This window comes from Panthera pardus, unplaced genomic scaffold (genome assembly GCF_024362965.1).
Source record: "Panthera pardus isolate Hobbes unplaced genomic scaffold, ASM2436296v1 HiC_scaffold_1, whole genome shotgun sequence".
NCBI classification, from domain to species: domain Eukaryota; kingdom Metazoa; phylum Chordata; class Mammalia; order Carnivora; family Felidae; genus Panthera; species Panthera pardus.
The window spans coordinates 9,252,913-9,496,705 of NW_026526654.1; the positions used below are offsets into that span (position 1 = coordinate 9,252,913).

The 243,793-nt window shown below is 53.2% G+C and overlaps 9 protein-coding genes and 3 long non-coding RNA genes across 32 annotated transcripts in view; 6 read left to right on the forward strand and 6 right to left on the reverse strand.

The window, feature by feature from the left end:
• LOC109264026 (uncharacterized) overlaps positions 1–666 on the forward strand; it is a 7,242-nt gene extending 6,576 nt beyond the window's left edge. The window contains exon 4 of the long non-coding RNA XR_008424093.1: positions 68–666. This is a non-coding gene — a long non-coding RNA (uncharacterized LOC109264026). The remainder of the gene's footprint in view (positions 1–67) is intronic.
• The window catches only part of GRK1 (G protein-coupled receptor kinase 1), a 15,955-nt gene extending 13,105 nt beyond the window's left edge, over positions 1–2,850 (reverse strand). For all 4 annotated transcript variants that reach the window (XR_008424035.1, XR_008423980.1, XR_008423990.1 and 1 more), the window contains exons 1-2: positions 2,006–2,850; positions 568–695 (exon numbers count right to left, since the gene is read on the reverse strand). Coding sequence is in view for 1 of the 4 variants with exons in the window: in XM_019443819.2 (XP_019299364.2) it covers positions 568–695; positions 2,006–2,704 (827 nt within the window). In the remaining 3 variants the exon portion in view is untranslated. The remainder of the gene's footprint in view (positions 1–567; positions 696–2,005) is intronic.
• Positions 2,851–10,149: 7,299 nt separating this feature from the next.
• ATP4B (ATPase H+/K+ transporting subunit beta) lies at positions 10,150–16,742 on the forward strand. The gene is made up of 7 exons (XM_019443821.2): positions 10,150–10,305; positions 10,998–11,126; positions 12,931–13,044; positions 13,156–13,355; positions 14,230–14,286; positions 15,520–15,618; positions 16,172–16,742. The coding sequence occupies exons 1-7, from the start codon at positions 10,194–10,196 to the stop codon at positions 16,331–16,333; spliced, it is 873 nt and encodes a 290-aa protein (XP_019299366.1). The 5' UTR covers positions 10,150–10,193; the 3' UTR covers positions 16,334–16,742.
• A 729-nt stretch (positions 16,743–17,471) lies between these two features.
• TFDP1 (transcription factor Dp-1) lies at positions 17,472–57,721 on the reverse strand. Of its 4 annotated transcripts, none has more exons than XM_019443823.2 (12): positions 57,670–57,721; positions 56,816–56,887; positions 38,371–38,437; positions 29,983–30,089; positions 27,125–27,246; positions 25,785–25,950; positions 25,304–25,447; positions 24,678–24,746; positions 22,890–23,041; positions 22,034–22,239; positions 21,284–21,359; positions 17,472–18,586 (listed from the first exon to the last, which is right to left on the reverse strand). In XM_019443823.2, exons 2-12 carry the CDS (start codon positions 56,825–56,827, stop codon positions 18,439–18,441), a joined length of 1,269 nt encoding a protein of 422 aa, XP_019299368.1. In that variant the 5' UTR covers positions 56,828–56,887; positions 57,670–57,721; the 3' UTR covers positions 17,472–18,438. The 4 variants fall into 4 exon arrangements, with proteins under 4 accessions (XP_019299368.1, XP_019299369.1, XP_019299367.1 ...); XM_019443824.2 differs by having other exon boundaries at positions 22,034–22,200; positions 57,575–57,686; XM_019443822.2 differs by having other exon boundaries at positions 57,575–57,686.
• Positions 57,722–68,082: 10,361 nt separating this feature from the next.
• On the reverse strand, positions 68,083–72,802 carry LOC109264029 (uncharacterized). The gene is made up of 3 exons (XR_002078539.2): positions 72,688–72,802; positions 70,468–70,635; positions 68,083–68,781 (listed from the first exon to the last, which is right to left on the reverse strand). It is a non-coding gene; the product is annotated as an uncharacterized LOC109264029 (long non-coding RNA).
• An 8,217-nt stretch (positions 72,803–81,019) lies between these two features.
• TMCO3 (transmembrane and coiled-coil domains 3) lies at positions 81,020–130,970 on the reverse strand. 8 transcript variants are annotated; one of them, XM_053907958.1, is made up of 15 exons: positions 130,729–130,969; positions 126,740–126,846; positions 123,359–123,558; positions 121,395–121,922; positions 119,683–119,862; positions 118,000–118,191; positions 116,993–117,121; positions 114,336–114,428; positions 109,636–109,822; positions 102,988–103,108; positions 92,537–92,732; positions 88,783–88,933; positions 84,801–84,880; positions 83,746–83,997; positions 81,020–81,804 (listed from the first exon to the last, which is right to left on the reverse strand). In XM_053907958.1, exons 4-15 carry the CDS (start codon positions 121,836–121,838, stop codon positions 81,691–81,693), a joined length of 2,139 nt encoding a protein of 712 aa, XP_053763933.1. In that variant the 5' UTR covers positions 121,839–121,922; positions 123,359–123,558; positions 126,740–126,846; positions 130,729–130,969; the 3' UTR covers positions 81,020–81,690. The 8 variants fall into 8 exon arrangements, with proteins under 8 accessions (XP_053763933.1, XP_019299371.1, XP_019299370.1 ...); XM_019443826.2 differs by lacking the exon at positions 123,359–123,558 and having other exon boundaries at positions 121,395–121,941; XM_019443825.2 differs by lacking the exon at positions 123,359–123,558 and having other exon boundaries at positions 130,729–130,968.
• A 294-nt stretch (positions 130,971–131,264) lies between these two features.
• Positions 131,265–162,588, forward strand: DCUN1D2 (defective in cullin neddylation 1 domain containing 2). 3 transcript variants are annotated; one of them, XM_053908122.1, is made up of 7 exons: positions 131,266–131,474; positions 137,466–137,882; positions 141,326–141,494; positions 148,934–149,064; positions 157,869–157,951; positions 159,498–159,594; positions 160,707–162,588. In XM_053908122.1, the coding sequence occupies exons 2-7, from the start codon at positions 137,828–137,830 to the stop codon at positions 160,784–160,786; spliced, it is 615 nt and encodes a 204-aa protein (XP_053764097.1). In that variant the 5' UTR covers positions 131,266–131,474; positions 137,466–137,827; the 3' UTR covers positions 160,787–162,588. The 3 variants fall into 3 exon arrangements, with proteins under 3 accessions (XP_053764143.1, XP_053764097.1, XP_053764117.1); XM_053908142.1 differs by lacking the exon at positions 131,266–131,474 and adding an exon at positions 136,301–136,433; XM_053908168.1 differs by lacking the exon at positions 159,498–159,594 and having other exon boundaries at positions 131,265–131,474.
• Positions 162,589–163,988: 1,400 nt separating this feature from the next.
• On the forward strand, positions 163,989–186,255 carry ADPRHL1 (ADP-ribosylhydrolase like 1). 3 transcript variants are annotated; one of them, XM_019443841.2, is made up of 8 exons: positions 164,013–164,608; positions 170,962–171,126; positions 175,409–175,534; positions 176,699–176,839; positions 179,487–179,614; positions 180,772–180,904; positions 181,604–181,757; positions 185,337–185,355. In XM_019443841.2, exons 1-8 carry the CDS (start codon positions 164,395–164,397, stop codon positions 185,338–185,340), a joined length of 1,065 nt encoding a protein of 354 aa, XP_019299386.1. In that variant the 5' UTR covers positions 164,013–164,394; the 3' UTR covers positions 185,341–185,355. The 3 variants fall into 3 exon arrangements, with proteins under 3 accessions (XP_019299384.1, XP_019299386.1, XP_019299385.1); XM_019443839.2 differs by lacking the exon at positions 181,604–181,757 and having other exon boundaries at positions 163,989–164,608; positions 185,337–186,255; XM_019443840.2 differs by lacking the exon at positions 185,337–185,355 and having other exon boundaries at positions 164,016–164,608; positions 181,604–182,306.
• A 1,813-nt stretch (positions 186,256–188,068) lies between these two features.
• LOC109263958 (uncharacterized) lies at positions 188,069–191,941 on the forward strand. The gene is made up of 2 exons (XM_019443785.2): positions 188,069–188,400; positions 190,374–191,941. Exons 1-2 carry the CDS (start codon positions 188,069–188,071, stop codon positions 191,671–191,673), a joined length of 1,632 nt encoding a protein of 543 aa, XP_019299330.2. The 3' UTR covers positions 191,674–191,941.
• Positions 191,942–200,462: 8,521 nt separating this feature from the next.
• On the reverse strand, positions 200,463–205,989 carry LOC128778800 (uncharacterized). Of its 2 annotated transcripts, none has more exons than XR_008424515.1 (3): positions 205,886–205,989; positions 203,223–203,448; positions 200,463–200,724 (listed from the first exon to the last, which is right to left on the reverse strand). It is a non-coding gene; the product is annotated as an uncharacterized LOC128778800 (long non-coding RNA). The 2 variants fall into 2 exon arrangements; XR_008424511.1 differs by having other exon boundaries at positions 200,463–201,369.
• GRTP1 (growth hormone regulated TBC protein 1) lies at positions 205,392–223,891 on the forward strand. 3 transcript variants are annotated; one of them, XM_053908664.1, is made up of 8 exons: positions 205,394–205,560; positions 205,813–205,964; positions 211,715–211,873; positions 214,079–214,203; positions 216,320–216,416; positions 221,118–221,290; positions 221,371–221,556; positions 223,550–223,761. In XM_053908664.1, exons 1-8 carry the CDS (start codon positions 205,523–205,525, stop codon positions 223,637–223,639), a joined length of 1,020 nt encoding a protein of 339 aa, XP_053764639.1. In that variant the 5' UTR covers positions 205,394–205,522; the 3' UTR covers positions 223,640–223,761. The 3 variants fall into 3 exon arrangements, with proteins under 3 accessions (XP_053764745.1, XP_053764639.1, XP_053764696.1); XM_053908721.1 differs by lacking the exons at positions 205,394–205,560; positions 205,813–205,964 and adding an exon at positions 206,270–206,381; XM_053908770.1 differs by lacking the exons at positions 221,118–221,290; positions 221,371–221,556 and having other exon boundaries at positions 205,392–205,560; positions 223,550–223,891.
• Positions 223,892–225,073: 1,182 nt separating this feature from the next.
• LAMP1 (lysosomal associated membrane protein 1) lies at positions 225,074–242,365 on the reverse strand. The gene is made up of 9 exons (XM_019443843.2): positions 242,122–242,365; positions 237,029–237,150; positions 234,984–235,203; positions 234,698–234,856; positions 228,163–228,350; positions 227,498–227,623; positions 226,677–226,743; positions 226,437–226,607; positions 225,074–226,029 (listed from the first exon to the last, which is right to left on the reverse strand). Exons 1-9 carry the CDS (start codon positions 242,171–242,173, stop codon positions 225,890–225,892), a joined length of 1,245 nt encoding a protein of 414 aa, XP_019299388.2. The 5' UTR covers positions 242,174–242,365; the 3' UTR covers positions 225,074–225,889.
• Between the last annotated feature and the right edge of the window lie 1,428 nt (positions 242,366–243,793).

Below are 243,793 nucleotides of genomic sequence, written 5' to 3' on the forward strand. Positions count from 1 at the left end.
ACAGTATTAACTTACTCCCCACAAGGCCCTGAGAACACTAGTGTTATTCTTCATCCCCATTTTACAGACCAGCATGCTGAGGCAAGAGCGGGCAGGTTGCCCGACTTGCATCTGGGTCTTTCCCCGCCGAGGGCCAGTGGTCTGACTTCCCACGGGAGCCCGGAGCCAGGCTGTCAGGCCTCTGGCAAGTCCAGGCACAAGACACGCTGACAGCAAAGCCACAGCTCCTGAAGTCGGCCACGTCGTGTTTCCGGCTCTGCCGCCATCCCCAAGAGCAGGGCCCTCGCTCACCCTCCGTTCATCTGTCCCCCCCAACTAGTGCTTGACCCACGGCACCTGTGCCCCACGCCCGCCGCCACACAAACCCCACGTCCACCGGCAACTAGAGAGCCGTGAGCCACCTCCCCACATCCCCGCGTTTCACCGCTTGGAGAGTCGGCAACCAGGGGCCAGAGAGGAGCATGTTGATGGGGGGCAGGACTTCTCCTCGGGTGTTAGCATATTCTGTGCAGGTGGGACAGCCCCCAGGGCCCCAGGGCCCCTTCTCCAAGCCTGCCCCCTGCTTACCTCAGGTCGCCTCCATTCATGATAGTTATCACCAGACAGAGGTCGGTTTTGGTTTCAAATGCATATGCCAGCGAGACTATAAACCTGCTGTGTACCTTTGCTAGAATCTTCTTCTCTACCATAGCACCCTGAAAAACAAGATCTCGAATAAGTACCCAGGTTTAAGCGGGAATGTGATGTCACCATAGAAGCCCAAGCCCCACAAGCCAGAAAACAGAAACAGAGTTACAAACGCATTTGAAGCAGCTTGCGCAACACAAAGCAACCACAAGTAACCTACACACGTGTCTCATTCGCCCCATCCCCAGAGACAAAGTCCAGAGGACTCGGGCTTCCTGGAGCCTCCGGGAGGAGGCGGGAGTCAGACAGCCAGCCTTAAAAACGCCAGGTGAGGATCCGGCATGTCTGTGGCTGCCTGTTCGAGGCTTTCCTTCCAGTCCTTCCTTATGTCCAACCGGCTCGCCCCCTGCCACCCTGCCCTCCTCGCTGGGCCCCGGGGCAGCAGACGGCTGGGCACCCACCCTCGTCTGTTCATTTTCTATCTTCATTTTCAAACCTCACGATGTGCACTTAGAATGTCTTTTAAAGTTGCATTTGGGCAAGGAAAGCAGAGTTCCTTTTCCAAGGAGGCACCCTCGATGGTTCAGGAGGCCCCTCTGCACCCACGCTGCGTGGGCAGGTTCTGGGTTTGTCCTGCCGAGTGTTAAGTTCAGTGAGGACCCTGAACTTGGGACAGAAGACACCATCGGGTGAGACCACGCCTGCTTGCTCCCGCAGCCCCAAGTGGGGAGCGCTGGCAAGAAACGCAGGCACCCTTGGTGGCTGCCGTTTACCCCAAAAAGCTGTGTCTGCTCTATGCAGCGGGAGAGGACAGGAACCAAGCGCAACAGGAGATGAGCTCAGCTTTCCCTGTCCTCCCTACAGGGAGTCTGACCCGAGCTGGGAACAGCAGACCCCAAGCGGCACGTTGGCTCACCTGAGCCAGGAAAACATTCTAGTAACTGCCAGCTCTGGCTGGACCCCCCATGTGCTCTGTCTGTCAGGGCCAAAGTCAGGGCCCAAGTCAGGGCCCGAAGAGCCCCAGAAAGCCAGATTAATGGGTCAACAGCCTCCCTCCAACACCAGCTCCTATATTTCATGGTGTTGGTGAAAACAAGAAGGCCAGCGGGATGCACGGTGCCGTCCACACCAACAACACAAAGCCCCCCTCTGAGGAGGGACCACGGCGACTCGCATGTGTGTGCAGAGAGCCGGGGCCGGTGGCTCAGAGCGGCCACGCCGAGGCCCGGGCCAGAGGGGGCCTGTGCTCCGCTTGGGGCGAGAAGGCTGCTCACAGGGAGGGCCCAGCGTCCCATGTGGGGCTGGACGCGGTCCCAGGTGGCCCCCTGCAGGTCTCGGGGCGCTCCCTCCTGCCCGATGTGAGCGGCCGGCTGCCCACCTGGTACCCCTTCCTTTTCTTGAGTCTCTTTTTGTTGAGCTTCTTACACGCATACAACTTGCCGGTGGCCTTCATCTGGCAGGCAGACACCTCCCCGAAGCCGCCTTTCCCCAGGACCCTGAAGTCCAGAAACCAGTCCTCCCCGGTGGGCTGGGCCTCCAGCCACTTCCACTGCAGGAAGCGCTGGAAGTGCAGGCTGTCCAGGTACTCCTGGAAGGGTGCCTGGCTCAGGTACACCAGGGTCTCCTGCAGCAGGGGCCGGAAGAGCCCATCCCCGCCCGCCACGGGCCCCTCCCGGGCCTGCGCCACGGTCCCCTCGTCCAGGAAGCTGCAGAAGAGCTCGGCCTGGGGGTCCAGGTACGCAGCCAGGATGGCGCGAGCCTTCTGTGGCCGGAGGTCATCGTCAGCGGTGTCGTAGTCCTCGATGTCCTTCCAGAGCTCCAGAGCCGGCGCATGCCTCTGGTCGGCCCCCAGGAACTGCTGGAACAGCCGCTTGCCGATGGGCTGCTCTGAGCACACACTCAGGAACGCCAGGTCCAGGCTCTCCCGGAGGCCCTGGCACTTGGACAGCGGGGGCAGCTTCAGCTTGGCCAGGTACTTCCTGTCCCGAGAGGATGGGCCGCTGCTCCCATCAAAGCTGCCCCGGGCAGCGATGAAGGCTGAGTTGGCCACCACCGTCTCCAGGGACCCGAAATCCATCCTGGCGCTGGCCTCCCACCGCGTCGGGCACGAGGGGCCTGACCTGCCGCCCTGGGTCCGTGCCCCCTGCCCTCCCCAGATGGCAGGAGTCCCAGCAGGTGTAAGGGTGACTGGAGGCCGTGCCAGGAGCCCAGGGGACCCAGCTGACGCAGCTCTGGCCAAATCCCAGCCCGGGGTCACAGAGCAGGTGCCAGAAAAAGACAATCCCCTAAGCGGCTTCCAGTCGGATTAGACGGTCCGTCCTCGGGGCTCCCTCCTCCTGAGGGCCCGACAGAAAGGACAAACCCGGGCCCCGTTGCATCTGGCTGAAGCTGCCCTCAGCCTAGGCAGGCGGGGACACGTTTGTTTTCTCTAGACAACAGGAGACCAAACAGAAGGCAGAGGGGCCCAGGAGAAACCCTGATTTAGTAAAGATGGCTGGTGGTTTTCCCACTATATTTCATTTTTGTCTCAAAAAAAAAAAGCAAGTGGGAAGAAAAACAGGTGATCATAGAAATTCACATAGAAAAGGCAGTGAGAGCTCACAGGAGAACAGCCTCCTGGGGTGTCCATGGTTCCCCGCTGGCAGGGCAACTGTGGCTGTGTGGGGACCGGGCCTGACACGGACAGAAGCCTGCCCCCAGGTCACCTGCCAGCTCTGAGACCTAAGGTAACCCCGGCACCTGCCCAGGGATCAGCTCCACGTCTGCTCCCTCCCCTCTCCTGGGCTGTGCCAGCAAAGCAGAATGCCTGTAGAAGCTTCAGGTGAGGTGAGGACCGAAGCAGGAGACCCCAGCTACACCCAGGGCTGAGGCCCCACACAGAAACAGGAGTGAGAGAGGGGTGCAGAGGCCAGCAGCACACCTGGGGGACCCTGGGGCACATACCTGGGGGACATCTGGGACACACCTAGAGACATACCTGGGGGGACACACCTGGGCCACATACCTAGGGGACGTCTGGAACACACCTGGAGGACACACCTGGGGGACACATCTGGGGGGCATCAGGACACACCTGGAGATGTCCCACACACCTGGGACACACACCAGGGGGACACACCTAGGGGACCCTGGGGCACATATGTGGGGGACATCTGAGACATACCTTGAGGACACACCTGGGACACACTTGGGGCACACATCTGGGCACACACCTGGGGGACATGTGGGACACACCTAGGGGACACACCTGGGAGACACAACTGGGGGACAACTGGGGGGCATCTAGGGGACATCTGGTACACACCTGGAGGTGTCCCACACACCTGGGCATACCCGGGGCACACATCTGGAGGACACACCTGGGGAACACAGCTGGTACACACCTAGGGGACACACCTGGGGCACACACCTGGGGGACATCTGGGACACAACTGGAGGACACACCTAGGGGACACAGGGACATCTAGGAGACACCTGGGGCACATCTGGGGATGCCAGGCCCAACAGAAGTGTCAGATTTGCAAAGGCATGGCCTTGTCTATCTAGTACACAGCAGGTACTCAGTAAACGTGTGGGGAAGAAAAGGAACCAATGGGGGTTGGTTATAGTTTAAAGAGGGGAGGAAGTGAGGGGTTGCAGAAACAGGAATGCCTGAGCCCAGGGGCCAGGTTGCCCAGCCCACCCCCTGTTCCTCTGGGGAGAAGAGGATGTTTGGGAGAGGGGTGTGGGTGAAAGGCAGGGGAGGCAGAAGTGAGGACTTGTGTATGAGCAGAGTCCCCTGCCTTTAACTCCTCCCTGCCTACCCAGCAGGGTTCAAAGGACAGGGGTCGCACTGCCTACCACACTTCCCAATCATGCCAGGCACACCAATCGCCTGGAGACCTTGCCAAAACAGACTCCGCTTCAGCAGCCTGGGGGTGGGGCTGCGACTGTGCGCCTCTTCTAAGCTGCTCGGGGGTGCAGTGGGCACGTCAGCGCGGTCCGCTCTGCTCCGGCACCCTCCTCTCCGTCACTGTACGTGAGACACAGAACAGATGATAGGCTTGGAACTGAGTAAATGGAGCCTCGACTTTATTCTTTTTCAAAAATATTTTTCAAAAAACAATTTTTAAAACTAAGTATTCAAAACATGGAAGAAAATATTCCACTTCCTTTGCCTTTCTATAGAAGTCTTACAGTAGTCTTCTCTGTATCTACACAAAAAAATCTAGCTCGGACCTTGATAGGAATTAAACCTATATGTCAATCTGGGGAGAACTGACATCTTTACTACGCTGAATCTTCCAACCTATGAATGTAATCTGTAACCTGTCTTCCCTCACCATCGTGAATATTTGAGCACACAAGTTCTGTACGTGTTGTATTGGATTAACACCTAAATATTCCTGTTTGTTTTGAGCAAATGTCAATCATAGTGTCGTTTGGGACCCATGTGCTTGTTGCTAGTAAATGAAACACAGTTGATTTGGGGGCGTTAACCTCGTAGACTTTGCCTTGCTGAACTCATGTACTCTAGATTTTTTGCAGAGTCTTTGGAATTTTCTACACATAACAATCCTGTTGTCTGAAAATAAGGACCTCCATTTCTTCCTTTCTAGTCTGTTGCCTTTTCTTTTCTTGTTTATTCCACTAGCTGGAACGCCCGCCCAGCACAAGGCTGACACAGAGAAGTGAGCGCAGAAGTCCATGCCTCATTACTGATCTTGGGGTAGACACCAGTCCTTCACCGCTAGAGAGGATGTTGGCTGTAAAGATTCTGTCAATGCTTTTAATGAAATTTCTGTCTATTCCTAGTCAACAGTCATAAATGAATGTTGAATTTTGTCAAGTGTTTTTTCTGCATCAGCTGGTATGATCACAGGATTTTTCTTCTTTGGCTTGTTAATGTGGGGCTTTACACGGATTGATTTTTTAATATTGAACCAGCTCCGCATCTCTAGAATATATCCCCCTTGGTCATGGTGTTTAATGCTTTTTATACATTGTTGGGTTCAATTTATCAATACTTGGTTAAGGAATTTTGTGTCTATATTTGTGAGGGATTTGGTCTGTAGTTGTTTGTGTTTCTTGCGCTGGCTTTGGTTTCGGTGAAGGGCATGCTGGTCTCATAAATCAGGTGGGGAAGTCCCCTTCTATTTTCCAAATGATACAGTACACAATTTGTGCTACTTCATTACCTGTTTGGTAGAATTCTCCAGTGAAACCATCAGGGCCTGAAGGGTTTTTTTGTTGTTGGGAGACCTTACATTATAAATTCAGTTTCCTTAATAGTTATAGGGCGATTCAAATTCTCTATTTCAAATGGGACAAGGTGTGTTTTTTGAGGAAGTGGCCAATTTCATCTAAGTTGTTGAGTTTACGTGCACAAAGTTGTGTGTGGCATTTCCTCTTTATGTCTGAAGGGTCTGTAGTAATATCTCATTTTATCCTTAATTTGGTTATTTATGTCTATTCTCTTGCTATAGATTTGTCAATTTTATTGACTTTTCAAAGAACCAGCTCTTTCACTGATTTTCCCTTTTGCTTTTGTTTTTAATTTCATCGATTTCTGATCTTAGCTTTTATTTCTTCCTTCTGCTTGCTTTCCCTGCCTCTTTTTCTAAATTTTCCAAGTGGAAACTGAGATTATTAAGACTCTCTCTCTTTTCTGATACATGCATTTGGAACTATAAATTCTTTTTTTTTAAGTTTATTTATTTTTGAGAGAGACAGAGACAGCTTGAGTGGGGGAGGGGCAGAGAGAAAGGAAGAGACTCTCCAGAAGGCTCTGTGCTGTCAGCATGGAGCTCAACATGGTGCTCGAACCCATGAAACCACGAGATCATGACCTGAGCTGAAAGCAAGAGTCAGATGCTTAACCGACTGAGACACCCAGGAGCCCCTAAATTTTTCTTTTAACACTGCATTAGTTGCATCCCATGAATTTTGATGTTCTATTTTTGTCTTCATCAGTCCTATGTTTTTTAAATTTCCCTCAAGACTTCCTTTTGACTTAGGAATTCTTTGAAATGTGATTTAGTTTTCACATGTTTGAGGATTCTCCTGTTATCTTTGTGTTATTTGTTTCTAGTTTGATTGTATCATGATTGGAGGACACACTGCATGGTTTCAATTCTCTTAACTTTGTGGAGCTTTGTTTAATGGCTCAGGATATGCTCTATTCTGGTATATGTTCCAAGATCACTTAAAAAGAAAGTGTATTCTGTTGTGCTTGGGTGGGCTAGCCTACAAATGTCAATGGCGTCCTGTTAATTGACAATATTGTTGAATTCTTCTATATCCGTGCTGATTTTCTATTTAGCTATTCTATCAATTATCGAGAGAGAACTGTTGAAGCCAGTTTTATTAGTTTGCTTTGCACATTTTGCATCTCTCTTATTTGGCGCATACACATTTAGGATTGCTATATCTTCTTGATGATTGACCCTTTATCATTACGTAATGTCTCCTGGAATTTTCTCTGCTCTGAAGTTATATGATATTAATATAACCACACCTGCTTCATTTGATTAGTATTTATTTGCATGATGTATCTTTTTTCATCCTTTTGTGTTCAACCTGCCTATATCATTCTATTTGAGATAAGCTTCTAGTAGACAGCCTATATTTGGGTCTGTTTTTAAATCTACTCTGTCAGTCTCTGTTTTGTTTTGTTTTGTTTTTGACTGATGTATTTATAGCATTTACATTTAATGTAATTGTTGATGAGGTCTGGCATTTTTCCTGTGGGTTACTTTGAAAAATTTTTAGGATTCAATTTTGATTTATCTATAGTATTTTTATGTGTATCTCTTTATGCATATTTTTATTGGTTGCTGTTGGTATCATATGTACATAATTTATCACATTCTATTGCTGTCACTTTAGCAGTTCAAGTGAAGTGCAGAAATATCACATCCCTTTATCCTTTCCTGTTTATAATTACCTTAATTATTTCATCTACATACATTTAGAACAATATCAGGCAATGTTATGGTTTTTGTTTCAACCATCAAACATAATTTAGAAAATTCAAGAAGAGGGACTCAGATGGTTAAGTGTCTGACACTTGGTTTTAGCTCAGGTCATGATTTCACGGTTTGTGAGTTCAAGCCCCGCTTTGGGTTCTGTGCCGACAGTGCGGGGCTTGCTTGGGACTCTCTCTCTCCTTCTCTCTCTGCCCCTCTCCCACTCAAGCATGCATATGCTCTCTCTCAAAATGAATAAATTATTAAAAAAGAGAAAAGGAAATTCAAGAAGAAAAGGAGAGCTTATAGTATTTGCCCATGTTTCGCTTACCATGTTATTTCATCCTTCCTAATGCTCCCATATTCTTTCAACACCGTCTTTCTGTTTCGAGAACTTCCTTTAGCCATACTTTTAGGATAAGTCTACTGCTGGAAAATTATCTTCCTTTCCTTTTCCTTCATTTGAGAATGTTGGGGTCCCTTCATCCCTGCTATTTGTGCTGGGTTCAGGATCTGGGTAACAGATCTCTTCTTTCAGCATCTAAATATATTTTGCAGCTTCCTTCTGACTCTGCTTTCTGAAGAGTAATCTGTAATTCAAATGTTTTTTTCTCTGGCTGCTTTCTTGATTTTTGTGTGTGTATGTTTTCAATTTTCAGAAGTTTAATCATGATGCACTGTGGATCTGGGGAGTTACCCTATTCGGATTTCACTTGGCTTTGTGAACACACAGGTTTATATCTTTTGCTGTGTTTGGGAGTTTTCAGCCCTGTCCTCTTTCTTCTCTCCTTCCAGAACTCTGATTGCACAGATGTTACATCTCCATTAGTCCCCAGGTCCCTGAGGCACTGAACATCTTTTTCCTACTGTTCAGATCACGTAATTTCTATTATTTTTTCTTCCATGTCACTGATTTCTTTCCTCTGTCCCCTCCTTTATGCAGCTGAATCCATTCATTGAGCTTTTTATGTTCATTATTGTATTTTTTATAATATTTCCGTTGGTTCTTCTTTGTATCTTCTGTTTCTTTCCTTAAACTTTTTGTTGAGACTATTTTTTTCTTTGTTTCACAAGTTTATGATTCCTCCCTCAAGCATTTTTATCACAACTGCCTTAAAATCTCTGATTCCAACAGCCTTATCACTTTGATATTGGCACCTTTTGATTGCCTTGTTTTAATTCATTTTGAAATCTTCCTGGTTCTTGACTAAAATGCATGATTACCAGTTGAAACCTGGATATTTTCCTATCATTTAATCCTTCAGTTTTAGCTGGCTTTTTTTTTTTTTTATTCCACCCCAGCAGCATAAGGGGGTGGGCCCCACCTCTTTTCTGCCAGGTGGGGGAGAAGTCTGGGCTCCCCACATCGTCTGGAGCCCGCTCTTTGTGGGGCATCTGTCGCACGTTCTCAGAGCATGCTGTGTGGGAGCCTCCCTCCCCTGCCTCTCCTCCCTGCAGGCACACATCCGGAGGGCACTGTGATCATGTGTGTGCAGTTCAGCCCACACTTTCTCACATCTGGGACTCCAGAGACTAAATGTGGATGGTTTCTTTCAACGACTTCTGGAAACGATTCACTTCTTGCTCATTTCAAGGACATGTCTATACTTCCCAGGTGAGGGTGGCATTTATTCTGTGGGGATGGTCGCTTCTCTGTCTTCAGGCCCCGGCGGCTGGGGTCCCAGGCCCATGGGCCGTGGGCAATTAGCAACCTAACGTCACTGTGTCTTACTGACCTGAAATCCCCAAGTTGTGAATGAGAACAGCGTACGAAAGACACACAGATTTGGTCCATTAAAAAATTACGAGTCCAAGCTAAAATGGTGCTACTCCATCTGAATCTCTGGGGGCTCATTTTGCTAACAAATGAAATCATGTTAAAGAAAATAAGTCAGAACAACTGAAAAGAGCACTTTTCATTATTCTTCTTCCAAATGAAACCGTCAAATTTGGCTACAAATGTCCCCTCAGAGGGAAAACCTAGAGGGGACAGCAAATGAAATCCTAGGTCCTTGGGTACAATACCTGTTATTTTAATCAGGCTTTGACTTGGATATTTGTGAAAAGACTTCTGTGGTACATTTGTCTCATGGCAGCGGTAGGTACCCCGGTAAGCAGATGTCACGGCCCCAGCTACATAAACCGCCAAGGTCTCCTGCTTCTGGTCCTGTGTCAGGGTGGTCAGGGGGCCTGCAGCCCTCTGGGCGGTCAGGCCACCTTGGCAGGTCAGCTCATTCAGAAACTCGGCCCTGGGACAGGCGGCAGGCATACCTATGGCCCGGTGATTCCGACATGCTGTCAGCCCACACGTGCCCCGGGCATCACCGGGGTCCTAAAGCCACAGGCACAGTCCACCAGGAGCCCCCGCTGGGTCAGAATCTGCATTTCAACAAGGTGCCAGGGGCCAGAGCAGACAAGGACTTGGCCAAGGGCATCCGGAGAGGAGGGGTGGCGAGGCGAGGAGGCATCTGATAGCCACTGTGTTTGGATAGCAAGGCGTGATCACCGCCCTGGTTCTTTCCCCGGAGACTTGACCTTCAGGGGAGGAGACTATAAAACCCACAGGCCACCTTTCTCCCCTCAGGCCAGGTGTGGGGAGCTCCCTGATCCGCAGGGGCGATGGCGGCGCTGCAGGAGAAGAAGTCATGCAGCCAGCGGATGGAGGAGTTTCAGCGCTACTGCTGGAACCCGGACACCGGGCAGATGCTGGGCCGGACGCTGTCGCGGTGGGGTGTGTGCCCGCGGGGACGGGGACGTGGTGGGGTGGGGGGTGTGCCTGCGGGGATGGGGACGTGGTGGGGTGGGGGGTGTGCCCGCGGGGACGGGGACGCTGTGCTGTCCAGGCACCCAGGACCCAGGAGGCTGCCTGTCTCCAACCAGATAACCCAAGGCCCATTTTGGCTCCAACGCCCCCCTGACAAAGTGGGATCATCTGAGAGCTGGCCGCAAAGGTTCAGCCACAGACTTGAGAACAGCATTTTTAAAGCTATGCTCCTAAAACTTACGATTTTTATTTTTTTATTTAAAAAATTTTTTTCATGTTTATTTATTTATTCTGAGAGTGAGACATAGCACAAGCAGGGGAGGGGCAGAGAGAGGGAGACACAGAATCCAAACAGGCTCTGGGCTCTGAGCTGCCAGCACAGAGCCTGACGCACAGTTCGAACCCACGAACCGTGAGATCATGACCTGAGATGAAACTAAGCCAGATGCTTAACTGACTGAGCCACCCAAGCGCCCCAAACTTATGATTTTTAGACTGTTAAGGGGTACGGAGCACCTCTTGGGTGAGGAGAACGTTCTAGAACCTGACAGACGTGATGGTTGCACAGCACTGTGTGTGAATGCACTGTGAACACCACTGCCTTGCGCACTGAGGTGGTTAAACCTGCAGCTTTACACTGCACACCCCCCTCCCTGCAGTATGGATCAGCCTCTACTATGTGGCCTTCTACGTGGTGATGACTGCAATCTTTGCTCTGTGCATTTACACACTCATGTGCACACTCGACCCGTACACACCTGACTACCAAGACCAGCTAAAGTCACCAGGTAAGGGGGGCTCATGCCTGGACCCCAGGACCCAGTGCGTCAGGCCACATGCAGTCTGGGAGCCCCGGGCTCAGAACACAGACCCTCAGGAACAAAGCCCAGAGAGGCAATCAGGAGGGGCCACTCATGCCACGGCCCAGGGCTCTGAGGGGGACACCCTCCCATCCCCGCTGGGGCCTCAGGGCTCGGAAGGGGGACACCCTCCCACCAGGGCCCCAGGACTCTAAAGGGGACACCCTCCTGCCCCACCCTGGGCCCCAGGACTCTAAAGGGGCCCCCCCAGGCATGGACAGCCCCTCAGCTTCTTTTGAGGACAGTGGCCCCAGGTTATGGTCAGACTTTGGCTGTTGTTTTAATTGTTAAAACAGATTTGTTACAGGGACCATGTTCACATCGCTCACTTTAGATGCCGACAAAGGTGCACAGGGCCCGTCTGGGAGAAGGCACCGAGCAGGGAGGCTGGAGCCAGAGGAGAGGGCTTGGTGGGAGGAAAGGGCTTTTGTCTTGCACTGGACGCACGTCTGCACTGAGGCCTCTCCTGTTACCACGTCCACAAACACGAGCTCGGTTTAGAACACACTGTTCTCTAAGAGCAGCTGGTCTGCCGTCCCGTGTGGGGAAGGACGCTTGGAACAAAGGCCGAGCCCCGTGTCCGGAGTCACCTCTGGACCTAGCCCAGCTGCCTGCACAGACCAAACGAGAAAGGGCAGGGGGAGAAGGGGGAAGAAGTGAAGGAGGAAAACGCACTTTCCAGCACAACTATGGAGACTCTCACCACTCGTGGGTGGCGTCCCTACACTTCCCACGGAAGCAATAGCCCGAGAAACGCCCAGCGGCCACACCGCTTCCTGTGGGAGGAAAGGAAAACCCAGCAGTGAGAGCCGGGGGGCGTGTGTTCCCCCAGGCAGGCCCCTCCACCCCAGGGGTCTTCGGGAAATCCCTTCACCCGGCATTACAACACCACAGTGCTCTACTGGGCGTCGTTTTTAGAGCCAGGCAACAGGTAAGCTCACGGTGGCCGCAGAACAGAGCGTGATGCGTGACACACGTGCTTCGCCCGGAGCCCGGGGGGTGGGGGGGAGCAGCCACCACTGACACGCACGAACAGGCTGAGAGCGCCAGCAGAGAGGACCCTGTGCAGCGTGCCCACGCTCCCCTGGGTCAGATCCTCGCCAGGGTTTGACCTGAATCTGCACACAGACGTTGCGCCCACAGCGTCCACAAAAGGACAGAACACCAGCTGACGTATCTAAAAAGTCCCCACGTCAAAGGGGCCAGCTTCATTCACACAGGGAAACAGCACGTGGTGTCTGTGGACAGTTCGATGACGACACACTTACGACAGCATCAGGACACGGAAGGAGGAGAGTGGAATCTGGGTGGTGGGACCCCATTTATCCAATTTATGGCACACACGGGGTCGTGCGTCTGACGCTCACAGAAGCGAGGACGCCCCCCGCACACAGGCAACCACTGCCGCTCCCTACACGTGTGCATCCTGACTTTTTGTACGATTAACATGTTGTCAATTGCTTTTAATCAAAACCAGTGAAGATTTTTCAAATGTGTATTCAAATACAACTCCGCCTAGCATGGTTCCGACAAGTCGGGCAGGGCCCCTGTGGAGCCACTGTTGCGGAGGACACACAGACACTGTCCCCTCGCACGGGGGCCCCTGAGGACCGCAGCAACCCATGCTTGGCCGCCGGGCCAGACAGCGGTGTGTGGGAGTCTGCAGCACGTGGCTGGGTGTGACCAACACCTTGGGGGGAACTGAGTCACACGCATCCTGCTCTCTTCCCAGGGGTGACCTTGAGGCCAGATGTCTACGGGGACAAGGGCCTGGACATTTCCTACAATGTCTCCGACAACAGGACCTGGGTGGACCTCGTGCACACCCTCCACACCTTCCTGGCAGGTGAAGTTTAACAAGCTTCCAGCCTCTGCTTTTCCCGCTTCCAAGACAATTTCGTGGAGGGGCCTGGGCTGTGCCCCCCTCCAGCCAGCCCCAGTGCACGTGTCCCCGCAGGCTACTCGCCAGAGTCCCAGCAGGACAGCATCAACTGCACCTCCGAGAAGTACTTCTTCCAGGAAAAGTTCATGGCCCCCAACCACACCAAGTTCTCCTGCAAGTTCACAGCAGACATGCTGCAAAATTGCTCAGGGCTGGTGGACCCCAACTTCGGCTTCGCAGAAGGAAGGCCGTGCTTTGTGATTAAAATGAACAGGGTGAGTCCTGAGGGTGCCTGTGGAGACGGCCGTGGCATGGAGGCCGGGGGTCTGGCCCTCACGTGACCCACATGCCCCTGTCCACGGTGGCGGGGCTGGGACACGCACCGCTCTTCCCTCCCGCTCTGTTCCTATGCTCAGCGTGCCCTGAGCTTCCCCCCCGATACGACCTGAAAACAGCTCACACAGCAGCAGCACCTCGACACTGGGCAGCAGAGTCCAGCTCGTGTGCACAACAGCTCAACAGCAGCCGGGCCACATACAGGTGCTGGGAGGGCACCCGGACACAATCCAGAGCAGAGGTTTTCAATATGGGCCAGGGACCCTCTGCCAGGCATGAGGGAGGCTGGACAGGCCAGTGCGAGAGCCGCAGGAGAGCACAGCCCATGCAGCCTCGGTGTAGGGGATGGGGACATCCCACCAGAGGCTGACGACGGCAGAAGGGCCAGGGGTGTCTGCTCCATACTGGGCGACAGGTGCGGTCTGGGGACTCCCCACACCTGCCCAGCGCTATTTATCTCCCTTCCCAAGAGACGGGGAGGCCACGAGTGTGTGCCCTACACACGCTCCTGGGTCCCTGCTGGGTCTCGTCACCGCCTGGCAGGGGAAGGGCGTGCGGGGAGGGCAGTACTGCCCTGGGCACCAGGCACAAGGAGGTACATCCGAAGGCCGAGACCCCAGGAGGCTGAAAGAGCGTGACGTGGGAGCAGCACAGGTGAGCTGCGGGCGGCGGGGGCAGCTGCCGCGCCCGCTCCAGGGCCCCGAGGAGCACCAGGGAGTGGCTCTGCGGGCGGTGACAACGGAGCCCCAGGCTAGACAGGCCCCTCACACACACAGCCGGCGGGAGAGCTACAAGGACGCCCTTCCCTTCCAGATCGTCAAGTTCCTCCCCAGCAACAGCACGGCGCCCAGGGTGGACTGCGCCTTCCTGGTGAGTGCGCGGCCATGGCGGTGGAGCCACTTCTCCCCAAGCTCCTCTCAGCCGCCAGCCCAACCGTCCGGATCCACAGTCGCACCAACCGTCACAAACCATCACTTAGAGCAGCTTCATTAAGGGCACAAAAACCGAGTAAGAAAAACAGTGTATCATTGTTACTGTTCTGCTTCCAGAAGCGTCTGGAACAGTACGTTACTAACACGCTTCAAAGTATTTGGTGGCAGTTTAGAAAAAACCGAGGTACCTTTTTACATTTTTTTTCTCTTATTTACTTACACGTATGCCAGGTGACCAACAGCCATGGATGTTTAACAGCATACGTGTTCGGGCTCCTAAGAGTTGGCATGAATTCACTCCAGTTTTTCTAAAAACCAGCTTTTAAAAAATTTTTTCATTTACCTATTTTGAGAGAAAGAAAGAGAGAGAGAGAGAGCACGCACACAGGGGAGGGGCAGAGAGAGAGGGAGAATCCCAAGCAGGCTCCACACTGTCAGCACAGAGCCCGAAGCAGGGTTCCATGTCACAAACTATGAGACCACGACCTGAGCCAAAATCAAGAGTCAGACGCTTAACTGGCTGAGCCCCCCCCACCCCCGCCCCGCTGCAAAACCAGTTTTCAAGCACAAAAAAACAGACTGCTTCCGTTCATCATTTTCTAAAGCTTGTTTCCCTGGCGGCTGCGACAGGAGGCTCCCTTAGGGCAGCGCCTACCTCCAGGGCCTGTCTCTTGTGGGCAAGTCCCTGGCTCGCTCTGGGCCCTCCTGTAGTCACTCGACCACACATGTAGGCCAACCTGAGCTTTAACAGACACCAAAGTGTTCTCCATCTGTGTTCTGACGAAATCCAGCCACCCGCCAGGCAGTTCGCAGACTCTGACAATGACGAGAAACGAGAAAGCAGTGCTTACCCCAGAATGTCACACAAACTTTTGGCCAGTTTTGGCAAAACCAGCCCACCCAGCCTCACGGCTTTCACTGCCGTATACGGACAGACCAGCACATTCTTCACTCTGATAGGTCACCAAAGTGACCTTAGTTTGGCAAAATAATAGGTTATGTGCCCGATGGGATCTCAGTACTGATCCTAAAGACCAGATCTGGTCTCTGGTAACTGCACATGAACTGTTTGCGTGCACACACACACAGACAACCAGGCAGGACACACACAAGCTGCACGCACATGTACCCAGCTCCTGCCTCACCCAGGTGGTGGCCTCTCTGCCCCCAGGACCAGCAAAAGGACGCCCAGCCCCTGCAGGTGGAGTACTTCCCACCCAACGGCACCTTCAGCCTCCACTACTTCCCTTACTACGGGAGCAAAGCACAGGTAGGCCTGCCACCAGCCGCAGAACCGTCTCAAAGTTAGCAACGTGCTTGGTGTGAGGACAGCCATCAACATTCACCTGCACCACAAACCAGGCTGCCTCAGCCCATCCTGACCACACAGCTCCCTGGGCACTTCCCAAACCCACCGCCCGTAACTACCGGAAAGCACAAGGCTCTCACACAAAACATAAATATCAAGCCTAATTCTTCTAACCTTCCGAGCACTTCCCAAATCCTGTTGTGACACCACATATCCATTTTGAAGCACTTCCTCCAAGTCTCTTAATTTTTCCTGTTTTATTTTTAAACTAATTTTCATCAAGCACAATTTGAGGCCAACTTTGTCACTGGTGCTGTCTCACCCCCCAGACCAACTCTCCTCGTTCCTACATGGAGAGAGACCCCTCTGTCCCTGTGAGTTCTGGCACACAGCAGAGGGTGTGAGGGCAGCCATGCTCAGATAGGGCAGGCGGGCACCGCCTCCGAGCAGCCCGCCCGGATGTCTGCCACAGTTTCTAACTCTCGCTTCCTCCCGTCTTCCCACATTGTTCCAGCCCCACTACAGCAACCCTCTGGTCGCTGTAAAACTTCTCAACGTCCCCAGAAACACGGAGGTCCTCATCGTGTGCAAGATCCTGGCCGATCATGTAACATTTGACAACCCCCACGATCCCTACGAGGGGAAGGTGGAGTTCAAGCTCAAAATCCAGCAGTAGAGAGCAGGGCGCCCGGCCGCCAAGCACTGGAAGCCAGCCCAGAGCCACAGGCTGTGACCTGTAAGCACTTAGCACTGGAGTCGACGGCTTCTCGCTAAGTCTTCTCTGCTCCTTGACACAGAATTCGTAGTGAGGTTCAAAACGCTGGGCCAACACGGTGACCCCGAGGCAGTGGTTACCCACTAACGATGCCCAGATACTCGCCCCAAGCGAACTTCTCTCTCCTTACTGTGCCTCAGCTTCCCTGACCTCTGCAATTTCTGGGACCCACGTCAGCAAGAAACACGCCTCACGAGGACGGACGATCGGAAGGCTTGCTTTTAAAGACACAATTCCTACCCTGTACAAATAAAGCACATTAAAGTCACACTTTGCTCTACATACAATAGTCACGTCTTTCCTGATAAGGGGAAAAATAACAAAAAAGTCACTTTTTCTTTAAGAACTCTCTTATTAAAGTTTCAATCCCAAGTGAGGGAAATCAGACTACGCTGAGGAGCCAGAGCTCTGGCTGGTAAGGAGGGGTGGCGAGCGGGTGGCGATCAGGTGGTGGGTGGGGCACAGCAAACCCCAGAGGAAGTCAGGGCGCTGCGGTTGCCAAGGTGCACACCTCCGCCTCCGCCAGCTGCTCTAGAAAAACCTGGAGCATTGTGGCCAAACAAGCCCCCTGTCCCAGAGCAACCCCGCATCCCACCCTAGTATCGCATGCGGCCTGGTGTCTTACTCCCATGCAAGCACCCCACACGTTGTCTGGGGGTCCCGCCCGCACACAGCAGGCAAAGGGCGCCAGAACTCAGTGGCCCCCTGGCCCTCAGGGCAGTTGAGGGAAGTCATGACCGGCCAGAGCAGGCAGGTGGCCACATCCACCCACGGGACTGTGGGCTCCCTTGCAAGGCCTGTGGCTTCAAAACACTGGTGGGTTTTCTCAGCTGGTTCAAGTTAAGATGGTGAACTGTCCTTTCTTCTCTGACGATCTTATTCTTTCTGAGACTCAACAGCCCAGAACCTGTCCCAGCTCTGAGGACGTAGCAGGAGGGTGAGGGGCGCTCTGTGTGCAGCCCGGTGACTGTCCTCGCTCAGCGAGAAGACACACGCTGCAGCTTCCGCACAATAATCGTGAATTAGAGGAACACGGAGCTGGTTTAAAATGCCCATGCGCGTTTTATTAATAAAAACTAACAGTGCCGAGTTAAACAAGTCAAACAATTAAAGTCTCTTTATATTCCATAAAATATTACAGAAAAGTTTATTTGTGTTTCAATAAAAAGACTATTGTTGTAGAACAGGCAGCTAACAGCAACTGTGCGGTTAATGGTTCTTTGTGAATAAATTTTAAAAGGGACTACTGCCTGTCCTGAAATTCCGTTTCTTTTTATAAAAAAAGAACTATTAAAAATGATTGACAAATTTTGAGTTAAAAAACTGTTAGAACATTCTCTATATTTAATGTCAACTTTATCGTAGATTATAGGAAGATGCTCACGAAACAAATACGACGTTTGTTTCCGTTTGCGTCTTTAGACGACAGACGTGTAGGTGTGTAAACAACTATATAGTAAAGTCTGCAGACGCTGCCTGTGAGAAATCAGGCAGGCCTCACCGCAAGCCACACGCCGCTCCAAGCCCTCCAGTTTTCGTAGCTGCACCAGCACGGCAGTGAACTTTTACCAAACAAAACAAAAACAAATAAAGAACTTCGCAATTTGCTGCAACATAGAGGAAAAAAAAAAATGAACAAACTTGATGGAGTCACACAGTCAATATAATTTAAGGGAAAATAAAGTCCTAATACAATTCGTGGCCCAAGGCTGAAGAGCAGGGCTCGGCCGGCACCGTCCGCGGCTGCCGGCAGGCTGTGGGAGGAGGCACACTCAGCAAGAACCAAGGGGCAAAGTGAACTCTGAGCTACAGACAGACAACGCAAACAAGATCCTGGACAGCGGAGAGAGGCCCTGCATCGTGGCCGGCGCCCCAGCGCGCCCCAAGCCCCCGTGGAACGCAGCCCTCGCCCGCTCTGGCGTCTCCTCGGGAGGGGCCAAGGAGGAACCCAGCCCACACCAAAAGCAGTCTCTCCCGACGCGGACTGTGAGGGCCGGCCGCGGGTGTCAGTCCTCCTCCTCATTCTCATTGAAGTCGTCGTCCTCCTCCTCGTCCTCCCCGACGTACGACACGGGGGTCTCCACCCGGGAGCCGCTGTACTGGGACCCGCTGGAGCTCGTGGCCAGCACGCCATCCGCACCATTGGTCAGGTCGCTGCGGGAACGAGGAGACAAGGCGGTCAGCAGCACGCAGCCCGAGTGGGGAGCCCCCACGTCCGCTCCCGCCGAGCTGGCGCTTCACCCCAAGCCCCTCCTCAAGACAAAGATCACCGCACACGAGGCAACGCCGGCAGGGCCACAATATCTGTCATGACATCACAAACCAAGCCCCGACGGGCTCAAACTGGAAACCACAGGTCCTTCTTCCAGGCCTCGTACTTGTGACCTCCTGGATCTCCAGGAGGGAGGGGACAACAGGTGAGGAAAAAGGGGCCCCCAAAAGGACATGGAGCCCTCCAAAGCAAGGCATTCCAGATGGCAGCGCACGGGGGTGCCCAGCGAGTTGTGTGTGCACGTGTTATGTGCATGGCTATGTATGTGTGTGCACATGTATGCACGTGTGTGACTGTATGTGGTTGTATATGCAGGTGCATAGTTGTGTGTGCACATGTATGCACGTATGTGGTTGTGTGTGGTTGTATATGCACATGTGTGTATGCATGCATGCATGTGGTTGTGTGCACGTGTATACACATATGTGGTTGTATATGCACGTGTGTAGTCATGTGCACGTGTGGTTGCATGCGTGCATGTGTACTACCTTGCGATGGTATATATATGCACTTGTGTGTGCGTGCGTGTGTAAAGGACACCCCAGGCCCACACTCCACCACCACCACCACCACCCCCTGCCCTGTACCGTGCGGAGCCCTGGGAGCAGAGCTGTAACACATGAGTCTCACACACTCTGCAACCTGAACTTCCAGGAACAGCCCCCAGGACCCCACACATTCTACCATTTCATGAAATGGCACTTTCTGAAGGCCAGTGGGGTCGGCAGGGCAGGGAGCAGGGGCCCAGAGAGGTGGAGTCGCAGGGCTGGGTGCTGGAGGGAAGCAGGGCTGCTCAGACGTGCGTCTGGAACCCATCTATGTTGGCACTGGGCCCTGAGAGTCTCAGCAGGGGACACGTAATCATCTCTGGCTGTCACATGGGGTGTGAGGGGGGTGACTACTGGCACCTGGGCCCAAGGGTGCCACCAAACACATCAACAAGGCACCGGGCAGCATGCAGGACAGTCATCTAGCCCCAAATGGCACCAGTGCCTCAAGGCAAGACCCTGGCCTAGAACAGAGAGATTTTAAAAACTGGAGTCCTGAAGAAACACCTCTGGGTTCAGGCGGCCCCTGGCACAGAGTGGGTCAGACACAAGGCAGCAGACACAGTCCTGGGGCCCCGAAAGGTGACTGCCCACACCCACTAAGAGGTGCACACACCCGTGTGACCTGTTCAGACACTTGTTGTCAAAAGTCACTGTGATTCCTTGGTATTTGGGTCTAGCAACAAGAAAAGTACCCTAAGAGACATCAGACACTAAAGGGATTCCAGCCTGCAACGCAGAGCTGCACAGAGATCCCCCAGATTCTGGCCGGTCACCTCCTGCAAGCGTGCAGGACTCGGGTACCCCTCCGCCACCAGCCTAGAAGGCCTACAGCTGCTTTGAGAGCACAGAACGTGGGGGCAGAGCTGTGCAGGACACGCGTTTTAGGCGCAGAACGACTGCCGAGGACGGCTCTGGCGGGCCAGCATGGACGGGGCCCTGAGGGCACTGCCCCCACCTCTGCCCCAGGCCAGAGCTGGGGCACGGCGATGCTTTTCTCTAACGCGCAAGCAGACATGCCCCTCGCTAGTTAGGATTTGTTCGCACGGTGCGATGAGGACCATTCATCATTATGCTCTTTGACAAAGGAACCCCACAACTGGGAAACCCAGCCTCGCAAACATCAGAAAAGGCCAAAAATTTAGCCCTAAGGCTGCTTCAAACTGCAGCCTCTTTTCTAAGTGGGAACCACCCAACTGCCCAGCAAATTACTGCGCTTTTGTAAACGTCAGGCTGGTGTTTAAGTTGGTTTTTCTTCTGAAATGGTAATGGCTTTGCTTCCCTCATGTAAAAGCTGATGTGCGTCTCTGAAACTTTAATCAGTAAAAACAATTTCATGAACATGAAAAGCTAAAAAATACCCAAATTCTGCCTCTTGCAATAACTGGTTATCAGCATCACACAGACTACTGCACACACGCACACACATGCACGCACGCACGCACAGGCACACAGGCAGAGGGAGGGAGCTGACCTCCACCTAACCCTGACCGGGGCCAGACACCCCACCAAAGACTTCAGTGCAGGTGCCACAGAACCCAGGAGTCGCGTGATGGCCACAGAAAGCTACACTGTCCTTTATCAGATCAGATCCATCCCACTTTGTTGAACCTACAGACTGCTTGTCTACCTTATATTTTAAAAAATTTAACATTTATCATTATGTAGGACTGACAGAAGGTAATATGGGTAACGTGTAACCTAATATACCGTGAAAGTTAATAAAACCCTGTTTTGTCAATAGAGAAAAAATTATATTAATCTTTAAAAACCTAAGATAAATACCCAGGAACAACATAATTCTGTTCCGTGGGACGGCTGGACCAAAGACTAACACCCAATGGTTTAAATAATAAAGCTCCTTTAGTGATACACAAAAACTACTACAGTAAATGGCAAATTGAAGAGAGCAGGGAACAAAATTCTGTGCACGTTGTGGCCCCAAGTGTGTTAAGAGGCAACAACAGGGTTGTGTTGTGAGCTGTGCCTGGCCTGCGTGTGGGGTCCCGCCCCGTCCAGAGCCGCGGTCACCTGGCAGAAAGCCTCGTGCCATTGGAGGTGGACACCGATGTGACGAACACCCCTCCGATCGATCCCTGAGCCATCTCTGAGAAGAGAAGAAAACGCAGCAAAGGTCACAGGTGGAGGCTCGCGCTGCAACCAGGCGGCCACGGGCCGGACGGCCGGACCCCCGAGCACCTTCCTCCCCAAGACGGACCAACCGTGACTGCCGGCTTGAGTGGGTGTGCCAGAGTGTAGCCAGTGCCAGGGACTTGTCCAGGGCCCTGGGGGGTGGCAGGCGCCCGGGGGTCCAATCCAGCCCAGCACCTCTGGGGGACAGCCCCCGCCACAGCTCTCTCACCACAAAGCCCCTTCCCTCTGTGGCCACGGCCTTGGTGCTCAGCAGAGAAGTCCCCAGAAGGGAAGGCAGTGAGAGGACCAGCTCTCAGCTCACCAGGCACACAGCTCCTCGCCCCTGAGTCAGGAGGAGGCCACGCTGGGTCACCTGGCAGGGGGCACCGACGGCCCTCTGGGGGTCGGGGGGGCCGTCCTGCCTGCGAGACCTCCAGCCCCACCCCACTTGCACCCAGAAGGTGAAACCCTCACTTAGCACCTTCATCGCGTCAACTACACCGGCAAAGCCACAGCACACCGCTGTGGCCTCCCCATGCCACACTCCCCCTACCCCCACAGCCCCAGCCCTCCCGCCCAGGCCGTCCCTGCTCTCGCCAGACGTCCCAGGCTAGGGTGGGGCCCCCGTGGCTCGCGGACATGACTGACCTGTCACGTAGGGCTCCAGTGCCTTGGGCACCAGGCTCCTCGCTGTCTTCAGGTCCTGGGCAGAGCAGGTGCCAGATTCCAGGCCGCAGGCCATTCCCATGCGCTTCAGCACCTCAACATCGTCGTGGATCTCAAACGTGTTGTCGAAGTTGAACAGGTACTCGAACCTGGGGACAGTCACCCCCAGAAAGGGAGTCACCTGCCATCTTCAAGACAGGGAGGGGCAGGAGTGGCTCCAGTCCCCTCAGCGGGAACGCCCCTCACCCCAACCTCACTTGGGCCCCTTTTTATCTGCTGTCCTGCCAAACCCACGGGCTCCACTCTGCGCTGCCCGCAGCACCCCCCCCAGTGAACAAGCTCTCTGGATGTTTAAACAGGTGTGCTAGTAACAACACCTCAGACTTTATCTGTTTCCCTTTTATGTATTTTTTAAACGTTTATCCATTTATTTTGAGAGAGGGAGAGTGAGTGTGAATGGGGAGGGGCAGAAAGAGAGGGAGAGAGAGTTCCAAGCAGGCTCCCTGCTGTCAGCAGAGCCTGATGCAGGGGCTCAAACTCGTGAACCCCAAGATCATGACCTGAGCCGAGACCTAGAGTCAGATGCTCACCCTACTAAGCCCCCCAGGGGCCCCTGTTTTCCTTTTAAAAGACAAATGTTTATAACCAGGGACGTGAGAAATGAGTCTGTAACTTAATTATGCTAAAAGACTGTACTTAATAATCAGAGTCAGTACTTGTACAAACGAGCAAGCAGACGCACTCTGTCTTTCCTAACTGTGAGAGTGGCATCCTCCACTCCGACCTGAGCCTCAGCTGGGACCTGGGGGGGTGGGAGGGCCCTCCGGGGACTACCTACTTGTCATTGGAAATGCTGCAGTCGATGACAGTCTTCTTGCTGGTGTTGACGATGATGAAAGGCAGGTGGATGACCGAGTTTGGGGGGGGCGGCCGGCTGGCCTGCTGCTCTGCCTGGCGGTTCCTCTGCACCAGGTTCTTGAAGGCAATTTGCTACAAAAGAGGAGCCACCGCCAGCCGCTCACACCAGCTGCCTCGATCTAAGGCCTTGTCCACAGGAGTCCCCGACGACCCCACCCCCGGCCGCACAGCACAGAAACAGGGGTCAGCCCCTTGAGAGGTCAGAGAGGACAGTGGGCAGGGAGGGGGGGGGCGGAGAGGGCATCAGGGCCCAGCAGAGAAAGCATACCCTGAAGAAAAGCACACACCCCGAGGAGAACGGTTGCAGGTGCTCACACCTCTAAGACAGAAACATCCCCAAGACCGGCCTGTCCCCTGTATGCACCCCACCCCAGAAGGCAGACATGCAGCCACACACCCAGAACCTCCCAGAGGAGCAAATGCCAGCACACCGCCGGGGCAGGGCTCTCTGGGGACACAGGTGCTCAGCCCCAAAATGACAGCACCTTCAGGATGACCCTCCCGCTGCTGTGGCAGAAAGCGCCCCTCCCTCCCCAGCTGGCCTGGTGCCTCGGTGCTCACCGAGCAGAAGGATGGGGGCGGGGGGTGCTGCTTTCCCGCCTTCCTGCCCAGCAAAGCATTCCCACCACAGGAGACCTCCTCTGGGGCGAAGGAGACACTGAGGCTCAGGTAGGGTGCCCCCACACCCAGACCACCCAGCGGGACAAGACGTTCAGCCTCCGCCGTGGTCTGCAGGTGCGGGGCCAGCAGGCATCCCAACCTCCCTGCTGGCCCCTCCTGGACTTTTCCCTGTTCAGAGATCTCCCAACCTCAGCTGCTGGGCCTGTCTGTCCTGAGACCTCCCTACACTTCCCCCCAGGGTCCCAGGGCTCCCCCACACCCTCCAACCTGACCACAGGGCCTGTGGTCTCACTGCCTTTGGGGTACAGGGCACCTCAATAAATCACTAAGTTATCTTCCCTTTCCTGACCACCCAGCACTTCTGTGGCAGCTGACCTCCCTGCACTGGACTTCCCCACCCCCCCGCTCCCAGGGCCCAGCCAGACGGTCCCAACACCACAGCCTCAATCCAGGGACTGGCCACCCCTCCAGCAAGCTCCGTTTCTCCTTCCAACCCAGAACAGACATCTCCAGGACCATACAGGGACGAGGGCCCTACCTGTGGACATCTCTGCAGGAGCAGGGGACGGTGCCACCCACCGACCACGGGTGCTGACCTCCGACCCACACTCGCCATCACACCCCAGAACGTGCTTCGTACCTGTCCTAGGGAAGGCTCACGTGCTACCCTCCAAAGTGCATCCCTCCTGCCACTTAGACTCTGTAACAACCAGCACACACACTACACATTTGCTCACACGCACTCTCTCTGGGAACAAGGCCCACGTCTAGAGTTCACGTCTGCGACACCTGTGCAGGAGCCCAGCGGGTGCATTCAAACTCTCAAAGCAGAGATTTCATGAACGATCGGATCCCTTTTTACCCACTGAGGACCCGCTCCGAGGCTGCGGGCAGTACGACCCTGCTTGCACTACGTCTCCTATTCGTGCGCCTGTGACAGAGTCCGTTAAGCAAGGTGCATGACACACAGCACTCAGGACAACACTGGTGAGCCGTGTGAACGCGCCCTCCCGCCCTCCGTCCTGCACGTGAGCTGGCCAGGACACTATGTGGGCGCAGGGGCGCTTGCTGCGAGCAGGGCCGTTACCTGCAGGATGAGCTCCTGAAGCTGAGACTGCTTCTGCTTTATCCTTTCCAGCCTCCTCTGCCGCTCCACCTTCAAGACAAAGACCACACCGTCACAACGCATCTGACAGTGTCCCGCAGGACAGGCCTGCCACGAATCTCCTGGCGGGGAAACAGTCTAGAAGGGACGTGGCCCGTGGGATGGGACACGGGGGCGTTTCTTCAGTCTCAGAACAACACACCCTTCTCTGTCTTCTCTCGTTTTCTGGACACGGTTGATATAAAACTCAAATCCCACAAGCCAGGACTCAGAATTTACCTCCGCTGGGTGCACCGCCCTCGACTGGGCTGGGGCCCACAGAGCACAGACGAGCTGGATGGGCCACACACCAACATCTGGCGGGCAAGCAGGGGGCACGGGGAAGAGGCGGACCCCTGGTCCAGGCAAGGCACACACAGCACCACACCCCGAGCGGGCACCCCCGGGGCACCCACAACACCAGACCCCGAGCAGGCACCCACGGGGCACCCACAGCACCAGACCCCAAGCGGGCACCCACGGGGCGCCCACACAAACGTCCGCACCAAACACGCTGCTCTGGGGTACACCTACAGGGCACCATGGAAAATAACGGGTCAGCCACATACCTCTAGATTCTGACATTCCTGAGCCGAGTTGGTGGGCAGACCAATCCATTTGATCTCCTTTTTCTCCTTAGAGATGATGTTCATGGCCATCAACACATTTAAGGCGTCATAGACTCGTCGTCTTATGTTCTTCTGGTCATAAGCCTGGGGAGGGCAGAGCAGGAGTTTTCCAGACCATCCAGAACAGTTCCCAGGGAAACACCTCAACAGCAGACCCGGACACACTCAAGATGGTACCCAGCAACCCACCAGCGGTGGTGAGTCACTCACTCCTCGCGTCCCCACGGAATGTGAAGGGAGAGTCAGAGCCCGCGCACGACTGGATCTGGGGCGAGAGGGTGCCGCACCCCAGGTAGGTCAGGAACACTCTTCAGTGTGGTTCTCTGACTCGTGTGTGTGTGTGTGTGTGTCTCAAATTGCTTCAGAAAACACCAGCGGGCGCCGAGACATCGGGCCTCCCCGCCACGCAGCGCACACTCACAGATTCATTCGGTAGGATGTGGTTGTCGGCGGCACTGAACTCGGCAACCAGCTCATCGGCCACCTCGTTGTAGGACGTGGTCCCCTTCCTCTGCACCTTCTCACAGACTTTCATGGAGAAGTGTCGCAGGCCCTTCCCGTTCTTCTCCCCTTTCCGGTGCCGCTTCCTTCAAAACACAGAGGAATGGCAGCGCCCTCAGCACCCTCAGCATCCGTGTCGCAGCAACACGCTCACCCACAGGCCCGGCAAGCGGGGCGAGGCCGAGCCCCCACGCACACACCCAGGGACCTGGCTCATCTGCAGACTGCTGCGCACGGTGATGGGGCCGAGGCTCCCTCCTCTAAGGGCCAGGCCTCACACATGCGTCGGCCCCCGGGACGGGCGGACGCCGGATGTGCACAGACGCACTGACACCGCTGCTTAAGAGCACATCAACTGACACAGGGATGGTGGGCGTTTCACTGCAAATTTAAGAATTCTGGGGGAGGATGTGAGCTTTCAGCCACCGACACTGAAGGCTGGAGGGCACTTCAGACTGGGGGGAACCCAGCATCTCAACTTAAGTCACCACAGCAAGGAAAGGGTGGCTCTGAGTTTCTCAATGGATGATTCAGGGAATGATGGTTTTTGCTTTAGGACCAATACAGACATAATTCCAAAAGTCTTTGTTTTTAAGGAAAGTCACAGAGCTGACCTTCGAGTACAATCGTTTTCTCACTGGCTGCCTTTACTGGAGGAAAGGGTCAAAGTGACAGTGTGGTGGGACCATCCAATGGGGTGTCACCCGTGGAACAGCCGAGTTACAGCGTCGCAGCGGGTGAGGCTGCTTTGAGATCCGTGCTCCCTAGACGCTACTTTGCGGTGCAGACAACGGAAAAAGCGTCAAAGTTACTGCAGCGTGGAGAAGCCAGCTTCCTCCTCTTCTTCTGCCAAGAGCTCCCCACCCTTTACAGTGCAGCACCCCCCGAACCATGGGGGCAGGGGCGACTCCCCACCCTTTACAGTGTGGACCCCCGAACCATGGGGGCAGGGGCGACTCCCCACCCTTTACAGTGTGGCCCCCCCCAAACCATGGAGCAGGGGCAACTCCCACCCTTTATAGTGTGGACCCCCGAACCATGGGGGCAGGGGCGACTCCCCACCCTTTACAGTGTGGACCCCCGAACCATGGGGCAGGGGCGACTCCCCACCCTTTACAGTGTGGCCCCCCCGAACCGTGGGGGCGCTCCCCTGCAGCCAGACTTCTCCTTTTTGAGGAAAAGCGTGCCCTGACTTTGGCTGTGGCGGCCGGCCCGCGTGGCCCAGAGAGCTGGGGGTACAAGTCTAGGCAATGTGCTCACCCGGCAGACCAAGGTGAGGGGTCTGAAGGCTGGTTCTGTGAGACAAAGTGAGTGTTAGGGGTGTGTGGGCTTCCTACCACGATAGTGTTGGGCGCTGCAGGTCTCTGAGGCGTACCAATTACCTACAGTCAAAAGAGACAATTCAGAGCACAATCAGAAATCTCCCACACGTGACCCTGCCATTCTTACTCCCCATCATCTCCAGCCACTGCTGAGTCTCTCGAGCCACGAAGATTGGGGAGAACACGGTGTGTGAGCAACACCCAACGGCTGATGCTGTAGCCACGGGCGCCATTATCTCAGGTGTCAGTTCTCAGGTTCTGAACCATCGCTTCCCTCAGCCACCTCAGGCGTCCTCCCCATCCAACAAGAGCAGCAGAAAACGCCCCACCCGAGGAGGCCATGCTTAATGGTGGTTGACGTGGTTAACAGTGGGGCGTGCCACGCAAGCCTCAGGGAACGCCCCCCATTCCGCTTGCCCTAGTTTACTTTCCCCATCCTTTTCATGACATGGACAAGGGTGAAATTCTGTCTTCCAGGCGTGAAGTCAGGCCAAAACGCAAATAGAAAAACTCTCAGAACAGAGGGGTCACAGGGCAGGGCTCGCAGTGCCCCACCAGCCCATCCACATGTGGGAGCCTCATCCCGGCGGCAGCTTGTGGGGGCCCGGCACCCCAAATAGTGCAGGGCAGGGAGGAGGGAGGCAATTAGCACTGGGAGCAAGTGTGACCCACCCTGCACGCAGGGCGGCTGAGTCTGAGCGCCCCACGCCATCTCCGCACCAAAGGAAGGAGAAGCCTGGTTTGTCTTTGACAAGGACTTAGAATTTGGCCCCATCCATTAATACGCAAATATTCACATGGGGGACACAGTCATTGCTGCGTAGAGCCCAGTAAATATGTCCATTTTCCAGGATCTTGTACGAGACTCCACCCACACCAAGAACGGTCAGAACAGTACCTCCCAGTTTCTGCACAGCCAAGAGCTTAGCGACACGAGGACACTGTCGAACAAGTCAAGGTCAGGCACCAGGTGCTGGGGCACCAGGTGCCAGGGCAGCCCTTTGTGGGGACGGGTGCAGCCTTAGGGACTCACCAGGCCCACCGTTCAGGCCAGGGGGATGCTTCCTGCACCCCTTCTTAGCGGGATGAATGTGCTGTGGCCATGGGACAGGTCTCCTGTCAGAGCTAAAGACTTATCAACCATAGAAAGAAAAATGCTCAACTCAATTTCTTTCTATTTTAATTCTCATTTCCAATAATCAAAGTTTCATCACAGTGCTTTCCAAACTGGAGACCACCCTTGTTCAAAAGCCATGAAATCAAATAGCAAGCTTTCTGAAAAAAAAGAGGACAAGACAGAACAAATCCCCAGACAGGAGATGTGCCTTGTGAACCTTCTGTTTCTGTTAAATGAATGTGTATGTTCACGGGGCCCTAGGTCACTGTGGAGAACGTGCTTTAGCCATGGCTCAGGGTCAACAGTTTGGGAAACACGGACACCCGTCACTCATGGCTATTACTGGACACGTTTTACAAGGACTTGGTTGGTTACACTCTCAGGAGAGCAGATTTAGGACACCAGCGCCCACGTGGACAGGCAGGAGAGTCACAAGAGGGCTCCTGACATCTGGCCTGGGCCCCGCAGCTGGCACCCTCGCCCTTTCCCCTCCCTCAGCTGGACCTCTCGGTGCATCTATTCTACAATGAGAACACAGCAGGCGCGCTGAGCTGCTCACTGTGAGCATGGCCTCACTGGGGGAAAAGGAAACTGTCCTCGCTCTGCCCCGCTCGTCTTATCCACTCTCCCGGAAGCCGTGCCCATGGGCACTGCCTCAGGCGGGGCCAGGGCAGAGCTCCTCGAGAGCCTGAGCACATTCACATCACATGAAGACAAAGCCTGGGCTCTCGGGTCACAATGTGCCAACCCTTTCACCATCAACCCGCTGGCAGATGAAGGCTGAGGGACGCCTTACAGCGTGTGAGCTGTAGCTCTTAGCGCTGGATCTGCCAAGGAGGAGTTACCATCATTAGCTCCACCTGGAAACAGCCTGACCCAGACTGGGACTTAACTCCCAGACTGACCAAGGGTGAGGCACCGTTAGAAAAATCCTCGTTAACTCTCCTCCAAACTATGCACCCTGGCCGTGAAAGCAGAACTGATCCTATAATTAAGAAGGTTTCACAAGCTGAAGCTGCTAGAATACGTTAACACCTAAAAATAAAATGAGTTACAGAATAAAACATAGAGTAGAATATTTAACTTATATCAGAAAGACATTTATTAAAAGGGTGTGATGAGCCAAAAATGGTCTAGGACTTCGACATACTATTGCTTTGAAAAACCCACAGCAACTCTGCTAGAAAAGCTGTCACGCTTCACTGACAGGGTAAGTGACAGGGCACGTCCTCAGCTGCAGGGGACGCTCACCCAGAAGCGGGCACTCAGGAGGGCAGCAAACATCCTGCTCTCCATGCTGCTCACGCCCAGAGTTGGGGCTGCTTCAGTGTGACCAGAGCCCCGTGAGCAAGGGCCAAGTCCCACAGGGGATCAATCCGTGGGAGGCACCCAGCATGGTCCCCAGAGCAGGGACACACCTGTCCTGGCACCTGACGGCCCACAGAGCCCTGAAACCACTGCAGGCTCCACAAGGACACCACCCTCATTTCCTAAGCAAGGGAGTGATGTACCCTCTGAGCTTGTGGGGCAGACGCAGGGCCCGAGCCAGGAAAGCAACACACTCCACAGGTACATGCTCCTGAAGCGTGAGGCAGGTGGCCATCCCAGCGCTGTGGGCACTTGAGAGGGAGCGCATCTCCATCCAGAACCCTCCAGCCCGCCAGCCCAGGGCCCCTTACCACTTGCTGTGCAATGTTGACATTGGACTGTCCGAACGTTTTTGGCAGGAGCTGCTTCCCCAGCGTGCTCACCGTAGAGGGGTGGACGGCGACCAAGGACACCACGCCTACAAGACAAGGAGGTAACAGGTGAGGGCCCTTCTGGATTAAGGCTGCAGGGGACAGCTTCAGGATGATGACGCTTCCAATCAGATTCTTACCTTCCCTACTTTTATCATTTCCCATCTGTGGGTCAGTTGCAGATCCTGCTACTAAGTTGAACCCTTGTCCGTGTGGACGTGACCACCAGGCCCTCCTGGGTGCTCTCATGTCCCTGGGATGGGGCTCAGCCCCAGGCACATCCCCAACCTGCCCTGAGCCCTAGGGGGCTGCCTGCTCACCTACAGAATGTTCCAGGGGGACTAGAGAGCCTGGGAGAGCAGCTCTGAAAGCCTACAATTCTGCGACAATTATAGTCTTCAAATTAGAAGCCACTATATTCCAGCATTTCACTATATGTTTGCAAAACTAGTTTAGAAATCTAACATTCTTTTTCCTGGAGCAGTAGAGTCAAGTGTCTGTTTCTAGGAAGAAAAATGCCCCATGAGGATGCTGCTGCCTCTCTGAAGACACAGTCAGTCTCCTCACAAAGGAGGGGGAGGGTACATGAGGAGACAAATCCCCTCCTTCAACAGGTGTTTGCAAAGAGTTCTGTGTGCCTGCTCTGTCCTCGGTGCTGAAGACACAACAGAGAATAAAAATGGTAAAACATTTCGTTTTACATATTAAATAAAAAAATCAAATAAAGCAGAAATATAAAAACTCAAAATGTAAAAAATAAAGCCCTGTGGTGCTGGCATCGAAGGCAGAGAGAACAGGAACAGGAAGCAGTGGCCCTAAAGGAGCCCCGGGGCCGGGGGCGGGGGGGGGGGGGGGGTGGTGGTTGAGGGCAGGGTGAGCGCAGTCCTTACAGACAAGGGCCTGAGCCTGCCGGGGGAAGAGCCGCCCAGACCCCAGTCCCTGCCACACGGGGAGAGGAGAGCTCTGCGCTGGTCATGCCCCGCATCCCTGGCCCCTGAAGCAGAACTGCCTCCTGTGGCCACCGAGGGCAGGTCTCGCACAAGGCAGACTCGGATGGCGTTCCTTCATTTCACAGGCTCTGCCTCATGACCGCTTCCAAATAACAGTAAGACACAGTCTTCAATCCAGCCTGGTCTAAGTTTCATTTTTGAACCTTTTAACAGTCCACACGCTTTAAAGAATAGACTCCAGGAGCGCCCGGGGGGCTCAGTCGGTTCAGCGTCTGACCTTAGCCCAGGTGATAACCTCACGGCCCGTGGGTTCGAGCCCCGTGTCGGGCTCTGTACTGACAGCTTGGGGCCTGGAGCTGCTTTGGATTTTGTCTCCCTCTCTCTCTGCCCCTACCCAGCTCATGCTTGCTCACTCGCTCGCTCTCAAAAATAAACATTAAAAAAAAAAGAAGAACAGACTTCAGATTTCAATACACAATGAATCTTACTGCCACATACAAATACTGAATAATTTCTCTTGATAACCTAAGTCATCAAGACATTCGTCCATCAAACCGACTGAATGTTAGCGTTTTCACCGACACCAGCAGATATTTGTTTTCTGTAAATGTTTGTTTGCTTCAAGTTTTATTTTTCTCTAAACACAGAGACCTGTATCTTAACAAAAGCAAACATTATTTTAAATGTTTATTTTTGAGAGACAGAGCATGAGCAGCGAAGGAGCAGAGAGAGAGGTAGGGGGGACAGAGGATCCAAAGCAGGCTCTGAACTGTCAGCACAGAGCCCAACACGGGGCTCGAATTCACAAGCCGTGAGATCATGAACTGAGCCGAAGTCAGACGCTCAACCGAATGAGCCACCCAGGCACCCCCAAAAGCAAATTTTTAATGATTGTTTTAGATATATAAAAGACAGTTTAAAAGACAAAAATAAAGTTATTCTGTTTTGCACAGAGAGATTTAAAACACAAACGTGTTAGTCATTTCGAAGTCACACATGAGATTATCCGGTTATTAATAGGTTTTTAGGAATACTGAATTGATTCATAAAACGATAAAACTTAGGTTTTTTTTTCCTTTATTTTACAAATGACCCCGTCAACATCAGCAGCCCCAGCAGCTGTTAAGATATTAAAATAAAGTAAAATAAACGAGGTCAGAACACGGCCACATCTGGGCCAGAGCTGCGGGTGCGGCCACAGAGGACAACACTGAGCGCTCAGAACCACAGGAACGTCCACCTACAAAACCACGTGCTCACCCACCAGGGCAACGGCAGAGCTGAGAGGCAGAGTGGATCGGGGCCAGGCCCCCTCTGGTTCTCACCAGGGTCTCCCTGTTCTCTGAGACACTTTTCAACACTAAGAACTACCACACAATCTTTCTCCAGTATGACCTAGAATTAACTACTTTCCTTTTATCCTATTTGCTCAAGAGGCTGAAACAGCAAAGCTCACCGTCCGGTCCAGAGACCTGCCCCAGCTGCGCCCCCACCTGGCCCTGCCTGCAAACATCAGGGCTTAATGGGTGTGCTCTGTCCATTTTTCGTACTTTTCCATGCACATCCATAAATCCAAGAAAGCAGAAGTATTGCTCATGTGGGCCTTTGAAACCCAGAAAATTATCTACATCTCACATAACTTTGCTCACACTGTCGCTGAGACTTGTCCACAGAAAGGTCTAGTTGATTCCTTGAACCTGTGCTGTTCCGTTACAGTACGTTGATTATACAAATACACAAATGTTCCTACTGAAACACCGCAGGTAACATCGGGCCGTCTGGCCTCCTCCTGCTGCTGGCGTGCCCTCACGCAGGTGCGCCAAGAGGACCATCTGTGCTATGGGCTTCCACATGGCACCTCCACAGGGCCGTTCTGCACACACCACACACGCGCCCCGCACACACATACACAACATACACGTGTGCACATACCACACATGTGCACCACACACACTGCACACACGTGTACACACATGCATGCACACACTACACATGTGCACAGCACATACACACACGCATGACACACATGTGCACACAAACCACAGTGCACCACACACATGCACGACACACGTGTGCGCACACCACACATGTGCACCACACATGCATGCACACACCGTACGCGTGCACCACATGCACGACACATGTGTGAGCACACATGTACACACCACACATATGCACAGCACACACATACCACACATGCATGACACACACGTGCACATCACACCACGTGTGTGCAAGGCACACACATGTACGCACACCACACATGCACGCCACGCGCACACACCACATGTGCACATCACACACCATGCACCACACACGTGTGCACCCAGGCAGCCTGTGTCCCCCTCTCTAGGTTTCCTACCAACTGCTGACTCAGGGAAGACACGTCACTTTTTAACAATCTCAAGGATGTGATTCATTTTTAGTTTAATCTGACCAAAGACATCAGAATGCTTAACACACTTTTCTGACAAAGACCACCACACTTCGACCTACTTACACTCCTGTTTACAAGACGGGCTAACCTGTAACACAGCCTAGAGTTTACTCACTAGAAGCACAACTACTTTAGCTGTACGCTCTCTTTAGTGCCTTTTGTTAAAGGAACTAGGTGACAAAATATTTTATTATTTTTTTAATGTTTATTTATTTTTGAGAGACAGAGACAGAGCACGAGCAGGGGAGGGGCAGAGAGAGAGGGAGACACAGAATCCAAACAGGCTCCAGGCTCTGAGCTGTCAGCAGAGAGCCCGACGTGGGGCCTGAACCCATGAACTGCGAGATCGTGACCTGAGCCAAAGTTGGACGCTTTACCCACTGAGCCCCTCCCCCGGCTCCCCTGAAATATTTTCAACTATAACATCACGAAACAGAGAATTCCTCTCTTGGCGAGAAAAGGAGTTAGAACATATGTGGTCTGAGCTATTATAACCCTGAACAGGAAAAGGATTCTAGAAGTATTCCGTAAGCATATTCTTACAATTAGCAATCACAATTCATTAATACCTATGGGCTTTAAGACAGATTATGAAACCATAAGGTTTAATGTCTTCTTGAAAATAATTTCAACCATTTCTAAGTTCTAAGAACCTAGTATTTTAAGAGTTGCTCTCTTGCCCGCCACGCTAGAAATACCCCAAGTGCTAAGACGGCGGCCCCCGCACGGCCCTGCCCCTGCACAGCAGGCGCCAGAATGGCCCTGCGGCCCAAGGAGGGAGGCAGGCTCCACAGGGGCACCTCCCAGTGGGAGGGAGCCGAGGTGCCCAGTGTCTCAGGGCCTCGACCACACCCAGACCGCTCCTCTGCGAGCGCATCTCCTCTGCAGACCGGTCTTCCTGGCCAGCCCGGCAGAAGGGTTTGGCGTGTGAAACATGTTATCACTTTGTGCTCCAGATGTCGTCTGGGTTCAAACGATGGCGCCTCTGCTCTGCGCTCCCCGAGAGGGGCCAGGCCGCTTCCCCCGCAACAGCCGTGTGTGCAGGTGCACGCACATCTGCGAGGGTGCCGTTCCCGCGTCTCTGGGATGATCCCACAATGCCAGGCTGTCGGCCACCTGTCACTGGTGTTCATCTCTCCTGCCTGGGAGCCCGTCCTCAGGGGAAGGGCAACTCTGAAGCAGAAGGAAAATGGCAGACGTCACAGGACACGTCCTGTCACCAGTCAGACCCAGCCACATCCCGCGACATTCTGCGGGAGCCGCCTCCTGCACCAGGCGCTTGGGGTGCACAGCCCTTCAGGGAAAACAGTCAGCAGGCATCAGAGCACTCCATCAAGGTGCCAGGTGACAAAAGGCAGCACCGGAAACTGCCAGAAATGGCCCGGCTGCAGATGAGCAAAGTCACAAAGCCACAGGGAGGATAAGTGCGTGCAGATACCACACACACACGCACACGACGTGTCAGGACACATGCTTAAGCACACGTTTACATCGTGAGCCATTTCTGCAGCGAGTGCACACAACATGTACGCAGAGGCCAGAGGAGAGGAAGAGGCCGCACACGGGCCATGGCCCCGGACTGGTTCTGTGCGGAGGGCAGGCAAGCAGCGGGCACATCGGGAGGGCATGGGCACATACGTGCCAGGGCCCACGGCCTGAACCCTAGGGCAGCAGCCGCACGGCTGGAAGAGGAGGCTCCAGCAGGAACAGCGGCAACAAAATGTTGCCAGCAAAGCACCTGGCCAAACCCCTACCAGCAGGGCAGGCCCAGGAGCAAGGGGGCCCACACCCACCGGGCCACCAGAACCTGAAATATAGGCAAAGGAGGCGCCACTGTAGCTGTGCGGCGCCAGGCGCCCACGTGTTTGGTACAGCCACGCACACGCACCTCGTGCCCTGGCTCCCGCTCCAGAGCGCCTGCCCCAAACATAGGAACAAATGTGCACGCGAAGGCTCACACAGCATCAAAGCCGTCGGCGAAGCCCTGGGAGCAACCCAACGGCTGTCACAGCAAACAACGTAGCCTTCGTTGTCTTGGACCGCGTTGGGGCCTCTGGCCTTCAGGGCCCGTGGGCACAGGAGGCTGTGACTTCAGCACACCTTCTGGGGAAAACAGCTCTTTGAATCTTACAGGCGTGACGACCGACTTGATGTGAGCACCAAGGCGCTTGTCCCCAGCTATCCGATCACAGACCAGCCACAAGCCGCCATTAGGTAGGGGAGACCACCCTCCAGAGCCCCCTAACCAGGCAAAGACTTTCAGAGCAAATCCTCAGGTCTCCTCCACGAGGAAGGAGTAGACGCCTCCAACCCCACTTCTTGCCTGTGTCCGGCCTGCCGGCCCCCTTGTCACATGGACCAATCCCACAACAACGAACCTCCCTCCCACTCACCACACGTCTCCCGTAGGCTCTGCCTCTGGAGAAGTCTGCAGACACTGGCACCTGGAAATGGGCCACAGGCAGCAGCCAGAGGAGCAGAAGAGACAGGTGAAGAAGCACGGACAGCTCTGGAGGCTAAGACAGGAGCAGAGTCAAGGCCAGGACCCAGGGAACGGGAGTGCGCAAGACCCCAGTGTGAGCGGGCATCACAGCCAGAGCTTAGGCAGGAGCAGGCACGGGGAGCCTCACCTCAGGAGGGGTTCACTGGCCCCAGCCGAGGGCAGCAGGGTCACTGGGGCTCCCAAACTCTCAGCAGGTGGAGCTAGGAGCAGCTGGGAGGCAGCCCTGTAGGCGTGGCGCATGCGGACAGGAAGCAGGACAGGCCCCTGCCCCCTCATGGCCCAGCCTCCACCAGGCCTGGCCATGGCCCTCCTTTTGACTCCCCACCCCTACCCCCAGCGAGAGCCAACTCCTGCCCTTCACGGTCCCTCCAGAGAGACAGGCTCTTGGGAACACACTGAGGCCACATTCCCGGGCTCTTGGACAAGCCCGTGCCAGGGGTCTGGGCCTCACTCAGCATAACCCTGGCTGAGTCTCCGCCAAGCGCTCCTCAGGAAGCGCCCACAATGACAGCGGGGTCAGACAACACAGTCTGACACCCATGGGCTCCCCAACTTCACGAACACCACTGAATAGCCCAGAGTGCGCAGGTCCAGTCAGTACCACACCGCCCAAAATTAGCATCGGAGCTCCTGAGCCGGAAGCAAAGGTGGCCGTGCGTGGAACCGTCCCCACGGGTGAGCACAGCAGTTGGGCAGCCTGGTCCTACTCCCTTTGTGGCCGAAACAGCACCGGACTGCCTGTCCAACAGACAAACGGCTCCGTTTACGAAAAAGCACTTCTCTGGAAGGAGCAGGAGCCTGCCAGCGCTCAGCCTGCGTTCATAGGGTCAGAGCAGGGAGCACATTGCAGAGATGTGGCCGTGGGCCTCCCCATACCCAGAACATGCCAGAGGCGCAAGGGCAGGAGCCTGAGTGCCTGGGAGGCTGTGCTGGTCCCAGCAGAGGCGGGAGCAGAGGCAGGAGCCAGGAGCCTCGAACTACAGCAGTCCTAGCTGTGAGCGGAGCCAGGGACACGGCGGGCCAGACCACACCCAAGAACACGCAAAATCCTTGAACAGTGCAGGGAACTGGCACCAGGATATTCTAGAGACTCAAGAAGCTGTTGTCTTCTCATCTCTCCAATGCAACCCCCATAAGGGCTCAAGCACAGATCAGGCAGCCCCTAATCACGGGAGGGGCCTGTGGGACCGTCCAAACAATAAAGGGACTCAAAACAAACACCAGAACGAAAGGCTTCCACTGTTTCCAGAGGAGCAGAGATCACAGTGTTTTCACTACTATTTCTGCTTAGTCACTTTTACTAAAGACGTCACGCCTGTAAATCCTAAAATTCTAAGTGTCCAATTAGTTACACTGAAGCACCTCGCTCAAGCAACCTGTGAACGGTAAAAGCTATTGAACTAAAACCATCTGCAAACACTGAGTCCCTCAGCAGGGCCCTGTCCTTGGACAGGAAGGGAAAGAGGATGGGATCTACAGAAAAGGAGGACGCTGCCTACGACCTTCCAAACACAGAAACCCGGAGAGCACACATGGGCCCACAGCCCATCCAGGGGACAGTGGCCAGCGTGACGAGGGAGACCCACTGAGCCAGGAGAGGAGAGCCTCCATGAGCATCAGAAGGCACCATCCTGATGCAAAAGAGGGAGCAGGGCCTGAGCCCACCACCCTAACCACATGGGCTGGGCCCACTGGGCCCCACGGGGAAGGACACAGCTGGACTCCTGTCCTGCTCGCCAGCAACAGATGGATGGGAAGGGGCTGGGACATTCCCCCAAAGCTACCGCAGGAGCCAAGAAGTCACCGGTCAGGGCCTCAGCCTGGTGGAGGCGGCAGTGGTAATCTAGCCACTCTGAGCTCGGGATGCCACAGGTGGCCAGGTGTCACGCATCAACTTGGAAGGGGCATGCCCTCTGGTCCAGCACTTCCACACCTAGTCTATCCCGGGAAATAGCCAGCACGCTCATACACGTGGGCAGATGTTCATCACGGTAACACCAGGAGGGAGACCGTGGGACCCCAGAGCAGGGGGCAGTGGCCTGGACCTGTCCACCTCCATGTCCGGCCCTGAATCCCAACGAGCCACCGAACATACACACGTGGCTTCCTGATGGGCAAGACACGAACCCGGACGCACGCGAGGGAGGCACCACCAGCCTTGGGCTGCCGCCCGGGTCCAGAGCAGACACCTGGAGGCTCATGGCGCCCGTGAGGCAGAGGAAAGCACATGACCTGCGTTCTCCACGTCCCCGAATTTCTGCAAACAGCGTGAGCCCACCACTGACAGGTGCCTGCAGGCTGTCGGCGGCCCCAGGCAGGAGCCCTCCCAAAGCAAGGGCCCCACACTTGACAGGGGCTTTCGTCCCACAGAAATTCACGAGTACACCAACCCTAACACTCTCATCCACAGAATTGTATTTGGAAAAGAGGCGCCTTACCTTTTCCAGGACTAAGGTTCTGGTCTATGAAGACCTTGAGTTCCCCGTTGGCTTCAATTAGACCGGCCTGCAGAGAGCAACAAGGACAGTAAATAGGGGGTCTAAGAGCGACAAATCTACAGTTCGTAACAAGCCGGGCTGTGTGAGGGAGGTGTAAAATACGGCATGAAAGAGACAGAATGGTCAGGAGCCCATGCAGGGAACTTCGAAGCTTAACCCTTGTGACGTTAATGAGATACAGCTTTTGTGCATTAAGTCAACACACGCATTTAAGGGGCAGTGCCTGCGGCTAGTGGAGGCGCACCTCGGGTGGGTGTAAAATTCATCTGACCACCTGTCGTGAGAGCAGACGGGCGATCCGACCTGAGAACAGGGCTTCTTCAGAGCCCCGGACGCGGCCGCTCCACCAGAAATCGGGGGATGCACCTCTGTGTACAGGAGTGTGGGCCAGGGCCAGGCAGCATACGAGGTCCACCCGGCACCCCCATGTCCTGAGCAGGGTGACCACGCGCAGGGCCCACTGACCACGCAGCTCACTGGGGCACCAGGCAAGTGATATCACTCCCCAAGGTGTGCAAACGCACCTGAGCCGCTACAGGGAGCCATGTCTGGGACTGACCCCTGACACGCGTCCTGCGTCCGCTTTCCTGGGTTTTCATGGGAAGAATCAGGGCTCGCATGAGCTCATCACGGGCACCGCACACCATCGGCGTCTGGACGCCCGCACCCGAGTCTGTCCTCACCAAACATCGAAGATGTGCCTGCTGCACACCAAACCAGGGCAGACGGTCTTGATACACCGAGCCTCACCAGACACCAGCCCTGCCACACGCACACTCACACCAGTGCACACCATCCGCACGTGGTCACTCACACATACACATGCACGCACACACGTCCTACACCCATACGTGTGCACACATGTGCATAAACACACACACACACACACGTGTACACAAGCCACATCGCAGGTCAACCAATCCCGGCAGACAAGCCTCCTCTGCCTCCTGCCCAGGCCTCTGACCACCAGTGACCCGGGCAGTGGGATTCCTGGCCCAGTGGGAGCACCGGCTAAGGACGCCCTGGTGTTCGGGGACCCACGCCTGTGTGTACACAGCGATCTCACACACATCCACATGAGCCATGCACTCACAGACGTCACACGTCTGTGCGGTGTGCCTGGACTTTCCTCACAGGTGTGTAAGCGCAGGCCAGGCCGCCCGTGAAGGGATACAAGTGCACTTTCCAGCATCGTCCTGTCTGTCCAGGAACCCAGGGCATCTGCGGCCCGTTCCCACCCCAGGAGGAGCCTCAGGTTGGCAGCACATACGGGCAGCAACAAGCTGGACTGCAGACAGGCAAGGCTCGTCTGGGCCTGGCACGGGAGAAGCCGCATGTCAGGCCCTGCGGTGTTGCAGGGATGGGTTCCCTCTCTCCACGTGGTGCACAGAAAACACACCAAATGCACCCAAAATGCACAAATCCACACACGGAACCCGAGACGGAAGTCAGGCCCGTGCCAACACCACATGGGCCACGTTTCCTGGACTCTCCAAAACTCCACCTTCCCACAGAAGTGGAGGGAGCCAAGCACATGCCCACAAGGATGGCAGCAGATTGAGGCCGGGCTGGGCTAGAGGACTGCTGGCCAGGAGCCGCCAGACTCAACGGCACGACTCTCTCTGGGCCAGGAAGCCTGCACCAGGCTGGTCCCAGCAAACAGGCTCAGGGTGCCCCAGAGACACGGGACATCAGCTGCCACAGAATTGAGGACACAGCCGTGGCAGGAGAGGGCCTCAGGGCCCCCATACACCTGTCAGACGGCCCCAGGCTCCCAGCACATTATTGGCGCTGCCGGCTCCTTGATCCCAGACAGCGGCCCTGGGCTCCATGTCCACTGTCCTGTACCAGAGTGGACACGTGGCTGGACGCCTGAGCTGGCAGCCACGGAGCCCCAAGATCACACAGGGCCTGTCACTGTCCTCATGGGTCTGCCTGGGTGGGACCCAGCATTGCCCAACCTGGGGCCACTGCCCGTGCTGCTCCAGCTCGGCGGTCACAGGCCACTCATGGGAAACCCCCTCTCACAGAGGGAACACTCACAGTCCACACATCAGCGGCACAGCCCCAGCAACCCCTCACAATGTGGAAGGAAGGGAACCAGGCCAGGAAGCCCCCAGTCACTCTGGAGGAGGTCTAGTCCAACTCAAGTGATCAGACTAGCCCATCCTCTCCAGAGCCAAAGGGCTTCGTCCTCCCTGGCCACACGCAACCCACCATGGCCACCGGATGAGTGGCCTGGGCGGCGAGCAGGCCAGCCCAGCCCTTTCCGGAAAAGTCTGGAAACAGACGAAGAGGCCAGTCCCTTCTTGCCAGTCTCAGGGTCAGAATCCAAAGCTGGGGAGTCACTGGAGAACAAAGAGAGCAGGAGACAGAGGCAGACAGCCGGCTGACATGGAGGAGAGGCTGGAGTGAGCCATAGGTGCACCCAGCGGCATCATGTCTGCTCCCGGACACCCTCCCAGCCACGGGGAGGACACTGATGGAAGTTCCGCATACTCGTGCTCTGTAAGGCCTCCTTTCTGTCGCTCAAAAGAACCTCATGTAGAAAGGGGGCTGGAGTCTTCAACAGGCTCCTCCCACCCACCACCCATGCAGCCCCAGTCTAGCCCCGTGGGAGTCCCACAAGGCGTGGAGGCTCAGCACCGAGGGGCTGCAACGTCCAGAGCAGGCTGCCTGGCAGTGCTTGCCACCCCCCTCCCCACGACACCACCTGGGAGCCCATGGGCACCACGTCTGACAGGACCGTCTTCCCATACCCACCCTGTTCCCAAGCCTGGTTTCCAGTTCGGAGCGTAAACCTGAGGGCAGTAACTGTGACATAGGAAGAAGCCAGCTGGCGGCTAGCAGCTCGTTGACGCCCACACTGTCCGTATGTGGGACCGTGACTAGGTACCCCATAGCAAGTCTCACGGGCACAGGAATTCTATCTCGCAACACAACGTGTGTCGGAATCACAAGTGGCGCAAGCTCGGTTTTCACAAAGGAAATTAGAAAGCTGGGGCTGGGAAGTCAGGCTTTGGAGAGGGTGGGGGCCTGCCTTCCTGCCACCCTCTCCTCCCCGGGGGCTGCCGCCGGACACACTGCCACCTGGCCACGCCCAAATTCCAAAACACGGAAACCATTCGGGAGGATAAAGGGTTACTGTCGTTTTAACCCCTGAACTCTGAGGTCATTGTTCTGCAGTGAGACAGTGGTGACCGATTTTTCTCTAGAACATAAAAAGTCCTTCTTTTCATCTGGGAAGCCACTGAATGTATTTTTGAAGCATACTTTAACAGCTGCATGCAGATTTGGCCCAAATTTCCTGGAGCCACATGACTGACTGCCAATGACCAAAGACAATCGGTCAGGACCAAAATGACGCATCTAGGGTTCCTGACCTCGAAGGCCGACAGCAGCGCTCCAAAGGTCCGCCTGGAAGGAGCTAGAGCTCTAGGGGCACGCAGGCAAGGCAGCTGCGGAAAAGCGGACAGCCGGCCAGCAGAGGCCTGGCAGCCAGCGATACCAGAGCAGGACAGACTCTCGAGGTCAACCAGCTTCCACATACGACTGACCTAAACCGGTTCCAGAGCTGGTTTATCCTGCCCTACTGTGCAGACACAGTGCACGACACAGCCCCCAAATCAAGCCTGAGTCCAGGCCACACCCAGCTCGTCCCCCCAACCGTGCTCTCTGTAAAGGTGACGGAACTCGCTTCAGAGCCTAATGACCAACTCAGAGAGACACACTCGTCTGGTCCAGCTGCGTGTGTCCACCTCGTCTGAGGCGCAGGGGCCAGCATGGCACTGGGCGGCACTGGGCAGAAGCACGCGGACAGCGTGGAGTTCAAGAGAGAAGCAGGTCTGTCTGAACCACACAAACTTACTCAGGGGCGTATAGGAAGGTCACTGGCGCTGTCACCCATAACCCAATCCACCCCCGGGGTCCCAGCCTCGGCCTTCCCACAATAGAGCTTTTCTAGAACACCACCCTTCGTGGGTGTGAACCCCAAAGGACACTGAACACCCTGAGGAGACGTCTCTGGATGACAGTGACAAGCAGCACAGCAGGGGATTACTGCCACAGGTGCTGCCCTGCCTTGTGGCCAGCGCTACAATACCTGGCCCGCCAGCATCCACCCGCGGCCATGCCCACTCGGAGCTCTGCTCCCTCCCCTCCCAGATGCCAGCCCTAGGCCCTTGTGGGACCCCAGGCAAGTCCCCGCAACCAGCAGGAGGACAGGAGTGCCAGCCCACCTCACTCGCAGCCTCACAACGGGCAAACCTTTAAACACCTGCAGCCGGTGACCCTCATCTCCGTCTGCCTGGGACCACGGGGTTCTGGGAAGCCCCTGGGGCACAGGACTGCCAGGGCTCAAGGCAGGAAGCCCTAGGCTAGCTGCAAGGTGGCCCTCGTGAGTCAGCAACACCTCCACGGAGCCGCCCGCTGGTTCTGGTGTATGAGCCTGACAGGTGCAGACCAGGCACACGGTCCACTCTGTGCATGAAGTGAGACCCCCATCTGAGTACGAACTTAAAGCGAGCTCAGATCACACGGGACAGAGTCCGTCAACACTGACGTTTGTGTTAAATTTGCAGTGGGCCCTGGAAATGGTCCCCTGTGATGGAGTTTGCTCTTTCCCACTTTGTAATCTCACACTTGCTTCTTGTCTGCGTGGGCTCAAGAGCCCGTGGCCCCAAGAGCCTGTGACCCCGTGAAGAGGGAGAGGCCCCGAGGCCGGGCACACGCAGCAGGCCTGAGCACATGGACCACACTGAGGTGCTCACCTCCTTCCCTTGGAGCCCAGGGACCCCCGGGGCGCCCTGCTCCTGGCTCCTGCAGTTCTTTAGGGAGGACAGTCCGAGGCCACACAGCACACAACCGTCGGGAGCACAGGGAAATACTAACGTGTTCGTTACAGCCTCCTTGTGATTTTCTAACACCATCCCGTCCTCAGGGGCTTCACAGTCAACACCACAGGACCTTAGTTTACAACTACAAACTGGGACCCAGGAAAACATTACCACACCTCCCACGCCCCTTCCCTCTTGTGCCTGGGGCAAAGCCCGCAGGGACGCCGGGACCAGCACCGGAACCAGGCTGCTGGGATGCTATAAACGGTATTCCTGTACTGCACGTAGTTTTAAGTTAAGTGCACAGAACTCCTTCCCCTGCATGCTCTTTATACTTAAGATGCAAACCTCCCTCCAGGAAGAAACACCAAGACGCTGAACGAATGAACATGTAAACCAACAGCGAAGGCACTCATTTGTCACAACTAACCTGAGTTTTTCTTACAACACTCGTTACTCAGCTTTTTGGGTTTGTACTTAAGGTAAGTAAACCCAGTTACTGTGTATTTTCTGACGTTGGATACAATGATCCACTCAAAGCAGTAAAACTCAGCTGCTACACAGGAAGCTGAGCCAATTAGAAGTGGACGCTGAAACACCAACTAGGTTCTTTACTTACCAAACCAAAGTAGTAATGACCACGTTCCAGCTTCACACATGCCACCCATCTCTGTGCCCTGCGTCCCTCACAAGCCGCAGAGGGCGTGGCCGGGACCCCCCACTCCTGCTGCACACCCTGACACCCTGATCCCCCTCCTTCTCTCTCTAGAACACCCTCCCCAAGACCCCTCTGGTCACCGCAGGATAGGGTGCGGACCCCTCGGCAGGACAGACACCCAGGGCTGAGTGCCCGCCCACAACCTTTGAGGGGCCCATCAGAGGCGCTGCCCCGGCCACTCAGGGCAGGGGGGAGGGAGGGCCAGCCACTGGGAGACCACCACCACTCTGGTGGCTGCCTACTTTCTATACAAGTCCTACCTTGCCGCCCCCATGGGCCCACTAGAACAGAAACGCCAGTGAGGGCAGGACACGTGCCTGGAAAGAAAACCAGAGCCACGTCCAGACCGAAGCAGCTCCCGGCCCGGGGACAGCTGAAGAGTGCCCAGTGGCACCAAAGCAGCCACAGTCAGTACCAAACAAAGGGCAAGCCTGTGCTCCAATGAAACTGTACCTACAGGGAGAGGCAGTGGGCCAGCAATTCCGCTGATTCAAAGACAGACACAAAAATCAGCAAGACAGGGTCAGGAAGGGGCAAAGAGCAGAGGCCTCAGGCAGCAGAGGAAGGACCTGGAGACCCAGGAAAGCAACCACAGGCCCGGCTCCCTAACGACAGTTACACAAAACAGCAGCATGTGTGATCGGCCAGGCACCTGGGGGGAAGTCCAAGGGAACCTTTGTTCGCACCTCGGCAACCCTCCTGACCTTTCCCATCACAGCGGCCCCTTCTGAGTCCCCACACGCACCGGGAGCCAGCGTCCTGACCGCAGCAGCACATCTGGGCCTGCGGGGGCACCAAGTGCATTGTGGCTGCTGGCTGGCACCTGCCTCGAGCAGGCGAGACGAAGGGATGGGAAGAACGGTGAGGCCCAGCTCTCCCGTGCCCGAAGGGACCCGGTATAACCACTAGAGGCAGAGCCCTTGCACGGCAGCCATACAAACAGCACCTACCTGAGGGGCGATCCCGGACCACCCACCACGGAAGCACACAGGGCCTCGCCAAGGGGCACAGTGCACCGGCACCCACCAGAAGACATCAGCGCTGCAAGCATACCGTGTAACAGAGCGCTCATCAATACTGTGAGCTGCAAGGGTGATCAAAGGAAGGAGCGGAGTCCAGATATACTTTGAAGGCCTGGCCCCTCACCCCACCCTGTGGCTCCCGCAGAGACCCTCCCTCGACTCCACAGCAAACGGACCCCAGGCCCCGAGCACCGCCACAAGGACACAGCCTGTGGGCACGCCCAGCACAGTAGGTGAGGGGGCACTTCACGGCCCCACCCAATCCCCTCCCCGAGCATGGCCTGGCCTGGTGACCGGATCTGCACAGGCCATGTCCGGTCTCAGGAGCCGGAGGCTGGGGTCCGGCTGGCTCGTCTCTCTCCCTGTGTGTGCATGGACCTCGCTCCAGCCCCTCCCTCCCGCGCTCTGGCAATGGAAGCTACCTGGCAGAGGGCCCACGAGGCCAGAGCTGGGGGCAATCTCCGGCCAACAGCCCAGAAGTGAACAAAGCCCACCAAGGACCAGGTGAGTTAGTGGACATGGTCCTGCCACAGGGACCTGGGCGTACGTGTTGGTGTGTGACACTCTCAGGTCCTGGGCTGCGAGCCAGCACAGCTGCAGCCAAACTCGCAAGCCACGGAAGCCGTGGGTAACAAAACCACGGTCCCAGGCCACTGTTTTGGGCAGCCCGTGATGACACCAAGTGGGGCACTTTCCCGCCTTACCCACCCGCCACAGAGAGGGCACCACGGTGACACCACAAAGCCATCGGAGGTAGCATGTTACACAAACGTGTCTCAGGTAGAGCTACGGTTCGTCACATAAAAACCAGTTCCAAGTAGCCACGCAGACAAGAGAACCAGGTAGAAACAACCTAAGAAGGAACGCTGGGTCTGGCAGTGGAAGAACAGGGCTTCGGATGGTGCCTCTGCCTCCACCTGACCTACGGGCCGACACCAGGGCACCAGCGCTCCCAGCAGGGAGGGTGCTGCCGAGCCACAACATCACCCACACCGTGGCACTGCTGTGAGGGCCCACCAGCCAGCGTAGTAGTCACAGTTCTGCTGTGAAGGCAGGTTCCGGAAACAACCTAAAAGCCCATCAGCAGGCCTACATAAACAAGGGCACATCCAACCCACCAGCTCTACACTGACACAAACCTTCCGAATTCCAGCTACTAGCTCTCTGACGATACTAACAAACGATTATTCGCTATTTGGGGCACTTTTAGAGAGTTCTCATCTTTCAGAGATAATACTAGAATAGTGAATGACAGGACAACATGTCTGTAACCAGCTTCACAACCACCCAGCGGGCAGACAAGTGTGCACAGCCAGCCAGCCAGCCAGCCGTCACTCAGGACAGTGACAGGGTGCAAGGCGTCACCACCACATCCTCTCTGCCTACACTTGCATTCGTCTCAAATGTCCCACCAAAGTGTCTTCAGAGGAACACCTGGACGCTCAGTCCATTAAGCATCCAACTCTTGATTTCGACTCAGGTCGTGATCCCAGGGTCGTGGGATTGGGCCTCCACGCCGAGCATGGAGTCTGCTTAAGATTCTCTCTCCCCTCTGCTCCTCCCCAACTCGTGAGGCAAGTGTATCCTCCCTCTCCCTCCCTCCCTCTCCCTCCCTCTCCCTCCTTCCTCTCTCAAAAAAAAAAAGTGTCTTTGTAATGATCTATGTTTACAGTTACCAGTTTGTTTAGGGCCAAGTTGTGGAGTAAAAGAGCGGAGAACAGTGTGGGAGTCCTTTTACGTAAAGCTGTGTGACAGATGTGCATGTTCAAACACAGGTACCTAGAGAGTCAACTCCAAAATCACCAGAAGATTCGTAGTAGAATCACCTGGACTATGATTTTCAACAACTGTCAGCTTTCTAACATTTGAATTTTTTTTTTTAGTTTATTTATTTTTTGAGAGAGAGCAAGGGAAGAGCAGAGAGAGAGACAGACAGACAGACAGAATCCCAAGCAGGCTCCACACTGTCAGTGCAGAGCCCGATGTGAGGCTCAAACTCATGATCTGTGAGATCGTGACCTGAGCCAAAATCAGGAGTCAGACAATCAAGTGACTGAGCCAGCCACACACCCCTGACATTTGAATTCTTAACAAAAGACTGTGTTCTATAAGTGGATATGCATAAGGCTGCTGTTATTTTCTAAACAAAGGACACAGAACCGCAGGACAATGAGATCTAGACATGACAAGGGATAGGTAAGGAACAGGCTAGGCCGCACGACTGAGGTCAGGACCCTGAGGGGCAACCACAGAAGAGAAACCAAGACGGCAGCAGGAGCGAATGGAGAAGAGGTCCACATCCACAGACTGGACAGAACAGGACACAAGGTCACAGAGGGTCACTGAGCGCTGGCCCTGAGCCACAGGCAGGGCAGTGGCAGCTGGAGAGCAGAGAGCACACCTGCGGAAGAAACGCACACTCACACCAAGAGTGCACACTCCAGGGAGCGGCCACGGGAGACGCACATCCTCAAGAGAGAGTCCACCAGTGAGGGGTGATGCAGGACTCCGCAGGAGTCAAATTTGCAACTTCCAACAGGTAGGGGGGAGGGGAGCAAGTGGGTGTGGCAGATGGAGCAGTACTGCCACCAGGATCTGAAATTTAGGTGAGAACTTGGCTTCCTCTGTCAGGGGCCACGACCCCGCAAGTGACACACAAGTTACAGCTGTCCTTGCTGCCCTGCCCCCTCCCAGGTGGGCCTCTCCCGCGCTCTCGTTACCTGCACTCCAGGATGTCTCTCCCAGTGCAGAAATGCCCGCGCTCTCTGGCTCCCGTGAGCGCCACCAGAGACGCCGGCAGAAATCAGCGTCCCCGTCCACCTCTGCCTGACCCCACCACCGCTCCAAACCGGAATGTCAACTGAGTGCAGAATCGTGGCACTACCACCCCCAGCCCACTGCTGGGTTTCTCCCTGAATCATCTCCCTCGCTCCCCGCGGTCACAGCCCTTCCTAGACAGACGCAGCGGGAACCACGACATCGGCTTTCTTCCGTATCTGCACTCTGCACTTCACCCTCTGCCTTTTTGCCAGAGAAACGTCAAATTTACTCTTGGGCACACACAAACAAATGCGAGATTGCCTGGAAGACAATGTAACATGACTCCAACACAATTTTTAAATATTTGCCTCCACCTGCTTTCTGGTGTTTCTACAGCAGGTCTATGCTGAGGTAGCTCTGGGTGGTGCGTACTGCATTTTCACACCTGCTGAGTGGTGGCGGGAGACCATTCTGGGCCTGACGGGGACACTAATAGCAGGCTGGGATGTGTTTTATCAGTAAGTTATTGCCCAGGAGAACAGGATTCTGCCTTCTGTATAATAGCAAAGTCTGACCCAACCAGATGGCCACACCAAGAGCTTTTCTCCTTAACCAAAGTCCCTGCTATTTAACTCCCGCACACCCACCCTCCGGACGGCCGTGCCCCAGCCTCAGCCCTGTGAAGGGGGAGCCCCCAGAGTCGGGGACTCATCCACCCAGGACCAATTCCTGCTGCCCACCTTCCACTCCACTTGTCCAAACCGTGGTCGGGGCAAGCTGGAGGAGGCAGGGAGCCGTCAGCAGAGAGACGGGGACCAAGGTCAGGAGCTAAAACACACCAAGGGAACCTGGGCGCTCAACGGTAAAGGAGCACCCCCAGACACCCCGTCTCTGGGAGCCTGCCGACCCCCTGCACCCCAACTCATTCCCAAGCTCAGGCCCTAAGGAGGAGCTGGTCCCCTCAGCCACACTAGGAGTGGGGTTCTCCCCGGAGCTCTGGTTAGAACAGAAGTGTGTGTGCGAACGGAGGAGAGACCCAGGCCGCGGTGAGCTCCCAAGTCCTTCAGAGCCACTGGCCTGTTCTCAGGACCCACCCGGTGCTGCCAGGCTGGACCACACGTAGGATGTGGCTGGCACTTCCACCTTCACTGCCCTGAGAGGAAGGTACGCTTGTCACCTTCGTTCCGCAGATGAGTCCCCAACCCCCAGAGAAGACTCTGCCTGAGGCTGCCCCACAGGCATGAGGGAGAGCTGGGCTCAGAGCACACAGCGCGGATCCACTCGGAATCGCTGTGTCTGTCCCGACACAGAAACCGGTTCCAGGAAATACCCATGGTCCCGCGGCTTCATGTGCACTCGGACACACCCGCCATCCCATGGAAAGCAGAGGACTAACACAGCCAGAGGTGGAGACGTTTTCTGTTCGTAGAGTAGCCTTATTTTATTGGCTAATTTAAAAATTAACAACACACTGATCTGACTTCCCTTCTGGAAAAATTATTTCTCCCTTTCAGAAAGAACCCAACTTTCCTTTTAACAAAAACCAAGTCACAGAGGCCAGGAGCTCGAACAAGTACCACTGTCCTTCACAACCTCCAAGGGCCCAAGTGGGCCGCAGCCGCAGGGATGGACAGACAGGACAGCCTCATCCCCTACCACCAGCCTTTTCCTTCCCAGGGGAAGGAGAGCTCAAAAACAGAGTGAGCACCATTTCTCGGACCACCGTCCACACGCGAGCCATACACAGTGACCCAGGATGCATGAGAGGTCAGAGTGTCCAGGATCCAAGAAACTGACCTGCACACTCACCAAATGCTCAGCCCTCCTGCCCCCAGAGTGAGACGTGGTCATGCAGCTCCATGAGGGCCACTGTCCAATGTGTCAAGGGAAGAGGGGGCACATCCACAGGAGGGAGGCACCCCCGGGAGCCTCCACTTCCGGCTGGGAGGTGCTCTGCTGGCACCTAGGTCTACAGACCAGGCTTTCAAAGCTCTCTGCGGTTGCAAAACCCCATGACATTGTTTAATTTTGTGACTTCCCTTCTGCTGGAGCTGTGCTTGTGCTGGGGGAGGGCACACCAAGGGCACCCTGAAATAAGGATGAGACACCTCATAACCCATAGCTATCCTAACTCATGAACTACTTTCTCAGATAACATTAAGGCAAATATCTGTCTTTTATAAGCTGCACATCATTCCTAACACGGCACCTGAATTTTAAAAAAAGAACATGTTTTAGAACTGATACTGATGAAGGAACAATAAACACCTTCTAGACGAGCTGGCTTAATTTCGAAGTGCACCAGATCAAAGCCATGGCCGTGTATGACTTCATGACTGATGCCCACACTCAGCCTTGGGGCAAATTTGCAGACCAGGATTGAGGTCCTGTCAATACAGGTAGAATAAGATATCTTTCACTCAAATCCTCACTTTTCTGAAAAGCAAGTAAAACAAGAGAAACATAAGACCCCTTCAAAGTAATCCCAGTTATTAACACTTCCCAGCAGAGGAAGGAAGACATTGTGTAAGGCTGAAAAGATCTAGTGGGCTATACTTACGCTGCACAGTCATGTGCCCAGGAAGTTACAAGAGTACTGACCACTAACCTCAACTTGGGCCTCAGAAAGTCCTGGTGATCTCACTGAATGAGGATGAACATATACACACTCACCAATCAAATGCAGGAAACTCGCTTAAACTACCTAAGAACTGTCTGTACCTAACGTTAAAATTCAAACTGCAAATTCAAGGTGTATTTCCTGCACGTTTATGTCGAAATCATTTTATATTCACAACCCTTACTAAAACGACAAAAGCAAACCTAATGTTAACATTCTGCCATGAAATCACCAACGAAGGCTGAACATCGTTAATTTATACAGCGCGGATACAAGTCAACAGGAAATAAACACCAGGACAGAAAGCGAACACAGGAGATGCTTTTCAACTCACAAAGTAACATGTTCTAAAAGGAAAAGATTCAACTTCTATATCCAGAAATGCAAGCTAAAAACACAATTTAAAATTTTACCTGCAAATCGACCAAGTTTTGTGGGCTTTTAAATTGTGATCCAACTGAATTTCAAAAAGGGGTCGTTACAATGAGTTCCCCCCACAATGCGATAAAAGTATAAACTGGCACAATCATTCTGACAAGTTACCTGACATCTTAAAGACACAGCACATGTATCTGCCCGCCCGCGTCCATTCGTGCCCGCCTATGCCCACCCGCTTGTGTCCACACAAGCCCGCCCACACCCATGCACACACTCGCCTGCACACACTCATGCGTGTGCCCGTGCAGTTGCACGTCCAAGAACTCCTCCCTGGACATTATGATGGGTCCACACAATGTGGAGATGTGGCCAGAAAGCCCCGAAAGCCCTGGCGCTGGAGGACGGAGACCTAGGGTGCGTCCACGCAGTGGGATGGGCTCTCCACGCTCCAGAAATCTGGGCAGAGTGCAGTAGGACTCTGCTGTGTGGTCCCTAAGCACCATTTATGCCCTGCCATGCATCATTAAAACCCTGGAAAACCTGCAAACTCTCTGAAAGGCCACATTCAGTATCTCTTGATGTCTTTGTGTCCTTTGTCCCCTCCCCGGACATGGCATCATGGACAAGCGACTCAAGCAAGCGGGCCATTCATGGAGAAAAGGCTCGCACCTACAGCAAAGGATTGGGGAGTAAATGTTCGTTTGAATTTACAATGACATGTTTAGGTCTGTAGCCGTTTTCATCTCCCAATTCACCTGTTTCAATAGCTGACCACCTACCACAGCCCAACATGCTGCATACATGCACAGCTGCTACTCCAGGCACGGCCCCAAGGAGCACAGTGTCCCGGCAAGACCTGCCTGGGGCATGACACCAAGTCACGGGACACTGAGGCACAGGGCACCTGGGGGGTGGCTGGGTGGGGCCTGGAGGTGGCTGGGGGCTCCTAAGGGGGTCTGGGGGTTGGCCTGGGGGCACTGGGGGGGGATGCCTGGGGGTACTAGGGGGTGGTTGGGGGCCACCGGTGGGTGCCTGAAGGGGCATCACCCCTGATGCGGCCACACCCCACTTGTGTGCCCTCACCAAGCACCTCCCTGGCTGACCCAAGCCCTGTCCCTCCTAACAGACCCTGCAAAGCCCAACACACAGGAAGCTGGCACTGACTCCACACGAGAACGTTCTCAAGAGCACAGCTTTCCAGAAAGGCAGTTCTGTGAGGGAAGCATCACCCACAAGCCACACTACAAGCCAGGGCCGTTTCCTAGCGGCTTCGTGACAAGCCCAAGGCACAGAACTGCCTCTAGGAGAAGGATGTCCCTTTCGTGTCCCTTGTGAATTTGACAGCACGCCTTCATTCATACACCTGTTCCACAGCAACACACCCAGGGCGTCTCCTCATCAAGCTGCAGCTTTCTGCTCCCCACCCCACTCTGGCCCACGCAGAGCCCGTGTAAGAGTGAGCACACCACCACAGGGACCCGTGTGGGCTACACCCCCCTCCCCATGCCCACCGGGGAGTCACTGCCAGGACAGGACAGGCTGGCGCTCTGGGAGTTAGCGCCTGGTCCCACAATGCACTCCAACCAACACCGAGGGAGACGGCTCGGTGCCGTCTTTATGTCTCGGTGCCACATTTATGTCTCCAGCCCTCATTTTACCCTCGAGGTCTGGGGCTGAAAACCATACCCAGTACATGTATTTGTAGATAAGCTCTTGGTCTCCTAGCGGTATTGAACCAGGCCTCGGTATCATCCCCCCAAAGCCTACATGGGACGCCTTCTGTGGCTCTCCAGAACACCTGTAGAGAATCTTCTATCACAGAACACAAAGCGGACTCACACCAGCTTGCACACAGGCGGACCAGCTCCCCCACCAGGAGCTGGCAATGCACCGCCCCAGCCCAGGACTGGTCCCCCACCGCTCCCACACCTGCAGCCACCTCCTAACAGTGGCCCACAAAGCGCCTCCGCGACCTTACAGACCGACCAGCTGGCTCCCCATTCCTCACGGACCTGCAGGGTCTGGGGCCCACGGGGAGCTCATGCTCTGCCTGTGAAACACCCACGGGGCCATGCTGCGCACATGCAGCTCGCACACGGGCATGTGTTCATGGCAGAGGTCCTCCCCTGACTTCACACAATGGCAGTTTCTCCTACAATGTGCATGTATTAAACAATTACAGTTTCTGGATCTTCTCTGAAGTTGCCATTTCCTTCAGGAGGCTTTCTTGGTGCTGAAAATGACTGTCTTCTCAGCCTGGCCAACTTTCCCAACCGTGACCTGTGTTCACGGGAGCTGTGGCTGGCACAAAATTGAATTCAGATAGCTAGTTTCATAAATGAGTACAGCAATTACATTTCCCTCCTCCCCGAATGAGGAGACCCTATGATAGAGGGACAGGCCCACGGCTGTGAGCAGAGACCCACACGGTCCCAGGGTGTAACTGAAATGCAAGCCACTGTGGGCCCTGCCCAGCTGGGACTCTGAGCAGAAACATCGCCCATGATGCACATCTAAGGAGGGTCCCAAAGCTTCAGGGCTGACAGCAGGAGGCAGCCTGCGTGCGGTGAGGGGGTCTCGCGTGAATGCTGGTAAGAGGCCCCGAGGCCGGTCTCTGTCGGCACTGACAGCCAGGTGTCGGCCTTGAAGGCTGTCGGGACCACAGGAGGAACTGCCGTCACTGTGCAGCCAGCCTCTATGGCCAGGGAGCTTCCGCCCCAGATCCCAGGACCGGCCAGTACTCTACGAAATTCTGGAAGCAGCCCCCAAAACCGTTGCTTGTGACCACTTCTGGGAGTGACCAGACCCCAGCTCACTGCATGCTTCTGCACCAGCTGAGTTTTCTCACCTCTGCACCAGGTACAAATACTGACTTTGGATTTTTACTATCTGAATTCTTCATCGCCAGCACATACCGACATAATCAGAATAAATGAACGTCAAAGACCTCGGGCCCACTTGGTCGTTGCTTCCCAGCTGGCTCCTTGGAGACAAGTGGCAGGTCTCCACCCTCACACGCTGCCCCGGCCAGAGAGTAAAGCTGGGGACGCGGGAGGGAGAAGGGGCCTTGCCACAAGCACACCCAACTGCAGCCCACTCACTGCAGCCATGCACCCCTCCAGGTGAAGAGACACGCTTGCAAGATAAAAGGCCAGCTACTAATTACCAGGGAATCAGGCTGATTTTCACATGTTGCTAGAAAACGCAAGGCTTTTTTAAGCAGAGGAATTACAGTGTTGTGTCTTGATTTCCTTTTTAAACACATGCAAATCTTTATTTGTTCTAGAGACAGAAGACACAAAGTGCAGTCGGTGCCAGAACACCTAGGCTCCAGGTCCAGGCTCTTGGAGCCCCACACACCCACCTCCAAGCTCTTCCTGACCTCCCATCTCCATGAAACAGCACTGTTTCCTCATAGGCCCCGGCCCCCAGTCACCCCTGCCCTGCCTTCCCATGCCCCAGCCCAGTGACCCGCCCCCAGGTCCCCCCCATGCCCTCCTGTCCCAGAGCGCCCCCCCCATGCCCTACTCCTGGCCCCTCCGTGCCCCAGCCTCCCATGCCTCCCCACTGCCCCTAGACCCCTGCCCCTAGACCTCCTGTCCCCAGGGCCCCCGCATAATCCCCCTGGGTCCCCTCCATGTCCTTAGTCCCCCTCCGGACCCCTTGCCCTCAGGCCTCCCCATGCCCCCAACTCCGCCCTTCACCCATGCCCCAAGCACCCCAACTCGTCTGCCATCTCCCACCACCAGGAGCTTCAGGAGAGCAGAACAGCACACCGTGCTCCCCGCTGGGCACAGGCACTCCACAAATAGCAAAGGACGGATAGGATGGACACGTGAACAAAACAAGCAGGCCACCCTCGACTCGGGCATTTCCACCTTGTGCCCACAGGCCAAGAAGTGAGGCAGGCACATGGCACACAGAAACCAGGGGGCCTGGCTCCTGTCAACTCCAAATTGAGACACACCTACTATACGAGTGAAAAGATACAAGTCTTTCCGGCATCAAGCCCCTCCGCCAGAGACGCAGGTTGCAGGGTTAGCCTGCAACAGTAGTCTGCGTGCCTAGATGCCCATCCAGGCCACAGCGTGGCCCACGGCTCACCTGTCAGGACGGCCATCACTGTCGCTGGCCCCACGCCCACCACCCCAAGTCAACAGGCTCAAGCCGTCTGCCTATTTCCTGGGCAGCACCCCCAAAACCTGCAGGGGCTCCTGGGCCTCCACTGGAGGGAGGAAGCTGCCATGCCACCTTCCCTCATCCTCCGCACCAAGTCTGCTTGGCTGAGCCCTCGCCCGTCTCCTGAACTTGTTCTCCTTCACGGTGACCCCTAGGACCTAACTCCAGCCCCCTCCAGCCTTCCAGAGACCCCAGAACTCTGTAAAGCCGGGGTCCCAACCCATGCTCTCCAACCCGAGGGGCTGGGCTCCCGCCTGTGCTTAGGCTTTGACCCTACATTGAGCTCCAACTGCTGACACTGCCCACTACTCCCCACCACTGGCTGCCAGAGTCACCTGCCCAAACTTAGACGTCACACCCCACGTAAGGCAGCTGAGAAAAGGCTAAATGCCTTTCCCTGGACCACGACCCCATTCCAGTCCAGTCCACCAGCCCTGCTGAGACCTGGTTCCAGCCACACCTGACGTCCCCAGCTGTCGGGACTGGTAAAGCACTTCATTTCTGCTTCTCCTCACACCACCTGTCAGCCCAAACGGCTCCACTATGCTCATGGCCCCCAAGCCTCCACCGCGCCACCCCTCGTGCTGCAACAAAGGACGGTGCAGAGGCTACTTCTGTGACCGTCAGAGGAGATGGCAGTGGCCTTGACTGTCTTTGCATCCCCAGAGGCCACCACGAACTCCAAAGAGTCACTCAGTTAATAAAGAAACATGGTTCCCATAACGCACAATCCGCACTCTGGCACAGGCTCCCTCCGACACACCGACATCACCTGCCCCTGAGCACATACCACTGCCGGGCACCTTTGGGGGATAATTCCCAGAGAAAAGGGCATGGCCACCAACAAATGTAACCAGAGGCGATAACCTCAGCCTTGAGTCGTGTATGGATCATGACTTGAACCTCAGCCACAGCGCACAGGATGCAGTATGTATTCACACACTCTCTGCCGGACTAACCCCAGCGCTGGAGAGTGGGAGCCTAACATGAGTGCGTGCCTGACCGTCACTGAGAGCAAGCCACATGTTCACTTAGGCTTTCTGGAGAACATTAAAACCTCTGAACTAAAGGTAAGGCTTACACCTATGATTTGGTTCCACAGACGTGAGACACATTTTCTCTACATCTCATGTTCCGGGCAGACGCAACTCATCTGGACCATACCTGCAACCTGTGCAACAGGTAAGAGACACGCAGCCCCCTTCTCCTGATGCTGACAAGACAGCACATCCCCAGAGGCACGGAAGGTAGGCCTGGGCGAAAGAAAGCGCAGCAAAGAACTACGGGATCAATAAAACACACTATTTTTGAACCTAAAAGCCAGTTTTTTGGAAAAAGTTTCAAAAAATTATTCAGTGTATTCTACAGTTTTGTGACAAATCCAGAAAAAGCTAAAGTAGAATTTTTCACTTTTCATGACTCACCAAATTTCATTTTTCTGAGAAAAAAAAAAGGGGGGGGGCGGCCAAAGCAAGTGCTTACCGCTTTACGGATGAAAGGTGAATTAACTGCCTACACCCCACACAGAACAGGTGCTCAGGGTCACTGCACACATGGCCAGCCCCAGTCTGGGCACCTGACCTCACCTAACTAAGGGTGTCATTCTACATAGCAATGGAACTAGAATTCACGCTGCCTGCAAAGACTAAGAAAGTCCGTGGTGTCACTCAGGCGCCGCAGAAGCGAGACACGCACATCCACAGAGCCCACCGGGTTCCGTACATCCTTCCACCTTGAACCCGTTTCACCTGCTCCAAGGTCTGAACAGAAACTGCACCGCAGCTTGTGCGTCATGGCGCCGAACCAGGTGGGGAAAGTACGAAGGACGTGGTGCCAGGGAAACGTGTCTGTAGCACGAAGCAGATATACTTACATCTTTTGCCATGTTACCAGATCCGTGAAGTCGATGCTATAAACGTTCACCCTCCAGAGAAGACTAATTTTCCTGGTAAGAAAGAACAAAAACCAAGAAATGAGTAAGAACCGAAAACCAAGTGAATAAATCATTCACGCCTGGCCCCGCGGAACCGCCACCCCCAAGGGACCCTCCGGGTGGCAGGAGCCCTGCTTTCCAGACCCGCAGCCCATCCTGGGGGCAGCTGCCCGCCGGCGCCGCCCGAGAGCAAATACAGCCCCCCCCTACACCCCGCCCGGCCCACACAAAGACCCTGCCACCCCCGGTCCCCCCCCGCACCCCCCGCCACCGTGACAGGTGGTCTTCCGGCCCAGCGGGCCTGTCACCCGGCCGCCGCCGCAGCCGCCGCCGCCGCGCGCGCGCGCGCCTCCCGCGCCGGAACCGGCAGTCGGGTCAGCACCGCCCCCACCCCGCGCCGCGCCCGCGGGGGCCCCGACCCCGCGCTCGGGCCGACCCTGGCCCCCGACCCCGCCGGGCGCTCGCGCCGCTGCTCCGCGGGACGCCCGCCCGCAGGCCCCGCCCGGGACCCCGACCCCCGACCCGACCGCGACCCCGCCGGGCCACCCCGGAGTCCCCGACGGCGGCGCGGGAGCGGGGCGCCCGGGGCCCAAGGCGCGGGAGCCGCGGAGCCGGCGCGCACACGCGGCGGGACGGCGGCAGGACCGGGGCGGGCGCCCCGCGCGCCTGCGCCCCCCGCGGGACCCCGGCCCGCCGCACCTGGCTCGCTCCGGCGCGCGGGCACGGGCGGGGTCCCGGCGGCGCGCTCGGCCCCGGGGTCCCTGCCCTGCGAGGCGCCGGCGCGCGGGGCTCACCCTGCGAGCGGGCGTCGGGCGGCGTGACGTGCGCGGCGCGGCGACGTGACGTGGGCGGCGGGCCGGCTCCCGCAGCGCGCCTGCGCGCCTTTTCGCGCCTTCGCCGCCCTCCTCCTCCTCCTCCTCCCGCCGGTGCGGCCCGCGCGCGCTCCGAGGGGGATGGGCTCAGCGCGGGCGGGTGCGGGTGAGTGTGCGCGTGCGCGCCGGGCGGGGACGGAGACGCAGAGCCTGGCGCGGAGACGCCGCGGTGCGCGCGCTCTTGGAGAGGGGATGGAGGTGTGCGCACACCTGGATCGGAGCCGGAGGTGTGCACGTGCCGATGTGCGCGCACACTGGGAGAAGAGTCGGCGGAGTGTACGTGCCGGTGTACGTGCCGGTGTGCGTGCACGCTCAGAGAGGGGTCGGAGGTGGGCGCACACCTAGGGAAGGGCCGGGAGTGTGCACATGCCAGTGTGCGCACAGACTTGGAGAGGGGCCAGGTGTGTGCAGGGGTGGAGGAGAGAGAGGGTCCACGGGTATACGCCAGGGAGAGAGGAGGCCAGGTGTGTGCACGTGCACGAGTGTATTTGTGGGTGTGTGTTCATGCAGGCGGAAGGAGGGTAGATTTTGTGCGCACAGGCGTTTACGTGGAGAGGGGGGTTGGAGTGTGCACGTGCAGGCGTGCATGCCCTTGGAGGAGAGAGGCGGAGGTGTGTGGACGTTTTGATAGAGGCCAGCTGTGTGCATGTGTGATTGCACACAGAGGAAGAAAGGCCGGGTGTGTGCTCACGTGGAGAAGAGGTGGGCAGTGTATGTGTACACGTGTGTACGCGTGCTTGTGGAAGAGAAAGGCCAGCTGGGTTTGTGCCGTGACTGTATTTGCGCATGTGCGTGTGTAGGTGCACAGAGAAGATTGGGGGTGCGTGCCCACAGTCCAGAGGGCCCTGACCACCTGGTGTCCACCTGTCCCTGCCGGGCCAGCGATCATGCCCACACCCAGCCTGAGCCCGAGTCCCCACATCCTGGTGGGGTGCTCAGGAGGAAAATCAGGCAGCCAGTTTTCTCATCGCTGGGTGGGCCTGGTGCACCCCAGGCTCTGGAGACTTCTCCCTGGAGCCCACCACCGGCAGGGCCAGGGCCCCCAGGGTCTAGAGACCCAGCAGAGGGCCGGCTGGAGTCCAAAGTTCAGGGCTGCAGCATAGTGTGCGGTGAGGAGCACAGCGCAAAGGCCTCTCTGCCCTGTGGGGGCAGCCGTGGTTCCGTTTCACGTCTAGTCCTGCTTCCCTGCCTGCTGCCTGACCAGCCACCTCACCTGTTAACACCACACTCAGCATTGGTTTCTTCTGGAAGACAGCAGAATGCTGCACCTTCTTTGTTCTGATTAGCACACAATGGGCACCAAAGAAACGTGGATGGTGGAGGTGATGGGGAGAGGCAGTCCTGTAAGTTCCTGCCTGGAGGACGTCGTACTTCTCTGCTGGTGCAGCTTATACAGTTCTTGGCCCCTTAGCAGGTCCCTGGGGTATCCGAACCCGCAACCTCCGTGTTGTCCCTCCAGTGGTCACATGTCCTAGCTCCATTCTCCTTGCACAGTATGTCTTTATTTTTTGCTGTATTTGAGTATTTGCCCACAGGCTAGAGGCCCCACTTCAGCCCTTAGACCCTGTACATGGGGCATCAAGCCTCTCGGTGAGAGCTGGGGGCTCAGAAAGAGACAGGATCAGAATCTTAATCCCCCCACGAATTCAAGATTCTGGTCATTCCACAGTTTTCACACAAGACAGCCACCCCCAGTACTCTAAGTGATGTCTGTAGAGAAATCACGGTAGTGAGTGAGACAATGCCGAACTCGCAAGAGCTACCATGGCAGTGAGACAGCTCGAGAGGCCCTGGTTTCCTCGGGGAAAGAGCAAAAAATTGGAGTTGTTTTTTGCCTCTCGCTGAACACCTATTTCTGTGTTCCAAGGTAGCATAATTCCTAAAATTTTTGGTTGAAGATCCAAATGTTTGTGGCCACTGCCCTGCCTTGAAGTCTCTAGACTAGATTGCAGAAATGCCTCCTTCCTGATGAGCAGTGAGCCTGTGACTGCCTGCGTCCACCTGACCCCCCAGTGTCCACTCTCTATCTGGGGCAGGGGTTGTTCGGGAAGCATGACTTTTAGCGATGCTTTCATTCAGGCGTTGACTTACCCCCACCTCAAGTAGCTGGCATTCAGCCGTGATTGTCATGCAGGCTACCGCGTGAAAGTGGTTCTGTTCCGGGTTCATGAGAACAAAATGATTAGATCCTTCCCAGAAGTCCTCCTCTCCCAGAAAGCTCCCTTTTTCTCTGTGTACCTGCCCTGTTGAGTCTCAGGGCATGGTACAAACCCTTACCCCTGCACCCCTACCCCCATTAAACTGTCCTTTACGGACAGAACAGTTTCTAATCCCTGGAAAATTGTAATGCTGTGTTTGTTAAATACCTGATTTGCCTTTGGTTCCCTCCTTGATGACACTGGTCCTGTCTTCAGCAGTTTCCTGTTTTCCACCTTCTTGGGTCACTGTGGCCATGGTGACATCAAGAGGTGGGAAGACAGAGGCTCATGGGAGGTATGTAGGAGAATGTTCCCAATATGGACAAGTGACATTTTCTCATTCTTTGGTAAAACATACGGACATCTTTAGAAAACTTTGCTCATTGTGTGTTTCATAAAACAGAAGTAAATCAGTGTGCTTACTTCACCTGGAGGGACATCCCTGGCCCTCTCCAGAGAGGTCACTGCTTCCAAGCCCCAGTGACAGATTCTGTAGCCGCCACCCCTCCACCCCCACACATGGAGGCACCCAACTCGTCCTATGTCATGATTCATTTTGAAAATGTCTGGTCAAATTCAAAGTCCCCCTCTTGGGAGGAGGGCCAGTCCTGGACCCTCTTGGGTACGATGCTCCCAGCACTTACTCACATCTTAAAAGACTTGCACTTGTTTGCAGGCTGAAGCCCCAGCCCTTTGGCAAGAAGTCCTCAGATCTGACAGATTCTAGACCAAGGCATCTAACTCACTCCGATTATCTCCCCAGCCTGTTTACTGCTTGGACACATGTCCTTTACTCCTCCCCTGCAATGTTCTCTGGCTTCTGCGGTGAGAGAAATCCCCATCCGTCTTCGCCTTTTAACTACACAGTCCTTCTAGAGAGTTCGTTCTGTGAGACTTCACACTACCCTGGCTCCGAAGTCGACAAGATTCGGGGTGCCTGGGGGGCCTAGTCGGTTAAGTGTCCGACTCTTGATTTTGGCTCAGGTCAGGATCTCACGGTTTGTGCAGATCTCTGCACTGATAGCATAGAGGCTGCTTGGGATTCCCTCTCTCCCTCTCTCTCTGCCCCTCCCCCACTTGCTCTCTGTCTCTCTGTCTCTCTCTCTCTCTCTCAAAATAAATTTTAAAAACTTAAAAAAAAAAAGATGTCAACAAGATTCTTTTCTATGGACTCCTACAATGTGAGGTGGAAATACCCATGTCCCCCTATGTCATTTCCTTCCTCCATAGAATCCAGATACTGTCACGGGGCATGAAAGCACCAGAGAATATGGTGGTTTGGGGAAACTTGATCTTATGTACCACTGAGTGCCTCCAGGCACTTCCCTGCTACCTATCCGCTTACCTCCCAGGTCAGAGAGGGGCCCCCAGCCCACCTGCCACAACGAAGCTGACAGGAAGAGTCAGACAGCCTCGGATAATCTTCAGCCCCTCTGATGCTCAGATGCCTCTAGCTGAGAAATAAGTAGATAGAAATATAGGTCTTCGGTAAGAAGACAGACCACAGTTTCAAAAGTTTTCTTTCCTGCATCGCTCACTCCCCACACTCTGAGTGCCGATATTGTACAGATGAACAAGATAGAGGATTGCTAAATGAGAGGCAGAGTCACACAGTCTGGGCTCAGAAGCACCACGCAGGGGCCAAGGAAGCGGGGCTGCCCCCCTCGGCCTGGCTGGGGCCACAGCACCAATGTGCAGACCATGCCTCGGAGACCAGAGCGCTTGAAACCAGGCCCACGTGGAATTGCTGGGACCACAGCACCGACGTGCAGACTGTGCTTCGGAGACCGGAGCACTCGAAACCAGGCCCGTGTGGAATTGCTGTTCTGGAGCCAAAGTCGTGTGTAGGGGCCTCAGAACGGGAGGGCTTCCTCCAGTTCTCAGCTTCTTCCCAGCGGCGGTGATTCTCGGGCTTCCCTGGGGGTGGAAGAGGGTAGCACCTGTCTCCTGCCGATATTAATGAGACCATATTTCCTAGATGTAAGGCATTCAGATACCAGTTTCCAGAGTGCAAGTGTGTGCTGCACAGAGCTTTCCAGGGGATGTTGAGGGTCCTTAGGGATACGGAGGAGCAAAGTCTGACCCAAGAGCCCAAATGCAGAGCGCTGGGCCAGGACAAGGGGGTGTGGGCAGCTGGGGCAGGAGGGCCACACAGGGCAGTTTTGGTCCCCCAAGAGCCCTCCAGGTCGGGCAGCAGAAAACAGCATGTCACTAGGCCCTTGAGAGTGCTTTCTCTCCTCCCTACACTCCCGCAAGGGTCCGGCACAGCTCACACCTGAACTTCCTCCGTCTAGGATGGCTGCCCTCTACAACACAGCTTCCCTTGGGGAAAGCCGTTTAAAGCCTTGGCTTCGTGGACACCCTGGTGGGCCACCAAAGGGAGGCCGGAGGCACACAGCTTCACGGTGAGGCAAATGTCACTTGAGACAAACGATCACCAACTCCTGACTTCAGCAAACCGTTCCTCCTCTGAGCATCTGCCAGTGCAGGAAATGGACGATGTCCACCCGCTCGTACGCACTCGAAACCTAGGTAGAAGTCAAATGCCTCACTTGCCCTCAGTAACTAAAACAGGTCACCAATTCAAAATATCTTGACTTCTTCCACTTTTTTCCGTCTCCTCTGCCACCCCGCTGCCACCCTACCATCCTCTTCCCTGACGGCTGGAAAGTAACTCACCTCTTTTTCCTTCCTCCAGTCTCGTCCCACTCAAATCTCCCATCTGTCCAAGAACCAGAGTGTGGGACAGCAGTGGAGCGAAGAGTCTTACGTGAGCCTGGGCCCTGCTGTCCCCACCCCCACCCCTGGTGTAGACAGTCTGCGGGGACCTCACCCTGGAGAGGGACCCAGGCTCAACTGACACTCTCCGGGCACTGCCGTCCCCCACGGTGTAGACAGTCTGCGGGGACCTCACCCTGGAGAGGGACCCAGGTGCACCTGACAGTCTCCGTGCACTGCCGTCCCCCACGGTGTAGACAGTCTGCGGGGACCTCACCCTGGAGAGGGACCCAGGCTCACCTGACACTCTCCAGGCACTGCTGTCCCCCGTGGCGTAGACAGTCTACAGGGAACTCACCCCAGAGAGGGATCCAGATGCACCTGAGATCAATGTGTGCTCTGCTGTTTTGGGGTTGAGTTTTCTGCATGTCAGCTAGGTCCAGTTGGTCTATAGGTTGGTGTAGGACCTCTGTGTTCTTGTTGGTTCTGCCCATTTTTGGAGGCAGGGTATGGATGCCCCTATGTTATTGTAGAACTGCCTATCTCTCCCTTCAAGTCTGTCAATGCTTGCTTTGTTTATTTAGAAGCACAAATGTTTAGTGTGCGTATACAGTATATGTATTTTTAAAGTTTTATTTATTTAAGGAATCTCTATACCCACGTGGGGCTCCAACTACAGACCCCAAGATCCAGAGTTGAATGCTTTTCTGACTGAGCCAGGTGCCCCTAGTGTGTATATCTATGTGCTTATAATTGTTATGTCCTCTTGTGAACTCACCCTTTTATCACTGTTACAGGAGACAAGGGCGGCATATTATTATTATCATCATTATATAATGTGCTTTGTCTCTTGTAACAACTTTTACTTAAAATCTGTCTTGTCTGAAATTAGTGTAGTGACCCCATTCTCTTTTGGTTACTAATTACAAGTAAGACCCTTTTGTATTCTTTCATTTCCAACATGTGTGTGTCCTGAGACTGAGACAGTATGTAGGTGGACCCTGCTTGTGGTCCACTCTGCCAATCTGTGTCTTTTGATGGGTGAGTTTAATCCATTATATAAGAATACATGATTTGCTCAATAGGTAGGTTTATAATTATTTTTGTGCATTTGTCTTTTAAATCACGTAGGAAATAATAGGTGAAGTTACAAACCAAGAACACAATAATTCGCCCATGTGTTCCCCCTCACCCCAGATCTTTGGGGCCTCTGGCTGTGTCTAGGCTCTTTCTATCCCACCTCAGGGGCTCTCTATAGCATCTCTTGGAGGACAGCCCTAGTGCAAATAAACTTTCTGCTTTGTCTCTCTGGAAATATGTCACTTTCTCCCTTATATTTTAAGCACAGTTTTTCTGGATACAGAATTATTTTTTTTTTTTATTGTTTTTAACATTTTATTTATTTTTGGGAGACAGAGGCAGAGCATGAGCGGGGGGGGGGGGGTGGGAGAGAGAGAGAGATACAGATCTGAAGCAAGCTCCAAGCTCTGAGCTGTTTGTTAGCACAGAGCCTGACGCGGGGCTTGAACTCATGAACTGCGAGACCATGACCTGAGCTGAAGTCGGACGCTCAACCGACTGAGCCACCCAGGCGCCCCTGGATACAGAATTCTTGATTGGCAGGTTGTTTGTTGTTGTTGTTTCTCTCAGCACTTCAAGTATGTCCCCGACTGCCTTCTGGCCTCCATGACTTCTGATGGCAAATTGGCTCTTAGTTTCACTAAGAATCCCTTGTAAGTGATGAGTCACATCTCATAGCTTTGAGATTCTCTGTCTTTGTCTTTGAGTTTAATTGTAATGTGTTTGAGTGTGGGTCTCTTTGAGCTTATCCTGCTTTGAGTTAATTAAGCTTCTTGGATTTATACTCATATCTTTCATCAAATTATACACCATGACCAAGTGGGATTTATTCCAGGGATGCAAAAAAATTTTCAACATAAGAGAATCAATGTAACACATCACATTAATAGAACAACACACACACACACACACACACACACACACACACACACACACACGGATATCTGTTAGATGTCAGTGTTCATTGCAGTATTATTCACCTAGGTTGGAAACAACCTAGGTGTCCATCTGAATGCATAAATAAAATGTGGTGTATATATATATACAAAATGGAATATTATTCAGCCATATAAAGGAATGAAATTCTGACACATGCTACTACGCCGATGAACCTTGAAAATATTATGGTAAATGAAATAAGACACAACAGGACAAATAGTGTATGATTCTCCTTACATGAAACGTGTAGATTGGGCAAACTAATAAAGACATAAGGTAGATTAGTGATTACCAGTGTCTGAAGGTAGGAGAGAATGGGGAGTTACTGTTTAATAGTTACAGAGTTTCTGTTTTGGGTGATGCAAAAGTTTAGAAATAGGTAGTGGTGATTGTTGCACAACATGTGAGTTTAATTAACACCATTGAATTGTACACTTAAAAAAGGTAAAATGGCAAATTTTATGATGTATATTTTACCACAACTTTAGAAATTAATAATATACCAAAAGCCATTGACTTGTACATTTTCAATGGATGAATTGATGGCACATGAATTATAATCTCAATAAAACTATTTTCTTTGAAAAAGCTATGAAGACAATTTGGGGCACAATTGGGGAAGATTATATATGTTCCAAATATTAGATTAGAGAAGACATTGTTATTTTGCTAGGTGTGACAATGGTATTGTGATAGTGGAGGGGATTATCTTTTTTTCTTAGGAGAGGCATGGTGGTAAACTGAGTTACTAAGCATGATCATGCCAGTACTTTCCTTTTGAATGGTTCAGGAAAAAAATGTGTGTGTGTCTTTCAGATGGCAGAGGAGGGGCAGGAGCAGGAGAGAGATAAAGGAGGGGGGATAAATATGGCAAAATGGTAAACACTGTTTAGATATGGGTGTATATTTTACAGCCTCACTGTATTTTGAAACTTTCAAAATAGTTGGGAGAAAATCCCATTCTATACAACATTAATCAGAAGGTTCTAACCAATGCAATAAGGCAAGAAAAAGAAATTGCAAGGCATAAATATTGAATAGGAAGAACTTAAGCTGTCTTTATTCTTAGATGTGATTGCATATGTGGAACATCACAGGAATCTACTAGAACTAACTAGTAAGTGTGGCAGATTCTCTCTATATGCAATAAAATCAATCCTCTCTATGTATGCAATAAAATCAATGTTTCTATATAACAAACTATTGGAAAAAAATTTTTAATATTGTTTAAAATAGCATGAAAAATATCAATTTATTGGGAGTTAATTTAGATGTGCAAAGTCCTATAGGAAAAAAATATATAAAACACTGCTTTAAAAAATCTAAAGTAGACCCAACAGGGGGCGCCTGGGTGGCTCAGTCAGTTGAGTGACCGACTTCTGCTCAGGTCATGATCTCACAGCCCGTGAGTTTGAGCCCCGCATTGGGCTCTGTGCTGACCACTCAGAGCCTGGAGCCTGCTTCTGATCCTGTGTCTCCCTCTCTCTCTGCCCCTCCCCCCACAGGCATGCTCTGTCAAAAATAAGTAAACATTAAAAAAATTACAAAATAAATAAAGTAGACCCAACACTTTGGGTATACATTATATTCTGGGATTGGGCGACTCAATATTGTTAAGCTGTCCGTGTTCTCCAAACTAACCTATGGATTCAATGTCATCTCAGTCAAAATTTCAGCATTATTTTGGAAGAAATTAAAAACTTGATGGGGGGAGATTTCACTTCCAGAGCAGTTTTAGGTTCATAGCAAAACTGAGCACAAAGTACAGAAAGTTCTCAGATACCCTCTGCCCTGCACCTGCACGCAGCCTCCCACTATCCAAATTCTGCACCAGAGTGGTACCTTTGCTATAATCAGTGAGTGAACCTACATTGACAGCATGATCGCCCAACGTCCATGGTTTATGTTGGGGTTCACTCTTGGTGTTGGACATTCTATGGTTTTGGCAAATGTATGGCATGTGTCCACCATTATAGAATCATACTGATACTGCCCTAAACAGCTTCTGTCTTTCCTGCCCACTAACTCTCAGCAACCATCGGCCTTTTTATTGTCTACAGTTTTGCCTTTTCTAGAATGTCACATACTTGAAATTATATACTACATAGCCTTTCAGACTGGTTTCTTTCACTTAGCAATATGTAAGTTTCCTCCAGTGTACCACAATCTGTTTATCCATTCATCTACTGAAGGATGTCTTAGTTGTTTCCAGGGTTTTGCAATTATGAATAAAGCTGCTATAAACATGCGCATGCAGATTATTGTGTGGACATGTTTTCAGCCCATTTGGGTCGATATCAAGGAGCATGGTTGCTGGGGCGTATGGTGAGAGTATGTTTAGTGTTGTGACTGCCAAACCATCCTCCAAAGCGGCTGCACCTTTCCCGCCAGCAGTGAATGAGAGTCCTGTGTCCTCATCAGCACGGCCGTTGTCAGCGTCAGACTCTGGCTGTTCCAACAGGTGTGCCCTGGAATCTCACTGTTGTTTTTCTTTGTTTTAATTTATAATTCCCTAATGACATGTGATGTGGAGCATCTTTTCATTATGCTAATCTGCTGCACATATTTATGGGGTCTATTTCTGGGCTCTATATTCTGTCCCATTGATCTATTTGTCCATTCTTCTGCTAATACCACACAGTCTTGATTACTGTAGCTTTACAGTAGGTCTTGACGTTGGACACTGCCAGTCCTCAAACTTTGTTCTTCTCCCTTAATAGCGTATTGGCCATGGGGTCTTTTGCCTGTACATATAAATGTTAGAATCAGCTTGCCAATATCTACACAGAAATTTGCTGGAACTTTGATCGGGATTGCATTCAATCTATAGAGACAGCTGGGGAAAACTGACATGCTGACGTTGTGAATTCCGTTTCATCAACATGGACTATCTCCCCATTTATTTAGTTCTTTGATACCTTTCATCAGAGTTTTATAGTTTTTCTCATGCAGATCTTACACATGAACTTTGTTAACTGTATACCTAAGTATTTCATTTTGGGGTTCTAATGTAACTGATATTTTGTTTTTTTATTTCAAACTCCACTTGTTCATGGCTGGTAAGTGAGGTAAGTGATTGACTTTTGTATACTGACCTTGTATCCTGTAATCTTGTTATAATTGCTTATTAAATCCAGAATTTTTTGGCAACTATTTCAGATTTGCTACATAGGCAATCATGTAATCTGCAAACAAAGAAAGCTTCATTTCTTTCTTACCAATCTTTATACCTTCCTTCCTTCCTTCGTTTTCTTTCTTTTTCTTTCTTTCTTTCTTTCTTTCTTTCTTTCTTTCTTTCTTTCTTGTTTTCTTTCTTTCTTTATCAAAATTTAAAACTCTCACTCAGCAAAAGCAAGTTTAAAAGACATCTATAGACTGGGGAAAATATTCACAGTAGATATATCTTTCTTTTTAAGTTTATTTATTTATTCTGACGGGGGTAGGGGCAGAGAGAGAAAGAGAGATAGAGAGAATCCTAAGCAGGTTCTGCGCTGCCAGCTGCCAGTGCAGAGCCCGACACAGGGCTCAACACCATGAACCGTGGGATCATGACCTGAGCTGAAATTAAGAGTTGGCCACTTAAACGACCGAGGCCACCCAGGCGCCCCAACAGTAGATCTAATAAAAAACTCATATCCAGAATATGCAAAGAACAATGCCAAAGCAATAGGTAAAACAAAAAGAACTCTGTTAAAATTGTCAAAAGACTTGAACTATGTTTAACTGTGTTAAAGAAGAAATCCAAACAGCTAAGAAGCATGTGAAATGTTCACAACTTCTTTAGCAATGAGGAAAATGCAAATTAAACCACAGTAGGGTACCATTTCACACCCAAAACCAAGGGATTGATAATAAGAACTGTTGGCCAAAATGTGGTCCAGCTGGAACTGTCATACCTGCTGCAGGAAATGTTAAACTCTCTTTGGAAAACTGATCGGCATTTTCTAATGAAGTCAAGCGTACAAGTGCTGTGATCCAGCAACTGCAGTCCCAGAATGTACCCGAGAAAGGTGAGGGTGCATGTCCATCAGGAGGCATCTTATGCGACGCTCACAGGAGCAGTGTGGGTGATGGCCCCGGTGGCACCTGCTGGGTGCCCCTGCGGTAGAAAGGAAAGGAAAGCTGTGATGGAGTCACACTTGGCAGGAAGGTCTGTGGCCACAGGCGAGAGTTGGGTCCAATCCTTCACGCTGCTTTGATCAAAAGTCAGCTGACACAAATGACTGCATCTTGTATGAGTCCATTATTATAAAGTACCAAGAGAGCAAATGAACCCAGGTCGCCTGTGGTTACTTGTGGGCAAGAGGACACGGGGGGTGGGGGGACAGCAGGGGGGCTCTGGGTGTTGATAATGTTGTGCTTCCTGATCTGGGTGTAGGTTCAGTGAAAATTCATTAAGCTGTGAACTCCTGGTATTTTCAACCTTTATGTACGTATGTGATACTACAATAAAAAGGTTTTCAAAATGCCATTTAGCAAGAGATCAAAAAATGTGAACTACCTAGGAATAAATCTAATGAAAAAAATACATAAGACTTCTTCACACGAGTCTACAAAAAGTAAAGAATTAAGTAAAGGGAAGGATCTGCTCTGCTCACGGTTTGGCAGAGACAGTATCATAAGTTTGCCAGTACATGCACATGGGATTTGATTCTCAGTCTCGTTAACTGTCAGGGAAACGCCAATGAAGGCCAGCCACAGACAGAAATCAGTGTATTCCCATTTGATGTGCAAATCTTACGAAGTCTGACGAGAGCAAGTATTGGAAAGTCTATGGACCAGCAAGTAGGGTGTAAATTGATGCCATCACTTTTGAGGATAATTTGGCGTTATTTTCTTAGGTGAAGCGACTCCACACGCTACTGCCCAGCCATGCCACTTCTCAGTGTGTCCCGGGGAGCATGCTCAGCACCAGTGTTTACACTGACAACCAAACACGGTTCAAATGTCCAGCGTCAGGAGTCCCAATAAACAGTGAGGTGTACCCCACAACAGAGTAAGAAACACCTGTGAAAATGAGTGAAGTCGAGCGTCCCTCACGCACACACATGACACAGTATGCTGCTCACGCAGTTTAGAACCAGAAAAGACTAAAAGCACACATGTACATAGGATGTATGGGAGGAAACAAAAGGGAAAGGGTAAAGAGGGCGGTAAGCACCAACCATGGAGGAGCAGCTACTTGGGGAGATGTCTGTCCTCGACGGGGTGAGGTCACACTACTAATTATGTTCCGTGGACAAATGGAACGAGTCAAGCAGAGCTCAGTGCGGCTGCTGCAGAGACAAAGGTCGTGACTAACCTGGGCTCTCACCTGAGGGCCAACGCCCAAGAGATCTCTGCTACTTTAACCCGACCTCCGCCCGCTCGGCCCTGCACACTCTGGCCTCTGGGACCATTTCAGCCTAAGTTGGCCCTGCTCTCTCCCTTGGTCCCCATCCTTCTGTCAGACCAGAGACTCGAAGGAGACCTTGGGACTGTTTTCCTTCTTACTTTATACGGTTTTATTAAGCAGTGACTCCCTTAATAACTGTCTCCCTTTTTTGGTATTTTCTGTATTTCCATATAAACATATAAAACAAAATCTTAGTTTTAAAAATCCAGAAAACGTCTCTTAGTATGAAGGCTGGAAACTGACGGTTGGCCCTATCCAAGATTAAGAAGGAAAAACAAAACAAAAAGCAAAGAACGTTGCCAACGTTCAAAACCCACAGGCCTGCATCCAGAGCTTGCTTGCAGGAATCCGAGGCTCTGGCCTCAGAGGGGTAGCAGCCCCCAGGCCCACCTGCTGCCTGGCCGCTGCTGCCCCGCGTGGGTGTGAGACTCCTCTCTGCCGACACTGCCTGCCTCCAGCGTGTGCTCCGTTCCTCTTTGGTGTCCTTACAGGAGAGAAGACTCCCCACAGCGGCAGCGAACTGTCCCCTCTAACGAGCTCCTTTGGCTGATGAGGAATCTGCAGTGGAGAAAGGAAATGCCCTCTGCAGGCCAGTCCCAGCCTGCACCGTGGAGCAGCCCAGAACCTGGGGGCCTGTGTGGGTGTCACGGGGGCTGTTGGCTCAAAGAGCTGAGACCTGTCCTGCTGGGGACGCAGGAAAAGAAGGCCACAACGGAGCCAAACTGGAAACCAGTGGAGAGCAGACCCATTTCGGGGGCCACTCCAGCTGGTGCTGAGAGATGCTGTGCTGGGCAGTGGAGCTGGGGCACCAGGTCAAGGTCAGGTGGGGCTGGGGGGAGGGGTGGTACCTCCCATAACCAAGCAGAGCCCAGTGTTCTCTCCCTTTCTCCGATTTGCAATGGTCCAGGCAGCAACAACAACGTGAATGCTAACCCACCTAATCCCCAGCAGGACAGTAAGGATGCAAAACAGTTTCTCAGGGAACCTCTAACTCATCTGCCCTGTGTCACTCTGTCCACATCACATCTGGTAGATTATGCCACTAGAGTCCCTGGACCCAGCAGGGCTGGTGAGTGGGGGTGCCCCCCCCCCCAACCAGGCCTGCTGACAATGGTCTTGGAGCCCCAGGCTGTGAGCAGGAGGCCCCTCTCCCTCATCAGCAACTGTCCCTTCAGACCTGGCTACAGACCCAGACCCAACTGGTGTTTCCACCCTCCCACACGTGACTGATGGTGGCTGTTTCTGTGGCAGGTAAGAGATCGTGACGTGTGTTGGAGAGGGCCAAGAGCCCTGACTTCAATTCTAGACCAACCTGAACCCTGACCAGGGACCAGAATTCGAGCAGCAGGTATCTGAACCCTGCACAGCAGCCTACACTAGCACATTGGCTAAAGGAGGAGCAAATGTCCAACATCACTGAAGCTGAGGTGGAAACGTGATGGTCCAGAGTGTTGCTATTTCGTAATAGCTTTTCTCTCTCCCCTTCCTCCTCCTCCCTCTTCTTTTTAACTCTCGCATTTTATCACAAACCTTGTGGAACAAAATGAAAATCCCTTGCCTGGCATGGGCCTAGAGCAGAGATCACTGAAGTTCATTTAGAGAACTCCCAGGGATTTCCAAAAGTGCTCTCAGCATTAAGCCATTGAGGGAAATAGAGGTGCCTTTTTAAATCCACAAATACAATAATAAAGTAAGATGCCATTAGTCATGTGTTCTCACTAGAAGAGAACCGTGGGAGTCTCCGCCTGCGCTGAGCGAGCACTGGGCTTGTTTCCTGCCTCCCACACCCACTCTGGTGAAGCCACATGCTGCGTTCGCTTCTAACCAGTGTTTAATAATTTTCATTTTTAATTCCAAGAGGTTTTTAATTCACGCCGCAAGGGACAGTCTATATACAGCAGGAATCACAACTTTGCACCGAAGGCGCAAGCCGGCCTCCTGCTCCTGCGGCCCCGCCCACCTGCCCGCCCCACCCCTGCGGCCTCAGGCCTCCGAGCGGATGGACGGAGACCCAGCTACACCCCACTACAGTCCAGGACCCGGCCTCCCAGACGCCTCGCCCCCCCCCCCCCCCCGACTCTGCCGCTGACCACCAGCCGCAACACGGCCCACTCTAAAACGAGGAACGTGAGAATCTCTAATGCGAGTTCCTGGGCGCAGTTGCTGGCTGTCCGAGCCCAAGCCAGCCCCAGGTCGGCCGCGAGCGTGCTGTGCGCGCGGTGAATGGTGCGCAGGGGCCCAGAGGTCAGCGGCTGGGCGTACGTACGCAGGCCGCGTGCTCGCAGGCCGCCGTCTGCCGTCCACCTGTCACCCATCCCTGTCCATCCGCGGGCGCGCACCGTCCTCTGTCCACCTCTGACCTTCTACTCACGTTCGTCTCCCTGCTCATTTGTCCGCCACCGCCCATGTACCTACCTCCCCGCGCACACACTTCGACCCGCAGAAACGCACAACTTTGGGCTCTGTCACTGGGTCTAACTTTTCCTAAACCGCCTGTCTCAGGTGGTAGGGGGGGAAGGCGGCAGAAGCATAGGGGCGTCCTGGCCAAGCTGGGGGGACCCGGTGAACCAGCGCGCCGACCGCGCTCACCGTCCGCCCGCCTGCGCTCACCTGCGGGTCGGCTGCCGCGGGCTCTGGTCTTGGGGGGCTGGCGCGCGGAGCGGCCCCAAGGAGGCCCGGCCCACCGGCCCCGGGACCTGGGGTCCCCCAGTCTCCTGACCCCGGCCCCGCCCCCAGCCGGGATCCGGCCCCGCCCCACCCCACCCTGGCCCCGCCTCTGCTCGAGGCCCAGACCCCATCCGAGCCCTGCCACGTTCACCCGAAGCCCCGTCCCAAGCCACGCGCCTCTAAAGGCCCCGCCACTGTCCCTCCCCCATCCCAGGTCCCGCTCAGCCCTAAGCCCGGCCCCTACTGGGCCTCGCTCCGCCCCGCGAAGCCCCGCCCACGCCAGGCCAAGCCCCACCCCCTTCCCAAGCCCCGCCCCGGCCGAGGCCCTCTCCTCACCAGGAAGGCCCGCCCCGCCCGAAGCCCCGCCCCACCCAGGGCAGCACAGGTGCCAGGTCCCACAGCCTCAGACCCACATGGGGTGGGCGGGGCTTCTCCAGCTGGGCCTGCAGGTGACTGGCCCAAGGGCTGTCCCTGGTCGTGCTACACAGTGTCTCACGAAGCCCTGCAGCCACACCAGAGCCAGTCCTCATTCCTGAGCGGGCACAAGAAGCCTGTGTCAGTGTCCCCGGACCACGGAAGCAAGGCACCACAAACCAGGCGGCGTAGAACAACAGAAATCTAGTTCCTCCCAGGGCTAGAGGCCAGCCAGGGTGCCAGATGGAGGCGTCCCTGGCCAGCTATCCCTCTGCAAGCTCTAGGGGAGAGTTCTTCCTGCCTCTTCCAGCCTCCCCGGGGCTGACGGTGGGCCGTGGTGTCCCATCATCCCCTCTCTGCTGCTTGCCTTCTTCCCTTTGTAGGTCCCGCTGTCTCTGTTCAAATGTCCCTCTTCTTATAGGACACCAGTCACTGGGTTAGACCAGCTGGGGACACAGTCCTTCCCACAAAACCTTTGGGGCATCATCCTGCCCTCCAGCAGGCAGCCTCCGCTCTGATGTTCCAGCGCAGACCCCTCTGGGTTCCCCGTCACACGGGGCACTATCTGGGTCTCCAGCCAGCTACTTCTGCTCCTCTGTTCCCTCCACGGATTCTGTTGCATGTCTCTGGGAACGGCCTAATGCTCTCTGGCGTGCACACTTCTCTACAGAGGGCCGTTCTCAGGCTGTGCCCTAGCGGTTGGTCTGCATGTCCACACAGACTGTCCCATGCAAGAGAAAGAGTTTGCTGACTTTAAGTAATTCGGAAGATGTGGATGAGCAGCACGGAGGAGGCGACATTAGGGCTGCAAGCCAGCCGGTACCCAGGAGCTGGAATGCCCACCAGCCTCCCGAGTATGGTTGGTGCCGGACCGCGCAGGACACTTGCTGCGTGGGCTCCCTCAGCAAGGTGAAAACATTTCTCCCACACACGGGAGTCTGTCTGGCCAGACGACTCAGGGTTGGCTATGCTGCCATGTGCTCACACTGACCCCTCTGGTTTAGTGTCCAACAGTGGCGGCTTTCTCTTTCCCGCCCCCACTACCTGCTGGTGGAGGTCCTCCTGGAAGAGGAGGTGCTCACGTATTTATTCCTTGGCACGAGTGTGGGCACAAGTGTTCTCTCCTGTGTCACCACGCGTGTGGCTGCTGCCAGGGTCCCTCCTGTGGCCACTGGCAGTGCCTTTAGGTTAAATGGCTTATATTTTTTAAAACCCCTGTTGCAATGGGAGGGTGTGGCAGGACAGGGGCAGGAACGGACACAGCACGTAGCCTCTGGGTGTGAGCCGAGCTGACGTGGGCCGAGCCCAGCAGGTTCACCGGGCAGTGCGCCGAGGCTGGAGCCGACCAGATGGGAGAAGCGAAGGTCCGGGCCTAATGAAGTTGCCATGCTATTCCTCAACCTAGGACAGGGACAGGCATACTCGGTCACCTCAGTGGCTTGGCAAAGAGCAGCACCCTCAGCCTTGTCTCCCACTCTGGGGGTTTCAATTCTTGGGGATTTGGTCCAGCTGTGGGGGTCGGACCAGAATATGTACACAAGACAATCAAAAACCACCAGCATTAAGCAATGTGAAATTAGACTCTGCCATAAATGGCAAATGCAGGTAGTTTGGAACTGCTAAGTGGGTCAAAGATACCCAGGAGAAGAAGTGGAGCTGTGGGTTTTCAGTGCCTGCCACTCAAGACGCATGGCAATGCCACAGAGTTGTTTGTGGTCCCACAAAACGTCATGGGAGCGTGTGAGATCAAAACCCAAAGAGACACTCATGTTCCACACACCTGCTGCTCTCCTTTTGTGAGAGGAGGGAGAATGTCAGCTCGCACGGATGGCCCTCTCATTTCTTCAGATTCTGGAAAAGACTGTGGAAGAGGCGTGGACTTGGAAATCTGAAAAAGGGTGTCGTCCACTCTCCTTCATGCAGCCATGAAATCTCGCTCTTGTGGTGCTGCTGCAGGAAACTTCTGGAGGTCTGCGGGGTCGGGTGGCAATGCAGAGCTCGGTCAGGACTAAGTCCACGGCACAGATGGAGGCGACGACCCCAGCGGAGCGTGCCCGGCCTGCTCCCCCCGTGGCCTCGCTCTGGCTCCCAGTGCTGGTGCCAAGGCTGACAGGGTCCCAGCTTCGCTGATGGAGGGCGCGTGGCCTCGCTGAAGGCACAGCTCCGTTAGAGCAACGTAAGAGCTGGCCGGCTCAGGCTTCACCACCTCAAACCATGAGTGAGGCCCGACATCTTGCCAACTGTCACCCAACTGTCATTTCTGATTGCGCCCCACTCTGATCCTACCAGGTTGTGTCCATCTTTGTCCGTTGACATCGTGTATGCCTTTCTCTACGACGCATGTCTAGTTTTCACATTTCAGGTAAAGGTTTGGCGGGAAAATGGCAATTACCAAAAGAACTCGGAGGCGAGCCTGGCTCCGGGAAGGGAGTGCCCGCACCGCCCTGCTCTCCAGGCAGCACCACGCGGTCCCTGAGAATGGCAGGAACCCTGGCCCACGGGCCGGGGGCTGAGACCGGGCGTCCATTGCCTGCAGCAGGCCTATCTTCAGGCCGTTTCCATCCACCAGACTCCTGGGAGTGTTCTTGTTCCTGGGGTTTTCTCCTCTCCGCCCGGTGTGCAGGTCACGGCCAGTGTCCCGAGTCATTACTCCACGGGGACGTGGGGTCCTTTGTGAGGGTGCCGCACACTGTCCCCCGGCCCACCAGCTGCCTCCTTCTTGCCTGCTCTCTCACTTCTGCCTCATTTTGCAAATTTGCCTTCCTTTTCCCTTTTTGGCAAAAAGAATTCTCATAAGGGCCCTGGCTTTTGTACAACGTCAGAAAGACGCGCAGGCCGATTCTGTCCTCCGGGCTACTGTGATCCATCCTGAGGTGCTGGAGTCCATTTCGAGGGAAGGAAAGGAATCTAGGCGAGGAAACACATCTCAAAACAATGTCCAGCTCCCCACGTGAGGGAGACGTGCTGAGGCAACTCTGGCACCCTGAAAGCGGGTTTGGGCTAGCAGGGCACGGCCGTAGAAGCACCTCCCACGGGACACTCTCCACGGGCACGCCAGGTCTCTGCGCATCGCTTGAAGTGACCGTCCCCCTTTCAAACACTTCTCATTTTCAAGTAAGGCAGCCCTTTGTTCGTAAACGCTCTCTTCTCTCCCCATGCCCACTGCACCTCCCCAGTGTAGGACGCTGAGTTCTTGGGTTACTTCTCCAGATCTCACTTTATTTTATTCATAAATCATGAAGTAACCTGGGTACTCAAAACAGACTCCAGTTCCATGGCTTCGCATTGACACCTGGTGTTTCCCCCAGTGTGCAGATTGCGCCCCGGCACCCTAGTCCAGACGGGACATGCGGGCACTCCCTGAAAAGCACCCAGCCTCCCTCTCTGCTCTGGACAGTCACCATGGTGACCACCTGGTGTCCAGTCAGAGCAGAAGGTGCTGGAGGCCAGGGTCTCCTGAACTCCCCCAGCTGCTCCCGGGGCCCCATGGCCACCCCCTGCCCCAGGAAGCACCCACTTTCTGCCCTCCTGAACCCTCTTCCTTACACCAGTAGCTTCAAACTCTCTGACTGGCCAAAACACACATGACACGCATGTATAAAATGGAACCAAAGGTCCCACGACAGCACCTTCTTGGTTGGGTGTGCACACCCCCGTGGCTGCAATCTGCTCCGGGGGCTGCCTTCTCCACCAGAGGTCTCTTTTGGAGACGCTGTTCAGTGGTCCTTGGAGCCCAGTGCGGCAGCAATAGCTGTTCCCAACTCTGTTCCTGGCTCAGAGACTTCTATCTTCGCCATCTGGGGTTACACGTGCAGTGAGCGAAGGCCCAGCGAGGGCACCGTGGGCTGGACTGCTGTCTCTCACGCATGCTCCCGGACCAGCGGCAGCTGGCACATGACCTGACAGCTTGTTAGAGACACTAGCTGTTAGGCCCCATCCCCAACCGATCTGGACTGGGTCTGGACTCGGTCTGGACAGGGCCACGCTGCACAGTCCTCAGTTCTCCTAAACTTGCAGAAGCCACTGGGCAACACAGGCCCCTGCGTAACGTCTTGACGGGTTTGCACTGCAGCCACACACACCGCAGATTTGGCTCAAGGACCCCCTTCCGAGGTCACGTGCTTTCAGGTCGCTCCTTAGGCCACTTTACCCCTGCCTCGGAACTAGTACCTCAGATAAGCTGTCAGAGAATCTTCTATGGTTTGGGGGCTTCCTGTGGAGGAGGTGACTCATGAAGACTGACCACCTCCAGGTAAACACTGACATGGCTGCTTGAGAAGCATCTGCATGCACACCTGAGCCCACACCTGGGCACACACCTGCATGCCCACACCTGGGCGCACACCTGCATGTACACCTGTGTACACACCTGGGCACGCACCTGGACGCACAGCTGCAATTCCGTGTCTGCTTGCCAAAGTCAAGGATCCCCGACACCTTGCATGAGGAACCCCTGCCTCCTCCCTGGCTAAGCGTTTCCCAAACTATTCCATGGGACAATGTTGGGAAACTGGAGGTGACACTGGCAGTGTCTTCTCGGCAGGGACAGTCAGGGCAGTGAGAATGTCTGCATCAAACTCCGCATCAGGATGAGTCAGAAATGTGGTCAAGAAAAAGACCACACCAAGTAGCGATTCTGCGAGAGCATTCGCGCCTCAGGGAAGGAAGCGAGCACGTGGTGAACTCTGCAGGGCCCGGGAGGCAGGGGCGCCTCGGCAGCCGCTTGGTTTCCTGTGGCGACCACGCCTACGCAGACACGACACGGACATGGCCTGCATGTGAGGAACAGCTTCTGACAGGAGGTTTATATATTTTTTATTATTTTTAATGTTTATTTTCGTATTTCGAGAGCGAGCCAGCAGGGGAGGGGCTGAGAGAGAGGGAAAGAGAGAGAATCCCAACTCCGCGCTGTCAGCACAGAGCCCAAGGCAGGACTTGAGCCCATGAACCTTGAGATTGTGACCTGAGCCGCCCAGTGGCCCTAACGGGAGGTTGTAAAGGCAGCAAGTGTCCTCACTGCAAGCACAGAGGATGTGGGTGAAGCTGGCTCCTCTAGAAGGGCCTGCCACCAGCCTTCCCCAGGCATGTTTCCCCCAAATTCCTAAACAACATGCAGTGTTTCTTGATTCTTCATGCTGCAAAGGCAGGTGTGGGCAGGCTCTGCAGGCAGCAGGGTCAGGGTCAGGGTCAGGGTTCAGTCGGAGCCCTCACGAGCCCCTGGGGCGGCGGGGCAGGGGCCCTGCCATCGGCCGACAGCCGCTCGACCCTTCAGCACATCCCTCATGTGCACCGTCCATCCCTAAACCCAGCAAAGCAAAGGGCTCCTCTCACCAGGCGAGGGACATCAGCGAGGACACCAGTGGGACAGCAGTGAGGACACCAGGCCCTGCTTGCTCTCAGGGAAAGGCAGGCCTCGCTCTTCCTGGATGAGATGATGGAAACGGGCCCAGCTGATTTCTCCATCCATCTTGCAAGCACAGGGGCACGGACTTCCACGGCCAGTCTTGGAGCCAAGTGTTGGCGCAGGTGCAGCTGCACAAGGCATCCTGAAGCCGCGGCCCCGGGCGGGCAGGGTGCTGGCAATTTCCGAGATGGCTGAGGACGTATGGCGGGGCCGGGGCTGCGATCACAGAGGAGGAGCACGGGGCTCTGGGGTCTCGGCTGACAGATGTACGGGATCTGGACTGGGCGGAGTGGAAGGGCCTCCCGACATTCAGGCCTCAGGCCAAGGCCGGGCAGCAGCAATGCCCCAGGGGTGCCGGGGAGCCAGCAAGAGCTCCAGAGTCGGACACCAGAGCAGTTGCTCACCCCACAGAGCCCACTTGCCCTGGCCTCTCCTTCTTCACCGTCACATGCGTGTCCTCGAATGCCTGTCCCTGCCAGTCTCCCGGAGGAACCACCACCTGCACATGCCCGATGGGGGGCCCTGGCCTCACCCCAGGCCACAGCTCTACCGTGCCTGTGCCCCGCGGGTTCCCGGCACCAGGGCTGCCATACATGCCCTGCAGCTGCTCCTGAGCCTGCTTCACCTTCCCCATCCTTGGCTCCGGCGCATCAGGACCATTTGGGGCCCAGGAAACATTGTGTCCTTAACAGATGCCGGTCACCTCTGTGCTCTCCTACAGAACGTGAAGCCGCAAAGCCTCGCTGCCTCGTTGCCTCGCTGCCTGGGGTCTGGCGCTCGGCCCCTCCAACCATGGATTCATGCTCCGAGGGCGATGCCAGGGGCACTCTGCTGCACCACGTCCGGAGCCTGTGGCCAGGGGCTGTGGGGGAGGCTCCCCGCACGCTGACCTCTGTCCACTGAGCACCTGCTAGCCCCGCACCCCCGCACCTCCCCCAGGCGCTCCGACCCACCCGCTTCCTGGGTGTCGTTGGCCATTCCTTGGCGTGTCTCCTGCACGGGCCGGGCTCTGCCTCCACTTGCGACCTCCCTGCCTGCCGTGTGCATGGGCCGTGCTGCACGAAGGCTCGCCTGTGTCTGTTGTGTGAACAAATCAACACAAGCTCCTCTCCCCACTGACCTCCCACAAGAGGCGCGCTGTCTTCACCTACCTCCATGAGGGGACACGGTGCCGGTGCTGCACGCCATCCCATGGGTTCCTTCAGGCTGAGAGGAATTCTTTGTGTGGGGCTTCGGGCCCTGCGGACCGAGGGAGGGGTCTACCTCGCCCTGTCACAGAGGTTTAGGGGGCGGCGCTCAGGCCCACGAGGAGGAAGGCCTCCAGGTGCCAGCAGGTTGGAACACAGGGGGTCAGCAGTGCCGGGCTACAGTTCAGGGTGTGCCCGCTGACCACCCAGGTGAGCATGCGGGGGACCCAATGAGGCACTTGCTTTCAGCTGGTGGCTTTTGGTCTTTGTGGCTCTACAGAGCTCTATGGCAGGACTTGCCCCACACTTTCTAGCCATGCCCGCGCACACAGGCGGTCTGCAGGGGTGCGTGTGAAGGCACGGAGACCAAGAGCTCTGCGCCCTGCAAGTCCGGGTGAGGAAGGGAGAGTGAGCATGGGACCCAATCCGGTGGGGGGAGGGAGGGGCTCTGGGACCCTCCAAGGAGAGTGTCCTGCAGGCAGAGGTCTTCAGGAGGCATGTCCTCTTGGCATCTTTATGAGCCATTCTCATGCTGTGACATTAGCGCCACACGCCACGTTCTGGGGCCAAACTGTCAACAAGATGTGGTGAGCTCCTGGCTCTGCTCTTGGGTGCTGGAGATATCAAATGGAATAAAACACACCCCAGAGACCGGCCCTCGGTGGATTCCAGATTGCTGGGCCAGAGGCACGCGGACAGGTAAGATAAAGCCTCACAGACCGTCAGATGAGCCTGCTGTGCTGTGTCCACACCAGTGGTCCGGAGGGAGTGGCGATCACCTACTACAACACAGAAATAAATAAAACCAATGCTGTTTTCAAGGAAGATGTTTACATCATTTCTCCACTGACTCACTTCCGACTAGATACACTTCACTTCACCTTCAAGTGTTTGAATTTATGTCACCACACTCCATAATTGTACCTGCGACACAGAATTGTACCTAAGGGGTCTGTCCCTGTACTCCAAGGGTTTTGGTCAAATTGTGAGGCTCTTAAAGCCAATAGTTCTAGGAACACTCCACTCTGAGCTCCCCTCAGGGAGATCTGTAAGAATCAGGTCTTCAGCCATGGGTTTGCTGAAACGGGGCATACAATCACCAAATACACTTTAAAATTCAAAGGTACAACTTAGGTTTTGCAAATAGCACTGTATTAATTTGGTCTCTTAGAGAATAATGTGGCAAAATACAAATCATCCAAATTCTTAAGAATTGGCAAAGATTAATCTAACACAGAAATCTAAAAAAATTCCAATAAATTTCAATTAATTACTCTGATCATCAATAATCTTTATTAAAGCATGCATATTCTTGTGATTCAAAACAAATATTTTTTTCAAAACAAATATTTTAAAAGAATGATATACCTAATTTAAAAAATGACGTGAGTGTTTTATTTAAAATTATTGTAATAAAAACAAATAGACACTTAGAAGGTATTTGTCATTTTAGAAAACACAGGCAGTAAGGATTAAATTTACTTTCCAAACTCACTGCTAGAATTAAAATTGCACATCACAGAAATGTTTAATCATGAATAATGACCAAGAGATTATGACACAAAAGCTAAATAAATAAAAACCCTTCTGATTTTTTTTTTTTTTTTTTTAACCAAAAAATCATGAACTGATGAATTGACAATAGAAAGTTAACATTAACTTCAGGAAAAAAGGCACATCCAGGCAGAACAGTCAAGGTGATCCATAAGGTGCAGCGTGTATTATATACTGTGCATGATCAACTGAATGTAACAAATTAGTCTGGAAGTCTCGAAACCATAGCAGTAATAGTTGTCACACTGGGCAGACAGGAAGCCCCCTCCAATGGAGCGCTCTGTCCCCGAGGCAAGGGGCTCACAGGGACGTGCGGTCCTGGACGTGTCCCAAGTGTCCGGTTCCACACGGGGGTCAGCTCCCGAAGCTGTGTACTCTCTTGGTGCCTCAAAGACTTGACCGTCTCTCTGGCCGAGGCACACACCTTGTGATTGTGGCTTTCCACAGAACTGGGGCCAGTAAAAGACTGAGGGTGGTCACACTCAGGATTAGGAGGTACACCTGCAACAAGTAAGACTGTCACACTCAGGACTAGGAAGTACATTTGCAACAGGTAAGGCTGGGGTGGTCACACTCAGGACCAAGGTGCACCTGCACACCCTATATGGCCACAGGCACCGGTAGATTTGGATGTGAGGTGCCCTGAGATGATGCATCATGGTGCACACTGGGTCACCCTCGGGCTGACCCCCTGGGGGCTCTCACGGGGAGCACGCAGCCTCAGGACAGGTCTCGGACAGAGCCTGTGCAGAGTTCGTTCTTCCACAGCGGTGTCAGTATCTAGACTCATCCTGTCTTCCTCACACTCACAGACACAAGGAGACAACTTTAATCCTGAGAGTTTACTAGCAGGTCACAGGTACTAAGAGGAACTTCCACATTCATTCGGCCCAATTTAGGGAGCAGGTGTGCAGAAGCGAATACTGGGGGCGTCACGTGGTGAGGCGAGCCTTACTGGCGACAGGATTCCCCAGGGAGGGGTGCTCGCTGTTAAGGGGGGCAGCAGACTGAGGGCAGGAGGCAGACTCCTGTCCTGGCTTCAAGGACAGCCCCACACGTTCACACATGCTCGCACAGGCATCAGAAAGGGCAAAATGAAAACAGGTGCAGAAGGGTAAAGGGTCAAATCAAGTTTAAGTAGGAACTACCATTCATGAACTTGTATGTGTACAAACCACAGTGTTTCTAAGCTGAGAACTACAGATGTGAGCTGGTCCCCACGGCTGCGAGTGTGTGAAAGGTGTGTGGTCTTCCGGCCACAGCACACAGGCTATCTCTCAGAGAGCCACCCGTTCAGAGCAGGGGGTCCAGGCTCCCTCTACGCTGTCACCCGACATTTATCCCTGCATCAACAACAAAGTTCCTGTAACATCCACCCGGCTTTTACTCAAACAGCGACTCTCTACTTTAGTTGTGAAACGTTCCTAGTTAGCACATCACCTGTCCTCAGACCACTTGGGGCTAACACTGAATTGGTCACCTGGCCCTGTCCTGAAGGACACTAACTCCTGTCGTGGCAGACAACAGACCGTGGCCTATTTACCCCTGGGGTGGGGGGCCACCACCCACAGACCACAGCCAAACACAAACGTCCTGCTTGCCAAATTTAAAGTGACAAGCACGGGTCATCAGATGATACTCCTCAAGTTCTAATTCACGGCCAGTTTGAAAAGAGCACATGACAAAACTGGACAGAAAGTAAGGAAAGCGCACAGGATCAGGTGGGCGTGCACAGGAACTCACGCACACAGGCGTGTGCACAGCCAGCACAGGGCACACGAGAGAGCCAGGCCCAGGATGAATGGACCAGAGACAGATGCGAAGAAGGCCAATGGGAAGTGGGGGGCTCACCTTCAGGAGCTGCGCAGAAGGCCCAGGGCTGCATGCGCTTAAAACTGTGGTAGGGGGAGGAGGGACCTCATCAGAAGCACTTCTGACAGCGACTCTCACTCCCTTTTACAAGTGGGCAAATGTTGCCATGTACTTTGCAAGAAAAACCCCTAAACCAACCGGGTACCTTCACAAAACAACGTTCCAGTTGTGCCTTTTACATGGTTTCTGCGTGAAACCCAAGATGCGGTGACACCCCTCACGCGTGCATCAGGAAGGATGCGGCCGTCGGCCTGGCTGATAGCCGTGCCCCAAGGCCATTACTAATACGCAAACTGGCGATGGCGCTTTAAGATTTAGTTTTCTTCTTTTTGCCAGAGATATGACAGAGACTTCACAGTCTCTGCTGCAGAGGGCATGCTGACAGTTCTGGCGACTTTGACCCCAAACCTGCACACCCGTGTGAGAGGCAGCAGGACCCCACCTCCGCAGCCGCCCAGAGGCAGACCCCCCAGACCCACGCCAGCTGCAGGGAAGGTGCTCAAATGCCAGCATGGGGGGTGTGAAGGACAGGGCACCCTGAACACGCACAGAGGGTGTGTGCGGACTCACCTCCCGAGAAATGATCCCAGCTCTGCGTGCTCTGCTCCCCAGGACAAAAGAGAACTCGCTGACCTGTGCCAGCCCCGCAGCCACAATCCACTTGATGTACTGGCTGCTCTTCGGCAGGAGGACAGACAAGACCAGGGCGGCCAGGGCAAACTGCAAGAGCATCCGCATTACTGACTGCCACGCAGAAAACAGAGGGGGGCCCTCCTGACACCGAGGGGACATGTGCAGAGGCACCCAATGAACACAAAGTGTCTGAAATGAGACCAGGCTGAAAAATGCGCAATCAAGGGTCCGGGTTCACGGGCAGCTAACTAGGCTTTCCCCCCACACCAGTCAGCAGCATTCAAGAAAGAATTTTACTTTCCAATGAGAGCATGGTCTCTCTCTTGTAAGCAAAGCTAGAGGGGAGCAGCCGGGGCTGGAGGCCCAACAGGGATTCTGACTCCTTCCAGTAGAAATATTTGAAATAAACTTTTATCATCCGCAGAGCCAGGCAGCTACTGAACAGGTAATCGGACCCTAAAATAAATGCTAACAACTCATTCATCTGTGGTTGTGAGGGAACTGTGGTCTGCAAGGGGCTGGCACAGGCGGGGGGCTCTGCGCCCAGTCCCGCACTCCCTGCCCTGTGTGTCTCTCCCACCTGGTGTTCCTGAGTCCTGTCTTCTCCTGATAGCCCACTCACTTAGTGAGTACAAACACAACGATACTTTCAAAACACACGAATGACAAGATGTACATGTGTACGTGCTACTCACTGGCCTGTGGGTCTTTGGACTCATGTGGGAGAAAAGGCCAGGAGCAAGGGTCCTGTGGAGATGGGCTGCCCAGAGTGCCTTCTCCTGGTCCAGCTTTTGTGACTCCCAATTCCCAATATGCCCAGTTCTGAGACAGGCGTAGGAAAACAAACCCGACGGCCTGGTCCTAACTCACCCAGCTCACAGACTGCTGGGCGAGGGGAGGGGCTCCGGGTAAGTGGCCGTGATGCGCTTTGCAGACTCAGGGTCACATACAACCAACATGACAGAAATTTTACCGCAAAGAAGAATCAGTACCTTCATGATCACCACCGACAGCGTGAGGACCATCAGAACAGTGAGTTCGTACGCCACGAAAGTGGGGAACACGTGGAGGCCTGTGCAGGGAAGGAGGGACACGGTCATTCTCGGAGGACTACACGGCCCGTCCTCAGCAGAGCCCACTACCCTCAGGCTTCCTCATGTCCTCTGCATGGACAAGGGCACCTGTGAGCGCGACCGTGCGGCGCCCTGTGTTTATGGCTTATGCCAGCGTTCACCGTGGGGAAAGAGGCCCGGGCGCCAGTGCCTCCCTCTACCAGACTTCTCTCCCAGGACTCGGCAAAAAGTGACAGCAAGCAGCCATGAAGTCTGCTTTCCTCTGTGAAAACGTTCTGTCCAAGATGCAGACACCCCCGGGGCCTAGAAACCGGGGGTGGTGGGGGGGAAGCCACAGAAGAGGAATCCTGGCCACATGGCCGCCGGCTGCCCTGCCGTACATGTTCCTCCTGCTGCCGTCAGTGCCTGCAGTACCGAGACGAGGGACGGGTGCTGGTGGGCCCTTCTTTACTCAGCGGCCAGGCAGGACCGGTGTGTACCCAGCCCCCCATCCCTGAGGAGCTCAGGGCTAACTGGGCCTTCTCATGAGCGCACGGACCCCATGTCATGACACATGTGGCCCTTTCATGCGTCTACTTGTTTTACTCAGAGATACAGATAGAAGTAAGGACCCATTTGCTCCAAGAATGGTTTCCTCTTTCTCCAAATTCAGCAGCACCTGCCCAGGCCGCCCCTAGCACAGTGCTGGGGACTGCTGTCGAGCACCTGCCCGGAGCCCCAGCCTCCTCCTCCACTTCCTGGCTCTGCCCAGCCCCCACCTCCCAGACCCGCAGTGCTCCCCGAGCCCCGACGACTGCCTAGGGCACACCTGGCCTCTCTCCTACCGAGCTGTCTCCCGAGTCCTCGACCCCCAGCCCTCCTACGCCGTGAGTCCAAGACCACCTCTGGCTGTACCTGTGTTCCTCATACTCGCCAAGCTGCCACCCACACACGCCCGATGGAAACAAGCCCACAACGCGGAGGGACACACCTGACCAAGCCCATCACATGGATGTGATCAGGGATCGGTGGTCCCTGCTCACCTGCATCCCCCGCCCCCAGGACGTGGTTGTGTCACTGCCCTGCCTCAAAGCTCAGGGGCCTCCCCTCTCCCGAGGATAAGTGGGGTCCCATGCCAGGCACATGGTGCAGCGCTGCGGACCCTGCGGGCCCCAGCTGCACTGGGAGCACCCAGCCCAGGCCCACAAACCAGACAGCAGAGGTGTTCTACTCTGAGGGTGGAGACATGGATCATCACAGGACCACACGATGCTCAGGGACAGAGACCCAATCCACGCTGGCACAACTGCCATGTGCACTGGTGACAAGAGGGCACACCAGTCGCCCTGTAGCTTTTCTGCTTATGGCCACTCATCATTTGCGTTTCCACCAAGTGCCGAGGGTGTCCCTGGGATGGCACAGCGGGACAGGCTCTGCACACCCATCACACGCCTCCCGGCCTCTATCTGCAGATGTGCATTTGGGGGATGAATGAGAACGTGGCACGTGGTCACCTCACACGTGAGCCATCACACCCCACATGTGCCCATGGCCTCCAGGGCACCTCCAAGAATGAGGAACGGGCAGTACCCACTTATGAATTCCTCTCTGCGTCCCAGGGAGGGGGACCCAAGGAGAGAATGAAATCCTTGCTGAAAAGTGTATAACAAGAAAACTAAGGTCACTGGCTTCATTTGTAAAGCGAGAAGGGCCCGGGAATTAGCCGTTGAGGTGGTCGTGCAGGACGGCATGGGGGCCACGCAGGCTCACCGGCCCTACTTGACTCTGCCTCTGGAGCTTCCACGGCCGAGTCACCCCCAATTCACATGCTGAGGCTATAACCTCATGTGAGCGCACCCAGAGATGGCATCCAGGGGGTGCAGGGGATGACGTGAGGTCACAGGGTGGACGCCTGACCCAGCAGGACTGTGCCAGGAAAAAGAGGAGGAGACATGGGAGTCCCCGCCAGCCTCCATTCCTCTGTCTTTCCGTCTTGGTCTCCGCTTCCGTCTCTGTCCCCGGGCACACTGCACACCAGGGAAGGCCACATGGGGACCCAGCAAGCAGGCAGCTGTCTGAAGGCCATAAAGAGGCTCCCTCGGGCCGCACAGACACTGGCATCCATTTTGGCAGCCTGAGTCGTGGCTCCAATGCCTTGTTAATACAAAGGAATGGGTGCAGCAGTGTTTCAGGGACGTGTGATTTGGGTGCCTGACGGATGGGGGTGAGGAGCAGGCTCCATAGGAGGACACAGAGGCTAACAGCCTGCCCGCCTGCCGGCCATGCGTGGGCTTAGGGCCTTTCTGTCCTGTGAGGGTGGGCACCCACACTGCTGAGAAGAGGCCGGTCTCCGCCCCTGGGGTCTCCGGCCAGAGGCCTTGCCCCTCCAGGGCGCCCGTGCTGGATGCCACCTCTGCACCCAGGCCGGGGGGCCCTCCTTCACTCTGGGACCCAAGCCGCCCCTCTCTGCTCACGCTGCTTACACACGGCCTCTTCTCAGAGCTGGGCCGGGGCCCTCGGCGCTCCTGCTGGTGCTGCTGGAATCCCAGGGTCGCTCCCCCTGCCCGGGACTGACTGCGGTCAGCAGGCCCTCCACAGGGTCTCATGACTCCGCAGGGCCTGCCATAGGGCAGGGGGTCAGGGACCCAGTCCACGTGAACATCACTGAGGTACAAAAATGCAGAAAAGGAAAGACATAGTCTCAAACGGTCCACTTAAGTGTTGCTTAGAGCCTGAGAGAGACAGTCCTGAGCAGTGGAAAAGCAAGGTCCTGCATGTGCACAGGCCTCTCGGGGGCAGGACAGTCGCCTGAACCCCCTTGACAACACTGGGTGTGAAGAACCAAAGCAAAACACGTGCGGCTGTCGCCTGGTTTGATAGCTCAGTCCTCAGCAGGTCAAGAGCCCTAACCTGAGGAAGGGTAGAGCAAGCTTGTCTATTAGATAACACACCTGCGGGATTTTCATTTCTAGCCAGGACACACTGCACGGAGCCCTGCAGGCAGGACACAAGTGACACGCGTGTCAGCAAGATGGGTCCTCCCGGGACAATGTGGCCTGGAACTTGATCAGGGGAGCTCGTGCCTGTCGACCTCACGAGCACTCCTCTGGGGGAACGATGGGTGGAGGTAATCACCCAGCACTCAGCACAGTGGAGCCCGCCTGGCACTAGAAGGAGCTGCAGTGAAGGGGGTGGGCAAGAGGGACAGAAACACAGACAAACAGGGACAGGGACAGACAGACCAGACACAGGACAGATGGCCAGGGAGGGGAGGGGGGGTGGACGGGAAAGGAGGCCGAGTGGGCCCTCTCTCGGAACAGCGAGGGCACTGTCACTAAAGCAGCTATGCAGTGACGCGCGGCCCCCGCTCTCTGTGCTCCACTCTCAGTTTCCCTGCAGACTTTGTGATGTGCTTCTTGATGCGCTCAGCCTTGCTGGGGTCGCACGGAGCCGGTGGCGGGTATAGATGCAGTGCTAGAGCTTTCTGGGCAGAAGGCAGTGCTGTGCTGGACATGCCCGATGGAGACACTCCTCAACCAAGGGGCATTTCTAGAGCAGCGCACCGCGACACGGCAGTTCGAGGTTTTGGTATCAACAGTAACCTTTCCTCCCAAATGTCTCATTTGGGTGTTGCCTTTAAGTTCGCTAACCTGCTGGGCACCTGTGCCTTTCCCGTGGAGTCAAAGTGGGGTTCACCCTCCCCCGAGGGCATTTGAGCACCCCCAGACCATGGCAGCCAGTCAGCAAATAAATGTCGCCAAGTGCAAACTTTCCCTCTTTTTAATAAGATTTCTCCGCAGACCCCAATTTTTATGGCAACTTCTTGCTGCATAAATAGAAATATGTACAGAAACAGGTTGCAGAAGTCCCATGCGGGTGTCTAACACCCTGCAAACATCCTGACGTAAACAAGGAAGGTTACCTATGGAGGCGAAGAAAATGATAACCAGGAAGTCACGGATGGGCTCGATGTAAGACACGATCTCCTCGGTGACCATGTGGCCCTGGGAAGAGATAAGCGCTCCGGCCAGGAAGCAGCCCAGCTCCATGGACACATCCAACAGCTCCGTGACCTAGGCGGGAGGGAAGGGCCGCACATCACTCTCCAGCGCACCAGCGACAGCTCCGCTCAGGGGCGGGTTCATGCCCAAAGGCAGCTGTACTATCACAGCGAAGGCCCATCTCCACGTCTCCAGGAGGGCCTCTGTGGGGATGAGCCGAGATGCACACAAGGAAGCTAACATTAGTTGAACCCGCCATTCAGGGAGAAAAAAATTTAAATATTTGAAACAATCATTCAAATTTTTGAACAACAATAGTTTTTAAAATTTATTTTAAATATTTGTGATAGATTTTCTTTACCTGGACTCAGTGAACAGCCCAACTATGGCATTAAGTCATGTGTTAATGTAAAAACTCTTCCCGTCTCCAACTGAAAGCACTTAGAGAAGGACACTCCAGTGAGGGAGGGAGGCCCCGAGAACACAGGGCCCCAGAGGGAAGTGCCAGCGCATCCGTGCCAGCCAGACGTGGTCCGAGCTAGCACTCGGGCTTCTAATGACAGTTCTGTTAAACGCAAAGCTTCAGGTGTTAGTGACACAAAACAACCGGAAAGAAGTAGACGTTTTTCACTCTGAGAAAGTAAAACCACACACAGAAGAGAGCAGCCAACAGAAAGAACCGTCAAAGAAACATGGTTCACAATAGCACCAACCACACCCAGCAATGGGGACAAGTCCCCCAGGAGAACACACGTCTGTCACACCACAAAGCTCTGCTGTGAAGCACGCACGAGGGCTGAGACGTGCAGAGCACATGCCCACAGGCCAGCGGCTCGCAGCCGCCAACGCGCGAGCTCTCCCTCGAAGGGCCCAGAGTCCCTGCAGCCGCGGGTGCAAACTGACAAGCCCGATCCCAAAACTCGCATGGGTGCTGGACACACGAACGCAGCCCGACAATCCGGAGAAGGCTGCCGGGCACAACACTACCGGTAAGAGCAGGCGGGCCACAAAGGTGAGAGTGGGGACTCAGACACTCACAGGCACACTCATGCACTCACACACGCACTCATGTGCTTTTGCTTACATTCACATTTGTGCTAACATCCACACACTTTTGCACATGCACACGTGCATGCTAACATTCACACACTCATGCTCATGCACCCACATGTACACTCGCACCACACTCACGCATGCAGACATGCACTCACACTCGTGCCCATGCACTCACATGCACACCTGTACTAACACTTGCCCACTCACATGCACAAGCTCACATTCGTGCACTCATATGCAAACTAGTGCACACGCCCACGCACACACTCGGGTACACATGCTCACATTCATGCAGTCACTTGTGCTCATACACCCATGCATGCACACTCACACAAACACACATACACACATGCTCACGCTTGTGGCTTCTGACGAGGTGACCCTGTACCGCCATGTGATGTGGAAACACGTAATGGCAACACGGACCCTTGTCCACATGCCTCCAGATGGACGCAGATCTGGTGAGAAGAGCAGAGTAGGAAGTGCTGGAGAGCAACACGGGTGCCTCTGGACCGGGGGAGGCAAAGATCTACACAGGATATAAAAAGTGCTATCTGCACAAAATTTGAAACTAGCGAATACATTAAAAGGAAGAACTTCCATTCATCAAAAAATGCCACTGAGATAATCAAAGGGCAAGTTACAGGCTGGCAGATATTACTGAGATCTCTGTGACATGGGATTTCAGCCAGGAGAGGAGCAAAATCCTGAAACGCACCCCAGCACAGACAAACCCTTTAGGTCGTACCACATCAGAGGGGCCGGCACCCTGGCAGATCCATGGGAACAGGAAGCAGGTTAGTGGTTACTATGGAATGGGGGAGGGCAGGCAAGATTCGGAGATGTGGATTGGGGGGGGGGGGGCAGAAATGTTCTGGAATTAGACAGTGGTGATGATTGCACAGTGCTGTGAATATGCTGAAAACCATGGAATTGTACACTTCAAAAGGGTTAAAATGGCTGGGGCGCCTGGGCAGCTCAGTCAGTTAAGCATCTGACATTGGCTCAGGTCGTGATCTCACCATTTGTCGGTCCGAGCCCCACGTTGGGCTCTGTGCTGACAGCTCAGAGACCAGAGCCTGCTTTGGATTCTGTGTCTCCCTCTCTCTCTCTCAAAAATAAATAAAAACATTTTAAATAAACAAACAAACAAACCTATGTTAAAAACAGAGCTCACCCGGAGGCTAGCGCACGCCTACAACAGAGCTCGGGGGCGGGGGGGGGGGGGGGTAACGCACTGCAACAGCAGAGCCTGAGCTGTTAGACTCTCTGTCGTGCAGGATGCCAGCACCTAGCATGCCAGGTGGTCCCAGCTGCTGCTCAGGAAACAGTGTCGAAGAAAGAAAACAGAACAAACAGAGAACTATTTTAACTTGTATAGCCACTGGGAAGACAACATGGAAGTCATCCAGAGAAGAATTTTGCTGGATGTCATTTTTAAAGAGAAAAATAGTCCAGAATGGAGAAAGCGATGTAAAAAAATTAAATAAGTCACACACACGGGCAGCGTTGAGCAGAAGCAAATCCTAGTCTCCCAAGATTACAAAACACTAGTCAGCAGTTAAATCCTACACAAGAAGTAGCTTCTGTGCCTTTCCGGTTTTGAGGTAAGAGCTGACCCCTTACAGTTCTAAGAACCACAGAGACCTCACGTACCCCTGCTCAGCTCCCCCAGTGGCAGCATCTTGCTACATCAGAGCACGAGATCACGGCCAGGATACAGACGCAACACAGTGAAGACACATACAACCTTCTGTCACAAGGACCCTCCCCCTACCCCCACCCCTTAACACCTGGCATCTGGCAACCTTCCCTCCATTTCTGAAATTTTTCATCGTAAATGTCACACAAATGGAAATACACAGTATGCAACCTCTGGAACTGGCTTTTCTTGCTCAGCAGAGCAGAACTCTCTGGAGACTCACGTACAATTGTTTCCAACCTGGGCGGCCTTCCCTGGTGTGGACGGACCAAGGTCGGCAGAAGGAGGCACCTGCTGAAGTACATCTGGGTGGCGTTTGGCTGCTAGGAACACTCACGTGGGAGCTTCTGTGTGAACCCGCCTTCCCTCCTCAGGGGCACGTGGTGAGCAGCGCAGCTGTCTGTGGGGGTCTAACAGCATACCCCCCCATCCCTCAGAAGCACATCCTTTAAAGGAGAAGGCTGCTTCCAAAACGAACCTTTTATTTTCATCTTCAACTTCTCACATTGTGGCGAAAGAAGTTATACTGCTGACCGGCTTTGTTGTCACCAAATAGAAGTAAAAATTGTCTTAAACTGTTATTCTGGTTTCAGGTACAGAGCTGTTTTTAAGTTTAAGACCGCATAACATTGGTGACGCTGGAGACTGTGGTTTTCAAGGCCACCTAGACTTGCCTGTGTGCGATGCTTGAGGTACCGTTTCAGCAAAGGGCTCAAGAGGCTGAGAGTGAACGGGTTTAGTCTACTGGGTATGTATTCATGGGCAGTGTAGTAACTGTGCATAAAATAAAAATGCCATGCGTTTCGAATTATTTTAACTACCAATGAAGTGACAAGATTAAGAACTGACGGATCATAAGCTCTCAGTGAACAGATTACAGGTCAGAGTATGTAAATAACAGGCATTTTGAGGATTACCGTTAACATTAAAAAGATGAAAGCAGAGATTCCTACGATAAGGATTTCTTTGTTCCCTTTGCTCTCCATATGCAGTTTTCGATAATACGGTCCAATGAGGTAAGTCTTTATAACGAGACACAGGAGAAAAGCTGCGGCCAGCGAGAAAAGAATCTGACCCACCAAAGCCAGTATCCGCAGAGTCTCCATGACAATGCTAGGAGAGAAGGAGAGAAAAAAGGGACATTATTTCACCTCCACATTTCCCTGAAACCCAACAAAATGAATGGGCTTCCAACTTGATCTTTGACATGTTACAAAGTAAGTTTCCCAAATCACATACATTTTTACAGATACTAAAATAAAACCTAAAAATCACATTAGTTCTAAATAACTTGGTTCAAATTAAGTTATTTGAATCAAATATGGAAACTGGGTTGTTCTGCAATGGATACTTTAAAGCAATACACCTTACACATAGGTTATAACGACTGTAGCTTATACATCTCACTCAGTGGCTGATAATAACATTCCTCGCCAGGATCTAAGCTGACCCCCTTGAAATTCATGAGGCAATCATCACCCCGCAGCTCAGCAATGGCCACAGAACTCCAGTGACCTGTGGCAAAACAGTCTGTCACCCAAGCCAGAACTCCACATTTCATGTCTATCGGACATGACCGCATTTCATGTCTAACGGAGAACAGGATTCTGTGCTAAACTCTTTTTAGAATACACTGTTTACATCTCAGAACGTATTCTTAAGATCCCAGCCAGAAGACTTTCAGAAGAAAGGCACTGTTTGTATGTACTTTTTACTTATTTCAGTTTAGTCTTTAGAAACTTAGTTCTCCATCACATTAAGGAAACAATTTAGTCCAAAATTCTGGCTTAAAAGTTCTCGATGGGAGAATACAGATCTGATTACTGGCAGAGAACTCATCACTGCAGTCAGGCAATAGTGGACATGGATGTCAAGTCACACGAGTGGTTCCATGGGGGCTTCAGAACAAGCTGGGCTCAAAGGGCAGTCGTGGTAGAGGGCTCCACGTGGGGTCACCAGGCAGGGACAGGCACATGCCAGGGGCGCTGAACAAAGCAGGCTGGGTGTACCTCAGTTCCCGGCCGGTCTTCCCACCCCGGGGAACTAACGGCTCGCTCACACACTAGCACAGTCATCCGGAGACTGGCCTGTGCCTGTCACCCCTTTCCTGGGTGCCACTGCCTCCCCGCATGGCTCCACCGGCCTCCTAACTGGTCTCTGATGCACCACAGAAGCCAGAACGACACTGGCAGCATCAGATGAGTCCAGGTTCCCCCGCCCAGCCGCAGCCTCCCCCGTCCCTCACCCACAGAGCCGCCTCTACCAGCCTCCGCTCCCTGAAGGCACATTTCCACGTCCCTCATGGCGTCCTTCACGTTTGGTCCTCAAGGTCTGCGACCCAGAGGCGCTGCCAACCTGGCGTGGCCACCTGCTGCTCGCTGCTCCTCACCCCACTCCCACCCTGTGCGTGCATTTATCTGACCAGACACCTTCCGGGTGACCACTCACGTATTCAGCACTGTCCTCCCCAAACACCCTGCTCTCCTCCATGCCCAGAGCACTGGGCCGCACTCGGCTGCACACACGACTTCCAGTCTCGGTGCGTTTCTCCTGACAAGTGCGGGAAGCATCCCATCCACAGATGAGAACATGGAGCAGAGGTGAAGCTGTGGCTCCAGGCCACGTGCTGGCACCTGGCTCTGGGGCCCGCGCTCCCAGCCACCACACACACCCCCTGCCACCCCCTGCCCAGGGCGTCACGGCCCCCCCCCCCCCCCCCCCCCCCCCACTGCAAACCAAATACGCCATAAGGAAGGGAAGGTGCAGACAGCTGACAAAGGTCAACGTGAAAAGTGGAAGCCATGGACAGCCCAGATCTCTGTGAAGACAACCTGGCCCCAGGGACATCTGTGCGCCCGCACACACTTCCTATTCACGCCCATAGTGAAGACGACACCGCTCTGCATCTCAATCTCTCCATCCACCAGGTTTGGGCAAAGTTCTTACGCAAGTGCCAGCCTCGCCCTGTGAAGCAGGCATCGCCACCCCTTCCTCAGGCAGACACTCTGCTGCCGCAGGCTCTCGACGTGCTGGACGGGCCGCTCCAAGAACACGTGTGTGTGGCAGCCCAGCTGAGGCAGACGCTGCTCCCGATTGCACCCCAGAGGGGACCCTGCTCCTACAGGTCTGCGGTGTGACAGGTACAGGTGCCTTCTGCCTTTCCTCCAGGCCAGGGCGAGCACTTCCTCATCTCTGCACCAGCTGCCCACACAGCTGGGTTCCTCCAACTTTCACTTGTAGATCTTTAGGAAATAAGTAACTTGACTGGCTTTAACATGTTTACAAATATTTTTCCCATTTGTCTTTGGCCTGCTTACCATGTGCACAGGTACAAGTTCCAGAGCACATGCACGCATAGGTGTGCACGTATGTGTGTTTACAAGCACAGGGACGTGTGCATGTGCGCAGGCATATTTACACACTCATGGTACAAAACTTCCATGCAGTAACACTGATCACTTCTCCTATCTTTTATGGCTTCTGGAATTTCTGCTCTGCTTAGAGCTGAGGGCCCCTGTCTTCAATATTATAAACAAATCCATCCATACTACCTTCTAGAATTTTCATGATCTTGGCAAGATGTTAATAATTCAAATCACTATTTTTAAAAAGTATTATCATAGCCTCTGTGTTCTGTTACTTAACTGTGAAATACTTGTCGGGGTAAGAGGAATAAGTTAATTCTTTCTTTTAGAAAAGATCGATTCTGACCAGAGTTTAACAAAAAGCCAACGTTGGTATTAACATCATCCCGGATTTTATTTCTTTAGTTTGTTTACTGTAAATTTTTCCCGGTAATCAAAATTAGAAGGGGTTTTCCCAAATTATAGAGAAAAGTATACAATAGTAGACAATAAAATTATCCTAATCTATCACTCTACTAGGAGAAAATCATTATTAACCCCTTATTCATACGTGTGTGTGTGCGTGTGTGCGTACACACACATATGTATATTATATACATGAATAGACATATTTCTAGTCATTTTCTTCTTTAGTTGAAGTGATACTGTATATGGCTTCTAACAGCTTTACTGAAACAGGATTCTGATCTGTACAATCCACCCCTCTAAAGCACACAGCTCAGTGGTTCTGAGTACACTTGCAGAGGTGCACCCACCGCCACCCATTTTAGAGCAGATGTACACCCATCAGTGCTTATTTCCGCTCCCCCACCAGCCCCTGACTGACTTCCTGTCTATGGATTTGTCTATTCTGGACATTTCACATAAACGGAATCACGTAACATGAGCCTGTGTGTCCGGCTTCCTCCACGAGTGTGATGTCCTCAAGGTTGACCCTGTCATGGCCTATGTCAGAGCTCCATACAACATTCCGCTGTGTGGTCACAGTACACTATATCCATTCATTAGCTAATGGACATTTGAGTTGTTTCCACTTTTTAGCGATTACGAATAATGCCGCTATGAACATTCATGTGCAAGTTTTTTTTTCACTGTGGTAAATTATTCATAAAATTACCACTTTAACCACTTTCAAGTGTATAATCTGTGGCATTAAGGACATGAACACTGTGTGCTCTCATCACCTTCGACACAGGTTTTGTGTGGACAGACATCTTCATGTCTCTTGGGTCAATGCCCTGGAGCGGAACAGCTGAGTCTTACAGCAACTCTGTTTAACCCTTTTGAGGAAACACTGTCCTATGAACTGACTCTCTGTTTTACAGCTTAACACAACATAGAACATCTTTTCCACACCGTCAAACTCTTGGTGAACATGATGTTTCACAACTAAGTTTGAACAATGTCAATGGGACCCATATGTGTACTGGACTTTCATTGGGAAAAACACTGAAGAAAAGTTCCTAAAGCTTTCTGAGGAGACAACGCCCTATGGTGACCATTTTACTTGTAAGCAGCAGGGAAGTTTCATGCGATGAGGGGTCCCATTTGTCCTTTCTGAGCACCTGCACTCTTTGTGGCGGTTCTGCTTCCTGTTTGGTAAGGAGATTGTGACCTCTACAGGTCCTAATTTATTGGATGCTTCTTAAATAGAAAGCACATTATTTTCAGCTGGGGCGCCTGGGTGGCTCAGTTGGTTAGTGTCTGAATTTGGCTCACATCATGACCTCATGGTTTGTGAGTTGGAACCCTGCGTCAGGCTCCCTGCTGTCGGCACGGAGCCCGTGATGTGGATCCTTGGTCTCCCTCTCTGCCCCTCCCCCACTGGTGCTCTTGATGTCAAAAATAAATAAACATTAAAAAAAAAAAAAGATTTTCAGCTAAAGTTGTAAATCTTCCTTTCAGCTATACAAATTTTGTTCAGTTACTTATCTTGTAAATCTGTAGCCAGAAGGACTAGGAACTGGCTCTTATTTATAGGCTGTGACTAGACGTGTTACTTTTCTGATAGTTAAAAAACCCTGAATCAGAGGAAAAGGACAAGAGGACCCAGTCAACAAACTGACCTTAACAGTCACACCCGCCAGGTAGCAGCCTAAGCAGGCACTCCATACGGTTCTCTCCTGCAACCCTCAAACAGTCCACGAGCAGGTACTATTTCCATACCATCCCCGTTTTTTTTTTTTAAAGATTTCATTTTTAAGTAATCCCTACAGCTAATGTGGGGTTCTAACCCACAACCTCAGATGAAGAGCCGCACGCTCTGCCAACTGAGCCAGCCAGGCACCCCTGCGCCGCCCCCACCATCAGGGAGAAAACTGAAGCCCAGAGACCGTGAGACCAGGAAGCGGCAGAACTGGAGGGAGCTCCGGGGCCTAACCCTCTGGGCATCCCAGTTAAAAAGCTGTCTCTATTTTCCAACAGGCTGAGCTATCGGACAGAAGAGAAGATATCTTAATCATTTTCGGATTACTGAAACTTAATATAACTTCTGGCAAAAGGTAAATATTAAAAAATACAAAACCAACAGACTCCAACGTCAAGGTGAATCATTATTAGAATTATCTGACAAAGATTTTAAGCCGCTATCAAAAACGTGATTCAACAGCAATTAAAAACTCTTTTTAAAGAAATGAAAAACCAGAAAATTTCAGCAAAGAAATAGAAGTCATAAAAAGGCATACCAAATGGAAATTCTACAACGATGTACAGTTGACCTTTGAACAACACGGGGTCTGGGGCACCAGCTGCCTGCACAGTAAAGATCTGCATATGACTTTCGATTTCCCAAGAAGACTGACTGATGACATAAACAGTCGATTAGTACATGCTGTGTAGGTTACATAAATTATGTACTGTATTCTTACACATTTATAGCACTGTCCTGAAAAAACTCCACATATCCGTGGACCCACGTAGTTCAGAGCAGCATTGTTCAAGGGTCAACTGTAATAACAAAAATAAAAATCTTGCTGGATGGGCTAAATAAAGTGAAGACAGAGGAGAGAATCCATGAACTTGAGGACGGATGAACACAATTTACCTGGCCTGACAAACAGAAAATAGAAAAAAAAAAAGGAGAGGAAGAAGAAGAGGAAGAAGGAGTCTCAGAGGCCCGTGGGATAATAACAAAAGAACAAATGTTTGTATCCCTTGAGTCCAAGCAGGAGGGAGCACATGGGACTGAAACACTATTTGAGGAAACAATGGCTGAAAATCCTAAAGTAGGCAGAAGACATAAACCTACAGACCCAAGAAGTCGAGCCAACTCCCAACAGGATATGCCCAAAGACTGTCATGGACTGAACGTTTGTGTCCCCCAAATCCCTATATGAAGCCCCAACATGATGGTGTTAGGAGGAGGGGCCTCCGGGGGGTCACCAAGGTGGGGCCCTGTGGTGGGGTCAGTGCCCTCATCGTCAGAAGAGACCAGAGACCCTCTGTGCTGTGCCCCCCCTGCCACGTGAGGACATGGCAAGAAGACGGCTGTCTGAAAGCGAGCTTTCGTCAAGAACTGAACCTGCCACCACCTGATCTCAGACCGAAAGATAAAAGTCTGTTGCTTAAGCCCTGGTCTGTGATGTTGTTACAGCAGCCTGAACCGATGAAGACACCAAGACACACCGGAGCTCAGTTTCTGAAAACTAGAAACAAAGAACAAATCTTAAGAGCAGACAAAGAGAAACCACTCATATAAGTAATTTTCCGTAACTTGTGTTTAGAGAAATGGCAGCCAATTTCTCATTGAAGCCGTGAGAGGCCAGAGAGAAGCAGTGCATCCTTCAAGTGCTGGAAGAGAAGGACTGTCACCCGTACAATCCATATCCTGGAGAATATCCTCCAGGAAGGAGGGAAGATAACGTTTTCTTGGAGGAAGAAAAATGATGAGAATTTGTCACCGGCAGCAGACTAACTATGCAAGAATGAGTAGGGGCACCTGGGTGGCTCAGCTGATTAAGCGTCCAACTTTGGCTCAGGGCGTGATCTCGTGGTTTGTGGGTTCAAGCCCCGCGTCGGGCTCTGTGCTGACAGCTCAGAGCCTGGAGCCTGCTCCGGATTCTGCCTTCCTTTCTCTCTGCCCCTGCCCTGCTCACACTCTGTCTCTGTCTCTCTCAAAAATAAATAAACATTAAAAAAAAATTAAAAAAGAATGAGCAAAGAAAGTCCCCCGCAGAAAGGAAATTATAAGAGAAGAAATCTTGAACTTGAGAAAGCAAGTAAGAACAACGGAATGGATAAAAATAAAATAGGTAACCCTGATGAGTTAAAAAAATCCTATGTGATCAGAAGCAAAGTTAATAAACACACTGATCTGGTGCTCAGATAAATAGAGAACATACAACAATTATACTTAAAAAGAAGGGAGAGGCAAGGGAACTAAAGGGAAGTAAGGCTCCTACGTGTCACAAGCAGTCAAGCACTGACAGCTGGGAGCTAACCTCAGCACCACATGCACTGCAGAGCCTGGAGTAGCTGCTGAGATAACTACACCGGGTCCTCAAAATTATGCAAGTGACCCATCAGGGGGTAAGAAAAATGTAATAGAGAAACAAGAAACAGAGAAAATAACAAAATGAGAGACTTAGGTCCTGACATATCAACATTTACCTTAAATGTAAATGGTCTCAACGCTAATTAACATATATCAGCCGAATGGATTAAAAAAACAGCATCCAGGGTGCCTGGGTGGCTCAGTCAGTTGAGTATCTGACTCTTGATTTCGGCTCAAGTCATGATCTCCTAGTTTGTGGGATTGAGCCCCACATCGGGCTCTATGTTGACCCCATGGAGCCTGTTTGGGATTCTCTGTCTCTCACTCTCTGCCACCCCCCCATCCCACACTCATGTGCACTCACTCTCAAAATAAACATTAAAAAAATCATCCAACAATCCAACAATACCTTATTTATTGAGAAACTCATTTCAAATACAATGGAATAAGCAGACTGAAAGTATTAAAATATGGAAAAGACAGACCATTTTAGACATTAATAAAAAACAAGTATGAAAGACTATATTAACAGCAGATAAAGTAAATTCCAGAATAAGGAAAATTACTAGAAACAAAAGAGCTATTACGTAATGATAACCAGGTCAATCCACCAGGAAAACAAAATTTTCCTAAATGTGTATGCACCACATAAGAGAGCACCAAAATATATAAATCAAGAGCTGACAGAGCTGGAAGGAGAAATAGGCAAATTAGCAATTATAATTAGGGACGTCAATAACCACTTTCTCCAGCAAGAACACAGGAAAACTGAACAATGCCATGAACAAACAGGGTCTGACATAAAATACTCCACTCGACATCAGAATAAGGGCCTTTGGAGCACTTACCACAGACCGTACCTGAGGCCACAAGACAAACCTCAACAAACTTAATAGAACTAAAAATCATACAAAATGTGTTTGTTCTGGGTGGCTCAGTCAGTTAAGCATCTTCAGCTCAGGTCATGATCTCACGGTTTGTGAGTTTGAGCCCCACATCAGGCTCTGCGCTGACAGTGTGGAGCCTGCTTGAGATTCTCTCTCTCTGCCCCTCCCGATCTCTCTCTCTCCCAAAAATAAATAAAAATTAAAATTAAAAACAAAAGACAAAAACAAAGTGTGCTTGTTCTGTGACCAGAGTGGAATCAAACCAGAAATCAATAACAGAAAGACAACAGGTAAATCTCTACAAACACTTGGAAACTGAGCAACAGACTTCTAAACGATCCATAGCTCAAAGAGGAAGCTTCAAAGGAAATGTTTTAAATTAACTGAACTAAATGAAGATAAAAATACAACATACCAAAAGAAACAAGATGCAGCTAAGACAGTGCTGCAAGGGAAACGTGTGGCACTAAACACACTAGAAAAGAAGAAAGGTTTCAAGTCAATAAGCTATATTCACAGCACAAGAACCTAGAAAAATAACAGCCAAAACAAACAGGAGAAAAAGCCAGAAGGATAGAAACCAAAGAAATTAAAAACAGAAAAACAAAGACGGGGCGTCCGGGCGGCTCAATCGGTTGAGCATCTGACTTCGACTTGGGTCATGATCTCGCAGTCTGCGAGTTGGAGCCCCGCGTCGGGCTCTGTGCTGACAGCTCAGAGCCTGGAGCCTGTTTCAGATTCTGTGTGTCTCTCTCCCTGCCCCTGCCCTGCTTGTTCTCTCTCTCTCTCAAATATAAACAAACATTAAATTTGTTATACATTATAAAAAAAAGAAAAAAGCCAATGAAACAAAAGCTGGTCTTTGAAGAAATTAAAATAACTGCCAACCCCCTAGAAAGATTGACAGAGAGAGAGAAAGCACAAGTTACCAACATCAGGAGCAACACAGGAAACATTACTGCAGACCCTACAGACATCAAAAGATGATGGGATATACTATAAGCAAGTCTGCACATGTAACCTCCACATGTGAAATGGGATGGACCCATTCTTTGAAAAACCAAGCTACCACAACTCAACAATATGCAGATAATTTGTAGATAATTTGAATAGCCTCATAACCATTAAGCAAACTGAATTTGTAACTTAGCAAAAATCCCCCCAAAGAAATCTCAAGGCCCAGATAGTTTCACTGGAGAATTCTACCAAATATTTTAGGAAGAATTAATGGCAGTTTGATGCAATGTTTTCCAGAAAAAGAAAAAGGAGAAACACTTCCCAAATCGTGTTATGAACCTAGTATTACCCTAACACCAAAACCAGAAATCGAGAATACCATAAAAGAAAGCTACATGAGACCATTCTGTCTCATGAACTCAGACCCAAAACTCCTCAACAAAACATTAGCTAATTGGAGGCAACAATGTATAAAAAGAATTATATACCGCAACCAAGTAGGATTCATTCTACCTATGTAAGGTTGGCTTGACTTCCAAAAATCAATCAACGTAATCTGCCACGTCAAACAGCTAAAGAAGAAAAACCACACAATCATACCAACAGATGCAGAAAAAGCAGTTGACAAAACCCAATGTGTACTCACAATAAAAACTCTCAGCAAACTGAGATTAGAAGGTAACTTCCTAAAAGTAATAAAAACCCAACAGTTAACACTGCATTTGACGGTGAAAGAATGGATGCTTTCTGTTTCAGATGAGGAAGAAGGCAGGAACATCTACACATATAATCTCACTCATCAAAGTACTGGAAATTCTAGCCAGTGCAACAAGGCAAGAAGAACAGATAAAAGGCATATAGAGAAAGAAGAAATAAGCAACAGATCTCAGAATTTCAAAGTGGTTCCCAAAGAAATTTCAAAAAAGTCTACTAATTTGTAAGCTATAGCATCATCACTGTGAGACGTGAAGTAAATGCAGCGTCTGGAAATACTTAAAGCACAACATATTGCCTATTTGCTTATTAAAATAAACTCAAGCTTACAGTCCTAACTCGCATGCAATTTACCTTTAAATTTTGTGGGGCTCCTTACATTTTCCAAGTGATTTATTTTCGGGCTGGCGTTCTGGTAACAGTGTGTACAGCATAACCTAGGACTTTCTGGGCGAACTTATTTTTCCACTTTTCAATTTGACTTCCCTCCACACGAACGTAGCAAGTGCAGTTTGGGTTTGGGGGATTGTTTCATTGAGATAAGGAAAAGAGGAAATGGTAACGGAGACACTCACAACAATGGTCCCCACGATGATGGCATGCACGCGCACAATCACGCACATGGTCAGACATTCAATCTCGCACGACCTCACACACACTCACACACAGTATGTTCCAGGCACCATTCTGAGCACTTTTAGATTTTAGCCCATTTAATCCTAACTAACCTGTTAGGGAGTAACACCATCCCCACTTTCTAGATGACAACACCGAGGCAGAGTGAGGTTAAGGAACTTGCCCGAGGTTGACAGAGCTGGAGCCTGAACCCAGGCGGCGTGACCCCAGAGACCATGCTCTCTGCCTGTACCGGACAAGCTCTAAGCATCTCTTCGGGAGACGGTATTACACTGCATTTTCGTCAGCAGACGGCGGGAAGCTGGAAGCATGGTTACCTCGAGTAGGCGCCGGTCCCGGCCTGGATGAGGGTGGGCAGGCCGGCTATGAACAGGCCCAGCTGCACGTCCTGCACTACGAGCATCCCAAGCAGCACCGCGCTGTAGTCAACGTCACCTGCTTGAGGAAGAATGTGTCAATGGCACACGTTTACAGTAATTTAAAGTGTCCCACGTCAAAATACGGTCATCAGGCACATTTCCGAAATAATTCAAATTCTGCCACTTAAAGAGAATACAGACTTTAGAATCTCTTTGAGGGCAAACACTGAAACATCTTCAACATGAAAAACTTTTTGTAAAGAAAACTTCCAGGATATTTCCAGCACTTGTTACTAACACACTTAAAGAAAAAAAGCCATCCTGGAAAGATGGCACGGGGCACAAGAGTATGGTGAGCCTGGATAAGCAGGTCAATGTCACTGTGTGTCCCCAGAATACAGGAAACAGCCTTCACGCCAGTCTTTCTCTCTTCCCTAAGCGCTTCAGGAGACCTAACCCTACCCCCCTTCTGGTCGCACCTGCTGGCTGACCCGGCTGACAGGTCGCCTTCCCTCCAGCCCGCCATCATGGCCACAGTGAGCGTCTGTCACTGACACAAATGCAGAGAGGCTCATCAGGTGGACAGGACAGAAGGCAGCAGCCAGGGCTGCCCGAAGGGACCATGTGGCTCATCCACAAAGGCGACCGGAAACGGGTACCATTTTCCCGAACTCCACGCGTCACACAGGTGTTCGGTGTCTCCATTTCCAACCAACAGTTCTGGCTTTGGACCAAACTTTTAACTGTCATGTTCCCCCATAAAATAAGCTATTTTTGTTTTCTTAAAAAAAAAAAAAAAAAAAAAGCAACTGACAGTAACAGATATTTAAAGGCTAATCTGATAAGAGTAACCTTACAGAAAAGAAAAAGAATAAGCTAATCAAATAAAATTAAAATCTTTCATCACCAGCAAAAATCACAATTGTTAGAAGTTTAGGTACTCCTTCTAGGAAGCTTGTTTTACTTACCATTCAAAGTTAAATTTTTGGTGAATAAAGTATCCAAGCTTTAGAATTTGATTTATTTATTTGTTTTTGGCTTAGAATTTCAAAACATTCTAAGTGGATAGCGCCATGAGGTTGCTGCGGCTAAAGCTTTACAACTTAAAAGTGAAGAAGAATTCCCCACACTAATAATGGGTGAGTGGGACACTTCAAAAACCCATCATTTTCAACAAACCCCTCCATGGGTTCCTGACTGTGACTCTCCTGTCCTGATCCCAGGAAGCGTGCCAGGTCCTGTGTTTGCAGTCACACTGTGGTCTTCCTCCCCAAGTCCTCACTCGAGGTGAACACACTTGAGCCCTGAGCCCGTGATGGTGCCTCTTCGGGACTTAGAGGAGACGCATAATTCCAGTCACACCTTACTTTTTCAAAAAAGCATTTACTGATACACTGCCAGCATTTTGTAAATGTTTTTAAAATCCTGCTCTTTGCCTTTTAACAGATTACAGCGGTCTTAACTGGGCGGGCATCAACTATCTACCAGCAGATGGCGGGCAGCATGAACAGAGGGGGGCGCCCCCAGCATGGCCCAGTCCACAGGGAGCACTCAGGGAGCAAGTGCAGAGCAGCAGCTCACTGAGGCTGGAGGGGAAAGACTAACCACAGCAACTGATGTAAAAGGAAACAGTACAGTGAACACAGAGGCGAAAGAATTACTTTGCCTGGGGAGCCTGGGTGGCTCAGTCAGTTAAGCAGCCGACTGTGGCTCAGGTCGTGACCTCACGGCTCGTGGGTTCCAGCCCCACGTCAGGCTTTATGCTGACAGCCGGGAGCCTGCTTGGGATTCTCTCCCTCTCTCTCTGCCCCTCCCCCACTCGTTCTCTCTCTCTCTCTCTCAAAAATAAATGAACATTAAAAAAATTTAAGAATTAGACTGAACTGTTAAAAATTAAAGATAGAACTTTTAATATTTTTCATCTGCATTTTACACTAAGTTTAATCTTTGTGCTTACCATTACTATAAGCATTTAAAATTTTTTGTTTTTCATCTGTTTTATTAAATACCTTAAACGTATGGAAAATAAAAAATATAACAAATACCCACATACCCACTATTGTGTTTTGCTAAATCTTAAACCTTTGAGACCCTGACTTCAGATTTTTGGGAAGGAAGATACTGGACAATGCAGGTACCATGAGCCTGCCACCTGTGGCTGGACCCCCTGCCACACCCCCAATCACTGCCTTAGGTTCCATGTTTTTTATTCTCTTGAGTGGTTTTCTGCTTTTAACAAAATAACAGCTATGTATCCGGGAACAACACTGAGTTTGTTATTCTGTAATTATAAACTTTTTATAACTTAATCCATATTTCTGCAACTTGCTTTCGTTTTTGCTTACCATTATGTCTGAAAATTATCTGTGTTGATGCACAAAGATCTCTTTTTAAAACTGCTGTAGAATACAGCAATTTACCCATTCCCTGATGATGGGCACTTAGGTTTTCAATCTTTCCATTACTACAAGCATGCTATACTGAACATTCTAGCACATTTGCTGGACACACCCCCTTCCCTTGCTTGTGTTCTCACCAGGAGAGACTCCCCCTCACCACTCATGACCTCCGCCCTGGCCCCGTGCCCCACCCTGCCCACCCTATTCTACAGATGAGAGTCTCCACCTGGGCAAGGGGATGGGAGATCACAGCATGGCAGTCTCTTGCAGGCCTGTGTTTTCTAGAGGAGGCTTCTGTGGGTCCATGCTGCATGGGGGATAGGTACTGAAGGCCACCACTGCCACATCTTCCACTGTCATCTTTCATCATAATCAAGTTGCTACGGTGACCTCCAGCCGCCTGTACCCTTCATGGCTCTATGGGTTCTGAGCATGGCCATGGAAGGCTGGAGCTATTTACTGACCCCTTTGAGGGTCTGGGCCCCACTATCCAATGTACTGGCCGGAACCCTGAGGAACAGAAAAGGAGAATTGGGGCAACAATAAACCCACATATGAAGAGGGGCAGGGGTGTCATCCTCAGGCACTTCCAAATGCTCTCAGTGTGCAAGTTTGTGAGGACACAGCTTTGCACAGTTTCAAAGTTTATGTAAATTATATCGGACCAGATGTCCTCTGTATCTTCTATTTCTCCCTCCATAGTGTAAGATTAATTCATTTTTACCTCTGCAGTATTGCAGTATATGGACACATCATAATTTAATTATCCGTTGGATTACTAAATGCCCAGATTACTTAAAATTTTTTGCTATCAAAAATAAGTATTTTGAGTATTCTTTCACATTTGAAGTTTTCTAGGACATGTCTCTAGAAACGGACATTTCTGTTTGTGGAACCGTTCCCCAAAGTGACCAAACCAGCTCACGCTCCCACTGAGCACCCGTGAGCGCTTGCTCTCATGCCGACATGGGGCAGGTCCGGCGAGACACCTGGCTGGCTCATGGGAGGACAGGTCTGCACCTGCACGTCCCGATTCGCTAGCGAGGCCGGCATTTCTCCATGTTCACGTAGCGTGCACGCCTCCTCTTCCGTAAGTTCTCCATTGGGAAGAAGCTCTATTTTCCAGCGGGGTTTCCTTCTGTTTTGATTCTTCTTAAAACTCTTGATGCATTCTAAGTACTACTTCTTGCACATTTTATATACATAGCACATGTCTTCTAGTTTGCAACTTCTAAAGATACCTTTTAAGTAAAAGTTAAAGTTCCACGTGTTCGGGTTTATCAACACTTTTTCCTTTGGATTCTGCATCTCACTTCCAGAAATCCTCTCTGCCCTAAGGTCACCCATATTTCTCTCTAGCAGTCTCTGAAGTTCTGCCCAACACACTGAGCTGTTCAATCTGCGTGGGGCTGGTTTCTGTGTGCGGCTCAAGGGAGGACTCAAGGACTAACTCCCACCCACCCCCAGCCACACGCGCCCTGCTCGTGTCCGCCTGTCCATCGTCTCCTGCCCCATCTGGACCAGACACACCGCACCACCCAAGCACAGGGACAGGACCACAGGGCCTGCCGTCTGATGTGGAAGCACCTCACTTCAAACTGACACTGGCTATTCTTGGCCTTTGTTCTTAAAATAAACTTCAGGAACAGTTTGCCAAATTTCATGAAAAACCCTGCCAGATTTTTTACTGGGAGAGTTGGGAGTTTATAGACTCAGGAGAAACCGCATCTTTATGTATTGAGTCTCTTCATCACGAACACAGGCTCTCTCTTCGATAACATTTGTACTTTTGTCCTCCAAGGTCACACATATCTCTTCAAAGATTTATTCCCACGTTATTTGTCATGGCCGTTATAAGTCAAAGCCTTTTTCTCCCAAAGTACATTTTCTAACGGTCCTTCAGGTGCCACACTTTAGCACATCTGTGATTATCAGTTTCTACAAAGCCCAAGTCTCTCAACATGAGCATTGCCTCCCCACTGGCAACCCTGTAGACACTCCTACCTTCTTAGGCCCAAGTTCTCAGCTGGCCTTCTACAAAGTGCTTTTCCTGTACTCTCTCCCACCTACGCCCGCTGTCTCTGTTCTCTCTCCACAAGCAAAAACAGCTTCCTACCCCCCAACGGTTTCCCCCCCTCCCCCTAGTTCACCTCTCTGCACTGCATACCTGCCAAGTTCTGTGGTTCAAGTTGTGCCAATTGTTGAGATAATCCTTAGATCGATTTTCTAGGCATGCAAGATGGTCTGGTGTTGCTCTGGCTGCACTTCAGGGATGAGAAACGCACAAAGCTTCCATGCTGCTCCACCATCTTGGCACCTCCTGGCCTCTACAAAGTGGAAAAAGCCCTCCTTTTCCAGCAGTCCATGCACAAGATACATGAGGCACTTTGTGTACAAGGTTAATTAAACCTGTGGTGCTTGGTCCTCCCGTGTTCCAGATGGGCAGCCACGCTGCCAAGCCTACGTGTGTCTGACGACGCCTTCACCTGTGCTTGCTCTTGGCAGCTCTGCTGGGTGTGCACGCCAGAGACGCGGCTCCACAGGCCCCGCCTGCCCCCGGTGTGGTGGAGGCGTACGGATCACCTGTGTTCTCTGACAGCTGTCAAGCCTTCCCCTTCGTCCCTGAAGCTCTGCTGTTGTACCGGGATGTGCCGAGGGTACATTTATTCTTGTCCTTTTTCCTGCTCGGTTTTGGGGTGGAACGTTCAGGCTAAGGGCTCACATTTTCCTCCAAGTCTGAAAGTCAGCAGCTATGTTCTGCACTCTATTCTTCCAGGACTTCTGCTGTATATATGCTGAGCCTCTTAACTATTCCCTTTGTTTCTTGGCATTCTTTCCCATGTTTTCTGTGTGTACTGTGTCCTATCCTTGTGCCTAATCCAATAGGCATGAATTCTTCACTTATGTTGAGTGCTTCAAGCATGCTTATTTCACTGTGGTTATTAGACTTTTCCATAAGCAAGGAGAATTCACATCCTGACAGTTGGGGTTGTTACAGAACTCTCCCAGCCACTGACATCCTCACTCCTCACACACGCTGGACTCCAGTGTGCAGGTCCTTACAGAAGCAGTTGTTTTCATCATCCTACACCACTGCCGGTGCCCCCTCACCTCCTTCTGTCACTAGGGCTTTGTGAAGGGTGGTCCTAAGCACCAGGCCACAGGGACACTGGGACCCCACAGACGAGACCACTAGTTAGTACAGTTCCAAGCGAGGAGGCTGCTTCCGTGGCGCGTTGGCCCACAGTCAGTCAGTGGGTGGGCTGCGTGTGGCCACCACCAATGCCGGGAGCCTGCAGCCCCAGGACCAGCCCCAAGTACAGGAAGGTCAGCTTTATCAGAGAAGCCAGCCACACCACTCTGCTTTCCTTTTTCCTATTTTTCTCTCATTGTGGTGTGTTTGGTGCAGGGCAAATACCAGTGCGAAGTTGCTACGACGTTTTCAAAACCGTTTTTTACTGACTTTCACAAAACAAGAGCAAGACTGTGAAAATCACTACAACAAGTTCACAGGATATAAACCAGCAGTACTGTCGAAGCTGGAAGCTGCCAGTGTGAGTCAGCCCAGGACGTTCGTCCCTAAGCCGCTGACCCAGGCTGGCTTCGCTAGGTCCAGTAACGATCAGAGGCTGGTGTTGCCAGTACAGACATGAAACTAGGCCCAAAGAGGTGAAAATACTCCCAACCACCAAAGTACCCATCACGTAGTTTATAGAAAAAAGGTACCAAAAGTCTGTAAGTTTCCAACCACAGTCAGAGTTAAAGCAGTGAACAGAGTGCACCTGTCACTCTACTTCAGGCTGCACATAACACACACCCGTTCGCGGCACCACAGGCAACACACGCCATGTCATCTCCCGTGAGGACAACTGGTGATTTCAGGTTGGTGCGGTGTTCGTCCCTTAAACCACCAATTCCACAGTGCACTTTCCAACGTGGATTTTCTTCTTTATTTAAATGTGGTCCTCCAACTATCCTAAATTAATGAGCATGTAAAAGCTGTTTTCTTAATCAAGTGGAAATGTGGAACAATTGAACTGATGAGGGTGTCAGTTTCTGAGTGAACACAGCACGAGGGCCCGTGACTGTTAGGAAAGCCCAGGGAGGGAGAGAGAGTTGCAATTTTTTCTAAGAGGCCTTCGGAGTGAATTCAAGCCAGTTGAATACCTAATACTTCAACAAATACTTAGAACATGTTACCACCTACCTTCTTTTTCACCCCGGGCACTGCCCACGAGGAATCTGGACACTAAGGGTGTGCTTGATAAGGACAGGCACGTAGAAATAAAGACGCTCTGAGTGGGTCTGATCTGTAAAAGGTGTCCCCATAACAGGCCAAATGCGATCATTAATAGTGTCATGTAACACGGTCCTTGTAAGGCTATCTTCCAGACCTTGAAGAGAACACATTCGTTTACACAGGTTTTAGTGACGACGGTCATCTCTTGACCGGCTCCATGCAGAGCGCATACACATATACTGCCTGGTCACGGGCCTAAATTGTTCAGGAAGTAGCTCTGCGGTAAACACATCAGCACAACACCCAAAGTCGTAATGTGAACAGAGTAAAAACAGTAACACTTCCGTCAGCTTACTGAGTGATAAGTATTGTTACTGGGACTAAACACGCATGCCTCTCCATGTAATACATGTCTGTGCACATATAATCTAATTCTCAGAACACATCTCAAAGGTAGACAGCACGACCTCTACCTTTTCTAGATGAAAACACAAAGCCCACTAACTTGTCCACGGTCACATGGAAGTCAGTGTCAGGACACAGACCCAGGCAGCATGGCTCAATAATCAAATACTGATGAGGCACCTCAGTGAGCTCTCAGTGCTGGGTTAGACATAATGGAAAATGTGGAAGAAATCAGGGTTGATTTTAACGCTCCAAGGTTTTTAACTGAGTTGAACAGATGGGATACTAAAAACTACCTGACGTTTATACAAACATGAATGGTACATAGTGACAAAAGAAATTAACCGAAACTCATCCTATCCTACTGGAAAGCACTTATTCATTTTCTTCTCACCCTACACCCTCTTGGACAAAACCAACTTGCGCAGCCAGGCCCTCTGGCAAGAGCGCAGGGGGGCACAGAGGGGGGCAAGGGGTGCAGGGCTTGGCACAGAAGCTCAGAGGCAAACACTGTGGGCCCCACTGGCTGGCAAGCCTCATCTGTGTCTTCGGGTGCTCTGAAGGATGTGATCTTTTTCCTCCCCTGCTCTGCTTCCTGATAAAAAGGAACACCTCTTTCAAAATCACAACACTGTCTTCAGGAATCAGGGCAGCCGGGAGGCTCTTCCTAAGGCTGGGCACTGACTTCCTACTGTGGCCAAATGGGCACACACACACCCCGGCCGCCCACAGCCATAACCAGCTGCCAGCCTGCTTGTCCATAACAGAAGCTTCCAACTTCAGGAACGAGTTACAAGATCCTCCCGACGCCACCAAGTTCCGAGTCAAATGGTGGGACGCTGACAGAGGCAAACGAACTGAAGACTCAGCCTTCCACACAGAGCCACTCTGTCCTCTGCCATGTGTCTCTGGCCAACCCAGGCTCTGTGCTCGCCTTCCAGAGAGAGATTAGCCCCCAAGGCTGCTTCTCCAAGGTTCAGATTCCCTGATCCCTGCTTCTGGCACCTGGGAGTGGCGATGGCTGTTGTGGTTTAATGGCCTTCCAATGGCTCCCCCTCTTCCTGTGTCATAGCCAGGAGCAGCGGGAGGGCCAGGGTGCACCTGCAGACCTAGGCACAGCTCCTGGGGAGGCCAGCATGCTGAATTTTAAGGTTCCCAGGTTTTAGGGTAGCCACTCCTATAAGCAGCATTAGGGGTTTTTCTGCCCACAAGGGACCCCGGAGCTCAGGACTGACCCCATTATTGGTTGAGCACCTTGGGGAAGTAACCGTCTCTCTACTCTGCCTTCTACATCTGTAGACTTTCAAAGGCCAGACTAAAGATTTCTGAGGTCGCTACCAAACCTTGGTCAGGAGGGCTGGGATCTATTAGCCCAAGAAGCACAGTGTGCAGCAAACGAGGGTGGGAAATGCGGGCAGTGCCCACAGATCTTTGCTCCACATGGGGCATCTGGACCACCCGGGGCTCCCAGAAACACGGGCTCTCCGGCCACACATATCAGATCCTGCTGCTCAGCAGGGTCCCAGGCAACTCCCCGTGTTGGAATTCACAGCGGCCTGGTCCCCATGCATCTGCACCACAGCCACATCCCCTCCCAAACTCCATTTTCCTCAGCTCTTGTCCCAGGACTTCTGTCCACAGCCCTACACATCCCTCTGAAATCCCAGACCCGTAGTCCCACAAGGGAGGGCCACGGGGCTGTGTATACCACCTCATAGTCAGTAGCCACCAGCGTCTGGAGCAAGGGTTTACTGAGGGAACAAATAAGGAGAAAAGGGGAAGAGGGGGTGCCTGGGCGGCTCAGTCAGTTGAGTTTCTCTGACTCTTGATCTCAGCTCATGGTTCACGGGATTGAGCCCCGAGTTAGGCTCCCTGCTGACAGTGTGGAGCCTGCTTGGGATTCTCTCTCTCCCTTCCCTCCCCTTCTCACTCGAGTTCTCTCTCAAAAAAGCAAATGTTAAAAAGAAAAAAGGAGAAAAAGAGGAGAAAACACAACTCCCAGGCAGAGAGACAGAAACAGGGAGCTAGCACATGAAAGCTGAGCCGGCAGCATAGGGGGAGCTAGAGCACAGCGAGGCAGGGGTGCACACACCCAACAGGACGCGCCATCAGAAGAAATGACTGTGGCTATTCTCAGCGCCAACAATTAAGTAGTTCCTAGACCTTGGTGTTCTGAACCGTTTCCACTCAGACTTTTGGGGATTTCCCAGAGGATCCAAGAGGGCCTTCCAGCAATTATTATTTCAAAACCCACTGAATGACTTTCCGTCACGAGGGGCACACGGAAGTCCACGATGGCACCGGTCACTTCAGGCTGCTCTGACGCCCTGCTCGTTATTTATGCTGGAGAAACACAAATTTGTCACTTGCTAGCGTAGTTTATTAGGCATGGTTAAATCTGCAGTCTGAGCCCAGGGGCCTAAAAAGGGCGAGGCTGCCGTCCTACTGCAAGCCTGTCACAGGGAGCTGACGAGTGAGGGATTCATGTCAGAGGGGCCCCAGCTCACCCCAAAGTCACTAAACAGGTGCTGGGTCCCCAGGAAGGTTCCTTCCACTTCTCAGACCACAGCACACTTTCTCCCTGACATGCACACACCGCCTCCTTGCCAAGCCCTCCTAAGGCTGCATTGCCAGGCACAAATGTAAGCCCCCGTCAGCATAAAACCCCAAAGCTCTACGAGTCAGCACCACACCAGCAACAGCGTGCAGTTTCATACAGGTTAAAACTCTGTTCACATGACTCTGGATGAAGTTCTCATTGAACGGTGAATGCTAGAGTGGTGAAAAATATAAATTACAGCAGTTTAGGCCAGAACAAACCCGGCCATGTAGACGAGGACCCCAACGTCCAAGGCGTGAGATACTCTGCTGAGACCGCAAGGCCAGTCAATGCAGAACCCGAACTCTGCCCCTCTCTGTCCCAAGCCACAGGCAACCACCACTGTCGGCTGCCAGCCTCGCTCAACTAAACACACGTGGAAGCCCAGAGGAGCCTGCGCGGAGCAAGGAGCGGGGACAGCTGCGGACGATGACCTTCCCGTCCACAGGTCCCCGGCTCCTCACACGGCTGCAGGTCCTGGCCATGCTGCTGGCATGGCACAGCCCCAAGCGCAGCTCGCGGAGGAGAGCAGGGTCCTTTAAACTCTGGGTCTGGAACTTAACACATGGAGGTCAGGCCAGAAGCACATAAAAAGACACAAAAGTGCCTGAGAAAACACTAAAGGGACTCAGAACGCTTGGTGAGGAGGCGCATCTGGAGAAGTGTTTAAAGGAAGTGATGGTAACTGGGAGGTGGACAAACAGAGCTTCCAACAGAAAAAAAGAGAAGAAAAGAGAGGTCAAAGAGTAACAAGGTGAACTAAGGCCAGCGCCTCAATGTACTTCTCTTTGCTATCTCGGATCTTGTCACGTCTTTTATGGCTGCATGATACCTTTCAAGAGCTGTGACAGTGTAACCGTCAGACACCCAGGCTGCCCCTCCGCTTTCATAAAAATGCTACAAGAAGCTGAAGACTATTCGAGGGTTAATGAAAAACCTTGTACTTCATTCTTTCCTAGGGACGGAGACCCAGGGCAGCTCCACCAAGAGAAGGGTCGTCAGTTGTTGTGCAAGGCCGCTCTGCTGTCCGACCAGCCCTCACACTGACTCCAGAGCCACCTGCCGGCGTGGCCTGGGGTCCACCAGCACTGCTGTCCCCGCCCTCCCGCTGGCTTTGTGACCAACTATCCCCTTTTGTGAGGTGTCCGTCCAAAAACACAGCTTTTAATTAACTCACTTCCAACTTACTCCAGCTATTTTCATTTCTGCAATACTCCAGTATTCCAAGTAATAGTTCTAGAAGCAAACAAATTTAGAAGGCAACTGTTGCTTCCCTTAGTTTCACACTTCTTCATACACGTGGTCCTAACTGCTACAAGTCTTTTACATATTTTCATTTTACACAAACATTCAATCCCTGAGATAGTTCAGCCTCTAACGGTTTTGGACTTTTTGGAGGGACCCCCACATGTTAAATTTCAAACATATCATTTCTCAGAACTTTTCTGGAATTAGCTACATGAAAGCTAATTTTACTCATTCATTGAATTTGCATTTTCTAGTATTTTTTATCTTTTAGAATTTATATTCCAAAAATAAAAAGAATATTCTGTTCTAAAATACTTAACTTGATAGTCCAATCATGAACAAACACAAAGTAAATAAATCAAAACCATATGATGTTTAAATTGGGGGCGATAACACAGCTTGGTGAGGCCCTTACCTTTCTCAGCCTTTCTGGAGAGAACTCTAGGCCAACAAGAAACAGAGTAAAGAACACGCCAACCTCTCCTAAGGTCTCCACCTGCACAACAGACTGGGAACAAAATTTTAAAACCACACAATTTAATGTATCTAACAAATGAAGCATACTTCAAGGAACAATCTTGTACTAACATATTCAGTGGAACTATCCTAAAAAAAAAAAAAAAAAAACACAGTATTTTTTTTAAAACTAGTTCTCTGAATGTCCTCTATCCCTGACATAGCTTGAACTTCCTGATTATACGTTTTTTTTTTCCTTTTTCTTGATTAGCTGAAGGACTGTTTTTATCTCTTTTTCTGAGAACTAGCTCACGAATTCACCTGTGTCCAGGCTGCGCTCTTCATTACCTCCTTCCTTCACTTTCTCTGGAGGATGGGGAGGCACTGAACCTGAGCTGGACATTTTAATCAAGATGCCCCACTTTCCTTTGGCCTGCCAGCACGGGCCTATGCATGACTATGTGTACAAACTTCTTTCCTGAGAACCGAATTGGCCACATCCCACAGGTTCTGGTATACAGCGTTCTTGTGCACTGTGTTGGTTCTGGTCCTTTATTTGCTGTTTGTTTTTTATGCTTTTATGTTATGGCAGAGAATGCTGTTTACACGGTTATACTTGGTAATCCCTAGATCATCTACATTCATGGTTTCCACTGAGCCATGAACTCAGCGTCTGAAAGAAGAGAGCAAGCAGATCTCCACATGTCCAGGCACCAAGCTGCTGTGCAGGGACGCACACGCACCCTGTCAGCCACCGACAGGACAGGCCCTGCCCTCCATTTGCTGGCATCTGCCTCCTCACTTACTCATTTTGTTCTCTTTGAACCTAACATCATCTGCAAACCTGTATCTTTCCACAGGCAAGTTTATTCCACTTATATTCATTGTGATAACAGAAGATTTCTCTTATTCCTTCGTCTCCTGGTTTTTATACTTCCTCACTGCTTTTATTTTTCTTCCCTTTTTAAAATGAGGCTGAAACTCATGACTTGAAAGTCACATACCTAAATCTGCACTTCTCAACGTAACACAGAAGCCTATTAACTTCTTATTAGGAAAAGGTAAATATTTTGGTACAGTCACACTTCCTCCATTAACCACCTCCCGTTTTGGCTAATATGCTCTTGGGTCTTCATCCGGGTTTACTGTAATTATGTTATTTACCAAGATACAGCAAATTTGTTAGGAACTATAATATTGGTAGCCTCCAGTTGTATTTATTACCTTACTCAGCCTCTATTATTATTCAGCCTGAATTCTTGGCTTACAAGCAACCTTTGCTCTGAAGAAAAAAGGAAAATACGTTTGTATTTGCTATTGTTCATAAATACTCTGGAAAGGGAGGGATGGGACAGGACAAGACAGAGATTGTCCACCTACAACTTAAAATTTTTTGTACTTACACCATTTTGTTCTCAACTGTATGGAGATTATGAATTCAGAAATTTGAATTAAAACAGTGTTTCCCAGAGACCACCCCACCAGGTTGAGCCCAGCCCACGAGAGCACCCCCCCCCCCCCCCCCCCCGTCAGTCAGTGGTCACCTGCTCACTAAGGTCCTGGGCTTTCAGCCGGTAGCCCCTGCCAGTTGAACGTGCTGTTGAGTTCAGTTAGAGATGATGATGTTTCCTGCCCGGTACAAGGTGTGCCCATCAGCAGGAGGGTGAGGCTGCGAGCAGATGCCCACACCTCCCCCCCATCCGTCTGCTCCTGTCGTACCCAACTAGGAAGTGCCAGGACTCCCGTGTGTGTTTCCCAGTACCTGCACCACTGCTTCCGTGTTGGATATATGACACATCACCTATTCTTGCCAATCTCTTCATTTCGTCTGAATTGTGTGCATTTACAGGACACATCTTGGAGCCCACAAAAGCTTTGGAACTGTTCCTCACTGCCAACAAGTGCCATCGATATAGGATGAAAGTCACTTCACTCTGTTCAGCCAACAGCCAGCACTCACTACGTCCTGGGGTTTTCACATTATCCTATATTTAGGCTTGAAAATCCCCACTACTTTACCAGCTTTGCAATGTTTTAAAAATTTTTAAATTATACATTTAACCCAGCATTTTTTGTTGCTTTCAGTGTCTGAATAACATAATCCATCATTATTACTGGAAACAGAATTTTTAAAACTAACAGTTTAAAGACATGAACAGAGTGGGGGGTTGTCGCACCCTGGGTGGCTCAGTCGGTTAAGCGGCCAGCTTCCCCTCAGGTCATGATCTCGCAGTTCACAAGTTTAATCCCCATGTCAGGATCTGTGCTGACAGCTCGGAGCCTGGAGTCTGCTTCAGATTCTGTGTCTCCCTCTCTCTCTGCCCCTCCCCTGCTCATGCTCTCTGTCTCTCTCAAAAAAATAAACGTTTAAAAAACTTTTTTTTAATTAAAAAAATAAAGACATAAACGGGATTTCTTCTCTAGTTAAATCATCCATTCACTAACAAAATTACTTTCTTATGATTTAGGAACTTCTTATGAAACTCTAAAGAGCATCTTCTTTAATATGGTTTATAAGGAAATGCTATCTTTATTAATTCAAGTTCAAAACTTTTAGGTCTTCATGAGCATTTCTTTAGTATTTTGTTAAACAGATACTAAAACAGTTGCTCTTACCTTAATACTGTTCAGTCCTGAAGGCCCCAGAAGTACGCCACAAACAATATAACCAAACATTGTGGGCAACCCTATCGTCGTGCACAGCCAGCCACAAGGTAAAGACAGCATTCCTATGGTAACAATGTCCTAATGGAGAATAAGCCAGAAATAAACACAAAAATTTAAGGTAACAGTTGGCAAGAAAAGGGTTGATTACTGGAGAAAGCAGACGTTCTGCAGACTAGGCCCCTCCCAGTTTCCACTTTGGTGGTAAAAAAGGAAGGCTATCCCTGGGCTGATCTTCCTGCTTTGAGTTTACTGGTACAGTAATCAGCCACTGGGAGCGTCCTTCCTCTCAGCCTGCGCTGCCTCCCTCTTTAAGACCAGCACAAGCTGTGGTTTCGGGAATGCTGCTGGAGCCCCGACGGTGTGTCCAGACCCCACTAGCCTTCCGAGCAGACCACACTGGCCACTCCTACAGCTGTTACCCACTCTGGTCCAAACCCAAACAGTGATCTCCAACCAGAACACAGTCGATTGCAAATCTTTACATAACTCCACATCCTCTTATTAGACTTGCTGCCTCAGAGGGAGCAGATGGGTGGCTAACTCGGTCTGGAATGTCAGTCACCTCTGGAGGAGCCGGATCTCATCCTGTACCCGTGTCTACACAGATGATACCTTAGCCAAAGCTTCTCCGCCTCATCAGATGTTCCATGTTAGTGACAAAGCTTGAGCCCACTGTAGGGACTCCTGACTTCAAAACGGCTTCCAAATTCTCAAAAGCAACGTTAATTTTCATTCTAAGTATTAAAATGCCTCATTCTTTTCGGAAAAAAATTAAAAATTAAGAGAAAGTGTTTCAAGTCATGGAAAATATAGGAAATTGTAGTAGAATCTCTCTGTTAGGAGGAAGGTCATGCAACCTAATACGAGGCTCAGAAAATAAAGCTTACTTTACATTAGTACCTGGAAGTGGGAAGGTGGGAGAGGGGACTTCAAGAGGGAGCAAGCAGACAGACTACCTTTAGGAAGTGGCGATCTGCACGTGGAATTGTCGCGTCTCTGGGCTTAGTCAAGATATAGCGGTTGTTCTGGGAGTCGATCAGCATGCTAAGACCCAAATCATCCTCCGCTTCCCGCTTTGTGAGATTTTGTTTGGAATTGGCGTCTTCTTCCTCCACTCTGAGAACTGCCTCAAAATTGACCCCTTTCACCTGTGAAAATAACCAACATCGTGTAATTAAACCCATGAAATGTTTTCAAGTTCAATTTTTAGAGCGTAAATTCTGTACAGAAGAGCGATAGGAGTATTTCTAGCACTCTGTCAGGTATGACGAAAGGTCCACAGATGTTCATTAGCACAAATCAGGAAAGCTGCTTCAGTTACAAGGGCCATCTGAGAATGAAGGCGTTTAGGATTTCTATTACGTCCAGACACCCACTTTAACGATTTAGGGTACAATCTGTAACAAGAAACATACGTTTGGTCTTCACCCCACTTCCTGGCCCGCAGCCCCACAACCAGCGTGGCCTCCCCAAGCATAAGGAGCAACGGGTACACCCGACAAGCCCTTCGCGGCCTCCCCTGAGTTTGTGCCAGCAAGGTGACGTTCAGAAAGCCACTCGATGACCGCAGGATGAGGCTGGCCACCAGGGACAGCAGCCACGTGACCTCGGGGCGGGGAGGGGCCAGAGGTGAAGCGAATCGCGAGCCCGCACAAGGCAGCTCCGGGACATGCTTGGAGCATGGGGTTCGGGGAGCTTCCGGGTGCCCGACACACAGACGTGCCCCGCCGGGAGGGCAGCGGGCCCGGACAGGATGCAGTGCCCTGCGCACATGCTTTCACCTCTTCTACCCGGCTGTTTCTGACTGCACCCTTTGCAGCGACCTGGTAACCTGGCAAACAGATGGTCTTCCTGGGTTCTGAGAGCCTGAGGAGGGGTCGTGGGACCCTCCGAGGTGAAAACCCAGAGCCCATTATCAGTGCCTGGAGCGGACGGTGCAGTGCTGGGCCAAGCCCTCGCCCGTGGGACCCGCGGGGACCCTGAGCCAACAGTGGTGGAGCTGCCCTGGAAAAGCTGCGGCAGCGACAGCCTGACACCCTGACGCACGAGCACTCGGTGAGCAGTGAAGAAAGAGCACCACCTTCAAAAGACAGCCCCGCGTCCTCCCCTGGAACCACGGACACGCTCAGGACAGCCCCGCTCAGTGCTCATCCGCCCCGAACTGCACTCGCCTTTGCTCTAATTGCCGCATCCTTTTCTGAGTCCTCAGGACTCACAGTCCGTTTTCGGCACTCATCTCGTCCTTCCCAGAGAATCTAAACACGTCACAGCAAGTGGGGAGTCCGAATGCCTGCCTCAGACACGATTCCTCTCAGGAGCATATGGCTCCCCCGGGCAGAACAGCACCGACACCTGACTGTCCCAGGGCACGCTTTCTGGAGCCCAGAGACTCAATCCACCTGAACATGGAAGCGGGGCATAGATATGAGCCCCTGGGGGGCACTGACAAAAACATAAGGCAAAACGACAGGTGTATAGTGTACTTCTGTGTAACCGAACCAAATCGTTCTCTGGGATACGAAAGCATTTGGTTTTATCTCCATCGTCAGTCCACACGGAAAATAGCCGATAAATTCCACCATACTTTCTCTCGGCAAGCAGCCCGAGCAAAGAGGAGACTGTTCTGGAATGCTACTTACTGATTTATTGTCATCAAAAGCATGTTCTTCCATCTCTTCCTCTAGGCGATCGGCTGCCTTTCTCACATCTTCAAGAATTTCATCAAGCATGGATAAACTTTTGTTTTGATGTTGCATATTTTTGAGGGCTTCAACTTGGTGTTTTTCTGCTGCCAGAAGTTCCACATATTCTGTCTCTTCCTGTTTATTGGTGAGAAATGAAGTGTGGGGTTTATTAAGAAATAGGCCACACCAGGACTTCATTTAGGTGCCTGGCCTGGCCGGACCATGCGAGCCTACATGCTCTCGCTGTCAAATACATTTATAAACGTGTAATGCTAGCTCCAGTCAAGGAGAGAAGGTCAGGTGTCCTGTATCACCCAAACATGATGGAGCTTAGCAAAATGTTTAGGGAAACCTATTTGTACGCACGCATCATCAAACATAATCTACTACTGTTGATAAATTCTGAAGGTCAACTATTCATACACAATCCTCACTGAACAGATTTTATTCCAGACATCATGCCTACTGTGTATGGAGGTCCAGCTGTACTCTAAAAACACCTGTGATACTTGATTCTTGAGCTAAAAATTTCTAAGTAGGATACACACAAATTCCAAGTTACAGAGGAAAAACTATTCCAGAAGAATCTGACAGCATTACTTGGAAAACTGATGGATGGTGTCAATAATACCACTGCGTTTTATACCATCATATTTAAACTCAAGCTATCAATCAAATCAACATCCTTACTATTAAAGTATATGTTCATACTTTAAAGGGGTGGGGCATAGCTAGAACAGAGAAGCAGCAAGGCAGTCCCAAGGAGAAGTGTAGCTGTTTGACAGACCTCTCTCTAGGCAACACCACCCAACCCCTCTCTCATAGCTGAAGAACCTCCCAGAACCTGGCCTGAGATGTGAGGCAAAAACTGCACGTAGAAAGCATACATATTTGGATCAACATCACTCAATGCATGTTAGTTCTCTATTTTATCATAAAACTACCTCAAATCAATACCACTATTCTTTAAAACGAAGGAGTTTAGGGACGCCTGGGTGGCTCAGTCGGTTAAGCATCTGACTTTGGCTCAGGTCATGATCTCGTGGTTCGTGAGTTAGAGCTCCGTGTCGGGCTCTGTGCTGACAGCTCGGAGCCTGGAGCCTGCTTCAGATTCTGTCTCCCTCTCTCTCTGCCCTCCCCTGCTTGTGTTCTGTCTCTGTCTCTAAAAATAAACATTAAAAAATATATATATAAATAATATCACATCTGGTATAGTAATAGTTTTATCTCATTTTAAAAGTGTATTTCATCACGATCCTTATTTCAAAAGTATATATTAAAACTAATTTTAGTATTTTTGTTTTCAGTAGATGGGCATTAAAGACAGCCAACCTTCACACCAAAAGGCATTCTTGTCAGAAATTCAAAATGTTGACTGCAGTTACAAGTATATTTACCACATACTTCATACACATCAGCTTACTGGGATAACTTGAGTAACTAGTATAATTACCTTGTGATCTCAACACAGAAAAGCACTGGCACTCCCAGAAGTGGTGAAATGCAACTGTGCTAAGATACGGTGCACAAGGAGGGGAAATCCACGTGTGCACTACTGAGAATGGATGCCCCTGCCAGACTACACCTGCTGAAGCATCAGCACCAGCTGCCTTCTCCCTTGACCTCTACTTGACCTGCTCCTTGGCTCAGGGTGGGAGGGGACTGACCTTAATCGCAGCCTCTCTCAGGGCCTCCAGGCGCTGCCTGCTGCTCTCCTTCATGTTCACAACATCTCTGTAATCTCCTTGCAGGGCTCTCTGCAGTCCATAGATGGCCTGGAACACTGAATTTTCACTTTCATTCAGCTCTTTTTGGAAAATTTCAAACGTATGCACCTGAAACAGCTTCTCTTCATCTGACAGGCTAACGTCTTTTTCTACTGCTCTGATTGCACTTTTCAGTTTGTTAAGAACCACAGTCTTTTGGCGAAGAAGCCCGGAGAGCTTCCTGCAACCATCGAGGACCCACTGTTTCCTCTGAGTGATGGCCGCCCCCTTCCCTCGGTGCAATTTGATGGCATGTTTTGCCACCTCTTCATGTTCCGCAGCATCTGCCATCAAGCGAAGCAGTGGAAGCAACACCCAGAAGTAATTTCTTCCCAGCACCTTCATGATCCAGTTTTAGAGGGCAGGCAGGGCAAGGCCGTCCTAAGGTTCCTGCTCAGCTGAGCTTGCATTTTAGACACACATCTTCAGCTGAAAAAGAGATTTATTGCTACATATAGTTGAACAATGATTCGTTACTATTGAGATCAGAGTTAAAGTATTAAATAATTACATCCAAAAAATTATGACTTTTTTGAAGATGTTATTTTTCCTAGATAAACATTAATACTTGAACTATTCATTACACCTGGATTAAAACCGAATACTAAATGTTAAAGTATAAGGCCTGGTAAAGACTTGAGACTAAAGGTTACATTGAAATTAAAGGCAATTTTTTTAAAGAAAACTCAGCTTCATGTATCTATTAAATCTACCATGTGCCAAAGACAAAAGCCAATTCTACTTAAGGAGATCCATGTATTGGGGCACCTGGGTGGCTAGTCGGTTAAGCAACCAACTCTTGCATTCAGCTCAGGTCATGATCCCAGAGTCAAGAGATCGAGCCCTGCAATGGGCTCCATGCTGAGTGTGGAGCCTGCTTAAGACTCTCTCTCTCTCTGCTCCTCTCCCCTGCTCATGCTCTCTCTCTTAACAACAACAACAACAACAACAAAAAAGAGGATCCAAGTATTTAAGGCCAGAAAACACCATCAACTCCCCTATCACAGATCAGTGAACCGCCTGGAGGAAACACGCTCCACGTCATTTCTGAAATAAAACTGTCTGAGCTGCTACTAGCTTACTGTACTATTTTCTTTCCCAAATCGTTTGGAATTCTGCCAAATTTCCAAAGTCACAGTTTAATGCTAACAAGATGTCAAACACAGAAAAAGAAAATCACAAAACACAACCATGTCTGGATCACTAGGGTTTTACTAAATGTTCAAACACTTTCTATCTCCCAAATTCAGCCTCCTTCTCTTCCTCTCTTCAGGAAGAGCCCAAGCACCTGTATGACTACCCCAGCAAGTGAACCACACACAGGACCCTGGCCGTGATGAGGTGAAGGCTTTGGTGCAGGCAGCAGGGGGTGCTGCGGCTGCGGTGCCCAGATCACACTCGAAGGACAGGACTGCATCTTCCAGTGGACAGAGTCATCAAGGAGCAGGTACAAGCTGCTACAGGTGTTAGCAAGGTCACAACGAAGCAATGACTCCAAAGGTAGGAAATACAGAGCAAAGAAGGAAGAGGTAATAAAACACAAGACAGGCAAAAGAGACACACCCTAAAAACACCACTGAACCTGGCAACTAGATCTCTGGGCACCAGTAGTTACGTCAAAAAAGAAAAAACACGGGGTGGCTCAGTCAGTTAAGCATCTGACACTTGATTTCAGCTCAGGTCATTGTCTCACGGTCCATGGGTTTGAGCCCCTGAGCTGGGCTCTGCGCTGACAGTGCTGAGCCTGCTTGGGATTCTCTCCACCCCTCCCCCACACGCTCTCCTGTGTGCTTTCTCCAAAATAAACATTTAAGAGAAAAAAAAAACAAAACAAAAACCAAACCTACCATTTACACAAGACTTACAGTTTAAAGAAAACAAAATATCAGGGGTGCCTGGATGGCTCAGTCAGTTGAGCGTCCAACTTGGGCTCAGGTCACGATCTCAGTTTGTGGGTTCAAGTCCCGTGTCGGGCTCTTTGCTGACAGCTCAGAGCCTGGGGCCTGCTTCGGATTCTGTGTCTCCCTCTCCTTCTGCCCCTTCCCTGCTTGTGCTCTCTCTCTTTCTCTCAGACATAAACATTAAAAAAATTAAAGAAAACAAAATATTAATATAAACTAATCATTAAAGTGTTTACTAAAACAAGTATCTATACCTCAGTTTTACTAGTAATCCCAATTCTAACAAGTTTATTCTGGTTTCCTAGGCAAAGCAGATCAGATGCAGAAAAAATGAGAGTGTGGCTTACCTAGGCAGAAAATTCCAAACCAAAAACGACAGCCAATAGAAAGTGGAGATAAAACAGAGCTTCTGAAAAACCAGCACAAGAACCTGGCAAAGACTAGCAGCCCAGGGAGTCTGGTGAGGACTGAACTACACCTTTCCGTAGACACCAAAAATACCACTATTGGAGGACAGCAGAGAAACCTGCCCATCAAAAGTCACCAAGAAAAAACTACATTCTACCTCAATACTCTGGTTATAAAGTCAGGAAACTGTTCAATTTCAATACATTTTTCGATACATCAGTTTGTAACGTCACAGAGAATTTATTTACCTACAATGTTTCACTTTTTCCCCCTAACTTGTTAGGATAAGTGACAATGTGCTGTCTAAATTACCCAACTTTATATTACAATTTTTTTTAATGTTTATTTAGAGCGTTGAGAGTGCACGCACGCATGCGCATGAGGTGGGGGGGGGGGGAGGGGCAGAGAGAGAGGGAGGGAGACAATCCCAAGCAGGGTCCTCCAGGTCAGTGCAAAGGCGGGGACTTGATACCACAAATCTCAAGGTCATGACCTGAGCCGAAATCAAGAGTCTGATGGATGCTCCGCCCAAGTGCCCCTTTGTTACAGCTTTAATACAACTTAAGTAAGCGTTACCACCTTAAAAATAAATAAATGATTACCTAATCTCAGTAGTGCCTAGCAAGATAGTTAATCTGTTATTTTAATAACTCATTTCACTGCTGAACTTCTATTGTTCCAGGGGAGAGAAAGAATTCAATGTTAATAAATACATGCTTTTTTAGTATTTTCAGAACCAAGACAGACATTTCTGATGCTTTGCTAATGTTTCCCATTTTCCCTAAAAGATCTCAAAAAATGATTCTTTTATGGATTTCAAACTTCAGACAAATAACCTGCCACACAGTCTGTGTGTGAACAACAAACACTCCTTCATTCATTTCTGGTTCCTTCCTCAAACAAATTCTTGAAATTAAATAGTTATAACTCTACCCTATGACACATAAAGGACCATTAACTTTTACGAGAAATTATTGAGAACTTTAATTGTGGTCATACTAATATTTCCACTCAAATAAGCTCAAGTCATGGACATGTGGACATGACACTGAAATTATTTACAGACTCTGAAAACATCAATCACTTTTTCATAAATTCATTTCATCTTACCTTTAAACTTGGCTACCAAATTCTGTGAACTACTAAATTATAGCATGTTTTTTCTTGAGTAAATAATAAACTTTTTTAGCTCTAGTGCTATTTTGTTATTATTGTTTTTAATTATAAAAATGACACCTTTGATTTATTATATTTTTACAACAAATTCCTAGAATTTCTATACCTTGAGTCACTGATACAACCTGGGTGGACCTCAAGGCTGCAAGGAGGGCTGATCCCACACACCCTACAATTCCACGTACAGCACTGTTCAGGGACTAACTGTAGAGATGGAGTGGCTGTCAGGGAAGAGGGAGGAGGGACCCTGTGGGATAGAAATGGTCTGTGTCTTGATGGCGCTGGCGGCCACAGGAATCAACACGTGACAGAAATGGCAGATCGTAAAACATGCCATGTGAGTAAGGTGAGTGGCTCAAATAGATGCAATCTTCTGCTTAGACTCTATTTTTAATCAGGAGCTACCACTGGGGAAATCTGGGTGAAGGATCTATAGGATTTCTCTGTATTATTTCTTTTAACGGCATATGAATCTATAAGCATCTCAAAACACAGTTTTAAAAATTCAACACAAATGCTTACTGTTTTCCACTAACCTGACACTTCTTCTATTTAAACTAGGAAATGCCCTCAACCAGAGCCGAAGGTCTTCAAGATGTCTCTGCTACATGAAAACCCAATGTCACTTTTCATTTAGAGCAACGACAAAATCAGTACTTGGAATACAACTAGTCCTCAAAGTTTCTACTTACACATATTTCAACATTACTTAAAATATGTCATGGGGCACCTGGGTGGCTCAGTCAGTTGAATGTCCAACTTTGGCTCAGGCCATGATCTCCGGGTTCGTGAGTGTGAGCCCCATATCAGGCTCTGTGCTGACAGCCCAGAGCCCGCTTCAGGTCCTCTGTCTCCTTCTCTCTCTGCCCCTCTGCCCCTGCAACAATGAACACTTACACAAAAAAATAAAATATATCTCCACAGCTTTGCCCAATTTTTTTTTCTCTTTTTTTTTTTTAGAGAGAACGTGAACAGGGACAGCAGAGGGAGAGAGAATCTTAAGCAGGTTTCATGCCCAGTGCCCAACACAAGGGCTCAATTCACGAACTGAGCCAAAATCAAGAGTCGGAAGCTTAATCAACTGAGCCACCCAGGCGCTCCAAAAAATTTCCAATGCTTTTAGCTCGTCATATTATATAGAAATCACATACTCATACTCTATTAAAAGTGCTTAGTAATTCATAAGTGTCACATGTCATTTAGTGGATAAAAACTCACGAGCAAAGCACAATAACACAGTCTAAGACTGGCCTTTCTCAGAGCTAAGGCACCCAAGTAAAGCTCTCTCCCACAGGCCTCTATCTCTGAGTGCTATGAGCACCGCAGGGTATGCAAAGGGACTGTCTCCTTAGACATCTGCTATTAGGACCCACAGAACCCTAGAGCACTGGGGTCGCTGCAGTCCCTGCAGGGAGCTCAGCAGAGGGGAGGAAAAGCAGAGGGAGGGGCGACTCCTCTACTTTGTCCAATTTTCTACAATGGCCACAACTTGAAAATCTCCTGGCTCTGCCTCCCAGCCTTCTCCTCACATGCAGCCACGGGGTCCCCCATGCCCTCTCTTCCTCTGGAACTTCCAGACCCAGTGTCTCCAATTTTCTCAATCAAACTGCTGAGGAAGAATCAAGTTTATTCAACCCACCAGGACAGCAGCCACTGTCTGTGGGGCAGAGGCCAGCCCAGCCAGGCTCCAACCCAACTCTTTGGAAGAACCCCCACCCCCATGCACACAGTGAACCGGGGCCCTCCGTATGCGGTACTGACCTGGTACCCAATGCAGTGCCTGGCGCTGTGTGCGGAAGATTCCGAGCAAGCAGCAGGGGTGTGGCAGGAGCAACGTTAACCAGCCCAAACTGGTTATTTACCTTGTTCTGAAAAAGAAAAATATAAGGGTGAGTTGTAGGAAATGGCATCAAGTTAGAATTTCTTTGTGATACCAGCAACACTTCCAGATTCAGTACAACACAGGAAATGAACAGGAAACAAAAGAGGTGTTCGTGGAAAGGTCTTAGGAAGCAAACTCCCCAATGGAAATAACCTACTTCAATCTAATTTGTGAAAAATTTAACTTAAAACTCGTATTTTATTTTTTTAATAACGTCTTAATTTTTTAATTTACATCCAAGTTGTTAGCATACAGTGCAATAATGATTTCAGGAGTAGATTCCTTAATGCCCCTTACCCATTTAGCTCATACCCCCTCCCACAATCCCTCCAGCAACCCTCTGTTTGTTCTCTATATTTAAGAGTCTCTTATGTTTTGTCCCCGTTTTCATATTTTTTTTCCTTCCCTTCCCTTATGTTCATCTTTTTTGTATCTTTTAAAAAAGTTTTTTTTAATGTTTATTCATTTTTTGAGAGAGACAGAGTGTGAGTGGGGGAGGGGCAGAGACAGAGAGAGACACAGAATCTGAAGCAGGCTCCAGGCTCTGAACTGACAGCACAGAGCCCGACGTGGGGCTCGAACTCATGAACCGTGAGATCATGACCTGAGCTGAAGTTGGATGCTTAACCTAGTGAGCCACCCAGGCGCCCCATTTACTTTTTTATTTAAAAATATTTTTAATGTTTATTGTTGATAGAGAGACAGAGAGAGAGGGAAGGGCAGAGATATGGAGGGACAGAGAATCCCAAGCAGGCTCCACATTGTCAGCACAGAGCACGATGCGGGGCTCTCGAACCCACGAACAGTGAGATCGTGACCTGAGCCGAAGTCGAACGCCCGACCAACTGAGCCACCCAGGTGCCCCTTCATCTTTTTTGTATCTTAAGGCCCTCGTATGAGTGAAGTCATATAATATTTGTCTTTCTCTGACTCATTTCGCTTAACATAATACTCTCTAGTTCTATCCACATCCTTGCAGATGGCAAGATTTCATTCTTTTTGATTGCCAAGTAATACTCCATTATATATGGATACCACATCTTCTATATCCATTCATCCATCGATTTGGGCTCTTTCCATACTCTATTGTTAATAGCGCTGCTATAGACATTGGAGTGCATATGCCCCTTCAAAACAGCACTCCTGTATCCCCTGGGTAAATTCCTAGTAGTGCAATTGCTGGGTCATAGGATAGTTCTATTTTTATTTTTTTGAGGAACCTCCATCCTGTTTTCCAGAGTGCCTGCACCAGCTTGCATTGCCACCAACAATGCAAAAGAGATCCTCTTTCTCCGCATTCTTGCCAACATCTGTTGTTGCCTGAGTTGTTACTGTTAGCCATTCTGACAGGTGTGAGGTGGTATCTCATGGTGGTTTTGATTTGTATTTCCCCGATGATGAGTGATGTTGAGCATCTTTTCATGTGTCAGTTGGCCATCAGGATGTCTTCTTTGGAAAAGTGTTTATTCATGTCTTTTGCCCATTTCTTCACTGGATTATTTATATTTTTCGGGGGGGTGTTGAGTTTGGTAAGTTCTTTATAAATTTTGGAACTAACCCTTTATCTGCTTTTTCATTTGCAAATATCTTCTCCCATTCTGTCGGTTGCCTTTTAGTTTTGCTGATTGTTTCCTTCGCTGTGCAGAAGCTTTTTATTTTGATGAGGTCTCAATAGTTCGTTTTTGCTTTTCTTTCTCTTGCTTGTAGAGAGATGTATCGAGTAAGAAGTTGCTGCAGCCAAGATTAAAGAGGTTTTTGCCTGCTTTCTCCTGGAGGATTTTGATGGTTTCCTGTCTTACATTGAGGTCTTTCATCCATTTTGAGTTTATTTTTGTGTCTGGTGTAAGAAAGTGGTCCAGGTTCATTCTTCTGCATGTCGCTGTCCACTTTCCCCAGCACCACTTGGTGAAGAGACTGTCTTTAATCTATTGGATATTCTTTCCTGCTTTGTCAAAGATTAGTTGGCCATTGTTTGTGGGTCCATTTCTGGGTTCTCTATTCTGTTCCATTGATCTGAGTGTCTGTTCTTGTGCCAGTACCATACTGTCTTGATGATTAGAGCTTTGTAGTATAGCTTGAAGTCTGGGATTGTGATGCCTCCTGCTTTGGTTTTCTTTTTCAAGATTGCTTTGGCCCTTCGGGGTCTTTTCTGGTTCCATACAAATTTTAGGATGGTTTGTTTTAGCTCTGTGAAGAATGCTGGAGTTATTTTGACAGGGACCACAAAAACCGTATTTTAAACGTGAACAAATTGAATGATAAAAGCATAATTCTTAAAAGATAAAATACTTATAATCTTATAAATACAACTTCCAGATTCATATCTAATTAGGAAAAGAATTAGAGAATAAGTTCCAAAAGGGAGAGAGGAAGGAAAAAGAAAAATTTTTACAGATATTAAGAAGCTTTAAAGTACTTGATGTTGGGGCGCCTGGGTGGCGCAGTCGGTTAAGCGTCCGACTTCAGCCAGGTCACGATCTCGCGGTCCGTGAGTTCGAGCCCCGCATCAGGCTCTGGGCTGATGGCTCGGAGCCTGGAGCCTGTTTCCGATTCTGTGTCTCCCTCTCTCTCTGCCCCTCCCCCGTTCGTGCTCTGTCTCTCTCTGTCCCAAAAATAAAAAAAAAAAAAACAAAAAAAACAAAAAAAAACGTTGAGAAAAAAAAAAAAAGTACTTGATGTTAACTGAACTACAAAACCATTATTCCATTAAGTAATCCAACCACTGATGTACTACATTTTAAAAAGTTGGTATTAAAAGAAAAAAACTGGAACCAGTAAGACACTCGGATCCAAAGAATGATCAGAAAAACGTTTAAACAGGAAAAAGCAGAACTACCTTATAGCTAGGTAATTATGTAAACTAACAAATGTGATCAAAGCCTAACCGTGTTCCCAAAAAGTGTTCAACCATTACTTATGTTTACTCAGGTGCTACCAAGCAAGATCCAAAAAGGACCCAGAGGCAGAGCCTGAAAAGGTCAGAGATCAGCTACCTGCGCTCGCTCTTTCTCTGGAACCAGGAAGGCAGGCCCAGGCTAAAAGGGGACCAGTGAAAGAGACCACTGGCTGGCACCCTCACACCACTGGGGATGGCACCTCCCAGCTTATGTTGCTGGGAAGGTGAGCTGGCCTCTGAAATCCAGCCCTCAGCGGGTCTCCCCTCCCTCTGCCAGGAGGTGGAGGCCTGGCAGGGAGGCACAGCGGTGGCAGGCCGCGTTGGATCTTCCGTGTGCCTCCCGTTAACTAGAGTAGCCACCACACCGGTGAGAACTGTAGAGCCTCTGCTTGGGGGACCTATGAACCGACATGCCAACCGTTTACTTTGGCAGCTTCCCCAGTTTTACCCATAAACTTTAAGTCGTGGCGGTGCAAGAGGCCGGACACCCCACCACTGTCCCGCTCACAGCCCTCCAGAACCACTGCCAGGACCCCTGTCTTTAGAAGCAGTCTTCCTCCACGCTCCACGCAGGAGTAGAAATGGAGAGCGGGACTCGAACCGAGAGGCTCGGTCTGCGTGAAGCCTCGGAAAGGAAGGAAGGGAGACCCCGAAGGCAGCCCCCGCCACGAGAGAGGAGAAACGGGTGAGGAAGTCCGGGAGAGGGGATACCCTCGGGAAGGGAGGAGAAAGGGACCGGGGAGGGAGCACCCCGGGTGGGAGACCCCGGCGCCGGAGACCGAGGAGGGAGACCCGGGAAGGGGAGGCCGGGGGCGGGTGGGTACCCCGGGTGCGAGATCCGGGGAGGAAGACCCCGGGGACAGAGACCGAGGAGGAGGAGGAGACCAGGAAAGGGGACCCCCGGAAGGGGAGACCCCCCGGAGGGAGCCTTGAGGCCCGGCGCCTTTCGCCCGAACCTCGAGCAGCGCTCACCTGGACGAGGCCCGACAGCGGTGCGTCTGGTTCTCCGGCGCTGCGAGCCAAGGAGCGGACAGGGACGCACCTTACCCGCATCCCTCTCCAGGCGGCAGGCCCGCCCCCAGGGCGGGAACCGGGAGGGGACGGGGACGAAGACGCGGTCGGGCGCGGGGAGGGTCTTGGCTGTCCGTCGCCCTCTCAGGAGGGCCGCCGCGGCGGACGCTGCCCACACCGAAACGCGTCCCCCTGAAAGGGGCGGAGCCTAGGTCCCGTCGGCCCCCGGTGGCGCAGTGCGCATCGGGATTTGTAGGACGGGGCAGACCCCGGTCCCGTCGGCCCCCTGGAGGCGCAGTGCGCGTCGGGATTTGTAGGACGGGGCCGGCCTGGGCGCCGTCGGACCCCGGGCGGCGCAGTGCCGGGTCGGAGGCGGGAGCGATGCCCGCGAGTCACATTGTCGCCGGGCGGCGCTGTGCACGCAGCAGTGAGGAGGGAGCGAGGGAGGTGGGGTCCCATGGGCCCCCGGGCGACGCGGTGCACGCTAGGGAGGGGCGGGGCCTGAGGGGTGTCGTGGGCCTCTGGGTGGCCCTGTGCACGCCGGGTGATGGAGTTCCCCTGGCGAGACCTGCCTCTGTGCCCCTGCGCCCCTTCCCCGGCAGGTGTCCCGGGAGCAAACGCCGAGGACGAGAACAGCGCGGCCGAGCCGGGGGCCCCTGCGCAGACGACCGGAGCCGGCGAGAAGCTGGGGAGCGCCGGGGAGAATGGTAGGTGGCCTGCGGTGTCGCCTGCCGCCGAGTCCATTCTGCGTACCTGGGGGCCGGGGAGCGCTGGGAGGCGGGGGTAGGGGGGCGTTGGGCGCAAAGGTCACGGGGGCGGCGGGGTCTCCGCCGGGCCTCCGGCCCTGGGGGCCCTGCAGGGAGGCACGCAGGTGGGAACCTGACGGGTGTCTGACGAAATGGAGGCACCGAGCGAACAGCGGAGTGAACCGTGCCTCCGCGGAAACACGAGCAGCCAGTGAACGAGGAGCGAAGGACGTTTTGGGCAAACTAGCAACTTGTCGATGAAGCGGGGAAGGTAGCGCTTTTGAGCATGAGCACGAATCCGTTGTGGCTAGCAGGTGGAATTGAGAGTCAAGGAGGGGAACACTGCACAAGCAGCCTTGTATTCCGTGCTGAGGACTGTAGGGTTTATCCAGGAGCGGATGGGAGCCATAAAAAGTTTTTGAGAAGGCGAGGTGTGTGTGATGTGACCACGTTTGTGTTTTGTCAAGAGGAGAGGAGGATTTGGATTAGAGCGGTCAGGGCTGCAGGGGAGACCAATTAGGAAGCTGTTGTAATAATCTAGGTGGGAAGAGGTGAAGACTTGCATCAAAGATTTTCTGTCGGAATGAGAAGGATGAGAGGAGGCAGAGGGAGGACCTTCACTGAACTATTCAGACGCGGCTCGGGTACCTGAGCAGGTGGTGATATCATTGACCAAAACTAGGAACTGTAGAAGGAAGAGCAGGTTCGCGTGGGAAAACAACGCAGTAGGGATGAGAGGAGAGAGGAATCTCCTGACTGGTCGGACATACGGATGCTCAGCTCAGAAGAGGGGCTTCGGGAAGCACACGCCTGTTTTGAAATGTAGTGGAAACCATGGTAGCCGGTGGGTTTCATCGTTTATTCAATAAATTCAGAGGTTTCTCTGTGCAAGGAAGGTAGTGTACACGGTGCTGGGGGTTGATGGTGAGCAGAAACGTGTGGGTTTGGTGTTCACAGAGCCGATGTCCTAGCAGTGAGACAGGCACGACCGTTTTATTACAGTTGGGATAAGGGCTGGGGAGAGTCACAGGTTCTGGGAACATATGGGGTGGGTAAGTGGCGCTGGATGCTGGGGCAGTGATGGCAAAGCCACAGTAACGGGAACTGATGCTGTGTGGGCTGAATTCTCCAGACCGAGTGAGGTGGGGAGGGCAGCCAGACAGCTGCGGTCCCCTGGGCAGCAGGAACAAGCTCGGTGATAAGTCCCCAGAATCTGCAGATGCGGCTGCCTACGGGAAGTGCAGAGTCGGGGGAACGTGGCCTGTGGGAGGCTGCTGAGGGAACTGGAGTCAGGTTGTGCAGGGTCTTCTGGGGCTCAGGAAGAACATGCTCGCTTTTGTCCTCATGGTAGTGGGAGGCTGGTGAGCACGTTTCCAACAGGAGAGAGATGGTTTGGGAGGAGTGTGTAGGGCAAAGAGCAGAGGCTTGAGGGCAGAACTCAGGGGTTAAAAGGAGCAAAGACGGAGACCGAGAAGGGCTGCCCAGAGAGACAAGAAGACTGAGAGAGTTGGCTCGGAAACCAAGAGGGAGCTCGGTGGGCAGTGCGGCCAAAAGTTTCTGGATGACCCTGGTGGCTCAGCGTGCTGCCCAGGCAGGATGCACCCACCACAGGAGGGGAGGGAAGGGGAAGGGCTCGGTGCTTAACCAGCGGAAGAGGACCTCGTGGTTAGTGCACAGGGGGGAGGTCCGAGAGTGGATTTTAACCTCACCCCTGGCCTGCTGGATACCAAAGCGGAAAACTGGAGCAAGTTTATGTATTTGACCCATGTGGTTGTGCTGACCGCCCCTTGGAATTTGGCCCTGAGGATTCTGTCGTGTTAAGTCTCTACCGAAGGCATTGCAAGAACTTTTTTTCATTTTATATATGGGCAGTCTTGGTGCCCAAATTATGTAAGTGATTTTTTTCAAGGTCACAGTTAAAATGTTTTAGACTTTATCTGTAGTTTAGAGACTTTATTTGATTTTCTACTGGATTGTCCATACTTTCATTTCAAGAATTTTGTGTGTTTTGGGGCACCTGGGGGCTCAATCGGTTAAGCATCTGACTCTTGATCTCAGCTCAGGTCATGATCTCATGGTTCATGAGTTCGAGCCCCATGTTGGGCTCTGTACAGACAGCGCAGAGCCTACTTGGGATTCTGTCTCGCCCTCTCTTTGCCCCTCCCACACTTGCACACGTGTGTGCACTCTCTCAAAATAAATAAACTTAAAAAAAGAAGTTTGTGTATTTTAACAAAGTATGACAATTGAACTTACACCTCCCCCCTGCCACACACACTTAATTTCTTTGCTGTAGTAAAGCCTCAATGAGGGCCACCAGAGCATGAAGGACAGGCCCTGCCAATTTATAGGCCTTTATTAATTTTACATGGATTTAGTCTGTTTTAATGGATCCAGAGTTTGCTTCTTTCCCCTGTAATTTTTCAGTTTATGAGGCTTTTTTTTTCTAGAAAGCTTTATTCCTTTTTCTACAGATTCCAACTTAAGTCTCTTCGTTCTTTTTGGACATGAAGCATGCATAGTTTTTATACTTACTGATTATTGTTTTAATCACCATTCTTTTATGGAGAAACGTGTAAGGGGTCACATCAACTTGTTGCATATTTGCTGACAGTCCTCTTCTGTTTCTTTCCGGCCACAGACTAGGGGTTAAGCTTAGACCTGAGGCTGCTGTTGCTCATTCAAAACCAACACGCTATGGGGCGCCTGGGTGGCTCAGTTGGTTGAGCATCTGACTTCGGCTCAGGTCATGATCTTGCGGTTCGTGAGTTCGAGCCCCATGTCGGGCTCTGTGCTGACATCTCGGAACCTGGAGCCTGCTTCAGATTCTGTGTCTCCCTCTCTCTCTGTCTCTCCTTCCCATGCTCATGCTCTCTGTTTCTCAATAATAAATAAATATTAAAAAAAAAAAAACCAACACCTTAGTACCACTCTGAGACTCAGCGTTGTGGGATCTGACCTTTAAGGCACCTGGAGTAGATTGAGGAGGGATCTGTTTGTTTCTCTATCTGCTGGTCTCCCTGCTTGGTAACTGACATAGGAACAATTCAAGTCACTTTGCCTGGCTTGGGTCCATATACTCCTGTACCTCTTTTTCTAGAGTTTTCAGAGAGTATTTTCCTTTACGCTGTTGATATAACTCTTTTGTCATATGTTAGGAGAAGCTTTAAGACGTGATTATCAAGAAAATACCTCAAGATCAGACATCACATCTTCCAGACGTCTGACAACATTTACTTGGCACGGATCTGTCAACGTATAATGCTGGTTAACTAATTCAATTACCTTACAGTACATTACTGTGTTGAATAATCTTGGAGGTTCTAAGAGTACTATGTTAAAATTTTGTTTTGAAGTAAAATCCACCTAAGATTAGCTATTTTCAAATGTACAATTCAGTGGCATTGAGTAGAATCAGTGTTGTGCTGTCTCTACCTGCATCTAGTTCCAAAACATATCATCACCCTCAAAGAAAACCCTGTGCCATTGAATAGTCAGTCTCCACTCACCCCAGTCCCTGGGAACCACCTGTCTGCTTTCTATGGATTTGCCCATCTGGATATTTCATATAAGTGAAATCACACAACATACAACATGTGGCCTTTCGTGTCTGACTTATTTTACTTGGTGTGATGTTTCCGAGGTTCATCCCTGTCGTAGCATGGTCAGAGTTCGTTGTATGTTATTTTATTTTATTTTATAACCATGACAGAATTTTAAAATGTTGCACTGGTGGCGATTTACATGATACAGATGTCACGAGCATTGCTAGTGATGCGCCAGGTGAGGGACAGACATCTGTCTCCAGTTTAGTTTCTGAGGGAGCCCTTGGCTTTGTCCACCCTCCCCTGGGGAGCCCATCACCTTCAAAAAAGATGCTTTACCTTTTGTCAGCTCACTGTCAAAGCATATGGGGGCTGCCCTAATTTAGCTAAATTTTATCTTAACCAGAAGATATAACCCCAGGCTCTTTGTCTAGTTTTTTAAGTGGCTCAATTTCAGGAAATAGTATACAGGGTATACATTCTGTATATTCCCCTAGAGTCTAGATTGGGACTGGAAGCCACAGCCCACAGGCACATTGCCTGTGTGTCAGTAAAGTTTTATTGGTGCAGAGCATGTCCATCATCCACACTGTAGAGCTGAGTAGCTGCCACAGACACCAGTGGCCCCTGATGTCGCTCCCTGGGCCTTGTAACCTGAGTTTCACCTTCCCTTACCCTCTGAGGAACTAATGGGCTCCAATGATGTGTGAAAACCCCAAAATTTTATGCAAAACCACATGCTTTACTGGAGAGACAATCTGTGATTTTCACCAGATTCCAGAAGGGACCCGAGACCCCAAATCATCAACAGTCATTGTTCTAAGTAGCCAAAAGGCCAGTGCCCCATGTTACACTAGATCAGCAGTTCTCAGACTTAATTAGTTCTAGTCCCCTATGCGCTTTAAAAAATTGGGGCGCCTGGGTGGTTCAGTCTGTTGAGCGTCCGACTTTGGCTCAGGTCATGATGGTTCATGAGTTTGAACCCCACATCAGCAAGTCATGTGGCCTCTGCTTCACCCCAGTGAGAGTGAGAGAAGCAGATAATGACTTGGGGTTGTTGCGAAGATAGTTTTGTTCTTGGTGGAACCCTTGTATAGTCTCGGGAGCCTGGGGTGCCCAGACTGTACCTGGAGAGCCGTGTGTTTGATCCGTCATTCTGCTGAACTGCACTCTGCTGTTTTGGCTTCAGCACGCTGTGAGGGAGGCCGGAGGAAGCTAAGCAGCTCTGGCCACCGTGCTGTTTACCCTTGGAGTTGGGGGGAGGAGTCAGTCTGGGACAGAGGACGCATGCTGCAGTTACCCTTTTGTGAGCCGTACAGAAGCTGCTCTTTCGCGGTTCCGTGCCAGGAGGAGCCAGGCCACTGCTGGGCCACTGGTAGGTTTTTAAATCTTACGAAAACAGATTTCCTAACTAATCCTGTTTTCTTTTGTGGTTTGGCGGCCGGGAGGCTGAGCCGAATTTCAGCCCGCTTCCAGCTCTTGTGCCTGGTGCGCATGTCTGAATCTCGTCCCTGACTCTCCTTTTTGCCTCCTCAGTTTCCCTGGCTCCATGTTGTATTCCACTACAGGTTTCTGGAAGGTAGAACTTATTCTGTGTGTTTTTATAAACCATCTCATCCTTTTTAGCACAAGATCAAGAATCCCTCCTTTTACGTGAAACTTCCCCTTCTGTTATTTTGTAAAGCATTTGTGTAAAGCATTAGCATCCAGTAGATTGTAGAGTCTGTGTTGATTTACAGAAAGTGGTGATTCACTGAAGGTGGTGATTCACTTTCATTTCTGGTGCCGTCTTCATCAGGTTACCTTAGATAAGTAGAAATTTAGCGGTCCCCTGCCTGGAAGCGCTAGAATGCTATTTTGTTTCCTTACATACTATATATAGCATGGTTACTGACCGGTTTGCTATTTTCTGCCTGCCCCAGCCTCTGCCCTGTGTTCCCATTTTAATTTCTGGCTCAGGTACACAGATCTGTTTTGATTCATTTAGTCATAATGGGCTTTTTGTGGCTGCTTTTGGAACTTTAGTAAGTTATGCTTAACACTATTCTTAGTTACCTGTATATGTTTTCATCAGTGTGACTCTGCTGATTTTAAACTGGGAAAAATCTAAATGATGTTTCCAAACTGTACAGCCCTCATTAGATCCTGAACTTAACTAGGGCTAAAGAGGACACCCCCTGCCACAGGCCATGGTGATGTGGTCATGCCTGGGGTTAGACACCCAGCCTCACTGCATCAGAGAGCTACAGTGTGTAAAAGAGGGATTTTCCTGAGACTAGGCCGGGGGGGGGGGGGGGGGGGACGGGGAGGGGAATAAAGGGTTTTATGCAAGTTGAAGTGGTTAGAGATTACAGTGTATTTTGTGTAAAAGCTTGATTCTCACAGTCATTGGCATGTTTATCACCAGATAGATGCCGTCATCCCGGTTTTCAGAGGACGGGGCGGTCTTCCTGACTACGGAGCCATGTGATGCTGTGGCCCGGGGCCCCGCGGAGAAGGGGAGCCAGCGAGGAAGCACGAGGTCCGGTGCAAATACCGGCAGTGGCGGTGGGAAACTGAAGCGGAGCCGCGTCCCAGCCGCCTGGCCTTCCTCGTGCTCTCACGTCCCAGAGCGTACACGTAAGCCGTCTCTGAGGGACAAGGTCCTGAGCCTGTGGCATTTTGTCAGGCTGGCCAGAGTGGTGCCATGTGCTGCGGAGCACAGGCCAGGTAGACACCAGAGGTGACCACGCCGACTCCCCGCGCGCCGTCGCTCCTGCCGCGGGCCCCATGAGAAGCGCAGTGGACAGGAGGAAGCTGGAGCAGCTGTACGACAGGTACAGAGGTAAGAGCGACAAGCATAGAGGTAAGAGCGGCCGCGGGCAGCCCACCTCTGTCTCTGGGGCGCCCGGGACCCTTCTGCCTCCTGAGCTGCTGATGCTGAGCCGCAGAGGCCCCTGCGCTTCCGGGGAACCTCACCCGGTAGCCGACCCGGGCCGGGGTGGGGGGTGGCGGGCCAGACTGTGACCCCAGTTTCCCCCCAGCGCTGCTGGGTAAGCCGGCACCCTGGTGGCAAGAGGGCTGTTGAAGAACAGGACCAGCTCCTAGAAGAGTCGGATCTGTGGGTACACGTCCTCTTGTGCTCGCACAGCGTGGCTGTGCGGTGGCCCCAGAGCCACCTGGCCGTTGGGGCGGCTTCAGGGGCCACTCCTGGCGAAGAGACTTTTGTGTTACCGGTTGGGGATGGTGGTTTGTTAGGAACACCAGCGCTTAGAGCGGCACTCTCCCTGTGCGGATTCGGTCACGCTGCCCAAGTCTGGTGACAGGTCTGTACACATCCAGACAGCTCAGATTTCAGCAGCCTTTCAGATTTCATATCGGGTGTCAGGTCTGTGCTGTCATCACAGAGGCAGCCACTAGTCAAGAGTTGACTTACTTTTCCTTTCTAGCAGTTTCTAAGGCTAATCTTGTATTTCCAAAACCTAAAAAAAAAAAATAATAATACACAAAACACTCATTTAACCAAGTATTAACCTAAACAGAATAACTCGCTTGGCTTTAAATTCTTGTTGACATATTATTTTCATGTTTCACTTTTGAAAATACCGTATGTGTATTTTAATCTATTTAGATCTGAAAACAGATTTAAAACTGCATTTTTTTTTTAATCATGGCACAGAAATATACTCTGTAGTAGAAAAACCAGGTTTGTATTTGGAAAACAAACAGTGGTTTTGAAAGTGAAAAGTCATCATTTTGAATAAGCTGTAATGCGCTCCAAGTTACTCTGGCTGAGGTTGTCATGGGGCCTGTCTCGGAGGTCACACACCGTGCAGGTGGCTGGAGGTGTTCAGACATGTCCAGACACCTGTGAGAGAGTTCCTCCCTGTGAGGGTCGTTCTGTAGTGGAGACCTAACCCTCACGTCCTTTACTCGTGCGGTTCTGGGCCTTTCAAGTAGATATGTTGTGGGATCCCTGTGGGCTCTGCAGAGACGTGCTGTTCCAAGGCCCTGACAGACACAACCTTGTTAGGACTAATGTATACATATGAGTGAGTCCTTGCAGAGTGACTTTAAAATAGTCAGTGTTCCTGTAGGTGAGGGCAGTGCAGGCCCACTGTGCTCTCACCCTGGGGATCTGTATAGCACTGGGAGCATTGACAGGAGGGGGGTGAGAACCAGGAGCCCTCGGGACAGCTGCTCCCTCATTAATATGGGAGAGCAGGCCCGGGAGGAAGCCTGGGCCTCTGCTTGTTTGATTACGGCATTCGTTTTATTTTATGTACTTGTTTTCTTTTCTTTTTTTAAATTTTCATTTCGTTTCAATAACAAGATGTCTATGAAAACATAGTATATAGTACTGAAGTGACCAAAGTTGGATTTTGTGTCATGGAAGAATTTTATCACGCTTAATCTTCATTGGAGCAAAGAGGCTACAAATTTTCTAGTTGTGCCTTCTAAACCAACAGAATTAACACACACGTTGTGATGGCATCTTACTATACACGCACTTTGTTGGAAATTACTAGACCTGGTTTGGTGAGGTCTTACTGAGATTTTTCTAGTAGATTTTATTAGATTTCCTGATGAAGAAATGCTGAGTTCCTTAATTTAATTTCTAAACCAGAAATAGGGACAGAGGGAAGCCTGAATTTCTAAGCTGTTAAATGTGGATGCATAAACTAAATGATTTTGAAAACTAAATACTGTATAGTAGCATTAAAATTATAGCAAACAAAATCACCTTAAAAAAAAACATGAGTTTCTCTATTGCTTTGGCAGGATTGAGATAAAAATATGTAATATTTAAAAAAAAAATTTTGGGGGCGCCTGGGAGGCACAGTCGGTTAAGCGTCCGACTTCAGCCAGGTCACGATCTCGCGGTCTGTGAGTTCGAGCCCCGCGTCAGGCTCTGGGCTGATGGCTCGGAGCCTGGAGCCTGTTTCCCATTCTGTGTCTCCCTCTCTCTCTGCCCCTCCCCCGTTCATGCTCTGTCTCTCTCTGTCCCAAAAATAAATAAAAAACGTTGAAAAAAAATAAATAAATAAATAAAATTAAAAAAAAATTTTTTTAGAGAGAGAGCACGAACAGGGGAGAGGGACAGGGGAAGAGAGAAAGAGAGAAAGAGAGAGAGAATCTTAAGCAGGCCCCGTGCTCAGTGCAGAGCCAGATGTGAGGCTCGATCCCATGACCCTGGGATTGTAGCAGGGGTCTCGCAGAGTCATGACACCAAGGCTTTTCTTTCCAGGAAGCAACTTTATTCCTGCCGGGACCGCTCAGTTGGGCTTGTACCCATGTAGCCTTTTATGCATTTTCTACTTCCTTGTCTCCCAAATACGGGTAACGTATAGACATACAGTCTGATTGGGTGCTCTCATGTTACAGGGTCGTTAGGGATGTCACGTATGCACATGGCCAGGTTGCCTTCCCTTATCTTGAGGGTTTTTTTCTCACCACATTTCTTAGGGAGGGGACCTTACCACAGGATCATGACCTGAACTGAAATCAAGAGTCGGATACTCAACTGACTGAGCCACCCAGGCTCCCCCAAAACTCATAATATTGTAAACGCTTTGCCAATGCAGTATTTTTTTTAATTAAAGAATATTTATCTATTTTTAATGTTTATTTATTTTTGGGAGAGAGAGCGGGTAAGGGTCACAGAGGGAGAGTGGGAGAGAGGATCTGAAGCAGGCTCTGTGCTGACAGCAGCGAGCCCGATGGGTGCGGGGTCTGAACTCACAAACCATGAGATCATGACCCGAGCCGAAGTCAGACTCTCAACCAACTGAGCCATCCAGGAGCCCCAAGATTTTTTTTTTTTTTTTAAGTAATCTCCATACCCAACATGGGAGTGAAACTCAGGACCCTGAGATCAGAGAGTCACATGCTTCCCCCTACTGAGCCAGCCAGCCAGGCGACCCACAGTGCAGTATTTCTGTGTAGCAGTTTGTCTTTGGGCAAACTAGAATTGTGTAAACTTTGAGTTTTTATTTTCTTTATGGAAATTAAATTTTTTCTTAACGATGACATCTTCTCAGTTGCAATGGTCTTTTTTTTCTTCTCCTAAACTCCAGTACCTAGATTTTTTAAATAGGGATTTTTTTTTTCTGGATAAATTACCATTTGTTGCTATTTCGTATACAGTAGAAAATTGTGGTCTATTGATTGATGTATTTGAAACATGCTTGGTAGAACCATCTCATAGAGCTATAATGCTTACCACCCATTTTTGTTATTTTTCAAAATAGCATAACTTCTCTCTCTCTCTCTTGATTTTAACTGTAGACCCACAAGATGAAAATAAAATTGGAATTGACGGGATTCAACAGTTTTGTGATGACTTAAGCCTGGATCCTGGCAGCGTCAGCGTTTTGGTCATTGCGTGGAAATTCAGGGCAGCGACGCAATGTGAATTTACCAAAAAGGAATTTGTAGATGGCATGACAGAGCTCGGGTAAGTAAGTTGGTCTCAGTTTAAATTTTTGCAAAAAGGAAGCTGCCTTCAACATTAGTTATTTTTCAACAGCTTGTAAATATTAGTTTCAAATTCATTTACGTTCTGTGTGTATCTTACACATTTCTTGTACCTCTACTCTATTAAGCCTTTAGTTTCCTTTAAATTCAAATAAAGTTTCATTTAATATTTTTGTTCAGATTAATCCCTTTTGTAACTTACTTTTTTCTTTTTAATTTTTATCCTACCAGTTTTGAATTGACAGTAACTATCAGGGTGTTTTTGTTTGTTTGTTTTCAGCCATTGAATTTATTTCGTAATATTGTATACTAATTGTATAATTTATTGTGTTTCTATAGTAAATATCAATAAATTATTATTTTGTTTTTTGCTTATAACACTTCTCTGTTCTACCTCCAGGGTTAGGATAAAGGCTTCATTAATAACAAGATGGTTCTCACTTATCAGATAAGTCAGACAATTAAATGAAAGCACATAACATAAATATCTTTTAATCATTAGGCTTATTGAGCTATTTCATGGGTTGGTATGAAGGCTAACACGCTTGACTTGCTGATACTGTGACATTGTAGTGTTGACAACTTAAGCTGGCTTATTTTTAGTTGCTGAAGGAGCTTGACAGCCCAAGGTGAATATGTTCAGAAGGCGCATACTTCCCGCATCCCTGGGGAAAAATAGAGCATTTGTTCATAAGGTGCATACTTACAGCTATCCCCGGGGCCCCAGGGAAAATGGAACATTTGTGTTTTCCACTAAGCTGATGAATCTGTTACATTTATCAGCCTGGTCTGTTTCGATGATAAACTCTACAGGACTTACCCTATTGCTGGCGGTTGTGTAAAAGCCAGCAGAAGACATCACTGGGACAGTGGTTGTGATAGCATATCACTCCATGTTCTGTGCACTCAAGAAAATGGAAAAGCCACACTAAAGAAGCATTCTCTTGCCGCTGTACTACACTCATCCATCTGCTAGAACCTCCCCCAAATAGGATACTTTGGAAATAAGTGCTTCTTACAGAAACACTTGCTAGCATTTCCTAGGCATTATCTAGAAATGTGTTAGATGAACTTTTAAAATTCCTGTTTGTTATCCTAATACGTGCTATATCTTAAAGAACCTATTTTAAAGATTTTGAGTGTGAATCTTCCCAAAGTGTTAGATGAGTTCATGCCTCCTTATGCGGTGGATACAGGTGACTTGAGGTTATAAGTCAGTGCTGGCCGATGGCGCCACTCGTCACATCTCACAGAGTGGTTACAAGGGAAAGTACTCAGTAAGCATTCAAGTGCTGTCTACGAGATGGAAGTATTAGTGATGTGACAGCCACCTGTACTGCAGAGATAACCTCAGTGCTTTTAGGGATGTAAAAGGCTGTTGTAGTCTGAGCAGCACTAAGCTTTAAAAAGCACTTTGGGTTTGGGTTTTTGATCCGCTCTATTACTGTTTTTCACACTTTTTCCTGGCTATTAACTCTCCCGGTGGCTGGAACACTTGGCCTCTAGCTGTTAACCCTACAGCCTTTCATCGGGGGCTGGAGGCTTGGTAAATGAGCTTTGTGAACGTCATGAAATCCCTTGACATCTTTGTCAAAACAAGAAATTGGCCATACTGTGGATCTATTTCTGGACTCGCTGTCATATTTTGTGGGTCTGTTTATCCTTAACCTTGAAGCACATAGTGTTCATTATTGTGGCATTAGGTAAGTCTTGAAAGGAACTAGTGAAGTCTTCTTATTTTTCATCTGCCTCAAGATTGTGGGTCAGTTTTTATTACATCAGCAGGGAAAGAAGAGTGTTCCATGACTGATGCTGAAATAGCCAGGTCAGCCTGAGACCACGTCTCCTTGGGGCCCGCATCAGGCCTCAGGCCGTGTCTTGAGGTGGGCGGGGGTTTACATGCCCATGCAGGAAACTTAGAATTGTGAATTCTAGACAAATCACGGGAGAAGCTCTTTGTTAAGACCCAGATTAAGGGACATTGTCTTAGAGAAGATGTGAAAAGCACTAGCCATCAAAGCAAAAAAACTGATAAATTGGACTTCGTCACAGGTAAGAGCTCTGCTTAATGAAAGATAGTGTTAAAAAGACAAAACGGTGGGAGAAGTACTTGCTTTCTTTGTGTATGTTACAGTCGTGATAAAAATGGTAGAGGACGTGACTTATGTGTGATTCCTAAATAATGGAGCAAGAAGAAAGTAATAAATTCAATCCAAAAGAATGTGGGGAAAAAAGAACACAAGGAAAATTACTTAATGTAGGACAAATAGCGAGCGCGTGATAAAATGGAGGATTGAAAGCAAAATGTGTCGGCATTTCCATAATTAATTTAGTGTAAGTGAACTAAGTATTGGGTGGGTTGTAGAACATCAATTCAACCACTGTGTACACTGTTTATAATAGGTATGATTAAAACATAAGGGCACAGAACAATTTGAGGGGTGGAGGTTGATGTAATTTGCAAACATTAACCAAAACAAGTTGGTGTGGATATGTTAATGTTAAAATAAGCTTTAAGGCAAAGAATAATTCTAGAGATAATGAAGGACATTTCATAATGAGGAAGGGTTTATTTCACATGGAAGGCAATAGATTATTTAAAGCAAAAATAAGCACTAAAAAGAGAAATCTATCAATCTGCAATCACAATGGGGAATTCTCACACACATCTTACCAGATGAAAAGAGCAGATGAAAAATCAGTAAGGAAATAGGACATTTGGGCAACACAACAAGTGACCTGATGGACATATTTAGAATATACCCTTTGATGTTGAAGAATATGTACTCTTTTTAGAAGACAAGTAGACCATTTGTAAGTGTTGACCACAAACTGAGGCATAAAAGAAGTTGCAACAAATTTCAAAGGATTGAAGTGATAGAGTGTATTTTTAGGCCATAACACAATTAAGGTAGAAATATAACAAAAGGATAACTCAGTCAGTTGAAATACATGTGGATATAGCTTTTGGATTAGAAAGAAGTTACAATGGAAATTAGAAAGTATTTTGAATGATGAAAACACTACATATGAAAACTTGCAGGATTCAGCTTCTTAAATGCATATTTTGGAAAGAAGAGTTAAAAATCAGTAAGCAAAGTATCTATCTCAAAAAGCAGGAAAAGAAGGATAGTTTCCTTCTCAAAGAATGTAGAGAGAAGGAATTACTTTTTTAAACAGGCAGTGATTTCAGGAAATAGAAAAGAAGTTGTCAATAGAAAGAATCAAGCCAGAAGCTTGCTGTTTGAAAAGACTTATAAAAGTAGTGAGGAACAAATAAACAATATGGCATGAAAAGAGAGACATCACTATAGACCCTACAGATGTTAAAGGTGAAGAGTGTATTATGAACAACACTATGCTAGTAAACGTGAAAACCTGGATGCCAAAGAAAAATTCTCTTAAAAATGTGACTTACTGAAATGGACATATAAATAGTCCCATAATTCTTTTAAAGAATGTGAACTCATAATTTTAAATCTTCTCAAAGAGAAAAAACTCTTGGCCTCGATTGGTGCACATCTTACAAAATATTTAATAAAGAGAACAGTGCCAACTCTACACAGCCTCTTTAGAGAATTGTACAGGAAGAAACTCTTTCCAATTTGTTTTGAGGCCAGCACAACCTGGATAGCAAAGGATATTTTAGTGCTGCCGAAGCAAGCACAAAAGGGTATTTTGAGAATGAAAGATTATTGTCCACTCTCAGTCATAGGAATCAAAAGATGCATAACACGCAAAAATCTTAGACAAATTATTAATAAACTAAATCCAGCCCCCAAAACAAATCAACCAAAAAACCAGGGTTATTTATCATGACAAAGTTTGTTATAGTCTGGGATTGTGAGATTTGTTTAACATTACAAAGCCAATGTAATTTATCACAACAACAGAAAAGGGGGGATTATCTCAGTGCATAAAATAACTTTGATAAGGGGCACCTATGTGGCTCAGTCCGTTAAATGTCCAAGTCTTGATTTCAGCCCAGGTAATGATCTCACAGTTGGGAGATTGAGCCCCACGTCAGGCTCCACACTGAGCATGGAACCTGCTTGGGATTCCCTCTCCCTCTCTGCCCCTTTCCAGCTTGTGCATACACTTTCTTTCAAAATAAATGAATAAGCATTTTAAAAAATAATTTTAAAGAATGGGTTTGATAAAATTCAATTTCATTCAGGGGCGCCTGGGTGGCTCAGTTGGTTAAGTGTCCGACTCTTGATTTAGGCTCAGGTCCCAATCTCACAGTTTGTGAGTTTGACCCCTGTGTCAGGCTCTGTGCTGATAGTGTGGAGCGTGCCTGGGATTCTCTGTCTCCCTCTCACTCTGCCTTGCTTGCGCTCTCTCTCTGGCTCACACTCTCTCTCAAAGTAAATAAGCATTTAAAAAAAAAATCAATTCTGGGTGGCTTGGGAGGCTCAGTTAGTTAAGCATCCAACTTCAGCTCAGGTCATGATATCACAATTCATGAGTTCAAGCCCCACATAGGGCTCTGTGCTGACAGCTCAGAGCCTGGAACCTGCTTCAGATTCTGTCTGTCTGTGTCTCTCTCTCTCAAAAGTAAACGTTAAAAAAAAATCAATTCTGTTCATAATGTTTTGAAAAAGAACTTACAGCAAACCAAGAATAGAAGGGACAGTACTTAATCTGACCCCTCCCACCCCCCCCCCCCCTGTTCTGCCAAATCCTAGAGGAAATCTTATACTTAACTGGAACATGAATGCCTACTTTTATTAAGCATTGAACAGGTGGTAGCTAGTCTGATCCACAGGTGAAATATTAGAGTCAATAAGTGAGTTTAGCCAGACTGTAGGACCCAAGATCAACAAACAAAAATCAATGTTATTTTAGAATACTGAATGCAACAATTCAACAAAACAAAGTGAATTTTTGAAATATATGTCATTTTCAATAGTATTAGTAATAAAAAACACCTAGGATAAATCTAATTAAAGATGTGTGCTACCTCCACAGAGAAAATAACTTAAGAAGAGGCAAGAAGCCTGAGTAGAGACATAAACCTCATTATAGGTTGGAACAGTCAGTATTTTGTCCCTAAATTTACGTATTTAATGTGATCTCAATCAAAACCACAGTAAGTAGTAGTTTTTATATATGTGTAGTTTGACAAATGGACTTAAAATTTATATGAAAATGCACAGTCAAGAACAGCCAAAAGTTCTTAAAAAACAAAAGGGGAAGATCTGTTCTCTCAGATATTAGGATTTTTCAAGCTACGGTAATTAAGACTACTTGGCACTACTACTGAGATCAGTAGACCAGTGGAACAGAATGGGAGCCAAGAAACAAACCCATGTGTTAAGGTACATTTGATTTATGGCAAAGGCAGCCTTCAGAGACGTGAAGAAAGGACATCTTTTCAGTAAATGGTTCTGGGAGAATTGGCACATGGAGAAGAACTTACCTTGACCCTTACCTCACAACGTACATAAAAAATCAGTTCCAAGTGGATCATAGATGTCAGTGTGAAAGGCTAAAGGCAAAAGCCAGACGCCTCTAGAAAAATCATGTAGGAGAATATCTTTATGACCATGCAGTGGGGGAAGTTTGAACACATTAAAAAAAAAAACCAAAAAACCACAAACCTGTGGCACCTGGGTGACTCAGTCAGGCCTCTGACTTTGGCTTAGGTCATGATCTCATGGTTCCTGAGTTCGAGCCCTGCATTGGGCTCTGTGCTGACAGCTTGGAGCCTGGAGCCTGCTTCAGCTTCTGTGTCTCCCTGTCTCTCTTTGCCCCTCCCCTGCTTGTGTGCACTCTCTCTCTCTCTCTCTCCTCCCCCACTCACATGCTCTCTCTGTCTGTCTCTCTCTCTCTCAAAAATAAACATTTAAAAAATTTTATAAAAAACACCATGAAGAAGACTGGCAGTGTATTATACTAAAAATAAGAATTCCAATCATCAAGAAGGGAAAATGCAGTCCACATTGGGGTAGACTGCTTAGCTGACCAAAGCTTATGTCGTTCATACATAAAGAAAGCCTGCAAAACAATAAGAAAAAGATACCTAATTGAAAACGGGCAGGAGACTTGAACTGGCACTTCACAAAAGAGCATCTCCAAATAGCCAGTCAAAATACAAGGTGTGCAATGTTGTTCACTGAGGAAGTACAGGTTAAATTACGATGAACTTAATCTGTGGAATGGCTAAAATAAGACACAGTTGTGTGTATCACTGAAAACAGGAGGAACAGGAACTCTCGTATACTGCTGGCAGGGGGTTGACATGGGGCAGTCTCTTTAGGAAACAGTTTGATATCACAACACTGGAGATTCAGTGACCCAGCTGGCCCACTTGGTCTTGTGCCTAACCTAACACATTTACTTGTGTGCCTGGATGCATGTATAGAAATGTTCTTAACAACCTTTGTTACCAGAAAACTAGAGATAGCCAGAGGATTTCTCATTGGCAGAACATATAAATCATAAAGTATGAATACAGTGGAATGCTACATGGTAACGAAAATGACTCAATGTGAGCTACACGCCAGCACAAGTGAACCTGCAGACACAGCGTCAACACAGAAAGCCAGACACAAAAGCCAGACATGCGCTCCCATTTACAAAGTTCAAAAATGGGGCAACTGACCATCAGGGAGTGCTTGCTTGGAGTGATGCAGGCACACAGGAGGGCACGGAGTGGCCCCATAGAGAAGAGGCCTGAGGTGGGGAGCACGCCAGCCTTGGTGTGGGTCCCTGGAGCTGTACGCCTCTCCTCTGTGTCACCGCGCAGGTGGCCACTGAGGCAGGGCTTCCCCTGCTCGCTCCCAAGCCCTAGGGCTCTGCTGCGGCATTGGTGAAGCAAGGGCTGTTACGATCTTCTTGCTGGGTTGTCAAAATAAAAAAGACATTTAAAAATAAAAAAGACAAAGATTTCTGCTTTTAAGGCTTTTTAATATTCTTAAAGGAGGTTGACTTTTTGGAGGAAGATCAATGTTTTAATTCATTTTCAGCAAATGTATGTTTTAAATTCCAGCGTAATTAATGTAGCGCTATGCTAGTGTCAGGTGCACAGTCGTAGCGCTATGCTAAGTGCACAGACTTAGCAGTTCTGTGCGTTCCTCCGTGCTCATCACAGTAGTGTGTGCCATCCCTTCACCCACTTGCCCCTTCCCCCCCACCCCCACCCCGCGCCCGGAAAGCCTGACTCTCGAGCAGTGGAGTTGTGTTTTGTCCTATGTGGACGAGCCTGGCCATAAGGAGGCAACCCCAGGGCCAGAATTCGCCCACTCAAAGTCCACAAGTCTGGTTTTGGCGTCTTCACGGCGCCGTGCCGCCACCACCACCATCCGTTATGGAGCACCGGAATCCTTTTAGCTAGAGAAGGGGGCCTGCAGGCCACAGGGAGCAGCCAGGCTGGGCAGGCACTTGTCCCGCCACAACAGCACTGTCTCTCGGCAGGTGTGACAGCACGGAGAAGCTGAGGGCCCTTCTGCCGAGGCTGGAGCAGGAACTGAAGGACACGGCGAAGTTTAAGGATTTTTATCAGTTTACCTTCACCTTTGCTAAGAACCCCGGGCAGAAGGGTTTAGGTGAGTATAAAATCCAGATTCGTAAGAAGCCACATCTTCATGAGACTAAAAGTGGGCAGGACCTGCCAGGTGACAGTCCTGATGCGACAGGGTCCCTGTTCCTGCCTTGGTGCCTTCTGACCACTGGGCGTGCCACGGCCATGCGGGCCACCTGGTACCACCTGCACTTGCGCTCAGCCCCTAGTCAGTCGCCACTTCCAGCCTTAAATATTTAAACTCCAAAACGTAAAGTAACTTGCAAATGCTCCGCATTCTGTCATACTAATAACAGTTGACTAATGGGTTAGAGAAGTCAGCAATTGATACCGACAATCAGAATGTTTGTATCAGCCAGGTGTGTGGTCCAGCAGATGGTATTGTGGGGACCGGCCAGGGGACATTAATCCTGTCCTGGTCTGGAGATTTAAAGTTACCTTACCTGAAAACAATTCTGACGTGCCTTGGGTTACATCTTAGTGTTTATTTCAGAGTTATATAGTTTTGCTATAATATAAATTTGTTTGGAAAATTCTTAACTTTTTAGTGTGAGTTTGGTTTCTCTGAGGGTTTTATTCTGCTTATTTTCATTTCTTTTTCCCCCTAAATGCTATATAATTTATTTGTTTAATGTAACAGACATGTTTAGTTCAGTAAAATGTTTTACAAGTTTAGAGGGGGACTGACATGGTCTTTAGGGATTAAACAAGAATATGTTTCAAAGAAGAGTTCTTACACTTAAAAAGCAATATTATAAAATAACCAATTTTAGGAAGGAAACCAAAATGGGCTTGAAAATTCACAGATAGAAAAATCCACTGCAAACAATTGATTTCGGGGGCTGATTTCACCTGTGCATGTCTGTAGGTGTGTGAACAGTGAACATTCTTCTCCCCTCTGTCTCTTACTCCTCTTGGCAGGTCAAATGCAGGCACAGATTGAGGCGCTGGACTCTCCCATGGCGGGTGGGATGGTTCAGGGGCTGGGCCCTCCTGACCCAGAAGAGGGGTGTGTGGGGGCTGGTCTCTCCCATGGTGGGGAGAGGTGCAGGGACTGGGCTCTCCCATAGGGGGTGTCAGGGCCTGGGCCCTCCTGTCCCAGAGGAGGGGAGGGTGCAGGGGCTGGGCTCTCCCATGGTGGGGGGAGGTGCAGGGACCGGGCTCTCCCATAGGGGGTGTCAGGGGATGGGCCTTCCCATGGGGGGGGTGTGGGGGCTAGGCTCTACCATGGAGGGTGTCTGGGGCTGGGCCCTCCTGTCCCAGAGGAGGGGGGGCGCGGGGGCTGGGCTCTCCCATGGAGGGGAGGTGCAGGGACTGGGCTCTCCCATAGGGGAGGTGCGGGGGCTGGGCCTCTCTGTCCTGGAAGAGGGGGTTGCGGGGGCTGGGCTCTCCCATGGGGGGTGCAGGGGCTGGGCCCTCCTGTCCCAAAGCAGAGGGGGTGTGGGGGCTGGGCCCCTCCCATGGGAGGGGGGTACAGGGGCTGGGTTCTCCCATGGGAGTGTGTCAGGGACTGGGCCCTCCTATCTCAGAGCAGGGGGTGGGGGCCATCTTTCATAAGCACTATGCTTGTTCCCATGGCAGAGATGGTTTTCTTCTTTTTACTTGTTTTTCTCCAGTGCTGTGGTTGTTCACTTTTACTCTTGGTACCTTGCACTGTGATGAGTCTCTCATCAGATTCCCTCTGTCTCCAGGCTAGTTGGCCTTGTGAATGGCTTTCTCACCCTGTGTGCCACCTCGAGGATCATGCTCCTGCCACCCTGGGAGCTGAGAAAGGGCCTCCGTGTGAGCCCCGTTCAGGAGCTCACTTGAACAGTTCTGCCAAAACTTTGGGAAGGTGGCAGTGGGAGAGCCGCCAGGAAAATTAAGGATGTATTTTCTCCTGTTCCAGGAAATGGGTGAGCAGACAAGCCTGCCGTTGGGTAAAGGGGCAGCAGCGAGCCACCTCTGGCAGTGGAGGCTTTGCGCGGTCCCCACCTTGTCGTGCGTCGGAGAGCCGGGGCCATGGGAAGAAAGATGGCCTGCCATTGGTGAAGGATCCTGCCGCCTAAGCAGGAGCTGGTTAGGGACAGTGGAGCATGGGCAGTGGAAGAGCGAGTGGACGCCAGGCCTGCTGGGTTGTGTCTGTCCTCACCCCCTTGAAGGGACCAGCCCGTGCTTGGTCAACCGACTGAGGGAAGGAGGAGCTGGGTGGCCTCCACTACCGCCTGAACCTCCCTGGGAGCATTTTGAGCACATCAGGCTGTGATTGCCGGCCAGGTGCTGCCTCTCCTGGAGACAAGCTTCCCGGGTGTCCCCACAGGGGTGCCAGGAGGTGAGATTGAGATACTGGCAGTGGGACCCCGGCTGCATTAGAATTTAGGGTGATTCTGGTCATGTTGGTGCAGAGTGGAGAGCTGCGCTCGTGGTGTTTTGTTCCCGGGAAAATCAGAGTGCTTACAGCATTGCTGACTGGTGAGGGGTAGAGTGCGGTGCTGGGACAGCTGGTCATGGACACGCCAGTGCCTCCCCCTGCTCCCCCATTGCCCCCTATCCAGACATCTAGGTGCAAGCCCGGCCTCCTCACCCAGTGTGGCTTCTGCCGTAGGCGGCTGCTCTTATGTTTTATCTCATGACCAGAAAGAAAGGTGGAAACTAGCATTTATTAAGCACCTGTCGTGTGGCAGACAGGTGCTTTCATCTGCCCATGCGTAGTCTTGCCCACGTTTTGTAAACAGGGAAACAGGCTGAGGGATGGAGTGCATGTCAGTGGTGTGCGGACAGGCCACGATGGCAGGTTTAGGGCCCCTCCTCTCCTGTGCCCTGTGTTCACACATCCTGGCGGACTGCCTGACATGGGTGGAGATCACTCCCAGGGACCCGAGTGGTGAAGGTCGGACAAGCCTCGAAGGATCAAGTCCGTCTTGGCTCCACTGTCCCCTCCTGGTTGCCGTGCTTGCCTCTGCCCTGCCCTGTTCTGTGACCTGCATGCTCTCAGGACACTTGGGACCCACCTTCACATGGGCCCTGGGCCCAGGAGCTCCCCAGTGGACCCACATCGTGAAGTTTGTGTCGTTCAGTCTCAATATTCTTGTTTCATACTGTATGAACAAGATTTTGCTGTGTGAGCAAAATCTATCACAATTTGCGAACTCCTAAAATATTCAGTTCTGTTTTTGCACAAATGCTTTCACCTCGTTTTTTTTAATTAAAAAAAAATGTTTTTAATGTTTATTCATTTTTGAGAGGGAGAGACAGAGCGCGCAAGTGGGGTTGGGGCAGAGAGAGAGGGAGACACAGAATCGGAAGCAGGCTACAGGCTCTGAGCTGTCAGCACAGAGCCCAATGCAGGGCTCAAACTCACTAACTGTGAGATCATGACCTGAGCCGAAGTTGGATGCTGAACCGACTGAGCCACCCAGGCGCCCCTCATTTTTTATTTTTTATTTATTTTCAGATTTGTGAACTACAGTGTCAGTTTTATTTATTTATTTTTATGTTTATTTATTTTGATAGAGCGAGCATGAGCAGGAGAGGGGCAGAGAGAGACAGAATCCCAAGCAGGGTCCACACTGTCAGCTCAGCACCCAACATAGGGCTCAATCTCATGAACCATGAGATCATATATAACCTGAGCTGAAGTCAAGAGTCAGATGCTTAACTGACTGAGCCACCCAGGTGCCCCCCTTCACCTCATTTTTTTAAAAGTACCAAATGTTGACCAAAATCATGGTGATTCCTCACGTAGGATTGCTTCCTCTGGTTGGTGCCATATGTCAAGTGACGTGCCCCATCAGTGGCTCCTGTGTGTGGACAGGAAAAGCTCTCTTGCTCTCAGGAGGCTGCCATGGCATGCCCTGGAGATGTGGGACCTGGTGGTCAGGCCCACCAGACTCTAAGGCTTGAGTGTCACCTTAGGTGGGACATGGTCTGACTTTGGTAAAGGTCACTGTAACGGGTGGTGGGTCAGAGCATCGTCTTGCCTTGTGTGTGGTGCCGTCTTGATGACATCAGCCCTTGGATTTTGCTCTCTCTGTGACACAGTAGATGAGTTCACCTCCTCACCCCCTGCCTCGCACCCTCTGTGGGCCTAGCACCTGACCACACTTTCAACTTCGGCTCTATTTTTGTCTGATCTATTGCAGCGCACAGACATTTTTGTTTCAGGAATGACAAATACCTGGAGGAATGCCACCCTAACTGCCATTTCCCCTGTGGCGGGGTTAGTGGCTGCCAGGGGAGGCAGCGTAGCGCAGAAGGGCGGCTTCTGAGGCGTGCAGTGACCCTCGGGGACAAGCCTGTGGGAGGGCAAGGGTGCCAGCCTCTCGTTTACTTCACGGTATAAGTGGTGTTATTACTTTAATTCTGTTAAGACAACTAAGAAAAATGTGTAAAACATCATTAGCTCAGTGACACCCCGTAAGGTGGCAGGTCAGGTGCGTCATGGCACACAGAGCCGCTGGACCACACATGGTGACGTGAAGGTCCCGGCCTTCAGGGAGACCGTCACTGTTGAGGGCTGTCTTGGATCAGACGGCGCCTCTGGCTGTCCTCTGTTTGGGACGCCAGCTACGGTCCCTGCAGCTCACTGCCCACCTCCATCAACCTGACGGCGATGTGGGGTGTCGCTCCAACTCCATCATTTCGTTCCACGTGTTATGTGGAATAATCCTAGGAAGTGGTGCCTCAGCACCCAGCGGTGTGGTCCAGCTCCGGTGGGGTGAACACTTGTTTCTGTGCCTTTATCAGATGTCAGGACAGCGTACCGTCCCCCTACCATCCTTTGAAAAGGGCCCATTAGCGTTTCTTTCTTTCATATCATTGTGAACTCATGGGTTGAATCACATGTGAAGGGTCCAGTGGACTGCAGTTCCGACCCTTTTTGAAGCTCAGGGATAATCGCCCTGCCTGTGGCCAGGGAATCCTCTTCTGGTCGGCACCCACATCCCTTTGATGTGACCCAGGAGTGTTTGGCTGTTGCCTGCCTGTCTGGCAGGACAGGCTGCTGGAAGCCGCATGTTACCAGCCCCAGACCTGGGACCCAACACTCGTCCAGGGAGCCCTGGTTTCTGGTCCTGGAGAAAGCCGTTTCAGGACCATGATCCAGTCAGTAGCAGTGTTCATTCATACCGATTCAGCCACTGTTTCTAGATTGTTCAGAAACAGCTTCATGCTAGTGGTTCTCAAATTCCAGACTACAGATCTTCAGTGTTCTGTAAGACAATGGTGTTTCCTCTCTTGTGGCAGCAGTAAGAGTCCTGGGAATTTCTGGGAAGGTTCTGTGCTGTGTGGGAACAGCAGCCTGCGTGTGTGCCCAACACTCTACTGGGTGCCGCTGGACGGGAAGCAGGGTGGCCTCCCTCCCTGTGGGTCCACAGGGAGGTCCCACCCTGTGTGCTGGAGTGAGCAGGTCTTCTGGGCAGAAGGTCTTAACTGTGCCCTCCCGCTTTCTTCTGGCCTCAAATTGTTGAATCAGTGTCTGAGGATCGTCCTGCCTCGGACACCCTTCCAGATTCCTTTCCTTTCTCTACAGCCCAGTGATTGTTACTGGCGATGCCTGGGCGCTGGCCTCTGGGACCAGTGCTCCAGGCATGCTCTCCCCCAAATCAAGTCTGTCTTGGGGGAAAGAGCTCATCAGCGTCTATGGCCTCTGCCCCGTCCTGTGATCCCCCTTCCTCCGCCCAAGGGGACTTAGGTCCCAGGTGATTCTTCTCTTGATCTAAGAGCCGCCTTCCCTGTCCACCTCTAGCACTGAGTTAGGTTTGACCTCAAGTCCTTGCAATGCACGGTCTGCAGACCAGCAACTTGGTGTCACTTGGGAGCTTGTCAGGACTGCGGATTCTCAGATTGTTCCCCAGACCCACTTTATAGCAAAGTACCTTAAAACTCAGTGGCTTCAGGCAACAGTCATTGTATATTCTTCACGATCCTTGGTGTCTGGGATTTAGGCAGGGCTCAGCCAGCCCCTCTTTTGTTCCAGCTTGACCTGTTTCCTGCCTTCGCAGGAGTGGAGCCGGGTGGGGGCGCAGAGGTGGTGGGGTGCTGCCTGCGTTGGGTTTGGGGGTACCTGGCCATAGTGTGGGGCAGGGGCGCTATGGGGGTGGGGCAGGGGTGGGGCACTGCTCTCCTCCAGCCCACTTCCTTCCGCCGGAAGTCCACACCCAAGTGCACTTGTAATTCCAAGTGGTTTCCAGGATGTTGTCAATTAGAGTCTAAGTCCCCGATTAAAGTTTAAAAAGGTCTTTCTTTCTCCATGAATATTCCAGAGACTCGTGTTTTGGAGGCTGTTTGCAGTAGGAAGCCCGTGTGTGTGTGTGTGTGTGTGTGTGTGTGTGTGTGTGTGTGTCCGTGTGTCCGTCCTTCCTGGAGGTTTGCTGCAGGGCCCAGTGACAGCCTCATGAGGACATGAGCCTGTGCAGGCCATTCAGTGCAGTCCTCTCGTTTTACCAGGGTTTTGAGGGCTTAAAAAATAATAAAGCCAGATGAATAATTTTATGCCTATGTACTCAAAGCGGAACAATTGATGTTCCAGTTTCCAGAGTGTCTTACGTGTTGTGTCTTCAGAAGGATTAAATATAAATTAAAGAGGTTGATAGAGGTGCTCTATAGTTCCGAGAAAAAGTGTGGATACCAGTCAAAAAGGTTGATCAAGAAAAGAGAGATTTATTCTTTGTTTTCTTCAAGTTTGTGTCTATTTATGTGTATGTGTTAGAATTGTGTGGGTTGTTTTATGTTCTGTTAGCCTGTCCTTACCTGATGGTCACTCTAATAAAGAAGGTAATTAAAGTTATTTGACTTTTTGTTTTCATGTAAGAAGCTTAGGATAGAGTCTGGAATCAGTTGGCTTTGAGAAATCTTGATTTTTGAGGAAGTAAAGTTTCACGATAATTAGCTAATTTTTATATCTGCACCCAAAGCCTTCTTTGACAGAAGGGACATTTTCATTATGTAAATCTAAATCAGAAACAAATTTTAAAGAGTAACCATTTCCTCTAAACATTTTCTTGCTCAGGAAAGAAGACTTCTCAGAGGTTAGTGGGAAGCAGTAGCTGTCATAATCTTCTCACGGCTGCTGGGGTCACTCTTGTCCTTGCTTCCAGCTCTACGTTCTGTCATTTTGAGGTTTTCTAGTGTTGTTATTTTGCAAGTGGATCCGATTAGGGTGATAGTAAACATTTTTACATACATAACACTGCATATGAATATGTGTTCCTTCACTTTTGGTCACGAATGTGTGAATCAGGAACTTTTAAGAAAGGTTTCCAGGACCAGACTAAGATAGGACCCAGGTTAAATGTCTGCCATACGACGTTACTTCTCTTTCCTCCCCAGGTTCACCCCCATTTCTCAATGTGGGACTTGTCTCACCATTGAGCTGAGTTGAGGGCAGATCTCAGTTAACGCTCTTCCTAAGTCACAAGGATGTAGACTTAGTGAGACAGGCCGCTCGTGTCAGTGTTAGAGTGCAGGCGCTGCGAGGGTTAGCGAGCCGTCCACGTGGGCAGTCCTCGAAGCTTCCTGCCCGGCTCTTTCTGAGTAAGACTCCAGGGTATTTAGGACAGAAAGTCTGTAACGGCCTGTTAACACAGGGAATGTAGGCGATTTATTTAAATTTGGTGCTACTTGTACCTTGCTTTGCTTATCCAGTTTTAGTAATGCTCTTTCCTAGAAATCTCAAGTCACAGCACTACTTTTTTAAAAGTTTTGTTTATTTACATAATCATTGAAGTAATTTAAGATCTCATGACCTTGAGATCAGAAGTCGCAGGCTCTGCTGACTGAGCCAGCCAGGCCCCCCTACAGCTCTACCTTAATCACTTTTGTCCAAATAGGACCAACTAAGATTTAGATGAAAATTTTCTGAAAAGTGGTTGTTTGGGCATTTTACATTTAAAAGAATCTGTTACCTTAAATATTTATTTGCCTGCTTTTCACATGAGTTTATCCTGACATACATATATAAACGTGTAATTAGGAAATCGTTCTATTCTAACTGTTCTTTTATTTTCTGAGTGGTGAGCACTTGGGATTAAAGCACACCATTAAAAGCTGTCAATTTTAACAAGGAAACTCAGCTCAGCCTCTTAGTTTACTTGCTGGATCCAGCATGCAAGGAGAAATAGATAGTAAACTTAGAGCAAGCAGAGAATGAATCCTCATTTCAGAAATTCTGGCTTAGGATGGTATTCTCATGCAGTCCTACAGCTCCGTGGTGCGTAGGTCTGTGTAGAAGCTTCAGGACACGACTACACAACCGCTGCCTTCTGGGCCCGGAAAATGGAGGACACGGGCTGTGATCAGCAGCCGGCCTAGGCGGGGAATGTCTGCGAGTCAATGGAAGCACCCTCCCTGGGCTGCTGTGTCCTGACTGCACCCTGAGAAATTTGGAGGGGTCCCGGCCATCTCGTGTGGCTTCCCTCCGAGCTGGACTCTTCCCGCCCACTGGGAAAACACTGCCTCCCTTCCATCAAGACTGGTTGTTTAACTTGCAGTTCAGCATGTTCTGACACTACCTGATGTGCGAGAACAGTATCCAGGTTGCATCAGTGAGGTTTGAAGAAAGCCTGGTGTATACAGAAATGGGAGTCTTACAGACTGATGTTAATTAAGGGACAGTTGTGTACGTTGTTTGAATAACAAGGCACAGACCACTTAAAGAGATTTCCCCCAAGTTAGAAGATTAGATCACTCACAATATCAGGAACGTTCTGTAAGGGGTGGGCCTCGTCTTACTCTTCAGTAAGAGTGCTGAGTTTTACTAAGTGATTACCAGTGCGCTAAGAAGTGGTCACATTTTGTGCAGTGGAAAAAGAAATTGGGATTTATTAACTGCTCTTTCTCTCTTTTTGCCAGATTTAGAAATGGCTGTTGCATACTGGAATTTAGTGTTATCTGGAAGGTTTAAATTTTTAGATCTTTGGAACAGCTTTTTATTGGTAAGTGTCCTTCTGCTTCTTGCTGTGTGTGCCCAGTGTGAGGGGTCAGCACATTGTGTGGCCGCCCGTGTTATCTGACCGGGGGGTTCTGTACCGTGGCTGCCAGGCAGTTGGCGAACGGCCGCGGGCTTCACCACCGCGAGGAACGGGCAGGGCTACCCAAGGCTGGATTCAGAAGGGCTCCCGGCAGCCCCGCGGGACTCTCAGGCTGGGATTTCAGATGACTCGCATGCCTCCCCTTGTCTGCAGAACTCCAACTACCTGGCTCTAGGCTTCCCGAAGCAGCAGCGACACACGTCCTGTGAGCTCATACGGGCTCCAGACTGCGGGTTGTATCCTGTTGTCCAGCTTGTCCACAGTCTGCTACGCTTTAAGATGTGGTTTATGATGCTAACTGAGCAGGAAAAAGGAGGGTTTCGCTGGGCTTCCCTCAGGAGAGTCTCTGACCTGGAGGGGCCTCCTCGGTGGGGGAGCCCCCGGCCTGGGGGAAGGGAGAGAGGCGTCGCTGTTTGAAGCGTGTGGAGCACCAGGGTCCCCTCCAGAGCAGACAGTCACGTGATGGCAACGTGCCCACATCTTCCGCGTGGACTCCTCTGCGAATGTGTGAGGCCTGGCTGAGGACCGTCTTCCCGCTGGGGGCCGTGTGTGGGGTCCTCCTCGAAGCAGCATGGGGAAGCCGATGTGCAGGTTCACAGCCTGCGTCACGTTTAGTCCGCTCCGCCACTCACTAGTTTTGTGGCCAGTGCCCTCGAGTGCAGGCGTTCCCCAGGGACCCTGCTCATGTGCCCAGAGACGGCACCGTGGGGACAGCAGCACGTTGGGGACGAGCACAGAGCCCTAGGCCTGAGAGCGGACAAAAGCCCAGACTCTCAGTGTGGACGAAGGCTCCCACAGCACAGTGGAAACAGGTTAATTGAGGCCGGGACGACAGGCGGGGTATGCAAGGAAGGCCGCAGAAGTCCACATGTGGTTGGGTGGCTTCTGGGTCATCTGTGAATATACTCGCCTCTGCCACACGAGTGCAGAGGCGGGTGTGGGTGTGGAGCTTTATGCCCGAAGGGGGGGGGGGGCGGGGGGAGGGGGCGGAGCCAGCGCCCCTCCGCCCGCTGAGAGTCACAGCACAGATGCGTGTTGTCCACGCGTGTGGCGTACCTGAAATCTGAAAAATGGCCCATCCCACTGCAGGACCCACCTGGCGTGCAGAGAAGTACATGTATCTGTGTGCCACAGGCCGGGTGTCCCACACCATATGCCAATTGGCTGGGCGTTAGGTGGAGCTTTAAAGCATTGCCCTTGTATTGGAGTGAAACAGATTATAATCTCTATTTTAAATGTTTATTCTGTTTTTAAACAAGTCTGCTTTTGTGTATTTGCACATTGGCATCACGTAGCTCCTACCATACCCAGAACACTGTCATTACTTCTGACCACATGTGATGGTGCCGGTTCCCCATCGCGGTGTGTGCTGAAGTAACGAGGCCGCTGGGATGCCCAAGGGTCACGTCTGTTTCTTAAGTCTGGTGGGTTTTTTTCTCTCGTGTATTAGGAACATCACAAAAGATCAATCCCAAGGGACACTTGGAACCTTCTGCTAGATTTTGGAAATATGATTGCAGATGATATGTCTAACTATGATGAAGAAGGTACGGGAAGTTGTAGTGCTTCAGATGATGTCCAGAAATGCTGATGTGCAGACTGCTGGGGGCAGGACGGTGGTGACCTTCTCCAGCTGCCTCTGGGCCCCGCCCCTCAGTGCAGTGGGGGTGGTGGTGATGACAGTATTACCCTCTTTTTATGTCTTGTCAACCACACGAGAAAAATAGGGCTTCGTATTTAGTTTAATTTAGGAGGACAACCCCCTAAACAAACTAAAGCATTTCAAAAGTGGATGTGCAGAGAGCCCTGCGGCAGAGCCGTGGGAACAAACAGGCTTGGAAGCCGCTCTTCCAGGTACGTAATCCTGGGTGGCGCCTCAGGCTAGGCATTCTACCATGTGAAGATTCCAGCTGGTATAACATGATCACATATTCATGGTCCCCACCCTGAGATGTTTGAGGACAGCCAGTCAGGGAGCATTTGTGTGCCCGCCACTATGGGCACTGTGCCACTTTAGGGAAGGACACAGTCTCAGCCTGCCCACTGCATGCTCCCTCAGCGCCCAGCTTGGAGGCGACCGCTCTGGGGCACCTGTGGCGTTGCATGTCTGTGTGCGTCCCCAGCACTCAGCACAGAGAGGGCATTTAATAAACGTGAATAGTTGACCATAGACAGAAGCCCAGGGAGTGTGGCTGCGGTGGCGAGACGTGGCTGGTCTGCAGAGGAGGGGCCGGCAGCTTACAGTGAGTGTGTTCCTGGCCAGCGGGGTTGGGGTGGTCCGGGCTACCTGGGGGTGGTGGGGAGGCTGGGCCTGGAGAGGGAACCGGCCCAGGGAGAAAAGGGTGCAGTGTTTTGCAGGGCTTGTGGAAGGCCCTGTGCCTGGTCCCGACTGCCTGGAACAGGGGCCCAGGCCTTGCAGCTGGCCAGCCCCGAGTGCCTGGTCGCTAGAGGCCACGTCCGCACAGGAGCACCAGTGCTGGCCTGGGGTCTGGCTACAGCAAGAGGAATGGATCTCACCAGCAATCCCTCCAGAGAGATGGGCTGTGAGATGACTCACTTCAGCTCCTGAAACACAAATATTGACTGCAGAAAGAATGCTCTGGATATAAAAATACTGCTCTAGACTGGTTTTTAAAGATCTGTGTTTGCTTTCCTGTAGGAGCGTGGCCTGTTCTGATAGATGATTTTGTAGAATATGCACGGCCAGTCGTGACGGGTGGTAAGCGCCGCCCTTTCTAGGCAGAGAGTGAAGCTGCACAGACACCGAGAGCAAGTGCCTCCTCCCAGGAGCCCTGGCGCCCGCCTGACCTCCCCCTGCACACAGAAAGGGCTGAGTGGACACGTAAGGAGCTTCTCAGAAGACGCTGCTTCAGGATGTCTGGGGATGGTCCTGTGGCTGCTGCTTTAGGAAATTTCTGCATGATTTTTATCATATTTGTGAAAAAGTCACCCAGAGCCTGTTTGCAGATCTGCAGAGTGTGCGGTTGAATCGGCGGCTCCCGTGAAGGCGCATGAACACACGGCTCGCACAGATCCCGCTGAGCCACGTTGTAATCCTACCTGTGAAACAGTGTCTGTGCCCTTGGTGGGACGCTGTATTTCTCTGCAGGCCAAAGCTAGTAGGAATGTGTCCTAAAAAGGATCTGGACACAGAACTTTTTAAACTTACTGCCGGGAAATCAAGACTTCTGTTTTCTGAATTATGAAGCATCTGGATTTATTGGGTCTGTTTTTATTTTAATTTCCCGTAGATGTTCATGTGAACGTGCTTTCACGGTTCCTGACATGCTGTAGTCTGCATGGTGACAGCACCCGTCACCATGGGATTCCAGGGACATTTTATCATGTACTGTTTACAAGTCAGCTGGTCTGTCCTGTCCAGTGTCATTTGAATGAGCTTCCGAAAAAGTTTTGTACAGTATGCTTTAGAAAAAAAAAAAAAGTATTTTATTATGTTTAAAAAGACATTTTTCCCTGAAAAGTGTTTCTTTTATGAGCAATGGATTATAGATTCAGAAATGGAGTGAGTTTGTTCCCTCTGGCCCTCTGCGTGGTTGCGCACATTCGGAAGCTACAGTACACACCGTTACCCGAGACGCCCAGACGGGAAGGCCCCGTCTCATTTACGTCTGCAGTGTGTGACCGTCGCATTACCATCTGTGAGAGGAGGCCGTCCGGCGAGGCATGGACTCTGCCGTGTTGTCTGATGGTGGAGCCTGTGACATTACCTGTTCCTCCTGTTGGGAAAGCTCCTGTGTGTTCTAAAAATCACTGTGCAGACCCTGCGTTATATTTGAAAAGATCTTCACGTCCCAAGTGTGCCTACTACCCTGTCTGCAATCCCATTTATGAGACAGATAAACTGGGGTCACTTCACAGGAGAGGAAGTTCACAGTGGACTTTCCGTGAATGGGCAGTGTGCCTAAAATGTGTAGTTTGATGTGACTTTCAAAATTGGGATTCAGCATTTCAGGAAGCTTCTGTGCCCATGGGAGGTGTTCGTGTGCTTGCCATGTGTGAACTGTTTATACTTCCGAAGAGGAGTCATTCAGAGAGGCCGCAGGCTGTCCGGGTGGGAAAGGGGGCTTGAGGCCTGCAGGCCAGAGTCTGGGCTGGGTTGGGCCCTACACAGATGCACGATTGAGTCCCGCGGTGTCTCCTGGGCCTGTACTTCCCCGTCTGCCACAGGGTCAACAGGCCCGTCTCTGCCTGCCAGCCTGTGGTTCTAAGAGAGCATACACTTTATGTAATAAAAACCTCAACAGCTTTAAAGCATCCTTCGAGGCTTCGCAGATTCTTGCCGTGTAAGTGTTCACGGAGGAGGCTGTAGGTCTGCAACACCTTGTTCTTAAGATTCGAAGTTGTGGGAGTGGGGGGGCTTCTGTGCACTTGGTCATCAGTAAATAACGGAACATTAGTGGCCGGACAAAGGCTCTTCAAAATTGCGGTTTCTTCTATTCTATTTATTTAAAGCACGCGTGCCATGAAAAGTGCTAAGAGCTTTGGAAATGTTGAAATAAAATATGTTCTCTGGTGTGGCAGTGGTGGTGCACTTGTAACTCTATTCTCGATTGCTCAGATGCTGCTGGATGCCACAGGACCAGCCCCTCTGGGGACATCCCACCCATGTTCAGCCTGCCTGCTCACGTAGATGGCCGCACCCCAATACACAAAGCTTGGCCATTTAGTTTCCTTTTCGTGACCGCATAATGCATTAAATAAATATGGTTGTTTGTGTGTGAAGAGTTGTAGCTCTCTTGTAACCGGCAGAATCTCCCTGAGCTGCTGGGAATCCTGTGGGAGGACACATGGACATGCAAACCAGGAATATACAGAGAATACACGAGACCCCCAAATAGAACAGGCTGAATAAAGACGTGTTACCTGTGTCTCCCGGAGTAGACATGACCCCATCTCCATCTTGGGGATATATTCACGTCACTGCTTCACTTGAACTTCGTGCACGTCGTCCAAGTACAACACTCCAGGCCACATGGGGGGAGGCACACCGTGGTTGGAGGCGCTCGGCCCAGGCTCAGTAAGTGCTGCTGGACAAGGCAGGGACGGTGTGGGGGAGCTGCTGGCCACCTCAGGAAGGGTTTCCATGGCCTCAGGGTCAGCAAGAGAAATGAGCCGGGAAACTCCTCTGCCCTCAACAGTAGCTGTTTCTGCCAAAGGACACTTCCACCCACGAAGGGCAGTTGTCTGGATAGAGGGCTGCAGTGTGGACAAGGAGCTGGTATGCCTCCCCCACCAGGCCTCTGTGCTGGAATTATGTTCCAGGGCTTCCTTTGTAACAAGTGCTGAGTTAACGCTCTGTGTGCTCAAGTGCAGCTCAGTATCTTGTTATTACTGAAAGAAACGTTATTTTTTATCACATGTGCTTTTTAAGTCCAGGTGTGATGGGGCCCACTCTGGTCTGGTGAGTGACCAGGTCCCAGGGGCCAAGGGGGGAGTGAGGCCCACGAGGGGGACAGTTTCCTAACTCCCGATTCCAAACCCAGAGCCCAGTTTGCACATTCACATGCACCCCAGCCTCTTCCTACCCCTCAGCGTCGTCTCCAGAGATCCGGATCCAAATGCGGAAACGAGGCGGGGGGGGGGGGGGGGTTCTGAATACGGCTGCCATCTGGAGCCCGGCCATGGGAGAGCACAGCAAGGTGAGAGGGGTCCGTGACACGCCTCGCTGAGGCTAGAGGGGCTTCTCTCCCGTGCACCGTGCATTTTCTGAGTTCTCTACCAAACACGTTCAGGCATCACAAAGTTTCCCAAAAACTAAAACCGTGCACGTAATGGGTGAAACTGCGCGCTATGCTGAGTGAGGGAAGCCAGATGGGAAGGCCTCACAGGCTACGATTCTGTCGACTTGAAACGAGAAAAAGAGCTGTTGGGGCAGAGTGTGCAGGAGCGCGGCCTGGGTGTGGGTGGGGGCACGGGCAGAGGAGACCAGGGGACCCCGGGACCACCGTGCTGTGCGCTCCTCTGAAGCGAGGGTTCCCCGCCCCCTCCTCGCCAGGCGGAGCGCCTTGGAACCCGCGCAGGAGCGGTAGAAAGGCACGCGCCTTCCAGAACAGCCAAGGGCTCAGGCTTAGAGGTCGCCGCCCCGCGGGGAGGCGTCCGCAGCTGTTGCGGACGCTGACTCAGGCCGCGGGCTCCCCGGGTGAGGAGCGGTGTCGCCGTCCACGTGGCTCCTGGCGGGGCACAGGGGGGCGGAGGAGAGGGCGCCGCCTGCGGAGACACAGGAGCGCCCGGCTCTGGGAGCTCCTGCCCGCAGCCGGTCGGCGCGGAGTCCGCGGGGCGCACGGAGGGCGGCTCCGAGGGGCCCAGGGGCTGGGCGCTACCCCGAGATGGAGAAGTTCAAGGCTGCCATGCTGCTGGGGGCGGTGGGGGACGCTCTCGGGCACAGAAACGCCCGCAAGGACAGCAGCGCTTCCGGAAGGAAGGTCCAGGAAGAGCCGCGGGCGAGCGGGGGCCAGGACCAGCTGGTGCCGTCCCAGGAGAGGTGGCCGGTGAGTGACAACACCATCATGCACCTGACGACGGCCGCGGCCCTGACCACAGGTAAGCCAGCCACCCTGCCCCTCTTACCCCCCTCCCGGTCCCCAGAGCCCTGCACCGCGGGTGAGCCCCCAGCCCTGTCCCCCATGCCACCGCAGGAAGGGGGTTTCACACCCACCAGCGTCCCCTCCCTGGTCAGACGGCGCTTCTCACGGTCTGTCTGGGTTATTTTACTCTGAATAGTGACTCTTCATTTGTGTTTGTAAAACGTCTGCTAGGCTGAGCCTGCTGTCTCTAGGATTAAAACCAGTTAAATCTGCTCTTGGTGGTTTGGGGTGAGGGTTCAACTTTTCACTGCAGATATTAAGACGTCTGATTTTATTTCAAAAGAACATAAAATAATAAGCCCTTTGAAATTTGGATCCATTAAGATAATATTGTTTGAGGATTACTTCTAAATCCCAATGAGCTCAGGCAGAATGCCATCTACCAAAGTAGGATTCAGATGTGTGTGTACACACGAATGTGTCTTGAGACGATGCTGTGGCATTGGCTGGGTGGGGGCGGGGGGCTTCTAGGACCATCCTTCATGTGCCTTCATGATTCTCAGAGAAGCCGTGGGTGTACATACGTGTAGCACAGCTTTCCTACAAGGTACACGCTCTCTGAAAACCTGTAGGTGTTTTTAGTCTGCCGTTGCCAAATGAAAGTCTGGGGCCACGGCTGGGTAGACGAGGCCTCGTGTCTGGGCCCTTGTGCCCGTCCGAGTCGGCCGTGGGCTCGCTCAGCTTAGCTCTGTGCTCATTCCACAGGAATGCCGTCCTCGCCGCAGCCAGTTCCAAAATAGCTCTGGCGAGGGTGAGGACACAGATAAGATAGCGCCCAGCGCGTGAGGCGGCGAAGTGTCTTTGAGTCCAAATATCCCCAGTTTCCCAGGCTCCCAGGCAGACCCAGCAGTGTGAAATCGCATCCTGGCAGCCAGAGCAGCGATGCCGCCCCTACGAGGGCCTGTCTCTGGACGCAGAACCTGCTGGCTTCCCGAAGCTGCGCACAACGGGCCCTCACTCTCACACCCGCTCCTTCCACGTGTGTATGATGCCACCCACGTGTCCTCTCCTTGCCCTCGTCTCTTTTGTGAATGGCAAGATCCACGGCCTGTGTCTGCCTGTGTAGGCGCCCAGGACAGACGCCAGCAGGGTCACGCAATCCTGACCGTGTCATGCTCTCTGAGATTAGATTGAGCCCTCTTGACAGACATAGGACATCATCTACCCCAGTGTGAAATGTGCATGTGGGGGGCACTGCCTGTGGGAGCACATCACATGGGAGCACGGAGAGTGTTTGGGCATTGTTTCCAAAGAGGGGACCCCGCGCCTCTGGCTGTGGGAAGCGGGGTGCTGGTACACAGCACCCTCTGGTCCGCAATCCACAAGGGGACGTTCGTGAAGATGTCCCTAAATTTAGCCTCCAGAAGCACAAGCAGGCATAGTTTTTCAAGTCACTAAAAATACAAGTTGAAATTTTCTTTAAATTTAGCTGTCAAACAGCCCAGTTTTTTTTCTCTAAATAGCAAATTGTAGCCTAGAGAAGGGGCCTCTGAGCTGCATTAATGGTGATGGCTACAGCCCTGATGTGGCGCCACTCAGGGGCCAGGCACTGTTCTGAATCTACGTGTACCATCCCCTGGCCCTTGCATACCCTGATGGCTGACACCATTATTACAGTTTTACAGACAAAGGAACAGACACACAGAGAGTTTAAGTAACTTGTCCAATGCCACATAGCCAAGCGAGAGTCTGAGCAGGGACTGGAACCCAGACAACTGGGTTCCAACATGTAAGTTCTTAAGCCCTGCCCCAGCCACCCGCAGTCGCTGGCCACACAACTATTTCGGGGGTCCCAGTGGACGGTGGTTCTCCAACACGCTTTCCAAGGACAGGTAGACTTTCTCAAAGTGTAACTGTGGCGTGGCATTTCCAAGGAAGTCCCATTATTGGGTGCTGTAGGCCGACCAACTGTGTGGCTATGCAGTTGTGTTAGTGTGAGTGTGATGCGAGGACAGGGACAGCCTGTGGGATGTCCTACTTTTGGGAATGAGATCAGATACTGGCTTAGGAAGCAGTGTCCAATACCACACAGGGCGGGGGACAATCCAGTTTGTGCAGCTTGCCCAATGAGCTCGCTGGGCACACCTACCAGAGGCTCCCTTGCGTGTATGGCCCTGTGCCTGTCACCTGAGGATGAGAAGGGGGCTCAGCCACAGGGGCCCCAGAGCCTGGCAGTCCTGGTTCTCCATGGCTCACTGGCCCGAAAACGGCTGACCTTGCTTTCCCTCCTGCACTGTACTTAAGGATGATGACGCCTTCATCATAGGGTCAAGTGAGATCAAGTGGGGCGGCATGGGCACTTAGTAAATTATTTTTTTAAGTTTCTTGATTCATTTTGAGAGAGAGACAGAGCGAGTGCGAGTAGGGGAGGGGTAGAGGGAGAGAGAGAATCCCAAGCAGGTTCCACACTGTCGACGCAGAGCCAGACGCGGGGCTTGAACCCACAAACTGTGAGATCGGGACCTGAGCTGAGATCAGGAGCTGAGATCGACCGAGCCTCCCCGCCCCAGGCACCCCTGCACTTAATAAATTATTAAGGGAAGGTGGCTCATGGCACGATAGTTAATGTCTGTCTTTCTAAATGTCCTGCTCCGAGGACCAGGCAGGGTAGCCTGTCTCTGCGGTGGCACTGGAGGGAGGGGGGCATTAGCCCATTGCGGCGGTGGCAGATGCCACGGTCCATAACCCACAGGGGAGTGCAGGGTCCAGCCCACGCGTGAGCAGACCAGGCCTGTCCAGACTCACCTCTCCCTCTTCCTCCATCACTGGCTCGCTGGCGGTAACAGCATTTTGGAAAGTTGACTTTTTACTACAAAGCTACTCGATCTTGCTATGCTGCCGTTTCTTTATGGTGACATTGGTTGGGAGACACACAGGGTTTTCGTGAGCAGATCTGTCTCTTAGGAGACTGGGTAGTGAGGGCAGAGAAGAATGAGCTGACGAGCCGTGTCTTCAAGCAGAGAAACCTTGGCAAGAGGCTCCTTGGCCCCTGCAGCTTTGCAAAGTCTGCTTCTAGTTTAAATTCAAACTGGACACTCACAGAAGAATGTTGACATTTTGTTTTTAAGGAGTTTTTTCCCCCTTTAGAAGGATGTGATTCCAGAATAAAATGAATTATTTGAGAGGGTCTGGAAAGGCCAGGCTCACTAACCGTGGACTGAGTCAAGAAGGTTTTGTAACGGGTGCTGCTGGCGCCCCAGGGCTGAGTGGATCCCAGTGGCTCACGGGCCCCACACCTCGCAGAGCCCATGCCTCCTGCACTCGGGTCTGGCCGCGCACTCTCTGCCTCTGCTCAGAACCCGACCATGCGGGGCATAGAAGCAGGGACAGAAGGACTGAGGACCAAGTCCACCCTCCAGGGCATGAGGGCCCACCTGCCCTAATGGCTGCAGGGACGGAGGCCTTCGTCCCAGATGATGCAGAGACTTGGCAAATGCACCTCCCTCACCTCCACAGTGGGACCCTGACCCTGGGCGCCTAATGAGAAGACCCCTCTACTGCCTGCTCATAGCTCCGGCGGCCTGAGAGGGGGTCTCCCTGCCCCGTCCCGGCCTCCTCCCCTCCTCCAGAGCCCCCAGAGTTGGGGTATGTGCCCCGAGCAGTCAGGGGCAGTCCCAACTCCTGAGGCCTGAAATGCAGATTGGGTACAGAATTAGTCTGTTGGTGGCTGTTAAGAGTCACATCGTGGGGCACCTGGGTGGTTCAGTTGGTAGACTGATTTCAGCTCAGGTCATGATCTCAGGGTCTTGGTTTTGAGCCCTGTGTTGGGCTCTGCGCTGATCATGGAGCCTGTTTCAGATCTGTGTCTTCCTCTCTGTCTGCCCTGCTCATGCGCTCTCACTAAAACAAAAAAGGCACACTGGAAATGCCCTGTATCTGCCCAGCTGGCCTGGCACAGTGACCCTGTCGCCACCAGCCCTGCTCTCTGATGGAACGAGGCAAATTGGACCCCAAATTTGGAGCTAGGTGTCCTCTAGCTCTTGCTGTGCATTACTTTAATGATAGAAATGCTCAGGCCTGCCATCGGACTCCGTTTACCATCTCGGGCCTTGGGCAAGTTGCATAACCTAACCCCCGGAGCCTTCCCTGTAAAACCCACCGTGACAGATAAGAGCCTGACGGTATTGGGGGGCGGCACCCCAGACTGCAGGTGGCCAGTGCGTCAGCTCCTCTGCCCTCCATGCCTGTGATTCTCAAGGGGCTTGAGACATGCTTGTCCCCAAACGCTGTCACACACAGTGTGGTTTGGACCAATCAGTGCCTGGTGGGGCAGCACAAGGGGTTTCCAGGAGTGAGAGAGGGGGTGGAAATGGGAGGGGCTCAGCTGCGTGGAGGCGTGGGTCTCCAGCAGCCCGAGGACCAGGCAGATTTCAGGCCAGCTTGTCGTCACATGGACAGAACCTTTAGCAGGGAATGAGGATTGTGGGTTTTTCTAGATTGTCCTGTGCAACCAGAGCATGAAGCACATACACCAACTCTAATTAATGTCTGAGTTCTGAATAAAATCTAGAGTGAATTGTATGCATGCTGCACTGGTCTAGGAGCCAGGATTGTGGGGGGGCTGTGAGGGACCTGGGAGACTGTGGGGGACTCTGTGAGACTATGGGGGGACTGTGGGACACTGTGGGGGAATGTGGGGACTTTGAGGGACTCTGTAAGACAGTGGGGGACCTGGGAGACTATGGGGGACTGTGAGAGCCTGTGGCAGACTGTGGGGGACTGTGGGAGCCTGTGGGGAACTCTGGGAGCCTATAGGGGACTCTGGGAGACTATGGGAGACTTTGGGGGTCTGTGGGAGACTGTGGTGGACTGTGGGGGACTCTGTGAGATTGTAGGGGACTATGAGAGCCTGTAGGAGACTGTAGGGGACTATGGGAGCCTGTGGGAGACTATGGGGGACTGTGGGGGACTGTGGGAGACTATGGGGGACTGTGGCAGCCTGTGGGGGACTCTGGGAGACTGTGGGGGACTCTGGGATAATGTGGGGGACTGTGAGAGACTGTGGGGGACTCTGGGAGACTATGGGGACTGTGGGATAATGTGGGGGACTTTGGGAGCCTGTGAGGGACTCTGGGAGTCTATAGGGGACTGTGGGATCCTGTGGGGGACTGTGGGAGACTCTTGGAGACTGTGGGGGACTGTGGGAGACTCTGGGAGCCTGTGGGGGACTGTGGGAGCCTGTGGGGGACTGTAGGAGCCTGTGGGGAACTGTAGGAGCCTGTGGGGGACTCTGGGAGCCTGTGGGGGACTGTGGGAGCCTGTGGGGAACTGTAGGAGCCTGTGGGGGACTGTAGGAGCCTGTGGGGGACTCTGGGGGACTGTGGGGGACTGTGGGAGCCTGTGGGGGACTGTAGGAGCCTGTGTGGGACTCTGGGAGATGGTGGGGGACTCTGGGAGCCTATGGGAGACTCTGAGAGATGGTGGGGGACTCTGGGAGACTGTGGGGGACTATGGGAGCCTGTGGGATAATGTGGGGGACTGTGGGGGGCTGTGGGAGACGGTGGGAGCCTGTGGGTGACTCTGGAAGACGGTGGGGGACTCTGGGAGCCTGTGGGATAATGTGGGGGACTGTGGGAGCCTGTGGGGGACTCTGGGAGATGGCAGGGGACTGTGGGAGCCTGTGGGGGACTGTGGGAACCTGTGGGGGACTCCTTGAGACTGTGGGAAACTGTGGGGGACTCTGAGAGCCTGTGAGGGGCTGTGGGAGCCAGTGGGGAACTCTGGGAGACTCTGGGATACTGTGGGAGACTCTGGGAGAATGTGGGGGACTGTGAGGGGCTGTGGGAGCCTGTAGGGGACTCTGGGAGCCTGTGAGAGACTCTGGGAGCCTGTGGGGGACTCTGGGAGACTGTGGGGGACTGTGAGGGGCTGTGGGAGTCTGTGGGAGACTCTGGGAGCCTGTTGGGGGACTCTGGGAGACTGTGGGGGACTGTGAGAGTCTGTGGGAGACTCTGGGAGCCTGTGGGAGACTCTGAGAGACTGTGGGGGACTATGAGGGGCTGTGGGAGCCTGTGGGGGACTCTGGGAGACTGTGGGAGCCTGTGGGGGACTCTGGGAGACGGTGGGGGACCGTGGGAGCCTGTGGGGGACTGTGAGAGCCTGTGGGAGACTCTGAGAGACAGTGGGGGCCTGTGGAGCCTGTGGGATAATGTGGGGGACTGTGGGAGCCTGTGGGGGACTCCATGAGACTGTGGGGGATTGTGAGCCCCCTGTCCTCCACCGCCTGCATCTCTGTTGTCCCTGCTGGGTTGGGGGCTGACCAAGTAGCCCTCCTGCCTTCTCAGTCTAACCCTGCCTTTTCCTCCCCAGACTACTGGTGTCTGGATGACCTTTACCGAGAGATGGTGAGGCGCTACGTGGAAGTCCTTGAGAAGCTTCCAGAACATTGGGCTGACCCAGCTACCCTGGAAGGCTGCTCACAGCTGAAGCCGGATAACTATCTCCTCGCCTGGCACACACCTTTCAACGAGAAGGGTCAGGGGTGCTGTCTTTTCCCTGTAAAGTGCATGCTGGAGCGTGGCCTGGACACTAACCCACGTGTCACCCCACTAACCTGCAGGTCTGCGTGACACAGAGGGACTTGCCGGGGCTTCCACGTAGAGGACGCCGGCCTCCCTGATGGTGTGACACCAATCTGGGGTTCGTTTTAAGGAATATTTTCAACTGCTTTCCCTCTAAGTGGCTATTTTTTGCCAAATAATCAGGAAAACTTACACAACTAGCATAAATGTCTATCTCCAGGATGCTTTGATGTGTTGATGTATTTACGTAGCCAGAGTCTCTGCCTCCAGGGCACCTGCTTCTGGGGTCCTGGACCCCCGGTCTGGGTTTATACTGAGGATTGACACCCGCCCCAGGGTTTATAAGGAGGATGGACACCCCCCAACCTGAGTTTATACTGAGGATAGATCCCTGAGTTTCTCAATGCGTTGGCTGAGATTAACAGCACATTGCACATTTCAGAAGAAAAATTTAATGGGTTTGAAGGCACGACAATAGGAACAATCCAGAATGGGACGCATGTAGAAAAAAGAATCCAAAATCATGAAAAGAGCCATGGACGACTACTGCATCCTAACATGCCCGTAATAGGCTCCCTGACAGCATGCAGGGGAACAAAAAAAGATTTGAAGAAATAGTGGCCCACATCTCTCCAAATGTGATGAAACTGTAAACCCACAGATCCAAGAAAGTCAGGAACTTCCAAGCACAAGAAACGCGGAGAAAACTACAGTATGGCAGCTGGCAGTCAGATTGCTCAAAACTAACAATCAGGAGAGAGACGTGTGTTCTGTTGCTGACTGCCAAAGTGAGGAGGGTGCTCTTGTCAGAAGTGACGCACGGAGAGCTCGTGGGCAGTGTCACTGAGGCACGGAAGAAAAACTACTTCACCCTGGAGTGCTGCCTCCAAAAAAGTTTCTTACAGAAACAGTGGCCAAATAGCCTTTCCAGGCAAACAAAAGCTAAAGGATTTGTCACCCAGAGAGCCACATGGAGAAGGGCTAACGGAAGTCAGTCCCTCAGGCAGCAAGAAACCAACATGGAACAGAAATCCGGGTCTGTGCAAAGAACTTGGATGGAAATCCTAACTATGTGGGTAAATACAGAAGAATTTTTAACTTCCTATTGAAATCTCTTTGAAAGATAATTGACTTGAAAATGATGAGGTACTGCGGGTTTATAAAATGCTATGAGCAGGTATCTGACGCTACCTTGTGGAGGCCGGTTGGGAAGGGTGGCGGTGTGAGGTGGGCTGTGGTAAGTGTAAGTCCCAGGCAGACACTCAAAACCCCAGAGCAACCACTAATACAACAAAACAGTTATAACTAATAAGCGAAGAAAAGAGAAGTGGAATCATTTAGGAATATTTGCTGGGGAAGCAGTGCCCCAGGCTGGGTCATCCCGTCGGGGGGGAGACCAGGTGCGAGGCTGTCCCTTGGCCTTGGATTCTTCCCCCTCATCAGGAGAAACCGTCCCTCTCTTCTAGGCATGCAGTGACCTTCCCTATAGTGCTTAAGCATGAGCACCACACGACCCTAGCCAACCCCGCAGGGGGAGCCACCCCACAAGGAGAGCTGCAGGTTCTCGTCTCCCCTGCAGCACGAGGGGGTGTGTGCAGCATCCCTGCCCCACCTCGGCTGCAGGAGGGGCCACTGCCATGGGAGACCAGAGCAAGCTACCAACGCAGGGAGACCTGCGAGGCTATGTTTCCTGGAAGGAAGTGCTACCCCGTGTTGCGTCCCTGTGTTATGTGCCCCCACCGCCCCACCCCCCGCCGGGCAATTCCAGACGGGAGAAGATGCAGCTGCCGAGGTCTGAGGATCTGAGGGCTCCTCCTCGTGGTGGTGGGCGCCATCCTCCACCTTCCAACTTCCACACGGTGGAAATCTTCACATGGGATGGGCAGCTGCCCTCACTGTTCGATAACATTGAACCCAAAATGGGAAGAAAAGGGGACAAATAACAGGACAAAAGACTTGACCCTGATCACATCAAATGTAAATGGTCTAAAGACTCCAAATAGATGGCAGGGACTCCAATGGGATAAAGAAACAAGTCCCAACTCTAGATTGTTCACAGGATGTGCACTTTACATATGAAGGCACAGGTAGGTTAGGGAGAGAAGAGGTGCACCATGCCAACCCCAGTCAGAAGAAAGTCAGCGTGGCTCCATTAACATCACAAAAAGTATGTTTTGGAGCAAAGAATGTTGCCAAGGGAAAAAAAGGCAATTTCACCATGACACATGCATCCATTCATCAGGAAGACATACCAAACCCAAACATTCCTGTACTGACAACAAGCCTTCACAATATGTGAAGCTAAAACCAGTAGGACAGCAAGAGAAATTGACAAACCCAGAGTTGTGGGAAGAGATTTCCATATTAAGGTCTCAATATTCACGTTAAAAAACTAGAAAACTGGGGGCGCCTGGGTGACTCAGTCGGTTAAGCGTCCAACTTCAGCTCAGGTCATGATCTCACACTCCGTGAGTTTGAGCCCCGTGTCGGGCTCTGTGCTAACAGCTCAAAGCCTGGAGCCTGCTTCGGATTCTGTGTCTCCCTCTCTGTCTGCCCCTCCCCTGCTCACGCTCTGTGTCTCCCTCTCTCTCTGCCGCTCTCCTGCTCACACTCTGTGTCTCTCTCTCAAATATAAGTAAACATTAAAAAAAATGTTTTTTAAGGAAACTAGAAAACAAAGGGCAAATTAAACCCAAGGGAAACAAAAGACAGGAAGTAATGAAGGTCAGAGTGGAAGTCAATCCCACAGGAAACAGGAAAACAGTAGAGAAAATTAACAAAACCAAGAGCTGATTCTTTGAGAAGATAAAGAAATTGATGAAGCTGAAGCTAGACTGATCAGGACATAGCAGACGGGCAACCTCCCTCAGATTCTACAGAAAATAAGGGAATGTATTTAAAATTTTGTTCTAATAGATACCACAACTTAGATAAAATGGACAAATTCCTTGCAGGACGGAAACTACCAAAGGTCACTCCAGAGGAAGGAGAGCATCTAAACAGCAAGACACAAAGGAAAGCCCAGGTTCAGATGGCCTCCCTGGGGACCCTACCACACCTTTGAAGAAGAGACATACCGAGTGTACACAGCTCTCCAGGGAGCCGAGCGAACACACACTCCCCAAACCCGCTCTGCTCTCCAGGAGGCCGTTAAGAAGAATAAAACAGTGAATTACAGAGTGGGAGAAAATATTTGCAAAGTACACATCTGATAAGTACCCTGAATGTGTAAAGAACTCTTAAAAGAAAGCTAACAACCAGTACAAACACGAGAGAACTATTTAAACAAACAATCCCCCAAGGAAGATGCCTGTGGCCACCTGCTCAACACCATCCGTCACTGGGAAAATGAAGCCCCAACGAGACACAGCGCTGCATGGGCTGAATTCGAAAGGCGGACCGTGAAGTGCCACCCGGGACACAGAGGGACCGCCAGTGGGACGTAGAACGTGATGACCACTTTGAAAGCCAGTTGGGCGGCTCCTTAAATGTGAGCGAAGCGATCCACTCTGAGGTATCTGCCCAAGAAAGCGTATGTCCAAACAAGGACTTGGTCATGAGTGTCCATGGCGTTGTCTGTGATAGCTTCCGGCAGGAAACAACCCAGGTGTGCAGCAGCGGGTCAGTGGCCAGACCGGCAGTGGCCCCTCCACACAGCAGTCTTGCTGCACCAACACGGAGGAGTGTCAAGAGGATTACCCTGAGTGAAGGCAGCCAGGTAAAAACGACTCTATGCCGCATGATTCCACTTACATAAAACTCTGGGAAATGCAAACTGGCCTGCAGAGTCAGGCCAGTGGCCGCTGGGAGGCCGGGAGGCACAAGAAGACGTTCGGAGTGACTGCTGGATACGCTCACCATCTCTGCTCAGGGCTTCGTGCACGCACCATGTGTTCACGCTCATTGCCTTGCACGCCTGGAATGTGTGCAGTTGATCACGTGTCCCTTATAACTCCACGAAACGGTTTCTAAAAAGAGAGCACGTGCGATTACAGACACCTCGTCTGCTTTCCCAGCAGCAGCGCACGGCCGTCAAGAATTCTGTGTTAGTGCCTAACTTTCCAGTGCGGGTGCTTTTCAGTTTGTTTGATCTGTTTTCCTTTGTCAGGCATCTGGGTCGCCGCTCGTTTTTCACTCATTTAAATGATGCTGCGATAAACGTGGGACTGCACGACATTGTGTACATTTTCAGGACATTGTGAACATTGCAGATTGCTGTTCTCTGCTCCCTGCAGGCTCAGGGTTTGGAGCTGCCACCAAAGCCATGTGCATCGGCATGCGGTACTGGAAGCCGGAGCGCCTGGAGACCCTTGTGGAAGTGAGCATCGAGTGCGGCAGGATGACGCACAACCACCCCACAGGTGAGGCCGTGCCAGCGGCGCCCGCGCCCAGCTCCCCCAGCGGGTTGCGTGGAAATCCTACCCGCTGTTCCGTTGCATTACTTGTTGGCGGACTTGGGCTTTTCAGTCTTCGGTTCTGCTTAAATGCTGTTTTTGCCCTAAAAGCAGGATTGGGGATGAGCTTGGAAAGACTCTCCCTGGTTTTGGTGCCAGGCATGTCAGAATAAAGGCAAAGCACCAGCTCTCCGAGCAAAGCCATGGGAACCCGAATTTCTATCACACGTGTTGGGCACTGCTTGCCGCCCAGTGCCATGCCCGGCGGGGGCCTGAGCCAGACTGTGTGAGCTGGAACACCTAATCGTCATGCCTCTCTTCCCCCCCCCCGCCCCGTAACAGGATGGCCGTGCGTGAGGAGAGAGTGTCCGTATGTCCCTCACACAGGGAGGGCAGGCGGGGGCCCCAGCACCTGACTCAGAGTCATGACTTAGAAGGGCAGTCAGCTTCTAATTTTAAATAAGAAGAATCGCTTGAACGTCTTACTCCCGTAGGTGGAAGGCGGGCACACGCCCTCCCCAGCCCAAGTCCAGAGGCTGCCAGCTGCTCTCTCACAGCTGCTCCCCTCTTTCAAGGCCATTTTCAGTGTCCACTGTTACTGGCGTGGCCCTGAGGTTGCAAGGGCCATGCCGTGCCACACCCCCCCCGGGGACACCCTCGTTTGACCCTGGATTTGAGAACTGGACACTCACTCCACCTGTAGTGATGCCTTGCAGTGGCCAGAAGCCACTGAGAGCATCTCTCGAGATGGCGGTGCCTCTTCCTGGGTGGACGTGGTCTTTGTGTGGTTGTGTGCCTCAGGCTGGCCTGGTGGTTGCTCCCCTGTGCTTAGAACCATCTGTCCCCGGGGCGCCTGGGGGGCTCAGTTGGTTGCATGTCCGGCTCTTGATGTCAGCTCAGGTCATGATCCCAGGGTCGTGAGTTCAAGCCCCGTGCTGGGCTCTGCACTGGGCATGAAGCCTGCTTTAAAAAAAAAAAAAGAGCCGTCTGTCCCCACAACAAGCCTTGCTAGGGGGGTGTGATGTGCCTGTGTGCAGGAAACAGAAGGCAGAGCCCGGGAAGCCCCAGCCCAGGACCCTGCACCTGCCAAGGGTGCATCTGGCACCCACATGCCCTTGTTGTGCCCTCCAGGCTTCCTCGGGTCCCTGTGCACGGCTCTGTTTGCATCTTACGCCGCGCAAGGAAAGCCACTGGAGCAGTGGGGCAGAGACATGATGCAGACGGTCCCGCTGGCAGAGGAGTATTGTAAGAAGACCATCCGGCACCTGGCAGGTGAGCCCGACCTCTCTTCCCATCATGCCCGAGCTGACAGCAGAAAGGCTGGTGTCATTCACTTAGACCCGATTCCCAGAGAGCTGGAGGTCTGTTGGTCCCGTGGTGAAACCTAGAGCATCCCCATGTGAGCAGGCTGACCCAGAAAGCAGGCCCAAGGCGTCCCCGGCAGAGGGCCTCCTGGCCAGGAGACCCGGCGCATTGCCAGTGCTGCTCCCCCGCCCTGGCCTCTGCAGGGACCCCACCCTCCCGCTCTCTGAGGGCAGCTGGGTCGCTGTTCCGGGTGGTCCTTGGTCACCCATTCCCCAGACACACGGGGTCTGCACTGCTCCCCACTGTGGCCAGCTGCCATGAAGGCCACACAGGGGTCTGTGCCCCCTCGGGACATCTGCGTTCAGGAACATCTGTCTGTTCCTGGTTATCCCAAACCCATCAAGCGGCTCGCACCCTCTTTGGCCACCGGCGAGGTGTCCATCAGCTGGTCCGGCAGAGGTCCTAGGGGACCTCGATGTTGCTGGTGGCCAGGTGAGCTGTGGCTTCTCAGCAGGCTCCTCCCCACATGGCCCGAAGCGGACAAATGTGAGAGGCAGGTGGGGGACTGGGAGACCCGTGGCTTCCTCCTCAGGCAGATAGCCCCAGAAGGTTCTTTCACCCCTAGGAGGGACAGCCCAGGGGCATGTCTGGAGTAAAGCCATTTGTCACAGGCAGAGGGAGACGAGTGTGAGTGAGGTAATGGGGCCGTGGGCTTTCTGGGCAGCCCGAGGCTGCGGTCTTGAGACGGGGAACCAATCAATGAATCACTTTCCTGTCACCATCTGACAAGCAGGGACTCATTCTAAGTGCCTCTCAAGAAGCTTCTAGAACAACTTTAGAAGGAGATAGCGCTGGGAAACTCTTATCCACAGGGCCCGGCTCCCGTGAGAAGCAGAGAGCCTTGTGCCCACAGTGAACTTACACGTCCCTCTATAAACTAATTATAGAACATAGTGCCACACTGGCCGTATTTTCGACTGGTTTAAGTCACTCCTGCCTCAGGGCTCTGGAGGGGTTGGGGCTGCCTGTGGTCACTGGGTTGTGAGGGTCACCTCCTCCCGCGGGAGAGACGGGGACACGCGGCTGCTGTGGGCCATGCAGTGATTGTGCTTACGCGGAGTCAGGGATGCTCCTCGGACAGGACGGGGAGGACAGGCATTGGTCAGAAAATTGGAGACTTTATTTTTTCTGTTTAACTTTAAATGTGTTTTTATGGAGTTTTATGACCTATGACACATGCCGATTCTTTTAAAGTTTATTTATTTTGAAAGAGGCAGAGCAGGGGAGGGGCAAAGAGAGACAGAAAGAGAATCCCAAGCAGGATCCACACTGTCAGTGCAGAGCCTGACACGGGGCTCGAACTCACAAACCCTGAGATCATGACCTGAGCTGAAATCAAGAGTCGGATGCTCAACCGACTGAGCCGCCCAGCTGCCCCAGACACATGCCCTTTTTTTTTTTTAATTTTTTTTTAACGTTTATTTATTTTTGAGACACAGAGAGACAGAGCATGAACGGGGGAGGGACAGAGAGAGAGGGAGACACAGAATCGGAAGCAGGCTCCAGGCTCTGAGCCATCAACCCAGAGCCCGACGCGGGGCTCGAACTCACGGACCGCGAGATCGTGACCTGAGCTGAAGTCGGACGCTTAACCGACTGAGCCACCCAGGCGCACATGCCCTTTTTAACAGAAACTCAAATCGTCCAGAGAAAACAGTGTTCTATTCCTGCAGGGCCTTCTGCTTAGTGGTGACAATGTCCATCGGCAGTAAGGACAACTGGCAAATTAGTTCCCTGTCTTCACCCTTGGACGTCTTGTTCCAATGTTGGTGGCCCACCTGCTTGGGAGACAGGCCGCGGTGCACTGGCAGAGCCCTGTCCCTGCCCGCTGCTTCCCTCACTTTCTGTCATCTTTCCTCAACCTTAGGTAGGCTCTGCTTTTAGTTTTGTGAAGCAGAGTCGGGCCAGCATTTCCAAGGGCCTGCGGTTCCCTCAGGACCGGGAGCCTTGTCCCAGGGCCTGTCTGGGGCCTGCCTGCAGCCACCGGCTGGTCCCCTGGAGCTCTGTCCTCTGCTCCTGCCCACGAGCAGACCTCCTGAACCGGGGCTTTCCCACAGGCACACCGGGCACCCCTCAGGGCCAGGCTGGCAAGGAGGCCACCACGGTGGGAGGGCCCAGCAGGTGCTGGTGCCTCCCGGGTTCTCGGAGGGCAGAGCACGTTCCTACATCTGTGTCCGAGGAGCTGCCGCTCAGACCCCACGTGACGTGGGCAAGTCCTTCCTCTGGGGCTGGCATGCCAGGCGACAGGCAGCGAGAAGGAGACACCCTCCGCCGCCCTTTGCAGGCTGTGTCGCTTCGGTGAGAAGATACAGGGTCAGAGCTTTCAAGACAATATGCTCTTCTAAGGACCATAGTCCCTGTTAAGTCAGCGAAGCAAGTTTCTCGGTTGCTTTGTCCCCCACTCCCAGCTTCCTCACTCTTGTTCCAAAGCGGCCTCCGTCCTCTGCCCCCTCACCAGGCTCAGCCCCCGCCTCCTGCCTCTGCCCCTGCCCCACCGTCCCCACGCCCCAGCTGGTGGCCCTCATGTGCAGCCCACCCTGTTGTTTGTGTTTAGAATACCAGGAGCACTGGTTTTACTTTGAGGCAAAATGGCAGTTTTACTTGGAGGAGAGAAAAATCAGCGAAGATACGGGAAGTAAAGCCACCTTCCCTGACCGCTACGACGCGGAGGAAAGAGAAAAGGTAAGTCTTGCTGTGCCCAAGTGGTGGGGACAGCAGCTGGCAGGGTCCTGCTGCCCGGGGTCCCCACCGAGAAGCCACTGCAGCTGGGCTGTTTCTGCTACCTCTAGAGTCTGGGCTGGGGGCTCCCCCGGCAGCAGCAGGGGGCCTGGAAGACTTCCTGGAGGAAGCATGTGTGAAACAGAGTACTTCATGTTTTCATTACCTCATTATAAGCACGGCATTGCTAGAAGACACTCGGTTTCACTTCGTTGTTTCTTAGGCACCGGGGCATGAAGTTGTATCCGATGAGTAAGGTCATGCACACGTGCACACCACTGTCATTGCTCATGTTGGGAGAGCTGACTGACGTTGTCGGCATCGGGTTTGGTAGCACAAGAGAAAACCCCGAGTCGCTGTGACTTAGCCATGATAGAAACTTATTTGCTTATGTCCCCGGAGCCCAGAGCTGAGCTGGAAGTCGCTTGCAGTGAGAGCTGAGGACACGTCTGTGTGGCCGCTCTGCCATTCTGAGTGCACAGCTTGTAATCCACGCTGGCTGCTCTGGCTCCAGCCAGCACGTCTGCATTCCAGGTGTCGGGAAGGTGCAGGGGGAGAGCAGGGGCCCACCCTTCCTCCTCAGGTGCTTCCCACAGCCCCTCCGTGTACCTCCACGTATCTCCCTCACCTCCCCTTGGTGCTTGAAGGCCCAGGCGTGTGATCCTTAACAGGGAGGTGCCGCTGTCCCCAAACCAACGCTGAGTCTGCTGCTAAGGCACAGGGGGGTGACCTTCCAGCGTCCACCTCACAGGCTTTCTGCTCGTGGCGCACCTGCAGGGTGTCATTCTGCACCGCCAGCCAGCCTTGGCGCCCACTCGCCCCGTGCCCTGCGCAGACCAGGGGCATGTGTCCTAACAGCCTCAGCACTGGCTCTCGGTCCCTTGCTGGGTGCTGACTCTCCCACAGACTTTTCGGCTACCCTAACATGGGCTCGGGTCTGCTCTGTGGAGTGTCTGCATCCATAGGAGCCTCAAGTAGTGGGTCTTTCCTGCGCACCATCACCCCCAGCCCTGGGGCAGTGCCTACAACACAGGTGAACTCCGGGAGCACGGGCTCCAGTGCAAAGCAGAACTGGTTTTCCTGTAGCCACATATGCCCTGACCCCTGGCTCTTTGTTCTAGGCTTACCGGAAATGGAGCTCTGAAGGCCGAGGGGGCCGGCGGGGCCATGATGCCCCCATGATTGCCTACGACGCTCTCTTAGGAGCTGGGGACAACTGGACAGAGCTCTGCCAGCGGGCCATGTGTCATGGAGGTGAGATTGCTTTCTTTGATGTGCGACCAGCACCCCCTTCCCACCCCGAAGCACCTGCCCAGGATGTCCGGATTCTGACCCCCCAGGATGTGGGTCCTTGTCTGGGCGTGGTGCTGCCTCTGGTGGCTGTGCCAGTCTGAGCTTGAGAGAAATGGCATCCGGGGAGCAGGGTGTGGGCCCCCTCTCCTTCGAAGCCACTGGGTCCTGCTGGTACGGGCCGTGCACAGTCCCACGGACTCTGTAGCCAAAGAGAGCTCTGCAGCACTTTGGATCGCTGGCCTCAAGTTCGAGCCCTCGGGTGGTGGCCGGGACTGTCCCAGGGCCGGGCAGGATTGCTCCCTGCTGGTGCCCACTGTCCCCCGCAGATGTAAAATAAGGGGACCCCAGGCAGATGTCACCCCGTGCTGGGCACGGAGTATCCGTGGACATCGGAGCCCCTCAGTTCCTGGTGCTGAGGCGGTAGAGACGCCAGCACCACCCCACAGATGAGGTCCCTGAGCGCCCAGGCCCCAGGACAGCACGGGAATCGGCACACGCTCATGTGCATCCGGCTGTGCGAGGAGGGAGGGAGCTGCCCAGAGAGGTCCCTGAGACGGGCCCCTGGCAAGAGGGTCTGGGGGTGACAGTGCGCAGGAAAGACCCACAGGCTCCGGCAGCACAAGGTCCCAGGGCCCCTGAGGACCTGTGTTTCCGTTCCAGGCGAGAGCGGGGCCACAGGGACTATCGCGGGCTGCCTGTTCGGGCTGCTGCACGGCCTGGACGCGGTTCCCACGGGCCTGTACCAGGACCTGGAGCACAAGGAGGAGCTGGCACGCCTGGGCGAAGCCCTTTACCGCCTGTCCACTCAGGAGAAGTAAAGCTCTCCCGCCACGTCCCTTCAGGGAGCCGCGTCCAGCTCTGGGCGCCCCGGGGTCCACGTGCTGGCCACGGCCCTCCTGAGCGTGCGACACGCCTGATCGGCCATAATCACACTCTTAACTCTTTCCTCCTGATTTCAGAGCCCTAACTGCCGAATGAAATGCCCTGTTTGTCCTTCGAGAATGTTTGTCCTTCCCTAACCCAGACCCAGAGCCTCTTGCGGGGTCTGCTACCCACAAGCCTCCACGCACAGTGGCACAAACAGTCTCCGGGACAATCAACGTGCTTCACTCTGTGCAAAACTAACGCTGCTCGCTCACTCACGCCCACACAACTAACCACGACAGCTGTGCTCGGACGCGTGACCTGGCCACCGCCTCGAGGGCAGGGCCACCGGCACCGGGCCTTGTGAAGCAGCGAGAGAGAGCACGGCACTTCGCCGCATGGCCAACGGTTTTTAATCACACTAGATCTTTAAAACCAAACCCTTCTGGAACAAGTGACAGAAAACCAGGAAATAAAGGGCTCTTGTGTGACACCCGCATCTTCTGTGTGGTCTGAGCCAGGTCCCGGGGGCAGGGGAGCCCCCCAGACTCGCTGCTGAGGGCTCGGGTCCGTCTCTGTCTGTGAGTCTTGGATAAGAGAGCATGCTCTGGTTAAAAATAACCTTGGACACCGTCCTTTCCAAGGAGCATCTGGTGTGAATAAAAGAGCAGTTGGTATTTCGTGTTTAACACGGCGCTTTGGCGGCTAGGCTGGGGCCGGCCCCGCGGCGGCAGCGCTGTTTCCACAGAAGGCCGCCTCTGAGCAGGCTGGCGGCCCCCGGAGCCCCCGGGCTCACTCCCTCGCTTCTCAGGTCTGCACGAAGGCCTCCAGTGGGCGGCTCACAAGGAGGCCTTCCTGAATAACAACTAACCTTTGCTGCTGCTGATGCTTTTCAGCGGGAAGAGCCAGACACAGGGCAGCCCCGGCTGGGGGGGGTGGGGGCGCGGACCAGCCCACTCCCGCAGGAGCCCAGGCCCCGCAGAAGTAGGTGGGTGCTGTCCCAGGCCAGGGCCACGGCCGGGCCCCAAGAGGGCTCCTTGGTCTCCTTTAGGAGGAATCCATCCTGGAGAATCAGGAAATGGGTCTGCTTACTGGTGGATTATAAAACATAAACAGTCACAGGAAGCACTGGACTGTCTCCACCTCACTGTCCTGCTGTAGAGAAACACAAGCACTGACAGAAACAGAACCGTGACAAGTGACGAGGTGAACGCATCTGTGATTTCGTGTTTATTGTAAAGGAAACACGCACACGGCCTTAGAGACTTGTCACCACGTGTGCTGGTGGGTGCGGAGCAAGAGGCCCCGGTGCCCAGCCAGGGTCGTGCCCCCCGGGCCCCTTGAGCGCCCCTGGAAGCTGTACAAGCGGGGGTCTGCACGGTGCGCTCGGCGCTGTACATGCACACGCCCTTCCCAGCTGCTGGCGATCTTCTACTTGCTCGTGAGCCCTAACACATGTGACTCAGTGGTTCCCACTTCTGAAGTGACTGCTCCCGACTCGGCATATCCGCTGCAGGTGTGGGTCCTCGTGTAGATGGCATCCTGACTGGAGAGGCACCTGGAGACCTGGGGTCAGAGGCCACGGGCTTGAGACAGCAGCCCCCATCACTAGGGAAGGGTTTGCGCTCTGGCAGCCCCCGTGCCCACTGAGACAGGCACCCATAGGGATAGGCACCCATGGGGGGTGGGGACAGGCATCCACAGGGACAGGTGCCTGAGGGGACAGGTGCCCACGGGACAGGGACAGGCATCCACGGGAACAGACACCCAAGGGGACAGAGGCCATGGGGACAGGCACCCACAGGGATAGGCACCCATGGGGGGCGGGGACAGGCATCCACATGGACAGGTGCCTGAGGGGACAGGTGTCCATGGGGACAGGGACAGGCATCCACGGGGACAGGCACCTGTGGGAACGGGCACCCAAGGGGACAGAGGCCATGAGGACAGACACCCACAGGGATAGGCACCCATGGGTGCAAGGACAGGTGTCCATAAGGACAGATGCCCATGGAGACAGGCACCCGTGGGGACAGGTGCCCACGGGGACAGGCACCCAAGGGGACAGAGGCCATGGAGACAGGCACCCAAAGCTCCAGTGGTGGAGCAGGTCCTCTGTTCTGCTCACAAGTTTCCAGACTTCAGGCTCATTTGATTAATTCCTGTTCCCAGGCTCTTTGGTGAAGAAGTTTTGTGTTTAGATCTTGAATCGTTGTTCCCCATGTTTCCATATCTGGAAGGCAGGTAGCAGTGTGTCTGGCAGACACTGGAGCCCCTCTGACAGCTGGGGAGATGAGATCAGAAGGGTCCACTCGGAGGGGCCAAAGGGCCACCCATAGGTGCACACGGGCCTCAGCCCCACCACTGGGGGGGTCCCCCAGGTCAGAGAGGCAGTGCCTGGTGCTATCCCGGCCCATTGTGCAAGGGCGGTCAGAGCCCCTCATGAATGGAGAATTCGAACCCAGCCTGCCTGACGGCCCAGCTCCTGCTTGTGAGCCACCCGCCGGCCTCCCCAGTTCAGCCAGACTTGCCCCCAGCCCTGGGCCCACAGGCACCTGGACCAGACAGCACAGGAAACAGGTGTCCACAGAGGGAACTGGAAATACCCCTTATTTCCGAGGAGGTCATGGGGACACAGACACCAGGGAGACCTCCAGGCCTGTGGGCGCCGGTGCCTTCAGGGCCCAGAGCCCACCTGTGGGCTCTTGGCCCTGCGTTCATCCTGCCCCATTCTGATAGCTTGTTTTCAAGAACGTTAAAATACACAAAAAGCCACAAAATAGCCCAAAGATCTCTCTCACCCAGCAGCACCAACTGGGCCAATCGCTGCCATTAATATTGGGCCACATGGGCCCAGTGTCTCTCAGTGAGGACACAGCACAGATGCTCCCAGCGTGGCTGCGCCCTGGCGTGAGGGGAGGGGCGCCTGCCTGCCTGCATCAGCCCCAGGGCCTCAGTCAGCCGGACTGCAGGCTCTGGGCAGCAGAAGTGGCCTGCTGGGTGAGGTGGCCACCAAGTGCCCACAGGGAGTGCCTCTGTAGGGGCAGCAGGCGGGGTCAGGCCCCAGGCTCACTCTCCAAGGGGCAGGAAAGGGTGAGTGCAGGTCACAGAGGAACAGGGGACCTGGGATGTGGCTCACGGACCTGGCTGCCACGGGGGCTCTGCACTCTGGGTATAAGCCTCTGAGCACCACAACAAGAGAAGTGTGGGAGGGGTGGGGAGGGGTGGCTGCCAGGAGACCAGTCTGTCTTCCCAACCGTGCCAGGAGACCCCATGTCTCACAAGAGGACACGGGGCCCTAGGGACGTCCCCTTGCTGCCCCAGGACACGCTGACGAACACAGAGGGGGCACAGGTCAGCCCAGGGCAGACCAGTGCCTGCTGATAAAGTCGACGGTGAGGGCCAGGCAGGCACCCCTGGGAGCCCCAAGGGACCAGCCGCTGCTGGCCTTTTGAGGTCAGGTGGGGTAGAGGGTCTCAGCCAGGGGACTGTCCTGCATGCTGACCCTCCAGTGTCCTTGTATTTCCAGGTGACCTCTCGGTCGCCAGAGGTGCCAACGGAACCGTCAGGAGAGTTTATTTCGGCCGCGATGTTTACACTGGCCCTGGAGAGAGGTGTTCTGGTCCTGCCCAGGGATGGGCTCGGGGACGTCCGCCCGCACCCACAGGCAGGGGCAGCAGCCCAGACCCCAGACTGCCTTTGGAAAACACTGACAAGACGGAAACACACTTGGCTTTGAGGAGCAAACTGCTGGTGTTTGGTGCTCCCACAACTGTCCTCACTGCAGCACGGAGACCATCCATCCACATGCTGTTTCAGCCACAACTGTCCTCGCTGCAGCGCGGGGACCGTCCATCCACATGCTATTTCAGGCCAGGCGTGTGGGGCCAAAGAAGGACGTGCTGGGCCTGCCTGCAAGTCCAGGGTCAGGCAGTCATCAAAGGCCCCAGTGAGAGACCTTGCCTCCACAAGAGCACATGTCCAGGCCCGCAGGAGAGTTCACACCACTGGCCATTCCAATTCAGTGACTTTTGGGGCGCAGAGGGCCATGCAGGTACCCCTCGAGTGAAAGAGGGGCATCCACAGGACCAGTGGGGGCAGCACAGTCAGGCCACTGGGAAAGCCTCCACTGAGGAGGGCACCTGAAATGGGTCGTGAAGGATGCATAGGAGCTCATCAGGAGTGCAGCTGTTGCAGGCGGGAAGGCTCAGTGTGCGGCTGGGACAGAGCACAGCAGGGAGCTGAGCTGCCAGGTGACACTCGAGGTGCACAGGCCTGCATCCCTCACCCCTGGCAACAACGGCAGGGTGAGCCAGAGCCTCGAATGGCAGGGGCCCTGCCAGACCTCGCTGCAAGCCCCAGGGGGGTGCAGAACAGATGGGTGTCCTGCCCACGTGCAGGCAGACAAATGAGTGTGCTTGAAACTGAGCTGGAGTCTCAGGCAGTGATGACTGGGGTCTACAGGGATGGAGACCCCAGGCGGTGGGTGCACTGGGGCACGGTGCGTCGTGAGCTTGCATAGTGACCTCAGGAGGGCAGACTGTGCAAAGCAGAGGGAACAGCTTGTGCAAAGGCCCTGGGGTAGGAATGAGCTGGGAACCAATCGATGGCCAGTGCTCATGGCCTGGGCACCAGGTGGCATGTCCCTGCAGGGAGGGCGGGAGCCCAGCTCAGCTGTGTCGTGAACACGCACCACACAAGCATCCTGCAAACAGAGCTCAGCGTTTCTCTGGGGTAGAGGGCAGGAGAGCAGAGATGGCTGGAAGCAGGCTGAGCAGAGGAGAGGTATTGTGTTCATGGAGGCTGTTGCCCATGCAGTCACACTTCTGCGTCTGTTGCCAGGGGCATTCTCCTGAATCTTGCACACATCCGGCTGGAGGTGAGGCCACCTTGGCAAGGCAGGGCTTGCCTGAAAAAGGACCATGTGGTCCTGGCTAATCCCCTGCATATCAGCCTGTATGTCTTGGATCTCTGGGAGTGAAAACCGTTTTTAGGTGGCAGTGGAAGCAGGAAGCTGGTCGCAGCCCTGCCGGGGGTGGGGGGGTGAGGGGGGTGAGGGCTGGTAGGTAAAAGCCAGCCGTAATGAGTACAGGGGGCTGGAGCTTAGCAAGAGGCCAAGTGGTGCCTGGATGACACGGTCAGCGTGAGAAGGTGCAAACGTGGTGTGGCCGGAAGCCCTGGGCTGGAGCCCGCACCTGCTGTCATGAAGACGCCTCCCAGCACGGAGGGGCCATCTGCACCCCCTGGGTTGGAGATCTTGGAGGGAGGCATCCGGTGACCCCGGTGCCTGCAGGCCAATGGCAGAGAAATGGGGAGCTGTCCACATCCAGCTTTCTGTCACTCTGACCTCCTTCCAGAGCCGCCTTGGGTTCAGATGGGAAGTTGGCACAAACCTGATGCCAGCCCAATTCTCCGTCTTTCTGTTGGACTGTGGGGTCACAGCACCCGGAGGCAGGGAACGTGGAGGGGCAGAGGAGGCCACATGGCAGGTCCTCAGGGGGCTGTGCTCACATGTCAGAATGTCCCCAGAGCTATTTCAGCCATCGAGTGACTCAACCCACAGTCATGAAGGTGACCGGAAAGGCCAAGCAGGGGGTGGCTGGCACGGCCAGAAGGGCCTCATCTCCACACCCCCACCAGGCCCCTCCTGGGCCCAGAGGCCCCTGCATGGGGTGCGGGTGGCAGGCACTGCGGAGGCCACTGTTCCCCGAGGGGCCACTCAAGGCCCACTGACGGAAGCGCATGGTGACAGTGACAGGCGGTCTCTTGGCCGCAGCATGGAGCTCTTCAGCACTGACCGAGGCCCTGCTGGCGTGGGCTCGGAGCCAGATGTGGACGCCTCGCAGACGCTCACTGGGCACCACGTAGACGGGCCGAGGTCGCTCAGCCTGGGGTCCTGCTGGGAGTGCGGAGCAGGCTCCAGTGGGGCCGGGCTCCCCGCGTCCTCAGAGGGTGGACAGGGTCCCCGAAGGAGGGGCACAAGCGTGGACGGCACCAGATGCGGGTGCAGAGGCATGGCCACACCTCGCCCGCAGCAGGAGCCCGTCCCCGCCTGCCCCCCATGCTGGAAACAGCGGAAGCCGAATCCCCACGATGCCAACGCAAGATCCACGCACGCAGTGTGCTGGCAGCGCAGAGGAACTTGGGGGCTGATGGCCGTGGGCTGTGTGTGTGGGGAGGGGTGTCAGCCCTGTGTCACATGCCCGAGAGATCCAGTGTCGGCCGGACCCTGAGGCCCCTGCACCGTGGGGCCCCCTGAGCATGCTCCGCACGGGTACCTGCAGGGCAGCAGCGAGAACCAGGCAGAGCGAGCTAGGCCGGGGCAGTGGCGGGGGCAGCGGCTGGGGCTTCAGGCTGATTGGCCCTGAAGAGACCCAGGGCCGCCCGAGTTCGGTGCGCCTCTACCGAACTAAAAGGTGCCGCCAACCGAGCTACCCGCCAGGCTGCAATGCCTACGGTGAGGATCAGAGCGGCCCGGCGGGTCTGGGACTCGGGGGACTGCCTTGGCAAGGTGGGGAGAGGAGGCTCGCGGGCTCTGGAGGAAGCCTGGACCACCAAGCCCCAAGCTGGCCTCTGACAACCTACCTCCGCAGGTAAAGCGAGGTGTCTGGTGACCTTGCAGAGGGTAGAGGGAGAGGGACCCCCGGGGGTGGGGCAAGCCACGGCTGGGCCCTGGCACACGTGGCTGGAGACTGCCGGCCTTCTCCGAGGGAACAGGAGGCGCCAAACGCCGCCCCAGCAACACTGGAGTCGGCCTGCTGTTCTGCGGCCCCTAATCCTGGGGTCCGGGGTGTGGGTGTCCTGGGCGCCCGCCCGCGGAGAGGACACCGCCTTCTTGGGGGTCGCAGCTCCCAGTGTGCCCCAGAGCCCTTCGCTCCTGCCGCCAGACCCACGCAGCCGCGGCCTGGCTTCCCCTGGAGCTTTGAGCACCTGTCCCCTGTGGCCAGCCGGCTGGCCTCTGGCCCGGGCCTGGGTTTGGGTTTCAGTTTTGTTTCAGGAGCCTGGCTCACCAGGGCAGCTGTCCAAGCCCACAGCTGTCTGAGTCTAGGAAGGAGCCCCCGCTGTCTCAGGCGTTGGCAAGGGGAGGCCTGGGCCAGCGGCAGCCGGAGAGGCAGGTTCCCAGGCCCCTGGCAGCCGCCGGAGTCAGACATGGCGGTGGAGCTGCTGGACTCTGCTCTCACCAGTCCTCTGGCGTCCCACAACAGCAAAGTGGCCGCTCGGCACCGACTGACTGCAGCCAGGTGACCTGGGGGTTTGGGGAGCCTGCGGGGGCAGGTGCCCGAGGTTTTCTTCCTGGAGAGGACCCGCTGCCAGGCACCGGCGCCCCAAGTGCGGCCTGGGGTCAGGCTGCCACCTGATGGACCACCCGCGACCCCGGCACACAGGCTCACCAGGCTCCTGACCGCTGTTTACAAGCACGTGTGCATGTGGCCTCTGCCTTCAGAGCGCTCCTTTCTGGGAAATACATAAAGGCCGAAAAGAAAAGTCTTTGTATGTTACCTTCCCATCCAGTTTCAGTCGGACAACACGGTTGGGCCCAGGTCCACACACAGCTCTGCAGCCGCGTTTCGCGTTTCTAACCGCTCAGTGAGCACCGCCCTGTGTGGGCGGAGCTCTCGCTGCACCGGGGCCATGCCCGAATTTGGGCAGCCCCGGGGGGGGGGGGGGGGTGCATGCTTAGAACGTTTCTGAGTCTTTGGTGTCATAAACAGCAGTGTGTCATGGTCCCTGCTCTGCGTCCTTGTGGGCTCCTGGGAATGGCTGGGCTGTATTCTGGGTGTGTCTTCACAGAGGAGCCACTTGGAGAGGTTGGAATGGCTGTGCCCATGGGGCTGGGGGTGGGGGGGACCTCCAGTGCCAGGCTGCTCAGGAGAGAGAAGCCCCATCGAGGACCAGACACCCCAGACTTGTCAGTGGCTAGGTTGAGGTGTGGGGACTATGGCCGAGGTGCTGAGAAGCATCTCCTGGGGACAGGGCTGCAGGGGACAGGGGCTCAGGGCCCTCAGCCTCAGGGTTTCTCTGGGGGCTCAGGAATGCAAGCCTCAGCGGGCGCCCCAGCCTTCCCCCCCACTCTGCAGCAAAGACCACTTCCTCTGGCTCCAGGGGACCCTCATCCCGCCTGGGACCCGCAGTCTTCCAGATTGCTCTCAGGGACTCAGCACTGGGAGGATGTCGGATATACCAGTGGTGTTAGTTTCATTTCCCATAATTAAAGTTAGATATGCAAGAACCCCACAGAAAATATAAATTCTCTATGCTTTTTTCCTATTTGTGCAAGCATAATACCTCCATTTTTTAAAAACTCAAATACTTTGCACATGCACATTAGTTTTCCAAAGTGCTGCCACAGAGCTATTTAACACCAGCGTCCCAAAGCCTTTGATGGGATAGTGGGTTAGGAGTGGGCAGGGGACACTGGCCCGAGAGGCAATGGGCATCCCTCATGTCTCCTAGTCTCCTCTGCCCTTCCTCCTGGACTTCTTGGGGTGTTTGAAATGTTCGATGGAGTCACCGTGGGAAAAACGATGATTAAAATCTATGACGATTGATTTCTTTTTTCCTACAGCTCCAAGCGAGGCAAGATTTGTGGCGGTAAGAAGCCCATTGATGCCCAAGCCCTGAGAAAGAAGGTCAGCAGTGTGACGTGTGACCCTGCAGCCCGTGCCATCCTCAGCAGTCTGCTGCTCTACATCACTGACCTCCAGGACAGGCCCCCAGGGCCTCCTCCCACCCGGGGATCAGAGGGCAGGGAGAGCAGGGTCAGCCGCGCTCAGGATACTCAGGACGCCCACCGGCGGCCCACATGCTTTCAGCTGCTGCAGGCCAAGTTCATGGGCACTGGCCGAGAGCCCCGCCTCAAGAAGACCCGGGAGGTGGGGAGGCTGATCTTCAAGGACAAGCAGGGCCCCAGCAGGAGCTTGGTCACCGCCACCATCAACAAGCTTCTGGACAAGGCCCGGGAGGGAGCCGGCCGCACGGCGCAGGACGGGGAGCCGCTGTGCAACGAGAAGTCCCGGCGTGGCCTCCCCACCGGGGGAAAGGGCACCGTGAAGAACATTCTGAAGATATTCTTGGCAGCAGAGGAGAAAAACGTGTGTGAGAAGCCGGAAGCTGCCAGAGGGCCCCTGCCAAAGCCGGCCAGCAAGAGGGGCTCTGTCCTGTCCAGGCTGCGGGCGAAGTTTGAGCAAAGCGGCTGTCTCTGCTCCGAGGCCAGCGTGCTGCCACTCCGCACGGAGGGGAGGAAGAAGGGCCTGCGCAGGAGGAAGACGCACCGACCGGAGGCCCGTGTGCTCTGCACAGCCACCATGGCCAGCACCTGCATCCGGACGCCACTAGCCCGCTTCCTGGCCTGCACCGCTGAGCCCGTGCTGGCCTTCAACATTGCCACCGTCGTCTGCAGCCCCAGGAGCTGGCTGTCCCACTGCGCCAAAATCGGCCACTCCGACCGGGGGCGCGTGTCCAGCGCAGGGGATGCGGCATCCAGGGAGAATAAAACAGCGGGATGGGGGCAGCCTGGTGGGCACCCCGAACAGCCCCCAGCACCCAGTGCCACGGCTCCTGGGGACAGTCTGGAAGCCGGGTTCCTGGGTGTGGGGCCCAAGCCTGTTCCAAGCCAGACCCCGCTTCTGCCTCCCACAGGGGTGAGGCCCTTTCTGGCTGTGAGCCCAGGGTGTGGCCCCACTCAAACCAGCCAGCCCTGGGCATGCTGGGGCAGCAAGAGAGGACAGGACGGGGGACCCCCCCGCAGGGGACTCTGCACAGCACACCTGGGGGCCGGGGGGAGCCAGGACGGGCCTGTGGCCTGGACCCCCGAGGGCGCAAGCAGGGGTGGCCCCCGAGGTGGCCCTGACAGTTTGCAGTTCTGAGGATGAAACAGAAGTAGCGACCCCAGGCTCGGAGCGAGATCCCCTGTTCGCCATGCAGCAGACTTTCCGGAACAGAAGGTAGCGGGACGTGTCCCGCCACTTGCGGTGCCCCGCGGTTCAGGCCCTGCGGCGCGCACAGCCAGCCGCCGAGCCTCCCCAGATAATGGTCAGGCGGCCGCTCGTGCACGAAATGCCGCCTCCCGCCGCGCTGCAAAGGCACCAGGTGGTGGGAGACAAGGGTTCTAGTCTTCCGAGCGGGGGGATGTGGGTACGGACAGGGTGCGGATAGGGGAGGAGGCGTAAATGGGGGTGGGGGCATGGGCGGCGGAGGGAGCGGGGACGGGGGCCGAGGTGAGAGTGTGGGCGTGAGTGGGGGGCGGGGGCGGTGGCTGGGGGCCGGGTTGGGGTTGGGCCTAGGGCTTGGGGGTGGGAGAGTAAATGGGGGCAGGAGCGTGAGTGGGGGCGGGGCAAGGGCGGAGTTGGGGGCTGGGGTGGAGGCGTGAGCCAGGACGGTGGTATGGGCGGGGTCGGGATCGCGGGGTTGGAGGGGGGTAGGGGGTATGGGCATGGGAGGGACTGGGGGCGGGGTTGGGGGCGGGGTCGTGAGTGGGGTCTGGGGGCGGGGACGTGGGCGGGATTGGGGGCGGGAGTGTGGGCGTGGTTGGGGGCGGGTCGTGTGGGCGAGGGTGGGGTGTGGGCGGGGTCCTGAGTGGGGCTGGGGACGTGGGCGGGATTGGGGCCGGGGGCGGGAGTGTGGGCGTGGTTGGGGCGGGGTCGTGAGTGGGGCTAGGGGAGGGGATGTGGTTGGGGGCGGGCGTGTGGGCGGGGTCGTGAGTGGGGCTGGGGGCGGGATTGGGGTCGGGACGGGTGTTTGGGCGGGGTCGCGATTGGGGCTAGGGGCGGGGATGGGGCTTGGGGGCAGGATTGAGGCCGGGGGCGGGTGTGTGGGGCGGGGCTGTGAGTGGGGCTGGGGGCGGGCGTGTGGGCGTGGCTGGAAGCGGGCGTGTGGCCGAGGGCGGGGATGTGGACGGGGGCGTGCGTGGGGGCGGGGCCGGGGGCCGGGGGTGGGCTTCCAAGTGCTCCAGAGCCTTGTCCCGCGCCGGTAGGCGGTGAGGCTACCAGGGCTGCCAGCGCGGGCCGCAGCGGGTCGGCGGGCCACGGCGGGGCTCCCTGGAAACCCTGAGTGTCTCGCCTGCAAGGGGCGCCGCCAGCGTGGGTCGGGACCTGCAGCGGCTGGTCCGCAGCAAAGTCCCACGCGGGGAAAGGAAAACACGCCGCAGCGCTGGGGACCGAAACGCGCTCTGGCTCCGGCATCCTGAGGGAGCGGCGGGGCAGGGCGCGCTCTGAGCCCGCCTGCCAGAAGCATCCGTCGCCAGCAGCAGGTGACGGGCGCGCTCCGTGGCGAGGACGCCCCATCGCATCATCCCACGGCCTCGGAGAATCAGTGGGGAGGGGACGGACACTGGGCCCCGGCCGCGGCGGGATGAAGTCCGACAGAGCGGCTTCCGCGCACGAGAACGGCCTGCGCGAGCAAGAGCCCGGAGGGCCGCCACGGAGGGGCTCAGCCCGGTCCGGCCTGCGGGCCGCAGGGCGCTCCAGCACCGCCCTGGGTGGGGACAGACCCACCTCCCTCATTGAACGCCCCACAACCGAGTACCGAGGTCCCAGGAGCCGCGGAGAGTCACACCACAGCAGCGCCCGGTAGCGCCCGAGCCCGGTAAACGTCGTGGCTGGAGAGCGGAAGCCTGTGCGGGAGGCTGAGGGCCGACCCCCGTCACCGCACTGCAGCCCCGCAGCAGAGGCCTCGTGCCCCGGCCGCCAGCCACCCGCTCGGTTCCGTGCCAGCCGTGTCCTGGAGGCACCACGGGCTCGGAGCAACAGGGAGCGGTGGTCTGTGGAGGCTCGGGGGGGACCCCTGAGGCCCGGGCCGCGGCCCTGCCGGAGGCGGGGGTCCCCTTGTGCACGCGCGCTGCGGCGGAGAGCGAAGCTAGCACAGGGGCAGGGGGCAGAGGTGCCACAGCCAGACACGGGAGCCCATGCGGGGGCTACCTGTCCGCAGTCCCAGGCTGGGCTCACCCCACGACCCAGGGCAGTGCTGGCGCCGGGCCTCCCCAGAACCAACCGAACAAGGAAGACAAGCGCATCCTGCCTGAAAAGCAGGTGCCTCCCAGTGCGGAGGCTTCTCGGGTGGCAGCAGAAGGGCAGCGGGCAGGCCGGGTGCCCCCAAAGTGCCCAGATCTCCAGGTGCACCTGCCGCCTGCATCCCTCCTAAGGTCTGGTGTCCCAGAGGGAGTGGAGGACAGGGGCACACATCAACCTCTGGCAGGCCTGGGGGCACTGGAGGAGAGGGCCGCAGGGCCCATGAGGCTCGGTGGTCCCCTGGAGAAAGGGATAGCTCTCCGGGGTCGGGAGCCTGGGTCATGTGCTGCTGAAGAGAGTCAGAAACGGCCCTGGGGGGTCCAGGTGGGCAGTGGTCCGGACACGGGGGCCACCAAGATGGAGACTGGTCAACACCCCAAGAAGGGCCTAGAACGTGTGCAGGGGCAGCAGGCTTGGCGTGCAGAGAGCCCCCGTTTGGGATACAGTGCCCAGGCTGGCGGGATGGTGTCCCGCAACTCGGTGGGCCCCCCCAACAGCTCCTCAGAAGCAGTGGCCACTACAGATCCAAGCAGGATGTCCCAGGGACCGGGCCCCAGGGGTGGCCAGGGAGGGCCTGGAGCACCACACCGGGTGGGAGAAAGGCCGTGGCCCTCTGGCCCCGAGCCAGCGCAGGGCTCCGTGGTGCCCGCTCCCTGTGCCCCAGCCCAGGAGGGGCCCTCACACACTCCTGCGGCAGGGAGAGGTGCGGTGGAGCATGAGCACCACAGAAGGCTGGCACGCTTCGCAAAGTATAGAGCCCAGAGCTTCAGTGACCAGAGGTCCTTCGATCTGTCCTTCAGACCCACAACCATCAGAGCCAGCGACACATTTGAGCTTCCGAAGTGAGGCCCGGCCCCCAAACCTCTGACACGTCTGGCACGTCGGTTTCCACACCTTAACCCAGGCTCTAGACTGTTTTCCTGCCTCCAAACACATGGCCTCGGACACGTGCATGCAGGGCTCTGTGTGGCGGTCCCTCTCAGTCTCTGGTGACCAGTCTGGGGAGTCTGCACTCTGGAACTGTGTGGCTGATGAGGGAGGCCCTCAGGACATCCAGACACTTGTCCCTGAGCGTCCCTTTCTTTACTGTGCTTAAGGCGTCCAGGCACACGTTTCTGTCTCTGTGTTGAGCTGTGTTGTTTTAGTTCTTTAACTAAAAGTTTGGTGCTCAGCCTTGTGTGTGTCTCTCCTGTCCTGTCTTGGTGGCTCTGGCCGGCCTGGACTTTGAAGGCGCCTTTCCCGTGGTGGAGTCCTCGGCAGACACCAACCAAGAGGGCGGGCGTCAGGCTGCGGCCCCTGACTGGCCCAGCACCCCCTGCACGGCCCCCTCAGCTTGGCTCGGGCTGGGGGGGGGGCAGTTGCCCATGATGTGCCCTTGGGGCCAGAGCAGGACAGACCACCCGCATTGTCCCACAGGAAGGGACGGAGCACAGGGATGGGAGTTTGCGTTCAGCACTGTTTTCAAACGCGCAGTTCTGCAGGAGCATTCTTGCAGCACCAAGTGGTGGGGACAGTGAGAGGCCACAGGGCCGCGTCCCCCCTATCCCCAGCTGCCTGTCCTGCTGTATCCTGAGAACACAGGAGTCTTGCCACTTTGCCTGGGGCGTTGTGTGTTGTTCCTTGCTTTCTGGTCACTGAGACCATCCGTTTGCGGCTAGAATATTTGAGGCTGTGTACAAGTGGGAGGAAGGAAATAAAAACCACTGATAATCACGTTGCCTCAAGATAACTTGTTATTGTTGTGGGCTGCTTTTCCCTCAGTGTTTCTAAGGCACAGCCACGATTGGGGTCACACCTCATGTACAGTCTTGAACTCTCAATGTCACAGCGCACGTGTTCTGGGCCATGAAGCAGCTCGTGAGAGCCGACAGCGGGGGAAGGCTGTGCCCGCTGGCCCACGCACCCCGTGCTCGTGACCCCCCTCATGGGGGGCTCCCGCTCCTCAGACACGTCTTGCTGCTTGCTGCCCGTCAGGGCAGTTGTCTACACCATCTCTATCTGTCCTGTAGAAGCTTCCTTGATGCGTGCCGTGATCTGATCCTCTGTCTACAATGTCCGTGCAGGGAAAGTGCTCAGAGAGAACTGGGTTGTCCAGGCTCATCCTGTGCAGGGCGGGGCGCCTCCTCCCAGGGCCACCTGAGGTGACACAGGTGTGTGGAGCTTCTGGAAGGGCTAAGCAGGAGGCATACGGTGTGTTTTGTCCTGGGGTGGGCTCGCTTCCTGCCCCCCACTCGGGCCATCGGGTTCCAGGCTGCAGGGTGGCACCTTCCACAGCTGGGGTGTCCAGAGCCCACAAGCCCCGAGCAGGTGCCAGAATGTGCCAGGCCTGGATGGTGGTGCGGGGCCCCCAGCTGAGCAGGAACCACACTGGGGGCGCACAGGGAGGGCCCCGCAGCGGGACCTGGGGTGTGTGACAGTTGTGAATGTGCCCACGGGGCTGCCCGGCCCGTGTCTGGGCTCCTGGGTGTGGACCCCAACCGTGGGTGAGGGGGCCCTTGGGCGACGCCTCATCTGCCATGTGTGGCTCAAACTTGGGGTCCTCTGCCTCAGAACGGTGTGTCCCCTGCTGGGGGCCCAGTGCCCCCCACCCAGGTGTCTCGGGAAGGCTGAGCCTCATCTGCGGCTGGCTTCCTGGAGCCACAACCCCAGGGGGGCGCCTGGGCAGGAGAGGCATCTAGCGGGGGGCTGGACGGGCACCACCTGGCTTACCGGCCCCTTCCTTCTTCATACTTTGTTCAGAAGTGGGGCTGAGACCACGTTTGGCAAAGAATGTGACGACAGACAGAGGAGAGAGAAATATTACGTTCACCGAGTGTTCCCTTTTTAAAACGAGGAGTAGGACTGTGCTATTTTTAAATAGACCAGAAAGTCCACTGGAGAACGCAGAGTGGTGTCAGCCCAAGTGGTGGGAGAATCGACCAGAATCTCCTCCAGATGGCAGCTTCAAGGAGGTCATACACCCAGGTCCTCCCAACATCTGGCAAGCGGTGGGGGGTGAGTCTGTGACCTGCAGGGCGGGGGGGGGGGGGGGGGGGGGGGGTTGGCCCTCTCCCCATTCACCAAATACGGCTGCAGGTCCCCTGCCTGTGGGAAGCTTGCAGTTGAATGTGATTTTCCGAGGGTACTTTTCGGTGGTCAGCATGTGCTCATGTTACGTGAAAACTGTGGAGTCTAAGGACCCCACGGATACAGGTGCTTCCACGGTGGACACGGCCGCTGCCTCCACACAAGGCAGGCCCGCAGGCACCCCGTGTGGAAACACCCCTTGCAGAAGGTTGGCGGCCAGCGGACCTTGGGCTTTGTAAATGAGACCCACGGTGGCGGGGGCGGGGGGAGGGGAAGAAACCCTCTCTGTGTGAGCCTGTTAGCCCACAGGGTGGGGTCTGCATGTCTGCACAGAGGCTAGAAGCCTAGGCCTGCTTCAGATTTTACAGCTCCTTGTGTTTACACATCCTTCTGGGAGCCCAGTCGGTGGGGCTCCCACAGGAAGTAACTGTTAGTGAAAAATCTCGGGAGTGCTCTCAGATCTCCACCCACGAATGCCAACGGTCAGGGTTGTACAAACTCAGCATCACTTCCTTAGTCTTTTATGAAAGCACCTTTGCCACTTGAGTTATGATCTTTTAATTATGTGATTGTGTGATAACCCACAGCCGTTTAATTCAATGTTCTCTTTTTTCTCTTTTGTATACAAATCTCTAAAATAGGTTTGTTGGGAAAAAAACCACTAACTGTATTTTGTTGTGTTTGTAACTTTATTCACTTGGAAATAATTTCAAAAACAGAAATAAAATATGTCGCCTATCACAAATCTCCTGGCAGGATGGGGTGGGTCATGTCTGTGTCGCCAAGGATGCTTTCCTTATGGTCTCTTAGACAAGGGCGGGTCTGGCTGGACCTCCCAGCGTCCATCAGCCAGGGCCTTCCCTGAGAAACCATGGCTTCAGGAGCTCTTGGGGTGACAGGGCTGGCCTGGCACTTCGGTGCTGACCAGCGGGCCCCTCAATCCTCATCCTCGCTGCCGGACATGTCCTTCGTGGGTTCCCTGCCCGCCTGGATGGAACCCCACCCTTCGGCCTGCACTCTCGTCTGCGAGAATGGCGTGGGCCCCATTCGTCCCTGGGCCTCCTGGGTAAGGAGGGGCTCACGGTGTGAGGTGCACGGACACTCACGCCACGGGTCCCCTGCATGAAGGACCACAGTCTCATCAGCGCCACCAGAAGGTTTTCCTGTCACGGTGACAGCGCTCAGGAGAAACCTCGGCCCAGGACGGGGGGGGGGGGGGGGGGGGGGGGGGGGCAGGGAGGGAGGGGCACTCTTCCATCGCCCCAAATTCTGTCAGCCCTCTCGGCTTGCAACCCAGTCCTCACACTCGCTGTGGGAAGGGAACCCACTCCCAGGTGTAGACGCGCTCCTGGGAAACCCGCCCAGCGGGCTGTGCACAGACACCGGCTTCTGTAAATATGCTTCCTTTTCTGGGGTTCTAGCAAACGGCACGTCCTGCTGGCATGCTCCGGGGGGCCTTTCCTGTCCCACTTCCCCCCACCCCACGGCTGCCCACGGGGCCTCTGAGCACGTTTGACCCCCATTTCCTTCCCCAGGCAGAGAGGCTCCCCCTCCGCACCCCAGGCAGCCCAGCCAGAAACCTGTCGGACAGGCTCAGAGGGAAGGAGAACCAGTTAAACTCTGTCCTCAGCACCTCCCACCACAGAAAGACTGAATGGGCTGGAAGTACTGAAAACCGCCTGGGGTGGTGCTCGGACCCACCTGTCCACAGAAACAAGCCTGTCACAGAGGGGCAAATCCTGTGGGACTCCACTCCCCTGGGGCCCCTAGAGGAGCCCCATTCCCAGTGGCGGAGAGCAGGAGGGGCGCCAGGGGCTGGAGGTGTGTTCACGGGGTCAGAGATTAGGTCTGGGGACATGAGAAAGTTCTGGTGACAGAGGGTGGTGGCTGTACAATAGTGGGAGTGTGCTAACGGCCACTGAGCTGTCTGTTCCCTCATGGATGGTTCAGAGGTCAAGTTCTTTGTCAGGTATATTTTGGCACAATTTTACAAGTTGGGGCGGTCAGTGCAGGGCCTTGGCATCCGTGTCCGGGGCTGGAGGGACAGCACACACACCGGGCATGGGGGCAGCTCACAGCTCGCAGCCCCGAGCAGTCAGCGGCCCAGCTGCCCAGCCTGGAGGTGGCTCTGAGGAACGTCATCGAGCCTCTAAAAACAGACACCCTCCTGAACCTTTGCTGCTCTGGCCGCTCGCTTACTCCCTCTGTGATCAGCGCCTCCCTACATATCCTGTTCGTGATTCAGCCCCTTTGGGTCACTGTGGACACTCTGTTGGACGCTCTGCTGGTGGGATGGGAAGTGCAGATGGTCGACACCTACCTCTGTATGCCGGGACACCCCCATGGGCCCTGGCAGGTCCCACAATGCTCGGCCCTGGACCCAGTGAGCCCCACGGCTCCATCCTGAAACATGGCAGCTGCTGTGCGTCTGGGCTGAGGGGCTGTTAGAAAACTTCAGAGGGAAGAGCACAGAGACAGAGCGCTGTTCTCCCTGCAGAACAGCCTCCCCAAGAAAAATTCTCAAGCAGAGAAGAGCTCCTCACCTCCCGGTCACAGAAATCCGGGTCACAGTGTCTCCTGTGTGTCCAGGATAGGATTGCCAGCTGAAATGCGGGAGCCTGTCACTTCTGATGTGTACCCACACGGCCACCACAGAGTTAGTGGAAGTGTGCCCTGTGCTGGTCCCTGGCACGTGTACTTTCACAGGAAAGTGTCAGTATGTCTCTGGGTGTGTAACTTGCATGCCATGAATCTGGGACATTGTCTTTTTATTGTTGCACTAGGGTCCCAAACTTTTGGTTTTTAAAAAATTTTTTTAAAGTTTATTCATTTTTGAGAGACAGAGAGTGAGCGGGGGAGGGGCAGAGAGAGAGAGAGAGAGACACAGAAGCTGAAGCAGGATCCAGGCTCTGAACTGTCAGCACAGAGCCCGACATGGGGCTCGAACCCATGAACCTTGAGATCATGACCTGAGCCAAAGTCAGATGCTCAACCGACTGACCCCCCCCAGGTGCCCTTGTTTTCTAGTTTTTTTTTTTTTAATGTTTTTATTTACTTTTGAGACAGAGAGAGACAAAGCATGAGCAGGGGAGGGGCAGAGAGAGGGGGAGACACAGAATCCCAAGCAGGCTCCAGGCTCTGAGCTGTCAGCACAGAGCCCGACGTGGGGATCAAACTCATGGAGTATGAGATTAATACCTGAGCTAAAGTCGGATGCTTAACCTAGTGAGCCACCCAGGCGCCCCCTATTATACTTTAGATTCGACCCCTTATAAAATGTAAATAAACTTGTCTTTATTTAAAAAAAAATTTATTTTTAACGTTTATTCATTTTTGAGAGTCAGACCATGAATGGGGGCAGAGAGAGAGAGGGGGAGACACAGAATCCGAAGCAGTTCCGGGCTCCGAGCTGTCAGCACAGAGTCTCACGCGGGGCTTGAACTCACGAACCATGTGACCATGACTTGAGCCGAAGTCGGACACCCACCTGAGCCCCCCAGGCGCCCCTGAAGTCCCAGAGTTGTCAGTGCTTTCATTTCCCAGCAGAAGTATTTTTGAATGTCGTTTGGAGATCCAGCCTTTAAAGAAGTGAGGGTAAAACGAGGTCAGTCGGTAGCCCTGATCCCACATGACTGGTGTCCTAATAAGAGGAGGTCAGGACGCACAGAGGAAGCACGTGAGGACGCGGGCAGGAGACGGTGTCCCACGCACCCAGGAGAATTGGTGCATTGGGAACCAGCCCTCGGACCTGCAGGCTCCAAGACTACGTGAGCACGGGTGCTGTCTAGTGGCCGGGCTGTGGTTCTTTGTCACAGAGGCCTGCGCCGTGGGCACAAAAACGGGGTTCTAGCACAGAAGGGAGGACAGGAGAAGGAAGGCTGGGGACGAGCGACAGTGTGTGCCTGTCCCAGCCTGGTACCCTCCCACTCTTCCTGAGACTGTCTGTTCGTCCGTCTGTCCAGTGGAGCAGGTGGAGGCAGGACCCCCGGTTTCTTGGCTTCCTGGGGACGGGGTGCTTCCTGCGCCTCCCCTCCCGCAGCGTCCCTGAGTGTTTTTGTAAGATTAGGTTGTATCACAGTTTTTGTTCTTTAAAATGTGCGTTTAATCTTGTTACAAAATAAAACTTGCTTACAAGGAACACTCCCTCAAAATGATCTCTGAAAACAAATCGTGAGTTTCTCCGATGCCCAGAGCCCACAGAACAGCTGCATTCCACGTCTGTGCTGGAAGAACTGGAAACGCCATTCTCAGGCTATAATTGCAGGGCTCCCTGCTCAGTGGACCTGCCCTCTTCCAAAACCTGTTTTTCTTCTGCAGAGGACGTCACTGAAGGGTCTGGGGTGACTTCCTGCGGGGCACTCACAACCTGCCCTCGGAGGAAATCACGTGTGAGGCACCTGAGCCTGGGAGGCTAGGATGGGAACAAGAGGCCCGGGGTTTGCTGAGCACAGTCCGCACACCGGGCAATGACTGAGCCCCTTCCGGCTCCTGCTGGGGAGAAGGAGACATGTCCAAGAGGACGAGCCTGGCTGGGGTCACACCCCTGGAAACTGAGCAGGGGACCTGCGTGGCCTGGGGGACTGCATTCTCACCCATGACAGTCTCCAGAGGGGTGACATTTCCCCAAAGAGAAAGGCTCTCGTCAAGTGGCCCTGCGGCCTGGTGCACCTGGGCTGTCCCAAGGCAATGATTTCACTCACACTCCTGGGCTGGACCCCCCCCTGCGGGGACTGGAGGAATGTGTAGTGTCTGATGACGGTAACCTTGGGACAGGACCCCACACTCGCTCCAGGAAGGTGGCCGCTCAGACTCAGAGTTGTGGGCATTTCATGGGGTCACTGGAGACCCCATAGCACCCTGCCTCACTAATAATATCAGCACATGTCCCTTCTGGCTTCATGGGGACAGCAGGAGTGAGAGCCTCAGGATCCTCCAGGTGGCTGGCGGTACACTGACTCTGAGCAGGCCACAGTGGGCTGGTGGGGGGCCAAGGCCGCAGGGCCAGTTCTGGGCCCTCCTGCCCCCTGTGGGGAGGGCATTACTGCTTTACTGGTTACACACAGTATTATGGAAACTTTCAGAACGGAAAACCGCTCCGTGTACCCAGTGCCCAGCTTCCTGGTTCGGCCATGGCTCCATTCGCCCATCTTTTTTCTCTCTTCTGGAACGAATCTAACACCAACTCCAAACCTCATATTATTTTACCCGTCAATACTCTTCTTTAGTCAAATAGAAAACAAATCTGGACTTAGTACTTCAATTCAAAGGGATGGGGCTACTGCCATAGTGAGGTCTGGAAGCTTCTCTGGAGCTAGGCCACGGGAGGCTTGCTTCACGGGGCACAGTAAGGTAGGTGAGACAGCGGGCTGGTGGCCGGCAGGCTCAGCGGCGGGAGCCGACCTGCCCTGCGAGGCGAAAACAGTCCAGCTCATTACTGCTGGAGCAAAGGAGGGGTGTAGGGGGCAGAGTCTGGCTGGTCCCGGATAAGCAGGGGACCCCGAGTCTCACCTGCACCCCAGGAGAGGGCTCCCCGTGGGGATCTCTTTAGTAGAACACACAGGGGCGTGTTAACCTCCACTGTTTTCCCAGGGCTCAGCTGTGTCAGCCCCCAGTAATACACACACGCACGCACGTGCACACACACACACCACCTCACTACCGGGACACACCAGCGTCACTAATGTTCCCTTGTCCGTCTGCCTCCCAGTCCTCGCTCAGTCTCGCCCCCCCGCCCCCCCCCCCCCCCCCCCACCGCAGGGTCTTCCCGGGTGTGGCCATGTTGCATCTGGTGGTCACGTCTCTCCAGCTCTTTTCAACTGAATCAGTCGACCCCCGCAGCCCTCGCTGAATGTGGGGTCACGCTGTGGTACAGGCCCCGGCTGGGGACCAGCACCCACATCCGGGGCTCGGCAGAAATGCAGCCTCGGGCTCCCACAGCCGCTCTCTGGGTCAGGGTCCCCGTCTGGGCAGTGTCGCCGGGGTGTCCACCCACCTCCCCTGCTGAGGCTTGGCCTGCACAGAAACTTGGGGACGTGGCAGGGGGCCGTGGTGGTACCTGGCGAGTGACAGCCTGCATGGTCTCCAGGGAGGACGGCTCAGCGCTCTGGCTGCCAGCTCTGAGGAAAGGGTTCTGGCAGGGAGGGTGCCCAGGGAACTCAGCCCTGGGCATGTGGATGGAGGTACTTGGAGAGCACAGTGCGCACTACCTCCTGTTCCCAAGGGGAGGCTCAGGCAGACCCTGGGCCGGCAGCCCTCTGTTTCCCGCCCTCTGGCCGCTGCTGTCCTGGCCACCTGGGCCTCCTCATCCTCTTCCCTCCCCTACTTCCTGGGCTGGCTGCTCTTACCTCACTTGCCCCCACACAGGATGCCCGTCCTCCCATGTCATCTGGCCCCAATACACCTGCCAGGGGTACCGCCATCACGCTCAAGCCCAAGTGCACATGTCCTGTGGCCTGGGTTTCCTGCGGGGGCATCAGAGCCAAGGCCATGCTGCTCTTCAAGGCAGTTGTGAGAAAGTGTGTGGCAGGGGGTGAGGCCGGATCCTGACCCCCATCAAGAGAGGAGGGGAACCTGCAGGCAAGGAGACAGGCGTGTCCCGGGACTGCTGGGTGGGATGGAAGCAGGGGTGTTGAGTGCCAGAGAAGTGGGGGCAGGAGCATCAGCTTGCTAATAGGCCCGGCGACAGGAAGCAGGAAATGGGGTTTAGCCCCAGAGAAGAGTTGGAAGGGTGGGGGTGGGGGGGCTTCAGGGAGTCGTTCCCTTTGGCTGGTAGCAGCCATCCAGGTGGGGAGAGAAACCCGCCAAAGGAAGATGAGCAGGTGCGCAAGGCGTGGGCCGGGGGAGACCCCATGTTGGTGTGAGGATAAGTCACCCCGTCTGCTGACTTGAATGTCACACAAGAAAGTACCCTTGTTGAGAGTGTCCCAAGGAGGTCAGAGCAGGGACCGGGGGGTGGGGTGGGGGGGGGTGGGGTGGGGGGGGGGGCTTACAAAGGGCACTGCACTAAGCTGTGGCACCAGGACGCTGGCAGAACTGGCCTTTGCGGTTAGGTCCAGGGGACCCTAAATTACCTACAGCCCCCCAGGGTCCGCAGAAGCCTGATGATGGCTGGTGGCAGGAGGTCGGCGGGGGGGGGGGGGGGGCGGGGGGGGGGGTCCTGCCGGCTCCTCTGCAGGCTCTCTGCTTAGCCCTGGACGGATCGGCTCCGAGCCGTGTCGGCTGCCCGCAGGTCCAGTAAAGCTCGGGTAGACGTGTGGGGGGCGCAGCCACGTCTCTGCATGGCCCACAGGCACTTCTCACGAGAAAGTACACACATGCCCCAGAAAGGCATTTCCTCCGACAGGGCTGGTCACAGGTGGACTGGGCTCAGGGGCTCAGAGAAAGCGTCTTCCTGCTTGGGCTCATTGTTTCAAAAAGGACGCTTGGGGTGAGGAGGGCTGAGGCTACAAGTGCCTTAAATCCAAAATTCAAAGAACCTTAAATACCCACTTTCTCACCACATTTGTAAACCAAAATTCACAACATAGTTCTGGCAAATTTTCTGTGGTCTCCCTGATTTGGCAAGGTTTTCACGCCCCAGTGTTGAAATCTCAGGAGAGTAATGGTGCTGGCTCCCAGGGGTGCCCCTGCAGGGCTCAGGGCGTCAGGGCCCCAGGACTGTTCAGGGCGTGCCTTGATGCCTTTAGTTTTGCTGGTGACTCCCCTCCCCCTCACCCTGAGGAACAAGATTGCAGACAGCACCTGGCCTTGACCCACACGCCCAAGATTCTGAACACGTTATTGGAGGGGTGGCTGAATAGGGAACCCCCCCACCGTTCTGCCTCCTGTGTGGGCGCCCCTGAGCTGTGAAGCCCCAGTCACCCCAGATGACCATCCTGCAGGGTGGTGCACAGCCAGCCAGTTCCCGTGACCATGTGACCCCTGGCAGGGTGGGGGCTTTCCCAGGCAGTCAGGGCAGGACTGGAACCCGGGACCCCCTCCCCAGCCGGGTTTGGGGAGGCAGGAAGGAACAGGGCAGGTCCCCAGGTGGGTGCAGGGACTATAGGCTGTTCTCAGGTCTGAAGTGAAGACTGAAAAAAACAAGTGAAAAGTAAGACTTGCCCTTTTCCGGCACAAGGAAAATTAAAATAGGGCTCATAGGTCAGAGCTCTGACCTTCGGACCGGCCAGGCACTGAAGTTTGAAGGTATCTCAGGAGAACCTCAACTCTATCTCCCACCTTTGCTCAAAGCCCAGGAGGCCTGAACGGAGTGACCGGGAAATGCCGCCCACCCACCCAGCCAGCCTGGGGTGGGGGTGGGGTGGGGGGGCGGGGCGCACACCTTGCGCTCAGGACCGCCCCCCGTGGCCCCCTGATCCCGCCCCCAGCCTCCCATCCCGCACCCCTCCCTCCGGGCTTAACACCTCCCACGCTTCCAGCTCCAGCAGCGCCGGACACCGCCCTCAGCGGGGGCCGCGGGAGCAGGTGCAGCCCCGCCCCTCTCCCTCCCGCTGCTCATCCCTCGGGCCCCGCCCCCCGCCCCGCCTCCCGCGTCCGCGGCCCGGCGGAAGGACACGCGCTCCGGTCCAGGGAGGGGGACTCGTACCCCTCGGCGTGCACCCCGCGGTCCCCGCGCCCCCGGGCGCCCCCTCCCCGCCCTCCCAGCATGGAGCCTGCGGGGCGCCCCCGGGACCGGGTCCCCAGGTGGGCGCGTGGGGGCCAGGGCACGCCTCGCCCAGCCTGGGGTGTGGAGTGCGGGATGGGGACCTGGGTTGTGGAGTGCGAGTGGGTGGGGAGCGGCGGGGAGGGCCGGGGCGCGCCCGCCCCCCCCCGCGGGTCGGTCGCGGTTCCCGTCGCGTCGCCTCCCCCACGCGCGCACGCGGCCTCGTCCCCGCGGGGACCCAGTGCGCGCGCGAAACTTTATTTAGGGCTTACAGGTTCCTTTTCTTGTTGCAGGATCGATCCGTACGGGTTTGAAAGGCCCGAAGACTTTGATTATGCAGCTTATGAGGAGTTTTTTTCCGCCTACCTGGTGATACTCACTAGAAGAGCGATGAAATGGTCCAAACTTTTGAAGGGGGGCGGAGGTGTCCAGAAGAGCGGTACAGGTGGGTCGGAGGCCGCGGACCGGCCAGAGCTGGTTCTGAAGGGCGGGGTCTCCGTCCCTCCCCGCCTCCCCCCCCCCTCCCTGCCTCAGCGCGGAAGCCCCCTGCCCGGTGTCCTGCCCAGCCCAGCTCTCTCTGGGCCTGGCGCCTCCTCCAGGCCTGCCCTCCCTGGCGCTCTCCCTCCTGCGGGTCTGGGAGGGCAGGCTTCCACACCGCCACAGAAGCCGGCCCCTGCCCTGTCCCGCCTGTGTTGACCTCTGGCTGCTCCTCTGGTTTCTGGTGTGGTTTGCTTTCCTCTGGGAATCATATTCCCCTCCCTGCCCCAGCGTTGGCCTCACACTTGCTTCAACGTTTGTTGAATGAATGGAGTGTTTTCCCCAGGCCGCAGATAAGGAGACGGTGGGGACCTGCCGGAATGTGGTGAGGCCCTTGGGAGGTGTATGCTTCCGGGACTCAAGATAAGGCTAGGGCTTTCTGAGATAGGGCTTTGGTGACCAAGAACGGTGAGGGCGGAGGTCAGCGGCAGGGACAGAGCTGTGTGACCGGTAGCGGGGTAGCGGGGACGTAATGAGAGCGTTCTGGTCTTGGGCCCAGGGCTCCATCACATGACTGGGCAGAGAGAGGCCAGCTGTAAGAGTTTTTTGTTTTTTTTTAAATTCACTTTTGAGAGAGAGAGAGAGACAGAGAGCTCGAGTTCAGGTGGGGTAAAGAGTCAGAAGAGAGAGAATCCCAAGCGTGCTGATGTGGGGCTGCATCCCACAATCCTGGATGGTGACCTGAGCTGAAATTAAATGTTGGGTGGACGCTCGACTGACTGAGCCACCCAGGGGCTCCAGTAAAAGGTTTTTTTTTTTTTTTCAACGTTTTTTATTTATTTTTGGGACAGAGAGAGACAGAGCATGAACGGGGGAGGGGCAGAGAGAGAGGGAAACACAGAATCGGAAATAGGCTCCAGGCTCCGAGCCATCAGCCCAGAGCCCGACACGGGGCTCGAACTCACGGACCGCGAGATCATGACCTGGCTGAAGTCGGACGCTTAACCGACTGCGCCACCCAGGCGCCCCTCCAGTAAAAGGGTTTTTAAGCAAGAGGGTGTGACAAGGTCAAGTTTTGCTTTTAAAGGGGTTGGTGAACTAAGGCCCAGAGCGGGCCCAGTACATAGTGCAGTTGCACAGGGTTGGTGGGGACAGGTTGATCTTGGGGGTGGGGCGCTCAGGGAGGTGGGAGAGAGGCTCTTTCTCAACTCTGGGCCCCACCACCCACCTGCCTCTCCCTTGACCAGGGGCCCTCCTCAGGGCTGTTACTGCTGGGGGAGTGTTCAGGAGCGACTCAGGTGAACTAGCAGTTCACACAGTCCGAAGGGCCGGGAGGGGCCTCAGGCTGGTCCCCTGTTGCCAGGCAGACCTTGGATGCCGCCAGCGCCCTGTGCGCTCCCTGCAGGGATCATCCCCCAGCGCCCATCCCTGCGTCGCCTCTGTTTCCATCGGCATGTCTGCCTTTATTCTCCTTTCTGTTTATTCTTAAGAGTTGACTGGTCTTTTGTTTTTAAAAAATACAAGTGTATAAAAGTAAAGCTAATTTGGATCCATGGTGAAAATCTGCATCACGTGCAGTACCAGGGGCTCTCCTCCTGGCCCAGCTGTTGGGTCAGGCAGAGGCCACTGCTGACAGCACCAGGCGTCTCCCACGCACGTGTGCAAATGTGGCGGCTGGCCCCGCAGGCCGGGAGTTGGCGGGAACGCGGGAGAAGCCTCCCGTGGCTGACCCTGGACCCGGAGGCTGGTAGCACGCAGTCACTGAGATGTGCGTGCGCCTCAGTGGCCCTGTCTGTGGTGTTACCATCTGGTTCTAGCCTTTTCCTGTCCTTCCCTTTGGAGGACCCTCAGCATCTCCGTCCTAAGCTGCACGTGGCGCCAAGTGTCTCTTTTCTGGCATCCGTTCTGTTCAGCGTGCAGAACCTTCCAGATGCTCGTCCTTCCTGTCTTTTCCAGTTGTATTCCCTGGTTCAAAGGTCTTATCTGGTTTCTGCTCCTACTTTCTTTGAGCACTGGTGTCTGTGAGCTCTAAGAATTTCAGTTTGGTTTACTGAAAGAATTCTTTTTGTTTTAACATTTCCTTGACTTACATAACAGACTGTGACTGCAGTAACGAGAGGGGCAAAACAGGTTTGGAAGCCAGAGTGTCAGCTTTTCGATGAGCCTCGGGCCTGGGGGAGGGCGGCCTGGTGTTCCCTCAGGAAACAGAGGCACAGGTCAGTCTGCAAGAGGTGTATGGTTCATAGGGTTCAGTGGCCCCGGGTGTCGTGGCTGGTGCTGGTGTGGTTTCGGGGCAGGACGGTCGAGGAGCCTGTCAGCACCTGTGCGGCTCTGTGGGAGTGGCTGTGTGGCACAGACAGGAGTGGACGAGTTATTCCAGAAATGAGAGTCCAGTTCTGCAGTCACACTCAGCTGACTGTCCTGCAGGGACCATGACATCCCAGGGGGGAAGGGCCTTGGTGGGCATCGTTCTGTGACCTCAGTGACGGGTCTTGTTGCTTCGTTGTCCTGTGTGGTTTTCTGTTTTGGGGGACTTTTGTCTGGACGCCTGCCTTCCTGTCACCAATAACACGGTCACCTCCTAATCTTGGCATCAGCACGTCTCCAGGTGGCCACCAGAACTCACTGGCCCGATTCTGCCACATGTGGACACAACCAGTGTTTCCTCTTTGTTTTCTTTCTTGTCCATAGCAAATACCCACCAGGAGCACGTGAGACAGGTCGATCCTTCTCCCGCAGCCTAGAAAAACGAATTCAGTCCTGCCCTGGCCCAGCCATTGCTCCAGCTCATGTCCCGTCTGAGGGCGGATGCTGAACTGCCTTCTGCAGGGTCTCAGCTCTTTCCTAGTAGCTGCAAATGTCAGCAGCATCTAAGTTAGAATTAAGTTGCAAACACATCTGTCCAAAGGCAAATACCAATAAATACAGGGATTTGCTTAACTTTGTTGGGACAGACAGTTGGAAGTGATTTGTCTGGGGTCCACCTTGTTTAAAGAGATGCCCCCCTCATCTTCCCAAGGTCAGGAATGCTGCCGGACAAGTCCTACCCTGAGGAAGGGGTCAGTGGCAACAGCCTTTGTCCCTGGAAGCTGTTGACACAGCTCAGCCTCCTCAGCCACCTGGATCTCAGGCCAGGGCCCCGTGCTTCACCCCTGTCTGACGAGGAAACTGAGGCCTCTGCCAGGCGGGGCCTGCGGGTCCCAGTAGAACCCAGTGTCCGACTCCAGTGAGGCGTTTAAGCATCTTACAGGTGCCTTTTTTTTCTATTTACAAATTTAATTTGTAGTGAAATACGCTCTTACTGGTTATACTTCTGTGAGTTCATGGGGAGGTTCGTGTCCCCTCAAGACTGAAACCAGCCCATGTCCTTAAACACTCGCTCCTGCTGCCCCTGTGGGCCCCGTGCGCTGCCTGGGCGCTGGGGCCTCTGAGAGTGTCCCGCCAGCGGGCCCCACGGCCCCAGGCCTGTGAGGCCGGCTCCCCCTGTGCCCTGATCTGGCGGATCCCGTCATTCTTCCCTCCTTGCTGAGGAACACCTCGCTCTCCGGGACCACGTTCGGCAGCTGCAGGACCTTTGAGCCGATGGTATAAACATCCGTGCAAACACCTGTGAGCACTGAGGCTTTCCTGAAGCAGGGTTGTGGGCTCGGAGCCGAGTGTGGGTCTCACCCCCCCCACCCCCGTGGCCGAGCTCTGCCCGCGGTGACCCGGTTCCCTCGTGCCCTGCTGTGAGCCTTCCTCAGAAAGACTGTTCTGCCCCTTCTGCCCGCAAGACTTTCCTTTGCGATGCTGTTGAAACGCAGTCAGCTCTGCTCCTGTGGTTATTTCTGGAGTTTCCTTATGCTCCACTGCCTGCGAGTGGGGCCGGAGGTCGGAGGTGAGCCCCTGACTTGGCGGCTCCTCTGGTCCCCCTGGGGATTGTTGTGGTTCCAGGCGTCAGTTGTGCTGGAGGCAGCCTGGGGTCTGCGTGTCCCCCCTTTGCACGTCTTCAAGTTAGGCATCCCCGGCCGCGGACTGGCCCCTGGGGGTGGCCGCAGCATCTGCCTGGCTCCCTGCGGCCGGAGACCCCCGCCCGGCTCTGGCGGAAAGCGCGGCAGGCTGGAGGAAAGGCGGCCCCAGTGGCTAGTGTCCTCGGTTCGCGTGACCTCACCAGCGTGGGGACGCCCCAGAGGGTCTGTACTCCCTGTGGCTTCCGCCCCGCATCCCGCACGCACCTGCTGGGCCTTTCCTGCCCTCATGCGCCCTCTGGAAGCTTCCGCTGAGGCCGCATCCATGGTGGGTTAGCGCAGAGTGCGAGTTAGCGGAGCTTTATCAGTGCTTTCCGTGGCGACTCTTCCTGCCGCGGTTTTCTGTGATACGCAGCTGGCGCCACAGATGCTTTTCTCCTTGTAGCAGATCGTGGACTTTCTTTGATTGTATGGCCTTTTGTTTTTTCTTAAAATGCATTTTTTTAATGTTTGTTTATTTATTTTTTGAGACAGAGACAGAGACAGAGCATGAGTAGAGGAGGGTAGAGAGAGAGAGGGAGGGAGACACAGAATCCAAAGTAGGCTCCAGGCTCTGAGCTGTCGGCACAGAGCCCGATGCGGGGCTCGAACTCACGAGCTGTGAGATCATGACCTGAGCTTAAGTTGGATGCTCAACCAACTGAGCCACCCAGGCACCCCTAATGCATTTCTTTTTTTAAAATGGTATTGTGGGGCACCTGGGGGGCTCTATTGGTTAAGCGTCCGACTTCAGCTCAGGTCGTGATCTCCCGGTTTGTGAGTTCAAGCCCCGTGTCGGGCTCTGTGCCGAGAGCTCGGAGCCTGGAGCCTGCTTTGGATTCTGTGTCTCCCTCTCTCTCTGCCCCTCCTCCACTCTTGCTCTGTCTCTGCCTCAAAAATAAAATAAACATTAAAAAAGAAAATAACAATGGTATTTGTAATGTAATATGGAAGTAAAATAATAAAGCTTTGAGTATTTCCTTCGATGAACGGTTTTGAGGGTTAAACTGTTGCACCCCTGGCTTCCTGTAATTCACTTGAACATCGTCTCACGAATCTTTCCTGTTTACCTGGGAAACGAGGGAGCAAGTTGTTACCTGAGGTACCTTGTGGTTCTTGGCTTCTTTTCCTACGTGTTTCTATGGTTGCTAGACAATCTATTTTCAGTAAAATATCCCTCCCAAAGGAAGTAGCTCTCCACTGACACAAGTCAAGTGCAGAACAGGACACAAACACCGGCCGCTGAGCCCCGCGCCAGGGGGTCACACAGGCTCCCAGACTGGGACCCTGCAGTCCCTTGTCACCTCCAGGGCTGGACCATGCACCAGCGCCTCTGTCCCTGCCCACAGCTCTCCCTCTGGCCCTCGCTTCTGCTTCCTGCCTCATGTCCCCTCACTTGGTGCAGCTTCTGTGCCTCCGGCCTTCTCCTGTGTGTGGAGCTTGTGGGGCCGCCCTGGGCTGCAGTGGCCCAGGGGCCCGGCCTGCTGCCTCCCGCACGGTGTGCTGACGGTGAGGGAGGACGGGGGGCTGCCCCGTGCAGGAGAACGGTCTGCAAGGAGTGCACGCAGCCATCCGGGTGGGCATGTGTAAGGTTCTGCGTCTTCTCATGTTTGACATGGGAGAAGCCAGGCGAAAGCATTGAGGTCGCGCCCTTTGCTCTCGGGCTCTGCCAGGCTCTGACCCCAGGCCACACTGGTCTGTCCCTGACCGCAGCCCCTGCTTTCCGTTTCAGTGAAGCGCTATATCCGGAAAGGTGTCCCCCTGGAGCACCGGGCCCACGTCTGGATGGGGGTGAGCGGAGCCCAGGCCCGGATGGACCAGAACCCCGGCTATTACCACCGGCTACTGCAGGGAGAGTGCTGCGGCAGGCTGGAGGAGGCCATCCGGACAGGTGAGTCGCGGGTGGGCGCGGGGGCACGCAGCCCCCCAGGAGGGAACTTGCGCTGTTACAGATTGCCCACTGCTTTTAATTTGGAATTTTATTTTTCTTATGGGAAAATCAAACCTTGAGCATTCGTGAGGGGAGAGCAGTGTTTTTCACTGATTTGGCAAACACTAGACGCCAGCCAGCTGGGAAGGTCAGTATGGGCAGGGGCAAGGGCAGGGCAGGTTTCTGCAAGAAGACCTTGCTGCAGGCTCTGAGCCGGCAGTTGTGACTGGAGGGTAATCGCTGGGAGGGCTTTGTGCTGATGGCAGCGCCCTGGGACTTAGGGACGCACGCGGGGATGTGTGGCTGGTGTTGAGCTCTGGGTGCCGACGGTGCCCCAGGCACTCTCAGTGACCACACAGGCTCACGAGCTCTTAGATGTTCCAAGTGCTCAAAACAAACGTTTAACCCTTATAAACTGAATAATTTAGATTCTTAGGAAGTGTGACTGATCGTCTGATTTTGCTTTTGGGACATACACCCTTAAATATAAAATAAGTTTTAAAGCCCAATTAACTGAGTGTGCTGAGAGGTGGGACTCCCTGGAGGCGGTGAGACTGGGGAGTGTCCCCAGCCTGGGGAGGGGGTCCCTTGCTGCGCAGAGGCCACACGTGTCAAGAAAAACAGAGTGTTGCTGTTGGTTTGAAAAATGAACTGAAAGGCTCTGTTTTAGTGCCGGTGTTTTTGGATAAAAATGTCTTATTGTGGTAAAACATGCATAATAGAATTTACTGTTCCACCTTCCCAAACCGAAACCCCGTCCCCACGGAGTGTCAGCCTCTCCCCAGCCCCCGGCCCACCATCCTGTTGTGTCTGGCTCGCTTACCCCGGTGAGGGGCCCTGGAGGCACATCCACATGGCAACAGGCGTCAGAATGCTTCCTTTTCAGGGCCGGGTCCTGTTGGCTGTGCGGACAGACCCTGTTTTGTTGGTCTGTTCTGTTCTCCGCTGATGGGCGCTGGGGTCGCTGCCTCTGCTTTTGTGGGTTTGCTGTTACGAGCATGGCCACACGGAGATTTCTCTGAGTCCCTGCTTTCCAGTCTCTTGGCGTGTGCCCAGCAGTAGACCTGCTGGACCATCGTCGTTCTGTCTGTTTTCTTGAGGGGTCTGGAGAAATTGCTCTGCAGGGACAGCGCAGTGGAGCATTCATAGGGTGCGTGAGCAGACTGGACGTCCCTGTCCCACCCACCTCTGAGGTGGGAAGGAGGGGCTGTCCCAGGGAAAAATTTCAAAACATCTCCTAATCAAGGGTAAGAATAAGAATGGGCTTGGGACTGGTCACTCAGAGTCTCAATTAGTAAAAAAAAACAAACAAGAAAACCAAAACCAAAACACCACTAAACTCCTGGTGGATTCTAAGTTTTTGGGATATTTAGAATTCCAAAAAAAAACGTTTTTGTAAACAAACACACAATGGCAAATAACGTCCTTTGAGGCACTAATACTTCCTGTTCTGCTTAGGTCAGTTCTTTTATAAGCAGAGGTGCGGCTCGGAGACCAGAGGGAGGCCCAGGAGCGCTGCCCGAAAGCCGTGTGGGGGCCGGGGGGCCTGCACACCGGGTCCGTTCCAGTCATCAGCCGTAGCCCAGCGGCAGACACACCACTAATCTAATCCAAGTGGGGTCACTAGGTCAGAAAAAAGAAGTACTTGTGTCATGCACCCACACCTCCCCCCTTCTGCCCGTGTGTGGGCTAGCTCACAGAGTCAGGGTCAGGTCCGTGGGAGGTTCCCACAGCGCCGGTGAGGAGGACGCAGGTTCTGATGAGCAGACAGTTTATTCACTTCTCAGTGTCTGGTTTTGCCGTTTGTCTCTGAGGGATTCTCGGGGTGTTCTGCCTTTCCACAACTGGAAAGATTTTCCAGTTTTGTGTTGCCTGTGGTCCTAGAGTTAACCTCCTGGCTGGGGGTGGGGGGTGTTGGGAGGGGGGTGCAGACAGGCTGCATGGCAGGGGCTGTGAGGAGAGGCGGGATACCCTCCTCTTCAGTCCTGACTCCCATCGCTGTGGCCTCAACCGTGGACGTGGCAGGGGCTTGTCCACAAAGGGCGACCAGGGTCGAAACTTTCGCTCACACCTGCCAGGTGGGGTTCGGGGCGCCCCCTGTGGTAGACATGAGGGTTACATCACAGGCTGGTCTTGGGTAATCCTGTGTTGTGAATTTCCCTGCAGATATGAACAGGACCTTCCCGGACAACGTGAAATTCCGGAAGAGCGCGGATCCCTGTTTACAAAAGATCCTGTACAACGTGCTGGTGGCCTATGGGCGCCACAACCAAGGTGTGGGGTACTGCCAGGTGAGCCCCCAAGGGAAGGTGACAGTGACCAGCAAGGATGCACTAACCCTGTTCACGGGCTCTCTAGTCATGGTGCCTGTGACTTTGACACATTCCCCAGGTAGAAAAGTGGTGAAACATATGCTTAATGACTTACTTTGATGTCAGAAAGGGGAGGCTGGGAAGGTAGGAGGTCACTTAAGTGACCCTAGGGCTGTAGGTACTGAATGAGTGACTAGCATCTGCTGGGCTCAGTGCAGGGCGTGTGTGGGGCGCTCCTCCCATGCTATTTCTGGGAGTCAGATCTTCCCCTGCGATTGAAGGGGACAGCCTGCGTCCTCACCTGCCAGTTCCTGTCACCTTGCGAGGACATGCACTGTCTGGGGTGTTGGGGAGGGAAAGACAAGGGCGTGTGGAGCCACAGAAGTGCCATTGGCGAGCCTGCAGGGGACGCGGGACGTCCCGCGTGGGCCTGAGGGGCTGGAGGCCTGCCAGCGTGCTGGCTGCTTGGGTGCCTGGAGTTCTGCTTCCCGCTTCGGTGCTCCTGCTTCTAGGGCTTCCCGAGGGTGCCGGGATCTGTGTGGGGACTTTGCAGCCCACCCTCTCAGGCGAGGCTCCAGGGGCTCGGCAGCTGGGCCGGGGGGCCGTGGCTGCAGCGACAAGAGGGGCAGAGCATCTTGCAAAGACAGCAGCAAAGTCGCAGGCCAGACAGGCTGTTTTCTCAGTGCCCTGGAGCCTGCCCGCGGTGCCAGGGGAGGAAGTCGGGATGGGTAACTGGCCGTCCTGGACGAGGACCAGCCTGTGGGAGCTGGGGAGGCTGGGCAGCCGAGAAACCGTCTTTATGTTATTCCACTCGCTGTTCTTGTAGGTTTTAAAAACAGCGTTAAAACAACCCTCACAACTTTAAGCGTGAGCGCGATGTGCAGCTCATGGTCCGTATCTGTGCACACGCGGCTGTGGGGACAAGGTCTGCAAGCTAGCTGAGTGTCAGGAATGGGGGTCTGTTCTCCGCGGTCGGAGGTGGGGTGTGGGCAGGCTGGCGCCCCCGCGGCTGAGGGGTGGTCTGTCCAGGCCCCGGCCGCTCGTGGTCTCTGGAGAGCCCTGGCGTGTGCCTGCCTCTTCACGTGGCCTCTCCCTGGGTGGCGTGTGTGACACTGGGTGACAGAGGCTGGATTTTCCCCGTTACTAGAGGAGGGCACATTTTAGAAAGCATCGGGAACAAGGAAGGAAGTGGAAGTTGTCTGGAGTGCAGTCACGCAGACACTGGCCCACTGTGAGTGAGCCCTGCGCCTGCAGCTCCCAGGTGCCTTGAGCCTCCCTGGCGGTCTCCCTCATAGAAACTGTCTGCAGCCCTGAGCGTCCCGCCACGCTCTCGCGGTTTTACAAAATACACTGTTGGCTTGGCATCTGCTCCGATGCAGATTTGAGCACTCGTGTCTGTTGGAACACCTGCTTTAGAGGCTGGATGTAGGTGTCGTCTGGGCCGAAGGACGGTCTGAGTGGTGTGGTCTCGGGGGTGGGGGTGGGGGGAGGCCTGAGGGGGTCTGAGTGGTGTAGTTGGGGTGGGGTGGGCAAGGCCTGAGGGGGTTCTGAGTTGTGCGGTCGGGGGGTGGGGTTGTGAGGCCCGAGGGGGGGTCAGAGTGGTGTGGTCAGGGGGTTGGGGGGGATGAGGTCCAAGGGGGGTCCGAGTGGTGTGGTCGGGGGTGGGGGGGGCTGAGGCCTGAGGGGGTCTGAGTGGTGTGGTTGGGCGGGGGTTGGGGTGGGCAAGGCCCGGGGGGCGGCGTCTGAGTCGTGTGGTTGGGCGGGGGTGGGTGCGAGGCCCGAGGGGGGTCCGAGTGGTGTGGTCGGGGGTGGGGGGGGGCTGAGGCCTGAGGGGGGTCTGAGTGGTGTGGTAGGGGGGCCGAAGCCCCAGGAGGGTCTGAGTGTGGACTCCAGGGCCGTGACCCCAACAGCTTCTTCACATAGATTTGTGTTTCTGCTTTCTCGTGCTGTGTGTGTCACTTGGAAGGCAGATCTCAATCTTGCACCAGAAGGTCGTTCCGGAATTGCGTGGTTTTGGGGACAGCAAGGGACGAGCAGTGCGTCATAGCCACCGAAGGTGGCTTGAGGCGGCTCAGGACCCGTTTTCTTGTTTCAGGGAATGAACTTCATAGCAGGCTACCTGGTCCTCATAACCAAGAGCGAAGAGAAATCCTTTTGGCTGTTAGACGCACTCGTGGGAAGAATACTGCCTGGTGGGTTGAACACGCCTGTGACCGTTTGGGCCCTGGTTGCACTCTCTCTGCTCTGCAATTTAGCGTGAACTGTCTGTGTCGGGTGCTGGGCTTGGTCCCCAGGCTGCCCCATTGTGTGGAGGCTCGCAGGGCCCAGAATCAGTGAGAGGTCCACTCGGCTTCCTGTAGAGTTCAGAACAGTCCTAAGAGTGAGTCGTTATCAGCTGTAACTGTTATTGGGATGAGAATCATTCCTTCCAATTCATTGATTAATAAATAGCACCGGTTTTGGTAATGCAGTATGGACCCTGATCGCTTTGGGAAGAGAAGTGGCCAGAGCCGTCTTGGGTGGGAGAAGACCTGTGCCCTCCACAGCCGCGACGGTCGTGACCGGACCCAGCCTCGTGCTTGGCCTAAGGCGGGCATAGCTACACAGGGCATGTGCGGCCCGGGGAGTTCTCGTGACCACCGGACGGGTGAGCCCTGGTTCTCCCCTCCAGCATAAGTGCCCTCAAGTCGGGCTGGAACCGCCCTTACCACCCTGGAGAGCTGGCCCCAGCTCCGGGCACCCCGCAGTGACCACGGCAGGAGTCGGCTGTGATTTCTGCTTGGGAGCATACAGCATGTTTCCATGTCCCGAGTCTCGCCTCAGCACAGCAGTACCACACGGGCCCAACTACTGATCCATTTTACAGAATGGGGACTCCCACACTCCAGTGCCACTGTTCGCCATGGCACAGAGTGGACACGCCAGCAGCCCTCCTGGATAGGCCGCCTTCAAGGGACAGACCGTCCCCATGTGCGTGCCATCTCACCATCCCAGCTCTGCCTGGGGAGGCCTGAGCGGCAGGTGCAGGGAAATGGCGAGGAAGTGGCGGGGCGGGGGGTTGGTCAGGGGACCTTCTAGATGGAGCGATGGCTGAGCTGCGTCTGGAGACTGAATCATGATGTGTATTTGTACTGTGACCAAGTCACCTCCTTCCCACAAATACTCACTGAGACCTGTCACATCCCCGGGTTGCTCTGGGGCTTGGGAAGTTTCAGCGAATGAAGACACAGGCGGGAGGGGGCAGCAGCAGCCACGGCACAGCCTGAAACTGTCACAGAGGGGCTCTGGGCTGGCCCTGAAGGGCAGGTGACTGCACAGGCTTGTGTGTTAGCCCCTGAAATGTCCTTTCCCGTCCTCGTGACGTCCCGTCGGACGACATTGCAGTCAGGACTGAGGGGGCAGAGGCACTGCTGTGGGTCACTGGAAGCAAGCTGGCCCGGCACCAGCATCCTGCTCCCTAGTTTCTTTCCTAGTCACACAGAAGCAGGGGGCCCGGGAGGTGGCACACTAGTCACACACGCTGAGCCGTGCCGGCCTCCCCGCGGCACAGGCTTCCAGGACTGGTAAGTCGGAACAGAAGGAGTCAGAAAGACGAGCCGAGATGAAGGCTGGTTCTCTGGAAAAACTGACACAACAGACAGAGCCTGGCAGGACGGATATGTGGAAATGGAAAGGGTGCTGGAATTTGAAAATCTTTAGAGGTTTTTAAGAATCTCAAGAGAATACAAGTAAGACAAAGAGGCCAAGTGGAAAATTTTGAGAAAATTACTGCCTAACAAAGCTGATTTAGGAGAAAGTGGACCGTCTGAAATGGCAATACTGTCATCGAACCTTGAAGGTGTGGAGAATTTCTGCGCGCTTTACAAATCTTTCAGAAAACAGAAAAGGACACACTCATCCGCTCACGTTGTGGGGCTCGCGCCATGCGGCTGTCACACAGACAGATGTCATGGAAGCTCTCACACGCGCAGATCACACTTGCGGTGACATCAGCCGCTTGGACCTCGGTGGTTCTTTTATCTGAGGAGGGTTTATCTAGGGAACCAGAGAGGCCTGAGGGAATATTGGAGATTTAACGTCCTGTCCTGCCATTACAAGGAAACGGTATGGAGACCAGAGGCGAGAGTGCAGAAATCGATTGGTCTTCCGACCTATGAATCTGGGGGACTTGGGGCTTGAGGTATGTCGATCAGTAGGGAAAGATCGCCGTTTGCAACATCCTCTGTGACACCTGTGTACATAGAAAACCCTATTCCTACTCCAGGTGGATTCAAGACACGTGAAAAAGCGGAACTTTGACACTTAGAAAATGAGGTGAGAACAGCCTCGTGATTGCTGAGGAGGGAGGTAGGTCTTGAACAAAATTCAAAAAATAGAAGAGACAAGATTGATAATTTTCGTTACGTTAAAATTAAAAACTGACTTTGAAATAAGGCCTTGCAAGGAAAGCAGAAAAGAGGTGGTGTCTGTGATCATGCAGCGCACGCGTGAAGGGTCCCTACCGCTCTGGGTAGGAGCGGCTCAGTAGGAAATAATAGGAGGCCTGTGTGGCTGAGAGTTGGGAAGACCGGCTGAGGTCTCCCACGAGCGAGAAGGTGCGGGGACACCTGTGACTAGGCCAGCAGAGCCTCCCCTGTTTCAGAACACCTGACGTGGAAGGGAAGTCGTGTTCTGGAGCACCAGTACACGGTGTGTGCACGCCCTGAACTTGGCCTCCACATGCAGACCCCGCCCTTCCTCCACCCAGCCTGCCGGGCGGCCTCTCTCAGGTCAGGCCGCTGTCCTGAGCAGTCACCATTCGGACCAAGGCATCCAGGGAAAGGACGAGGGAACAGGCCTCCTGGGCCTGCGGAGACGCCAGTGAGGCCCCGGCTGACGGTGCCATCGGGCTTCAGGAACGGAGCGGGAGCGCCGTCTGGGATGTCGCATCGAGCAGAGCCCAGTGAATCAACACCCTGGCGTCCCGACAAGCTGGTGTGATCTGTTTCCCCTCCAAACACAGCTCAAGACAGAAGGTGGTCCAAGGGAGGACCAAGGCACCTTCCGTGGGGGAGACTCAGGGGCCCTGGGAAGCAGAGCGAAGGTGTGAACACCGCTGGAGCTGCCGTGTGTCTCCCGTGTCCTCTTGACGACCTTGTCCCAGGGGGTCGCCCTACCTGTGGGCCGTATCTCACCGCCTGTGCCCTGTGCCTGTGGGGTGTGCTTTTGCCTTTGGGGGGCTGGGGAGCATCGGTTTTGGAATTAGATGGCACCCCCTTGGATCCCAGCTCTGGCAGCAGTAAGACGGGCTGGTTCTAAATCTGTGCCCCAGCCCGGCTCAGCCCTCCAATGTGCTGACGTGGCCAGGGCACTGTTTGCAGAAGGCTGCCGTCCCCGAGGCGAGGCCCCCGCCAGGCCTACTGAGGAGGCTCCTCATCCTGTGCTTAGCCGAATGCTGGCCCGGAGGTGTGCTTCTGCTCAGACGGCCCAGAGGAGCGGGCCCTGGGCTCCATCTGCCTTCGGCGTCAGGGCCGGATGTGGCCAGGAGGCTGAGGAGGTCAGGTCTCGGGGTTCCTGCCCTGGTGACCCCCAGGCCCTGGACAGTCAGGGTGTGAGCTGGTCGGGTCTATTTTTGGAAGGTGCTGTAAGCCTCTCTGGGGCCAGGAGTGAGGCCACCTTGCTGGGAGCTCAGCAAACCCTCTTACCGCCTGAAGGCTTAACCCGGCTGCCCCAGGACGTCACTTGGAGAACTGGGTCGCTTGCAGGACACTCTGAACGGACTGCAGAGGCTCTTTGCTCCATCTCCTGGGGGGGCCAGGATGTTGCTCAATTTAAGAAGAGATGATAGATGCAAAATGAGGATATGAGCAGGAAAAACTTGTAAAATCCTTGGTGTTCTGTTTTTAAATTTTTTAATGTTTATTCATTTTTGAGAGACTACTTTAACAGCAAAAACTAAGCATTAAAGTCTACAATACGTGCCTTTAATGAGCAAAAAAGTTCTCTGGGAGGACACATGCGTTCGGAGAAGACATACTACGTTGTGCTGTCTGTCCGAGTGCGTAGTCCCAGCCAGTGGGGACCGCCAGCTGCCAGCCAGTGCCCAGGCCTGTGGGCGGGAGGAGCGGAGCGGCCGTGAAGTCACCTTGGTGGGCTGTGCTTTCTGTGCTCCTATGGTCTGGGGCCCCCAGGCCACGAACTCGGTTAAGGCATTTCTCCAACTTAAGCTATCAGGTCTCATTGTGATTTACAGGACGGCCCAGGCCTCTGGCTGCCTCTGTCCTCCTGCAGTCAGAGGGGTGGGGATGTCCAGCCCCTTCTAGAATGCCAGGAACTTGACCCTCCAGTGTGGAGAGAGGACGCGGACTGATTCCGAGAGCAAGGGCCCCGTCCTGTGCAGGTCACTGTCAGCACTGTCCCCGCACCTGTTCCTGTGTCCTGCGGCCCCTGCTTAGCCAGATGGCGTGTCCATGCTGCCGGCCAGCCCTCAGCAAGGGCACCAGTGTGCTCACACTGACGAGCCCGTCCCCAGAGCTTTCTCATCTTCCCAGACCGAAGCTCCACACCCCCAGCCCTGGGGCCCACGGTCCTACGTCCAGTCTGTGGGTGTGGTGGCTGCAGGGATCTCAGCCACACCGGTCCAGCGTCTGGCTTTGGTCCGCGCACCTCATCCTGAGGGCTCACCCTTGCTTGTGGGGCTGAGGACAGTTCCGCCCGCGTACACGGCACACTTTTGTCCCTTTGCCCGAGTGGACACTTGCTTGTGTCCCCCTCTCGGTGCCATGAGCGCAGCCGTGCAAACGCTTCCCGCCGGCGGATTCTCACCGGTGCACGGCGCGGCCTCGCTTTGGGAGCCGCCCTCTCCTCTGCTGGGAAGGGCGCTCAGCCACAGCCCTGCTCTCCTCGTGTGGCAGATTACTACAGCCCCGCCATGCTGGGCCTGAAGACAGACCAGGAGGTCCTGGGGGAGCTGGTGAGGACCAAGCTGCCAGCAGTGGCGGCCCTGATGGACAGGCACGGCGTCCTGTGGACCCTGGTCGTGTCGCGCTGGTTCATCTGCCTGTTCGTGGACGTCCTGCCCGTGGAGGTGAGCGTGGCATGTGCCTCGCGGGGACCAGGGCCGTGTGAGCCCCCAGCCGGTGACGCGCCATTTCTGTTTGTCCGCAGACGGTGCTCCGGATCTGGGACTGTCTGTTCAGCGAAGGCTCGAAGATTCTCTTTCGGGTGGCCCTGACCCTGATCAAGCACCACCAGGCCTTTATTTTGGAAGCCAGCAGTGTGGTGGACACCTGTGAGCGGTTCAAGGAGATCACCCGAGGCAGCTTTGTGACCGAGTGCCACACCTTCATGCAGGTGAGTGTCGGGGCTCTGCTCCCGGTGCAGCGGCCTGGCCAGGCGTGCTGGCGTCCCCAGCCTGCCTGTCCCCGTGTCCCCTCTGGGCCTCGCGCCCCCCCTGCTGGGACCCCCCCTTGGGCCGGTCCAGGTTCACTGGGTCGGAATGCAGACCCATCTGACCCCTTCCCCTGTAGCTAGCGTCTTTGGTCCCAGATGGCTCTCCGTGGCCCCAGTGGGGTCGCATGTGTCTGTTGTGTGTCCTGCCCCAAAGGGCAGCTCCCCGATGCCAGGGCCTCCGTGCTGGGTCCTGGACCTCGTGCAGGCTGTGTAGATGACTCTGGTGTGCTGAGCGAACAGAGCAGGAGCCGTACCGACAGGCCTTCTGCGGAGGCCGGGGGAGGCCGATTTCAGGTTCTGCTCAGCACCTGAACAGCCATCAGTGCAGGCAGGTGGCCCGGTTGTTCCCCCCGACCTCCCGGGAGGTAGCAAGCCCCCGGCTCTGCCATCAGGGGACAATCGGGTGATCTTCTGACGGCAGACTGCCCTGGAATCAGGACGCTGGCCAGAGTGCACCACTAAGGCTTTCTCCCACTGCGGGGACGTGGGAGCGCGGAGCGGGGTGGCTTTGGGAGCGGCCTGGGTGGAGGCGCGGAGAGGCCGGGGCCTCTGCCCTGGGGCATGGGGAATGAGGGGTCCTATTCCAGCCGGACTCCAGGCCACGGGATGACCAGTCGCCAGGGCCACACACGCGCTCCGAGTGGCAGGCAGACGGGTGGACTGGCCATGCTCAGCAGCCTCAACAGAAGTGGTAACCGGCTGGGTACCGTCAGAAGCCTGCAGCTCTTTGGAGCCCGTCCCACATGACACAACGCCTCGTCCAGAGAGGGCAGAGGGCAGGGTCGTGAGCCTGGGATTTGGACGAGGCCCCGCCTACCCCGTCTGGGCTGTGGCTGCTGGTGGCTCCTCCTGGGTGACACGGGGTTTTCTGTTCCCTGTTAGCGCATGGGCGGCTCGAGGTCTGGTGATGCGGCCGTCACCCCCGAGGGACCCAGTGCCTGCCCCTCCCCCACCCAGCAGCCACCGGTCTGCTTTCCGTCCGGGTTTGCCTTGTCTGCACGTGTCAGGTACACCAGTGAGTCCGCGTGTCGCTGTCTGGCTGCCTTCCCTCCGCGTGACGCTTTCAGCACCGTCTGGTTCTGACTGGCATCGCGCACGCTGGTGGTCACACAGTAGGTGCTCAGTGCGAATGTTTCTAAAGCACCCCAGGAGGCCGAGTGGCTGCCGGTACCGCGAGCCACCGGAGGGAAGCACTGTGCGTCGTGGCCCTCTGACAGGAGCTGCTGGGGAGGCGGCCAGCGCGGGGACCTTCCCCAGCAATCTCTGCAAAGTTGAACACGTGTTTCTTCCCCGAGGCGCGGTACCTGCAGCCCATGCGCCCTCTAGAGAGAGTCCCGCACAAGAACATCTAGAATTTTCTGGAGAGTAAGCAGGGCTCACAGGACTTGACTGATTCCCCCTTCAGGACCGTAAACACTCTGCCCCGGCCTAGGTGCTGCATAACACGTACCTGTGGAAGAATTCCTCTAATTTCTTCAAAACAAAACAACACCTTTTTACTGCCAGCCTCACATCTGGCCTGGTTTGTAAATCGTGAATTTCTCAGCAGTAACTGTAGAAGTGATCGTTAAATTATTAGTATGCAGGAGAGATGTGATCGCATATACTCCCCCCACCCCCCCAACCCCCGGGGTATGTCTTTCTCAGCGCGAAGCCCCTGTTCTCAGCAGACAACAGTCTGAGGCTCCACCGGCTTCCCATACTCCGGCCACTCACCGAGGGCCCTGACTGGCCTCGGAGCTGCCACAGGACCCCTCAGCTACAGCTCGGGGCCACAGGAGAAGGGGCCGTGCAAGCCCTTCCCTTGGGGCAGCAGCGGGGGTATGGGGGGGGGGGAACCATTGAGCTGAACACCTGTTGCTGGTTTTTTAAACAAATTCCCTTTGTGTTCCAGAAAATATTTTCAGAGCCCGGGAGCTTGTCCATGGCCACCATCACCAGGCTTCGCGAGAGCTGCAGGGCCAGGCTGCTGGCGCAGGGCTGACCAGGGCCCCTGTCTGCTGTCGCCCCCGAGGCTTCATTTCCAGAGCTGACGTTTCCTGCTGTTTGGTGCCGGAGTACTTGACGTCTGTACACTTCGTTGTGAATGTTTTTCAAGACCGATTTAAAATTATGTCCTCTGTAACTCAATTATGGGCTACGAAGTCATGGATTTCTAGAAATGTATTTTTACTTGAGATCTTAACCTATAAAATGTGAGATATGCATATTTAATAAAGCACGTGAACACCTCCGAGTTTGTGACCGTCAGCTCACCGGCTGATTGAAAATGAAGACCAAACCCGCAAACTGTCACTAGTGTTAACGCCAAATCCCTTTCTGTGCCACGGCATCTACGTGAGGTCTGTGCACACAGCATGTGATTTCTCTTTAGAAAGGTAATTTTTAAAAACTGATTTTTGAAATTATTGTATTACATAAAGCGGACAGAGGTGTGTAAGCTTTAGGGAATGGCAGAGTCTGACTTGGGCCCACGAGTGCTCACACAGCCACTGTCACCCTGGATCCCTGGAGGGAGAAGCCCCAGTGAGACCCCATCTTCCTAACCCTGACCCTGTCTCCCGGCCCTGACAGTGGGGCTGCTGCTGCCTGCTGAGAAATCCCACTGCCTGGGCAGGCTGAGCCCTGCATGGGGCAGGTGGGGGCCTAGAACAGTGTCACCTCTTGAACACCGTGGGCAGCGGCTGGTACCCCTCAAGGCGCCTGGGCAACTCCTTCTAGCCCAGCCGCGGAGGCGCCTCCCTTCCCCCATGGTCCCAGAGGGTGCTGGCCTGGGACCGAACTTCCCACACAGATGCTCTCATCAGGAGGAAGTGGTGGCATGGGCGGGTTGCCAGAACTTGGGGAGTCCCCGAGCCTGCCCCCACAGGGCAGTCAAGTGCGGAGTCACTGGTGTGGGGGTGGCGGGTGCCCAGCGAGGCCGGACACACACCGGCCGTGGGGCCCCAAGCCGCGCTCCTTGGCCAGCAGCTCCAGGTGGGAGTGTCGGGGACACCCGGGCCCCAGGGCTCCCGGCAGGCAGGCTGGCTGGCTTCAACCTCACCAGCAAGGTGCACAGATCCCCGAAAGGCACAGGTCTTTGCTTAAAAAGCAAAGAGGACAATAAACCTGAGGCCCAGCTCGTGCTCTGAAAGCTCTGAGCGCCCTGCTGGCCGCCTGTGCTTTGCAGTGGGGCCACGAGGCTCCAGGTCAGTGCCCACAGGGGAGCCCCCACGGCCCTCCTCCCACTCGCGGGGGCTGTTTGGTCACCACTGAGGACCTACCTCCAGATACAACTCCTGTCAGTACTCCAAGTTACCACCCAGACGACCTACCGCGACACCAGCTCTCTCAAACGCTGGGTGACAGACGCCTGCCGCCTACCGTGAGTACCACTGAGACCTCTGGTGGGAGCGGACAGAAGCACAGAGTCCAGACAGAGAAAGAAAGAGATGTTTTATTAGCATTTGTTACAGCAACGCGTGACGTGAAGGGTCGTCCGTGCACAGCCACCCGAGTGGCAAGCGGGTAGCGCAGAGCGTGACACCCAGTATTTACACGAGTGCAGAACAGGATCACCCCGAACCTCAAACAGAAGACTGAAAGTCACTTTACAAAAAGGTAAATAAAAATAACACCCATTTATCTATTTTAAAAAAGTGCCAGCTCTTGAGTGGCAGAGCGCGGAGAGGACAGAAGGGCCCGATGCCGCAGGGGCGCCGGTGCCCTAGTACCGAGCTGTGCGCCGCGGGGGCCGGGCCCGTCCTGGCTTCTAAAGCTTCATTTAAGCGTTCCAGATTTTCACCTTTTGGAGTACTTCTGTTTCTAGATCTTCTGAAGCACAAGCCTAACAAGTAGCCAGCCCTCTTCAGCCCTAAGACCAGGGAGCACCCCACCTTGGCGAGGCTTCAACCTCAGTCAGGAACAAAGAAGCCAACAGCAGAATCTTAAAGAGCCAAGTAATAGTGGAGCCAGTGCCCATGTAGGGAAGCACTCCTCCCTCCCACCTGAAAGTTCTACTTTGGTAAATATTAACGTTTTAACCATTAGCAAAATATTTAACCCAGTTAGCAAAATTAACACCGTCATTTCAATACTCTTGTGCATAGTAAATGTTGCAAGATGAACTTCACATCGGATAAAGCAGATTTGAAAATCAGTTTGCAAGAAAGCGTGCCGCCCTCCACGCCAACCTAAGCTCAGGGGACGAGCGGAGGCCCGGAGGTGGCGGCCGGCCCGAGCTGTCGCGGCCCTGCTAGATCGTCTGGTAGCCCGCGTGGCTCCTCTTCCTGCCGATGAGGTAGGCAATGAGGACGATGAGGACCAGCCCCGCCAGGGCGCCGCCCACGGCAATGGGGATCAGCATGCTGTTCTCATCCAGCTGGCACTCCTCCACTAGGAGACATGGGGCAGGGGGCCATGCTCGCGGCCACAGTCCCCACGAGACCTCACACGGGCTTTCCCCCCCCCCCACCAGCCTGGCTCGGTTCTAATCAATTACTGCTTGGACACAGGACCTCCGGACACAACACCCCACCTCCTGCCTTCACGGCTCGGGAGGACAGGCGCCATCCCATGAAACGACTACCTTTGAGCAAATGGCGCCTTGGGTTCGCATCTGTGAGCTGCTGGGTCTTCCAAAGGCAAGGTGATGCGGGAAAGGGAGTTTGCTCTAAAAATCTCTGAGACTGGGAAAGGGGACCCCCACCCCCATTAACTGTCCTTGCAACCCAGAAATGATTAAATATCCAAACAGAACTGCAGTCTGCAGACCCCGTGCAGTCTCCCCCAATGCTACTCACCAGACCCAAACTTGTCACCTTGCACCTGGAAAGCCTGGACCCACACTTTGAATATATTGACAGAAAAGGCCTCCGTGACCTCCACGCGCTCCTCGGCGTTACACTTGTATGAATTCCCGATGGTGGCCTGCAGTGCCCTCAAAGAGCTGTTGTCCGCCTGGAAGGTGGGGTCTGCAAAGGCACATTGAGAGTGAGTGCTCTGGAACTCCTGCACGGGCAAGTGAGATGTGGGGGCCTTACCTCTGGCGTCAGGGATAGTCATATTCAACTGGATTCCTTGCAGGAAAAACTGGCTAGTATTTGGGTCCTTAAAGAGAAAAAAATAATTCTTAACCACTTGCCAAACTCACATGTTTACCATCAAACCTAAAGAATCATCTGGTAGTAAATCTGACTCCTGCAATTCTAGCTTCAGCAAGAGGCCGTGGAACACACAGTCTGTAATAGAAGGCATCGCATAAATCCCGAGAACACAGATGCTGACTTGTCCTCCTAGACCTTTTTACACAATCAGACTCTGTTAAAATAGGGACTGAAGGAGCCATGTTCTAAAAAATCAAACTTTTTCCAAACGTTGGCACTTTAGGAACGTTAATGTAAATTTTATCAGGAGAAACCAGATTGTTAATCTGCAGCATCATAAACACTGGCAGAGGGCGTTTCTATGCTTCCCAGATGGGGACAAGAAGAGAGGACCCAGGACCCAGGATGTCGCCCCTGGAAGAAGGGCTGAGGGCAGTGCCCGAGGCGGAGGCTGGGCTGAGCACAGTGGGGCACAGACAGCGATGGTGGGCACGCCGCAGGTACCCCCTGACACCTGCTGCATAAAGGAAACCAACGGAGGTGTCCTTAACGAAAATGGGGGACTGAGGGTCCAAAGCACTGATGGAAGAGGCAGGTGGGGAAAACAGACTCCGTCGTCCTCACTGGGGCAAAGCCGTGGGTTCTGGCACCTTCACTGATTCTCCGTGGGGCTGGGGCATAGTGTGTGGGAGCCGATGGCGGGAAGCCATGGCCAGATGTGGGCTGTGGCGCGAGGTGGCGTGGGCACGAACCCTCACCATTCCAAACTGGAAGAGCAAGGAGTGGATGCGGCTGCTCCGGAGATCCAGGGTCACCAGCTGGGCGCCACAGCTCCCCGTGGCGCTCGTGTTGCTTGGGTCGATGCTGAACAGTCCACTGACGGTCTGAGGAGGAAAAGCAGACATGTTACCTAAGTTCCTTTTCGCGCCCCATTTCGGGTCCTCCACGCTCTGGAAAAGCCAAAGTGACCTCAAAATGAGAACTTCAAGGCTTCTATCATTTTAACCAAAACCAGGAGGAGGAAAACACCCAAAGTGCAGGCTTCCGGGTTCCAGAACCATCTTCCCTGCTCCTCCTGGTTGCTACTTTCACGAGGACATTACACTCCCACCACAAGCACCTTCCCTGTCACAGCCCACAGCCCCCATCACCAGCAGGGACAAAGGAAAAGCATAACAATGAACACAAAAATTGTGGTGGTAAAAGTTTAAGCAGAATTTACCAGTCTCTTAGGGGCCGATAAACTCGTCCAGTAGAGCAAGTCCCAATGACACGGGCCATACAGAAGACAGCAGCCTGGCTGTGTGCGCCAAGAAGCTGATTACAGGACAGGCCCCACAACCCGCTCTCTCAGATTTATGAGAGGTGTGCACATGCACCAGCGCCCTGACGCACTGAGATGGGTCCCCAGGGCCGAACCTACCGTGTTGTCCCTCTTGCTGTAGGTGACGTTCAGCTGTAGCCCCATGCTGGCCAGCAGGCAGGTCCCGTTGGCGCCACTCACGTTGTACTTGTGCACAGAGGGGCTCTCTGGCGTGGGGGATGGTGAAGGGCGGGGAGGCGGTGGCGGTGCGGTTGTCGGGAAAGGCCCATCTTGCTCACAGCGCGTCTCTGGAGGGACAAGTGGGAAAGGAGGCAAAGTCCTAGTTCCTCAGGGCCACCCACCGGAAGCTTCGGCCACCCCAGGCTCACCGTGAACCCCAGCAGTCTCTCAGCTGGCCACACCCGCAGAACGGGATCTCTCGGCCTGTCCGAGGACAGTGCATGCCAGCCCCCCTCCGGAACTATGGGGCAACGGCCTGCTGTCCCACAGGGCCATCCCCACTCCTGCCACCATACTGCGACTCTGCCTGGAGTGTCCTCCAGCTCAGCCTCCGGGCAATGCTGCCTTCACAGAGCTGTCCCCTTCTGCAGGACAAACCTTTCTACTGAAGTAAACACAACCTGAACCCCATCACCTGCTGCTGGGACAGTCAGCTACACACCACTTCAAACGGCAACAATTCAAGACCCTCTGTGAGGCTGCACACTAGGCATGGTGCTGGAGGTCCCACAGATGCAGGCGAGACACACACACACACACACGCACGCACACACCAGGACAAAGCTAGTGCCATCAGCAAGGTGCTCGTGGGAGAGAAGCCCAGGAGGCCTTTACAGGGATGAGTGTCAGGGGGCAGTCCCTGCAGGACAAGACTGGAGCTGAGACCAGCCAGGTCCAGTGAGCCAGCTGCTCTGAGCTATTCAGAGCAAGGGGGGTGGTACAGGCACCTCCTGCACCCTCCTGGAGACAGAAGGCCCAGGAAGTGTGAGTGAAAATTCCTAAGAAAGGGATGACAATCTAGGAGTGAGGGAAGTTGGGGCAGGACAGGCCTTGGCAGGAGGACATAGTGGCGGGGGGGGGGGGAGAGGGCACATGGGGGGAGCACAGGGGAGTAGGGGGAGTGAAGGGGGGCACACGGGAGGGGGGAGGGGAGAGGGCACACAGTGCCCCCAGAGGACATGCCCAGGAGTTTAAGTGTCTCCGTCTCTCAGAACTTGACCTACTATGATTGCTTAGAACAAAAATTTACATTCAAAATCAAGGCAGACTGAACCAAGAGAGAGAAATGAACACTCTCTCAGATGCATACAGAACACACACCTGCCTCCCACGTAACATCCTAAAACACCCGGACCCACAGCACCTCCAGGAGACCATCATCCCCAAGTTAAGCCCTCTGTCTTACTGCCCTGTTCCTGTGGATGATCAGCATTCACACGATTTCTGTCCAACTCCCACCTCTCCCCACTTCAGCTAGCCTGGGCCGTGGGAGCTGGCCCACCATACCCAGTGCCATGGATGTGGAGCCCACGGGGAAGCTGCCGGAACTTGCTCCACTTTAAAAGGAAACTTTGCCACCATTTCCTCCTGGGGGGCGGGGGGGGGGGGCAGGGGAGAGATGGGAAAGGTCACCCTGCAGGGCTGTGACATGGAAGTGATGCCACACCTCTGGGAAGTTCACTCACCCAGTGTGCCTTCACACAGCGCAATCACACACAGTCAAATGCTTTTCTAGACAGAAGGTAAAAATGGAAAAAAGGCACGATAGTGTGGGTGTGCCTCTGGGCTCTTGGTGGAGGGACAGCTGCCTGAGAGGTCCCCACCCGGGGTGTGCTGGCCACACTACCCGCCTCCTCCCTGGGGCTGTAGGCTGACGCCATAGCCACACCTTTAAGAACAGCCTCACCACTGCTTTCCAAGCTGTTACAGAACAGGACCTCATTAAATGTGCAAAACCACATCAACACAAGGTGGCTTCCAAATCCCAGCCTAGATGGGCATGCGGCATGCATGGGGAGAGTGACGAGCACCTGCACACACGACCTGCTGTTCTCATAAGGCAGGCTGCGAAGTGTCCACCTGGGAGCACAAATGGTACAGTCAAGTGTAAGGACGAGTGCCCGCCCCCTTCCCTCCCTTCCCAAATGCAGACAGAGAGCCCCACCCTGTGCAACCTGTCCCCCAGGCAGACGCTGCAGCGAGGAAAGCACACGGAGGATGCACTCAAGTGTGCTCAGTGCGACCCGTGTGTAATCGGCCCTGGGAAGACCGGGGACCCCAGGAGAGCGCAGGCTGCGTGTCCCACCAAGGCTCCCCTCCTCAGGATTTTCAGAAGCTTCTGGAGGCCCCCAAAGAATCTGCCAGCAACCAGCCTGAGGAGCCTGCGTGCTACAGTTACAAGGAGTCTCCAACGGAGTGCGAGGAGAGTGGCATTAGCACTCCTTTACTTTACTCCTTTCCTTTACTTGAAGCTACCCTGGCCGTTGTTCCTAAGGGAGAAATGTTGCCAAACTGGGTGGAAAGCAAGCTTGGGACCAGCCATACTAAAAAGTTCCTATTTTGAACTTCTAACGGTCACAGAGGCAGCCATAAGTGCCCACACATCAAATCTTGAAGGCACAAAGACGAATAAATACGAATCCTCTGCCAAGCCATCAAAGTCAGGTGTCTGCGTGGGCCTGGGGCTGGAAATCCAATTCCCGGGGACACAGCGTGGACATGCTCACCAGCTCCACCTCAGCCTCTGGGGATGGCTGTGCCCAGCCCGCTCCATGGAGATGACCACATGCCCCTCACAGACCTTGGGGACAGGCTGTCCTCGGAACCTGCCTTTGTCAACCAAACGGGAAGCCAACTCCAGCAGCCTGGCCTTGTGCTTTCTCAGAAGCTCTGATGTGTCAGTACCTGGTGTTTCTCAGGGTAGTGCACGGGTAGGGGTACGGGGAACCAAGGCCCCACGACAGCACAGAAGAGCGAGGCCACAGAAGCCTGCGCCAACCCCCGCAGCTCATTCTGACTTTCCAGGGGCATTTGTGGCCAAAAATTTACCTATTTCTGAAAATGTGTTTAACAGTTCTTTATTGTCAATCTACGACTAGAACAGACTACAAGAATATAAAATATACTTAATGTATTTGACAGGGAACCTTTTCTCTGAAGCTTTCAATTTAAGTGACCCAGAAAAAAAAAAAAGTACCTAAGAACCAGAGGAATGAAATTAGCACAAAAGGAGATAAAAAAAAAACAAATGGCTCAATATTAACAGAAACCAAGAATTTTAAATGTGAATGATGCTGCTATGTAGCATGTGTGCCCAGTTACAACAAATCTCCTGCTTGGAGGGGGATACACGGGTCCCTCTGATTGCAAACCGTGTCAGAAACAGCACAACAGACAAAAGTGGACGTAGCAAGCCGCTGGCAGGCTGGGGGGCTCTCTACAGACCAGACCCCAAGATCACAGCTGGTTGAGTCAAAGTGCACAGCTGGGCTTCGAGCACAGCTCAGGTCACGTCAGCAACTCCAGCTGACCCTTCAACAACGCTGACCCCCATGGATGAAAATCCATGTTAACTTTGGACTCCCCAAAACCTTAATTATTAAAACTCCACTGCTGACCAGAAGCCTTAGCAGTAACACAGTCTATTAACACATATCATGTATTCTTACAGTGAAGGCAGAAAAAAACAATCACAAGAAGACATTTACAGTTTTGTACTGCGTTTACTGGAAACATCCATGTGTGAGTGGACCCACACAGCTCACACTGGTGCTGTTCAGGGTCTGCTGAAGTATTTCTGGGGACAGCTTGGCTCCTGCTCACAGAGCGAAAGCCCATTCTGGAGCCCCTCCCTGCCCACGTGGTTGCTCTGAGAACTCCCCCAATCACTGGGCCTGGACCTAGGCCACTGGAAGACCACATCCCACGAAATAAGAAGTCACAGGGGGTGGGGTGGGTGGTGTGTACACATTTGTGGCAGGGTAGAGGGAGTGGGGAACAGTCCCTGGAGCTTGGGGCATGGATTTGTTTTTTGCAGACTTCATTTCTTATCACTCCAAGTAAAGACTGATCAGAGGAATTACAGATGATGTTACCTGATAGTGACAGGATCCCAAAAGCCCTATGAGGACTCCTTCCTGTCCAGGGAACACTACGCAGACATGCCGTGACCTCACCACACCCTCCAGCCTGCCACAGGGATGTGCCAACTTGTACACGATATTCTGTGTAACTCCAGGACACCTCTTATCCTTCCTCTTCCCAGCAGATTTCCTGAGAGTGCCCTAGTGTCTTTAAAAAGCCGCAAGATTCCTTTCCAAAGCACAGACGTATCCGTAGAGGCAGATTTAACATAACATGAAAGCAAGCTTTGATGAGAGGGACAACCACGAACACAAGAGGAGGTGGGGACTAAGGGTGAGCTTAGTGACCAAGCTTCGGACCAACAACTCACAGGACACAACAGGTGACTGCCCATAGCAGGCTCAGAGTGACCCACCACCAGGGCAGAAGGCCAAGCCCCCAGGTGACTGTGTAGGGGCTGGGGCGGGAGCCTCTGAGGATGGGGGTCGGTGGCTGGGACTCAGGTGTAGGGACCGCTTCACTGAATGCATCTTTCCCCCGTGGAGTCACACACAGACATTCCTCCACTAGGAAAGCAATGCGTGGGGAGCTAACGGTGAGGGGCTGTGTGCGCGTGGGGAGCTGACGGTGAGGGGCTGTGTGCGCGTGGGGATGGGGGTTGGGGAACTCCGTGAACCTAAACCTCTTCCAAAAGATAAACACTATTTTAAAAAAGTGATAAACCTTAAAAAAGATTAGCATTTCTGTACTGTCACAATCTGATCTTAGGCCAGAAGCTGGAGCCCTGTTCTGGGCACCACACCGCTCAGAGAGGTCAGACAGGACAGGCCCATCTCTGTGCTCAGAAGCTTTCCAAGCAGCAGAAAACAAGTCATGAAAGAGAAGAGCTATCCTCTACAGCCACCCTGAGGCCCAGATGGTAGTGAGGTCACTGCACTATCATTTCCCAATGCCTCTGACAGTTTTTGCTCTTCCCTTCTGCTCGAGGCCAGAGGGAGAAGACTGAGGTGTTCTGCTGGGGACGAAACCCAGCTGCTTGGAGACTCATACCTGTGAGTGTCAGCTGCTGAAGCACTTAGCGTGGCTGTAACTTCCCCACCCCCCGCAGTCCCTCCCCCACTCGGGGAGGTGGGTGCTAGCGTGCACACCTGGGCCTGTGCACGTGTGCGTGTGCACACACACACACAGCTTGCCACACAAGGGGGGTACTAGAGAGGGCTGGTCCCGCCGGTCTCCTCCAGAGCTGCTTCAGCTCACACATACCTGCCTTTGTGCCCTGTGTATTGCTGCTGGTTGTGTCTTCCCAGTTACAGACAGCAAACGTTCTAGACTTTGTGGCTGTCTGGTGTCTGTGCACAGCCGGCTCTGCCAGTGTGAATGCAAAAGCAGCCATAGAAACAGGTATACGAATAAATGAGGCTATGTTCCAAGGAAACTTTAGTTATGGACACTGAAGCTTGACTTTCATGTAATTTTCATGTGTTGTGAAATGTTCGACTCCTTTTAACCTTAAACTGATAAGCACGGAAAAACCACGTTTAGCTTCCTGGCTATACAGAAGCGGAGGTGGGCTGCACAGGGCCTTGCGGAGGGCACGAATGCCTCTCAGGAGGGCTGTACCCAACCGCACAGAGGCCCGGCCGGCCCACTGGGCCCACCAGCACCAGTAACTCAGAGCAAATCAGCCACGCAGCCAGCAGTCACCTGAGTGTTCCAGCCACACTGCTGGGGCCGCTGAAATTGAAGGCTCACAAAAGCACGGCTAAACACCGAAAAGGACAGGCAAGTTCTCTAAGACAACCAAGCTCCTCACCCTTCTAGAAAATAACAGTGATCTGTGAGCTGACTGGCAGGACTGGGGAAGAGAACTTTCTTCAGTCCTAATTGAACGATAACACTCCTCAGTATTTACTCTCAGCCAGGCACTGACATAAACACCACGTATAAATTTCCTTTTTAACTCTAAGATCCTCCTAAAACAGACTATTATTTTTACTCTACAAGGGGAGGAGACAAGAGACTGACTACCTTACCCAAGACCACAGAGCTAGGAGGGGTCTGGAGCCCTGTCTGTCAGACCCCAGAGCCCACCAGTGGAGCTGAGCTGGCAGGTGCCTCCCTGAGGAGTCATGACCAACCCCCCCCCCCCCCCCCCAGCCAACCTGCCCAGAAAGGCATTCAGGTCCTTCTGCCATCCACCCCCGGGCCCGTCAAGCTGGACAGAGGTAAGCCTAGGTCTTGGTGAAAAGACAGCTGGCTTGAACTGGAAGATTCTGTGACCCTGACCTCATTAGCTTCCCAATAAAGGAAGACACAGAGAGTTTCAACTGCTTTTCCCTTTTAAAATCAGTGTTTGTCCTACCTCACCTAAAGAGATCACCTCCTCTCAAGAGAAAAACATGTTTGGTGGGCAGTTCAAAGGTGTGAGTTGCACCCAGTCCCCCACTGCACAAATGCTTACTCACACACATCTTCCTCAGGCACAGGCTCACAGCCACGCTTGCACGCACTGAGCTGGGCCTGGGCACCAGGGCCACAGGCAGCGTCCTACCTTCCTTGCTAAAGCTACTGCTGGCAAGGTACGCCTGGATGGTGGCATCATGGAGCGTGACAGTGACGTTGCGCATGTGGATCTGGTTGTTGCTCACACATCTGTATTTTTTATTTATGTCTGCCCTGATGTCAGTGGCAGACTCCACAGTCTTGATTTCTGTATTTAAAAAAAAAAAAAAAAAAAAAAAAATCAATTTTTAACTACGTGAAGTACTTAGTTAAAATTTTAGGCCCTCTCCAACCTGATTTTCTTAACTCTGTAACTGGTCGGTTTGGGTTCTTACCCTTGGAGCTTGCGTTGGGGAAAATCTGTGTGTCAGACAAGTTATAAATAAAACCCATCAGCTGAACACTATAACGGGTTGCATTTCTTGTGAAATTGAGGGTCAGTCTATGTCCTCTTCCAAAAGCAATCACGAGACTGGGGGCAGACGCGTTCTCTTTACCACAGGAGCTGCTGCTGTTTAACACTGCTGCATCAGGTGGTAGGTCGAAGGTCACATTCTAGAACAAAGGACACACACCCAGTCAGAACGCAAGCCACTAAAGTGATTCAGATGCACCAAGGAAGACCTTCAGGAAGAGGGACATCAGCCCCCCACCTCAGAGGCTGCAGTGAGCACATTCACCTCTGACATCGATAAAAACATAGTAAAGTCAGGATTATGTGTCAGTACAGACTGAGAAATAATTCAAGTGTAAGACAAAGCGGACAATTAACATAATTTTAATTTGTAGCATTTTTAAACAAAAGTGATCTTGGTTAACTGAAATAATTCATATTGGCCTTCAAGTGAGCTATGTATTTATATTTGAGAAAACCATCACTACTCGTGTGCTATAAAAATGTTTAAAGAGTATGTCTCTTCATGGGACCCACGGGAGCTACATGTGTAGTCAGCATAAGGAACAAACTTGTCAAATCCTAAATTGCACACCTAAAGCTAATGTAACATCGGGTGTCGACTGCACTTAAAGTCTCTTTAAACAGAGAAAAAGATGTTTGCTGCAGAACTGTTTGAATTTACCATTACAGACAAAACTACAGAACCACCAGGTGACCCTGGAAACGAGCAGGACCGGCTAAGTGAGCCGCGGATAAGCTGCTCCTGAGACGACAGAACTCTGCGAGGCGACAGAGACCAATACGGTGGAGAAGAGTAAGGCACATAACAGCAGTGGGCAATCCCATCTGTGTAACATAATATACGTCCAAATGATATTTTAAAAATCCAAACACAAAACAAGTAATGTAGCAAGGACAACAAAAGTGTTTGGACAAGTCTCTGTAACTTGAGACACTCCTGCGGGACGGAGCCTGCCCGTTTCTCTCTGGTCTGGAATGTGACCATGTTTACGTGGAGGCCAGATGGGGCCTGAGCACCTGGCACAAAGTCCAGGGGCCCCACCACTGCCCTGTGAGGTGGTCAAGGAAAAATGGTGGTTTCAACAAAGAACTAAAAACAAAATTTGGTTTAGAGATACATACAGGAGTAAATGTGAAAAAGAAGCATGATGTCCACTAGTGGGTAACTGACAAAGAAATACAGATGCAGCTTACTTGTTAGGAATCTAATAAATTCAAAAAACCCTTTCATCCCGTAGAAGTGCAAGTTATTTTAAGAAAACAATGAGGGGCATTTTGGATGAGTACAGCCTGCAGCATTGCTCAGCTGTTTATATGCAATTCCTGGAGCCTAGTGGTTTATCCAAAGCAAATTCAACATATCAGGAAAAGTATATTCACACCGCTGTGCCCTGAGCACGAAAGTACATCAGAAAACAGAAAACAGCAGAGGCTCCAACACAGGCTGATCAACATAAGAGAACACTGCACTGTGATCACAAAAAGTAATTGTGAGGAAAACGGGGATTACACGCACATAAAACCGTTAAAGCAGGGGGCGCCTGGGTGGCTCAGTCCGTTGAGCGTCTGACTTCGGCTCAGGTCATGATCTCACAGTCTGTGGGTTCGAGCCCCGCATTGGGCTCTGTGCTGACAGCCTGGAGCCTGCTTCAGATCCTCTGTCCTGCTGTCTGTCTGCCCCTCCCCTGCTTGCATGCCCCCTCCCCTCTCTCTCCCCCAAATAAATAAACATTAAAAAAAATTCATAGAACAGCAAGAGCAGGGCATAAAATGGTTTACATATCTGACTGCACCTTCAGTATATACAGTAGCATAGGCTACTGATGAGCGGAGGAGGATACTACTATGGCACAGGGGAACTGTGCTACGGTGAGGTCATTTCTCAAACATTTATTTGAAATGATAATAACAAACATCTTCACACACACCACACCCTGCATGAAGGACTCTGGTGCTTCCTACCGTAGGACCGTTCCTGGTATCATAGCTGGTCACGAAGGCAGCAGAGAAGTTGGCCATGATGCAAGCCGTCCCATTGCCGTCCGTCACCACAAACGTGGCCGCCGTGCCATGTAGGAGGCCTGCTAACTCCAGGAAAGACAGAAATATCCAAACAAGGTTTTGAAAATACAACTGGGCGCTTCTGTGGTCTCTAGCTGTGGCAATAATGGACTTTATTAGGAAATACTACTGTGCTGCTTACAAGATCGAGATGTGGGTTACCGAGGCTGGGTTCAGCTGGGCTGTCTTTCCTGTCCCTCCTAGATAGGATCCTGGAAATGTTAACTCTAAACCCACTAGTTAGTCTGCCCACCTGACCAACAGCTCTTTAATGCCTGATGTCAGGGTACTGACAGGGAGGTCACATGTCAATTTCCGGGTCAACCTAGGCACATGCTGCTCTGCACTCAGTCCTCAGAGGGTCTCTGGAAGATGTACCAGGGTCCCGGAGGCACAACTCAACCTGAATACCGATCTTCCGCAGAAGCCCATGGGAGAACTGGGGAATCTTTTGCTGTGGTCCTAAACTATTTAAAGTTAGATCTCTTGTTACTTCTCATGGACTGGTGGTGTGGCAAGAAAAGCCACAGACTCACAGATCCGAGTCCTTCACCAAGTTTCAGAAACATCCTTAAAAACCAGTGATTCAACTGAACCTAGACTTGGCTGCACGTCAGGCCATCAGTCAACTCATCTAGGCAGGGCTGCCACATCCCCGAAGGAAGGGACAGAATGAAGCTCTCATGGGTCCCTCCAGCTCAACAGTGATGGTGGCTAGCGATTTCCTCTTCAAGTTCTCAGGGCCAGAGCCATCTTTGGCTTCTTGATGTCCTATAGCTCTGATGGGTTTAGCAGCGAATGTCATCCGAACACTGTGGTAGAGCAGTAGGTAATTTTCCCAAGCCACATGTTAGTACACTGTTCTTGCAACAAAAATGGGTGCTTTCACTAGTTCTGAAACCAAGAACTAGTCTGCCAGCACTGGGTGCCGTGGGGGTCAGAAGTGACATGCCCTCCCTCCAGTGACATGCCTGCCAGTCCCTGCACACCTTTTCCCGACACTCCAACCACTCCAGGCATACATGTGACACAGGAACATTTTGAAGACACTCAGTACACACTCGATTAACTTTTCATTCTAAAATCCCTGCCCCCAATAAATGACCCTAACAAACCCAGTTTATTACACTCTTGCGACTTTCACAAAATAAAATCTTTAAAGCCAACTACTATTCAAGCATAAAGCAAAAAGTAGCCAGAAACCCCACATACCTTCCCGTATTCTTCTGGTACGGGAAACACCAAAATCTAGGTTCACAGAGAAGCTGCTGCAGGAAAAAGCAGCAACCTATGGCAAACAAGAAGCCTGTGCAGTTTTTGTCTGTTTTGGAAATTCTTAACCTATGCCCCTGAAAACTCAGGTTACACTAAAGGCAACTCCGATAAATGAATTTCCATTGTAAAACCTAGAGAAAATTCCACAGCTTGTTTTTAACTCAGTAAAGGATTTTAAAAACAGAGAAATCATCCCCGTACCTTTGGAGAGGGATGGGTTAAGGGCACCAGCGGTTCAGAGAGGCCAGCAAGGTGGAAGCAGGCTCGGTGGGCAGAAGCAAGTGTGTAAGGGACGCTGACCCAGACCACGAGCGCATGGCTGCCACCCGCCCCCACCCCCCCACCCTGCCGCCAGGGCTCTCTCAGGCCTGAGATGCCCTCACATGGCCGGGGTTCTGGCCTGGCTGCCGCAGTTACTGTGTGACCACGCATGCCACAGACAGGGCAGGTGGCTACCTCTCACAGGAGCACACACACAGCAGTTCTAACCAAGCTGCCTTTCCAGAAGTTAGTTCCTTAAGTCATTAACACCCTTTTACTAACTCCAAGCACTTCATTGGAAACTATTTCACGTTAAATAACTTTTCAGTCACAGAACGTTTTCACTTAGTAAATATGCTGAGGGTATGAGCTTTCAAAGTAAAACAAGTATTACAAAAGCAAATTTAAAGTAAGTTTTACCAACACTAGATATCCACAATTATTCTGGAGGGGCCAGAAACTTTCAATTACTAAAACAAGAAACTTATCCCCAGAAGCCAAATTTTAGTCCAGAGAAAAACGTCTCTGGGAGCATCAGATCGCACACTTACAAGAGAAACTTATGCATGCTGTCAGAAGCTGTCTGTGGCCCTCTAACAAGCTTGCTCCCTGGCCTGTGGCGGTCCATCCAGCACACAGGTGCAGACTCCCACCATTTCTCCGGGGACCACATAAATGAGTAACTTCAGCCTATTCCTTCAAGGTACCCTCACCGGTAGGAATCCCCTTCTGACACAAGTACAGCTGTGGGAAGCGAGTCTGGTTCTGTTGCAGACTCCGCCACTCACTAGCTGTGTGACCTGGGGCCGGCAGCAGTTGCTGCCCTCGGTTTATGCGCCCACGGACCAGAACAAGCGTGCTGACCCCTCGGGGTCATGGGAGTATCAAAGGAGCCAGTGCACACGCAGCACACAGTACAGGGCAATAGCACTGGCTTTAATGCTCACTGACAGTATTTAAACAGAGCCATATAGACCTCACCCATCGAGTTTGTCACTAAACCCTCAGAACCTGACGGAAAATGTCAAATAAGTTATGTCACTTAAAAAGCACTTGTTATGCACGTGTTACGTGCCAGGACCTGCGCCAAGCACTTTGCAGCTAATTCAACTATGGTGGCAACCTTAACAGGAAAACGCTACTGCGATTCCCTTTCACAGCTGTGGAGACTAAGGGACAGGGACCTAACTTGCTTAAGGTCACACAGCTATGGAGTGCTGAGCAATCGGGAACTGAGTGCCAAAACTTGCTGAGTGAGTGGATACGTTTCAAATGACAAAATGCTCATTTTTGAAATAAAAGAAGCTGCCATCCAAAGGAACAAGTGAATACATTTCTTCGTTAAACTTTTTAGAAGAAATACGTCCTAGTTTGTCATTACTTGATTCTTTTAAATCCAGTATTTTTCTTTTTAATCAGTGACACATAACCACCTATGACTAAAGGAAGCACGTAAAGAAGACCAAGGTTCCTTCCCACACTCCGAATCACAGCCTGGAGGGGAAGGCCATGAGCACGGACACTTCTAAAGCACAGACATGGACGTGTGGTTAGGGACCAGTGCTACAGAACAGAGTCTAGGTAAGTGCCGAGCACTTACTACGTGTGAGGCCCAAGGTGGAAACATCATCACAGCATGACTGGAATGACGTTCCAGTGAAAGCTCACGCCACGCATGCGTGTAGTCACGTCCCGCAGATGCAGAGAGAAGGGAGAACGGACACTGCCTGGGACGTGTCTAACAAAAGAAGTTCAAAATCACAGGCCTCGAACATTTTGGTCTCAAACACCATTAAGAATTTGGTCACCAACCCGAGGAGCTAACAAACTTCCACAATCAACAGTCATGTTAACTTGAGTAAGGGGAAGGAAATCATCTAGTTGACACCAGTGGTTTAAAGAGTCCCATTACGCAATGACACTTCATCTCAAGTGTCAGACGGTTTCAGTTCACCCTGGTCTATGCTTTCTACCAAGTATTCAAACACAAAAGCAGCTTTAAGAAATGTCTAATTATTAATGAAGGAGGATTTAGTAATTTCGAAGTTTGAAATATGCTTTCAGAAAACATGCTTTTTGGTAAAATTATACATCAAAATAAACATCATTTTAAAAAGACCTAAATCCAAATTAATACGCCTTTCCTAAAAGTTGGATTTTAACTGAACATAAAACTTAGAAAGATAGAGTGGAATAGGGATTAGAAAGTTAACGACACGTACAATACGCCCAGCTACCGCCCCGCAGGGAACTAAAGAGGTTTCTCTTCCCTTTGAGGGCGAGCTCTTCTAATACTGAACACGCTGCCGGCCGACACCGCCAAACCTGTTCCACCAACTCCTCTTGTAGCTACACTGCCAGGGAGGGCAGCTTAGGGTGTACCGAGGGAATAAGGTCACGCCTGGTGGCTATTCATGCAGCTCAGAGAACTCACTTTACACAACAGGCAAACAGGTGACACCCAAATCCACCCATTCACAGGCGCACAATTTACAGTAGAAGAAGACCTATTTCCAGAACCCACGGGCAGGTGTGTACTGTAACGTGCATCCACATCGTGTGAGCTCGCGTGAGCTCCGGGAATTGTCTTCCGGATATTTCAAACTCTGCCTTTCGGATGATCTTCCCGTGTTAACTGGGAGCGGGGTGAAAGGGTGTGGCACCGCAGACAGGTTCACCAAGGGCATCTGCGCAGATTTAGGAGACGGCGCACATTCCTCTTTCTCATGAGACCAGAAAACGAGAACAAAACTCAATCGCACACCGAGCGCCCGCCGACCGCTCTGAGATCCGCACTGATGGGGTCCCGCGCTTTGACTCGGGAACGGAGGCAGCGCTCCTGACGACCGACCACTCGCTAGAAAACAATACTGCCATTGTGCGGCCGCGGCTTGGGGCCGCCGACCTCGCACTGTCCCCGCTGCGGGCGCTCCCAAATGTCACCCGAACCTGAAGTTCACAGCAAAGCAGCGCAGGGGACAGCACTCGCAGCCGTCCCAGAAGGGCAAAGTTAAAGCACAAAAGACGTATTCTGAGCGTCCGGACCAACACGCCGCCCTCCTCCCTCCTCGGTAGGAGCCGTATCCCCCGGGGGGCGGGGGACAGAGGGACCACGCAGGTACCGCCGCCTCGGGCTGCACAGCTTCACTCGGTCTTCCGTGGCTAAACCACAGCCGTCCCGAAACCCACAAGCCACTTAGTTCCACCCTAACACCCGGAGAACGAGCTCGGTGGCCCTCAGCTGACATCTCGACCCAACTCCTCAGGCAGCGGCCAAAGGGCTCCAGGCCGGCCCCCAAGTGGCGACCTCCGCCGGGGCGGGGACGACTCGCGGGCCCGCTACCCCCCCACCCGGCTCCGCCCCGCATCGTCCGCGGCCGCCGGGTACCCCCGCCCCGCGTCCCCGGGGACCCCAACCCACGGCCCCCCTCCCTGCCCCGGCGTCCCTGGCCCCTCACCGAGCAGCAGCAGGAACAGAGGCCGCCGCCGGGCGCCGCCGAGGGCCGCCATGGGCGCGAGGGCTGCCGAGGCCGGAGCCGAGCGGGTCGAGGGCGGTTGGGCCGCGGGCGGGCCGGGGGCCGGCGTGAGGGCGGGGGAGGGTCCCGGGGTCCAGAGGCCCGGCCGCTGCGGCGCCCGCGGCAGGAAGGAGACCCTTCGGCCGGCGGCGCCCGTCACGTGAGGCCGCGCCGCGCCCGCACCGTCACGTGATCCCCGCGGATCTCGCGAGAGCGAGAGGACACGGCGTCTTCCCCTGGGTTGGAACCGGCCTCGCACGTGACCTGTGGGCACGTGACCGTGGCGCCACGTGACGCGCACCCCGGCCTCTGGGCCACTTGAAGCCGAAAGTGCGCGCCGCGAGCGCGTGGGGAGGCAGCTACCCGCTTCCGCCGCCGGCGAGGCGTCCGCCGACGGAGGCGACGACGGTCACCCCGGAGAAGGGCGGCTTTCTGCCGAGGCGCGCGACCCGAGACGCGGGGCCCCCGGGCCCCAGGGACGCAGGGAGGCCCGCGCTGGCTGCGGGTTTCCTCAAGGACCGCGATGCTAACGTGCTCCTTTCTCGTGGCGTGGGGCACTCTGGCCGCGGGGCTCCTCTGGTCGACTGGCGCTTGAGGAGGCTGAAGTGGGGGGACAAGGGTGGGGAGGGGTGGAACACGTGTACCGAATGTCACAGCTCACGTTTGAAACAAATCAAAACCCGTTTTTGTAAACAACTCAGAGTGCGGAACTTAGGGCTAGACGAAATCTTGGAGGAATGGGGTTCAGAGGTTATACAGTGATTGCCAGCTGTGACGCCCTCCTGAAGGATGTGTCGGAACGGGGCGTGGAGGGGGGCACCATTTATCTAGAACGTTCGGAAACGCTGGTGTTGCTTATATCCCGGCGTGCCACAGCAAAGGAAATCCGAGTCTTTGTGCTTCTAGAACCTTCCGGAAATACCTTTCTGCCTTGCTCCTTATTGCCTGAGTGTAAAGGCACCTTTCCCTGGTTGCCTAAAGGCTCCCTGGGTCTTGTCTTTCACTGCCTTCTGGAGCTCTGGCACCCCTCCCTTTACCTCCCCCCACCTTGGCTGGTACAGTTACTCAGACACCCAGTTTCCCAGCTCCTTCCTTCCTCTCCGGTCCTGTGGCTTCACTGAGATCTCCCCAACTCACCACCTCTGGAATGTTCCTGGAGCCTCTTCAGTGCAGGTGTGTTGATTACTGCCGGTCACTCTTCCGAACAGTCCTTGATTCTGGTGGCTTTCCCGCCTTAGTTCTTAATGTTTGTTTGCTTTTCGTAAATTTTGTGTTCTTCCTTGTTGTCATTTCTGTCCAGCTTCCCTTCCTCTCAGTTTCTAACATATAATCAGACTTCCTGTTAGATCTGCACTTGAGGACAGTGGCTGGGCATGCGTGTTTCCCCCAGGCAGTCCCCTCCCGACCCGGCCTCCATTCTAAACAAGGTTTCCTTTTATTAATGTTTGCAGGGGTAGGAGTTAGCAGTTCTTAAAATACTCTGTTTTAAGGGTGTTAAACACATTAAGTAGATGCTTTGCAGGTTTTGCACTGTGGAAGAACTTACAAATAAGGGGAACGTGAGGATGAACCCAGTGAGGCTGGAGCTGCCATGTGTTGTAAGACACGAGGGGTG

What these genes read in the sequence shown, in the direction of transcription:
- ATP4B (XM_019443821.2), top strand. Translation starts at nt 10,194, where the DNA reads ATGGCGGCGCTGCAGGAGAAGAAGTCATGCAGCCAGCGGATGGAGGAG. An exon ending in AGACCAGCTAAAGTCACCAG is followed by an intron (nt 11,127 to 12,930) that starts GTAAGGGGGGCT and finishes CTCTCTTCCCAG; the next exon opens with GGGTGACCTTGAGGCCAGAT. An exon ending in ACTACGGGAGCAAAGCACAG is followed by an intron (nt 15,619 to 16,171) that starts GTAGGCCTGCCA and finishes ACATTGTTCCAG; the next exon opens with CCCCACTACAGCAACCCTCT.
- TFDP1 (XM_019443823.2), bottom strand. An exon ending in TCAACATTGCACAGCAAGTG is followed by an intron (nt 27,247 to 29,982) that starts GTAAGGGGCCCT and finishes TTTTGACTGTAG; the next exon opens with GTAATTGGTACGCCTCAGAG. An exon ending in GGCACGAGGCTTTCTGCCAG is followed by an intron (nt 18,587 to 21,283) that starts GTGACCGCGGCT and finishes TCGTTCCCGCAG; the next exon opens with CGACCTGACCAATGGTGCGG.
- TMCO3 (XM_019443826.2), bottom strand. Translation starts at nt 121,838, where the DNA reads ATGAAGGTGCTGGGAAGAAATTACTTCTGGGTGTTGCTTCCACTGCTT. An exon ending in TGAGAGAGGCTGCGATTAAG is followed by an intron (nt 119,863 to 121,394) that starts GTCAGTCCCCTC and finishes ACCAATAAACAG; the next exon opens with GAAGAGACAGAATATGTGGA. An exon ending in CATTTTCTTCGCCTCCATAG is followed by an intron (nt 84,881 to 88,782) that starts GTAACCTTCCTT and finishes TTCCCTGCACAG; the next exon opens with GCCTCCACGTGTTCCCCACT.
- DCUN1D2 (XM_053908122.1), top strand. Translation starts at nt 137,828, where the DNA reads ATGAGAAGCGCAGTGGACAGGAGGAAGCTGGAGCAGCTGTACGACAGG. An exon ending in TTTGGAACAGCTTTTTATTG is followed by an intron (nt 157,952 to 159,497) that starts GTAAGTGTCCTT and finishes CTCGTGTATTAG; the next exon opens with GAACATCACAAAAGATCAAT. An exon ending in GTCTAACTATGATGAAGAAG is followed by an intron (nt 159,595 to 160,706) that starts GTACGGGAAGTT and finishes GCTTTCCTGTAG; the next exon opens with GAGCGTGGCCTGTTCTGATA.
- ADPRHL1 (XM_019443839.2), top strand. Translation starts at nt 164,395, where the DNA reads ATGGAGAAGTTCAAGGCTGCCATGCTGCTGGGGGCGGTGGGGGACGCT. An exon ending in GGCCGCGGCCCTGACCACAG is followed by an intron (nt 164,609 to 170,961) that starts GTAAGCCAGCCA and finishes TTTCCTCCCCAG; the next exon opens with ACTACTGGTGTCTGGATGAC. An exon ending in CACACCTTTCAACGAGAAGG is followed by an intron (nt 171,127 to 175,408) that starts GTCAGGGGTGCT and finishes TGCTCCCTGCAG; the next exon opens with GCTCAGGGTTTGGAGCTGCC.
- LOC109263958 (XM_019443785.2), top strand. Translation starts at nt 188,069, where the DNA reads ATGCTCCGCACGGGTACCTGCAGGGCAGCAGCGAGAACCAGGCAGAGC. An exon ending in CTGACAACCTACCTCCGCAG is followed by an intron (nt 188,401 to 190,373) that starts GTAAAGCGAGGT and finishes TTTTTCCTACAG; the next exon opens with CTCCAAGCGAGGCAAGATTT.
- GRTP1 (XM_053908664.1), top strand. Translation starts at nt 205,523, where the DNA reads ATGGAGCCTGCGGGGCGCCCCCGGGACCGGGTCCCCAG. An exon ending in CCCCGGGACCGGGTCCCCAG is followed by an intron (nt 205,561 to 205,812) that starts GTGGGCGCGTGG and finishes TTCTTGTTGCAG; the next exon opens with GATCGATCCGTACGGGTTTG. An exon ending in CGTGGGAAGAATACTGCCTG is followed by an intron (nt 216,417 to 221,117) that starts GTGGGTTGAACA and finishes CTCGTGTGGCAG; the next exon opens with ATTACTACAGCCCCGCCATG.
- LAMP1 (XM_019443843.2), bottom strand. Translation starts at nt 242,173, where the DNA reads ATGGCGGCCCTCGGCGGCGCCCGGCGGCGGCCTCTGTTCCTGCTGCTG. An exon ending in GACTATCCCTGACGCCAGAG is followed by an intron (nt 226,608 to 226,676) that starts GTAAGGCCCCCA and finishes GTGCCTTTGCAG; the next exon opens with ACCCCACCTTCCAGGCGGAC. An exon ending in AGGTGACAAGTTTGGGTCTG is followed by an intron (nt 226,030 to 226,436) that starts GTGAGTAGCATT and finishes CATGTCTCCTAG; the next exon opens with TGGAGGAGTGCCAGCTGGAT.